This window comes from Leguminivora glycinivorella, chromosome 8 (assembly GCF_023078275.1).
Source record: "Leguminivora glycinivorella isolate SPB_JAAS2020 chromosome 8, LegGlyc_1.1, whole genome shotgun sequence".
NCBI classification, from domain to species: Eukaryota; Metazoa; Arthropoda; class Insecta; order Lepidoptera; family Tortricidae; genus Leguminivora; species Leguminivora glycinivorella.
In genome coordinates, this window is record NC_062978.1 from 6,320,449 (window position 1) to 6,608,806 (window position 288,358).

The window sequence follows — 288,358 nt, forward strand, 5'->3', positions numbered from 1 at the left end:
AAAAAAGAAGCTTAAGAATTGATATCACAGTGCTGCTGTGAGACCTGTGTAGACCAACGCCGCCGACAAAACGTTGGGCAGATAAAATTGAAAAAACCTCCGGAAAGAAATGGAAAGAAAAGGCAAAGGATAGAGATGATTGGAAACAACTGGAGGAGGCCTTCACCCAAAGAGGGGTCCTTAATTAATCATTTATTAAAATTATTAAAAATATTTATATACAATGAATGTGCATGAATCTGATTATTTTATGTTTTAAGGAACAATGAAGGGCTTTTTATTTTAATTATTTATATAATATAGACGCTGTAGTATCCAATATGAGCCACTAAATATCTATTCAAAATGAAAGAACTTGAGCTTAAATCATTGTACATTTCCCAGGAATAAAAATAACCTCAACAGCAGCTTTAAATGTATTATACTCGTCCATGTCAACACGTATCACTAATGTCAGTTTCGTTTCCGACGTCCGAGAAGGAAAATTATGCAATTACCCTGTCTGCCGGCCGTCAATCGAAATTCTTGATATTTATGACAGTTATGATCCTACACTACAGTTCCTGTAAAGCTATTTAGGTCGATGGTGTTGAATATATTATATGGAAACATTATATAACTGAGATCGATAACCGTTATGATTCGTATTAGAGAGCTTACCTCTTTTAAATAAATCGCATACAAAGTTTTCCCAAACGGGGTTACGAAAGAGCTTGCAAATGCCTTTCCCTTATCCACTCACAAGCTTCCAGTAACCAGAGCTACGAGCTTGCACACCTCTGGATTGCTTGCAGTAGCTGTGGCTACGTAGCCAAATATTGAAAAGATGGATTGATTTTATGTCGAAGCAATTTAGAGCGACTTTTATGAAAATCCAAATCACGTGAGTAGTTATAAATCGTATAAAGCCTCCGGCACACATAAAGCGTTTTGATAGCGTAGCGTTAGTGGAGCGTTAGCGGTGCGCCGGACGAACGCTGGAGTTCCCCTCGCAATCAGCGCGTATCCGCTCGCAATCCGCGCTCGTTAGTTCCCGCCGGTGTCCGCTGGGCGCAACGCCAGCGTTCGTCCGGCGCACCGCTATCATTGCGCTCCGCCTACGCTCTCAAAAAGCGCATGTGTGGCCGAGCTTTAAATGAAAGAAAAAGCACAACTTATAATAAGAACTACATGAATTTCTTTTATTACACGTAAAATGTAGTGCCGTTTGGCGTTGTTGCGCAGTTACACCAACGCTACGTCAAGCGATCAGTGTGCGTAGCCGAATGCACAAACGCTCACGAAACGCTCACGATAATATTTTCGTAGCTATCTCTATCGCTCTTGCGTATTGGCGCGACAGAGCCAGACTACCTTTCGCGGTGTTTCGTTTTCGTTTCGCATCGCAGAAATGCCATTCGGCTACGGCACCTGGGTGGCTAGCCGAATGGCACAATCGCTCACGAAACGCTCACGAAACGAAGCGCTAGTAGATATCTATCTCTATCGCGCTTGCGTATTGACGCGACAGAGCCAGCGGCGTATCGCTTTGTTTTGCATGTTTGGCGTCGGTTTTGACAATGGTACCGGTACCAGTACTGTGGTGAATTTATTTTGCAACAAATTATAATATTATAATTAAATTATAATAAGGCCTAGTTACCCTTCGGGTTGGAGAAATGCCATTCGGCTACGGGGCCAGGAGCCATTGCGAGAGGAAGCTCATATTGTAACGAAAGATGAAGATTCACATTGATACATTAGGAAATATTATGTTGCCACTGAAACGAAGTATTACTTACATGTATATTAGCCAAGTCAAAAATAAAATCTTTGAGAAACTGTGTATTGACGTTGATGTACATACCGACGGAAACTTACCCAAATTGCGAAATTTTCGAGATAGTAAAAATTCTGAAACTCTCCTCATTATTGTATGAAGGTTCAATCTTTCTGTTTCATTCATTTAAATTTTCTATATTTCATGAAATTTTCATGGAATTTCCAAGAACATCTCAATTTTTTGGAAAGTGTCCGTGACTTGCACATCAGCAGTTGCAGCCGAAATAGAATTATAGTAGCGCTACTAAGCGTGCTAAATTGTCAGTTGTTCTCGTAGTTCAGGATCGTTTCCCAGCGGAGGCCCTCTGCCCTCGTCGCAGCCTCTCGTCTCGTCGACGATATTCTTTTATTTTGCCGGGAAAATCCCGGTCTCTGGTGCTACAGTGTGTCTAGTTGCGTTTCCCGGCGGAGGCCCTCTGCCCTCGGCGCAGCCTCTGCAGCCGTTTGAGCCAACGCCGGCGCTGCACGTCGTTACACGGCGTTGGCGCTTCGGGTTCGCTCGGAAACGAGGGGGGGAACGCGTCACTGTAACCATAGAGGAAATAAGTAAGGGAAGAGTTGTAACTCCATACATCAGTAAATGCGAGTTATTTGTAGTGACATCTATCGTCATTCACTCGTCAATCACGCGCCAACTAGCGTAAATTATCAGTACTGCTACTTGTCAATAGACGTCACGACGAACAAAAAGTCTATTGCTCAACAATTTTTAGCTAATATTACAATAGTATTAATCAGTACTTTGCTTTCAATTACTTCAGCTTATAATATAAGGTGTAAACTGTTTTAATATTACATTTTTGGCAAACGCAACACTGTCGGCACCTAGTGTCGAGTAGCAGTACTGATAATTTACGCTAGTTGGCGCGTGATTAACGAGTGAATGACGATAGATGTCACTACAAATAACTCGCATTTACTGATGTATGGAGTTACAACTCTTCCCTTACTTATTCCTCTATGCTGTAACACGACAACCGGGTTTGAACACTTTCTTATAGTAAGAGTTTTGAATGATTCACGGTTATTTTCATTAGACTTATATTGACCGGAATATTTGCACATTGCTGCAGTCAAAAAGAACGATACTCGCAAGTCTGCTATTGCTCAACATCTCATTGAGTCGGGTGCAAATCATTGGATCGAGTTGCATAGTCCTAAGGTAATTTCGACGGAACGCCACTACATACCGAGATTGATAAGAGAAGCCATTGAGATTCACAAATATAAAAATTTCAATCGTGAGGATGGCTTCAAACTATCTAATGTATGGAATCCAGTGATTTGTTTGTGTAAAAAACCGGTGAAGTCAGAATTGAACAAACGTAGTGACACTGTGAGTGTAGTGTGTTTGGACAGACCATTGAGTGTGAATGCGACCAGTGGTAACGCTGAAAGTGAACGCAGCCGACGCGCGCGAAGGAGGGTAGATCGCGCGCTGTCTATGCAACTTTAACATCCACCCGCCTTCGTCAGTTTTCCGTGATCATGATGCATGCAACTGCGTCGAAATATCGGGAGCTCGACAAAAATCAAAAAGGTAATCACGGTCTATATCTATGTCTATATATATAGGACTTTTTTATAGTGCCGGCGGGACAGTGGTGTGCAGCCTGAATCGGGCAGAGAGATGAGATAGCTACTTATAAACCCTGAATAGATACAGATATAGTGCGAAAAGATTTGCCTTCGTATTGTTACGGAAACGTACGAACGTGTCATGCTATTTCAGTCAGTGTCAGTACAAGATGTACTGACATTGACTGAACTAGCATGACAAATACGAACGTTTCCGAAGCAAACCCTTTACATTCCTTCCCATCCCTTTACATCTGTACATAAGGGCCTCCGCTAGCTGGCGCGGACGCAGCACGCTCGCGGGTCCCGCCAATTTAACTAAAGTCCTTTGCACGCGCCCGCGCCATTTAGCGCTGTTCATACAATTCCTTATTAGATGGGCGTCTGTTCCGGGTAACCCGCGTCCGCTAGCGGAGGCCCTAAAAGTTCAGAGACAGAAACCATAACTCCTTTTACTTACTCGTGCTCTGATTTTAATGGCAAGTGAATGTCGGCATACAATTTTCGCTGACCGCACCCCATTCCACTCTTCTTAAGACTACTGTTACTTTTTGCACTGCCACTACTCATAGACCCTCTGAAACAGAAATAAGTCCCGTATTATACAAGGATTTTTGCAAATATACAAAGCTGAAACGGGTACTGTGTAGAACCACTAAGTACTGGGGTAATATATAAGTAGAACAAACGGGCCTTTTTGCCCCTTACAAGTTGTGGAATGAGCTACCTTCTGAGGTGTTTCCCTTATGCTATGACATGAGGTTCTTCAAGAAGCAAGTATTTAGGGTTCTCAAAGGTCGGTAACGCATAATGGGCTCCACTGATGTTGCTTATGTCCATGGGCTCGTCTGCTCGCATGCTGCCTATATCATAAAAAAATATGTCGCAAACTTACAAAGATTTCTTAGATTTGGCATCTTCCGCCGTAGGCAGGGGTTTAAGCATGGTGTCGAAGCTAGTGCGAGGCATCCCCACAATACCGAGAGAGACGCCTAGCGTGCTGTACTTCTCTTCGGGCCCGGCCACAATGTTGTATATGTACTTGAGGCGTAACGGCATTCTGAAAAATAGAGAACAGTTTTCATTATCAAAATACCCAAAATAATAGTAGGTACACTATGTCAGACGCCGGGAAAGAAGGGCTTACAGGGTGAGTAGGTATAGTATAAGGAAACGAAGCCTGTCGGCCCTTTTCACAGCGAGGAATGTATAGTGATTTTCTCAAACTTGCAATGAAATAAGGCTAAAAAACTGACCGTGAAAACCTTCCATTTTAAGAAGTTTTCATACGCCGTCATGTATCTTACTTTGGATTTCGGGGGCAGTAAGTTACTCACGTCTACTTCTGCCTCCTCTCGCAATTTTGGAGGCGTATCTACACTTTAAATCCACATCCACATCACTTTTGTTCGAACCACTAGATTAAGCAAACGTATCTTCTTAGCGTGTCAAATGAACTCAGTGAAATCCACTGAGTTGTCCGTCTTTAATCGCAGCTTGCAGCTTTCGGGCGTCAATTTTTGTAAGTTGAAGTCAATCACTTTGCCTCGTTCGAACTCATTTTGAAATTTGAAAATCAAGAGCTCTTGATAAAAATCCGAAACAACTTCAGCAAACATATTATTTTTTCTTCTAATTTTCGCGCTCATTTTGAATTTAAAAAAGCTTTTTATTATTTTTAATCTTTTTTTTTAATCTTTTTGAGGTAACGTTTTAACCGGTGACATATTTACCGCATTATAGTTTGGCAAAAAAGAGTAGAAATTAATAGGGGGCGCCACCGTCTATGTAAACCGTTTTGCATTTTTTTTTTCTGATGATGACGTTGTCCTAAGTTTTATTTATTTTGACGTATAGAAACAAATGACTCGAGCATTGCTGGCCTAGGTGGGGAAATTACTATGAAATTATATTAATTAACATATCATCCTCACTCAACGACGTAGTACTTCCCGACCTAAATTTAAGTACCTAACTACCTACGTAATGTCAACATTTCATTGCAAATTTGAGAAAAAAAATATTTATCTTTATCTCCGTATTGGCGCGACAGAGCCAGACTGCGTTTCGATCGGCGTCTAACGTCAATTTGATGACTGTCATTTCGACTAGGTCGGCTGAAACACATGTGACAAGAAATCCTTGCAAGGTAATAACGTTGCATCGAACACGTGATTCGTAGATCGAACAACCACATAGCCCAAACTGATGGCATGTGACTGGCAATGGAATACATAATCATCATCATTTTGTTATTATTATTATTATAAATGGGCTTACTCTTGGCCACAGACTAGCCAAAAGCAAAGATGTGACCTACGATGGAGTGAGCTGGTCCATAATATGCCTGTTCACCCTAGTCATCATCAAAACTTACAGAAAATAAATAAATCATTCGGAATTAAACTAATAATGCCACATTCCACCAGTCAAGGATTCTTGAATGGGAATTCTAATCTATTGTTTGGCGTCATCCATATATTACGTCACAGTGTAAGGGGAGGGGGGGGGGGTCATACTAAATGTGACAATCCCAGTTAAAGGGATACAAAAAAGCGTGACATAGGAGGGGGGAGGGGTCCAAAAACCTGAAATTTGGTGTGACGTAATATGTGGATGATCCCTTTTAAATGTCAAGGTCGCTCTTCTAATTATCAAATTGGACAGGCAGACACCTCCCGCGCACAGACCTGTGTCTAAAAATAGGTTTTAATTAAATATTAAGTTTGTAAGCTTCTTAAACCGATGTAGGAACAATTTATCTTACTGGTTCATTTTGATAACACCGATCCCCATCATACGATAGTCAATGTCCCTGTAGCAGAACACTTCGTTCATCATAGGTGACTTCGTGGTCAGTTTCTTTTCCGTCCTCAGACACTGGCCCAGGAGGACGTTCCTTTCTTCTTTCGTCATCTTTTCCACGTAGTTCGTCTTTAGGGTGTGCTCTACGGCGTTGAAGATTTCTGATTTGAATAGTCGATTCACTTCCAGTTCTTTGGACAAAAACATAATATTACAAAGTATAGACTAAAGACTGTATCGTTAAGTATGAAGACAACTTTGAGTAGCCGTATTTATTTGCTATTATATTTTTTTCTTATAACAAGACATAGGCTTAATAAATCACATAATAAGGTACGCATTTTGTCCTAGAAACTCGACGTGAAGCATATGGTTTAGACAGTATTGACTTAATCCTCCCGAGTACCAATTACGATTTCGGACAAATGCTACTAGAAAATTCACAAACTGCGTACAAGACGATACGATTGCGAAAAAAAAAACTACGGTGCGAACCTCAACTACACATGATCCACAAAGCAGAATATCTGGACATAGTCTAGCCACTGTTATTTAAAAAAAATTAAGTTTAGGATCTGTGTATGGCGGCCATTTAGAGAATGTGGCATGGCGCTTACGCTAACTCCGACTTTGATGTCAAATTTATCTATCATACAGTATTTATATCGATCTGGTTTAAGGACTGTTCAAACACCATGAATGTCTATTAGACTTTGGCCTTTGGCTATTTTTTTTATCTATTTCACTCATCCTGCTTGCATCAAACATTTACGGCAGTCCGGAACGTTGCTCAAAAATGCGTTTTTTTTTTAAATTATATAAATTCACCGCATTTATTCTGCAAGTGCCCAATTGAACAACCATGAAGACGACTCTTAAAGAATATGTTTTGGCAGCATATTAACCTTTGTTTTTTGAAATCGTACAAAGAGTCATTGGAATATTCTCAAATTAAGCCAGATAGGGGTTGTCCGAAATTTATTTGCTAGACCTTAATAAAAGTACCATAAACTCCCTAAAATAAAAAAATATCAGACCTTCTTATATCAAATAGTGCTTACCAATACCTTCAGATTATACTCTTGGAACATAATAAAATAATACAAAATTATCACATTACGGAATATTATGGCTAAATAAGAAATATTTTGTAACTACAATCCTACCGGATGCGCCATATAAAATATATGTATTGAGATGGAGGAGTCCTTAACACACTTAAGCTGGTTATAATACCGGGACCTCAAAACTGAAAGTTACAAGTTACAAGCGGAAGTCTCTTTCCAACTCGTCATATTACGCAATTTACGCATTGACTACCGGTTGTAAATTGTAACTAAACTTGTAGCTTCGAGAAATGGGCCTCACATCATAATCGACACATATAAAAGTAATAAATTACAAGTTACCTATCTGATTGAACGCCTTCCGTCCTAAAGCCAGCCAAACGATCTGGACACACATCCGTAGCATAGTCTCGAAAAGCCGAGCGTCCTTGTCTGACAGTGACCGCCGCTTCTTCGCCGGGCCCATGTGGTGGTACTTTTTGGTGTCCGCTCCGCCTGTTGCATCAAATACCAGTGGTTTTAGAACGGACCTATTCGCGAAGTGTATTTACATGATCATAAGATTATGTGCATTTAGGAGTGTATTGAATAGTGTTAGTTAGGACTCAAGTTAAGACTTCAGTTTCATTATATCGAAACTTAAGTTGTTCCAAGATACCTTTTAAATTATGAGTAACAAATATGTGACAAACACTATCTTTACATGAAATTAAATGATAAAATGTGATGCATCAATCAATAACATCTATATTTCGTGAGTGTTTTATAATCATTATTTTTTAAATGACGAAATCTTTATTCGAAAGCTCTAAACGCTCGAGTCTCAGTTGCACTAAAAGACTCAATAAATGACTTTTCGCTCGGGGCTTCACTGCATCGCTCCGTACGTATATCTATAAGCATGCTGCCAAAAAGTGGTGGTTAAAAAGTTAAGCACGAGCTGCATGCATGTACAATACTACTCTGGACTCTTTGGAGAAGTTGGACGTCGCGTCGTTTCGCATAGCCTTGTCACAGGTTTTCCAAAATAAATGACAGTTGACTGACTCCCAATCGAGTCATCTGTCACACGGTAATCTGTTACCAATAAGCATAGTGCAGTACTCCTTGGCTGCCAGCGCGCGTAGGTCGTTAAGGTTAGTGCCGAATTCTTGCTCCACCACATCGCAATAGGGCGTGCGCACGCGCGTCTCCAGCTCCATCATGCGATGTCCCATCTCATCTGACACCTATAAGCAAATAATCTAACAATAAGTTTAATTATTTAGCTGCCGTAGTCCTACTTCCGTGTACTTGCATAACTATATCACGAAACAGTTTTACAAAATTTATACGTTACTAACACTAAGCATTTTTTTGTAATCTGAGAAACTGGTGTTTTACGTTTAAAAAAATTGCATTTCGTGAAGCGCAAAATAAATGGCACTTTGCGGAGTTGGTACTAATATGCTACGAAAAGACATTGAGCAAATGTATTGGAAAATTCGCACACAGGTCAGGCCTCCGAGGCTCAGTTTGTCAGAGCGATTGGACCGGATTCCGGATGGTCGCAGGTTTGTATCCGGTCTGAAGTGTGAATTTCACCATTTTAATTTATAAGTTTCTATTAAGTCTCGTAGACATTTCAGCTTGATAAAGACCATTATATAACTTACCTGTAGATAATATTGGCAGCATAAAATTAGCGCCTTCATGAATCTTTCAGTAGTCGGTATATGCAGCATGTTGATCAGGGCTGGGCTCAGTATAGACACGGGCGCCGTGTACAGCGCAATGTCTTTGCAATCCTGCACATATTCAACATTGTATGTATTAGGAGAGGATATATAATAATATACCTAAGTACAGAAGGCTCACTCCTTTAATATTTACAAAATGCCGCTATTCTAAATACGTACATTAACAAACGGACCGCACGTGAGCAGCCGACATTGAGTTCTAATGGCGCTAAGGTCGTTACCACTTAATGAGCCTTATACTCGTGGTCGCCGGTATGTACTTAAACCTCGGCGAAAAAATCGCGGAGTGAGCCGCCCCTGGTATTAGACGCCAAATAGCCTACTGCAAACACCAAATACATTTCATACTCAAAATACAAGTTTTGAAGGATCTCGCGTAGGATTGGCAAGGCTCACACCTATACATAGACAGAGGGTAAAGTACAATAAAACTATCAACAAAATGCGCAAAAGCTTATCACGCTCAGTGTAATTAAGTACGTACATCACACAAAAAATATTTAGCCGTTTTTGTTAAATAATCGTGTTCATCAACACGAAAGTAATCTTGAAATGTAAAATCCGATATGTTTTGTTTGTTATTCGATTGAATGAAAACGATTACATTCGAGTCAAAAACGCATAATTTTAATAAAATAATAACACATTTTTGTTGCCCTGCCCTTGTTTTTAACAGATTCCTTGTGTTAAGAGCGAATTTTTTACATAATAAAATAATACATACGACAGCCTGGCAAAAAAAGAGTATAAAATAGTAGGGTCGCCACCGTCTGTGTAAACCGTTTTGCATTGTGGCAACTATTGAGACACTTTTGTATAAGGTTGTGTTCTTGATAAAACAAATTGTTTCATTCTTTTTTTACCAAGCTGGAGCTGCGTATTCCAAAAAATAATGTGTTCTTCAAAAACTGAAAGTACCTGAAGAAACGCACTTGAGGACTACCAAGCATCTAAATGGTGAAAATGGAAATGTGATCAGCAGAGCCCGTAACTTTCATGCCAATGACATAAATTTGACGTCACGTTGCATATAGGATGATTCAAGAGTTTTATTTAATAATTAATCATTATTCATCAATCATTTTAATCATGACTTCAAAACTAATCTATTCATAAGTGAAATAATTAATACTTACTTGATACGTGAAAAGTAAATTAATTTATTTGTTTATTTTTCATACATACATTTAAATAGTTTTGTTACCATATTTCAATAAATTATTAAAACAAAACAAATTGTTTCCTTTTCGTTTCACGTATCAAGTAGGGATTAATTATTCCACGTATGAATAGCTTTCTTCTGAAGTCATTTGTACATGATTAAATGGATTAATGAATAATGATTAATTATTACAATAAAACTATTTGAATCATCCTATATGCAACGTGACGTCAAATTGATGTCATCGGCATGAAAGTTACGGGCCCTGGTGATCAGGGTAATGGCCTAATGGCAATAAAATCCTAATATATATAGCTAAATTTCGGTAATGTAATACTTACTTGCACAGTAATTACGTCAGGCTGTTCAGGTTTCAGTTTCCGTTGATAACGTCTCCGATATCTTAACTGCAATATGTATAATTTATTTATAAAAGTTTCCCAATTATTTATTTAATTATTTCGAGTGAGTTCCGGGGACAGATTTAGGATAGTTTTTTATCTAGAAGGAATACTTTAAGGGTAAATATTATCCCAGCTCCAACTCGAAACCGAAATAATTTAACAACGCCTGATAATCGATGTTAACATTTTGCACAAATTGACCTCTTGCCTTTATTTTTTGTCAGGTGCTATTCGAATTACTAATATCACACATACGAAATTGCGGGCGAAAGTAATTGTTGCTGTTTGCCCTACGGCACCCCATGGGTGCATACGAGTATTTAGGACCTCCATATTCCACAAGATCCTTCCACGCCTTTCTATCTTGAGCCACCGCCTTGACCCTGTAGTCTTACCGCGTACTCTAACCTTATAGACATGTTCTTATAGGTAGGTACCTAATAAACCTAACCTACCTATTGCCTGGCCCTTGCTATCAGTAAGTCTATTGGGAAGAAAATTTCCAGTGGTTCAACTGGTGAAACTACGCGGTAAGACTAGAGGGAATAGCCTACCGCCTTAGCCAGTCGTTCCAGTTCAGTCCAGTGCGTGCAAAAGCTAGTTCTCTAGAAATATCCCGAAACCTCTAGCTGTATAAGTAATAAGTAATCGCCAAAAAGATACCTGTTCTATTAAGTCCACGTCGTCTCTGAACTCAATCGCTCCTGTCGGCATTTTGGTCGGCATCGCAATAGCTTCGTCTTCCACTACTGGCCGGTCGCTACAATAGTTATTTGTTATACAAGGGGGCAAAGTTGTATTTTAACGCCGAGTGTGGAATTGAAAAACGAGCAAGCGAAAGGATTCTATAGTTGAACCACGAGCGAAGCGAGTGGTTCGAGAATAGAATCCTGAACTTGCGAGTTTTTTAACACACGAGAAGTAAAATACATTTGCACCCGAGTGTAACACAAAACTTTTCCCCTCACTATAGCGAGGAAACTACAACGAAAAAAAATGCGTTTATCACTGCTTCCAGTAGTTCCACAGGTGGTAAATCATCTTAGTTACTAGATTCACCTACTTTTATCAATTTTAAAGCAGTTAATTTGACTTTATTCAAGGTCAAATTACTTTACCCACTAGTGGATAAAATGCGTTTTTACCCGCTGGTATTAAAGGACAAAACACGTGTTTCCGAGCTAGTGAGGGGAAAAATATATTGTGTTTACTCAATAAAATACCCTTAGAATTGTTCTAAGGCCTTCAGAGGTAACGTACAGTATTATAGAGATTTTTGTAGGGTACCACGGCGACACAGTATAATAAAGAGTACTATCGTACAGTATGGCCACTCCCGCTCCCCGCTGAAAGTGCCGCCCACCCCCTCTCGGTTACCTCACAGTTACCGCCTGTCAAAACCGCGAACAGTCGACCTGTCATATTTCACTCATACAAGCACAGTACGCGTTCACCTACACGAGCTTAGACTGTGTGCTAGGAACGCGCCTCTTTCATATATTTGATTGCCAGTGTCCGAGGTGTGTCTACACAGTGGTGATGATAGAAATCATAGAAATGTTCTCGCGTAGGCGATGCAAGGATTAATTCAAATACCTTACCTGACAAAAGCAATTTGGTTAGCATTTTCATCCCAGATCCAGTGCCCCTCCTCATATAAGCCCCCCTCTCCTTCATCTTCGTCATCAGCCATTAATTATTTTATTATTATTCTGAAATATCCCTAAATATAATGCATTTATAAATATGTAAGAAATGTCACTCTGACTGCAATTTGACGGTTTTATTTTTTTATGGAAAAGTTAGACGTACTTAGTTTGAGTTTTTATACAATTTGATATGCTCTTTATATGCATGATTGTATCGTCATCAAACAAAATGTATGTTTTACCATCAAGAGTTTTTGTATTTATGGTGATGGTTATCTTTATTTCTGTATTTATAGTGGAAGATTCTTCTAAGAGCCCTATGTCCATAGTGAGGGATAACAGGAACACATCGTCATCATCATCAAAATGTAAATATTTATGTTAAGCTCTATTATGGTTCGTCTTCAAATTTGTATACACCGTGTTTTTTTTGTTAAATTCGCAAAAAACATTTTTCATCGTTTTCATACATAATAGATGAATTAATCAGTGTGAGAGACCCTTAAGGATGACATTTAAGTCATTGTCAAGAGATTGACGGCACATGTCAAAACCAATAACATTAGGAAGTGGTAAAGGCTGTCACACACGTGTACAGTAATTATTGTTATTTTTTCAATAACTCGGTAACCGTAAGACTTAAGACACTAGTTTCTTAGAGAAATGAATTGTATTTGATCTAAAGAACCTTCCCTTAAAGTTAACGGAATTCAATAAAAACAACGTGTATATTTATGTATGTATTATATATGTGTAGGTATAATAGTATTATAAGTATGCATATATTCCTTCATATGTACGTATGTAGGTATATTATTTGTTGTAGACTTTTTAAAGTAGCACCGCCCACAATTTTTTTGCTTTGCCTAAAGGTTGACTGGTAGAGAATGTCTTATGGCATTAAGTTCGCCTTTTGTACTTTAAGGTTTTCTTTTGTGCAATAAAGGTTAAATATTGGGTTGGTAAGAAAGTAATGAGCGAATCATAACCAATATTGTAATTTTTATTTAATTTATTATTTTAATCATTTATCAAAAATATAACGGCCTTCGTTATCTACTACTTGTCTCCATCGTTCTGGTAAAGAATGAATAGCATCGGCGAAGAAGTTCTTAGGTTTAGATTCAAAAAACTCAGCTATGTACTGTCGTAGATGGGCTTGATCATCGAACTTTTTTTCATTCAAGGCATTGCTTAGCGATCTGAACAATGCGTAATCCGTAGGTGCCAAGTCTGGAGAGTACGGTGGATGAGGTATCACTTTCCAACCTAGCTCCAATAGCTTTAGCCGAGTCACTTTTGCAATGTGTGGGCGAGCATTGTCGTGTAAGAAAAAACTTTAGCATGCTGTGGACGATTCTGACAGATTTTTTGGTTTAAATTTTCAAGCTGATTACAGTATACTGATGCGGTAACAGTCATTCCACTTGGTAGGAGTTCCCAGTGAATAATACCATGAATATCCCACCAAACGGACAGCATAACTTTTTTCGGGTGAGGCTCTGTTTTTGGTGCCTCTATTCCTTTTTCGTTTGGAGCTAGCCACTGACGTTTGCGTGTGTGATTTATATATAAGACCCATTTTTCATCTCCAGTGATAAGATGGTCCAACCAGTTGAATGTGCGGCGAAAAGACAGAAGTTGTATGCAGATATCGGCACGGCGGTTTAGTTGATCTCTATCAAGTTCGTGCGGTATCCAAACACTGTATTTGTAGTTTTTTCCCAACTCGTGTAAATGTGTTTCTATGGTGACATGAGAGCAGCCTAACTCGGTAGCAAGAGTACGACTCGTTAGCCTCGGATCTCCTTCAATTAAGGTTTTTAATTTGGCTACATCAATCTTCACCGGTCGACCAGACTTAGGTTGATCTGATAATGAAAAGTCGCCACTACGAAACCGCTGGAACCATCGTTTCGCCGTGGTCTCAGACACAACTTCAGGAGCAACACGCTGACATATATTACGCACTGCTTCGGCGGCTGAATGGCCAGACTGAAATTCATATAGTAAGCAATGCCTTACATGCAATTTTAATTCGTCCATTTTCTTCCTTATATTAGCTCGGCGACAGCTAGTGAATGACTGACGAGAAACTGTGCGACTCGCCCTTTATATACTTTCGACCATAGAAGATTCTAGAACTCTCTCAAAAATTTTATGTGGAATTCAATCTATCGCTCATTACTTTCTTACCAACCCAATATATAAATAAATAAATAAATCATATATTTGTTTATTTTTTGATGAACATGAATTGCATGTATATGTATAACGGGTAGTAAGTATAACGGGTTAGCACTGATTGACTAGCACGTTATCAATTCGCGGATTAGCAAAATAATCTTCCAGATTGTGACTAACAGAGATTTTCGCAATGTCACGCCTGAATCCACCAATTATCAGTAGAGTAGGTAAGTAAATTATTTACAATCAATCTTACAATGTAGGTAAACAGAAATAAAGAGCCACAAATATAAATTTATTATATTATTATTCATAATAGCAGTTCATGGGCTATAACTTACGAATCCGAGTGCATCCTGCGTGTTTGCAAGTTTTATAAAATTTATGACGTTACCAGTAAGTTAGGTACTCGCGCGACGCCACTGAATATAAAGTTATGCTAATACTGGAGAAACTCCAAACCTTACAACTTATAAAATGGGATCAGTGTTGCCAGATCGCAACTTTTATTTTGCGTATTTTTTGAACATAATGCGTATAGTATGAATTTTCTGAGATGAATTTTTGGGTTTTGCCGTAATCTGTTAAACAAAAGCCTTTGTTTCTATTATTCACAGCGGCTAGCTCCCGTTTCCACAGCACGTGCTAAAGTCTCAGTGTAGTTAAAAAGCAACTATCATGATAACAATAAGGTTCAAATTTATGAAACAGTTTACAGTATGCAGGTAACTTTTTTTGAAGATGACAAAACGTGTTATCTCCGAAAGGGCTTTTTATGGATTTGAACCTTATTGTTAGCATGATAGTTGCTTTTTAACTACACTGAGACTAGCACGTGCTGTGGAAACGGGAGCTAGCCGCTGTGAATATTAGAAACAAAGGCTTTTGTTTAACAGATTACGGCACAACCCAAAATTTCATCTCAGAAAATTCATACTACTTATACTTAAACGTTCTCTATCCAAAACCTTACTAAAAGTGTATTTTTCAGGAAAACCATATAAATTTTCGTACCATTCTACGTATTTTTCGTACTGATACAAACATGTGTAAATACGTAAGGTGTAGATAGTTTTCCATCGTATTTGTCATGCTAGTTCAGACAATGTCAGTACATCTTGTACTGAAACTGACTGCAATAGCATGACACGTTCTTATGTTTCCATAAAAGATAAAGATAAAAATCATTTTTTCTACTCCCGTACTGTTATTCGTGAGTTACAAGGTCGTGCATAGAACTTAAAAACCCTACATAAAAGATGTCAGGACAAGTCTATCTAGTCTATACCCTGAAAACATTTAGTAGAAGTAGCACGATATAGCTGTTACAGTTCAGTAAATACATTGCTACCAACTTAACAAACCAATTCGGAGAGTCGAGACTCCTTCGTTTTCTGCTGCGTTCATTGGCGACGCGTCGAATCGCATTCAAATGTATGAGAACTCGATTCAACTCGGCTCGATTCGTCTTAGTGGCCAGGCTTAAAAGAACCATACCATAGACAGTTTTATTTTCATGTTTGCACTCAAACTGCATATTCAAAATGGTAGGCGGTCCACTAGATAACTAAGATGACTGAAAGTAGGTATTTGTTGATTTATAATTTTCTTTCAAAATAAGTGCTTGGTCGTAGAAAAAGTATTGTATGCAACGGTGTTTAACTGAGTCAAAGAATGCTCGTGGCGTCTTTATTAACAATTTTCGGCTTCGCCTCAAATTGTTACCCACGCCACTCACCTTTTTTGACCTCTTTTAACCACCAGTTGCATAAAATACTATATTGTAACCATTCTACATATGGCGCCTTAACCCACGTCACGTAAAAGCACTAAGGAAAAGCTTTTCGCACTAAAAATACAGATCAGACAGATCAACAGATTGAGCTGGTTATAGTGGTTACAGCTTATCCCCCTCATAAACATTTACTAAGGTTATCAAGCCGATAAACTTAGTTTGTCCCTTTTCGACAATGTGATACAAAGGGACAAACGAACTTTATCGGCTTGATAACTTAAATAAATAAATATTGGGGACACCTTACACAGATCAACTTAGCCCCAAACTAAGCAACGCTTGTACTATGAGTGCTAAGCGACGATATACATACTTAAATTGATAAATACATACTTATATACATAGAAAACATCCATGACTCAGGAACAAATATCAGTGCTCATCACACAAATAAATGCCCTTACCGGGATTCGAACCCGGGACCGCGGCTTAGCAGGCAGGGTTACTACCGACTGAGCCAGACCGGTCGACTTTAGTGAACGTTTATGAATAAGGGGGTATACTCGTAGGTTTAGTCAACGGATATCATTTAACCATACAAGTCGTCACACAACCCTCAAGTTTCACTTTTAGCTTCTAGTGGTCTGGCATCACTGAATGCCCCAACTTATTCCATGCAAGCCCCCACCGCGGATGCGATTGCGCGAGTACAAATTGATTCCGCTAAGCTTTAATAATACTGTGCGCTGCAATTTTGCTTTCGTACTGGAACAGTTTAGCTAAACTAAATGCAGATCTAGGGAACTGGGCCAATTTGCACAAGTTTCATATTTAGATACCTAGACAGTATCTAGAGGTAATTCGCGAATAGTTCATTTTAGCTTTTACTTACGAGAATCCTAAGCATTTTTGATGATGATCTGATGATGACAAACGAATGTTGTTATAATTCTAACACGAGTTTAATGGAACACACAATTCAACTATGTAACTACTTACATATAATGTGTTTTGTTAGTTAGGTAAGAGTTTTAAATTATTCACGGTTAGTTTCATTAGTTTCCCGTGATCATGATGCATGCAACTGCGTCGAAATATCGGGACCTCAATAAAAATCTAAAAGGTAATCACGGTCTATATCCCGGTCAATATAATTAAGTAAGTCTAACTTTTTGTTAGGCGTACGGTGAAAATTTTATCTCATCATAATATAAAATAATATTGGAGCTATGCTTCTGATTATGTTTGTTACTGTCCCTAATAGGAGTTTTACCTGTTAATCCCATTACAGCTACGCTTCCCTAAACTTATACAACACCCTCAACCTTTACGAAAACAGGCTTAGATACGAACGATTATGATCACAACCTGTGAACTAGAAGGCTATTTGAACAAGTGTGTCATATGAGTTAATTCATTGAATTCGAGCACACAGTCGATCGCACAGAAGGGGACGCGGGGCTTTGATCGTGTGCGCTGTGCCATGTGATCAGATGAGCCCAGGGTATCTAGCCAAGCTCACTATAGCATCTACGCTTCGTCGATAGCTCTCCCTATCGCTTTGTAGTGTTGCGACAGAGCCAGACTGCGTCGTAGCGCCAACAATTTTTAATTTATTACCAACTCATATTTGTTAGAAGGAACCGCTTGAGAAATAAACATTTCATGACGACACTCGTATGCAGGGGTTGTTTGAAATTCATGCTACTAGAAATAAGATGTGCACAAAGAGAACGCTTCTCGACCTTTTTAATTTGGAGCAAGCACCCGTATTAAGATTTTGCTTCAAAGGAATATGATAGCTTAGTGTTTGGTGTTTTAAAGAGAACTGCACTTTTAACGTTTTTGCACGTTGTATTTTTTAACGGAAGAATGGCTTAAACCGAGTTGTTAAAGAGAATTATTACTTAGAAGGTAACAACCTACTATGGGTTAAATTTGCTATGTTATTGAAATTTGTTACCAAGAACCTAAAGTAAGTAAATTATTAGTATCTCACAAAAAAGAATTCTTTGTATAGAATAGAAAAGAAAATATTTATTTGGCATAGAGATATCTACATAATCACCATCAGCAACTTTTTCAATACTTATTTTAACTCTGTTTTTGTTTTTGTCCTGTGTGGTGACGGGTTAAGAATTTCACCACCCCCTTTCTTCCCGTGGGTGTCGTAGAAGGCGACTGTGGGATATGGGATATGGGGTAAATTGTGGTGTAGGCTGGCAACCTGTCACTACAATGTCACAGTTTCGTTTTCTTTCAACCCCTTATTTGCCAAGAGTGGCACTGAAGCTTTAGTAGTTTCATGTGCTCTGTATCCCATAAAGGGGTAGGCCCCTTTATGGGATAAAGGCGTGATTGTATGTTGTTGTTGTTGTTGTTTTTGTACCTAATCTTTCTGTGCCACTGGACTTGTCACTCGCACCTGTTGACTCACTTATTGACCTCAGTAGCTTTGATATTTCAGAGGATAGTGTTTTTGAGTATTTAAAAAGGGTAAACATTAGTAAGGATAGTGGTACTGATATGATACATCCTTATTTCATCCTTATGTGCGCTAAAGAGCTTACCGCGCCTTTAACGCAGATATATAGAAAGTCTTTATCGGAGGGCTACTTTCCTATTAAATGGAAAAGTGCTCTGATAACACCAATTTATAAAAGTGGGGATGCAGGTCAGGTAATTAATTATAGACTAATTAGTAAACTAAATATTTTTGCTAAAATTTTTGATAAATTGGTATACAATAGAATAACTGCCGCTTTCTATCAGCATATCGCGCCCATGCAGTCAGCATGGTTTTTGTCAAGGTCGTAGTGTTGAATGACCTCAAAAGCCACTATGCAAAGTTTGAACGGTCATTTTTATTTCACCCTGTATGCTTAATTCAAGACGTCAACACTCTGTTTTAATAGGCGGAATATTAGATATAAAATAATATCTAAAATTTTTTATTATAGTTGACGAACGCACTCATGCGTAAACCTCCGAATCAGTCAACTTGTAAAACTCTTGTAACATTTCTGGGGTTTAACTCACGCACGTACTTATTTTTTATTACACGTGGCAAAACACCTCGGAGTGCCAAAACGTGTATTGTAACATTAAAGACAGCCTTTGTAAAGTAGTCCAAGTCATATGAAAATTTATTGTCTACCGTACTCTCGTGTAATACGTTCTAAATTCAAAGTGGTTTAGCACTGGCTGTTACCGTCGTTGTGTCGCGAAGTGAATACTTTATAGAACAGACACCAACAAATTTCTGTAAGCACTTTACCGCTTACAACTTTGAACGTACAAAACAACAGTCAATGCTCTCTGTAGAATTAGGTTCCACTCCGTGGATACCTTAATGCTCCAATAAATTGTTTATGTTTTCTTGGGCTCGTGTGTACTCGTAACCCGAGTTTGTTCCAATTTATTTGTAAAACTTCCTCGTTTTTAGGAATCTTAACATAATAAAATAAGGTAAGTCTAACTTTTGTACCATTAAGATCATCGATAATAAAAATGCATTAGGTTCACCAGCAGTATTTTGACCATTATTTTGTATCGTCTACCAAATATTATATGTACCTAGAGGTAGAAAAAGGAAATGGATATCATTTTTAAGTACCTATATATTTTTAGTAAAATAAATCCTGTATCCTATGACACCTGACGCAAAATGGATAATAATTTAATATTGTACAATCAAAACAATAAGCAGATCTCAAAAACTGAAAGCGTCTTTGGGGAGCAGCTGAAACAATTTCAGCAGTCCCGTTGTTGGCATCAAACACACGCAAAGTCCCTGCCAAAGCTAATAAAGGTTACCTGTATACGTAGAGATTTCCACCGATCTTTAGGTCAATGGGTCTTCGGAAGGTATAAAGTAAAAAATATGGATATTTCTACTAATTCATCATATATTGTCATGGTTCGTTCCATTTTATCATATATTATGTGAAATATTAGTCCAGACCCCGTAGCCGAATGGCATTTCTACGACGCGAAAGAGAAACGAATCGCCGTGAAAGGTAGTCTAGCTCTGTCGCGTCAATACGCAAGAGCAATAGAGATAGATATCTACGAGCGTTTCGTTTCGAGAGCGTTTGTTCATTCGTGCAGATCCTTGATTTTAGCAACGTTGTGTTCACATGCGGGCCCAGAGCCAGGACTCGAAAGAGCTGACGCGGGCGAAGCCGGCGGGGTGGTTGCGCTGGCAGTCGTCGATGTGCCCGAACGAGGTGATGCCGATCTGTTGGTTAGAAAGCTCAGTCAGTACACAAGTTTTACAAGGACGATGAAACGTAACAGCCATAGATTTTATAATACACTGTAACATCTGATCAAGGAAACACAATACTTAGCGTGTTAAATGAACATAGTAAAATCCGCTGAGTTATCTGTCTTTACTCACAGCTTGCAGTTTTCGGGCGTCAATTTTTGTAATTTAAAGTCAACAAAAACATTAAAAACGCCTCGTTACGTGTTATTTAGTTGCAACAAGACGAAAATTATTAACACTCAAGGACCTGACAATTAAAATTTCTAGACTTTTGTACTGTGCTGACTTGATAAGCATAAGTTCTGCCATTTTTATCGTCACCATTACCTGAAAAGGTACCATTAAATACTAACCCCCTTATTAATAAACGTTCACTAAAGTTATCAAGCCGATAAAGTTCGTTTGTCCCTTTCCGACGTATTGGTGTGATAGAAAGGGATAAACGAACTTTATCGGCTTGATAACTTTAGTGAATGTTTATTAATAAGGGGGTAAATTATTGACGGTGCCGTGTTGGGGCATTTTACTGACCAGCTAGTTATTAAGGACCAGAGGTCCGCCGGAGTCGCCGCCGCACGTGCCGCGGCCGCCGGTGGTAGCCACACAGTGTGGAGGCCTGCACCGTGGTGCTACCGTAGGTAGACATGCACACAGCATTGTTTGTTCACAACCTGCATGGTCACGTGGGACAGGAACGTGGCGGAAGGAACAATGAGATAAGTACTATCTTCTTTCTGTCGTCTTGATCTTTGAGAAACATTTTTGTTGAAAAGTCAACTTTTGAAAAATGGTATCAATTATTGCGGATGTGTCCCTGATACAGCCGACCCTCAAAAACTGATTATACTACTACTATCTTTAATGTTCTTATTACGAATTTACGTAATAAGAACATTAAAGATGATACGTCGGTATTTCGTATATTGTACGGCGTAGTAGTCGTCAGTGGGAACATAATAATATAATCAGGAATAGTACTTACAGTCGCTGGTCGCTCCGAATCCGGCAGCCCATGCCCAGGATCCAACGAACAGGTTGGAGCCGGAGTACAGGTTGATATTTTGGATGTTGTCTGAAGAACAAAGTATGTCCTCAATTCCAACATGTAATATACAAAGGTTAATTATCAATTTCAATAGGGTTCTACTCTTACGCATGGTCACACACTTATCACGAATATCTCGGCCATTCAATTATGTATGATGTTGCTGCTTAAAGATACATTTCCGGAATCCCTCATACATATACCTAGCTTTAGCAAATGCTGGAGAAGGTACTAGTATACTCATCTACACACTTCCTAGTTTATCTGTTAATCTAAAAGTCCCAGACTACTTACTGTTGTAGGTAACCCAGCTGTGGCGGATGATGGCGACATCATTAACGATGGTCCTCATGTTGTAGTTGGCGTGCATCTCGACGTCGCTGGTGGAAACCCTGGTGCCGCCGGAGAAGAGCAGCGTGGAGCCCCAGACGATGGTGAAGGAGATGGCTTGGGACCAGGTGTTCTGCCAGCAGTGCGCGGCGGTCACGGAGCGCGTGTTGGACAGCAGAGAGGACACGCACAGAAGTTTCGCCGCTGGTCAGGTAGATCACGACGCCGCCCTAGTGAAACCAATCCATTGTAAGAAACAATTAGATCGACAAAGGAATCATTGGTAAAATAGAAACACCGTAATCGTATTTTTCCTCTGTCAACAAATCAGCAAAGCTGCTTTCACTCAGGCCCGGATCTAAGGAGGAGCGAACCGGGTCCCATGTCCCGGCCGACAAGTCCATGAGGATGAGGTTCAAGTCCAAGGAGTGCCGAATTTTACATTTTTTAATTGTTGCCTCTACTCGAAAAAGGTCTAGATCCGGTACTGTTTTCACTAAACAATTCGGTCGACGTTCAACCTCGGTTCGAACACGCTCGGCCTCAATTTCACAGATGACGTACAAATCGTACAATATACATCTTTACCAACTGCATGAGTTAAGTTCATCGCAAGACGGTTTTGTGCTATGTAGGTACAAGTTCTCACAAAAAAAATAATTTTCATTTCATTTCATTAATTTCAAACCAACTTACACTAACAGGTAAACCAAACAGGTAAGTTATAGGTTACATTACATTAAATCACAACTATATAGGTAAATTGAATAAAATTAATTGTCTTTACGCATTTTCAGAAAACTTTGTATGACCATTAAGTTTCATAATTACTTCAGTTTAAATACGAATTGGTAGTTACCCTTCGGGTTGTAAGGTCAGATGGCAGTCGCTTTCGTAAAAGTGCCTATGTCCAATCTTGGGATTAGTTGCCGAAAGCGTACCGCTCCCATGAGCCATGGCAAATTCCGGGATAACGCAAGGAGGATGATGAAATATGAAGTGGTAGGAGTACAAAAGTCAATTAGCATTATTTATGACTTGTACTGCGTAAACCTTTAAATATACAGTCCTTCAATGATCAGATAATGATGATCTTAGTACAAAAATAGAATTTATCCTTCCAAAAATATACTCACGAGGTAAGGGTCTGTCCAAGGCCGGCAGCGGAGCCCCCCACGATCCTGGCGCCTTGATGCGCGCCGCCGCGGGGATCCCGTTCTTGTTATGGTAGTCCAAATAAATTTATAGTTTAAAAAACTCTAGAAAGCAACACGCTTTTATAAATGCACGTAAAAGCCAAAAATAAATTATGGATCGTTCAAGTTGTCTCTATTGCTGGGATGAAGAGTAAACTATGTGCTTTTAATTATAATATTTGATTGTAAAAGCGTGGGGCGCTGCAGTCGTGCTGCAAGTCCAGTTAGCGCGCCAATCTGTGTAAACTGCTTCTCGTAATATAGCTTAACTTGATTTCTCAGCAAGTTATACAAAAAAAGTTTTTCCTGTTACAGCGCCCCACGCTTTTACAATCAAATATTATAATTAAAAGCACATAGTTTACTCTTCATCCCAGCAATAGAGACAACTTGAACGATCCATAATTTATTTTTGGCTTTTACGTGCATTTATAAAAGCGTGTTTTTCTAGAGTTTTTTAAACTATAAATTTATTTTATACTTTTTAGTCGTTAATAATGAAATATATTTAAAATTTAAACAAAAATATTATTTCAAGTAGGCGAATTTCGCAAGCCATTTGTGGCTTAACACGTATTGCTACTTAATAAGAATTAATACCACCTGATGTATAGGTACCAAGTTTATCGCAATAAAGTCATTCATTTAAACATTTTTTCATAGTGCTGCGCTAATTTGAAGATTAATGCAATACAGAACTTAAGGATTTCATCTTACAGAGTAGGAAAGAGACAAAAGGTTGAATTTTCTCAGTCGCTCTCTAGTATATTTGTAGGGGTTGAACCTGGATATGGAACGTGGACGCGACAGTTTGCTAAGCAACTAAAATACTGATAGTGGCTCTGGGATCTGTAGACCTTCGCGACGTGCTTAGCAGTGGCGTGGCGTGAAATTTTTCGTTGATAAAGCCCTTACTTTTGCCCCCCTTACTTTTGCTCTTAAGGGTCACAAGAAAGCCCTAACCCAACTTATTTTAAATATTACATTGATCTTTCTTTTATGCGGGGGGCTTCGCCCCCCGAGCCCCCCTTTCTTTGCTCTTAAGGGTCACAAAAAAACCCTAGCCCAACTTATTTTACACACTACGTTGATCTTTCTTTTTTGCTTAACTCAACTTATTTTAAATACTACGTTGATCTTTCTTTCATGCGGGGGCTTCGCCCCCGAGCCCCTCTTACTTTTGCTCTTAAGGGTCACAAAAAAACCCTAGCCCAACTTATTTTACACACTACGTTGATCTTTCTTTTTTGCGGGGGGCTTCGCCCCGCCCCCAATTTTGCTTTTGTTATCAATTTTTCTTTTGTAAGCATGTGGACGCTAGCCCGCGACCTGGGCTACATATTTAAGGGTCACAAAAAAGACCCTTACCTGACCCCCCCGAGCCCCCCTTAATTTTGCACTTAAGGGTCACAAGAAAACCCTAACCTAATTTATTTTAAATATTACGTTGATCTTCTTTTTTGCGGGGGGCTTCGCCCCCCGAGCCCCCTTTTCTTTGCTCTTAAGGGTCACAAGAAAACCCTAACTCAACTTATTTTAAATATTACGTTGATCTTTCTTTTATGCGGGGGGCTTCGCCCCCCGAGCCCCCCTTACTTTTGCACTTAAGGGTCACAAGAAAACCCTAACCTAATTTATTTTAAATATTACGTTGATCTTCTTTTATGCGGGGGGCTTTGCCCCCCGAGCCCCCCTTACTTTTGCTCTTAAGGGTCACAAGAAAACCCTAACCCAACTTATTTTAAATACTACGTTGATCTTTCTTTTATGCGGGGGCTTCGCCCCCCGAGCCCCCCTTTTGTTTATATACTCTTGAGGGTCACAAGAAAACCCTAAACCAACTTATTTTGAATACTACGTTGATACTTTTTTTTGCGGGGGGCTTCGCCCCCCGAGCCCCCCTTTCTTTGCTCTTAAGGGTCACAAGAAAACCCTAACCCAACTTATTTTAAATATTACGTTGATCTTTCTTTTATGCGGGGGGCTTCGCCCCCGAGCCCCCCTTTCTTTGCTCTTAAGGGTCACAAGAAAACCCTAACCTAATTCATTTTAAATATTACGTTGATCTTTTTTTATGCGGGGGGGCTTCGCCCCCGAACCCCCTCTTACTTTTTCCCTTAAGGGTCACAAGAAAACCCTAACCTAATTAATTTTAAATATTACGTTGACCTTTTTTTATGCGGGGGGCTTCGCCCCCGAACCCCCCCTTACTTTTGCTCTTAAGGGTCACAAGAAAACCCTAACCCAACTTATTTTAAATACTACGTTGATCTTTCTTTTATGCGGGGGGCTTCGCCCCTTGAGCCCCCCTTTTGTTTATTTACTCTTGAGGGTCACAAGAAAACCCTAAACCAACTTGTTTTGAATACTACGTTGATTTTTTGTTTTGCGGGGGCTTCGCCCCCGAACCCCCCTTTTTTGTTCTTCAGGGTCACAAGAAAACCCTAACCCAACTTATTTTACATACTACGTTGATCCTTTTTTTTTTGCGGGGGCTTCGCCCCCAAGCCCCCTTTATTTGCTCGTAAGGGTCACAAGAAAACCCTAACCCAACTTATTTTAAATATTACGTTGATCTTTCTTTTATGCGGGGGGCTTCGCCCCCGAGCCCCCTTACTTTTGCTCTTAAGGGTCACAAGAAAACCCTAGCCCAACTTATTTTAAAAATTACATTGATCTTCCTTTTATGCCGGGGCTTTGCCCCCGAGGCCCCCTTTCTTTTCTCTTAAGGGTCACAAGAAAACCCTAACCCAACTTATTTTAAATATTACATTGATCATTTTTTTATGCGGGGGCTTCGCCCCCCGAGCCCCCCTTTCTTTGCTCTTAAGGGTCACAAGAAAACCCTAGCCCAACTTATTTTAAAAATTACATTGATCTTCCTTTTATGCCGGGGGCTTCGCCCCCCGAGCCCCCCTTTCTTTGCTCTTAAGGGTCACAAGAAAACCCTAACCCAACTTATTTTAAATACTACGTTGATCTTTCTTTAATGCGGGGGTCTTCGCCCCCCGAGCCCCCCTTACTTTTGCTCTTAAGGGTCACTAGAAAACCCTAACCCAACTTATTTTACATACTTTGTTGATCCTTTTTTTTGCGGGGGGCTTCGCCCCCCGAGCCCCCCTTTCTTTGCTCTTAAGGGTCACAAGAAAACCCTAAGCCAACTTATTTTAAATACTACGTTGATCTTTCTTTTAGGCGGGGGTCTTCGCCCCCCGAACCCCCTTTAGTTTTGCTCTTAAGGGTCACAAGAAAACCCTAACCCAACTTATTTTACATACTTTGTTGATCATTTTTTTTGCGGGGGGCTTCGCTCCCCGAGCCCCCCTTTATTTGCTCGTAAGGGTCACAAGGAAACCCTTACCCAACTTATTTTAAATATTACATTGATCTTTCTTTTATGCGGGGGGCTTCGCCCCCCGAGCCCCTCTTACTTTTGCTCTTAAAGGTCACAAAAAAACCCTAGCCCAACTTATTTTACACACTACGTTGATCTTTCTTTTTTGCGGGGGGCTTCGCCCCCGCCCCCAATTTTGCTTTTGTTATCAATTTTTCTTTTGTAAGCATGTGGACGCTAGCCCGCGGCCTGGACTACATATTTAAGGGTCACAAAAAAGACCCTTACCTGACTTAATAGTTTAGATACTTATTCGGTCTTTCCTTTTTCCGCTCATAAGGGTCGCAAGAAAACCCTAACATAACTTAGGCCTCGCTTCGCTTCGGTCAATAATAGGTTTGTTATAACGTTGAAAACGTAACGTTCAAAGTTCATTACGTGGCCCTTCTCACAAGCGCAACCACAACTATGATACGATATGCCATCATGGAATGCCAGTGCCAATCTTCGGGCTTCATTATCAGACCTTGAAACCTAGTCGTGGTCAAAGTTCATTATAAGACTTTTCTAAGAAACCAGAAAACAGCTATGATACGAAGTTCCATCATGTAGTTCCAGTTCATATCTTCCGGCTCCATCATCAGACCTTGAAACCTAATCGTAGTCAAAGTTCATTACAATACTTTTCTAAGAAACCCAAATACAGCTATGATACGATGTTCCATCATGTAGTTCCAGGTCATATCTTCCATCTTCATCATCAGACCTTGAAACCTAATCGTAGTCAAAGTTTATTACAAGACTTTTCTAAGAAACCCAAAAACAGCTTTGATACGATGTTCCATCATGTAGTTCCAGGTCATATCTTCCAGCTTCATCATCAGACCTTGAAACCTAATCGTAGTCAAAGTTCATTACAAGACTTTTCTAAGAAACCCAAAAACTGCTATGATACGATGTTCCATCATGTAGTTCCAGTTCATATCTTCCGGCTCCATCATCAGACCTTGAAACCTAATCGTAGTCAAAGTTTATTACAAGACTTTTCTAAGAAACCCAAAAACAGCTATGATACGATGTTCCATCATGTAGTTCCAGTTCATATCTTCCGGCTCCATCATCAGACCTTGAAACCTAATCGTAGTCTAAGTTCATTACAAGACTTTTCTAAGAAACCCAAAAACAGCTATGATACGATGTTCCATCATGTAGTTCCAGTTCATATCTTCGGGCTCCATCATCAGATCAGTTCAACAGTATCATATTATTGTATTGTCATCAGAACTACATACAGCTGCCAATTTTCATTACGCTACGATCCTTGGAAGATGGTTAAATTAGCCTCCGCAGATTCCATTACATAGTTAGTTACATACACGACGACCTAATAAAAGCGTGTTAAATATATTGTAATTAAATGGCGCACTAGAAATTTGTTTGTTGATTTTATACTTTGTGTCCAAGATTTGTGTGAAATAATGTGTATGTCGTACTTTTTTCCTCCTGCTGCAAATGTCAAGGATGACATTTTCACTTACATGTCTGGTTACATTTTATTAAAAAGAAACCTTATTTTATGTTTTCAAGACCATTATGTTCTATTAATTTTTAAGTACTTTAAAAAGCCATTTCCAGTTTGCTCACTGTCAACCTAACACGCTCCTCCTCGCTTCGCTCGTCGTCGCACCTAAACTGACCCTGTCGCACACGAGTTTTCTGTTACAATACTAATAAAATTATTACATTACATTTATGCCTTGTAATATTTATTGTCAAACGTGATTTTGAAATGTATGAGGTACCGGAGGTAAATGACAAGACAAGACTGTGGTGAACTCTGTATATTTGACTAAAGATACATCGTGTTTATATAGTAGGGTATTATCTAATTATCTATTAATGTGGGAGTTATCATGGTATCTATTCCATGATAGTATGTGCTCATATTTCAAAGGTTAATTGGTACTTGATACTTGATACTTTATTATCTTATTGTTAATTTAATGTTCTTTAAAGGTTATCTATCTATGTGTGAGTGTATGACGCTGCTATGACTGTGACCTCACTACAGTTTAGCATTTGTAGAAACATTTTTTGACAAAAAAATAGTTGACAAAATAATTTTGTCCAGTAATTAATTTGACAAAAATAAAGTTGAGCAAACTTTTCTTGTCCAACTGAAGCCTTGGGAATAAAACTGAAATTATCATTTGACAATTTTAAGTTAAATTTGGCAAAAAAAATCTTCGGTAAATTAAATTAATCCCGTAGAAATGAAAATGCAAATGCCTAAATATTTTCGAAATATGCGATGTGAAATTTTGACCAAACATGTTTTTGGGATATGAGTTTTGCCATTAAAAACGTTTGCGAAAGAAAGTTTTGTCTAAATAAAATTTGACTAAGTAAAATTGTGCCAAATGATAATTTGACCAAACAAATTCATTGCGAAACATACCTTTGCCAAACAATACTTTGGGAAATGAAACTATTGCGATATGATTATTGGGAAATGAAATTTGACGAAACGTTTTTTGGCGAAACGGCAGGACACCGTCAACAAGGTTTAATTCTCTAGGAAGACATAGATAAAAATAACCTCTGTTGACTTATAGAAATAAGTCCTTTTGAAAACACACTCCTCAAATAGGTACATATGACATTGGAGTGAGACGTTGCCAGCCTCTCGCCTACGCCACAGTGGAACCAATATCCCACCGTCGTCTTCTACGTCATCCACAAGGAAAGAGGGTGGTGAAATTTTTAACCCGTCACCACACCAATATGTTCATGTGTATGTATATTAGTGGCCTAGCACCCAGCTTTGCTTAGTTTGGGGCTAGGTTGATTCGTGTGATGTCCTCCAATATTTAATATTTATATAATATGTGATTTTAGTTTTTACGGAACCTTAAAAACGGTTTTTCCAATCATTAGTCAATTTTCAGCTGGTCATTCAGTATCAGATTAATTGATATTGTTTTGTTAATTATTGTCAGTTTTCATAATCTACATAGGTAATTAGAATTTCCCTAATAAAATCAGCGTAAGTTATCAACACTTAATTTTATTCTATAAGATAGATTAAATATTATAGTGAAACCTCCATAAATCGATCCCGTGTACCTACTTACTAAAGTTATGCCTTGTGTTATACGAGGGTGATCGTTGTATGTATTTTAATCGAACATATAAAAACACGAATAAAACTATCAAGAAATTATAAACACACAATGTCTCCCTGTCTCTGACTGAATAAGTATCTTTTCCCCGCACTAGCTCGGAAACACGTGTTTTGTCCTTTATTACCAGCGGATAAAAACAGATTTTATCCACTAGTGGGTAAACTAATTTGACCTTGAATAAAGTCAAAATAACTGCTTTAATATTAATAAAAGTAGGTGAATCTAGTAATAAAGATGATTTACCACCTGTGGAACTACTGGAAGCAGTGATAAACGCATTTTTTGCGTTGTAGTTTCCTCGCTATAGTGAGGGGAAAAGTTTTGTGTTACACTCGGGTGCAAATGTATTTTACTTCTCGTGTGTTAAAAAACTCGCAAGTTCAAGATTCTATTCTCGAACCACTCGCTTCGCTCGTGGTTCAACTATAGAATCCTTTCACTTGCTCGTTTTTCAATTCCACACTCGGCGTTAAAATACAACTTTGCCCCCTTGTATAACAAATAACTATTTCGTGTGCGTTCCGTTGCATGCATTTTGAGTTTGTACAACAATATCGTATACTAAGAGCTCAGAGCCGCCAGACCTCTTCCTCATTTTCTCAATGATGAAACTTTGAGATAATGTAGAGTTCGTATCGACGTTTAAAGTCTGCATATTAATAATAATAATATAATATAATAAATATTGGGGACACGTTACCTTACACAGATCAACTTAGCCCCAAACTAAGCAAAGCTTGTACTATGGGTGCTAAGCGACGATATTATACATACTTAAATAGATAAATACATACTTATATACGTAGAAAACATCCATGACTCAGGAACAAATATCTGTGCTCATCACACAAATAAATGCCCTTACCGGGATTCGAACCTAGAACCGCGGCTTAGCAGGCAGGGTCACTACCGACTGAGCCAGACCGGTCGTCAAATATATTACCTAATTAGTAGTTTTTTTTTCCTATAAGGTTTTTTTTTTAAACACTAACTTTCCTTAAATTCTCAAGGCTGATTTTTATATATGTGTTAGAAACTACCATTAAGAATTGATAGTCATCATTTCCTAACCATTTTCACCGGCCGTAGCTTGAGAGATTAGGGTAAGTTAGAAAGACTTTCAAGCGTCTGGTAAAAGTTACGGCCGGCAGAAATGGTCTGGAAATAATGATTATCAAATCCATACAGTCTTATCTCAAATCAATATATCAAAATCAGCCTTGAAAGTTAGTTATTAGTTAGGAAACTTAGTGTTTTAAAAAAAACTTACAGCAAAAAGAATGGCCGACGGGCCGAAATAGGTAATATGCAGACATTAAACGTCGATACGAACTCTACATTATCTCAAAGTTTCATCCTTGAGAATATAAATGGTCAAGCAAATCTTGACTCTAATAAAAAAGTCGCCAAATTCTAATTTCTATTAGGACGCAACCCCTTCGATTTATTAGGTTTTTGCTTGAACAATTGAACATAATTATGTATGGCATATAATTAACCGGGCAACTAAAATATTAAACGGGAAGTTATGTCGGGCATACAATAATATAATTTGGCTGTGTTTTAATATTGTGGCGACAAAAAAAATATATGAGCTTCAAATATTAAGCATCATTATTATTGAAAAAACGGCAGCAAATTTCAAGCGACAAAAATATTGCCGAGGAACATTAAACAATACTTTGGCGACTAAAATAGTAATTGACACCTAGTATTGTAAAGCGTGAGATTTTTAATATTTGTAGTCATATAGACGCTAGCACCTAAATAATTATGCTTAGCTCATCGTTTAAAGTAGTATTTAAATTGCGGAGGCAACTAAAAAAAATATTGGGAAGTTGGTTTTTTTAAAACACATATGAAATAATTTCTTTATGGAAACGATGGTCTCATCGGAAGATCATCGCTGGAAGTCACCAGCAACACGCTGAGGCACTTCAATCCTTTCTGTCTTGTTGTTATTAAATATGTGTATTTTGTCTTGCCTGTGTTCACGAATAAATGTTTATTCTATTCAAACATCGTATTTGCGACCCGTAAACCACGGGTAGTATTTACATCGTACATCTATTTTCGAGCGAGTTGCAAGCGAGGGAACGCGTACTAAATCATTTTATAATAAGTACACAGCAAAAAGGAGTTGTATATTTGGGTTGTATATTTTTACTTGTATAAGATTAGTGCTTGGATACCTTGGGTAGGACATACTTGCATGTTTAAATTACAAATATATATTTTTTATCATTGTATAAATTACAAAATAAGTGGTTTAACATAAATGGTGGAGGGTAGAATAATTTTCTGCCAAAAAACTGCTGTGCAGTTTGGCAGATAAGTACAAAACTTTATTGTAACTTTTCTTTTATTATAACGAAATAAAGTAAAAAAAAAGTGCTTGTTTGCCACCGACGTGGTATTCAAAAAAATTGCCATGATAGATTTGCTAAGTATGGCATAATTCTTAGGTACTTTGTATGAACAAAACAAAGATAGCAAAAAGGAAATGAAATACAGTGCATCCCTAACACACATGACTCGCTATCAAAACAGAAATAGGAAGAAGATGGACAACTTTTTACCGCCTAACTATTATGCAAACAAGAATCTACGGAAGTACTCTTAATTTAGAAGATTATTTTGCTCATGATAATTATGCCAGCATAAGATTCGATTCGATATTATAAAATCTGCGGAACGATTTATGTCAAAGCATATTCTGAGTAAGGTTTTCCTGCCAAAAAATTAATCTTTCAGGGTGGTGTTAAGACTGCGTAAGGCCAGCCTTAGATTCGATAGAGTAAACCTGATGAAAAGTTAAATTAATTGTACTTATAGACGAAGTTGCCAGCACCCCAAACACCTAATTTCTTACCCATAAGTATAATATTTTGTCGACCGTTATATTTTATAACAATCCTTTTTTTTTATGAAAATGACAGCTCAGGTGATGAGTGCCGATGTATAAATTTTAAATGTACTTTTTATGTTAATTTGCTATATAAATATTTTAAAAGAACTGTATATTTTATATTAATAGACAGCTGTTTTCCTATTAAACTGTATCTCTTAAATTGTTTCCAATATAATAATTCAGTTGCCAAATAAATAGTTGGTAGTCGCGTCTGAATAAACCGTAGCCGTAATGACATTAAAATGCTACCTCATATTGAAATATTTTGAGGCCCCATTTTAGTCGCCAAACTATTATTTTTGATACCCATTTCTATGGTTATTTAGTCGCCCGGTTAAATACGTGCCATTATGTATGTATATACCTAACGGATTTTGAAAAATTTATTAGGAAATGTGCAGTGAATAGGGAACTTAAATGTTTATAAGATAAAATATTTTATACCATGCACGAAATAAAGCGTCAGATAATTATAAGAAAAACATTGACAGAAAAATAAATAAATAAATAAATATTGGGGACCTTACACAGATCAACTTAGCCCCAAACTAAGCAAAGCTTGTACCACAGTATAATAAAGAGTACTATCGTACAGTATGGCCACTTCCGCTCCCCGCTGAAAGTGCCGCCTACCCCCTCTCGGTTACCTCACAGTTACCGCCTGTCAAAAACGCGAACAGTCGACCTGTCATATGTCACTCATACAAGCATAGTACTCATTCACCTACACGAGCTTAGACTGTGTGCTAGGAACGCGCCTCTTTCATATATTTGATCGCCAGTGTCCGAGGTGTGCTTGTACTATGGGTACTAAGCGACGATATACATACTTAAATAGATAAATACATACTTATTCTGATTCATTCATTTCATTTCTGATTTTATTTCATTTGTTAATTTTATTGTGCTTTGTGTATTTCTCTTTGTAAATGACGATCCTTATTGGGAGAAACTATTCATTTTATTATTTTCAATTCATAATGTAATTTTTGACGATCATGATGAGAAGATAAACATAACTTTGGCATGTAACAAATTTATAGTGTAATTTTTATCATGAAATAAAGAAATCTAATCTAATCTAATCTTATATGTGTCAACCAATTGGAACCCTAGGTCACTGTAGAACTATGTCATAGTGACGTTATTAAATCAGATTGTAAGAAATCTCTTACTGCTTGTCATTTTGACATGGTTGTAGAGTGGCCAAGGGTTCCAGTTGGTTGACCGTACATAATAATATATCGTCGTTCAAATTCCTTTTGACAGTTCTTAAAAAGAAGCAGATTTGACTGGGAGGCATCAAGTAGTTTATTCAAATAACGTTGATGATGATGGTGGTTTTGGTGGTGGATGGTGGTAACACACTGTATCTCCAATTTATTTATTGGGTGAATCAACTTTTTCTTGCTTTTTGCAAGAATTGCCCATACTTATTATTAGCTCTACTTTTGTGAGTTTTAACCTGGCCATCGTGAATAAAGATCCTTATTTTTATTTTAAGAAGAATAATTAATAATAGAATAAAAGGGAATAATTTAAAAAAAAAACATTTACAATTAAATCTATATGTGACCCAGTGGAAGAGACACTTTTTAGGGTTCCGTAGTCAACTAGGAACCCTTATAGTTTCGCCATGTCTGTCTGTCCGTCCGTCCGTCCGTCCGTCCGTCCGTCCGTCCGTCCGTCCGCGGATAATCTCAGTAACCGTTAGCACTAGAAAGCTGAAATTTGGTACCAATATGTATATCAATCACGTCAACAAAGTGCAAAAATAAAAAATGGAAAAAAATGTTTTATTAGGGTACCCCCCTACATGTAAAGTGGGGGTTGATATTTTTTTTCATTCCAACCCCAACGTGTGATATATTGTTGGATAGGTATTTAAAAATGAATAAGGGTTTACTAAAATCGTTTTTTGATAATATTAATATTTTCGGAAATAATCGCTCCTAAAAGAAAAAAAAGTGCGTCCCCCCCCCTCTAACTTTTGAACCATATGTTTAAAAAATATGAAAAAAATCACAAAAGTAGAACTTTATAAGGACTTTCTAGGAAAATTGTTTTGAACTTGATAGGTTCAGTAGTTTTTGAGAAAAATACGGAAAACTACGGAACCCTACACTGAGCGTGGCCCGACACGCTCTTGGCCGGTTTTTTTCATACAAAAGTGAGGGACAGCTATGTCCACTGGGTCACTGCTCGAAATAAAGTAATAAAATAGCAAATCCTATAAAAACATGATGTATTGCATAGCTTGTATATCTGTTTTTAATATAATAAGTATAAACTAATTACACTAAATACAAATTAAATTTTCTGACCACATGTAGTCAAAGTATGCGTAATTTTGCTGGCAAAGAAAAGTTTAGTAGGTACGTGTACTAATTTTTGGGATTGGATGGAATTATATTATCGTGCTACCGAACTTAAAAACGATAAAAATAATGATTGCTAGTATGTTATATTGATAATTATGCTAGATAACAAGTGATCAAGAAGTATAAAAAGACAATGCAATTAGTAGTGGACAACAATTGCCTGCTCAATTATGAAACTGCTGGTTGCTTTGGCGTTGGTGGGTCTGGTGGGGTCGGCGGTGGCCGAGGAGTGGGTGTCTCCGGTGGAGCTGGACTACCATAACAAGATCGGGATTCCCGCGGCGGCGCGCATCAAGGCGGCCGAGCAGGCCCTGGACTTCGACGGCGCGAGGATCGTGGGGGGCTCCGCTGCCCATCTTGGACAGTACCCTTACCTCGTGAGTATACACGGTGTAACGTGAAGAAACCGAAAAATTTTAACAGCTTATTTCTTATCATATTAGAAGATTAAAATGAATTCAGAGGCCAAAATATCATATCATAATATCTAATAAAGTCTTTTTTAACAGACTTCAAAAAAGGAGGAGGTTCTCGATTCGACTGAATATTTTTAGAAGACTTAGAAGACAACGAAAATTCTTGGTAATTTTTTTCGGACCCACACAGCACAAACTGTCTTGCAACTTGGAATACCGAAAGCAGTCTGTAAAGACGAAGGTATCTCCTTAAAAAATTGAGACCGAGCGTGGTCGAACCGCGATTAAAACGTCGAGGGAATGACTTAAGGCAATGTTAACCACTCATGATGTTTTGTTTTACTTATGTGAAGCAGCTTATTGCTGATCGAGGAAAAATACTTGTTGGGAGTAGTCAAAACTTTTTTTAAATTATAAATGGCCTTACACTTGACCACAGACCAAAGACAAAGACGTGGCCTACGCTGGAGTGAGCTCGCTCAGAAAATGCCTGTTCACCCTAGATTTGAAGGTTGCCGGGTTATATGCGATCGAAAATATAGCCGTCGGCAAAAAAGACACCCATTAAATTTCCATTTTCTTTCATCAATGATTCCCTCGTCCCATCTAAAGTTACTTACAATGTGCTTATTTTACTAGGGCGGTCTCGTGATCAGCCTGACCAGCGGCGGCACCTCCGTATGCGGATCCTCTCTGCTGTCCAACACGCGCTCCGTGACCGCCGCGCACTGCTGGCGGAACACCCAGTCCCAGGCCCGTTCCTTCACCATCGTCTGGGGCTCCACGCTGCTCTTCTCCGGCGGCACCAGGGTCTCCACCAGCGACGTCGAGATGCACGCCAGCTACAACATGCAGACTCTCGTTAATGATGTCGCCATCATCCGCCACAGCTGGGTTACTTACAATAGTAAGTAGAAGTAGCCTTCACTGTACCAGTGTACCTACAATATACCTGCTAGCATTTGCTTAATATTGTGCTATTAGATGTGCTTCTTCTTCTCTGTTGAAACCGCATTGTTGAGGGTCGTGACCACCATAAGTCACAGTACGTTGCAGTGCCTTCCACTCAGGCAGATCTTTTGCCTTTGAGCTCCGGGGATCCTTAACCCTGGAGCCCAACGCGTGTGACCTCTCGGAGTGCTGAAGCGACGCGGGTATGCGAGTTATCCGAATTTTTGTTTTTATTGGCATCATGCGTAGGAGAGAATGACGCTCCTTCAATTGAAATTCAAGTTTTAAGAATAAAACTGTGTGACTAAATAGTTAATCTTTTCAGACAACATCCACAACATCAACCTGTCCTCTGGCTCCAACCTGTTCGTTGGATCCTGGGCGTGGGCTGCCGGCTTCGGAGCGACCAGCGACTGTAAGTACTATTCATGGCTGTATGTTCCTGCTGAAGACTACTAAGGGTCGGTTGCACCAAACCGTCTGTCACCGATTTGGCAATCTCTATGGGAAAAACTTTGGTTGAAGTCTGTCTTCTCCTGCGTGTTGTTGATGTGTCTGCTGACTGTGGTTGATGCAACTGGCCCTATGCCGTACAATTTAAGTACGAAACACCAAAGTTTTATATTCAATGTAAATAATCGCTCCTTGAGGGTGCGCTCCGTCAGGGGCACATCTGCAATGGTAATTCCATTTTTCAAGTTGAATTTTCAAAATCGAAACGACATAAAGGAGACAGTATCTCATTGTATCAACTTGTTTCAGCGCAACTAGGCATTCCTAGCACCGCGTTCCTGTCCCACGTGACTGTGCAGGTGGTCAACAGCAACGTATGCTTGGCGGTCTACGGTGGCAACACGGTGCAGGCCTCCACTCTCTGTGTGGCCACCACTGGCGGCCGCGGCACGTGCGGCGGCGACTCCGGCGGCCCTCTGGTTATCGACAACCAGCTGGTAAGTAAACTTACCCTGTTATCAAGTCGGTTTTTTTATATAAATGGGCTTACTTTTGGCCACAGACTAGCCAAAGATAAAGAAAGAGGCTAGTGGTGTTGAAATATGGCGACAATTATTTTTGTAAGAATTTTACGAATAAGGACCTATTAGATAATGGCAGAACAGTAACATGTTAAGAGTCTACGAAGTTAGCTATAAGACCTTACACAGTCTGAATCAGATCAATCTGAGAAATTCATAATCTGAAAAGACGAGTACACGGAGTTGACATTCAGATTTTTTCAAATTCTGAATTCGTCAGATTCATGAAAGACTGTGTAAGTGTAACGCCTGGGGCCCATTTCTTAAAACTGAAAGTTGCAAGTTACAAGCGGTAGTCTCTTTCCAACTTGTCATATTAGACATTGACAACCACTTGTAAATTGTAACTTGTAAGCTTCGAGAAATGGGCCCCTGAGTGCACGTTCATATTGGGAGCGCATTTGCGGGTGGTGCATGTCAAACAAATGAAACTCATACAAAGTGTCCTCAGTCAACGCTGCATAAGTCCCGCCCCACTGCACCCGGACGCTTCGCTCAGAGCGTCCACTATGTTTTGTCAGAGAGTAAACTGCTCTCTCGTGGCTTCACCTGGCTCTCGTGTACTGATTAAGCTTTCTACCCAACAGATCGGTATCACCTCGTTCGGGCACGTCGACGGCTGCCAGCGCAACCACCCCGCCGGCTTCGTCCGCGTCAGCTCCTTCGCGTCCTGGCTTTGGGCCCGCATGTGAACACAACGCTGCGACTTGTCTTGACCAATCGATAAACTATGAGAAATAAATTAATTTGTAATTTCATTTATTTCTTTCATTTGTAATAATTAGTACCTGATTAGACTATAATTAGGGGAGAGGCCAAGTTGAACAGCAGCAGTTGTCGTAGGAATATTGTGTTATAATTACCTATACCGTTGGAATCTGAAATGTCAACTGATTATCTGGAGGCAAGTAGTGCCACAGTATAAAACCAGTAATAACTCTTCTTACAAACTTCACGCCGCGCGGTGTGTCCCCCTCCCTCCCCTCGCATGCGGCGAAAACATGCGAAACTGGTGATTATTGGGCTGGACAGTCGGGGCCGCGTTTGCGCGCTGTGTTGACGTGTTGAGTTCGGGAGAAAATGACGTCAGCACCGAAGACATATTTTCGTTACTGTAGTGTTTATGGGTGTATGGAAAGTTCTCAAAATGCGGAAATGTCATTCTTTAGAATTCCTAGACACCCAGAAAAGTAAGTGGTTGTTATATATTTGCAGTGTTAGGTACATTATTGCTTACGTAAATGGCGTAAAAGTGAGATTTAAAGCTAGAATGACACATTAAAATCAATAAGGATTTATCTGTAACGACATTTAGGTAGATGCTGCGATCTATCTAGCTCGAAAGTTTGGTACCTACTTAAATATTGTGCAAACATCTATTCAAACATTTTATGTAAATATGATTTCGTCAGTATTTAAGAAACAAATACGTACTTGAATCTTTATTAGATAAAAAGGTAGAAAGAGCGTTGGTACTAGCATAGCGCCATACACAGTTACTAATACGAGTAGGACAGTAGGTACCTACGTTTCTAGTTCAAACGAATCTTTTTTTTATTGTGATGGATTGGGTGTATTCTAGAGAAAACATATAAAATGAACACTTAAATTAACGCTTTTGCAATTATTGTTACACAATCTACTATTGCGCGTATGAGAGTAATATATTTATAATGATTTTTTGTGTCTTCAATACTGACTAATGTGGTGTCATGACGTGGTATTGTTATACTAAAACCTACTTACAGTTAATAGTACCTATTAGATTTACAACAACTTACATTGTACGAAGTCGATTATAGTAACGTTGTACATGTACAACCCTGCGTGACCTTGCGCAGTAGTAACGACCGCGCCGCCGCTGCCGGAGATTAACTACTGATATATCCTTATACTGTGGTAGTGCCCATGCCAAGACGAGTCAAGCGAAGCGCAATGGCACTTTTCTACCTTTTCTCGAAGGGATTCGTTGTTTTTTTTTTTTAACATAAAAATTATTATATTATATTATTACTGATAATACTGATAGTCAATGTTATCGCTCTACTAGGAGTACCTACTACTAAGTTTATTGCTTTCTTTATTTCGACATTTTTTAACGATTCTGTGAATCCGATACTTAGGCACTATAACTATAACAAATATATTATGTTCTACAATTGAATACTTATGTAGGCAGGTATATTTAAATAGGTATATAGTCGCTATAGCCTGAATATTTTCTCGTTCACACACCAGTAGGTAAAGTTATTCGTAATAGGTTCAATCGTTCGGCCCAACGGATTGGAAGTTTGAAAATAAAAGTGAAATGGACTGGAAGAAGCTGCTCATTCGTATTCGTGAATCAGCATTTTATTAACCGAGCCTTTAATCAAATATTCACGCCCACAACAATGAGGTTGTGGGACTAGTGGGAGCCACGGAACACCATACCTAATGGCCGCTGTACACATGGGGCCAACGGTTGGGCGAACCCTTGGCCCTTGGCCAAGATAAGAGTCGCTGTTTACACATTGGTGAACCAATCACTTGGCATTGGCGCTTCATAAAAGATGGACGTAGAATGGAAAAGGCTAGATAATTCTAGATCATTCACGTTGTCAGTAATAAATAATAAGTGCAGGCAGCATCGATCTAAACTACCTAGATGCACCATCATGGCTTAGAATGTGTCCGCAGCAAATTGTGCTTGAAAATGTTCTAAGCACAATTGGGCGGTCAGTAGCGCTTCATCCGCCGTGTCGGCAACATGCCTAAGTGCTCCGTAAAAAAGTGCAAAAATAACACCTTATATACGTTACAAAAGGATGACGTATCGTATTTCCGGTAAGTAAGTAATTGTTAATAATTTTATAATGTTATGCATTTGTGGCCAAAATGGCTTCCTAACTTACTAAAAACATTTATTTTCTAGAATAATTAAAGTAAATTCCTTGATTTGGTCTTACGCAGTTTGTCTCCTTCTCTCGCGCTATACTAGTAATGAGCGGACGGCGACAAAAGATGGATGAAGTGGAACATAGTTAAAAATGGAATGATGGAGTCGCTAATTTATATTTTTTGTAAAAGAAGCCTATTTCATATTATTAGTGTATGTATTTATTTATTATTATGGACCAATAAGTCTGAAATAAATGATTTCAATTCAATAATATTAATACATATCTTATAAATTACTTTAATTGTAAAAAGAAACAACCCGGGAATAGCAAATTCGTTTTTAAGTAATAAAAAAGGTTTTTATTCCAGATTCCCAAAACAAGACGTTGAAAGGGAAAAATGGCGCAAGATTATAGCTGAAGAGCGGAGAGAAGATTTACCCACACAAAGCTTTGAAAGAAATTATGTAGAATAATAAATTAATGTCATCATTCAATTCTTCTTTGTTTTAATAGCTACTTAATCCATATTCTCCAAGTGCACCATCCCTCACACACACCACATACAATCCCTCAACTGTTTACCTTCACATAATCGCTACACATACACTCACTACACGCACACACACACATATGTTATATATATTAGACGACCGGTCTGGCTCAGTCGGTAGTGACCCTGCCTGCTAAGCCGCGGTCCTGGGTTCGAATCCCGGTAAGGGCATTTATTTGTGTGATGAGCACAGATATTTGTTCCTGAGTCATGGATGTATTTTTAGGGTTCCGTACCTCAAAGAGGAAAAACGGAACCCTTATAGGATCACTCGCGTGTCTGTCTGTCCCTCTGTCACAGCCGATTTCTCCGAAACTACTGCACCGATTTACTTGAAATTTGGCACACGTATGTAAACCTGTGGCCCAAAGACGGACATGTAATTTAATTAAATGAAATTTAATCACAGGGGTCACTTTTGGGGGTAAAATTGAAAATTAAAAATCAAAGTTATTAAAACTATATTGTGTTACATATCAAATGAAAGAGCATTTTATCAGCATCTGAAATATATTTTTTTTATATTTTTTGTTTTGGTAATTTAGAAGTAATTTAAGAAAATAAGCAAAAAATTACCATTCCCCCCCCTTATCTCCGAAACTACTTAGCGTAAAATTTTCAAAAAAATACACGAGATAGCCCTCTCCCTGTAGATTACAGGAAAACCTATTAGAAATCTACAGTCAAGCGTAAGTCGGACTTAAGAGAAAAAACTCAGATTACGAATTTCACTCACTGCCGCTGCAAGTAGTTACTAAACGTCTTAAAATTGTGTAAGCGAGTTGGACAGGTATAAAGAAATTCATTTCTGTCTTTTTCTTTTTAGAACTTGTTCAATTTTTTTTTCATTTGTACAAAATGACTTAAGTTCCTACTAAAAAGGAGGCGCTTAAGACCGTTTATAAATTGACTGAGCAAAATTTTATTCAAATCGGTCCAAAAAAGGTGTCTGTTGACGAAAACATAGAATTTGTGCCACCGAAAGCCCAAATCTGAAGTCCATTTTGCTCTATCTCTTATCGTTTCCGAGATATATACGTAAAGTCTTGAAAGTGCGAAACGTTAACTTTGCCATTATAGTCGTTCAGGCGCTCATGAGTTCTTTGTATGGAAAAGTCGAAAACCGACTCGCACTTGACCAATGTTCATAGAACGTTGTGGTTTTTTTTTATTAGCATAAATGACTTAAGCGCCTTCAGAAGTGCAGGTGCTTAAGACCGTTTGTAAGTTAAAGTTAGCTGTGATGGCTCAACGAAGAAAGAAGATTTCAATATCCTACTTATACATATTTTATTAATTTAACTATACAGTTTTTATTACTCAAGCCAAGCGTTACGTTAGCTATTGCTATTGAAAGGAAAACTTGTGTATAAAGCTTGAAACAAATTATGGGACGCGTCTGACGACCGCGACTGATAAGCCGATGGCTTGCGTGGGCGACGGTCGCGCGACGGCGATGCGACGCATACGAAATCAAACCTTATCGATATGGAAGTAGACGATGCGATGAGACGTGACGGCGACGGTCGCGCGACCGTCGCCCACGCAAGACACGGCGTAAGTGTGCACGCCAATTGCTTGCATTTGAAATTGAACTTTAATTACTAAGAAATAACGTTGTTTTTGTAAAAAAATGAAAGTAGTTTTTACTACATTGCGAAGTTTTCGTTTGTCAACTAGACGCACACATTTGCAACTAAGCGATCGGACTGTAGGTGACAGTGTATCTACTCTAGCCTCGTGGCGCCGAATGTACTTTCTAAAGTACATAATGGTTTCAATGGAATTTTAACTCTCATGTAAACAAATAAAATATAATTTCTTTTGTTTCTAAAATTTTTCGAATAACTGAAATTGAATTCAATCTCAAGTACAATAAGAATCAAAATTCCCTAGCAAAAATTTTGTATGGTGGGCGCCACGAGGCTAGGGAAGTTTAAATCGATGTTATCGCATCGATCTACTGAGGGGGCGGTGCCTACAGCAGTTGTAGTTGTATGCATACCTAGCTCACGCACACAGACGCGTCCACTGGCGCCGCGCCGGTGTCCGCGTGCGCTCTCTGCAATGTCTCTGCAATATATGCAGAAACCACATGGTGGTCTGTGGCAGAAACTCAATAGACATTTTTAGGGTTTTTAAAATAACTAGGTACTTATTTAGTACGTGAAGTAACATGGTAAATTAAAAATTATCATTAGATACTTATTTGCGGAGGTGTAAACAATTTCCTTCGTTTTGCCATATATCAATAATTACTTATCTATATTAAATTCATTAATCCGTATACATTACATTTTAACAATTAAGTGTATTAATTATACTCATAGCTGGGCACCGTTAATCAAATAGTTAACTTCGATAATCGCTAATCCGTTACTATAAAAGTTAACTTCGTTAATCGTTAAAGCGATACATTTCAACAAATTTAACGGAAGTTAAAGTTAATCGATAATCCGTTAATCATGATAAAAAATAATTTTACTGTAGCTAGTTGCATCAGTTATCAACTATTAATTTTTTGGGTAAGTTTATTATGTTACTGTAAAAGACCGAAGTTCGCCAAAATCTCTTGAAAAATCCCAGCTGCCAATTGGTAATAGCGAAATGTTAATAAATATTGTTCTCTTTGGACTTACACCGACGTTGGTTCGGTAAATCCTAAATACAACAATAGATAATGTATTTACTAAATAATATTTATTTAGTAATTTCCCGCTAGAAACTTGCGTTATACTATTCTGTATACTTTTTCAGCTACCATAACCAAATTTGGATTAGATTAAAAAAACCTTTAAGTAAAACTTAGAACCTTTCAGATTGTTTTACTCACCCTTTCTGATGTTTACCATACTTACTTACCCCGTTATTCATAAACGTACACTAAAGTTATCAAGCCGATAAATTTCGTTTGTCCCTTTCCGACGTATTGGTGTGATAGAAAGGGACAAACGAACTTTATCGGCTGGATACTTTAGTGTACGTTTATGAATAAGGGTGTTGAAATTTATAGCTACGAAATTTTACATAAAACACCTACTTTAAAATAAAATAAAAATGTTGAATTTGGTTAACATTATAAAAGACCTCACGCAAGCTGTGCTAATTAGTTCGCGAATTCGTCGAGAGGTGGCGCTAAACACAATTATGCTCATTAGAGAACCTATACTTCTAGCCTAGCCCAGTCTTTAGAATTATGTGAGTAACGTAAAAGTTTTGTAGGTACGGAACCCTCGGTGGGCGAGTCCGACTCGCACTTGGCCGGTTTTTTGCTTGTACTATGGGTACTATATATATATATATATATATATATACACCGTGTTTCACTTAACACTAAAAACCTGAAAACAGTTTGTTCAGAATCGAGAGTAGAATCGATTGAGCTATATCTTGATGGGGGTAATATTTTTATTTAAATTAGTATTATTAGTTATTTTTTACGTGCCCAGTCTATTGTACTCGTAATACAACATTGTGTATATCGCATTGCTAGAGGTTGTTTACCTTTTTTCAGTATTTAGGGGTAATTAATACTGGCTGGTTACATGGACGATTATTTTTTCCGCTACTAGTTTGACGTTGTTTGTCAGTTCAATCTTAATGTTTATCATAAGTCATAACAAATTCAACTCTTACCTAATTACAACCTTGTCATTTTGAATATTGAGTTTATTTGCTTACTGCGATTACCTGTCCAATTTGAAGTTTACTGTGACAAAGCTTTAAAGTGTTTTACAGTGACATCTTAGCTGTCTATTGGTAAACCTTATGTCGTTGCAGTAACGTACACAAATAAATAGTCTTATGGTTTATGATGGTAGTTAGCAATTATTTTTTTGAGTGTAGAGCTAAAAGTCAAGTAGAGCTGTACAGAAAATTAAAAATTCAATTAAAAAAAAAGTAACGATCAGATTAAAAGATGAATACTCTAGATGAGTTTAAAAAAATAAAAATCAGTTGGGGTGTCTGAGGTTTTGAGTGATACCGGAAACACCGTGTATATATATATATATATATATATATTTTTAGACAGTTTTTCGCAAAAATACAGCAAATTTCCTCATTCTCGCCTTTCATCTCATAGCGCGACTCCCATGATGCCTCTGTCCATCCTCGTTCCCAATTTAAAAATGGCGTTTAGATTGTTGCAGCGCGAACGAAATTAAACTTATGTTGGTTGCAATAAGACGTAGATTTGTTTAAAAATATGCACACCTGCGATCTGCGGTCATAAAATTTTATGGCTTTCGCGATGATCACATTCATTAATGTCATAACCGCCAATTGCTTGCATTTGAAATTGAACTCTAAGTACTAAGAAATAACGTTGTTTTTGTAAAAAAATTAAAGTAGTTTTTACTACATTGCGAAGTTTTCGTTTGTCAACTAGACGCACACATTTGCAACTAAGCGTTCGGACACTTTTGAGTGTCGAATTTGTAGGCGATAGTGTATCTAGGGAAGTTTAAATCGATGGCAGGCAGACCCAAAAGGCGATAGCGGAACGACTTTTTACATTATCCGATCTGATATCGGATCTAGGAAATGTAAATGTAAGACATGGGTAAAAACAAGACAATTAAAAGGGCATATAGTTGCGGTTAAAATACTTAGGACATAAATTATATCAAAACATTTTAAATAATGTAAATATCCAAGAAGGAAAATATGATAGTCCTTATTTCTTTTGTATGAAAAAGCGATGTTGCGGGGTTTGTCCTCTTTCGAAAGATCGCACTTGGCCACGTCGCGACTAAAATGTGCACAAAATCATCCCTGAATCCCTCGTTGAATATTCATGTCGTGATCGACACGCCTTGCCTTTATTCTGTGTAAACATCTACACGTGCCCTTTCAAGCCTTTCGTGTCTTACCGAGCAGATACTTTGACAATAACACTGCGACACGAGTGTCGTCTTTTATTAAGAGTAAAAGTGGTTAGTAATCACGGAAAAATTAGGTGTTGTGTTGTGATGCTGCGGAGAGTAAGGTTGCCACAGCTCAGCTCACAGCGAGGGTGACAGACTTCTAGATTATTATGGTTGACAACGGCCGTAGACTACAGAGACTGCTTAACATCATGCAGGCTGTTTGTTTGTTTACCACGGACGTAGTAAAGGATAGCAATCACTAAAAGGGATAGTTGTAGGTACCTGCATATTATGTACTTCATTTAACTACAATAGGTACCTAATTAGGTTTTTTGGACAATGCAATAATATGAAAATTACCATTTTTTCCAATGAGAAAGTTGAATCAAACGTAATAATTACTCAATGAATCAAACCGAGTTTAGAGTCCAGAGCCCGAAGTCCATATTTCAAAGCAAAGGGTCGTTGGTCCGAGGCACCTCCAGTTTTCAAAGACAAGGGGCTATAAACAAGCATTTTTGACGTGATAACGTCTAATAACTTTAGCGCCATCTATTGGCGCGCGTTGGAACTAAGCGGCTGATCGATGCGCTCGGTATGGTTATAGCGTGTGGCCTGAGTAAAGCACCACAGCTGGGACAGATGGCGCGCCCGTGTGTTGTTCTCGTTAATTTATATGACTTTTTACAGAACATATCCCGTCTGAACTCATCATAGATTTAGAATTATTAACTTAGATTGTGTAGTTAGGTCAAAAAGTGTGTCCACATGAGAGGTCATTGTTTGGGCTGGTGTCCCTCTCGCACTTACTGACAATGTCAACATTATTCAGTGAACGTCGTTTTTAATTATACAAATCTTTGATTTATTGGCATCAAAATAATTACATTGTAATTACATTGTAATTATTTTCCAATTCTTTGAAATATATCGAAACCCTAGTTTGAATATAACACTAAAATAATATAAGAAGTTATAAAGTCAGGTAATATATATATATAAAAATACTACTATTATGGCTCATTAACACTGGCCACACGTGCGAGAGGGACACCAGCCCAAACAATGCCCTCTCATGTGGACCGTTTTCGATAGTTCAGAATAGCGAAAACGGTCACCTTTTTGTCTCAGTAATAAGGTTCAATTTAGTATGGCAAAAAATGTGATTCCGCTGTCCCGTCTTTGGAACTCACTGACAATGACATTTGGGCCGCTAAACATGGTACAATAGGGACTGAGCTCACACTTTTTTGCCATACTAAATTGAACTTTATCACCGGTGCAGAAAGGCGTTCTTGTCAGACTAGTAAAAGTTTTTGGCTTAACAACTCAATCTAGCTTAATATATATAAATCTATGGCATAGAACAACATGTCGGGTCCCTATATATAGGTCTAAGGTTTTATTTGAAAATTGAAATGGTCATACAATGCCAAAAATTGTAAGTATTTGCAATATTACTTTCTATTATAGTAAAACATATATTTTTTAAGGATTATAATATATATACGTATGTTTTTTCATAGCCAAATCTGGTCTGCTTTGGCAAACATTGCCATCATTGCGGTAAATGGATGGAGCGAAGAGCTTTGAGGAAAGATTCTAAGTATTCACTTCTGATAATTGTGTTAAAGGTTTTTTATCTATCTACTCACACCAGTATTCCCAAAAGTTATTGGCAAATCACTAGAAAGAGTGCAGAGGAAGTTCTGTAGGCACATTTACAAACGACTGTACGTATATTACCCATATATGTATCCATCTCTATTCGTAACAGGAATGGTTGGTCTTCAAACTCTAGAAACCAGACGGAAACTGCTGCATATTATGCATTACCGCCAACTGTTTCACCATAGAGTAGATGACGCATCCGTGCTTGAGAGAATGGGGCTGCAAGTGCCAAGAGCGAATGTGGTGGTTGGCATGCCGGGCGCGGTGCCGACGCGGCGGCGGCGGCGCCTGTTCGCGGCGGCGGCGGTGCCTGTTCGCGGCGGCCGGCGCACCGCTCGAGCCCGAGCTGCTCTTAACCGCATCATGTTGGAGACAGACGATATTGACATATTTGCTGATAGTGTTGGTGTGTTTTACAGAAAACTCTTAAGGTTCATAGTCTCTACACTCCTTAGGTGATTAATGTAATAACCATAGTTTAACTTTTAAGTGTGTTTGCTTTTATTTATGTCAATTTAACATGTACATAATTATATTACCACATAAGTGCTTTGGTGAAATATTGTTAACTTTTGTGTATTTTTAATAAATAAATAAATAAAAAAACGTGAAAAAAGTCCCAGAATCGGGCCCCTTTTGCTATACTCTAACCGCCCCTGTCTATACTACTGTAATGTTTGACGTTATCACGTTAAACTACCGTCCGTAAACCGACTTTACAGACAACCAATTTTTTAAGTGTAATAATCGTTAACTAACTTAGCCTAAATAAACAAAAATATCAATGCTCATTAAAAAATAAAGTTATTGCTAAAATGTTATTGCCGAATTTTAATTTTCAATGTCTATTTGTTTTGACAAATGCCAAATCTTTAATTTGATTTATTACTTTCGAAATTGTGAATGCATCATAACCTAACTTTCGAACTGTCAATGTCACTTCAAAATGTCATTCTTATCAACGCAATTCGCTATGTAGTACGGTTTCATCGAGCGAGATCTTGAGCTCACGCGGTCTGCAACCAAAACTCACGCTTTGATTAAAGATTCATATAAACTTTCAATTTAATATCTCTCGAAATGTTTCGCTTACCTTTTGGTGACAGGGTTGACCCCATGGAGGAAAAACGACAAGCTAGGGAAAACACCATCAATAGTGTTATTACATTCTGTGTACTCTGTGCTGCCATAAGAGTCGGTAAGTAAACATTTTATTACTTTTTACTACTTTATTAGTGTGTAGTGACAAAATTACTTGCAAGAAAAAAAAAAACACGAAAATTTTTCTTGCAAGTAATTTTGTCGAGATCTTTAGATTCTTCTTTATTCGAGATAAGAAGTTCAATGCACTTTTTTTTACTTCCTCTAAGTATATTTTTAATTTAGGGCAAAGGTAAGGGTAGGGCTTGCAGTGCACAATATTTGACACTTCTAATTTTGTTTGCCGTTAAGCTGAAATGATACATACGTACAATCACACCTGTATCCCATAAAGGGGTAGGCAGAGCACATGAAACTACTAAAGCTTCAGGGCCACTCTTGGCAAATAAGGGTTAAAAGAAAACGAAACTGTGGCATTGCAGTGACAGGTTGCCAGCCTCTCGCCTACACCACAATTTAACCCATATCCCATAGTCGCCTTCTACGACACCCACGGGAAGAAAGGGTGTGGTGAAATTCTTAACCCGTCACCACACAGGCAAAAATGATGAGGCTGAAATGATGGTTTTAAAATAATGGCTTTGCAAAGCAACACCCAGACAATGTGAATCCCAAATTCACAAGCAGATTATAACTAATAAAACATTAAGAAATGTATAGGTTCCAGTCATTTAGCAACTCCCGTTTATCAGGTTAGATTTTAAGATAGCTTAAATTGAAACTATGCCCTCAGTGAGTGTGGTTGTGGAGCAAGTATTGAGGGCTCTGGGCAGGATTGAAGATTCATGCTGTTCTTAAACATGTCACAAGTTTTGTTATACCCGAGGTAATTTCTATAAACAATTTTATGTCAAATTAATCTTAATATTTTTTACATAATTTGGCTATTTCTGGAAATGTCATCTCATATAATATAAATAAGTCTATGTGAAAAATACTATTGTACATAATGAGTTGAAAGAAGGGACAGCTTGCTGAATTTTACTCTAAATATTGCGGGAAACCCTCAGTTTTCTGAATAATGTACTCCTTTTATGATCCTGGCATCGCCTCTATCCTATGAAGCCGGTATCATGTACAAACTGTATAGTAGTATAATTTAGTGGTAATATATTCTCAAATTTCAATACAGGGGTGACATCGTCACTTAGTGACAAAACCCCTTCTTTTTGTAACTGTTGGAGCTGGCCATCTAATGAAAATGTAATTTGAAAACATAGAACAGTTTCATACAAAGAGTATGCACATGATGGCCAGCTCCCAACAGTAACAATAAAGATTAAAAAAAAAAATCTTTTATTTGAAGTGCTCTAAGTAAGTAAGTAAACTATTGTACCATCAGCACCAACAAAAATATTCAAGACATCAAATATAAAAGAAAGAGGAAGTACAAAAGGCGAACTCCATAGGTCCGAACAGGCTTAAGTGCCTATAAAATGATAAGATATATATCTGTGTGATTTAGTTTGTTAATGGCCGGGTCCACACAGAGTGAGGCAAACATCCAATGTTGACGTGCCTGTCCGGAGGCAGTGTGTACATTTTGCCGAGCAACCTGGCTCGGCCAAAGCTCGTCTATATTGGACGTTTGCCACAAGAGAACATTGCCTTGTAGACCCAGCTAATAGGTAATAATAAATGACATTAATGTTGTTTGTTGCAGCCCCACTGATATTGGAGCACAGCGGTATATAAACACAGCAGCCATCATTCTTCATTCACCATTATTTTTTAGACCACCGTGGCAGCGATCATTCAAGCCAAGCCTCTATGGCCTGATTAACTCCAAATATTATGAAATAAAATTATAGTTATTGTTAATTTAACTCCTTGGTTTTATTTGCCTTACCCTGCTGCTGCAGGGTTAGCAGAGCACATGATTGCCGCGAGACAGACTACCCGTCCTTATGTCATTAATACAGTTAGAAGAAGACGTGATCTATCTCGCGGCAATCATGTGCTAGGAGGCCTACTGGCAGTCAGACACGTTGCGGTTAGATAGGCAACACAATGACCAGCATTCACATACCATTGCCGCGTTTGTTCAATACGCACCAACTAACTATGGAGCAAACTCGGCAATGATATGTGAATTGCTGGCAATTGTGTTACCCGTGTAACAGCACCGTTAATCATTTAACCTTTTGAATGCTATGGCGTCATAAACAAACGTAATGTTACAATGAAGATTCTATCCTCCTAAAAAAAATACTAACATATGTGTCATCCTCCTTGCGTTATCCCGGCATTTGCCGCGGCTCATGGGAGCTTGGGGTCCGCTCTGACAACTAATTCTAAGATTTGGCGTAGGCACTAGTTTTACGAAAGCGACTGCCATCTGACCTTCCAACCCGAAGGGTAACTAGGCCTTATTGGAATTAGTCCGGTTTCCTCACGATGTTTTCCTTCACCGAAAAGCGGCTGGCAAAATATCAAATGACATTTCGCACATAAGTTCCGGAAAACTCATTGGTATGTACGAGCCGGGGTTCGAACCCGCAACCTCCGAATCGAAAGTCGCACTCTCTTAAAGTATGAATTTTCTGAGATGAACTTTTCGCTTTAGCCGTAATCTGTTAAACAAAGGCCTTTGTTTCTATTATTCACGTTGGCTAGCTCCCGTTTCCACAGCACGTGCTAAAGTCTCAGTGTAGTTAAAAAGCAACTATCATGATAGCAATAAGGTTCAAATTTATTAAACAGTATGCAGGTAACTTTTTTTGAAGATGACAAAACGTATTATCTCCGAAAGGTCTTTTTATGGATTTGAACCTTATTACTATCATGATAGTTGCTTTTTAACTACACTGAGTATAGTCTCAGCACATGCCGTTTAAACGGGAGCTGGCCGCCGTGAATGAAAGAAACAAAGGCCTTTGTTTCACAGATTACGGCTAAAGCCAAAAGTTCATCTCAGAAAATTCACACTATACCACTAGCGCTACTACTACCATATGTGTACACAACAGTAATATTATGTTCAAGAACGACACTTACGGTGTGGAAATAGTACTCATTTATATAGGTAATAAATAACTGCAAGAATATGCATAATACTGGTTTTAATTTTGTAATGGCATCAATACATCCATAATATAAAGACTTGATATTTATATTAATAAGGCAAAGTATTATTATGTTTACAAAAATAAAAGCAACATTTACTACGAATTACAAGGTACAACATGACGCACCGCGCGACGTTTGCACACCGGCCGGGGGCCTATCACGAATATCGGTATTTCGTTTCCCGCCTCTCTGTAACTCTTGCGTCGAATGATAGCAAAGCATTCGTTCATCTATTTCCTTTTTAATTTGGGAACCAGATAACAATGATGTTTAAGATAGGCCCTATGGTGACGGTGAAACCTTTTGCGACGCAAGATTCCTTATAGCAAAATTTAACGAGTAACCCATTTATTAGCTTTTCTTTAGGTATTTTTCCCTGTCCATGTGTTTGAAACCTAATTTAATTTTCATAAACTTTATTGCACATAATATATGATATATAGGTAGCTTGCAAAAGATACATCGTGATTCCTCACACATTGTTCTGAAACGGACGACAGTATACCACTATAATTTCTACTTTTTTTGCCAGCCTGTATCATAAATTGCCTTAAATTATGAAGAATATTAATAAGTACGTAATATTTTTATATTGTACAATTATATGTATATATTTTCAATACACCTATGTACAGTCGAGTTCATTAATATGTGTACATGCCTTAATTCGTTGCAATAAGGTGAAAAAATGTACACATATTTATGAACTCGACTGTACTTATAATGTTTCAACAGGTTATAGAGGTCGAATAGAAATGCAATATAAAAGCTGAACCAGGCAAGACAATAAAATTGCCCAATTAAAACATAACAATAAATTAGCCCACACAACAATTAATACTGGTCCGGCGAGACAATGTCTGTTGTATTGTATTTATACAGCACTTTGCCACATGCCTACCAGGAACTTAGAATTTCGTCTACACCGTGCTATGTATTATATAACTATGTATATTATATGTATAAGTATCACCCCCCAAGTTCTTGCAGGTAACTAAATAACCCAACGACGAGCTCTACGAGAGACCTTTTAACAAATTTCCATTTTATACGTGATATTCCCCAGGTGACCTAAAGGAAAATAGTGATCTGTAACAACGGTTTATTCATGGCAGCGTTGTTGAGTTGCCGGTATCAAAATAAAATTCAAGTTAAATTATTAACTGATTTTTTTACTTAATCCTTACTTTAATCGTTGTTCAACATTCTTACGTACTTTAACTTTACGGTCACCACGCTGCCACGAAATTAAAACGTTTTTATAAATCACTAAAAATAAAAAATGTAATTTTTCTAATAAATTAATTTCATCTGTCAATTTTTATTCGTCCTTTTATTAGTTACCTATAAATATTAACAAAAAAGTAGTAAAAGTGTCGATTTAAGTATTAATTATTATATTAAAGCAAAAAGCTGAGCCGTGCGTCGCAATAGGTTATAGAAAGTTTCAGAACGCACGCGCGCGGTAGCTTAAAAATGGGCGACCGCTTCTATATACAAGTAGTTCTGAGTTTCCATCCTGGTAAGAGCATTTCTTTGTGTGATGAGAATAGATATTTATTCCCGAGTCATGGATATTTTCTATTTGTGTATATCATACCGGGTGTCCCTAAAACCAACGCCAAAATGGATAGCGGTGACATTTCATTAACTATCAAACTCGTGGCAAGAACGAATTAATACTGGACTGACAAAGCCCATACATAAAAGCGTACCCCTGAAATGTACAGGCCTTTTAGGCTAACTAGATGGCGCTGTTCGCAGCCTGGAAGTGGCCAAAATCATATTTTCCCAAATATTTCTGCGTGTTTTTATGATTTATAAGAACAATCATTTGTTCTTATAAATCATAAAAACACGCAAAAATATTATTTCTTCACGTATTATTTTTTTATTCTAAAATCATGATCATGATATCACGTCAATACACATTTTGGAAAAACTAAATTTGTAGGCATCATCAGGTGTAGTTATGATAATACTTAATAGGTGGCGCAAAAAAATCGAGGTACGATTCTTAGTATGAAGTATGCAAATCCTATATAAATAATCCTTGCCGTGGTTCATAAATCGTAAAGTGCCAATACATATATCGAAAACCAATTAAGGTCAAACTCGCTTAACGTGATAACTAATGAGATGTCCTATCACCCCGTTTCATTTTGGTGTTGGTTTTAGGGACAACCAGTATAAATTATTGATATATTATCATCTTTGCCTGAACTGAGTACCCAAGTACCCACAACACAAGCCTTTTTCCGCTTATGAGACTTAGGCAAATTCATCATCCTCTTTGCGTTATCCAGGCATTTGCCACGGCTCATGGGAGCCTGGGGTCCGCTTTGACAACTAATCCCAAGATTTGGCGTAGGCACTAGTTTTTAAGAAAGCGACTGCCATCTGACCTTCCAAGTTCCAACTCGAAGGGTAACTAGGCCTCATTGGAATTAGTCCGGTTTCCTCACGATGTTTTCCTTCACCGAAAAGCGAGTGGCAAATATCAAATGACATTTCGCACATAAGTTCAGAAAAACTCATTGGTACGAGCCGGGTTCGAACCCGCGACCTCCGGATCGAAAGTCGCACGCTCTTACCGCAAGGCCACCAGACTTAGACAAATTATGTAACAATAATTGAAAATAAGAGTTTTGAATGATTCACGGTTATTTTCATTATAGACTTATATTTGCGAGTTGCATAGTCCTAAGGTAATTTCGACGGAACGCCACTACATACTGAGATTGGTAAGAGAAGCCATTGAGATTCACAAATATAAAAATTTCAATCGTGAGGATGGCTTCAAACTATCTAATTTATGGAATCCAGTGATTTGTTTGTGTAAAAAACCGGTGAAGTCAGAATTGAACAAACGTAGTGACACTGTGAGTGTAGTGTGTTTGGACAGACCATCGAGTGTGAACGCGACCAGTGGTAACGCTGAAAGTGAACGCAGCCGACGCGCGCGAAGGAGGGTAGATCGCGCGCTGTCTATACAACTTTAACATCCACCCGCCTTCGTCAGTTTTCCGTGATCATGATGCATGCAACTGCGTCGAAATATCGGGAGCTCGACAAAAATCAAAAAGGTAATCACGGTCTATATCCCGGTCAATATAAGTCTAATAATTGAAAATTATGTGTAAAAATCGTGAAACTTTAAACCAGTGTGAAAAAGGAAGACTTTTGCATAAAGAAGCGTTCGTCCACAATCCCCTTAAATATATAATACAGTTAGTTTGTGTAATAGAGCTCTCTTAACTACCGGAACGACTAATATTACGGAGAAAGAGGAATATTAAAAACTTCACGCTCGGACCGGCGAGTTACAAAAATAGTTGGATCACCAGTTTGATATGAGTATAACAGTACGTTAGATTAGAATGAAGCTTCGTTTCTAATGAACACAAGTTAAATTATAATCTATTGAAAATATTTCAACTTGTGCTGTCTTAAAGTAGTCACACTAGTAGTAGTAGTAGTTACACGGGGGGCAAGAACCATACCGTTCTGCCCTAGGGGTGGACAGAGGGCGCTACGAGTCCTTGTATAGATTACTCATATGAGAGATGATTTCGACCTCGACAGCTGTGACCTGGGTGGCCGAGCGGATTAAGAGGCATTTCCCGCGATTGGAAAGTACGCTGGTTCGATTCCAGCCTCAGGCACCAGAGGACTTGGTCACTTTTTCTTTCATATGTGTAATTTATTTCGGTTTTGAAGCTTCGTTTCTTAAAGTAGGTGCAACGGGCGTCACACCTTCCTGATTTTAACCTCCGACGCTTGGGTAATCGACCAACGATGATGTTCGCAATGTCTTGCTTGCACAGTCAACCAATTGGAACCCTAGGCCACTCTACAACCATGTCAAAATGATAAGCAGTAAGAGATTTCTTACAATCTGATTTATAACGTCACTATGACATAGTTCTACAGTGCCCCAGGGTTCCAATTGGTTGACTGTACAGCCAACCAATTATAATCCTAGGCCATTCTAGAACCCTGTCGTATTGACACCGTGCTTTATTTCCTATAGCAATCACTTTGACTTTTACTGTGAAAGGGTTCTACAGTGGCCTAGTATTCAGATTGGTTGTCTGTACCGCCATCAGAGATATCGAAGCGGTCAAAGTGCTCACAGAAATCTGAACACGCCTTTATTGTTATGGTGTTCAGATATTTTTGAACATCCTGGCCGGTCCGATATCTCTGATGGTGACATTCGTGACTGGACATAAAAATGTAACACACGTGCCATAAATGCCTATAAAAATAAACTATCAGTGTACGAGTATTAAAGAAATACATATTGAAGAAGAAAAATGGTTTCAGTACTTTCAGTTTACAATTTTCAACAAGGATTAGGTACCAATATGAACCCCGGCCTTAAGAAGCTTAACTCAGGAATGTGTAGAACGCCCTTAATAACTATTCCCAATGGCAATTTTTACGTCAATTTTGACACCTGTCATTCCAATACTATTGGTATACTATTATTTTAAAACAAATTGTACCACAAAAACGGGACAAGTATCAATATTTACCTTCCATCGGGCACACACACTCGCCCAAGCCTCACGCACACAACAACATACCTACATAATTACAATTTGTTCGCTCGGAATAACTTTAATTAAACCTATTAAACATTAATTCCATATTGTTCAATAATTATAAAAATTACAAGGTCAGCGACCGCGAGAAGCGACGAACATTTTTGGTAAACATTACTATATTAATAGTTTAGAAATACACAATACACGTGTACGTATAACCTAAGTTGTACTACAAAAAATATAGTCCATTTGCGGAGATCGATGTAAGAACGCGTGCGAGCGCGAATCGCGCGCTTGCGGTCCGGTACCGGTTTTTTCGGGACCGGTACCTGTTTCTCGGGACCGGTACCAGTTTTTTCGGGACCTGTACCGGTTTTTTTCGGTAACGGTACCGGTTTCTCGGGACCGATACCGGTTTCTCGGGACCAGTACGGATCGTGACCGGCGCACTGCTGACGGCGACGCGCGCCCCGGAGACCTGACTACGGCCGTCGCTACATTTATAAGTTTTACTCGGATCAGTAAGAGAGGAGGGTTAATACTAAGTGTTTCCAAATAGAGCTGGAGGTATTTGACAGATTTTAACTTCATAGCCAAATACAGATTGTAGATACAGATTTTTTTCTAGCTAATTATTTTGTGACCGTATTCCGCAGTGGCGGGGCGTCCCTAGACTGGCTATTCTAGCTACTCAACTCTACTATGGATAAGTCACCAAATAAATAAGATATAACGCGCCGCCACTGATATTTCGTTTTTTTTAACTTACCAATTTAGAAACGATATCCGTATCTGATAGGCACGTATTCATAAAGTCACTACACAAAATATTTACAAAGTTACAGCGTATATATATTTGCAACAGATATTATGCTTTAAATAGGCCGATTTTTGCCTATTGCATATAATGTTAATATACTAGAATATTTTACCATCATATGACGATTAGTTCTCGAAGGCATATTTTTTCCATGGCTTGATTTAAAAATTTAAACGAGTGGCACATCGAACTTTCGTCTATAGTTTAAGAATATTTTAGAGAGCAAAAAGAATTGTCTGATGCAGTTTTAGTTAGGGAATGAAATTTCTGAACACACGTTCTAGCAACTGTAAATGTTCAGATATTTGTGATCATCTCGGTCAACAAGATACATTTGAAACAAATTTCGTGTAAAAACCAAGCTTCGGAGCATTTCCAGAATCATCGAAGTAGTCTTCCGTAGTGACTGTCTCGTGAGTCGCTTCCGTTTTATAGTCCAGCAAAACGATTCGATTTCTCGTCATCGGCACGGACGTTCGGGTCACCCGTCGGAATGCTCATATTTAAATAAACCAAACATGCAAATTCCTGTCACAGCACAGGGGCTAAGTTCGAGTGCGACAATATTAGTGGTACACCGATTTAATCTATCGCCGAAGGACAAGTTAGAATAACAAGAGACCGAGTCATCCGTTGACAAATCCGTCACACTACACGTTAAAATCTGTCTGACATCTCTCGTAAAACTTAGAAACGCAGGGGCGGGGCGGTAGAGCGGCTACACGGGCTCGGCGGCGCCGGCGGCAGCGCGCGCCGCGCCTCACACCACGTGCTGCAGCATCGGCGCCGAGTCCGCGTCCGCGTCCGCGTCCTGTGCGCCGCCGGCCCGCGACCAATCAGCGCGCCGCGGCGTGCACAGCCCGCAGAGTCGCAGCTCGAAGAAGTCCACGCAGTTGAGGAGCGGCCCGCGCGAGAACGGCGAGCGACCGCCGCGCGCGGCGAAGTGGCGGTAGCGGCCGCGGTTCAGCTGCTCGTTTGTCGTCATACCGAGGCACACGACCTGCAGAGATGCCGAAATCTAGTTAGCTTAGAAGATCACCCCGATAAAACACGCACGTGAATAAACTCGCGTTTTGCCAAAAGGAATAAGCGGTGCGCGTGAAATGAAACCGTCAAGTTTAACTACGAGGGGCCGAAACGAAATCAAATATTGCAGTGACAGGTCACTAGGTACCCATATCCTACGATAGACTTCTACGACGTTACCGGGAAAGACGGGCGATAGATAATACGTATGAAAATAGTAAAAAATCCAATATATCCTCACTGTTATAAACCGATGCGGTAGCGTCACTGACATTTTACGACCGCGCCTTTGGCAGTTGAAACAGTGAATCGTACCCGACTTCATGCAAATTGTGTCTTATACGTACCTACTTTCGGGCAGTTTTGGACACTTAATATTACGAGGCACACATACCAGGTACATCTGGCAGCAGGTGAGGATGGTGACCCAGAACATGTGGAAGGCGGCGTGGAGCAGCACCCACATGAGCCAGGCGTTGCACTGCGCCCAGCGCAGGAGCGTCTCCAGGCCGCTCTCGGCGGCGTCGGCGGGGCACTCGGCGCGGTAGTACTGCACGCCGCCCCACAACATCCAGCCGCACATCACTATCAGACTTAGCAGGAAACCGATGAAGTGCTGGTGGTTGTTCGCCCCTGGAAATACATTAAACGAATTGATAAATATTATTTTTATTTTGCAGCCAATGTACAACTGTTGAGCATCTAGTGTTGTGACTGTTGTTCATTTAATCCTGCCATCGCCAGTAGGATCGGATTTTATTTCAGGCGTCCACTCCGTATTGGGTTTGCCCCATGATTCAACAAACGTAACAACCTAGTTTAACAACATTTTTGAAACTAGGAAATGTAATGTGATTAACAGAAAAAGCCGGACGCCAAGCAGAAGAACACGTAACTGTCATACAGCTCGACTATTGCCAGCGGTTGCAGAAAGCAGTGCTTCGAGTAGAAGAAACTATCATATAGCACTAGGATTGCAAAAAAACGGTTTTTTTTCTGGCTTGAAAAAAAAACCGTGGAAAAAAGAACAGTTTTTTTTTCTGGAGTATGTTTTTTTTCTAAAGTACGAAATCTCAAAATTTGCAAAGCAGTTAATACTTTTATATGGTTTTTTGGACTTTATGTTAACTAATAAACGAATTTAATTTAATAACTTCAATTTCTGATTTTATAAAACTAACATTTACGAAATCTGTAGTTAGTAGTTATCGCTATTTACTGTTGGCAACACCACCGCCTCTCCACGCTCCACGCCGCATCGGGGATTCCCCAATAAACGTTTGTATAATGAATGTTTATCGAATTAAAATGTACGTTATTGTTATTGAAACGTTACAAATCACGAAAAACCATTATTGTCGTATTATTTGTTCATCTGAAAAAAAAAAAACATATTTAGAAAAAAAAACGGTTTTTTCATGTTTTTTTTTTTCATAATTCTGAAAAAAAAAACATTTGATTTTTTTCTATTTGCAACCCTATATAGCACCTCTGTGGTCATAAAGAAGGGATGAAAATGGAAGAGAAGGGACTCACCAATACAGTTGCCAACCCAGGGACAGTGGTGGTCGAACCGCGCCACGCAGCGGTTGCACACCGAGCAGTGTTTAGAGCGCAGCGGGCGACGCACCAGGCACGCTGAGCAGAAGGACGCCGGGTCGAACCCGGCGCCGCCGCCGCCAGGACTGTCTTCTGACAGCTCGATTATCGTCTGTGAACGTGAGAAATAAACTTTAGAGTAGAAAAATGCAACTTGAAATGGCAAAAAGCTTTAAAAGCCGTTTCTGGAATTAGTATTTTAAAATAACATGAATAAATGCTATAGAACAATTTAACAGGACCAGGACTTAAGGGAGAAGGCCCACAGCAGGATGGATGGATATTAGGGTGGAGCGAAAAAACACTTTTCTGGAATTAGCAAACCTAATAGTTATCAATCAGTGCCCCTTAGTCTATGAAGCCTGTGTGCAAATTTTCAGCTTTTTAAATCAACATCTTCTGCCTCCGCATTAGGGTTGAAATTTTGAAAATCTCATACAAACCTAAAAATTCAACTTTCAGATAAAAAACAAATTTCGACAGTATTATGTTTAGTTTATGTTATTGTTCCGTATCATTATGAGAAACTATAAAAAGTTGCGAAAATAGCGTCAAGAATCGCCAAAGTTTGTCTAGTTTCAGTACATTCGCCAAAATAGCCGCTAAAATACTGAAAATTGGCGATTTTTAACGCTATTTTCGCAATTTTTGGTAGTTTCTTGTAATAATATGTATCAATAATGTATACTGAACATAATACTGCCGAAAAACATTTTTTATCTAAAAGTTGAATTTTCAGGTTTGTATGAGATTTTCAAAATTTCAAACCTAATGCGGAGGCAGAAGATGTTGATTTAAAAAGCTGAAAATTTGCACAAAGGCTTCATAGACTAAGGGGCATTGATTGATAACTATTAGGTTTGCTAATTCCAGAAAAGTGTTTTTTCGCTCCACCCTAATGGATATTCCTTCAACACCCCTATTGGGATGTAAGTGACCCCTTCCAAGCTGGGCGGTGTGGGGGCTGCATGGAGATGCCCGGTTTACGCGTAGTCTTACCACAGTATAATAAAGAGTACTATCGTACAGTATGGCCGCTCCCGCTCCCCGCTGAAAGAGCCGCCCACCCCCTCACGATTACCTCACAGTTACCGCCTGTCAAAGACGCGAACAGTCAACCTGTCATATCTCACTCATACAATGGTACGTGTTCACCTACACGAGCTTAGAATGTGTGCTAGGAACGCGCCTCTTTCATATATTTGATCGCCAGTGTCCGAGGTGTGGTCTTACGCCATATTTCTTTTTGCGACAACCGGACTGCAAATCACAGGGCACGTACCCGGAACTTGTCGCGGGTGGAGGCGCGGATGACGCCGGGGTCGGAGCGCCAGGACTTGAGGAAGAAGTGCCACAGCGCCGCGGAGCACAGCAGGAACAGCAGCGTGGCGCGCCAGCCCGCCGCGCCCAGCAGGAACACCGCCCAGGTTATGTAGAACCACGCCTGCAACACGGATACTCATTTCAACTTCTATTTTTTTTAACCCCCGGCGCAAAAACGACGGGGTGTTATAAGTTTAACGTGTCTGTCTGTCTGTATGCCTGTGTATCTGTCTGTCTGTCTGTCTGTCTGTCTGTGTGTGAAAATCGGTCTACTATGTCGTGATCGGGGGTATTCAAAATTTTAATTTTGTGGTTATTAACACTGTGGTCAACGCAAGTTCAAACTCAGTCGAAGTTCATATTTAATTACAAATGCTGTAAGTGCTTAGACAATTTTATGTGGATCTTAGAGATGATCTAATGTGCACAAGCGGTCGCTTCTTTATCAGTAACAGCTTAATCCTTGGTGAACCATTTGTACCTTAGCAGCCAAACCAGGCACACGATGGGTGCCAGCCAGCCGCAGCGCTTACAGTGTGTGACGTTCCTGCGCCAACATTTACAGCACGACGCGCTTCGTTTAACCTTAGTGGAAGCTGTTCCTCAAATGCTGCCCATAATAATTTAAATATAAGCATTTTTGTAACTAACAGACTATGGATTACATATTTAAAGTCACACACAGGTCGAACGCGATTAATTAACATTATTTTTACCTTTTAAATAAAAAGACCTTACCTTTTAAATTTTAGGTAAAAATAATGTTAATTAATCGCGTTCGACCTGTGTGTGACTTTAAATATGTGTACAAAGCGCGAGAACTTAAAGTGTTAGACTATGGATTGTATCCGAAATAAATGTTTTTTTTTATAGCGCCGACAACTGCAACGCTTACACTGCAGAAGTCTGTACAAATATTCTTGTTATACCTTTGTAGCCAAGTACACGCTGAGCGGAAAGATATTCTTCAAGTCATCATCAAGCAGCGCTGAACCCAGCGCGTGCAGCGCTGCAGACAGGGCCAGAAGCAGCAGGGCCTTCACCGCGTAACGCGCGCGGGACTCCAGCACAAGCCCTGAGAGGTAGAAGGCCACGAACGGAGCCAACACCACCACCCACCAACGCAGCTTCTGTCGACGTTTTTGAAAATAGAATAAAATATTTGAAATAAATTTCACATTATAACAATAAGTTTTTTTTGCAAAATATTTATTTTTGGCACCTTTTATCGCAGACTGTGCCTTTCTTTAAACAGTCATCTACTGATCTCCGAGACGTTTCTAAAAACCGCTTACTCGATGGGGAGACGACGTTTCATAACAGAGTTCCTATGACCACCTCTCTGCTCCATCATCAAATCAGCTCCATGAATGATAATATTGCATTGTGTAACGTGATTTCCATATGTGTGCAAAATTTTAGCTCAATCGGAAACCGGGAAGTGGGTCAAATTAGCTTCTATGTTTTGACCCAAACTAACATACTAACAAGGCAAGTTGAATAAAAGCTTGTAAAAAGATAGATTGAAGTAGCACGAAATGGCCTCATCTCAGCATGTTTCTGGTGACTTAAAGGCTGATCATCCGATGGGCCCATCAAGTCACACTACGAAAGAAAAACATAAAATAACATTAGGAAATTGGCTAAAACGCAATTTGCTCCACAAAATTGACGCGAGGTCTTGGTCTATTTCCTCATAGTTTGAATGATATTTCAGCGAGTTGGATAGTTAGATTAGATTATTTGTGAAGGGCGCCTTTACCAGTACCAAAGCAGTTTCTGTCAATGATTTTGGAAATCGAGCTTGAACACAGTTTGCTGCATGCAAATATGATGTCAAGTGTGGTGGTCACTTGATCCATTAAATATAATTTTTCCATTGCACGCAATTGAAAAACGACAGTTTTGCTGGAAGGTTATCACTGCGAGTTAAAGACCTATCCCAATGAAATGAGGCTGAATACTGAATAGCCGATTTTCCCGACTAGTCGGCGACAAGTTAGTAAGTGCATCCCTAGTTTTGATGCCTAAGAATATGTAAAAAAATATTGATGGCGTCATTAATCTAGACACGCGGCAGCGTGTCAAGCCAAGTTCAAGTAACAGAACTGGCGAGCAGCGCCGTGTTTATGTTTTCTGGATTTTTTTCATTAATTATTAAATTTTCTTTAATTGCACTGTTGGATATTTACTTACGGATGTTACCTTCCGAAGTCGTAAATAGCGGTAGATGACAGATTCTATAAGCTTCACCTTCATATTCCATGGTGTTCTGTTTAACTACGGAAACAAATTATTTTATGAAATATTTTTTGATTTGTATTTTTAAGTAGTCCTAGTCAATTATACACTGAAATATGTAGAGATACGTGTAAATTATTGTCTTAGTCCAAGTGGACCAGTCGGGAAACGAACCAGGGACTACCGATAACAGGTCTTCAGCTTACGCAGCCGACGTCCGCCCAAGGGTCGGACGATCCAACGACCATCATTTAGTAAATTCTACCCTGTTTCATACAACATGACACCTATTTGCATAACACACACACACACTCCTATTTACCTAAGTCAACATTTAAATAAGTCCTATAAAAGTTGTAGACTGCACGAACAATTCCGATTCAGAAATTGATTCTAAATTATGGTTATGATTTTAAAATGAGCGGTGTTTTTCCGAGTCTTCAAGTTCTCACCACTAGCCCTGACCAGGTTGTTCTTTTCTGTCATGATGAAATGATATCAATTCCATAGCGCCCTCACTAACGTCAAAGAAGGGAAAACACCAGATTGGGTTTACTGGGTAGAGCACAAGTTCGGAACTTGAAGTTGAAGTTCCATCTGGCCAGGAGAGGCAAAGAAACTGCGAGTCCCACACATCGTGCGTAAATGATTCACAATCCTTCAACCAAAACAGGTTGTTCAGTTCTCACCTTGTCATAGAGCAGCCTCCGCAGCAGATGCGGCCTGGAGTGCTTGAGCTCGTGCTCTCGCACCTTCTCGAGCACCTTGCTGCCGATCCAGGAGTCCCGACCTGTGCCGGCGGCCGCCTGCAGCATGGCCAGTGGGGTAGCTCCACGCAAGTTAGGCACGTCCAATGGAGCGTTACCCTGCAACACAAACCAAATGCATAAATAGATAAAAAGTTCATTTACTGGGGACGCTATTGCTATGTCTTGTATGGGAACCCTGCATTTTATGATTAAGCACTGAGACTTGGCACAGTTGTTCATTGGGTGGCCCTGAGTAGATAAAGATCGGGAGGCATCGAGAGCCCCCCTTAATTTAGGAGGGAGGAGGGGGGGAAGGCTGGCGCCTCCGCGCTTCCTTTGAAACCATATTTCTCTAAAACTATACAAAATAGGGCATGCAATATATCATTTTCAGATAAATGAAGGACGAGGAATTCATTTTTGGAACAAAAAAAATGTATTTTAGAACAAAAATACAAAATAAAATGGGAAAATCTGAAAACGAGATTTTTTTTTATACATATTATTGCACATTTTATGAAAACTGTAATGGTTTTTTCTAAATAAAAAATATTATTTAATAGCTACATTTATCTAGTTTTAGAAAATGTATAATTTGTTATAGAAATACGAGGTGCAGTCCAAATGTCTCCGGCCCGACAAATATGACCGCACCTCGTATATTATAGGATGAGTGATAAAAAATAATTTACATCGCCCGATAAGGTGATTTGAATGCTCATTTCAATAAGTTTTGTCAATGATTTCAGGTATAATCACTATTTTTAACACACGAAAGCCATAATCATTGTAGTTTATGGCTATTTTAGTGATTAATGTACTTAAAATAAAAAAAAATACAAAAATTTTAAAAAATATTAAAAATGTGACAATTTTTTTTAACATTATCCTATTTTGTTCTTTCTACACAATATATATCTAAAAGCAATAAATATCAATAAAAAGCCACATTTATACAGTTTATAAAAATATATAGTTTGTTTTATAAATATATTACGAAACGCGAGATAAAAAATAATGAAAGTGACGTGGCAGGGCGATCTTGATGTACGGTACGGGTCAGCTTGTATGATTCGATGAGGTGAGGTAAAGGTACTCAAAGCTCTCAAAAAGTGTAGTTATTTAGAGTACTTCAAATTAAACAACATACTCCTATATAGTCTGAATTTAACTATTTATATTACATGAAATGATCGATTGATATGATAGGTCAGATATATACATCTGATCCTAATACATACATCTTGTGAAATAGTAGTTATCTATATGATTTGCATAATTTATGGATAATTCTTACTTGACATATTTATTATTCCAGATCTGCGTCCTGTACTTTGGTTAACGAGTGCCGAAAATAGTTATTAACCAAAAAAGACCGCCAAATTAACAGCATTTCACCGACAAAAGCTGCCTTGCACCATTTTTGTAAGGGTTATAGGTATATCAAGGTGTCCATGTATGGGGTCAACTAAACCCAATTCAAAATTTGCCATTATTTTCTACTTGTGGCTGGACGAAAGTCTGTAACAATTGGGATTTGGGAGCCTACTTGCCCGCAACGTTGCCTGTTGCTGCAGAAACATGCCTCGAAATTGTCGGATGCAGATGTAATAAAAAACAGTGCCGCGTAAGGTGCAACCGTAAAAAAATACTTTTTAAATTAAATGTTCGGAGCTGATGTGCTTATGCAGTGGATGTTGTGATATATACATAATTAAATTCAGACTATTCATGTTGTTTTATTTGAATAACTCAAAATAGCTAGACTTTTTGAGAGCCTTGAGTACTAGCCCCGATACACATGTTTTCGTCTAGTCAGACCATTTTTTGAGGTTCTCCTTTGTACAAAAGCAATGTCTTAGTTCAAAAATCATTAATGTTTAATGCTAATACGAATCTAGTTTATTTTTTATGGCACTATTGCGCAATAACTAACTATCATTGATACTGAAAGGAAGAATATGACGATTTTTATTTTATCTTTTATGGATGGGTAAAACCGATTTAAGGGGGCCCAAAGGAAGGAACTAAATTCTGCTAGTAAACTAAAAAATCTTCAAGCCTATGCATGCAGAACTGCTTTAGGAGAGGAGAACGTGATTAAGACATTTTTTTGCAATATAAGTCACATGCAATTTTATTTTACAATCAAAATAAACATTTACTTTATGGTTTTTTTTTTTTCCACTCAGAACTTCAAATGGTTTTATTAAATAAAATACTTAATTGTAGATTAAACATACTATTAAAACTAAAGTTAAATCTAAAAATAAATAAAACTACATAACAAACTATACCTACACACATATAAAAATATTTACCTACCTACAGTAATAACCTAGTTACAAAGAAAATACCCCTTCCAGTAGGTCTGCTTGCGGCATGGACCCCATGACACTGGCGGCGTTACCTCTTTGTATCGCAAGTGAGATACGTTGACAGAGGTACGCGCCAGCCCTGGGGTCCCCTGTGGTGTCGACCAGCCGTGCCGACAGTGCCCCCATGAATGATTTCATATCAGCCGACCAGGGACCCAAGGTCTCAACTGCGAGCGCCGCAAACTCGTAGTCGTTGAGCAACGACGAGTATTTACGGCGCTTGAGAATTTGGGCCTGGTCAGCCGCAGCTCCGGCCTGAATGCGAGTCCCCTGAATATGGGACTGAGCAAAAGTGTCTACACACGTTGCGTCCCACACCAGGGTCCTTCCGAGTTTCCACGGCACCAACGTCGCTCCATCGGGCCGCTTGCCGTCGTCCCTTGTCATGCCCACGGGTTCCAACACCGCAGGCACGGAGACGGTGGCAAGCGCGCGACGGACCAAATCGTTGATTGTGCCGTGGCGGAACATTCGGCCGGCGCTTCGGGAACATGAGAGGCCGTGTCGGCCCAGCCGGTCCACGTCCTTGCCGCAGACGCAGGTATGCGGAACACATATTCTGGACCCAAGCCTCAAGCATATTGCTATCCTTAAGCTGCTTGGATCCAGAATAGTGCCAATCGCTCGCGATGGTAGAGCTTGCAGCCAGTGGCCCGACTCGGGGGCTGAAACTGCAAGGATGCGCGCACGTTCAGAGTCGTCTGGACTTTGGTCAATTAGTGAGGCATGGGCTATTTTGAGACGTGGGGAGTCCCAATCCCGCTGACAGTGGCGGGCAACTGGGATGTCCGCACTCGGACACGACTCACACCATGCCTCTCTGGCCTCCCTCAGGTTCGCTATCTCATCGTCAAGCATCGTGGAACGGTTTAAGATAATGCCGACGAGAGAAAGCGAACCGTAAGCAGAGGACAGAAAAGCAGGTAAAGCCACGCTAGACGATGTGCGAACACCCAGTCCCCCAAATCTTATTGGGAGAACCGCTTGGGTCCATGACCTATTTTCAAAATTAATGTTTAAAATTTTTGATAACGTGTCCTGGAGGGAGGAGTCGATGGATGAAAGGATTGATGTGAATTTCCAAATTTGACAACTACGGAGTAAATACATGAATTTTGGGGTGAAAAGACAGAAACGGATGATGAAAAGCGCAATATGGGGATTAATTTTAAACAGAAGATCAGATGTACTATTGAATAAATTAAGTTTGCAGTTTACTACAGGGGTGACGGATTCATCGAAAATTGGGGAGCCTAAAAGGGTGAGGGATGATTTAGAGTGGACTGAAATATTTGGCAGTACCGCGTTGAATTTTGTTAAAATTTCGATTTTTTCTTCGGATGGAAGGTGATCTGGCATGAAAATCTCACATTTGGTAAAGTTTAATGAAAGGCCGATTTTTGAAAAGTGATTAATAATGTATTGGATATCCTGGAGAACGGTTATGGCATCGCCTCCAAGGGATCCGTCATCTAAATACCAGAGGTTAAATTTTGAATTTAATTTTGTGATGATGGGATGAATGACTAGACCGAAAATGGCGGGCCCAAGCGGATCTCCTTGCTGACAGCCCACGCTCGAAGGAATAGTTTTATCTCCAAAGAATAATTTTGAAGGGGCTCCGTAGCATTGCCAAAGGTAATTAAAAAGTGCAGGCAATTTTGTTTTAACTTCTGCTAACAGAGCCCCGCGGTCAACCGAATTGAAAGCGTTTTTGACGTCTAATTTAACGAATACCTCATAATCCGAACGATTCAGAAACGTGCGCGCAGCGTGCACTGCTGCCTCGCAGCCGCCCTTGATCCCAAAGCCCAGCTGCTGAGGTTTAAAGGTGGTTGTCAGTTGCTTTTTTATCTTCCTGCAGCAGAGCCTTGAAGCCAGTCTTCTTATGGTGCAACCTACCGCGATTGGGCGAATCCCACCATCTTTCTTTGCCAAGGCTACAAGATTAGCACCATACAACAACGGAACAATCTCGGGGTGTACGCGTCCTGATAGCATAAGGTTTATTAACCCTGTGAGTTGTCGTAACAGGTCGGATCTTGCTTCGCCAAGGGACTTCGTAGTTAGATCCTTTAGGTGCTGCGGGGATAAACCATCGATTCCGCCAGCAGACCCGTTCGGAAACGATGATATGGCTTGCATCACTGCGTCCTCACACACATGGATGTTAGAGTCGTCAGAGCCGGGATGGGCTGGCAGCGTGGAGGAGGCGGCAGGGGAGGGGTGTTTTTCTATCAAGGCGGCATAGGTGTCAGGAGAGTGCGCAGCCAAGTCGTCACGTGAAAATAAAAGGCGAGCGGCTCCACTAATATCCCCTTCCGAAAATTTATTCTCAATTAATTTAATTTTGTCACAGTGTGAATTATGAGGTCTTCCTAATAATTCGTCTGTATAATTTTGATTAGTTGGAAAACTAGCTGTCGAATTAGAAATAAATGATATGTTATTTTTTATTTGGGATGTCAGTGAAGCTTTGTTTGATTTGTCTGCGTGCAAAACTATATGGGGCAAAGTAAAAAGGCGCTCCCATGCTTGAATGGAATTTTCAGTGACAACCTTGCCTACGCACTCTGCGAGGCAGCGTGCGACACTGAAGCGTGCACCACGGGGTATTCTCTTTATAACAGGATTTTTAGCTTTAAGTAACCCTAACCTATCCGCCAGAGATATTTCCACTCCTGGTGGTGTAGAAGAAGCAGTGTTGCCCCGGGCGGGGATGCCGGCGCAGGTTGAGAGGCGCTGGGCAGCGGGGGGTCGACAGCCATACGGGTGCCATGCTTGGCAGCAGTATGTATCGCGAGCCCCCGCCGACCTTTGTATTGCTTATTATCATTGCAAACGGGGCAACATAGCAACTCCGGACGGTTAGGGCAGGGTTGAGAGGACATAATAACATTACTTCTTAAAGGTAGGTACTTATCTAAGAAAAACAACAAATTATTTCAAGCGTAAGGTTACAAAATAAAATAAAAATAAACTAAAACTATGTATAAAACGAGTTTATACTAGAAGAATAGGTAGGTATGAAAAATAAGGAGATAGTCACGACTTGAAGCACGATTTCACACACACACTTTTACTGGTACTATTTTATGGGTGGGGTTGTTAATATACACTGAAGAAGGCAGGAGAGACTTTTTGCTGAAATGTTTGATGAAAATCGGTATTTTGTACACTATTTGCACAAAATATAAATAAACATTTCACGAGTTGACAGACGTCATCGTGGCTCGGCTACGCAGCGCCGCAACAAGTTGGCCCGGGCTGCGGTCTCCGTGAAGTAATACTCGGTTCACACATTGTCTATAAGTAATTTAGTAGCAGTTGGTAGCAGTTAAGCTCAAGACATAAGAAATATTCTCCACATCAAATTTATTTTCAATTTTATAAGCGAAAAATAATTTTCAGTTGCTGTTTGCGTTGCTAGGAGATAATAAACTATATTATAGGACTTTTACAGTTTTCTGTACTGGGTCGTGATATACCTACATGTGTAAACGTTATTAGAATAAGTATATTTCTGTATTACTAGACGAACTCCACTGCATAGCGGGTAGTACCTTTACCTCACCTCATCGAATAATGCAACGTAAGATGTAGGTACATTAAAATTTTCATTTTCATTATTTTTTATCTCGCGTTTCGTAATATATTTATATAACAAACTATATATTTTTATAAACTATAAATGTGGCTTTTTATTGATATTTATTGCTTTTAGATATATATTGTGTAGAAAGAACAAAATAGGATAATGTTAAAAAAAATATCACATTTTTAATATTTTTTAAAAATTTTGTATTTTTTTTTATTTTAATCACTAAAATAGCCATAAACTACAATGATTACGGCTTTCGTGTGTTAAAAATAGTGATTATACCTGAAATCATTGACAAAACTTATTGAAATGAGCATTCAAATCACCCTATCGGGCGATGTAAATTATTTTTTATCACTCGTCCTATAATATATTTCTATAACAAATTATACATTTTCTAAAACTAGATAAATGTACCTATTAAATAATATTTTTTATTTAGAAAAAACCATTACAGTTTTCATAAAATGTGCAATAATATGTATAAAAAAAAATCTCGTTTTCAGATTTTCCCATTTTATTTTGTATTTTTGTTCTAAAATACATTTTTTTTGTTCCAAAAATGAATTCCTCGTCCTTCATTTATCCGAAAATGATATATCGCATGCCCTATTTTGTATAGTTTTAGAGAAATATGGTTTCAAAGGAAGCGCGGCGGCGCCAGCCTTCCCCCTCTTCCCTCCTAAATTAAGGGGGCTCTCAATGCCTCCCGATCTTTATCTACTCAGGGCCACCCAAGGAACAACCTGTGCCAAGTCTCAGTGCTTAATCATAAAATGCAGGGTGTTGTGCAATAGCGTCCCCAGTAATTATAGCCAGTCCAACAAATTTGCCTGTGGAGAAAAACGCGTAATTCAAATTCACTATTTGCGAGGTACGACTGGTCCTGTTCACATAAATTGTATGGTGTCAAATTAGTTCCAACAGCCGCCGCTAGATGCCTGCCGTGACAATCAGCGCCACTCTGTCACGCACGTTGCCAATAGGAAGATAAAAATTCGCACTTACATTTTTAAATTTGCCCACTTTTTTCTAATGACGGATAGGGCTTGATAGATTGATCCTGTGTCCTGAACTACGAAACCATCAACCGTAGCAAGACCAAATTGATGTTTGTGGACCGAGGTGATAAAATGGATAGAACTAATGAGCTGCGTGACCTGGATACTGTGCAAGAATTTGTCTACCTTGGATCACTAATCTGCAACAATGGAGACTGCGACAGGGAAGTTGTAAGGCGAGGACAAATGGCCAAATCAGCTGTTAAGCGTCTGGAGAAAATATGGAGGAACCGCAATATCAAACGCAGTACAAAAGTACGCCTCATGCGCACACTAGTTTTCTCCATCTTTCTCTATGCAGCGGAAACTTGGACATTAAAAGAGCAAACGGTGGCCAGGATAGATGCGTTCGAAATGTGGTGTTGGCGTAAAATGTTGGGAATTTCTTGGACAGCACGTCGCACTAACGTATCTATTCTACAAGAGCTCAATGTCAAGACTCGCCTCTCTGCTATCTGCCGGGAGAGAATTATAGGCTTCTTTGGCCATTTGGCCAGACGAGATCCTGACAGCCATGAGAAGGCGTTGATTGTCGGACCAGTGGAGGGCCATCGTAAAAGAGCCGGATTACCCACGCGCTGGTTCAACACAATAAAGAAGGTCACGCGCGTTGGGCTCCAGGGATCCTTTAGGAAGGCAAAAGATCAGCCTGAGTGGAGAGCACTGCAACGTACAGCGACTTATGGTGGTCACGACCCTCAGTCATGAGGTTTCGACGAAGAAGAAGAAGAAGAAGGATGGGCACTCACCAAGGAGCACCGGGACAGGTTTAAGTTCTGGCAGAGGTCCATGGAACGAAGTATGATGGGGATACGCAGATTGGACAAAGTTCGAAACGAAGACCTTAGGGAAAAAACAAAAGTAACCGACATACTATTGAAAATAGACCAGCAGAAGTGGAGATGGACCGGCCATATGCTAAGAGACAAGCAGGAGGCCAGAAAATACCTCGAACAAGATGGGAGGACAAACTCAATCTCACAGTAGGCCCGAAGTAGAGAAGAGTGGCCCAAGATTCCCAAGATAGACCCCAATGGAAATAGCTAGAGGAGGCCTTTGCCAAGTGGCACACTGAATTAAGATATATAATCTAATTCAGAAAAAAAGAGGCTAAATAGATAGATAGATAGTCTACACCTGCATCTCCTGAAGTGTCAAAGAGAATTAACACTCAGTGCTCATATTAAGTTGTGCTGTGGTGTGTGATGTTGCTAATATTAACAGTCATAACATAACATAATTGAAACTTTGAAGATTCCCCAACCGCGACATAGGACCGATTTTCATGTAACGTGGCTAAGGACACTCCCAACTAACTCAGCATTCAGACAAAAAATCCAAAACGGTTCACCCGTTCGGGAGCTACGATGCCACAGACAGACACACACACAGACAGACAGACAGATACGTCAAACTTATAACACCCCGTCGTTTTTGCGTCGGGGGTTAAAAACATTGTTCAAGACAGTATAGACAGTAAAAAAAAATTTTCACAGAAAGGTTGTACTTCACTTAGCTTGTACACACTACCCTACCTACACACACTATACTCCCATGCCCCCCGTTTGATACAAGCTCTTTATTGTTTCTTTGTCACTCCAAATCTGTTTCAGGTACCTAATTCATGATCTTCTTTCTAACTCAAGCTCATTCTCGTTATTGAAATAGATTTGCTTTTATAAGGTTTATGTTTTTTAAGGTTCTTTATGCTCAATTATTGTTGGTCATGATTATTGTTTTTAATAAGGTGCTTTTTTAAGTTGCATATCCAAGCCAATCTTTTGTACTAGCTGACTGGACTGATTCCATATTGTATTGTAAATTTGCACTTGTTTCATGAAAAATTATATAAATCTTGAATTTGCATCCATAATATTATAAAATTTAATGGGAAAGTGTGTGTGTCTGTCTGTTTGTCTGTCTTTCACGGCAAAACAGAGTGACAAATTGACGTGATTTTTTAGTGGAGATAGTTGAAGGGCTGGAGAGAGACATATGCTACTTTTTGTCTCTGTCTAACGCAAGCGAAGCTGCGGGCAAAAGCTAGTACAAAATAAATTAATACATCATCATACAGGTTTTAACAATGGTAAGATACATTAGGGTAATTTCGAAAGTAATGCACTTTAACTGTCTTTCCTATCACAGAACTATAGTATTCTGGACCTTTAGGAAGCATGGGCAGATTTGAATCCAAAAAGAGCCCAGAGCCCCTTTTGACACATAGATGAATTTTGCATGTAAGGGGAACATATCTATTATATATTAATACACAAACAGCTTATAGCACTTCTAGGTATTGCAGTTGTTGTGTTCCAGTACTGAAATTATGTTGTAATCCGTTCTATTTTATTTCACTGATAGTAAATAGATAACAGATACTGATACCTTATCATTAAATAGTCCTATGAAAAAAATACTTGGAATAAAACATGATTTTGCATTACCTATAGGGAGCACAAATAGTAGATAATTGTTGTTCAATATTATATGGTAGCCTTGTAGTTATGAACATAACAATGATTATTCTCACATATATTCATATTGAGAGAAAGAGAATAAGTTGAAAGAAACTTTGCATAACAAAGAGACTCACATAAAGTACAAGTGTAGACACAGCAGTAGAGTTGCGGGCTAAAATAGCCCAGTGCAGTGCAGTGTTGCCATGCGCCTGGTCGGCCGGGCGCGGCGACGCGCCCAGGGACAGCAGTAGCCGCGCTGGATCCACAGCTGCCACGCGCCATGCCGCCCACATCAGCGGTGTCATGCCGCCCGCGTCCCCTGCGTCCGCCGCGCCCGCGCCACCTGCTGCCACCAGGTATGCCGCCACCGCCGTATGCCCAAATTGCGCCGCCAAGTGCAGCGGCGCGCAGCCTTCTGCGTCGCGGCAAGTCAGGTCTGCCCCCGCTCGCACTAGGATCACGGCCGCCTCCAGGTGCCCCTGACGCGCAGCCCAGTGCAGCGGCGTAGCGCGCAGCTCACCGCCCACAGCATCTACGTGCGCGCCTCGCGCCAGCAGATACTGGCAGATCTCGCGCCTGTTGTTGATCGCCGCCCAGTGAAGCAGAGTCACCGTCTCATGATCCGGCTGGTTCACGTCCCAGCCGGCCTCCACAAGCTCGCGCACGCGATCGAAGGCACCATACTGTGTGGCCTTTACTATGTCGAAGCCGCTGTAGTCGCGCGCGGCAGGCTCGGGGCGGGCGGGCGCCGCGGCGGTCCCATCGCCGTCGTGCTGCGCCGCACCGCACTGCCCGCTGGCCGCCGCTCCGCACGTGCTTTCGTACATGCCGCTCAGTCTGCTCGACCGTGGCGAGAACGCATCCTTGTCTTTTCTTTCAGAATTCTATAATGGCGAGTTGATCGCCGACAACGACGCGCAATTTAACTTTCTGCTACTATCACAGCAGAAAAGAAACTTCAATTATTGACATATCAATATATCCCACAGATAAAGACAATAGTATATTTATCGTGTTGGCCCTTTTAAAAGTTTTAAACCAACCTCCAGGTATTTTACACTAAATTGTACTAAAAAGGCTATATCCTCAAGAGGGCCAACATTACAACTAACCAAAAGGGAAGTGGCAACATTGAGAAACGTCAACCTGGAAATATGTTGGAAATTGAAGGATTGACAGACCTTCCGAAAGATCGCATGTTTCGACAATTCGCTTGATAATAAAGAAATAAAGCGATTAACCATATGAACCGCAATGCTTTGCAAATTTCAAGTCCACTAAGAATATAAGTAATACTCAGTGGTCACCTATGACTCCCATAAATAAATGAGAACGAGAAAATTAACAGAGAGCTTAAATTCGAAACTTCTGACGAATTGAAACTCAGTTGTAGCATGTGTAGATCCCTTTAACTTTATTTGATTTGACAGTTTTGACAGTTAGTGTTGGTGTTGCCTGTATGTATTTGAGTTAGCAAAATTTTTTGTCAGCTTTGAGCTTAGCTCTTTCGAGAAAACAGAAAATGTTAAATGTTCATAAACTTCTGTTTCTGAATGTAAAGGTTTAATTTTATACTTCGGTGTTAAGCCTTCCGTTCTTACAAAGAACGTCGAGGAGCTCGTTTTATCTATAAATAATTGGTTGAGTTGCGCAACATGGCGAATTGAGCTCAGCTGCTGTAATGAAACTCTTAATAACTTTGTGACTGTGACACGCTCTAGTTAGCTTTGAAGATTTTTAACGCGCACGGTTGGCGCGGTGTGGCAGCGGCGGCCTGTTACAGTTAGCTGCGCGCGCTCGGGCTCCGTGAAGTGTGATGCTGGCCGTGAGCTAGGCGCGGATCGGAGCTCGTCGAGCTCAGGGAAGTCAGCAGCGGAGCGCCGGGCGCTGTGTTTCTGGTCAGGAGCAAGTGTCAGCCGTCAAGCTGGAGCGGCTACCCGAGTACCTGCGCGACACCGTCGACTGGTTCATGGGGTGAGTGGCCGCACAGAACATTAGGCTCGATAATATCACTGCTTTGTTGTCAATATATAGAGCAACACATATGTCTTATACACAGTAGATAGACATTCCACTAATCTATCTTATTGAATGCATGATTCATAAATTTAATTAATAACACTATTTTATCACATCAGCTGATCTCTAATCAATATGAAGTATTACTTGTTTTGTGTTTACTGGAAAATATAATGAAATCCTTTTCAAACATTCTGATAAGATATTTATTTTTATATCCAATTTCCCGAATACATTATGAATGTAAATAAGTGAAGCAAGTGATACATGAAAATGTTGGCATCTTTGTGTGACATGTTATAATTAAATAGAGCAACAACTTCATAAATTCATTCACTTTGAAATTAAAGTATGAACTAATATAACATCATAATAATGAAACAAAGATCATAAAATAAAACAGGGACAATATTTCATTTTAAACTTATGAAAAATACAAAATTATTTAGTATACAATTAGGAACCTCCAGGTCTTTTGTTACTGTTTTCTTTTTTTGCAGTACATTTTTGTATTGCCAATATACATACATACATATACAATCACGCCTGTATCCCATAAAGGGGTAGGCAGAACGTGCCACTCTTGGCAAATAAGGGGTTGAAAGAAAACTAAACTGTGACATTGCAGTGACAGGTTGCCAGCCTCTCGCCTACGCCACAATTTAACCCATATCCCATAGTCGCCTGTCGCCTTCTACGACACCCACGGGAAGAAAGGGGGTGGTGAAATTCTTAACCCGTCACCACACAGGCCAATATATAATGTGTTTATGTGGCTGTATGATTTCTGAATAAACTAAAAAAAAAAAGTTAAAACAAATACTTAGTAGACTGATTATTACATTAAACATTTTTTTTTTTTTAATGGGGACACCTTACACAGATCAACTTAGCCCCAAACTAAGCAAAGCTTGTACTATGGGTGCTAAACGACGATATACATACTTAAATAGATAAATACATACTTATATACATAGAAAATATCCATGACTCAGGAACAAGTATCTGTGCTCATCACACAAATAAATGCCCTTACCGGGATTCGAACCCAGGACCGAAGCTTAGCAGGCAGGGTCACTACCAACTGAGCCAGACCGGTCGTCATTATATTAATTTTATTGAAAATAGAAATTAAATATGTACAGTTGTAGTGTGAAATGCTTTTTATGGAAACATATGAATATGTCATATCCACCATCATATGTATATTCCTACAGGTTAAGGATAAAATTCAGTTAATCTTTATAATTTATTGTTTTGTTTTCAAAACATGATACACTTTTACCCCCTTATTCATAAACATAGAGTATGTTTATGAATAAGGGGGTTAGGATAGGATGTAAAAAATAACCAAGGTGATTATGTCATAGAACTCATATAAGTATAATTACTTAGTTGTTGTACAGGTATACAGGAATATAATATATTGATGAATGCTTCATATATTTATCTCTGCTGACAAGATAAATAATAATTAAAAGAATTGTCTACCAGTAGAGTATGTTTAATGATTCCCTGCTAAGCAAAGTTTGTTTTAGTAAATCATTGCAGCAATACATATTTTATCTATATTTCACAGCACAAATAATTACGTACAAATGACACCATATCAATGAATGAGTTAATTGTGAGGCCAAACAGATAAATGTGCTTGTTGGTCATTGGCTTGCTAGAGAGGTCTGCCAATTGTACTTTTTTTGTGTGCAATAAAGTTTAAATAAATAAATAAGTTGTCCAGCTGTACAGCAAAAATAATTATTGCACTGGATATTTGAACTATATAAGATCCTAGCTTTTGCCCACGGCTTTGCTCACGTTAGAAAGAGACAAAATGTAGCCTCCTTCCCTTCAACTATCTCCACTTAAAAAATCACGTCAATTCGCCTCACCGTTTTGCCGTGAAAGACAGACAAACCAACAGACACACACACTTTCCCATTTATAATATCAGTATGGATTATAATATATGGATTATGATAAGTAGATAGATACAATACACCTCAGTAAAATAAGTATAAATCATATTAAGACGATACGGTAGGGGTCAATTCTCCATACAAACACTCTCAACTATTTCCTCCCTGGTTTTTGAAGATAGAGCAATGATTTTTTCAACACAGATTGTTATTATTTTATCTGTGTCGGACCGTTTTGATTTTTTTGATATTCTGCTTTTTAAAGACTAGAGCCAATCAAAAATTTCCAAAAACGGCCTTTTTCATTGTGGCGCAAAAAAAGGTGTGAGACTCAAGATTAGTAACAATTAACCAAAAAAGCTAAACGGTCCGACATAGATTATTTCATTGTCATTCAGATTCTCAAATTACGTTCCGATTAATTAAGTTTTGAAGGAGGAAAGAGTCGAGAGCGGAATGTCTGAATGATTTTAGAGAAATATCTTTTGACTGAGTTGTTCTTAATGGACAATTTTTTTCGATGGGATGCTCTGACAATTTCTTAATTTATGGCGAAGACGAAGGAAGAGACTGTTGAGAAGTGTCAAACACCTATTGTGCGATTGTCACCCTCGCCAGACAAATTATGATGAACTTTGGAGCAGATTACCTGTAACGGCTGTTACCAAAGGATTTCAGAGCAACTTGCCATGAACCTCATCATCAAACACATGGAGATGGTCGAGAAGCCCCTGAATAGCTGAAGGATACTTGCACAAAAATTAAAATTTTGAAAAAACCCCCGACCGCGATATAGTGGACCGATTTTTATGACACATGGCTAAGAACACTCCCGACTAACTCAGCTTTCAGACAAAAAAAACTAAATCAAAATTGGTTCATCCGTTCGGGAGCTACGATGCCACAGACAGACACACACACAGACAGACAGACAGACACGTCAAACTTATAACACCCCTTCGTTTTTGCGTCAGGGGTTAAAAAAGATGGATAAAATGAAGATAAGATCCCAGCCAGGCTAATTGAAATACATATTAAACATGATGAGAAGGATGGATTTGGAGAGTGCATGACATAGGACATTTTTTATCAATTATTATCATTATTCCACATCCATACAGACATAGTATCGGACCAAAATCTTATCCAATTATACATATAAGTACAAAAATAATAGAACTGAATCCAAATATTTGCTTGTACATTGAATTTTTATTTTACAAAATTTTAAACATAATTCTGCCAAATTCAGTTTTGTTTGTTTCTTTAACTACAATGGCTTGCCTATAGGTATGTATATGGTCCTCCTCATCGTTTTCGATGACGGCGACCCTAAATACGCCTTACGGACGTTTCCTTGCGTGTGCTCTAATGTGGCTGGCCAGGCCGAACTTGATTTTAAATACTACCTGGTAACCTGACACGTGTGGCAATAAAGTTGGCCAGCGGAGTTATACGTGTACGCGTAGGAGGGCTTAGGTCACTCTTTTCGTAATTGTCGCTTTTCGTCGAAGGTTTTGAGGCGGTTATCCTCAAATGCCTTAACACCTTTATAGATAGTAGTTCGCCAAGATGACCTTTTCGCAGAAAGCTCCTCCTAACGCTCATGGCCGATGTCGCAAGCGTTCAGATGTCGTTTGAGCACGTCCTTGTAGCGCAGGTGCTGACCACCGTGCCTTCGCTTACCCGGCGCTAACTCAGAGTAGAGAACAGCTTTTGGCAAGCGGTGCGCGGTGGTCGCCCATTCTAAGGACGTGCCCACACCATCTAAGCTGCCGCTGCATTAATATGGCCTCCATACCATACAATCCAGAACGACGCAGGACCTCTGAGTTGGGGACGCGATCCAGCCATTTGATCCTAAGTATAGACCGCAGACATCTCAGGTGGTAAGTGTCTAGGTCTCTACGTCTGTTTTGTAGAGGCATCATGTCTCTGCTCTGCGTATAGGCAGGGGCGGCTCATTCCGCGATTCTATCGCCGCGCTACAAGTACATGCTGGCGGCCGCGAGTTCGCGGCCTAATCAGGGGTGGCGCGCGTTCTCACGGAACGCACGTTCGTACTTTCGATTGTTAGTTTACGTCACGAGTTTTTTATAAGTTTTATCACAGAATATATAATAGTACTATTGTAGTAGTATTGGGAGGGGTTTGAATTGGGGGAGGGGTTTGAATTGGTGTTAGATAGGCCTCGGTGGGCTTTACTGTGCTAGGCGGTGAAGTTCCTGAAACAAAATACTGAGTTTGCCAGTTTGCGTAGGTTTAAATAAGCAAAGTTAGACCTAAGTTCCGCACACCAATTAAGTCCTGCATACACGTCCCTGCCGTCCCTCCTGGGCAATGTTTTGGTTCGCTAACAGGCTTTGCTCCATTATAAATATACCCTGGGACCAAAATAGCTGAGTATGCAGGGCGAAGGCGAGCATTCGGCGCCGTAAAACCGAATACTTAGCTAAGGGAGACAACCCTGACAGAAAAACGCTTAGGCTACCAGAAGCCTTGGGGTAACCCCTTAAAGCCTGGCTCTGCGGGCACGGACGCAAAGATGGCAGCCCCATCATCGTGATCGGGGCGCTGTGGGCTAATCACCTGCACGCTCTTAAAACACAACTGATTATGAAACCTACACAAGAGAAAATAACCGGACCCCCCTTTTTACGACAACCCTTGGCATGAAACAACGGACACGGATAGGATGCTGGAATGTCAGAACCATGACTCGACCTGAAAGGCTGCCTCAGGTAGCTAAAGTCATGAGTGATTACAGCATTCATATCCTAGGATTGAGCGAGACGAGGTGGAACGGATTTGGAGAAGTGGAGGCAGATTTTGGCACTACACTACTGTTTAGCGGCAAGGAAGACGAAGGCGCACGCCGGGAATATGGAGTTGGTCTTCTCCTCAGCCGCGGTGCTATGAAAAGCCTGTTAAGCTGGAAGCCGATTTCGGAACGCATCATGTTAGCGCGATTTGACTCTAGGGCCCGTAAGATCAGCGTCGTACAGTGTTACGCTCCAACGAATGAAGCCACAGACGAGTCAAAAACCGCCTTCTATGACCAACTTGAGACCACACTCAGAAGTGTTCGCAAGCAGGACATCGTGATCTTGATGGGCGACTTCAACGCGAAGTTAGGCAGCGACAATGATGGCAGAGAACATTACATGGGTATACATGGAGCCACCGGAAACATGAACGAGAACGGAGAACTTTTCGGCGAGTTGTGTTCCGCTAGAAGCCTCGTAGTGGGTGGTACACTATTTAAACACAAGGAGTGCCATAAGACTACTTGGAATTCCCCGACGGTGTAACGCGTAACCAAATTGACCATGTTGCGATCAGCCGTACCTGGAGGTCCTCATTACTGGACGTGCGGAACCGGCGTGGAGCCGACGTGGACAGCGATCACCATCTTGTTGTTGCTGAAGTGCGGCTAAAATTGGCGGTCCCCCGCCGCAAGTCCGAGAAGATCTCTAGAAGTTTCGATGTACGCAAACTCCGGAACCCTGAATCGCGGGAGAAATTTCGCCTATGTCTCAGGAATCAGTACGAACTTCTAGAGGAACTTGAAGATGAGCAGTTGGACGAAACTTGGAGCCGCATCCGCACCGCCTATACGAGAGCCGGTGAAGAGGTGCTCGGGTACACGAAGCCGATCAGGGAGAGCTGGATGTCAGCAGATCTATGGCAGCTTATAGAAGATAGGCACCAAATTAATCTCCTGCTGCAATCTTCTACAGAGCCAGAAACGTCCAGTCTCCGAGAACGGTACAGCACCCTCCGTTCGAGGATCAGGAAATTCGCGCGCAGAGACCGCCGCCGAGCCGCAGACGAGCTGGCGGAGCGCGCAAATACCGCCGCACGCCGCAGCGACATGCGCGAGCTGTACGACGTAACGCGCCGCCTCAGCGGCCGTCGGGCACGTACAGCAAAGAAACCGCTGAAAGGTAAAGACGGCAGTCTCCTGTGCACCTCAAGCGAGCAGCTGCAAAGGTGGACCGAACACTTCTCGAGCCTGCTGGAGCAAGCCCAATCCCCTGACACCCAGCATACCAGTAATGATCTCCCAGACGAGCTACTGGGTGTGCCAACGGCTCCACCGTCCTTTGCAGAAGTTTTGGTGGCGGTGAAGTCCCTGAAACCGGGGAGAGCGCCGGGCATTGATAGCATCCACGTGGACATGTTGAAGGTCGATCCTGGGACATCTGCAACTCTACTGTATCCTCTACTGACCCGTATCTGGGAAGCTGGACGAGTACCCGATGAGTGGAAGCAGGGACTCTTGGTGAAAGTCCCAAAGAAGGGTGATCTATCGCAATGCGATAACTGGCGCGGCATAACGCTCCTGCCCACAGCCGCAAAAGTTTTAGCAAAGATACTGCTCAATCGCATTGCACCAAGAGTGGCATGGAACAGAGTGTCGAATGGCAGTCGGAGTTGTTCCTCGCCTTTGTGGACTTTGAAAAAGCCTTCGATACCGTGAAGTGGAGCGCGCTGTGGTCCAGCCTTCGTCGCAGGGGCATACCCGAGTGTGTCATCCGCATCATCCGCTCCCTGTACGAGGGGAGCACATGTAGGGTGATACATGAAAAGGAAATGGGAGCGCCTATACAAATAAGTGCCGGTGTGAAGCAGGGATGCCTCCTGTCTCCACTGCTATTTATAATTCTGCTCGACGACGTCATGAGAAGAGTGGTCAAAACGCCAAGAGGCATTTCCTGGCATACAAAGGTACTGGAAGATCTTGATTACGCCGATGACATCGTGCTGATTTCGCCATCTTTAGCCCACCTAAAAGCGAAACTTGAGAGTCTTCAAGAGGAAGCTGAAGCTATGGGCCTGCGAATCAACCGACGGAAGACTGTCAATATGCGAGTACAATCAGCTTGTAAGGAACCTTTGTTGCTCAAAAACGACCGCCTTGAATCAGTCTCCAAGTTTGTGTACCTCGGCAGTACACTGTCGTGTCAGGGAGGTGCAGACGATGACGTCGAGAGCAGAATTAAGAAGGCAAAAGCTGCATTTGCTCAACTCAAGCCTGTTTGGGATTCAAACGTGCTTACTCGCCGCGTGAAAATCTCCCTCTTCGAATCTATTGTCAAGACCGTGCTTCTCTTCGGCTGTGAGACATGGAGAGTGACAAAGGGGCTGACGCACAAACTTCAAGTGTTTGTCAATAAGTCCCTCCGGTCGATCCTCCGTATCTTCTGGCCGAAAACTATAAGGAATGAGAATCTGTGGAGTATGTGCCGACAACCTCCGATCGCCCAGGAAGTGGCTCAGCGGAAATGGAGATGGATCGGTCATACCCTTCGAAGAGGAGCTACCAACAGCGCCAGTATCGCGTTTGAGTGGCGGCCTCAAGGAGGAAAGAGGGCCCGCAAACGCCCCGTACACACCTGGAGGCGGAGCGTTGAGAACGAGCTGAGGGAATATGGACTGAGCTGGAACGAGGCCAAGGCGGTGGCTCAAGATAGAAAGGCGTGGAAGGATCTTGTGGAGGCCCTATGCACCTATGGGGTGCCTTAGGACATACAACATACAACAATAGTACAAGTACAGAAGGCCCACTGCTTTGATGTTCACGAAATGCCGCCTTTTTAAATACCTACAAAATTCTTACAAAGAAACGAGCTGCACGTGCGCGGCGTCCGGCGATAGGGTTACCTATGGATTAAAACGAATGAATACTCACATAAAATTTTATACTATTATATTCAAGTCTTGGGTACTTTCTAGGTATATATACTGTATTTATATTTTTTTGTTCAAGTTCCAACAGTACAAGCCTTATTCGTGGGACTTTTCCGTGGGACTTAATTAGTAGTAGATCTGTGTAAGAATGTCCTATGGTATTTATTTTATTCATGATGTCTATTTAACTAAGTATTATTACCCATTCGACACGCGGACATCGCATATGAACCTTAAAAAAACTCGCGACGTTAAGTAACAATAGAAAGTGCGAACGTGCATTCCGTGAGAACGCGCGCCAACCCTGAGTAGGCCGCGAACTCGCGGCCGCCAGGATGTACTTGTAGCGCGGCGATAGAATGGCGGAGTGAGCCGCCCCTGGTTTTATATGCGATGTCCGCGTGTGAATGGCTAATCGTGCTTAGTTAAATAGACATGAATAAAATAGGACAATCTAATCTAACACAGATCTAGTAGTCGGGTAGCGATAACTTTTGAGGTTTCGATAATATTCATGTTGCTTATTTTTTGAATATAGTTTTAAGACTATTGATCAAATATAAAAATAATGTTTTGTGCGTTCCTAGGTACTTGCTTAGCACGAACTTTAGGTATTTCTCTTTTTAAGCAGTGTTCAGTCAAAAAAATATTCGAGAAGAAATTATTTGTATTTGTCTAAAAACAAAGTGGTTGCCGATGTATATATGCATTTTGTGCAATTTTCATCCATGGGTTTAATGATATTCAAAAAAATTCTAATATTGATCCTAAAACCCTTAAAAAAATATTAGAGTCAGTAAGTGAAGCCTTGTACGATTCAGGGCATTAAAATATCTTATTTTTTTAAAAGTGTGCGACATTCATAGATTGCTTATATTTAAAAAAAATATTTTGTAATAAAAACCCGTTCAAATCCTCAAAAAAATTTTCATGTTCATAAGTTGACGTCTATATTATTATTAATATAATATCGAGTCATCAAATTTAATTTGTGCGGTTTTGATCAATGGGTTTTCAATATTTGACTATATTTCAATAGCAAAGTATTTTAAATTTTCGCGCAGTGTGGCGCGCAACCGATAACCAATCAGGTTGGCGCGTGCCACTGGCGCGACGCCGCGCTGCCTCGCGGCGTAAGTACATACGTCTCGTGCGCAGTCATGCATAATTTAGGGTTGCCAGATGGTCGGGATTTGATGGTTTCTCCCAATTTTTTGCATGTCTTCCCAATTAAAACTAACACATATATATTATTACTGAACTTTATTTTACTCGTATTACATTATTAACGAAAAGACCAATCTGTATATTTCGAAAACACGTGAAGGTATCGCATCGAAAATATGATTTCATTTTACATTATTAGCTTGGTCAACGAACGATCCTAGATGGAATGGCCGAAAGCAGAAAGTTTCACTACGGGATGTTGTTAGGGGTAGTCAGGAGACATACATACTAAAAGTCCTCGGACTTTGGACGTGAGCTCGAAGAGGGGGGAATGAAAAAAGGTCCCATTTTTTGGTTTTTTGCTCATATTTCAAAAACTTTGCGTCATACGAAATTTTGGTTTACTACACTTTGAAAGCTTATAAAATTATCTATAACTTTGATCTAGAAACTATATTCTATTCTCAACTATTATCTAGGTATGAGCTCCTAAAAACTATTAATTTTTTAAAAATCGTTTTCCCCCCCACTTTTTGCTTCATACATTGCTCCATATCTTGAAAAATATTTATCTTTGACAAAAGTTTTCTTGAAAAATCTTGTAGATCATTCAAATACCTTTCATAATATGTGTACATATGCTTCTGGGTCATGTACCGTTAAATAATTATACGACTTTAAAACGAAATAAAACAAATGTATGTGATAAACGTGTAAAATATGTATTTCATGAAGTATTACGATGCTGTATAAATGCATTCACACAACAGGTAACAATACAATTAGCTGTACATAAAGGCCTTCTAACACCCACATCTACCACTACTACAATCTGTAGTGCACCGGCAAAATATTAACTTCAGTATTTCTTCCGGAGCAGCTGGTACTTTGGTTTGCACAGGAATCAGTAAGTTGCTTTCGTTCCGTGCCCATCCCCATTCATCATCCTCCTTGTGTTATCCCGGCATTTGCCACGGCTCATGGGAGCCTGGTGTTGACTTTGACAACTAATCCCAAGATTTGGCGTAGGCACTAGTTTTACGAAAGCGATTGCCATCTGACTTTCCAACCCGAAGGGTAACTAGAACTCATTGGAATTAGTTCGGTTTCCTCACGATGTTTTCCTTCACCGAAAAGCGACTGGCAAATATCAAATGACATTTCGCACATAAGTTCAGAAAAAAGTCATTGGTACGAGCCGGGTTCGAACCCGCAACCTCCGGATCGAAAGTCAACGACACCCCCAGGATAGAGGAAGACACTGATGATAACGGCGGGGAGGATATTGTCTAAGATACAGTTGTCACATCTGATCCAGATGACATGGAAAAAACAGTTTCAATTTGTTTGATTTATTTGGGACAACAAACACAGTAACACACAAGGTTATAATAGAGAATTGCAGTGTTGACAGTAGTAAGGTGTGAGACCGACAGCATTTCAAACAAACAAAGAAGACCGATTAGTATCATCCCGCCTAAAGAGGCAGCGAGTAAATTAAAACACGTGTAAGTTATATCCATACCTCCTAAGGATACTGAGGCAAGTGTAAACTCATGATTTTACATCAGAGGAGAGCCGTTCAAAGGTACAAAGTAACATAACTAACATATTTGTTCACGTAATAACATAAAAATTCGGATTTGTTTTAACGAAATCAATGAGGTTATTTCTGCATTCATGAGAATATCAAATTTATAACAGTTTATGATCTAAGAGTACTTGATTTCTAGATCTAAGAGTACGAGTATTTTAGCGCACTTGGTCCAGTATTCGTCAAGTAAAAACCTTTTTTTTTTACGTTAAAATTTGATTTAAAGTAGAATAGTAGTAGAAAACTTTTAAGAGTTAGGACATAATTGTAGTTATTTGCAGTTTTTACCCCTGAAACTAAGTTAGTTAGTTGTATTAGTATTCCACACTTTTTTTACCTCCCTCGCTAATATACTAATGACTTTTTTCTGAACTTATGTGCGAAATGTCATTTGATATTTGCCAGTCGCTTTTCGGTGAAGGAAAACATCGTGAGGAAACCGGACTAATTCCAATAAGTCCTAGTTACCCTTCGGGTTGGAAAGTAAGAAGGCAGTCGCTTTCGTAAAACTAGTGCCTACGCCAAATCTTGGGATTAGTTGTCAAAGTGGACCCCAGGCTCCCATGAGCCGTGGCAAATGCCGGGATAACGCAAGGAGGATGATGAATGGGGATGGCACGGAACGAAAGCAACTTACTGATTCCTGTGCAAACCAAAGTACCAGCTGCTCCGGAAGAAATACTGAAGTCAATACTTTGCCGGTGCACCACAGATTGTAGTAGTGGTAGATGTGAGTGTGAGAAGGCCTTTATATACAGCTAATTGTATTGTTACCTGTTGTGTGAATGCATTTATACAGCATCGTAATACAATCATGTTCATGATATACATATTTTACACGTTTATCACATACATTTGTTGTTTCATTTCGTTTTAAAGTCGTATAATTATTCAACGGTACATGACCCAGAAGCATATGTACACATATTATGAAAGGTATTTGAATGATCTACAAGATTTTTTAAGAAAACTTTTGTCTAAGATAAATATTTTGCAAGATATGGAGCAATGTATGAAGCAAAAAGTGGGGGGGGAAACGATTTTAAAAAAAATAACAGTTTTTAGGTGCTCATACATAGATAATGGTTGAGAATAGAAAAAAAGTTTCTGGATCAAAGTTATAGAGAATTTTATAAGCTTTCAAGGTGTGGTGAACCAAAATTTCGTATGACGCATAGTTTTTGAAATATGAGCAAAAAACCAAAAAATGGGACCTTTTTTCATCCCCCCCCTCTTCGAGCTCACGTCCAAAGTCCGAGGACTTTTAGTATGTATGTCTCCTGACTACCCCTAACAACATCCCGTAGAGAAACTTTCTGCTTTCGGCCATTCCACCTAGACCCCCCTTTTGAGCATTCATTGACTGATCTATATCCTCGTAATTGCGGTAAATTCGCCTTTATTCCAATATGGGGGTAATTTGATCCAGTATCCTATTCATACACCGTGATTATATTTATTATTGTAACTAATAATTTCAGTTTTTCGTTACACAATACAGGGTGTAATTTATGCAAAACCCAAAAAAGAGTAACGTTTTTTTTTCTATATTTTCCTAGATTTTCAATTATAATGCAAATTAAACGCACGGCGGCACAGTAAATGGAGTATAAAATCTTTCGCGATTTCTTTCCCAAATTTAGTTCTGCCAGGCACTATTGTCACAAAATAGACGAGAAACCAGCGTGTGTATACATACATACACTGTGTTTTTATTGAATTCCGTTAACTTTAAGGAAAGGTTCTTTAGGTCAAAAACAATTATTTATCTATGAATTATATATAAATTAATTATCTTTATATATGAATTATCTATCGCTTCTTGATCAAATCAGGGAAATATTGCAAAAAGGCCAGGTCAGAAGTACTCGAAACCGACGAGCGTGTATGAGAAACGTTATGAAAGTGTGTGAAGCGAAAGTGGTTTGTCAGGATCGTAGTAAATGGAAATCCGTGATCTCTGCCTACCCCTCTGGGAAACAGGCGTGATTGTATGCATGTATGTATGTATGGTATCTATGAAACCAGCGTCTTAACTTGTACGGTTATCGATCTATTTAAAAAAATAAATTTAATTACTGGACACGTGTGTGACATCCTATAAAATTTCCTAAAGTTAAATCCGTGTGAGAAACAAGAATAAAATAACATTCAACCAGTGTCTAGTAATTGACGTCACATGTCATAATAAATAGTATTCTGAAAGTATAAAGGCCGTACTACACTTTTTTTTTACTACTAATTGATTCATTAAATTTATTTTTTAATATGTATATTTCGTTTTCTTAGAGAAATTAATTGTAATTCACCTAAGCAAACTTCCCTTAAAGTTAACGGATATCAATAAAAACACATTGTATACCAGGTGGTTTCCGATAATGAACCTAACAACTGCATGTCGAATTTCATGGAAAACGAAAAAAAAAACACGGTGTATGAGTCATACAGTCAAATTAGACTAACTTGGTTGTTGCTTAGAAATAAAGTCATACCGTTGTATAAACTACTTACGTAGGTACCTTAAAGACAATTGACAGATTTTGACAGTTTTGATTCAAAATGTCATTTTGACAGTTTTGGCCCAAAATATCGCTTTGACAGTTTTGACCCAAGATGATGTTTTGACAGAGTTGACCCAAAATGTCAATTTGACAATTTTGAGCACAAATGCCAAGTTGATCGTTTTAACCCAAAATGTAAATTTGACATTTTTGACCCAAAATTTCATTTTTACATTTTTGGACAAAAGTGACATTTTGACATTGTTAACCCAAAGGGCAATATGACCGAATTGACACAATGCAATTTTGACAGTTTTGACCAAAATATCAATTTGACAGTTTTGACAGCAAATGACAATATCATCGTTTTAACCCATAAATACCCAAAGTGTAAAGAGAAGTCATTCCGTTGTCAACACGACAGATTACACATACCATAAAGGCAATTGACAATTTTTGACAGTTTTGATTCAAAATACCATTTTGACAGGTTTGAAATTAGACGTCAATTTGGAAGTTTTGATCGAAAATATATTTTGACAGTTCAACAGATAATCGCCAATTTGATCGTTTTAAAGCAAAATGTTAATTTGACAGTTTTTCCCCTACATTTTATTTTTACATTTTTGACCCAAAGTGACATTTTGACTTTGTTGAGCCAAAATTTTGATATAACAGAATTAACACAATGTCAATTTGACAGTTTTGACCAAAAATGTAAATTTGAAAGTTTTGACGAAAATGTCAATTTTACTTTTTGGACCAAAATGTCAATTTGACAGTTTTGAATTTTTGACCGAAATGTCAATTTGATAGTTTAGAGCAAAATTTAAATTTGACGGTTTTGACCAAAATGTCAATTTGACACTTTTGACAGCAAATGTCAATATGATCGTTTTAACCCAAAATGTAAATTGAAGTCATTCCGTTGTATAAGATATAGTACCTTAATGGCAAATGATAGATTTTGACAGTTTTGATTCAAAATGTCATTTTGACAGGTTTGATCTCAGGCGTTTGACAGTTTTGATCCAAATATATTTTGACAGTTTGGTCCCAAAATTTCATTCTGACAGTTATGACAGCAAATGTCAATAAGATTCGAGCCAAAATGTCAGTTTGATAGTTCTGACTCAAAATTACATTTTGACACTCTTGTCTTGACTCAACATACTTTTTTGACATTTTAGACTCGTAACTCCAGTTTGAAATTTTTTACCCAAAATCACATTTTGACAGATTATATGATCAAAATGACTTTTGACAATTTGTTTGTAATAATTATATAATAAAGTTACTTTTCAGTACAGATGGTGTTTTTTTTTACGCGCTAGCGCGAGAAGTATAAGTAGAGGAAGACTTCGAAGGGCCATCTGTACTGCAAGACGTTGTATGATACACGTGCGAAAAAGGAAATTCATAACTCATGTCAACTTAAGATACTCCCTCCGGTCCCGTTTTAATTTATCGTCCCTCGTTTCGAACTTCCTTTTCTCCGCACTTGTATCGTAAATCGTAATGTCTATTATAAAAAATAAAATAATGTACAACAAAAAGCGATATAGCTAAAGATTTAGGGTGGATATGAAAAATGTCATTTTGATATACTTTGACAAATGTCAAAATAAATTATACAGATTTTGATAAATGCTTTTTGCCGGCCGGGACCATAATATTCATACTAATGCCTGATTTAGAGTCTAAATCAGGCATTAGTATGAATATTATGGTCCCGGCCGGCAAAAAGCATTTTAGACGGCGTGCGAACTCGCATGCGATTTTAGTTACATTGCGGGCTGTTGAGGTTACATACAATTTTGCACAGCCATCAAATACCGCAATGTAATAAAACTCGTATACGAGTTCTCGTACCGTCTAAATGGGCCCTAATTCGTGTTACGAGTAACAAGGCACGCTAATTTTTAATGGAATTATTTTATGCCTGAAATAATTTATATCTGGGAAACATAAATATTATTTAGTTAAAATGCTACTCTAATACCGAACACAACAGGCTTTAAATTAAATAGCTTCATTTGGGCGCACAGTTTAAATAAACTAGCGTTTTATACGCAACGCGTCGTTTGTCGATTGCCGAGAGAGGTCATTGCCCTTCCCCGCTGCCGCGCTGATACCTACACTACCCGCGCCGCGTGGATTGCGCCCGCTTGACTCGATCGTACGCAAATAAAATTAAGAGCGCATTCAACGAAAACGTCGTAATAATGTAAAATTGATAGTTTTAGTCGGCAAAATGCTACACTTTCCGTCATCTAAAAGACTTATTAAGTTCAGGATTCGGTTAGGACATCTTCTTAACTTACATGTTGTGAGACTGGATTTTTAAAAACTAACTCACTTAATTAATTATGATTTTTTTTCTGGTGCATGTTTAGGAAAACCCGCAAAAAGTGCTGACTTAGTCCGCCTAATTTGTAAAATTTGGATAGTTTTGAATGCTTCAAGTGGTAAATATGTATTATGTATATCCTGTACTACAATCTTCTGAGACTACTTCTTTGTTATAAGGCTTTAGAATAGAGTAAATGAGGATATGATGAATCCAATTTGTTTCAGAAATCACCTCAGAATAAGTGTCAATTCCTTTGAAAACTTACTTGTTTTTGAAGTAGTTTTAATATAAAAATAATCTGCAACGCTTACTTAAACAGATTTTATGCAAAAGTTTTCTATTAATTGCAATTTAATATTTTTGACGATTTTTTAAAAATGCCTCCTTATTACCGGTTACGCGCGCTTGCGATGTCAGTACCGCGGCAGAGCTTCTAGAGGCAGGACGTGTGTTAGTCCGCTCCGCACGCGGCTCGACGATCGCGAAGTTATTTTGTCATTGTGTGCGGCACCCGCCGTGTCCAAAACCGCACTTGTGTGCGTGTTTGGCTGTACTGTTGCATGTATACTGCGACCGAAAACTTTGATCCTTGGGTTGACGACTTTGGTAAGTAACTAATTAACTTGACTAATATTTTTAGTAAGTATTATTTATTATTGAATATAATTTTAGGTTACTGACTCGTCTCAACAAAATCTTTGACAATAGATGGTACTCAGGATCTGATGATGAAGTCAGATGGTAGTCATGAGTTCTCATCAACCAGATCTTGAAACCATTTCGTGTTTGGGCTCTTTTGATTCGCCTCAACAAGATCTTTGACAAGAGGTGATGGTACCCAGGATCTGATGATGAAGCCGGAAGGTAGTCATGAGTTCTCATCAACCAGGTCTTGAAACCATTTCGTGTTTGGGCTCGTTTGATTTGCCTCAACAAGATCTTTGACAAGAGGTGATGGTACCCAGGATCTGATGATGAAGCCGGAAGGTAGTCATGAGTTCTCATCAACCAGGTCTTGAAACCATTTCGTGTTTGGGCTCGTTTGGTTCGTCTCAACAAGATCTTTGACAAGAGATGGTACCCAGGATCTGATGATGAAGTCAGATGGTAGTCATGAGTTCTCATCAACCAGGTTTTAAAACCACATCGTGTTTGGGCTCGTTTGATTCGTCTCAACAAGATCTTTGACAAGAGATGCTACCCAGGGTCTGATGATGAAGTCAGATGGTAGTCATGAGTTCTCATCAACCAGGTATTAAAACCACATCGTGTTTGGGCTCGTATGATTCGTCTCAACAAGATCTTTGACAAGAGATGCTACCCAGGTTCTGATGATGAAGTCAGATGGTAGTCATGAGTTCTCATCAACCAGGTCTTGAAACCACTTCGTGTTTGGGTTCGTCTGATTCGTCTCAACAAGATCTTTGACACGTGATATTAATAATCGAAGTTTGATAATTAAACCAAAATTTCTAGTTTTTGCATAAGTATATTTTCTAATACTTATTATAAATTGGTTTCAGTTTAACACTGGTACTAGCAATGGGGAAAGACAAAAAATACCAATGCCTTCAAAAACGAAAAAAATGGAACCGTTGCGTTTTACAGAATGCAAGAGAAGCTCTAAGGTATGTCACAATAATATTATTTATAAATATTTACAGAACTGAAATGAAACTTTTAATCGTCGAAAGTTTTAATCGTCTTATGCCTTAATTATATTTTCTGATATTATCGACACCTGTCAGATGTAGAAAGATTAAATTTCTAACAATTAACAATTTCAAGCATTTTATTTATCTTTTTGGAATAAGATGTTTTAATTATATTGATATTATTACAAATCATTTCAGATTGAAAAAGCTACAAGTTTCAAATAATAGTAATGCTCCTATAAGTAATGGTCCCAATGTTCAACAAACCGATCCCTTCAACGAGGTAAAAACCATAACTACACTTATTGAGTCTTTCAGTTACACGCTGGCAAAAAAGAGCAGAAAATAATAGGGGCACCACCGTCTATGTAAACCACTTTGCATGTGGCAACTATTTTGACACTTTTGTATGAGAAATGTAAGTGTTGCTGATAGTGTTGATGAATAGTTCCATTTCTTTTCCTTTTTGCCAAGCTGTACATAGGTTATTTATTTGAGTTCTGGAAATTTATATTTAGATTTCTATTCTATCAGTCTTTCGTTGGCCGCAGACGCCCCTCAGGAAGCAGGAGGAATTTCGTCAAGTTTTTCTATATAGTTTCTATATAAAGTATTTGTCTGTATGTGTGTGTGTGTGTGTGTGTGTGTGTGTGTGTGTGTGTGTGTGTGTGTGGCTGTCTATCAGTCTCTACGAGTTTTGTAAGCAAATTATCAGGTAAAAATTAATACTTTCACTTAGGGCGAAATATTTAAGTACTTTTACCTTTTTTTAGATCAATGACCAAACTTTAGATGACAATGACCAAACAACATTTCAAAATGATAACGGTAAATCACCACAACAAAATGTACAGTTTGATGAAGAGATTGAAGAGCGGAATGAGGCGGAAGAAATATCCCTTACAATAGAAAAAGAAATAGAAGATTCCGAAGTAAGTTTAACTAAATTTTTATTTAAATAATAAAGTAAATAAATAGATTATAGGACATTCTTTTTACACATATTATACATATAAAAAAAACTTACATAAATAAAATAACTAAATATTTATCGAAATTATCTTACACTAGATAGAAAAATACTTATATAAATAACTAAATATTGAATGGAAATATTTCACACTAGATAGAAAAATAATTAGACAAATAAAAGAACTAAAAAGTTCAATAGGAATAAAATAACTAGATAGGAAACATCTTATACTAATAGGTTAGATATGTGAAATCACTGAAATAAACTCCCTTACATTCCTTAAATATTGAAATTGTTTCAGGTACCTAATTATGTCGTTCAGGGGCGGAGAGTGATTGATTTTGAATATTTTATGACACAGTTAACTGCTATTGAATCACATGGTGATAAATTCGGTTGTAGGCTGAGCAATCTGAAAATAGTTCAAGAAAAACAAACCGGACTCAAATCGGTATTTTCTTATAAATGTCGTATGTGCGGTTTAAAATTTGTACTTAACACTTGCGACGATGATGCTATGAAACTCGACGTCAACGCTGGAGCAGTATCTGGAGCAATCGTGACCGGAATTGGATGGTCAAATCTTAATGAAATCAATGCCTCGATGGATTTACCAACTATGTCGTTCAATTTGTACAGCTCTACACACGACGATGTTGCAGAAATATGGCGTATAACTGCTGAGCAAACTATGCAGAAAGCTGCCGAAGATGAACGAGAAGCCGCAATAATACGGGGCGATGTCAATGATGCAGGAATAGCAATGATACCAGTAGAAGCAGACGCCTGTTGGAGTAAACGTTCATACAGAACAAATTACTCTGCTTTATCTGGTGTGGCAGCCATCGTTGGCGAACATACCGGTAAAGTATTGCATGTTGGGGTACGTAATCGGTATTGCGTGATATGTGCACGTGCTCAAAAAAAAGGTTCCTCCTCGTGAACATCAGTGCAGTAAAAATCATCATGGGTCAGCCACAAGCATGGAGTCAGCGATATTAGTAGAAGGTTTTAAATGTTCAATTGCAGAAAGAAATTTAATATACAAAACTTTGATAGCCGATGGAGATTCCAGCACCTACAAGAGTATTCTTGAGAGTCGACCATATCCGGACGTACATATTGAAAAAATAGAGTGCACTAATCACCTGTTGCGAAACTATAACGGTAAAAACATGCAATTGCAAAAAGATACTTCGATCCCATTACGTGAACGCAAACTCCTAACAGATGATCGGCTTACAAGACTCCGTACAGCTATTCGCTCGGCGAGCAAATTCAGAAGAAACGAAAACAACTCCATCGAAACTAAAATTAAAAACTTACAAGTGGACATCATGAACAGTATACGCCATATTTTTGGAGACCACGGGGACTGTGCTGATTATTATTGCACGCAACAACGAAAAACTGAGCAAAATTTAGTTCCACTCGTACCTTGTTTGCTGACAAAACTACAAAAGAACGCATCGAAATTGGCACTCCACTCTAGAAGTCTGTTAGCAAACTATACTAACAACCGAGCTGAGCAATTTAACAGCATGATTGCAAAAGTAGTAGGTGGCAAGAGGATAAATTACTCATTGAAAAATTCATACAAAGCACGATGCTATGCTGCAATTGTGGCTTTTAATACCGGAAAAGCACAGCACACTTTGTATAAAACACTTTGGAATAAGAGTCCTGGACTATCTTTGAAACGTGTGGAGGGAAAGAGACATGCGCAAAACACGCTTCGCTCAGAGAAACCTAAGCGCTGTAGAAAAAAAATCCTCTTCACCAAAACTGACGGGCACTACGGCCAGGAATACCAGCGCCCAGATATGGACCAAAAAGACTTTGATCAGGCCAAAGATCTTTTCTTGAACCATTTAAAAAAACAGGCAGCTAACCGGTCCGAAATAGAACGCAGCACTGTTCTACAGGCTGAAAGCGCATTGTGGTTAGAATTGAGGAGGTGCATTCTAACAGCATCGATATTTGCGAAAATATGCAAGAGACGCGCCAACCTGAATTCAGCACCTTTGGTCAAAACAGTTTTATATAATTATGACTTGAGCCATGTTCCTTCCATAAAACATGGAAAGGAGAATGAAGGAGAGGCTCTGGCGCAACTTGCTGCACAAGAAAACATAGTAATTGAGAAATGCGGGTTGTTTATAGACAAAGACCACTGTTTTCTTGGTGCTTCTCCAGACGGCATCTGCGATGAAGGGGTAGTGGAAATTAAATGCCCATTTTCCGCATTTGGTGTCGACCCCAACGATGCGATTAAGAATAAAAAAATTAAGTGTTTCAAAACAGACAAAGCCGGGAACTTTGTCATGGATATGAACCATGAGTGGTTTTATCAGATTCAGGGACAACTGCATATTGCAAATAAACCTATTTGTGTATTTGCAATATGGACTAGCCCTGAATTCTCTATGAAAGTTGTAAGAGTGCCCAAAAATGACGATTTCTGGGAACAGAAAATGTTACCAAAATTGACAAAATTTTACCATACTTGTGTCCTTCCAGAAATAATAGATCCGAGAAAATCACGTTCCATGCCAATCAGAGAAATAAAACTCTAGATATATTGTCTAAATTGTCTTCGATTACCGCTTACCGCGACACTTACACGACATCAAAGTAGTTTTAACTATAAAACTCCCGTGAGACTCATACATATTTAAAAATATTTTAAGCGGGTTACTCACGTATTAAGTCGATATAGCGTTCGACGCTACATCGAACGCTATATCGACTTAATACGTGAGTAACCCGCTTAAAATATTTTTAAATCAAAGTAGTTCATCAAGGAACCAAGCAAAACATAGATTCTGTATACCTTTTGCGTCATTTGGATTTCTAGAGTGGAATGCCAGTTGTGATGCGTTCATGGGCCGTCTGAGTTTCATGTAAATGTAAATGTGTCCCTGTAGCATACTTACTGAATAAATGTTTAAAAATAAAATTGTGCATTAACCATCGTTGAAATATATACTCGTAGTCTTGTGTTGTATGATTTTTTGTATTGAATGGTGCTCATTGTATTTGGTCAGCTTTTTTGCATTTTTTTAGTACAATATTCATGTATAAATGTATCGTTCTAATGATGGCGTAAGTTTGAATTGTCCTGTTTGTCACTGTCATCGCATTCATCTGAAAATTTTATGATTATGGAGTTATTCGTGAACTGGAAAGAAACTTGAGGTTCATTTATACTGGCTCATTATCTAAAGTAAATAGTTGTTCACAAAAATGAAGTTAATTAACTGGATTTAATTTGTAATGGAAAAGCAGTTTAGTTTAAATTTATAACACGACCTAATTTGGATATCGTAGGTCATCATTATCAGCCTATCCTCGTCCACTGCTGGACATAGGCCTCTCCTAATGCACGCCACTGCTCCCGATCTTCAGCTAATCTCATCCAGCCAACACCAAACACCAGATATCGTAGGTACTTCACATTATTTTTAGTACTGTCGTCATCTACTTGTTTAATTATTTTTTGAATTTTTTGAACCCACGATGTATGATTATAATAGTAAACCTAGAATGTTGTTAAATAAAATATTTAATGTATACTGGTATTTTGTATTAAAAGTATTGAAACTTTCTTGAGCCAGATTTTTTCTGACATGTGTAGTGTTACTTTAACCTGTAACTCTAAACTTTGCTCTCGTAATATTCTGTTCCCTTTTAGACATTTGAGATTCTTGATATAGATAAAAACATATTCCTTTTTTGACAGTAACAAAATATTACCTTAAAAAATTGTTTGAAGATTGTACTACAGGATATACGTATTAAGGCATGTTCACGAAATAAAGTAGCCATAGAAAAATTAAAATAAAACGTTTACTTCTTATAGTACTGAAAACAAAAAACATATTTATATGTAAAAACATTTTGAAAATAAAATGTAACCCAAATTTTACAGAAACTCTATGAATTGGCGAATTCCTTGACTTTGTTGCGAACACCTGCCATCAGTGTGCGTATTGAACTGTTATTGAACTGACGAGCGGCTGCGTTCCAAATTTGTTTAAAGTCAGCTTCATTGTCGGCCACTGCACCTTTCTTGAGCAGGTATCGCTTGATGTTTGCCCAATACCTTTCAATCGGGCGGAGTTCTGGGCAATTTGGCGGGTTCATGATTTTCGCAATATAACTAACGTTCTCGGCATCAAGCAAATTTAAGGTGGCTTTAGCGTAATGAGCAGATGCTAAATCAGGCCAAAATATTGGCGGAAGTGCATGTCTCCTATATAAAGGCAAAATACGCTTTTTGATGCATTCCTGTCGGTAAACATCACCGTTGATTGTGCCGGTAGTAAAAAAGCTCGAACTCTTTAACCCGCAAGAGCATATAGCTTGCCATACTAGTATCTTGGGGGCGAATTTCTCAAAAGCCACGCACTTGTGCTTTTCTGGGATATCCTCGCCAGCCGCACACGTATAAAACTGAGGCCCTGGTAAGGTTTTCATATCTTTTTTTACATATGTCTCGTCATCCATTAAAATGCACCGGCCGCTATTTTGAATTAAAAATTTGCTCAAAAGTTTAGCTCGAGATTTCGCTCTTTCGAGCTGGGCGGGAGTCCTTTTGGGATTTTCTGTTTCTTCCTAGTCTGTAAATAATTTCTTCTTTTAGCGTTTTGCACGTTCCCAACCGAAGTCTTTAATTTTTTGGCTACATCCCGGGTAGAGGCCGATGGATTTCGACGGAACGCCGCAACTATTGCTGCGTCCAATTGCGGCTTCACGCAGCCTTTTTTGCGACCTCGGCCTGGCAGATCCCCTAGTATATTATATTCCCCAAACTTTTTTATAACTTTTCGCACACCATCCTTAGATATTTTGAACCGTTTTGCGAGTTGTCGCATCGAAATTCCTTTTTCTGTGCAATAGGTGACTATAATTAATTTACGAATATTTGGATTTATTCTCGGCATATTTATTTTTATGTTGTAAGTGACATCTAATGTATATTTTTCTTAAACTTGATCATACCTACGTTCGAATGCCAGGTATTAGTATTGCAAAAAGTTTTTATATAAGTATGTAGGCCCAACTATAGATGGCTACTTTATTTCGTGGACAAGCCTTATAAATTTCAGTTTCAGTATTCAGTATTGTCTAAATTTTACAAATAAGATCGACTAATTTAGCATTATACGCGGGTTTTCCTAAACGTGCATCAGAGAAAACAATCATAATTAATTTAGTGAGTTAAGCCTGATTTAGACGGCGTGTGAACTCGCATGCGATTTTAGTTACATTGCGGGCTAATGAGATTATGTACAATTTTGTACAGCCATCAGATACCGCAGTCGGCAATGTTATAAAACTCGTGTGTGAGTTCTCGTACCGTCTAAATGGGCCCTAAGTTTTCAAAAATCCAGTCTGATAAGAATCAAAATACCTAATAAAAAAATGTTCTAATTGAAACCTGAATTAGATATATATTTTAGATAACGCAAAGTTTCTCCGACTAAACTATCAATTTTACATTATTATGACATTTTTCTTCAAAGCACCCAAAGAGTTCAGTTATACATAGGTACATAGAAAACATAATTATCATACACAAAATAAAATAAAACTATGGAAACGCATTATACATTTATTATACGCGATATAATTCATTTCCATACTTTTATTTCATGAGTAACTATCGCGGTAACCTAAGATAATATTATAATATTAATACACAATTTATTATGTTATAAAAGTTTTCTTATTTATTTTCGCGACTTCACATCTTAATAGAAATATTACCTCTGATAAGTTAAATAATTAAACTAAAAGTGCACAAAACCATGATGCAAATAATAGTTGGTGTTTTTACGCAAGTATCAATAACAGTTCGTCCGCAACGATACTGACGGCGTGGCTATGGTGGTAATCTGTAAACAACTTATGGGACGCGCCGAATGCTATCCCTTTCGCTCTAGGCGCACGTAATTGCGGTTCGAGGAGGATCGTACGCTATGTCTGTGTGTACCGCTGGCTACAATCGTTATACGTCTGGTTATAGTGTGCGTCTGCACACAGGCGCGCGCCAGCGCCGCCGGCGTCGAAATGCGAGCAAGCAGATTTTTTGAAAGCCCTCTTAATATTAATATCGTATTATTTAAGGAGCAATTGATTAAACTTGCACAAATTCATGTATCTTATTTATCATGCCTTTTAAGTTGATGAGATGTGAACTCTAGTAACTCTAATATTTTTTTGCAATGTTAAGAATACATTTTAGCTAAATTATTGCAATTTTAATAAAGCAATTGTTTAAGACAGCACAATATCAGTTTATTGGCATATTTTAAGGAGTCAACGCGACGTTTCTTATTTTTTTTTAACATGAATATTTTTTTGTATCTGTTTCGCTAGATATGACATAATACCATATCGCAATTGACAAAATTTGCACAAACTACTTATACATGTTAAAAATATCATTATAAATCCAACACAGTTACATGTTTTATCTCGAATATTTTTTTGAGCAAATTAGGTCAAAACAAAAATTATAACGACAATTTACCAAATTACTGAAAAAGCAACTTAGGTACTTTGCACAAAACGAAATGTAAAATGTATAAATTAACAATGTATCTATTAACGAAAACAGAATCGACTTTAATATTATTTTAACTTAGGGCTCAAAATATAGCCAGCGCCGCAGGACTATAGTGATTAAGTCCAACGGAAAAGTTCAATAAGGTTTGTGATGTTGGGACCACAGAATATATAATAGTACAAGTACAGAAGGCCCACTGCTTTTATGTTCACGAAATGCCGCCTTTTTAAATACCTACAAAATTCTCACAAAGAAACGAGCCGCACGTGCGCGGCGTCCGGCGGTAGGGTTACCTATGGATTAAAACGAATTAATACTCACATTAAAATGTTATACTATTATATTCAAGTCTTGGGTACTTTCTAGGTATATATACTGTATTTATATATTTTTGTTCAACTTACAACATTACAAGCCTTATTGAACTTTTCCGTGGGACTTAATCAGTAGCAGATATGTGTAAGAATGACCTATGGTATTTATTTTATTCATGGTGTCTATTTAACTAAGTAATATCTGGGCGACCGAGCTTCGCTCGGTTCTGTTTCGTATCCTTGACCTGTGTCGCCATCTAGTTCTAAAATAAATAGTACCTACATCGATCAATCGAAAGAACTCTCAGTCTTAACAACACAGCTACTCCACACGAGATGGCGCGCGTTTCGTCACAAAAGCTCAGTGTATTTTTCTATTCGTGTTAGCCTTGACCTGTGTCGCCATCTAGTCTTTGAAGTAAATAATACTTACATCGACCGAAAGACTTCTGTCTCAACAGTACAACTACTCCACACGAGATGGCGCGCGAAGAAAAACGCGTGAAAACTCGAAAATTCGCGTTTTCCGGGACCTAAGGATATGTTAGATCGATTTTTCACCCACTAAAACCCCCACTTAACAAATTTCAGCGAAATCGTTAGAGCGGTTTCCGAGATCGTCGGTATAAATAAATAAATAGATAAATAAATAAATAAATAAATAAATAAATATACAAGAATTGCTCGTTTAATAGTATAAGATTTGTAGCCATTTCGACACGCGGACATCGTATATGAACCTTAAAAAAACTCGCGACGTAAAGTAACAATAGAAAGTGCGAACGTGCATTCCGTGAGAACGCGCGCCACCCCTGAGTAGGCCGCGAACTCGCGGCCGCCAGGATGTACTTGTAGCGCGGCGATAGAATCGCGGAGTGAGCCGCCCCTGTTGGGACTTAAACAAAAATATATAAATACTGTTATATATATCTAGAAAGTACCCAAGACTGGAATATAATAGCATAACATTACATCTGAGTATTAATTCGTTTTAATCCACAGGCAAGGCAACCCTATCGTCCGACGCTGCGCACGTGCGGCTCGTTTCTTTGTTAGAATGTTGTAGGCATTTATAAGGCGGTATTTCGTGAACATCAAAGCAGTGGGCCTTCTGTACTTGTACTATTATATATTCTGTGGTATAGGTATGCACGAGTATAATACACCCAGTTTTTATTTAATTGAATGTATGAAAATAATGTTTTTATTTGTGAATTTAACTAAAATTGTTATACAGGCTGGTTCCTGATGATGAACCTAACTGCGTGTCGAATTTAACGGAAAACAAAAAAAAAACACGGTGTATAATAATGTATTTATGTATGTATACATTATCTTGGAACTTGGAAACTTGTCAAGTTTTGCATATGAATAGTGAGGTGACTTAGGGTTATTGTACTGGCAGCGATGATTGCTGTTTACATAAATAAATGTGGAAAGAAGCCATAAAACATTGTAGATATTTGCCAAACGTATGTGTAGGTATTGGTGGATTTTAAAAATCATTTTTCAAGTAGCATTTTCATAGGTACCTATATCTTTTTACTGGTAAAAGATAAATCTAGGATTCTAGATAGGTATAAGATTTATATTATGTGTCCTGTCTAGGTATTGCTGAAGGTCATGTACCTCCACTTTTAAAAGGTCCTCAGACCAGTTGGCAAATAAACCGATGATCTGTTGTGGTGATGGTGGTGGTGAACCCCCATAGTGGGTTGTCATCTTCGTGTGGGTTAGTGTCACGTTAGCAGACCGCGTCTTGCATCCAAATGTTTGTGTTTGCGTGTGAGTAGCGCGCTTAATCAACAAACAGTAGTTTCAAGCTCCATTTGACTGAGCATTACACGCGCGGGCAATGCGTCAAGCCAATGGAAACCACGGGGATTCCTGATAAGAGCGACAATCTAGGGAGACGCTATCGCGGCCTCAGGTGTGCTGATAAGGTGTGACGTCACCGCGCGCGCGCGGCCCCGTCAGTCGTGTTGCGCGCGCACGAGTGAACGTGCGTTTTTGTGTTTTTTGCGCGGCGTCGCCGCCGGCGCGATGAGCTCGGGGAGTGATGAGAGTGTGGAAAAACCTCGGTGGCCGGCCGGCATCTTGCGCCGGAGCGGAGCGCGCGTGGCGCGGCGCGTCCTCCACGTCAAGTACCGCAGCGTGTCCCCCGTCCCGACCGCCTTGCCTCTGGACTTGGAGGACACCGTCTCATGCTTCTGCAGGTACTACGACACCTGTGTTACGTCACGCCGATAATGATAAGCATTGTTCTGTCCCATTGTTATCGGTGTGTCCTTTGTCTTTCGCAATTGCCGGTCCATAGTTATACACAGTTTTACAGCTATGTTTAAGTTGCTGCTGTCTCGCGTGCATCACTCAGGTAGCGACTATAGAGATGCCACGAGCGACAAAGGTTGAATCTTACAAACATTGTCTTTTGTAGGTGACGTGTTTTCATAATATGTGACTCAAAATGTGCACAATGGAGAGCGACCGAGTACCGAATAGCTGCCAAATATTCGAGACAATTCTGGCAGCAACTTTTTTATGTTTTACTCAAACACGTCTGTAAGGCGAATCTCTATAATTCTCGTTAAATTTATTACTGGCTTGCAATGACAAAGCGCCAACGACACGCTAGGCTATTAATAGTATCTGAAGATCCCTCATCTATAATCTTCTTATAATGATAAAAAAAAATGCAAGGATCCCATTGCTTCTAAAGGGACAAGCCACAAGCCAGATCAGGTCAAGATCTAAGAAATCGAAGAAACCCTTCAAATAACAGGCACATCTCTTCTTAGTGATTTGTATCTCTTTTGTAGATATAGGTATAGTGCATTTCCCGGATCACCATTCAGAGAAGTAAAACTAATATTGAAGATAAAATTGTCAATGGAAATTCTGTGTTTGTTTTTACAAATATCGTGTGATTTGTAATATGCATATTTATATTTAGCAAAATCTAATCATCGTGACCGGTTAGAATCCGTGATGTAGCCATAATAAGAAATGAGGCAAGTAGGTATAGATTTGTATAGTGTACCGTGTACCTACAGTTAGTTGTAGTTAGATTTGTACACGGTGGGCCTGAATAACCTGAAATATTTTCAGTGTATTCCTGACGACATTTAGAGAATATTATTATGTCATGTCATTATGAATCTGGATTTGGCATAGATTTGGAGAGAGAGAGTTACATCTTTCTCTAAAACAGTTTTTCGCCGTAACTCGGGCATTTTACTGAAGTTTACACCACTATGTATTCTAGTCTTGTCATAACTAATTAAAAACTTTGCAAAAACCTCTCACTAAAAAAAAAAAATAACGAAGACTTCAAAACTTATTTTTTTGGTTATGACACTTATGACTTATCAGAAGCCCATGTACTCAAAAATCTAAAAAGAAAATTCTCCATAAATTACAAAAGTTATACATATAATATTTTTTGCTTTATTATAACATATAAAATACGTGGTTAAAATCTTTCGGGTTATTCAGGCCCACCGTGTAAAGTGTACAGGGACCGATTTTTGAATCTCGAATGCATGAATTCGCCGTTCGGAAGTCTGTGGAAAACGACGTAATCCTATTTTTGAAAAAGGATGGCTATTTAGTAGTGTTAAATCTAGTCGTAAAGACCACTCGTTTTTGATCCTAGTAGTAGAATTTAAATCGCTAGTAGTGGAGATATTATTGAACGAAATTCACGAAGTCGACAATTTAAAATCGGCCCCCAGCTTGTAGTTAGATTTGTACAGTGAGCTAGTTGTAGTTATACCAGGGGCGGCTCACTCCACGATTCTATCGCAGCGCTACAAGTACATGCCGGCGGCCGCGAGTTCGCGGCCCATTCAGTGGTGACGACCTTCGTGCGGGGCAATAGAATTCAATCTCGGCTGCTAGCGTGCAGTCCATTTGTTAATGTAGGTAAGAATTTATAATGGCGGCATTTTGTGAACATTAAAGGACTGAGCCTTCTGTACTTGTACTATTATATATTCTGTGGTGATACCTATTTGCGATATCTGTCTAGTGCCTTTCGATTGTGTTAGCTTCCTGCATCGCAGACGTGCACTCTCGGCGCCAAGGTTGTTAGCGTTTACTTAGTTTAGTCTAGAACACCCACGGCTTACGCAGGACGTGAGCCTTCAAGGCTTTAAGCCTTAACACATTGAGTCATTTCATTTGTTCGTGATAAACTGATGTGACAGACAAGTATAAAATAACAAAAATATATTACGCTAACATACAATTTCTGTCATTTCTAAGAATGTGTATTCTATGTTCTTGTAGCTGAAGAAGATTCACAAAATTCGAAAATTGCGGAATGCTCCATACAGAAGGTAAGTTCCGCAGATAAAGACGTTAGCATTAGGCCAACTCGTGGTAGCAGTACAGTCTGTATAATTTACCACCTTCCCCCGAGGGTACAGGTAGATTCCAAAAATAAAGTAGGCTATAATGGTTATTCATATCCATCCCCAAAAACCCGGCCATACATGTCAAATTTAATTAAAATAGGTCCAGTAGATAGACATTTTCGCATTAACATTAAGTATGGATGACCGAATCTAAACTGGATCAGGAGTTCTGTGTTAATAAATGCCGGAAAATCCTGATTCTATTTTCGGTACCGGAAATCCCAATCCAATAATAGCAAGGCAAAAGTCTTAGGGCCTATTTTACACATTGATTAAAAGGTTTATCGGTGCACAACAATAACATTTCCAGCTGGGCAGAATAACATTATATCAGTCAGTAAAGTTGCCTGATAGAAGTTTTCATTATAGTCTAATGAATACTGCAGAAGAGAGCAAAAGTGATTTTTCTCCCATATTGATACTGAGATATTTCTCTCCAGTCCGTTGTTTATAAGCTGGAGGCAGGCCACGAGTCAAGTGGAGACAATCGCCGCGACCTTCAATCGCCTATTCAATTACCACCGTCCTCGCGTCTCCAATGTGACGTCACACCTGCTCTTAAGGGTTTTGCGGCGACTAGGTCGCTTGCCTGTGAATACGCGTCATGGTTGTTATGTCGCTGACAGGTGAAAACTGCATGAAAATCTGTCAGGTGTTCGTCATAAATGAAGACAGACGCATTGAAGGACTCATTTTTATAATATGTTTAGACTGATATCGATAATTTACCAATGCTATAAAAGAGCTTATTCTTCAAAGCAGGATCAAAGTATTATTGCCCCTACAGAAAATAATAAAAACGAAATCGGAATTATTTATTACAAATTTTCAGCCACAGACTTTCGTTTCGTAGAATGTAAGAATCGTAAATGTGTACAAAAAAAAATCATTATGATTATGACAAGCGGAACACAGAACATACTTACCTATCTTGTAATATAGTTTCGACTTTCGTGACAAACATGAAAAGATGTTTGCTTTCCTTGTTAGAATCTTAGCAAGTATATAAGGTACTAATTGACAGAGAAGGACAAAATGCTTCCATTCCATCATTTACATCATTTCACGTGTGCTACTCTGCGGCGGCGCCACCATAATGAAATTCAACTAATTATATGTTAAAATGATGTTCGTAAGACGTACAGTATGTACGTATAATTTTATGACTGTACCTATAGCGGGAAACGAAACAATGGGCTTTTATTGTGGCGCCGCTGCAGAGGATGCTCTGCAGCGGCGCCACTCAGTTCTCATAGATAGATATGACATCATCTACTTTTTTCTCATGGAAATTGATGTACCAATGCTGTTTATTATGTACGTATTGAAAAAATCACTATAACTTAGTAAATTTATGTACTTTCAGTAATTCCGCATTCCGCCTGAACGGTATGAGCTAGTATGTAAGGAGGTGTACCTACGGGTAAGCGAGAGGAAGATATGTTCCTTCCCGCTCGCTCCCGCGCTCGGCGCGTTTCGTTCTAGGTTTCAATAATTATTATTAAATTTATGCCCCTGTTGTACACTTTGCTTTTTACTTCGATTGCGAGGAATTAATTATATTTTTCTCGGCAATTTACACCACGAAATTGTCGTAAAGCGAAAGAACATAATAGGTATATAAGATAACCAATTCCCGCCAACTTTTTTTTCAACATGTGATCACAATTTCAGACGCTTGGTTTTTTGCCAAGTCAAAAAATTTTTAAACGATAAGTAATCGAATCCTATTTTATTTAATTTACTTAATTTAATGACAGAAAATACGGAATTCTAATAAATTATAGCAAAAATAAAATAACCTATCAAAGTTTTGTCACCTACACAATTTTATTGCTCAATAAAATTGTGCAATATGTTTTAACTGTTTGTCTCTTGAGACCGATTACCTTAGTCTTAGGCAGGCACGGCAACAGACAGTCTTAAAATTCATAATCTTAAAAAACAAGAGTGTGTGTGGACTAGGGCTTCCAAATACCGGACCTTATCCAATACCGGTATTCATTCCGGTATTGGCGATTTCAATTCCGGGATCCCGGTATTGAAATCGGGAAAATATAAAAACCAAGTAATTTGCTTAAAATAACAAATTTTATTCAAAATCTCGTTACTTTTCATGCGTGTTATATACTACAGCGGAATCTTGCCAATCCGACTTAGTGAGGTGTCAAATCGATTACATTTCCAACTTCATAAGTTTCGATTTCAACCCAAACGGTTCGCAAACTTATGTGGCCAAGTCCGTTCAACTTCTATTGTTTTTAAGTATACATAGTTCAAAGGGCTACGCCCTGTGCTCTTTATTTTTGTTATGAGTCCTCAGTCCCAAGTACGCAGTATAAAAGCAAACGGGAAAGAGCGCCAGATCTCTACTCAGGTGATTCTGTAAGTTAGATATCGCCGCCATATCGGATATTTCACAAGAAGACGCGGCTATAGCAAACCATGTTTTCTGCCAAATCGATCTCTTTAAGCTCGTGCAGAATAGAACCTTTTACATTTTAATAATAACAAGCCTTTGCATATATAACCAGATGGTTCAAACGGCATCCTTGCGACACTTACGTTTGTGGCTGTACAGCCCAATTCGATAGAGGATCCCTCGTCCGCACACACGGCAGGTGTATGCTCCCCCAGATGAGCGGGGTTTAGAGGCTTGCTCGTGACGCCTCATGCGTTTATCATTCAAGGAGGAGAACCAGGCATTGTCGTGCTTGGATTGAACGTCATGGACAACACGGCGCCACGTGGTTCGGTCTTCGGCCAGTCGTTGCCACGGGTCGCATGGAATATCAAATGTGACCATGTCACGCTTCACGCAATCTTTAAAGCGCAGCGTTGGCCGTCCGACCGGTCTTTTTGCATCTACAACATCTCCCAGCGTGGCAAACGAGTCCGCTCCATTCGATACACATGCCCGAGCCACCTCAATCGCCTCTTCTTTAGTATGGCTGTGATACTAGGAAGCTGCTGTGGCTCATTCATGCTGTGTTACATTTTATAGTCAGTGTTAATGGTGTAGTTGTGCTGTAGGTTTAACTATAATATCACTTTATTAAATAACAAGCATTAAGAAGCATTTCTCGATTATAGTTTCATCATTGACTTTTGAAATTAGAACATGAGATGATTTTTTTTTAGAAACACATTGTAATCAATATCTGTGGTACAATTTAGTGGTATTTTTGTATTTCGTGGCGCTAGAGGCGCTAATGCACTAATAAAATAAATCCGCCAAATCATTGAACAATTAGCCAAAAAAGCTGAATTGTCCGACATAGATTATCAAAAATCACATTAAGAAATAATCTATGGAATCACACATTACTTTGCGGAAATCCATGATAATCAAAATCAAAAAGATTATCCGCGGAATAGGAACACTTAATTTACGGATTAGAAAAGTATTTTTCTTGATTTTGATAGTTAAGGAGTGATTTCCCAATTTCGGTACTAAGTATAGGGAATGTTATGTACGGCAAAGTTTTGAGCTAGATAGAGTTCAACACACTAACGCACACGCATAGTAAAAATAGAGTAGCTACGGTATACGTTAGTTCGTATGCATTAACCAATTTTTGAAAAGTTATATCTATGATATAGATGCATCAAGGCGATTTGTTTACAGAGGATTTGTGTCCTGTTACAACTACGTTTGATGTGTTGCTCCTCTGTCACACTTACGTGCGAATTCACAAGTGCGACAAATGTGTCAAAAAATGTTCGCGGCCGACCCTCCTCAATGAATGCTTTTGACACGTATCTTTAATTCTTTATCTAGCTAATCATCGAAAAAACAATCATTTTCATACAAATATTGCAAAAACACCAAACAGAGAATGTGTCAAATCGAAAAACGAGAGCAAGAAGAAGATTTACGCGTGTAGTAACCATCGTGATGCAGAAATTTAACATTTTTGATGAGTGATTTACGTTCATTTGGTAGTTACTAAAAATACCGGGATCCCGGTATTACTAAATTAAATACAGGTATTGAAATGTGCCCAAAAAAAGGCGGGATCCCGGGATCCCGGTATTGGAAGCCCTAGTGTGGACGGTCGCGAAATTGTATGGAACTCCGTGCACTCGATCTGATTTTTGTACTGATTATGGCTTCCCACAGACAGTCTTAAAAATTCATAATCTTAAAAAAAAATTGTATGCAAATTGACACTGACAGATCTGTCAGTGTCTTGTCAGTGTCAGTTTGAACTGTCAGATTGCATACAAGTTTTTTTTAAGATTATGAATTTTTAAGACTGTCTGTGGGAAGCCTATGACTTTATCAAATTATGAATTTCAAGACTGTCTGTTGCCGTGCCGGCCTAAGACTAAGGTAATCGGTCTCAAGAGACAAACAGTTAAAACATATTGCACAATTTTATTGAGCAATAAAATTGTGTAGGTGACAAAACTTTGATAGGTTATTTTATTTTTGCTATAATTTATTAGAATTCCGTATTTTCTGTCATTAAATTAAGTAAATTAAATAAAATAGGATTCGATTACTTATCGTTTAAAAATTTTTTGACTTGGCAAAAAACCAAGCGTCTGAAACTCTGATCACATGTTGAAAAAAAGTTGGCGGGAATTGGTTATCTTATATACCTATTATGTTCTTTCGCTTTACGACAATTTCGTGGTGTAAATTGCCGAGAAAAATATAATTAATTCCTCGCAATCGAAGTAAAAAGCAAAGTGTACAACAGGGGCATAAATTTAATAATAATTATTGAAACCTAGAACGAAACGCGCCGAGCGCGGAGCGAGCGGGAAGGAACATATCTTCCTCTCGCTTACCCGTAGGTACACCTCCTTACATACTAGCTCATACCGTTCAGGCGGAATGCGGAATTACTGAAAGTACATAAATTTACTAAGTTATAGTGATTTTTTCAATACGTACATAATAAACAGCATTGGTACATCAATTTCCATGAGAAAAAAGTAGATGATGTCATATCTATCTATGAGAACTGAGTGGCGCCGCTGCAGAGCATCCTCTGCAGCGGCGCCACAATAAAAGCCCATTATTTCGTTTCCCGCTATAGGTACAGTCATAAAATTATACGTACATACTGTACGTCTTACGAACATCATTTTAACATATAATTAGTTGAATTTCATTATGGTGGCGCCGCCGCAGAGTAGCACACCATTTCACTATATAATGAATTGATTTACAATTTTTCATTATGGTTTCGCCGAGGCAAAATAGCACATGATTATACACTACCGGGTTTGAGTGATATCATTTATTTGTAATCGTTATGTAGGTATATGTCGTATTAATATCAGGGTGGCTAGCCGAATGGCACAATCGCTCACGAAACGCTCACGAAACGAAGCGCTAGTAGATATCTATCTCTATCGCGCTTGCGTATTGGCGCGACAGAGCCAGCGGCGTATCGCTTTCGTTTGGCGTCGGAGAAATGCCATTCGGCTACGGGGCCAGGCGATCATAAATTTCCTGTGTAGTGTTTTGATAGTAGTTATTAGACCAATATAAATATATGCAGGACAGGGTCCTTAAGTTTAGGTTTAGGTTTCTTCAGATGCCCAAAGGGCAAACAGCCCAGAAATAGCATCCTAGGGGATAGTCTAAAAATAGTCGTAGTAATAGGAGTTCAGCGTATGTCTAGGAATTTAACGAATTGCCGGATCTTACGATCGGCCGCCGATATATCTGTCTATGAATACGGTGATGATGCACTTCGATTAGCATTTAGCAAATGGTCGGTTACATCATGCAGTCTTTCACTGTATAATGTTCATCCTAATCAAATTATCTCTATTTTTTATTCGCGTTGGAAAATACCGCACAATGGGGCAAGGTGACTAGGACGCCATGCATAAAAAGGACAAACTGCAAGGTCACAAGTGTTTAAGCGACTACCGACCGACCATATTTCAAACTTAAAAAGAAATACATACTTTTAGTAAGACCCGGCTTAAAGGTTCCTACGTTAGCACCGTTTTTAGTCGCACTTCGCTCTTCTATTGACATATTGTAATAAAGTTAAAAAAGTCACGCGCAAAAAAACATCGATTTGATCAGACCAAATGTAGATCTACAATTTTGCACCTATTACATGGGTTCAAAATATTTATACTCGCCTTCCAATTCAATTAAAGTTAAATGAAACTATCGTCCTATTTAATTAATATAAATATTTGGTCAAGGAAAAACCACAATATGTTACATCCGGAGGCGATGTTTCCCAAATAAATATCACGCACACGTTCCGTGCTAGTCATATGTAAGAATCCCAAAGGACACGGGCTGGGCACAAATGTAGTCAGGGTGATACAGTACCACCTAGGTACAGTCAACCTGAGTCAACCAATTTGAATCCTAGCCCACTGTAGAACCGCGTTGTGTGTTTTATCACGTTCGACCCGTGTGTGTCTTTAAAAATGTGTACAAAACGCGAGAGTTTATAGTGTTACACTGTAGAACCTTTTCTCAGTAAGCTTCAAAGTGACTTCTGTTGCAAATAAAGCACGGTGTCAATAAGACAGATTTATAGTGTGGCCTAGGATCTATTTTGATTCAAATTGTTGACCGTACATCAGAATATTCAGAATCACAGCTAGCTAGCTAGTCTTGGCGAACCTTAATAAATACTAAGACATATCCAACTTCAATTGAAGAAAGGAACGGGAGAGGAAAACCGAGGAAAAGGTGGATGGACTGTGTGAGAGAGATTGAATGAGAGATAAAATATGAAATGAAAGGAAGAGGGGTCTATGCTCAGCAGTGGGGAAATAAAGGGCTGATAATGATAGTGATGAAGATATATAAGTATATTCTACGATACCTACTCATCAGTCTCGGTATAACCAAATAGCCTCTGATCTGATTGTCAAATACTAACTGTCGATTGCAAGCTATGTTTACTTGTCAAATTCGTCGGATAAACCGCTAATCTAGTGCTATAGTAACTGCAAATCAAATGGCTTAGAACTACGGCCTACGGGCTTTGATGGTTTTAATAATTAATTAATCTGTCGATCACTTTGATCCGGTGGTTTGACCGATTACTAGAATTCCAGTTTAACGCTGATTATTATTACTTAATTAGCACTTATACTACACCAAATAATTAAATCATGAGTAAATAATATTCCTATAATAATGAAAAAGTAGTTAAAGAGTAGTTCAAATTTCGATTCCGCAAATAGACCATGACATGAGCTTTGACGTTTCAGAAATAGCGTAACAAACGTCACGGGAAATGTATACAGAGTGGGGCCTGTAACAAAAGCAAAAAATTAAACTGTAGGCTATTCTCCTTATACTGATCAACATTTGTTCAGCGACTTTTAAAAATAACTTGTATTTTGATTTTTATCACCCTTGAAAGTTTTTTCTAAGAGGTAATGTATTGCGAATTCTGCTAAGTCTAAAGTGTGACAGACAACGTCAATGACAACAATAATGGCGTACATTGAAGCTAATATTTATTTTGTATGAAAAATTGAAAATTTAAAGACTTCATAATTTTTAAAAGTCACTGAACGTTGGTCAGTTTAAGGAGTATAGCCTACAGTTTAATTTTTTGCTTTTGTTACAGGCCCCACCCTGTATATTTTAGGTTCCAGTTTGTAAACATTTGGGGGTGCTGTTCAGTTTGTAATGAATGTCATTTTCCATGACGTTTAAGACGCCAGTTTATGGTTTCTATCAACTATTCCACCACTTTTTGCTCACCAAAACTCCAAAACCGACTGCACAACTAAAAATCCTTGCATTAATATAACATAAATTAGGCCTGGCGATTGCAATACGTGTTACGCAATTGAATTTATCGATAGGAAACTGTCTGTGCCGGCTGGCAACTTCCGCTGCGAGTCAAAAATGACACTTTCCTCTCAGCTGCAGAAATTGAAGCACAATTTTGTGCAATATCCTCGTTCCCGTTTCGCTGCAGGATGTTGGTAATATGCTTTTAAATTTCCCGGAATATCGAGAATCTTATTTACACCGTCAAAGACGAGCCATAATTGATAGATTGATAGGGAATAAATATACTTCATCAGCCCCAGGTCCCAGGGATATGTATTAGTGGATTTTGCGGAGCTAATATGTCCCTGTCTCTTGCTATTGCCCTGTATTTTTACCTACGTGGTTAAGGTCTGATGGTAGTCTTGACACTCTTGACGAGTCTTTCGGTGTGCTTAAATTAATGTGTCGCTTAGGTGGGTTAATAGATTTTGGTCTAATTAATTGTACCTGTCGATTAGCTGATAGTGTTGGACTATGGGCGTACTGGGCTGGTGGTGTAGTGTGGGCATTGGTTCATACTTATACATTACTATACTTCATAAAGAGCTAGGTGTTTTGTACTCCAATATACTCACCTTTAGGCACGTGTTTATTACGAAGTAAATAGATAGATAGATCTTTATTTGCATTCCAAATGTCCATAGGTGTGGGCTAAATCACTAAAACTTTACTGTTGTAATTGACAACATGTGAACAATCGACCAAAGTCAAAAGAATCCTTGTGACCAGTGTCGCCGCACAAACTTGCTAAATAAAATAGTAATTTGTACCATTAGTTAAATGAAATTGAATCCAATCCTTGTTACATGACACGAAACATCCAACTTATTAATGCAAGTTTGTTTCCAAGAAAAAGAATTGAAGTGACCTCTTTATTGTTTTGAAACTTTTGCAAAAGAATCTTGGACCGGTGTAAGTAGATTGAACTGATGATAGTTTAGCTAAAAAAAAAAAAAAAAAAAAAAAAAAAAAATATATATCTTTATTTCCAATAGTTACATTACATAATGTGACAGGGGCCCCCGCACTAGGCTATGCCTGTATCGCAGGGTACCAGTTACAATTTATCCAACAGAAGTAAAGGTAAAGAAACATAAAATATAAAATCCAGCTTTTGGTTTTATGATACATGAAATTAACGATAACAAAAATATTACACATTGAGCATGCATAAAAACAACACTTGAGCTAACATGCGTTGTCTATAATAGCTTCTGTCTCGGCATAATTCAGAGAAATTAAGAAATTAAATAGGATTTTTTTGCTTCTAAATAGGTACTAGATCTAAGATTACAATGTTTAAGTATGGAATTGTAAGTAGTCACTCTGATACGATCTCCAAAACGTTTTCCAAAGGCGGAACTTACTTTGGGAATTGGTAAACTGAAAATGCGTTTTTTAACTAAGTCATTATATGAAGGCAATGATTTAGAAACTCTATGTGTGTGTAAACAAATTTTGTGTAAGAAAAGCTGACGGACGTTTAAAACCTGAGCTTGGGCGTACAGATCAGAGGTTGGAAATCGAAAGGGTTTTTTGAACATCACTTTTAGAACAGAGCGTTGAGCCCTTTCGAGACTAACTGACTGATGGTGTTCATGGTGTTGGTGTTGACTGGTGGTGTTGGCTGATGGTGTTATTTGGGTTGATGCCGTTGGTGGTGTTGGCTGGGTGGAGGTTGGTGGTGTTGGCTGAGTGGTGGTTGGTCGACTGGTTTGAACTGGTGGTGGTGTGTAAACCGTCCGCCAATGAACGTTCGCGTTGTTTGTTGCAGGTGAGTCGCTTGCTGGCTCGCCGCAGTATGTAAGTCCATTCCATCTTGTATCGGCTAGGGGCCCATTTCTCGAAACTACAAGTTACAATTTACAAGTGGTTGTCAATGTCTAATATGACAAGTTGGAAAGAGACTTCCGCTTTTAACTTGTAACTTTCAGTTTTGAGAAATGGGCCCCAGGTGTGGCACCCACAGACCTTTAAACCAATTGAAACTAGAACTTATCTATGGGGGTTTTGTTGCACTAAGTTATTTTAGAATATCGGAGTTTTAGAAGCCCAAATTCTTACTTTGAGGGGTCTTATGGGTAGGGCCAAATATTACCAGGTCGCCAAAAGATATCAGACTGTCAGTTATTTGCCACTCATAATGCTAAGCTGCTAAATACCTTTTACGATTAACTACCTTCTTAGTTGACATTGCAGCAGAGTCACATAAAATTTCCCTAGGAAAATCACAAAAAAAATGAAGATGAAGTAGAAGTTTTCTTTAAAACCATGGTCAGTTTTGCAATCAACCTACATATAGAGAGTTTATCAGTTCCATGACGCACAGAACCAAGGCTACACGCGGCATGACTAAGCTCAAAAACGTCTAGCTTTCTCGAAGAACCCTCCTTCGGTATTCAGTCCACGTGTTTGCAGACATTGTGTTGTGTTGTCTATGTCCTTCAGGTTTTACAAATACTTTGGCTGTGTGGCATTTTCTGTGTTAAGGCGTGTTGTGTTAGAATTTTTTCATTTCTGACAGCGTCTGCTTAAAAATCGATCGTGGAAATGATCAAGAATTCCTGCTAATTGGCACTAGGATTGTTAATGTGACTGATTGTCTGTCTGGCTGTACCAATTTACGCTGCAAATCCGTCGTCAATAGGACATTGAATATTTTTTTATCAATTATCAATATCATCATCATCGTTTCACGCAGTCGAATTTGCCGCCGTGCTGTGTGTATTAGTTTTCAGTCTTGTCTTCCTAATGGTGCATAACATTTCCCCGTGTGGGAGCATTAATACACCGCTTCAAAAATTATCTAACTAGCTATTGAGACGTCTTCCTGTGCCTATTGAATTTGGTCACAAACCTAACTGCTTTGTAAGATTCCGTTTCAAAATTTCATGTCAAATTAAACCTTAGATTGGGCGGAACGGTAAAGCCCTAAAATTCGTTATGCTCTTAATAACCCGTTAGCTCTGTTCTGCAAGGTTCAAATGGACTATGTTGTTGACCGATTAATGTAGCTTTGTTAAGGTTTTATTCGTACAAATACGTGCTTTTGATGCTTTTGAAACACAACGGGTCTCTGTGGTCGCAACCATAATGCATAAGTACCGTACAAACGTTTAGTTGTTTTGAGCAATGGGGTCGAATGTAAACAAATGTAAATAAAGTTTTAGGCAAACAGTGTTCTCAGACGCTATACAAATTGCAACTACAAAGGATTATTAAACAGTAGCATAATACATATAACCTTGTAAGACCCAAGCATATTTTTCAATTTTGAACTTTCTTTTTTTTTTCTGTAAGAGTATACGTAACTCGAATATGGGCTGTACTTAAAGAAGTACGCTGGGACTTAGGTTAGGTTGACTTGTGAGTGGTTATCGTATATGGGCCCCAGAAATTGCCATGCGCGGTCTGCAAACTTGTATAACCTTTGTTTTGACCCAAAACATCTTCTGAGACGTCTACAGCCCGAACATAGGCACACATGCACATTTGAAAATACACGAGCTTAACATTTTATAATACATCGCTGATGTAGCGTGCGGCGTGCGTATTGTCCCTCCAATTGGCGGACCGTTATCAGAGCTACCGTTGCTGCGGTCGGCACGGCGCCGTACTAAAACACACTCCGCGTATCCGCTTCGGATGCATTTTTCGAAGAACTGTATAACTTTAGAGTATCATTACGGAGTTATAAAACGTTAACGCGGAACATACATTTTTTTATATTATTAAGGAGGTAAACGAATGGACGGATCGCCTGAAGGGAAGCTATTACCACACCATCCCTGGACATCTGGCAGTGTCTAATGCCTCTGGTGTTACATATGTCCAGGGTCGTGACCGGCCTTTGGAACTTAGTAGGCACTTTTCTTCAAGGTTCGAAGGTCGTATAGACCCTTAAACACAGCTGGTAACGGTTCATCCCGTTGCACCCCCTGTTTATTTTTCTTGTCAATATTAAAAGAAATTGCCTAGGTTGTGTGCTAAAATCTCAGCGTTGTGATTGTCTTGTTTCGAGCTGTGGCTTGTGCACACGCGATTGCAAATGGCGATGACTAATCTGCGGTCAGATGCTTACAATGTCACCGAATGTACGTGCCGTATCGAAACAGGGAGTAGTGTGAAGTCATCGAGTCAACATATGTGCTGTATTCTGTATTGAACTTATTCAATTTGTATGTGCTATATAATAATACATATAGTATACCTTATGTCGAAGAGCATTTTTAACCCCCGACGCAAATACGACGGGGTGTTATAAGTTTGACGTGTCTGTCTGTGTGTGTGTCTGTCTGTCTGTCTGTCTGTTTGTTTGTCTGTCTGTCTGTCTGTCTGTCTGTCTGTGTGTGTGTCTGTCTGTGGCACCGTAGCTCCCGAACGGATGAACCGATTTGGATTTAGTTTTTTTGTCTGAAAGCTGAGTAAGTCGGGAGTGTTCTAAGTGAGCCATGTTTCATGAAACTCGGTCTACTATGACGCGGTCGGGGGTTTTTCAAAATTTTAATTTTGTGGTTAGGTTATTGAGTGATTAAGAGTGACCTACCTCAAACTAAAACAAGTTTGTTGACAAATGATACACAGATATCGTCGTCCTGCATAGTACTTACAAGCTTTGCTTCATTTGGGGCTAGGTTGATCTGTGTAAAGTGTCCTCCCCCAATATTTATTTTTAACCGCCTTCCAAATCTCAAAGGAAGGGGTTATCAAGTCGTCTGTATGTTTTTTTTTTTTTTTTTTTTTTAATGTTTGTTCCTCGATATCTCCGTCGTTACTAGACCGATTTTGAAATATTTTTTTTTGATTGAATGTATATGCATACAGATTGGTCCCATTTTTCTTAGAACCCAGTTCTGATGATGGGATCCTGGAGAAATCGAGGGAACTCCTCAAATCTGAAAGGCATACATATGGTGATTTTTGTGTTTTTAAAGGAACAGCATGCATTTACGTACGGAACAGTGACATTTGGTGCAGTGGAACTCCTGATGATGGTCAGAATGGAACTCCTCAAATCTAAACGGCACACTTATAGTGACTTTGGTATTTTTATAAGAACAGCATGCACTTACGTCCAGAACAGTGATATTTGGTGCAGTGGAATTGCTGATGATGGTCAGAACGGAACTCCTCAAATCTGAACGGCACACTTATAGTGACTTTGGTATTTTTATAAGAACAGCATGCACTTACGTCCAGAACAGTGACATTTGGTGCAGTGGACCTGCTGATGAAGAGTGAGCCGCCCCTGGTTAGAGTTCCGTTCTGATAATCATTCTCATCTGTAAGTACTTCAGAATCATCCAGATTTCAAAATTGGTTCAGAAATGACGGAGATATCGAATAACAAACATTAAAAAATATACAGACGAATTGATAACATAATCCAACCATTGAAAGTATTTATCACCAGAACCCCAAAGGAAGGCGGTTTTTTTTTTCTTAAAAATTATATTTATTTAAACTTACCATACGTGCAGTACGCCCTATTGCTAATCCATAAAGTCCACAGTATAACCACTTAAAAGTGTTAACTGTTAGTACATTATGTAGTGATAGATTTATAATAAAGATGAGCTCACGATTCCATTTTTTGTGAATTTGGCACCTGAAGGCCGAATGTAATCATTTACCATGAGAGTTTGTATCTCATGTGTCAAAACGTTACCTTACCGAACTGTTTGTTTTACGTACTCGTAATATAACTTCCTCAGTTAAATATCCCACGTCCATAGTTTATTCTCTGTCTTCATTCACACCTTAAAATCATTTCCGGGATAAAAAAGTATTAAAAAATTATATTACTACCAGCTTTTGCCCGTGGCTTTGTTCGTGTTAGAAAGAGACAAAAAGTAGCCTATGTAATTCTCCATCCCTTCAACTATCTCCGCTTAAAAAATCACGTCAATTCGTCGCTCCGTTTTGCCGTGAAAGACGGACAAACAAAAAGATACACACACTTTCCCATTTATAATATTAGTATGGATTACTTACCTCTTCTGAGATTGTAACTACCTAAACCTGTTCGTATTTCCTTAGTTAATTTCATTTCATGAAATAGATTCGACGGTTACTTAGGGCCTGTTTACACGACGATGTCGATGTAACTAAATACATTGCGGACTGATGAGGTTAAATACTTTACCCGTACTATTAGGTATTAACCCTTCGTATTTTGCCTGTCAATTTTTATCATTGAAAAAGACCTTGACATTTAAAACAGTACAATAATATCCCATGCACTGATCAGTGCTTTTGACACACGACTGTAAGTACTGAAACTCTTATACGAGTTCCCGCACCGTGTGTCCTTCAGAATATCAGAATGTACATTTCATCATCAATGGCCTCTAACATCAATAATATGATGGGTTAAGCAGCGTCCATTAGTTTGCGGCGCTTCCGCAAATGGCTCGTGAGCCCAATGCGAGAGCGGCAGCCGCGACCGCAAAGCTGGCAGGAGAATGTGGCCGAGCCCAGTGACAAAGGTTGGTTAGCGCGCTGGTGTATTCTCGCCTAGAGTGGAGAAGATCATACTATGCTTGGTCGTGTGCAACTACTCATAGTACATTTATAATATCAGTAATTAATTATGTACCTATGTATAATATTAGGGAATTTACTGATATTGGTACAGAGTTAGGAAATCGATTTACGTATACGAGGAGCCTTGTTTCCTGTTGATACCTCGTTAAAAATAAGGAAAATATACTAATAAGTAATAACGTTTTCCTGGATACCAGAGGAATCCTGCGTTAAATACGCCTTTGGATTTTACATACGAATACCCGGAATTCATAATTAGGGGTATTAAGTTTTTTTCCAGTATATTTATTGCATATATGCTCCGGGAAAAAAAAAGATAAGCCATGACACGAGTGTCAATATTTTGCTTCCTTGATTTTCGGATGAATTTTACCGCGGTTGATTTTTCTAAGAAGAAATTATATTATTTACATAGAAAATATTTTATATTTCATTTGTATCTTTTAAACACACCACTGATAATACCAAAGTGACCAGATGGCCGGGCGGTTCAGGCATTCGTCCGGTAAACGGAGGACGCCGGTTCGAATCCAACTCTGGATACTTCGAGGCTTTGGTCATTTTTTATTTGTATATGACTTTTTTTTTCACTTTTGCGGTTTGGCTTTTTTGGAAGCTGTTATTTGCAATAATAATTACTAGAGATGGGCCGAATATTCGATAAATATTCGGTATTCGGCATATTCGGCAAGTTTTTCAATGTTCGTATTCGGCCGAATAGTTCGGTTATATTGCCGAATATTTACCGAATAAACAAAGTAAATAAATAGCGTAAGTTGTTTCGTAATTCATGAGATAATGACTATTAATGACATCCTATTCCAGGATTCTAAGGACCATAGGGGGTTAAAATGCGTTAAATAATTACCTACAATAATTATGTAAAAAAGTAAAAATAACGTAGCTTAAGAAACAAAAATCAAAATTTTCTTATGCAATAAATTATAGAAACATTAAGAGCCTTAGGCCTGATTTAGACAGCGTGCGAACTCGCATGCGATTTTAGTTACATTGCGGGCTGTTGAGGGTACATACAATTTTGCACAGCCATCAAATACCGCAATATAATAAAACTCGTATGCGAGTTCTCGTACCGTCTAAATGGGCCCTTAGAGCTCATTGAGTTTTATTACATTACGGTATTGACGGCTGTGCAAAATTGTATGTAACTTAAACAGCCCGCAATGTAATGTAACTAAAATCGCATGCGAGTTTGCAAGCCGTCTAAATCAGGCCTTAGTTAGTACCCATTACCAATCATTGAAAAGTTTTTAACTCCAAGCCAGGATTTAAAATATGGTGGAACCGAATATTCGGCCGAATGTTCGGTTCGGTAACAGCTGAACCGAATGTTCGGCCGAATATTCGTATTCGGCAAAGTCCGTATTCGGCCCATCTCTCTCTAATAATTACCATGTAACTAATAAATTTAGCCACACGAGACGACAATGAGCTACTGTTTATCGTAAAAAATCACATCCGCCATGTTTCGTAATGTCCTAAAATAATGTCGAAACATTGGCATGGCTTCTACTCGTCGATATTGTCGATGTTTAGGTATTATATTCCTTTACGAATCATTTTAGTTCTTGTGCAAGTTTTGAGAACAATGAACGCTTACGTCACAGAGTGAACAAGAGTAAGTGATTTTAAATCATTGAGCTGTGACTCATGACTCTCTGGAGAGCTGGATGTATTCAATACTCAAAAGAACCGAGAAAATTGTTTTTGTTTTTAATTTATTCCTATCTTTTTAAAATTTAAAAGCGACTTGCGAGACTGTTACAAGAAACGTCATGAGATTAGACGCGTAATTTATAAAAAAAAAACAAAAACATTATAGTATACGACGTAGTTATTATCCTTTTTTGTACAAAAAAGGAGTGTTTTCAGTTTCAGCCCTCAGTGTTTGCGACGTAGAATGAGTCACCAAGCCCCTCCCGGCGCTTAATAGTTATTTGTTTACATTTAAGCCCGTGCTCAAACGTGTTTTTTTGCAAAATATGAGGATCGTGCGAGAGCCGAACGTGTGTCAAAGCACGTGGCCAGAATATAATATAAAAAACCGGAGCCTTGAACCGTGTTGCTTTCAAAGAACAAAATCAAGTTTGTTTCTTTGAAATTTACATCCCTTCTTATTTTTTTTTACAAAATTTCGGACTCGTTGTAGAACCATTAGGACTCTGTCGATTTTTTTTCAGGATCGTTATTTGGGCACTTTTATTATATTGTGGTTCAAATGATGATGATATAGTGGTTCGTTTTTCTTCAATTGTAAAGTGTAAAGTAGTATGACAGTAAATAAATAAAATAAATATTGGGGGGGACCTTACACAGCTCAACCTAGCCCCAAACTAAGCAAAACTTGTACTATGGGTGCTAGCGATGATATACATACTTATGTACATAGAAAAAATCCATGACTCAAAAGAAAATATCGGCAAGCAATTTTCGGAGAAGGTGGCATCAAATATTTTGTCACGTGCCTCATAGTCATAAGTTATGATAATAAAAAAATCTAAGTAGAGTGATTAGGTTATGTAGGGGCAAAGCTATGAATATTACAATTAATGTAGAAATATTCTCGGTGATGCCAATATCAAAAGAGGACTATGTTTGTATGGAGTTATACGGTCGTCGGTGTACGGTAGATTTGCACCGTAACTAACAGTTTAGTACAGCGTCCAGCACAAACACGTGCAACCAAACAGTTATTGAACATGGCCTGTAGAGGCTAGTAAATTCAGAAGATAATCAATCTCAATCTAATGTTTCTTACCTTAAATTTTGCTCTTGCCTCTTTGAATTTTGACTTTATAATAAGGATCAAGGAATGAACGGGAGAAACGACATATGATGAAAATTTGGAAACACTTCCTCCTGTATAAGGTAAGGGTCAAACAGATTTTGTAAAAACGTCACTTCTGTGGCCAATATTATAAAAGTTAACGACTCTAGTACACACACACACGTAATATTTTTTTCTTATTGGATTTTCAAGTAGGGAAAACACGTGTCCGGCCTGTAATATAATGTAGCCTAAAAATTAGCTTTAGTTTTCCTTAACTTTTCTCGTGTTAAAAGGAGATATAACCTTACAGTGCGTTTTCACACATCCTATATCGGACGTAGGACCGATATCCCATACATTGAAGATGCCATCTTTGATTTTTGCCTTTGAAATCCTTCCGAAATCGGATCGGGTAATGTGAAAACGCACTTAAGTCCTATGAAATCTGTACTTATGATTTATTACATTAAAGAAAGTGTACCTATTTTTGTACCCTCAACCCCCGCTGATGCACCCTTAAACGATACTAATGTTAGCTCGCCGTCTGCCGCGTATTTCTGTCCCCCCCCCTACCTTCCTCTGGCCTTGACCCGCAGACCCACCCACGCTGCCTAATAACGATCTACGACCTGTGCCAGCCTATATCTAGCTGTTACTCTATATTCTGTCTTCTACATTATTGAAAAGGAGTCAAACGTGTCGTTCGAAACTTAGTATAAGATAAGGGCCATTTTTTTTTTCAAACTTTTTTTTTTGATTTGGAATTGTTTATGTTTTCCACTCAGAATCGCGAGCTCTTTCAATCCTAATAGGAGAAAAAAAGTGTCCCAAGGTGTTTTTCCCATTCCGTTACCATTTTTTCATACATTTTGTATGGCGGTAACGGAATGGAAGGTTCGAAAAAATGTAAGTAAATCTTGGGACATTTTTTTTTCTCCTATCAGGGTCGAAAGAGCTCGCGATTCAGAGTATGAATCGCGAAAAAAAATACCCATGTTACAAAAAAAGTGGGCAGTGGGACAACTTTGAAAAAAAAATGCCAAAAATGGCCCATAAAATGAATACTTACGTCAATATAAGTTAACTTTAAATGCTACGGTATTTTTTTGAGAAAATTAATTGAATTAATAGTAGAATAAGTGTCAATGATATAAAAAATCCTCTATAAATTCTAAACTTTTAAAGTTTCATGAACATTTTTATCTCACAGGTTATGTTAAAAAAGTCAGGTTTTAAGGTGGAAAATATAATTATTTTAGTTTTCCCCGTTTATCGGAATTTGACAAAATTACAATATCAACATGACGATTTGGTTGACCCTTGTTCATATGGTGAAATGAAACAGTTCAAATATGTCCTCAGGAGATCATAATATTGTCATAACTCTGTTTTTTAACACATGTTAAATATGCCCCTGAACTTTGACACTCAGACACACCGAATAAAAGCTTAAAAAAATATCACACTGCACCGGTTGCATAAGTTCTCGCGACGACCATTTGAGGCAGAATCGCGAATAGCCCCACACTTTTTTTTTTATACCACGTCGTTGGCAAACAGGTATACGGTCCGCCTGATGGAAAGCGGTCACCGTAACCTATGGACGCCTGCAACTCAAGGGGTGTCACTTGCGCGTTGCCGACCCATTAGAAACTTGCTTCAAGATTAACGAAAACAAATTATTTCTTCTCTGTATTGACCAACGTAATCCGCGTAAATGTCAATGCTAAACGAATAAGCATTAGCATGTATAAAGTAACGAATAAATATTAAACGGAACATTGTATAAAATGACTTGTTGAAGGCTTGTCATAAACAGATTTAAATTTTTATTTGTTTGTCTTTTATTTGTATTACGCTGTAGTATTTTACACATTAAGTAAAGTTTATAACCGAAGCTGTCATCCAATCTATTACGCCATCGCTATAAGCGGATATGCTTCAATTCACGAGCCAAAAAGTAAACTTCAAAGTGTCCTTAAGTCTAACAAAAGGACACTTTTTGTGCGTTTGCCTTATGTTTGAGAGCAACTAAAACGAGAAACATGATTATAAGATATACTGCAGATATATGTATAGATAGATATAGAGATATTCAAGAGCATCGTGGGATAACTTTATCTCACCACTAACTTGAGAAATGTACCAAAACTGTTCATTTACGGGTATAGGCAGTAGCGGTAGGAGTGGTAGGACTGGTAGAAGCGATGAATTTGCATGTGCGGCGACAACGGTACGATGTTGCGGTTTTCTCCGCATCTTCCCAAAATTGCGATGCGCTATGAATTATGTCTACATATTCGGACAAAATCCGTATAATATTATATTACGATACAAGTGCGTAAAAAAGGAAGTTCGAAACGAGTGGCGATAAATTATGTCAGGTTGAAACTTCGGAGGCTACTAAAAAAGTCGTACGATACACGTGCGAAAAGGAATTTCGTAACTCGTGTCGAGAGTGTTTGAAACACTCCCTTCGGTCGTGTTTTAATTTATCGCCACTCGTTTCGAACTTCATTTTTTTCGCACTTGTATCGTAATGTACTATTTCATATGGATTTGACGGATTGTCATTGTCTTAGCTATAATTTTCGAAAGTTTCTACAAAACTATAGAATAACAACTCTACAAATTACTCTAGTAGGTATATTGTGTAGTGTAGCTGCTTGTCCATGTCAAATATCATTTTTTTCCACGTTGTCATGGTAACGCCAAATTTTAAGCTGATGACTGTTCTAAGGATCTTTCACTACACACTCATTAATGCTTAAGATATTGATACTGAAACGATATCCGTATTATGCGTGACCGCCTTGTCACAAAACTAACAAGCCGTTAGAGCGTGACATATATTTTCGCGTTACTTTATGTAAAACAGGTAGGTATGTAGCATGTTTTTCCCATCGCGTGTGGTATGCTCTGCGTTAGAGCAGCAGGGTTACCGCATACCCAAACATAAAAATTATGGGACGTACAGTCCTGAAAATTTAAAATAATTAAAAATACAGCGCCGCACCTTTTTCCATACTTGAAAATATTTAAATGTAGTCTAATTGATCTGGTCAGGTCCATGTAGTCTAATTGATCTGGTCAGGTTCCACCACTATATTCGTCCCAACTACTCATCTGAGCCATTCTCCACAGCGCTGATCTGCCGCTGACTAGAAATCGACTCTCAAAAGACACTAGTGTGGCACGGATCTTTATAGGTATTAGGTACCATAGCCAGCGATTATGCGATGCGATTAGCGGTTAGCAAAATTAACTATCGCCTACAGCGACGATGCTAACGCATCTATGCTTCTACTTAATTGAATTCCATTAAGGGCGGTACGCACCAGTGGGTTATTTCACCACGGACTTTGACGCTTGACAATGACAATTACGTGCCTATTTCTGGGTTGATAAGTAATATTGTCACTCAGCGTCAATATTTCCTTGTTGAACAGCCAATGAACGGCGAAGTGTCACTGTCGGACGACAATAGGCTAGTTTCCTATACTTTAAATAAAATACCTGATTTATGCAGTGCACGAAATAAAGCACCACATAATTATAGAAGAAAAATATGGACAGTGGTTATGTTTAAACATAATTTCTATTTAATAAGTCAAAGAGAAAGATATAAAGTAAATGAATTGACCGTGACGTCACTCCTCACTCTCAGTATTTCATAGTAATTCCATATTAGAAAATCGTTTTGACAGTTCATAAAAAGAAGCTGATTTGACTAGTAGGAAACTAGCCTATTGTCAGCATTGTGAAATAGACTGCAACGCACCCTGTTAAGGATGTTCGCTAAATTTTAAAGCATGATCGTCAGACAGCACACATCTCCGTGGCGGTCTTCGCGCCGTGGCAACCCTGCATGCGCACACGCAGGCGAGGTGACAAGGGTTCATTGTTTCGCGGGGTAACTGCCTAACTGTACTTAATATGTGACACCACGTACATTTGTAATTACGTGCTCCAGCGGCGCGGGTACCAGTTGTCTTTCCTCGATTATGTCTTTTTGTGGCGTTGAGGACATAAAAATAAAAAAAAAACCTTAATAGCGTCAGATTTTGTTGTCAATAACCACTCTAAAATTAGATACAGCTTAGTGTTTTACCTGCCCTAAATACGGCCATTGTTTTTATTTTTAAGTAAACTTGAACTTACCTTGTTGTGTAATCAATATTTAGCAAACATTTAAGGACGCAAAACTTAAACACACCTTTACACTAAATAAGCCAAATTTAACACAAAACAGCGCACAGTGATCTACAATGTTAGTCCGACCGTAGGTATCCTATTTAGTTTCAAGATATTCAGGGATTATTGGACAGGTATGGTATATTACATAGGTACATAGGGGAGATTAGTCCAAAACCGGGTATGGGGGTAAAACCGGGACGTGGCAGTATGGCTACTTAGATCGATTCAAATTTACGCGTGCTTTGGTGACAGCTGTCAGCCATCTCGGTTAGTTTTTCAACAAAAGTTAGAAGGCGTGTGTGCCGGTGTGTAAAAATAATTAGAGAAAAAAGTTTTTAGCAGTGTTTGATCTAAAATTTCATGGAATTCATAAGCAGACTAATCTTTCGTACGTTGAGGTAAGTACCATTTGTATTTTTTATACGATTAAGTATGTTGTACATTTGAACAAACATAACTTTGATTGTTATTGCAACATCTTTTTAGATTAGTGGATTTTTTAGTTTCTTGTAGGTGCGTTTGGGTCAAAACCGTACGGGGTAATACCGGGTAGTACCCGGTTTTGTACAAGTAACTGAGTCAGGTGTTTTGATTTTATATAATTTAAATAATTGTTACAGATCTAAGGAAAATGCCGCAAAATTGTAAAATAACTGCAACACGACAATCTTGGAGTGAGAAATGAATGAAAATGAAACTTGAAGATCTTGACGAGGTCCATTGCTATCGTTGCCGGGGTAATATCGGGTATAAGAGCTGTTCCAAAACCGGGTATACCCGGCTTTGGACTACCCATGGGGCAAAAACGTAAAATAGTGAGATTTGAAGTTGATTTTATTATTCTACGTGTGATAATGCTAACAGTGTTCTCACCTAATAAATATGTTGTCAATTAAATAAATTAAGCAGAGGCTATTAAATATTGTTTATTTTTCTAATAATATTTTTTTTATTATTATTTTTCCTTAAGGTCCCGGTTTTACCCCACTTTCCCCTAAGTTGTGTTGTGTACGCTAGTAGTAAAACCTTACTAACAAATTATGGTATATAGAAATTTAGCCAAATCAATTCTCGAGCTTCATTTTCTTTAGCTTGCCTGCTGCATATACCCATTTAGAAGTCAATCGAGATGTCCATGATGAATAATACTGAAGTATATTGAAGTCTACGTTTCGTTTCAATTGTAACGAGAAGAGAAGACGAATGACGCTATAATTAGCGTTGCTCCATGTCCAAGCGCTAACTGATGATTATTGGTTGTGCCCAGTGGAAAACTCTAGCAATAACATCCGCCTTCGACTTCCTTTGTGTCGCTAAATTAGGTACCTATATCAACTATTACAGGACTACTCAAGAAAATTCCTAGTTTCAATAATTTTTTGTTTCAATATAGTAACATCTACGATAAGTCGAATATCAATAAGTTTTATTTTTTATTATGGACTGATCGGCGAGTGACCCTAGTCACACCTGGAAAGTGAAGGCAGAGTTCTACGCGAAAAATGTTTTGGACCTAAGTTGTCACATGGGTGTGACTTTAGCCTGGATGAATTCACGGCGCTGAAAAAGTATGGTAATATTTCTCGTAACAAGATTATTGTTCGGTATCACAAGTCTGATCAGGTCAGATCAGTCATTATTCGGTACTTCTGAACTTTCAGTAGTTTTGCATCCGTGGAGCACCCATGATACGTATTTTTTTTATATTCATCGTACCATGTCCCAAGCCATAATCCAGCATGGACATATAAAAGTAGGTGCCGTTTTATGTATCTTAACGATCTATTCCATCATCGCTTATACATTCAAGGCCACCCCGAAGATACCATCTGCGACACGAAGCCACTTTATCACCAAAGTACCTGTATATTCAACAAGAGAGGGCTGCGGGCGATTGATTGTGTTTCCAAGCCACCCCCAGCGGAAACCACCGCTTCCTTCCGCCGCCAGCTGCTCGCCCGTCAAAGGCATAACGTTCTAACCTGACTGGAAAAATAAACGGTGTAAATTCAGTACTGATGAATAAAAACCGGCCAAATTCGTGACAGACCGACCACAAATAACAAGGGATTCTTCAGTCGAAATATAGCGTCAGTTTTAACCCCCGACGCAAAAACGAAGCGGTGTTATAAGTTTGACGTATCTGTCTGTCTGTCCATTTGTATGTCTCTCTGTGGCAGTGTATTACATTTATTTATTTTTTTTGTTTGAAAGCTGATTTAGTCGAGAGTGTTCTTAGCCATGTTTCATCAAAATCGGTCCACTTTGTCGGGGTATTTTTTTTTCAAAAATTTAATTTTGTGGTTAGGTTATTGTAAAAGAGTGACGAAGAAGCGAAATGATCCTGCAACTTTACAGTACTTCACCGACCTTTTTTATAGGTATCGGGTTTTTTTTTAAATAACATCTTCGTGGACCTTGTCAAACGAAGATTTTTCCAGAGACAATAATTTCATTAGACTTATATTGAGCGGAATTACCTTTTTGATTTTTGTCGAGCTCCCGATATTTCGACGCAGTTGCATGCATCATGATCACGGAAAACCCGAATAATTTCATGGCTTCGTATGACATGGATTCATAAATACGTGAAACGTTCAAACTCCTTGACATGTCCTTGCCTTGCTCGGACTTAAATATCCTTCCCAAATTTGGTCTAAATCTGATCAACCGGTTTAGAAGCCTCTGTTTGTAAACATGAAATATTCGATACGGAAACATTCGCAAATCAACAATTGTATACATACAGCGTTTTGTTTCTGAGTATCGTGGCAGCTGTGTCGTGCCGCGTGCGCTCACGCTCCATTCTCCGTTTTCTCATTCCTTTTATACTTTTTATGATATCGATCACGCGCCAAATAAATCGTGTTGAAGTAAACCTGGCGTTGCTTTTGGCAACGGCCTCTGCTATCGTAAAAATATTGACGGAAGTTTATTTACTTCCAGGCACAGACCTGGATCATTCTAAAATAATCACCGAAGGTCAGGCGTTGGACTGCGCTTTGTAATGGGGAAGATCACAAAAAAAGATGGAAATTATTACAAAGTTACATACATAAAAGCAATGTTTTACGCTATGTCTACAGTGCAAAATATGATCGACTTATACCTGCTATTGAAACAAATTTGTCCAAAAACATAATTTACATTTTGCTTAGGAATAATTTTAGCTGTCCTTATGTAATGTCTCGTTAGTTCGCATGGTAGAGCACTGTGATAGTTATCCACCAGTAAGTTTCGTTTTCACCCAGGGATGTACATTTTTCCGCATTTAATTTAATTCTAACCTTAATCCTTAGCTCACTGATTCTGTATCAGGCAAAAACATCTGTGAACATCAACATTATGTAATTTATTTGAGATTGTGTTCCACAGAACAATATAAATTTGTTATCTTGTGTTGTTACAGGTAAGTGCGCGGGCCAGTCGCAATGCTGGATTGTCTGTGGTGAGTTGACGCTGAGGAGACGAGACGAACACATAAATAAAGAGAGAATCCAAATCGGTGAAAACCATCATCATAATAGTCGATTATTTCTATTAATAATCGACTATTATGACAAACTTTCATACCCGCTCATTGGAAAATAAGAAAACTGGTTATGGTTATTTTTGGTCATGAATGTCTGGATTTCCTTAACTAGTGGTACTCTTACTTCATTCGTACTTACAAATCTTACAATATGATGCTAAAGTTATATTTTGTAGGCTTTCACGATGTGAAATTGTATCCCTGAAAACACATGTCAAAATACTTATATGATGTCATTGTCAATCAGTTTAGCACCGGGGCCACGGGGGTTGTTACATCCGTCCTGATTTTTAGACGCCGTCACAAAACACAGTCTTAAAGATATTCATATTATTCATGGTTGAAAATATCTGATTTTAACGCAAATTGTACCTCCGTTGTTCGTAAATTTCCTGATATTACTCCTATATTCATTCATATTATGTAAATCAGTATATCGACTTATGAATGGGCAGCAATTTCAGCAGACCTTGTGAGTAATTGCTCATTGGGCTGAATTGCCGTAGCCATTTTACCTTGTATATTTTTATGTTAGAATCTGGCTATTGAACCGTGACGGTCAATGGGTCTTGCTCTTGAAACATCCCCGTCGTCTTTTTTAACTCCAATATCATCAGCATCCATTCTATAAGTCACCTCATTTTTGGATGGGGTTTAAAGTGTATTGGTGGAGAGCGTGAAGAATTGGAGATGAAATTGTAGTTAGCAAACTTCACCTTAGAGAACATATCAAATGTTGCCAATATAATACAAGCTTAAGTAATCCAGCAAGTGTGTGTCAAAGCACACACTATGCAATACATGACTTTCCTGCTTTTGAAATTTACTTTTCAAGTTTTTTTCATGAGATCTTTTAACTTTCCTTAAAGTTTGATTAAAGAAATTTGACTTTGGATGAGATCTTAGTATGTACGTACTAAAAGTATTAACACTTTCTTTGTTTTCTTGAAATTTAGTTAGTTTCCGAATTATTTTGTTGATAAATGATAGGCTATTTAAAACGAAATATTTGTAAACTATATATTAGTAACAATATGCAGGTAACTCCTTTGCAAAAGTTTTTCTACTAGTCACGACGCTCGTCTTACTCAACTAACTACGTTCTATGTTTTATTGTACTTGCCTTCACGGTTTACGCGTCCTAGGCATAAAAACTAACAAACGTAGAAAAGGATGGCAACTATCATTTCCTTGTTTTTCCTTAGCCAATTCATTGTTACATACCTCGTTACATCTTAGTTCTACCTACTTGTTTTGTTATATTGATCTCGCTTAACTTAAAGAGCGATGGCTGCTTTCAAAACCCGAGTGCTTTTATATTTTTTTGTGCGTTTCCGATAGCTTCTTATTATCTACGGAAACCTCTTTTGAAAAACCATGGACATGCATGATTTTCCTGATGGTAGCAGTAATGTCTGTTCTAAGAATCTCTTTTATGTAAAATGGCGTAAGATTACTAAGGAAATATTTAGTTTTACCTTCCCATTTGGAGGATTTGTGGACAAAGTAATTGCTTTCAGGCAAAAAAATAATTAGAATTTATAATATTCCTCTGTTGTTGCTATACCTTTGGCTCTGGCAGCAAACAATTTTATGATTATATTTCCCTGAAGGGCCTTTAACAATCTAAATATATAATATATAAAAAAAGAAACTGTCTGTCTGCTCGTATCAACGTACAGCCGTAATCACTGCAGTGAGTGATGATGAATGTTCTAGAGATTCCAAATTTGACTTGGCACGTAGGTTCCTTATTAAGTGTAGAGACTTGGGGCACTAAGAAAGGGTTTTTCAAAATTCACCTAATAAGGGGGTGCAATGGGGGTCTCAGGTTTGTATGGGATAGGAACACAAGATTATAATGACTAGTACGTGGGTGAAGCCGCAGGAAAAAACTAGTGTAATATAAGGTTTTTTATCTCGATTTTCTCATAGCTACTGTACGGCTCGTCGCCTATTGCACAAACGCACCTACAGACGTATGACGCAACGCAACCGTAATCACTGCCACCGTTGCATTGTTACTAAACCTATCAGCTTCGCAGGCGTCAGTGCCGACAGAACATTTTCAAAATTACGAAAAATATCCGCATACAACCCTTTTTGGTACCTACTTCTTAAAATTTTGAAAAAATATTATAATTTGGAAATAGACACGCTTTTCTATCTTATCGTCACTATAGTGGTATGTACCCCGATGCAGTATACCTCTAGTATCACGTAAGGTATCACTAGTATCTGGAGCTTGATTATGATTATGTATCCCTCATAAGCCCTACTCTAGGGCTATCACCAACATCATCATATGCTATTTTGAACAAAACATTACGTTGTTTTGATAAATTCACAGCTGTTCACTACACCTTGTAGCCATCGAATTGAAATGAACAATAAAAGTTGACCATCGAACAACACTCCGTCAGTTGTGTTGTATGGGAGTGTGACATTTGCGCGGCTCACTAAGCAATGCGTAGGCAGGCGTGACCCCCTCCCCCCACTTGCGTTATGCCCCCTCGGCCCACGCATCAGCTGATCTCGTCATGGTCCGAGCCCGTGCCCTACCGTATCGTAAAATATCGTAAACTGTGGCGTTTTCATGCAAAATGTATTATGTACATTGCAAGGACGAAAGTTATGGGTAAATTTCATCCTCATGGTAAGCGACAATTTGGTACATTTTGAGAACGTCACAGTAGTGGTATTAATAGACTTTTCAAATGCATTTAATGCTGTAAATCACGAGCTTCTCCTTGCCGCCCTCGATCATCTCAATATCTCGCCATCAGCGGCCGAGTGGTTTGCATCCTACCTTTGCGGTCGTCGGCAGGCAACACGTGCCAATCGGACACTTTCTGACTGGTGCGAACTTTCATCTGGTGTTCCTCAGGGCGGTATACTTTCTCCACTGCTGTTTTCTGTATTTGTTAATTTAATAACGCCCTTAATAAATTGCTCATATCACTTGTACGCCGACGACTTACAACTGTACACTCAAGTGGCGGTTGATAATATGGACGAGGCTATAACGCGGCTAAATAACGACCTTTCTAGCATTGCATCCTGGTCGAAAGATTTTGGGATCGATGTCAACCCGTCTAAGTGTCAAGCTATCGTTCTCGGGACTCCGCGTTCTGTTTTACTCTCTGACTTCTCACATGTAAGACCCATTCTCTTTGAGAGTACCGTAATACCACTATCATCGCAAGTGAGGAACCTGGGGTTGATCATCGATCGGGGCTTGACCTGGGAGCCACAAGTTTCTGACGTATGTCGCAGAGTTACAAATACATTAAGATCATTATACAGATTTAAACATTTCTTGCCGACGAGCACTAAAATTCTACTCATACAGGCTCTTGTGCTTCCAATCGTTGATTATAGTGATGTGTGCCTTACTAATCTTTCACAAGGACTCTTAGACAGGTTAGATAGACTTCTAAATAGTTGCATAAGGTTTATCTTTGGCCTCCGCAAGTACGATCATATCTCCATCTATCGCCGGAAACTTAATTGGCTCCGAATACGGGACCGCAGGAGCCTCAGAGTGCTGTGTATGCTGTACAGTATACTAAATGACCCAGCAATACCGGAGTACCTGCGGTCTAAATTTCAGTTTGTCACCGCACAGCCGGGCCGTGAGCTTCGTTCCTCCCGGAAACTCATTTTGTCAGTGCCTCTCTATCGCTCCGGATCCATGTCCAACTCTTTCACTATGCATGCGATTCGTCTTTGGAATAATCTCCCTCTTGACATAAGGCAAAGTCAGACCAAGTCTCTGTTTAAGATCAAGTTGCGCAGACATCTTTTAGAAAAGTCTCATAACTAAGAGTCGTAATAATTATAAGGCAGATATATATATTTATTTATGTATATATAATGTTACGTATGTATATTTATGTGTATTTGTAAGTAGGTATCTATATTATTTTAAGTATGTATATTTTTTTAATATATATAATAGTAAGCTGTATGATATATATAATCATTTATGGTTATTTAGTAGGTATTCCATTTCTCGTCATTGCGACATTTCCTGCACCTATTAAGCTCTTATAGATCTCTGTTTGGCCCAAAGGTTAGCTGGTAGAGAATGCCTTCTGGCATTAAGTTCGCCTTTTGTACATTTTTTTTACTGTGCAATAAAGTTTAAATAAATAAATAAATAAATAAATATGACTAGTGTTATACTTGCTCTATAAGGTACAGCGGGACAAATCTCGACTAGGGGGCAAATATAACTGGCCCATTTTTTCTATGTTTGACAATGTTTGCATTGTTAAATAGAGTGTCCACCGGTTATACCACGGTTATACATATATGGTAGGCGTGTTCAGTGTATATACATGTAGAAGTAAACATCATAGTGTAATAATGGAAAAAATGGATTAGTTACAATTGCCCCCCAGTCGAGATTTGTCCCGCTGTACCTTACAACGTTTTTTTTTTGTTAAGTTGTGAAAACGTCCGAAACACGAGATCTAATCTCAACGTTTTGTATGCGTTATCTCCAGATCTTTTTGATTACGTATTCCATTCCTTCTTAGTCTTCTTACAGGTCATTTGGTTGGTCTATCGAGACTAATAACACTTTCTCTTCACCGACCCAGAGTAACTAGCCCAAAAGTTCATCTCATATTATCTCAATTATACTTACCTCTAGTGAAATGCATTTACATTTAACCATGAGCACTAAGTGGTTAAAGCCATAATGGCCCGCTTTCACTAGAATTACGCTTTTAGATGTTTTTGTCGCCATGTCATCGCAACACGAATATTAAGCATGGGCCAGTAAATCAACACTGGTCACGGAACTTTCCTGGAAAGTCCCCGGCTGTTTCGGTACCTTCAAACTACACAGTCACCTTACTACTGCAAAAGAACCTTATTATAAACTGAAATCACAAGAATATTTTAATTTGTACTTTTTAACTCACGTTGCTAATTAAACTCACCAGGCGTCATAACTGTCATAAGCTTCAGGGTTCAGGGAATTGTTATACTTATTATAAGTATATATGTAGATACTTGGAAGTAAGCCCTTGCAGCCGTGACCAGAGACCAGATGGCCAAGCGTTATAGGTATCCGTCCGGTAAATGAAGGACGCTGGTTCGATTCTAGACTGCAGGCCTAGCACATGATGGCCGCGAGAGTATGTCGCCGCGAGATAGACTACCTGTCCTTATGTCATTAATACAATTAGACAAAGACGTGTAATCTATCTCGCAGCGACATACTCCCGGGGCCATCATGTGCTAGGCCTACTGAGAGGACTGAGAGTCTAGAAACTTCGGAGTCTTTGGAATTTTTTGCTTTGTACAAATATGCCATTTATTTCGGTAGTAATTAATTGTGCAATTTAAGATCATTTTCATTTATAAAGTGCCCAAGTGCCAATTCAAAATTTTATGTTTACCTTCTCGCGATCCTCTTTTAATGCTAAACCAGCGATGCTCATAATATAATTTCTCGATATCGCTCAAGTAATCGCATCTATGTTGAAAGTTAACCAAACAAACCGACAAAATTATATTTCCGTTATTTTTAATACAATAACGATTTAATCAAACCACATGTACCGCGGTTACACTTACAATTTTAGTTACGGTTTAGTCTAAACATACTTTGCTACTTCCAATCTTATATCTTCTGTATACGTTCCATAATGCTTTCCTTTCAGCGCTATAAAGTATACGCGATGCGATTGATAAACGACGAGAGAGTTCTCTTGTACGCCACGTCTGATGTTTTTATTGTATATATGTATTAGTATATTACGTATTAAGTTGTTATTTACCAAAAAAAAAAATATCGGCCAAAATGATACTGGACTGGTACTGGATCCAGGTAGATTAAATTACAATGTCCCTAACCGTACAGTACAGCTTACTAGACTCCGTACCTTTATAGATAGATGCCTTATAAAAACCTGGTCCTACCCCCGCCGCAACTAAACCAGAATAATGGGTCATTAATCATTATGGAAAATACGACCGGAGGAGGAAGGGACGATTACCTCAAGTTTCTGTTCCTACCTAAGTTTTATTTCTTGACTTTTTTGTCAGAATAGCCGGTTCCTACTTTGTATGACTGTCCATTTGAAGAACCAAAAAAACTGACGGATGGATGTGTCTGGAATCAATAGGACGCCAGTTCAAAGTCACATCTGATGCAAGGAGAGAGGGGAAGGTGCGGGCGGCGGGCCAGTTCCGCGCTCACCGCGGCCGCAGTCACACGTGCGGCGATGCTCCGCGGCGCGCCGTCAGCTGTTGTTTGTGCACGCGCGAGTCTCGCGCCTGGGTAGTTGTGCAGTGCTGTGGGCAGTAGTGACAGTGAGTGCATGTGATGCTGCGAGGCGCGGGCGGCGCGGCGGCCGGCGCCGCGAGCACCCTGGGGCTGCCGCCGCCGCACGCGCGCCCCTCGCTCTTCGACTCCTGCCACCGCAAGATCAGGATGATCGGCGGTGGCCCTGTCGCCTTCCTAGGAGGACTTGTTGCGTGAGTGTCCGTTTCACTCTCGCACCTCTTAGAAGATTACAGAAACAAAACTTTGGAAAACATATTAGCCAACTGACAAGCAAGAACCTAACCCTCAATAATGCCGGTGTAAAACAAAAAACGTCCCACCTGCCATGTCCCTGATTTTTTGCATTGGATCCTATTCTAAAAGGCTTTCAAGTGTCTTCCGCCGATAACACATATTGCATTATGCATAGCGGACGTGAGGTAATTCTTCTGGTGATCTTGTGGCTGTTGATGTGTTGGTGATTGCCAAGATGAGAAAAGTTAAATTTAGTTAAATAAAAGTTTCAATAAAAATCAACTCCAGGACGTTATTTGTTTGGCATTTGATACATCATACACCAAAACATATATTGTAATGTGCACATTGTGCATTTTACAATAGGATGTGGTCATCGAATAAGTCTTGGACTGGACTAGTCACCAAGCTGATATAGCATTACCTAGCTCTTTAGGTGCTTTAGTTTTTTACGCAGGCTTTTACCTGAAGAGCAAAGTTCAATGTGAGAGGGTGGGAAAAATACAAGCATGACTAAATTTATATACTCACAAACTTACTCGTGGGCTTTAGGTACTCTAACTTAGATTATTTTCAAATAAGCACGTAGCCGAGCCGGCAAAGTTGTGAACTGTGTAAGTTGCAGAAGGGTTCCAAAAAGTTCTAATTCTTTGCCATAACTTTCGGCAACGAAGTTTTCATTTTGACAATGTACGAATGTTGTCTTTTACATTATATGTGAATTATCCGAAGGTGTTCCACTCGAAAAAAATCTCTAGAGGAAACTATTAAAAACGTCAGCTGCGACAATTTCTTGTTACTTCCGCAAACATCTTCCGTCCTCCTTCAACTTCTTAGCAATTATTTAAAACTTTGATAGGTAGTAGAAAACAGTGGATCATCCAGTATATCAAACCAAAGGCAAAAAGGAATATCCGATACTCATATTAGTCATATTACAGGAATCACAAATCTTTGCAAACCATCCACTCGCTAAAATCTACCTCTTTTATTTTATACTATCTGCCAGAAAGTGCAAACAGATTTTTGCAAAAGTGTATCAGACTCGGAATTCTAACCCCAAAATATTTAGGTCTTGACACCTCCGATGAAATTGTGTGGCTTTGGAAAGTTTGCTTCGGATTTTTCACTTGCATTTGAGCTATCTAATCCATATCGTGTTGGAAATAACGAAACTTAAGCTAATAAAATGTCTGCCCTACGGACCAAATAATTTTCCTCTGTAAGTATATTTTGGTAAGGTGTGTCCATAAAGAGTATTTTGACTAGGTCACCTATACTATACAGTATATGGTCACCGAAATCATTTTATACGCCGGATCATATTTAGAAATAGCTGAAACACACTGTAAAATTATTGTAACTAATTTAGAACTAGATTCTAACTTCCAATGAACTTTACTTTTTAAAGTCTGTCTGTAGTAGTGTAAGAAATGTAAGAATAACCTATTACGTATTCTATATTATTATTTTAAATGTTGCAATCAAATAATCGACATTTCGAGGGTTATTATCATTAGTTTTTTATCGTTTTAGGTCAATATGGGCGACGTCATTCATTAGCATTTAAAATGTCATTAGTGGCCTTGCGCAATATTCGATAGCCTTAGGAATTGTGGTCGATTTTAATTATTTCCGAACTGGTTACATTGTGGTGGTGACTATTTCCCTGAATTCCCACAACCACTTAATTACCACTATATAATAGTGTTTATTTTGGTGGTACATATTAGGAAAATCCTAAACGAAAACCTTCCATTATATTATGGTCGAGTAGTTTGTTTCTTAGGATTTCCCGTTAATTATAATTATGTCACAGTTTCGTTTTCTTTCAACCCCTTATTTGCCAAGAGTGGCACTGAAGCTTTAGTAGTTTCATGTGTTCTGCCTACCCCTTTATGGGATACAGGCGTGATTGTATGTATGTATGTATAATTAATCAAGTCAATGTCTAAATTGCACGTGAATGTTATCATAAGCGTTCTTTGATAAAATGCAACTACATTGTTACACCCAACTATCGCAAGTCCTACAGACAATGTAAGCACGTTCCTTACTAATTTAAAACAAACAACTCGACTCTAGGAAGAGATTTTAACTCACAAAGGTTTTCCAGCTTGAACATTTTCTAGAAATAACAAGTTAACTCCAACAAAATGCTCTTACAAATTTTCAAAGGATAGATAAATCATAGCTAATGGGTATAAGGCTGGTTGTATGTCAGAGACATCAAAGAATATAATAACGGCCTCCAGTGACGATGTCGCTGGGATGGATTTCGCTCTAACAATACGATACGCTCGTGCACTGATGAATAAATACATATTGTGAGCGAGGCGCAGCTGTCACGGCGTGGTGATTCTTGCAACTTGCAATCACGACCTAATGGTGCCTAATAAAAAAAAACTTACCTCATATCATTAAAATATCTAATTTAGTCTATACATACACGTCCCACTGCTGAGTATAGGCCTCCTTTCACGCGTGAGATCTATTATCATATAAATTGCACCATGATAATAATTTGCCTAAAGAGAGTGTCTCATCAAAAAGTGCCTTGGGCGAAAACACATTTAGAAAGTTTTGTAATTCTCTTTTCTTATTTATAGTATTATCTTTATTAGTAATCAATTGAATCATATATTAAAGTAATTATTGTAAATGGACGATGCTTGCTCACAAACAAATGCATAGAAGTTATAGAAGTGTAAAGTGATATTTTCTTCTTGCGGTTGTCTCATGTCTATTCGTTTCAAGCCCCGCCAGAAGCATAAAATTTTCCGTTTATTCATTTAGTAGTATTAGGTGACTATAGTAATATAAATAATGTACCTATATTACAATGTATTGTTGCATTTGATCTTGCGCCAACAGCGCGGGAGATACACAGCTGCCACACAATAGGGAATATAACCCAGCACAGTGTACTCACACCAGCGTACAAACAGGAAGTCAAGTGGTTCGATAACCGCTTCTGGGTTTTTCTGTAGCGTAAGGCAATAACTATTATGGAAGACCCAGTGTAAGAATAATAAATAATATCCTTTAATTATAAACAAAGAATCCTCCTTGTTTTTTCCTGTTCCTTGTTTTCGGACCTCGCAACGCACGGATTTTCAATACCTTTCTGAACCATTTTTCTTTAGTTTGGGGAACTGCTTTCATGAATGCTACTCAGTCCGGCTGAAGCAGGAGCTATGACGGACTAACCAATTCAGGATTATCGTCTCAAATTACCTAAGTATTCCGTCTGCGCCTTGGGTGGAGTACCGCAGGGTCACTATAAGTATTTGAACCATTTTCTTTCTATGACAGTTACGACAGTTTTGAAGTAATTTTGACAGAAAATGCTAAAAACAATATCCTCTTTTAAGATTCGCTTTTGTACGGTACGAGCCACAAGGATAAAGGACAATGCAGCAGAATATAATATACGCATTTCAATTTCCTTGGTACATGTGGTTTAAATGTGGAAACCCTATTGTATTTTACAGTAGAAACTATTTAATGACAGAAAGGAAAATACGGTCAATGGAAAAGACAACCTTGAGTCAGGTGTAATACATGTTGGAAACTTCCCACGGCTCATTCTTTTGTCCCTTTGTACCATATTAATACGTTGCAGGGCTTAGCAAAACTTGGAACAACTGCACGTGCAAAGCCATGGTTCTATTGAAGAAATTTATGCCGGACTCATATTGGACAACCGAACCGAAAAAGAGATGGCGGGATGACTCGGACTCATTCTACCCGGGATAGCTGGGTTACACAAACAACAGGGTTGAGTGGAAGAAGCGAGGGGAGGCCTTTAACGAGCACCGAGCAGCGGGACAATAAACCAGGCTAGCAAAAAAATAGACATTTAGAATCTGGTTGCTTTATATTGGAAAACATAGCTAACAAAAGTTGGCACAAGAAACCACTCCTTTTAAAATTCTATCGAGTATCGGTAATAGAAACAATTGAAATGAAACGCTCAAACATTCACCCGACCTAAACCGGATAAACTTTGCCTTCGACCGTTAAAAATACAAGTCGGGGATCACGGATTAGAATATAAACAGTGGGACATAATGGCGTGATGATTGCGCGGCCCGAATCCGCGACCCGTATCGAGCGGTACTGTTGCAGTAACGGGACACGCGGCCTCGATACGCCGCGGCAGAGCGGCGTCCGCGCCGCGGCGCGGCGCTTGCCTTGCCTGCTTGCTGTGCGTTGACAATAACTTTTGTGTCATAGTAAACGGGTTGGTTACATTACATGTGTCCTTTTGTTGGACAGGATCTGGTATTTTACTGATTAAAAGGAAATTACATATCCATTTCATTTACCTTTCTGGGCAGAACTGGCAGAAGGTGTCCTAATGAAGAAAGGATTTGGCGAGGTATCATAATCAAAACTTGATGCTTTGACTTGACACTCTTTAGAGAACTACATTATCCTATCTGGAACAGGATTTTGATATTCTGCCTCTAAAATGTATATTAGTAATATAAACGTACACTAACATTTTTTCGATAAATAAAATGAATTTCTACAGAGATGTACCTATCTACCTATATATACACAGGTGACATAAAACATGATCCAGAATCTTGTGCAGATTTCAAAACTATTTAAAATCATAAAATCATTCACAATGTTTTCAGTGTCCCTAGACAGCTCTCTGAAGATTTATTGGAAAAACTGTCCAAGAATTAAAAAAAAAATTGGAGCACGTGATATTTTAGTTTGCTTTCAATTAGTTCTGAAGAAAATTTACCCAGAACAAACAAAACACGCGCTGTATATAATTGCGAGCTGCGACCTCTACAGTTGGGAAACCCACGAATACATACATGTGTTTACTCGAATTTTCCAGGTGGGTTGTACACTTTGTATGTAGAACCTTCATTCGTCCCGGGACTAAACTTAGACATGTACCTACACGAGCTTAATAAATTAATATGTAAGATACCGAATAAACCAGATAAAGTAGCTAATGAATTGGAAGCGCGTGAAATGCTTTGCGTAGAAGGAAATATTTTTTTAACTGCAGATATTTTCAAAAAGATTGAAAACTGTATGTAGGAAAATATGGTGTCAAGTTTATTTGTACCTACTATAAGTGCCCTACCAAAATTTGCTGCATGATAAGATTAATGAGGAACAGCATTCAAATTTTATTTATTTATTTATCGTATGGCATTTATACTCGTACATCTTACTGGATTTCAATTACATAATTATTTCCTTAAATATTAAATCTTAAACTAGAGATTGATGTATGTGCTCTTCAGATACTCAATTGCCGTTTCGCTGAAGTTTATGAGGTCTTCAATTCGTCCATCGAATTTGGTGAGCATTCAAATTGAAGATGTCTATAAACTTAGACGTTTCTTTGTTTATTGTAAGTTGTAACATTTATTTTAATATCTGTACTTAGTAACCAAAGCTGAAATAGATACATATTTGCTAATCTGTGTCGGTGTTCAGTGAGACAGGCTTTATTGCGGCACATCTCTCTCTTCCGACAAAGATGGTAATCTGATGCATGCTCTGATGACCAAATGCTGTAAGAAATGGTAATTGCGCGCTCGCTACCCGGACGTCCGCGTTCTTGGGCGCTAAACGACTGACGCAGCCGGAACGGTCAGGAAGTTCGAATTCGTTTCGCCAACTTGGACCGATCTTGAACTCTTGATGGAGATTTTCAGAAATTTTATACAAGAACGTTCTTCCTATATAAAAATTCTTAGGATTGTCTAATTTTGAATGCTATACTGTAGAAGGACAAATAAACATGTGATGAGTGCAACAGATTTATAAATGTAATCGGCATTTCCAGATTTATTTTTTGATTCTTGAGATATTGAGTAGTACTGACATCGATGTCAACTATTTAGGATTAAGATTCAAATTTTCCGGTTATATAGATATTTTAGTCCGTGTTACCGAACTTCCACTGAAAGCGAATTATGTCAACAAGCTTAACCCCATACTCCGCGTCCAAAGCAGTTTCAGAGTCACTCAATTAAACCCGTACCTTCTGCCTGCATTGCCAATGGCACAATACGCGCCCTTGTTCGAAGGAAATTCCTTTTATTCAAAGCTGAATACGATCCCACTTTATAAACCAAAGTTAACCCACCGAGGACGTTTCAAGCCTTCTCAGAATGTGTGATAAAGAAAAGCTTTTACTGGCACTCCCATCTCAATCAAATTCTGGAGGTTATTTATTTATAAATTATTAACCAAAGTTACTGAGATTCCCACGGGTTGTCCCAAGTTGCTCAACAGTCATAAACTATGCAAGAGTTTGTTAACTTCAAATCAAGGTGAAAACTAATTACCCACGTGCTGAAATAACAATCAATACTATCGTCCAATTTTGGGTTACCAGATGGTCGAGATTTGGCGGGATTCTCCCGATTTTTCGCATATCCTCCCGACTTACGATAAATAGAAATTATCCCAAAAACCACTTTGCAAAAATAGCAATTGTTGCTTCGTTCATGCTGAATCAGTTGCAATTGGTGCAAAGTTATAGAGTTAATTAGTGCCTTTTGGTGTTTGTCTGAATCTTCTCGCCCGAGCGTCCGAAGGTCGCCACCCGCGCTAGACCCACTTAACCAGCTAATTGGCGCAAATTGGCCTCGATTCGGCAACACTTACCCAACACCTGACAACAACACGCCATGTTTTAGTTGGTCTCCATTACGTGCGCAATGTTGCCATGGTTACCGCTAGACATGGTGCCATCAACGACTATAGACAAATGACGGAAAATCGGAGCTCCTTATAAAGGATATTATTTCGATCCTTCGACCTATTTTTGCAGACATACGAGTATAGGTTATCCGTTGACATAATTTACTATGGAATCGAACAAGAAACCGATCTCCTGACTCGAACTGAACTGTTTGTCTTTGTGAAGATCACTTCGAAGTTTTTCTAATCTAATCAAAACGGTTGAGGGAAATATAGGAGTCCTAACTCCTAAGCAACTTTTAGTATGACTTATCGGATCAATTTTATAATCAGCCAAAACAAGGTGTATGAAACATCGTGTCATATATTAATTTATTTATCTCTAAGCTTAATGACATCGTTTGCAAATGTTTCTACTTGATATAAATTTAATTCGTCATATGTGTATTAGAAATTCGAATACAAGTAGGTAATTCTAGCAAATATACTATTACATTTACGATATAATTTGGATTTGTTAATATAATTTGGATAAAAGCTGATGTAGAAGAAAAACCTTCTGTAGAGAATTCAGTATTAGAAACATTAGTAGCAAGTAGGCTGTGGAAGACGCAGTGCAGTGTCGTGACCTGCCCCGCGCGAGTGAAAGTGCCAGCGCCACCGCCGTCGAACGACTAATTGTATTATCAGCGTGCCAGTTCACGATACTTCTATACGCACTAGAAATACTAGAATACGACTGTCATTTAACCAATAATACTACGGATACAGGAGAGAGCTAGAGCAGCTAATAAAGTTAATCTACAGCTGATCACTTTTTTTTAGATAACCCACCAGGTATACTTCTGCCTTGAAATCTTGAAAACCTTATCTTACAGTCTCTCTTTACAAGAAAAATAATGGAGTATAGCTGTTTGTGGATCAATGTCATTGTCAATCCAAAATCTCGATGCACTTATTGGCTACGTGCATGACAATTACGCCCACTGCCATGTGAACTTGAAATGGAAAATGTCAAAAAATGACATGTAAATAAACATATATTTTAACGATTTTTCGTTAATTTTAAATAAATCCAATAACAAGAGCTACTATTTCAAGTGTAATTTAGGTAGATCGATTATACAGACATGCATTATAATAATAAAAATCAGTTTCCAAGGCATTACTCACGGTATAAACTTCCAACCACATACCACAGAAAGAGGCAATAAATTGGTGCTGGCTGGGCATATAAGGAATCTTGAAGAACATAGGAGTAATGGTAGAAGTTCTACGAACGAGTGATATGGCATTCGCTAAACCTTCGTCCCGTTAATTCCATATCAAACAAGTCTAAACGTAAGTACTTAGTCATGTCCGCGGCCGTAGAAATATCCGACACGGGCCCATTCCCAGGCCAGGCCTGAATCTTTAAGCTTAATCTTTTACGGTAGGAAAAATACTAACAGCGTATTGAACAATATTAGGTGAACAAAGCTATAAATATAATTTATTATAATGTTTTGTTTTGACATAACACTTACGTTTTCTTTTCACGGTAGCTATCCATTTAGCTCTTTGATCCAATTTCCAGTGTGTTCTAAGAAAAGCATAGAACGTGCAACGACTATTTATGCCATTATTTTTACAATTAACAACGAAGCAACATAGATGCCCCATATCAAACATTGTATTATATTTTATGAGTTTTGATAGATGACAACCACAATCAGTGTCGATTTTGACCACCGCAAGCACTGCGATCGCTTTGCTTACCCCCTCCATGCACTTCGCACTAAGCCAATACGTGTATCAAGAAATACTCAGTAGTCACTTGCTCGCATGCTTGCTACTCTATTATTTTACATCATAAAATGCCGGATATTAAACATAAATCCTTATGCTCATTTTATGGAGCTTTTAACGCTAACAATAACGAAATCCTATTTAGAACATTTCCTTCCCGGTAAATAATTTTCATTCTACTTGCTTTAAAGCTTCTTTAATATTGCTAATATGATGAAACATTTCGATTTTCCTCTAGCTCGCCACGTATAACGGCACACTGATTAAGCAACTAGGTCAACATTCGTTTCAAAAATATAAATATGGCTCATAAAATAATCTCTCATTATCATTAAGATTATCCGTACGTTGAAGCACCGAGGAGTTTCCCAACAGTACGAATGATAATTCAGCGGCTATTCTGGGTTTTATTGCAGTTCCAATAAGGTTGGTGGTTTATCTGTGCCGCCGTACGTGCCGCGGGCCGGTTGCGTGCGTATCGCGAGCATTGCGACACGCCGCAGCTTTATTCAAAAACGTTTTGTGCTAGTTCGGGTACTTGTCTCTAGTATACAGTGAACTCTAACTGTACACTAGCAGCCTGTCCGCTGTTCTAAGATCGAGTACGCCACAGCAAATGTCGCTGTGACCGGGGCATTACTGTATGAGGAGATGGGATCGATCTTTTATCACGAAAATAGAACATTCGCCAAATAATATTATATTCATGACGCAAAACTTCATCATTATTTTTATCCTGCTGTATAATAAGAATATTTACGCCTTTAAAATATATGCTTGGTTTCTTTTAAAGACATCCGGCAGAGCATAAAGGAACCCTTGCATTTGCACTGACTATAAAATCTTCACCCGCTACAAGCATCGGAGTTAGAGCTTCAACTGCTTCAACTTCCATTGCTACCCGTAGTTCTTGTATTACGACTATGTCACATACGAACTGGTCCGCTATCCCCGTAGTGAGAGGTATGGCTTGGTGAACCACAGTGCCTCGTATCGTGGTTCACGTGGGTATGGGTCAATGGTTATTGCCAGTTTCTCTTACATTACTATCCTACGGCAATCCACGCCATGCACGATTGTTTTAACTGTTACGATGAAAACGCACGTTTGCGCTTTATTTTACTTTGGTTTATTGTTCCTTAGCGGTTATTTTAAAGATTTATTTTATGTTTTATCGGTTGCGTCGATCTTGTTTGATAGATCAATTTGAGATATTGTTCGAATGTCAATTACGTTACAACTGTCAATAAAATGACTGATTGACTGAGTCTAATCACAGCAGGTAAAGCGTCAAAAACGTCAATTCTTTACGTTCAATATGTCGATGACAGCTCTAGCTTCCAAACCAAAGTCACTGTACAATAACGTTCTCAGCAACCGGTTTCCATTGCTCTCGAGTATATTGTTTATTGTGCAGTCATTTGTTTTGAAATAATGTTTCATGTGTGCGCCGTTACGTGATTGAGCGGTCCACGACTAATCAATTGATGATCCGGTTGGTGTAGGTTCGCACCGCCGTGCAGCCACGCCAGTAGGTACATTAATTGTTCTGACGCGCTCGGTGGGAAAGAACGTACTGTGCTGGGGCGGAAACCATGATTTGGTCTCGTGGTTTGTCAAACATTGGATTTGATAAGACGGTGGTGCTTCAACCCGCAGTTTATGCAATCTTTGGTATTAACAATGATAATGCATATCCCTAAAAGTATCATATTTGATTTGACGTAGCTCTTGTCGTGAACACTTATTAGCTTGATCCGATTATATCTATTGTGTTGTGTGATTACTGATTAATGCCTTTAATTACCTATGACGTACAGTTGCGTTTTGTCGTCTGAGAAGTGATAAGGCGAAAATGCATTCATCATTTGGAGTTAATTATTTTCCTTCCTATTCCTCAAAATCTGTAATAAATATCAGCAAGCAGCAGCTTGCTTGCCGTGAAATAGGCTAACGGGTCGAAAAAACTTACCTGTGCCATACTCTTATATACACATGAAGCGAGCTCTGGTCATGTGGTTTTACCCAAGCTAGCAAAAAAATGGGGGTATCTTTAACATCTCTCGCCATATCCCATTTAGCCGGTGCTTCGTGAACAATAACCGGTCTACTCTGCACTCGTAGTGAACCCGCCTCTGCCACTATATTCTAGTTCCCGCGTCGCGATCCAAACTGGTTCCATTGTTAAGATAGGCCCATTCGTGTTCGTTTACCTTTTAAAAGTATTGTTTTTGAAAACAACGAAGAGCCTCGCTCCAGTCGCTCCACTCATCACGGTCTGTAGTTCTAGCCTTGCTTTCACGACAGTTAGGTAGCATGCGATCACTGAATAATTGCATTCTTTTGGTATGTTAGGATGCACACCTATTATCTCAAGGAGAACAGCTTATTTCATCCGATTATTTTTACTTGATACATATGACGTATATTGACCGGGATATAGACCGTGATTACCTTTTTGATACATATGAATCAAATCTCTCTAATAGCGATGTAACTATTTGTAGACGGCACATGGGATGGGAGGCATAAGGATCTGAATGGTGCCGATTATAAAAGGTTGCTTAAATATTTTGAGCGTAAAGAAGCCTGTGAAGGAACCCGGTCAATAGAAGCAGACAGCAACCTCTGCATTGAAGAAACGAACGACCGATGTCGACGATTATGTTATAACTGTTACAAGCGCTGTTCACTGTAGCAGCTACTTCAAATCGGAACGCATGCTAATTTTCATCTATCACAAACGCGTGTCTCCATACATATTTATGAGAAATTGATCTGACCGTCAGACCAATAACTGGTAGGCCAACCATGCTATTAGATATTAAGCGTGTGGAGTCCTTGCCGCACCCCACTCATTGCAAACAAGATCAAACAAACTAAAATAGGCCACGTTTATCCTGTAATGATGAAAAGCTGTCAAGTATACAACAAGGTATACTTAACAGTCGACATTCAAACCAATTTGTTAAGTAAATTTTAATAAATTAGAAGTAATTTATAAACATAGCCTCAAATTATTAAAAACTATTTACGAATAGAGGTCAAACTGTACTAAGGACGATCGCAAAGCGTGTGAATTAACATGCTGTTGTGTGGAGCGGCTCAAGAGACGGTAAAAGTGCTCCGACCGGCCGGTCACTACCCGGCCCGCCTACATACCCACATCTGCGCACCTGTCTTCTAAACACACGCGTTTAGAAACCTCGCTCATAACTCACAACTCGAACGAAGTTAGCGACGTCATTGCCACCGGATCCAAAATGTCGAAAAGAAAATTGAAGACGCTAATACGTGACTTACTTCTGATGCCTCCTTTTTAGGGTACTATGTTTTGCATGCCAATTTTAGAAGCGTTTTCATTGTAAATAGAGATATCAACTTATGTGCACCAAGAATAAAATAGTTGAATCTCAATTTTATTGTTTCTATTGAGAAGCAAGGTCAGCAAGATTCCTCCATCAAGCTAATCCTTAATTCTTCATTGTTTCTCTTTTCAAGTTCAACGTGTTAATTTATACTAAAGCTTTTGCAATCGCCTGCTAGAATAACCTGTCACCGCTATTGATTTTCATTAGGTATGCAAAATTTAGAGGTCAGTTCAGAGTCGGAAACTGGTCCGTTTATCAATAGCCAAGTGAGCTTTTGATACGAAACTACATTATGCTAGAAATCTGTATATACTATATCCGATTCTCCCATAAATCGATTTGTATTTTAATAGAGTTAACTCTTTGTGCTAGATCCCATAAATACCTGTTCGGACAGTAATTGGTTTTCGCTCGCAAGTCGAAGCCGTGTTGTATATTGGTGGGGTATTGGAGTGCCCTACTGCCCTATCGGTTAGAACAAAATGTCAACCGGTCAAGCTGCGCAATGATTACCTATACGATAAGTTGGAAAATATCTTTATAAGATAAACCATAGTTTTAAACTCTTCTAAGAACAAAAATTATATTTTAAGTAATGATTGCATGAAAGATAGTGTAACATGCCCTCAGGTTGAAAACGGGCTCGATAACTCAAATCATCGGCTTCACTGAACAGCGCTGTCAAGCGTAAAAAGTGTAAACCTGGGCTGCGATGCGATGTCCATTTTGCATTAGCCTCGCCTAAAAATGGAGGTAAAAAGCTACGCCAAGCCCCGTGTTGATGAGCAACGCTGTTAATAACACATTTTTTATAGACTTAAAAATGTTACGTATCCATCAATTCAATTCCATCATGGATGGACAAGCTTGTTTACTACTTTCTCCGCAAAAGTTTGTATGTAGACCATTTATTGACAGACAAGCTCAATTTAGACGGCGTAGGGACAAAACGTCTCCAAGCCAAGAAGTTGGGCGGTCGCGCTAATGAATATTAAGGGACCGGGTAATTAGTATGGTCGGCGCGTATCAGTGTCGCTGACACCAGGGTCAGTCCACTTTGTGCGTCACGAGATGCACAGTTATCGATCGACTATAGCTTACCGGTTTTTTACCTGCTTAGGTGAGCACAAGTATAGCGGACAATTTCCGAAGACAAGATTATGGTTGAAGATTATTCCAGAAGATAGTCGCTAACACGAAAAGGTTATTCGCTATCTACGTAGACCCTATTATTTATCAGGACGAATAATTTAGAACTTGAGACTATATTATGCAGATAATGGCTCCCTAAAAGAAAACTATTTCGTGTCTTATACTTTTGTAGGTTCTGGCACTTTTGGCGAAATTATTATGAAGATAATAGTTTCCTAAAAAAAGTAGGAAACTATTATCTTCTACTGTAGGTTTTGACACTGTCTACTGTAGGTTTTGGCACTTTTGGCGAAATGAATTGTATCGACTATAACATTTCTGTAGGTTGAATGCATTGTAGTCGCTTATTGCTCGTTCGACCTGAAATGAAGCATTGTTTACAATCACACGTTTACATGGCGCAATGCATGGACGGTGTGGGAGCCCGAGCAGCTTGTCTGCCGCCCCGCGCCGGACACAATACCATGTCGCACATAACGCAAACACAGCCTTTGTCTACACAACAATGATGAACCTTGACAAACGCTCACTGCGGCCAGACCTTCACAAAGCGACCAGTATACCTCTGATCACATTATGAACAGTTGCTATAAATCTTCGGGTCGAATTAAACTGGGGACGCAAGCAGACGACCATATGCGGGAATGAACCGACGGAACACTCGAGGTCGTGGCGATGGAGCGATTTGTGTCTCCTGTTCCATTGCAAACATACTTAAAAAAACCGGCCAAGTGCGAGTCGGACTCGCGCACCGAGGGTTCCGTACAAACCTGCAAGGTTTACAATTATTAAAAAAAAATATATTATGTGATGTAACTAAAAATTTATGGTTTTCGTAATTTTTCCTTTATCTATGCTATAAGACGTTGCTTCGTACCAAATTTCAAGATTCTGAGTTCACGGGAAGCACCCTGTAGGTTTTGATTCCCTTGCAAGTGTCGAAAATTTGCGGCATAAACGGCTGTATCTTTTGATTGCGTTGGCTTAGAAGTTTGATTTTTTACAGCTTCAAGGGACAGTAGACCTGAGTAATTGATATAAATTTCAGCTTCATACCTCCACGCGTTCCTGAGAAAAAGGGTCTTGACAGACGGACGGACGGACAGACGGACAACAAAGTGATCCTATAAGGGTTCCGTTTTTTCCTTTTGAGGTACGGAACCCTAAAAAGGTTCAGGAAATTGCGATTGGAATGGAACATCTCTTGCCACATCCGAATTCGATCAAGGCTTAGAATAATTTGCTTCAGGTAGAAACTGTAAGTTCAGATTCAGATCATAACCGCAACTATCAGTACCAAAGGAAATAAATTATGATATGTGCGACACTGCGCTACCCGCCAAATTGAGAAGAAAATATTTCTTAAAGATAGGTGAGTTGCACTTTTTAGCGCTTTCTCTTGAAGAATTTAGCTCGTTTACTATATACGTAATAGGAAATCAATATCTCGACGTGGGATCGCGGTTCCAGCAGGCTAGGTAGCGTAAATGAGCGCGGTTGCGCCACCGCTGGCCCGGTTAACACACGTGTGGTAGCTCTTGCGCTGCAACAGGCAGGTGGACTTTACAATCGAGACTGGCCTTTAGCTGATGGGCCTTGTGCTCTTTTATTCATCCGATCCGAGGTCTTGTTTGGGCTGGTCAACTTCATGAGCAGTGCCAATATTATAACCAGAGATCGGAAAAATTTGCGTCATTGCTCGCAATAATATGGACATGTCTCCAAAATTAATCAAATAATTAATCATTTAATTAATTTCTTACTTGACATATAATTTGATTCCTAGTCAATAAATACAAAAGTTTGTTGTAAAAGTATAGATTTATTAAAGAAAATAATCAGTATTTTTTCCAAATTTCAGCAGTCAGCAGTACTTAAGTGCTGAAAAACTCCGCTCGCAATCCACTGATGTTAATGGGGCAAACTTAAGTACTTTATAGGAATATTATTATTCCAGTATAATTCAGAGTTATTTTCTGTTCTAAGTTGTGGGCGATAACCTCAAAATCGGGATTTAATATCTGCATAGTTGTTTGAATTTACATCCATATATATAGTATAGGTAAATACGCATACGTACCATTTTCACGTCGTATTATATTAAATTCAATTTTCGCCACTAATTCGTTTTTAAACTGGCGATATTAGGCAATATTAGGTACTCACCAGTAAAGAAAATGGCATTTTTTAAATTTTCTGCCGATTAGGTATGGTACGTACGTAATTTAGGTACGGCAAATACGACTGTAATTTGAATACTATCAATGTCAAAATATATATATTAAGAAAAAGTGAATCCACGGAGGTTTTATATCTAGAGAACTAGACGAACTAGTTAAATAAATCTACACTTTAACAAACTTTTGTATTTATTGACTAGGAATCAAATTATATGTCAAGTAAGAAATTAATTAAATGATTAATTATTTGATTAATTTTGGAGACATGTCCACATTATTGCGAGCAATGACGCAAATTTTTCCGATCTCTGAATTTATAACTTATGAGCAAGTATCTAAATAGTACCCCTAAAAATATCAAAAAAACATTTATCCGCATTGTGTAACTAGTTGTGTGCAATAAAAAAATGTCATTTATTTCTTCAAACTTCAAACTTTTTATTTTGAAATTAAATCATAATAGTTGTGTAACCAACAGGCATGTACTTAAACATTAAAAATTGTGTCAATGAACTAACCTACCTTCGTAAAACAATAAATTTTAAATCATGTCAAAAAATGAGGTTCATTAAAGTCAAAGCTCAAACGGAACCATTCAATGTCAAAATCACTATACAAAATTTGAATTGAAAAAAAAAACAGAAACATAAATAAAAAAAATTAAATAGGGGAGTCAAATTTAATACTAAACAAAGATTACAAAGCAATATCAGGAGTTGTAATTGAAAACTTTAGTAACGACGGTGATATTTCATTAAGCGGGGTGACATCATTCAGTAAATGCTTGTCGAGTTCGCTCCACTTCAAACAACCATTTCGGCAATCCGTCCCGACTAGATTACCCTCACGAATACAACCGACCACTTCGCTCCGACACGACCAGTATAAGTCTGACCCCCTATTACGCATATCACAATGAACGGTACTAAGGGACGTGCTGACAGTCAAGACCAAAAGGTTTCGTGAAGAGGCAGGTTAGTCCCGACCCCATTGCCGCGACGATGACGCGAGCCTGTGACGTCACCGCCCGTCGCGCAACAGGTGTCACCCCCCCGGGGGCGGGCGGGGGCTCGTGACGTCACCGCTCCATATCTGCGCCCTCGTTGACCTCGACTGCACGACTCATTTGACTTTCGGGCTGGCATTTCAGCCCTTTCAGCTTAATGTATTCGCTGAATCATCGATGTTCAGCTGTTTACAACTTGGGATCGAATTGAAATAATTGTATTTCAGTTGTGAAGTTGGAATTTCGTGTAATGCGATGTCGATTCTTGCTGCCTTTCTAATTACCAATCACCTGTCGATAACACTCGTTATAGAAAAAAAAATATTTAAGGTGTTCGAGAAATCGAGACACAACTCACGTGACATAATAATTAATATGTAATTTCAACGTGGCGTAATTAATTAACCGAGGACGTACTCAATACACGAGGCTCCACAGTCCACTATAACTAACCCTGCTGTGTAACGTTTCTATGTCCCATTTCGTACACGAAACCTCAAACAAGATATCAAAAAACATGTCTGTCCCCATCTACTACACTTAGAAGAAGTTAGAATAGAACCCTTTAATTTATTATAAAAAACTATAAAGCAGTACAAAATTACAAGTTTTATAACAATTATAACTCCACTTACAGCCATTAGAAAAATAAAAACAAAAGGAATAGCTAAGTATACAGGCTTCCACAACCTTTGATTTATGAATATGTGTTTCAAAATTAATCGATCCCTTCAGCTGCTGAGGATATAACTTTTCTGTCGATCAGTATCGAGTAGCAGAGCTGTTTTATTTATATCTGAACAATAATGTAACCGAGCCACAATACACAATAACTTATGCCTTCGTTTCTCGAAGTCGTCGTGACTCGGCCACTAGTCACCGCTGGTATATCGATCGGTTCTGCGCCACCGACCGTCGCGAATGGAGCATCCCACCTTAACCAGGGGCGGCTCACTCCGCGATTCTATTGCCGCGCTACAAGTACATGCCGGCGGCCGCGAGTTCGCGGCCTAATCAGGGGTGGCGCGTGTTCTCACGGAACGCACGTTCGCACTTTCTAATGTTACTTTACGTCGCGAGTTTTTTTTAAGGTTCATATGCTATGTCCGCGTGTGGAATGGCTAATAATGCTTAGTTAAATAGATATCATGAATAAAATAAATACCATAGGACATGTTTACACAGATCTACTATTGATAAAGTCCCCCAAAAAGATTCAATAAGGCTTGTGATGTTGGAACTTAAACAAAAATATATAAATACCATATATATATACCTAGAAAGTACCCAAGACTTGAATATAATAGTATAACATTTTATCTGAGTATTAAATCGTTTTAATCCGTAGGCAACCCTAACGCCGGGCGCCGCGCACGTGCGGCTCGTTTCTTTGCTAGACTTTTGTAGGTATTTAAAAAGTCGGCATGTCGTGAACATCAAAGCAGTGGGCCTTCTGTACTTGTACTATTATATATTCTGTGCCTTAACTCACCATCTAAGCATATCTTAGCTCTTTCACTCTTAGTAGAAGATGCTTTTGGTCACAATCTTAGTAACGACTTTCTTTTTTGAATCTAAGTGACGCATTGTGGATTTCACTCGATATGTCCAACACTACCTTACTTTTTCATAACCTGGTTCATTCATTCAACTTTACCAATGTACCCCAGAACATTGCCTCCATCTCTTACCAGTATTGCAGTCTTGGCACAGTGTTCAAGCACACTCGAATATCGTTCGAACGGATTATGCCGTTCTCGCTGCAATGCGGCGAAAGCAGCTGGCAGTTCGTACTTCACGTATCCGCAGATCCGCACGCTAGATGACACTTATGATTCAATATGCGACACAACGGCAACAGCTTGCCGAATATTTGTGTTAATATTGCTGATATTCCATTCTCATAGATCGCAGAACGCGAGTATTGTTGTTGGACAATGTGTATTCTAAAGAAGCCGTTGGCCATCTGGCACCAAAAGATTGTACAGTACAGCCCATGAGATTTCAAAAGGGTATTTGGTTTTCGGATAAAATCGTACATAGTCGTAGACTGACTTGTCTTACAGATTTAGTTGTAGTCGACATGCTCTAAAATCCGAAGGCCCTTCTGAAATGCCACGCAATATATAGATCAATATTTTTTAGTCAGTGTTGCCAAATTGCCAGTAACACGAAAGAGACTAATAAGCGTAATGTTTTTGCAAGTATTTAATACGCACGTTCCCGCGGCAGCCCTGACCTTCGCCTCCCCGCGAGGGAGGGCCGTTCTCACGTTTATTTATATTACACTCCGCTCCACTTGCTCAAGGATGCGATTGCCTCGAATGGCCATAAAGCGAGGCGTGTAGTCGTATACACCTCGCATTCTCAGTTCTCACCAATGGACGCACATAGACAGTCTGTTCTTCGGTGCTAGACAACTTCACGCTATTTACAGTTGTTGTGAGGCTAATAGAAAACTGGATAATTATAGTTACTAAGTTGCATGGACATTAATAGTCAATTACCTACGCAATTAACTTATGATCATTGTATTGGCTATGCGTGAACTGCGTGAAGTTGGTGGTAAAATAAATCCCACCAAAAACATTCTGTAAAAAACTAGCGAAGTCTCCATGGAGCTACTTGTTTATCTCTAAAAGTAATGAAATATAGACAAAGTCGTGCCAAGTCTTAAGGTTCCTTACTGCGATTTATTTATTATTATAGTTAATTATTTGTGACTGTGCCGTTGTGCTTGCTTCGCGCTCGAATTGTCGGGGCCCCATACAAAAAATGGCAACGCACGAGGTGCTGAAAACATCATATATTTTGTTTTTATAATTTTGAAATTTCGTCAAAATGTACCACAACTGCAGATAGTTCTGTAGATGGCTTCAACAGTGGCAACAACCGCGCGCCAACGTCACGCGCGGAGAGAAAGTGCACTTTTTGTGGACCGCGCACCATTCAACTATAACTACGCTATTTTGTACGATCGACGCACGTAAATACAAATAACATCGTTTCTAGTTGAAGAAACACTGTTTCACACGAATTCTATTCAGTCTGTGACATGATAATTGACGGTGATGTTATAGCACAATGACTGAATCATGTATCACTTTCACGAAGCTATCTTCTAAATAAAAGCGAGGTCGGCGTGGGCGGCGCGGGCACGAGCCAACTGAAGTCGCTGCACTGTCGCCGGCCGCATTTAACAATCAACTGGCCACTGTCACCCGGCAGTAACATCACTTACTTCTTTACAAGATACCTACATATTACATTTTTACATTGAAGCGAGGTATGGGCATTGTAAATGTCAACTCATCTCGCTTTGTGTGGTAGGCCACAGCATGACAGCACAGCGGATGTCATTCCAAATCTAGAGCTCAGTCCAACTAAAGAAGTACTTTTCAGAAAACCGCAACCAAATGACACTCGACCCTAATCGCAGTTTAGTGTTGGTGCCGATGAGTAAAGGTTGCTAGAGCTCAGCAAATACTTCTAAAGTTGCTGACGTCCATAAGCTATGAAGACAATTTAAACAATATGTACCTATGAGTATGCAGGTAACGTTTGCTCTTTTGATGAAAGCTTTTGCAAAATAGTAACTTTGTGTTATACTTATTGAATGCTGAATCAAGCAAAAGATTATTTTTGACTAGTAAAACGTATTACTTGTGTTGTGATTTTACGTAGCTACAACATTCAGTTTCGCTATCTCTTCGTACATTAGTTCACATTACAGCCTATTTGATCGCTGACGTTGACGGATGGATGCTGCGGCCTTGAACTTATTGGTGGGGTCTGTTTTGTTGGCGCCGCAGGTCAGGATCCCGAAACTCGAATAATAAAACGTCGATTTGTAAATTTTGTAATGAACTGGTATATTTTTCCAAAACGGTACATACTGGTTTAGAAGAGGTTCTTGCCAAAACGGTTAGGTTCACAAGTACCGGTTGAATGATAGAATCGAGGCTGATGAGAGAGTGATTTGCTATTATTGGATCAGTACAAAAGACGGTTCCAATGTGGGTACCTCTAATTGCCTGCGATAATACAAACCTATTGATGCTTCAGAACAAGACTCCGAATAATAGCCAAGCCAAACGGCTGTTTGCGGCTGTACAAATAAAATTTTTTTCTTCACACAGCAGCATTTAATGACTACGGGCTACGGCTTTGACATCTAGAAGAAATTCATGACCTGACTCAGTCAGATTTTCTTCGCGTACGATTTCCTGGCGACCCTCAACAGCGATTCTACTAACATGCAACCAGAGATGGGCATCAATCGATTGATTTTTTAGTTAACTAATCAATCGACTAAAAATATCAATCGTCATTATTCAATCGCGATTGATTTAGTTGCGATTAAATTAGTTGTGGGAATGTTCGACTAACAACTAAATTAGTTTTAGTTTCAATCGACTAAATTCCACGAATAAATCATTAAAACTACACAGTCGACCGTTTTTGCATTTATATCTTATTTGTAACTACAAGTAGGTATGTATTTAACATTGGAGGTACTCGTATGTTGTAACTATGTTGGTTTGGGTGGAATTTTGTGGATTATTTTGAAGTAGATACATTCGACCGATTGAGCTAAAATTACGTATACACGTTTAATTTGTAATACTTGAATGACAATGCAATATTATAACGATATATCGGTAACGAAAAATAGCGAAAAACTGCAGTGTTCACAAGTAGCAAACAAAACAATTAAGTATGTTATTGCAATGTTAATACTTTGAATTATACGATACTGAGTAAATCTTAGACATAGAAATTACCAGTATTTTGCTGTCTCTGTCGATAGTAAAACTCTTTTTAGTGGCACGTGGTGACAAAACATTGGGCTAAATGACTAATCCTACTTACCTGGAAATCATTTCATTTTGGTGCAAGGGCCGACGCATCTTCTAAAAATAAGACGTTCTATTGAATCAAACATCTGCATATTGTTTATCTATTATCTACGCGCACTATTTTGTTGTCATTAAAATATTTAAACCTCTTTGTAATATAAAGAACTCTCAGCGTTAATTATTGATCATCTTCCTTGCAGCATTCTACATTAAAATTTAAATAATGGCAACAACGAATTTCACGATGTTTTTTATTGAATTCCGTTAATTTTAAGGGAAGGTTCCTTAGGTCAAATACAATGAATTGCTCTAAAAAACTAGCGACTTAACTCTTACGGTTGTAGAATTATTCAAAAAATAAATCAAACAATTTTTTTTTTGGAAATGTATTTAAACCAGTCAACCGGGTATTTTTATTGTGTTTTTTAATGTTATTTTACTAATGCAGAAACAAAGTACCCATTTTTTATTTACCCTTAGATAAGAGAAATTTAATCCAATTTCAAAGTGATTGTAGTAGCAAAATAATAGTTAGAACACCGATCTAACTCCTTAGAAATGGTTAAAATATCTTAAGTAGGTAATACATGATGATATGTTTAAACATTCGTTAAGATGTCCTAATCAGTCTGTCAACATTAGTTGCGAGAAATAAGTCTAACTAATTAGTCGATTACAAAATTTAGTTGTCCGAAATCAATCGGCAACTAATTTAGTTGCAACTAAATTAGTCGCGCTCTATACAACTAAGATTGATCATTCGTGGTTTTCAATCGTCAGTCGCAATTAAATCTTGTAATTTTAATCGTTAATCGTTAGTCGATTACATTTTGCCCATCTCTGCATGCAACGCAAGGAAATATCAGCCTTGGCATTAGCATCAATTATGATTAATGAATACAGTATAAAGGTGCGCGCGGAGTGAAGCATAAGACGTTCCGTCGAAATCGCGCAATGTCACTAATGATAATGATAACATATAAACCCAATGGCTGGCGAAGCCTTGAAATATGACAGTACGGACGCTGACCACCGATTGCGTAGGCGATACATAATGCGCGCACGCTGGAGTGTGCGACAGGGACGGCGCGCGCGGCGCCGGGCCGGGGCCGGGGCCGGGGGCCGAGCCTCAGTCGTCGCCGAGATGTGCCACGCGGTGGTGCTCGGCGTGCTGTTCTCGCTGCCCTCCTATCTGTACGCGGCCGTGCCCTTCAGGTGAGCACAGCGAACCGCAACAAACAAACCAAACCGCAGTGCCCAAACAATTGTGTCCACACACGCTGTGTCACCTTTCATTCACAAATATCCAGGACCTGTCATGATAGGCTGTAGCATGAATACCCTTGTGAACCGGAAGTCGAACGGGCTCTATAGGGAACCGCTAACTATACGCTTTCTCGTCGTAAATGGCCGGCCAATGAATCACGGAATGAGTGTGCGTTAGTGAATGACGGATGGACTGCCTGGAGCTGGTGACGCGATGGCTCGCCGCGCTGCTCGACTCGCTGCTCGGCAAGTTAGTACCCTTCCCTCCAGACTCCAGAACTTCCCAAGTTTCCCAACTGCTTCCTCATTGCTGGCCATATGCCGGAAATAAAAAATTCTGCGGAAAAACTTTCTAAGCTTTCGTCACAACACAGCTGCCTTCATGTTTGCCTACTTGTTTTTAAAATAGTGCTTGGCCATCGGAACTCGGAACCATGCGATCAACTACCGTAATGTGATTGCACTTTGGAGGTAGAGAGACAGATGCATACTGTTGACCTACAATTACCTGTCTAATGGAGATACAAATAGCCCCCACGACCCAGCTATCTCATTAGCCGACTTATCTTGTCAGTATATAGCAAGTTAGCAACCAATAATTCTTTATAGCCTTGACATGACATATCCTAAGCATTCTCTTGTCCTGGATATCCACATTAGATTATAATGTAGGCACTAGAAATCACCATTGAGCAGGAAAACACGGATGGCTTGCTTACACAGTGCAATTCTCTAGCAGTGCAATATCGTCGAAGGTCTACGTGACTGTAAATATTACTCTAGCTTTCGCAACCGAACTTTAGCGTGAAACGTAACGAAGGAAAATAATTGGCACGTGCCGCTACGAATGGCAAACTTACTTTATTCCTTAGGAAATCCCAGGAGCGGAAGAAAGTCCTTCATTTGGTAATTGACATTATTATTTACGTCTAATCCAACAACTTCAAAGGCTGTCGAAAAACAATACTTTTATTCAATTTAAAGTACCACTCCACTTCCCAGAGAGACATTGAACCAAAGAGATTTATAACAAAATCATTACCGACTTAACAATTTGTTTTAAGAAGTCATACCTCACTTCACCGTACTGTCACTAGGATGCCCTGCCCAGGGGGTAATGAAATAACATGATAAACAACATCGCCCAAAGCCCAAAGGGTTACAATGTTGTCCTAAGATAACATAAACGTATAAGCGTTTGAAGGACAAAGGTCCAGAGGTGAACCTATATATGTTATTACATGGAATTATGTTAAGCTATGTACCACAACATAGACGTGACATGAATTAGCTGACAGACAGTAAAATTCTATGAAATATTTTCTCTTGACACAGCGACAAATATTTCAACAAAGTCACTACAAAATAATTCGATTGGTTTACGAGTATCTTGGCAGGTAGGTGATGCAATCAAACTTCAAACGCTGATGTCAAGTAGATGTTTGAAAGCCCTTTGTCGAGAACACAAAAGGTTCTTTACCTAGCCCCGTGTCTCGAAGAGGGCCGTGACGTCACAGTAACTTGCGCGCGCGTTTGTATCAGACTCGAACCAATTTCCTTTCTTCCATTATGCATTACTATTCTGTCGATGAATATTCTGTCGGTGCAGCTATATGCCAACGGAGTAAAGTGCGACTTGAAAAGCGATATCGAACATCACCGGACTCTTCTACGTTAAGTCATAAATTTCTTCCAAGGGATCAAATAAGAAGACCGCCCAGAGAAGTAAACACTATAATTCTACAATAGGTACTGAATTTCAGCTCTGATAAGGATAAATAAGATATCAAAAGAGTCGTAAACAAAATATGCATTCGATTCAAATCTTGTATTTTCGGAAATTACACATAAGTACATGCATAAACTGTACCTGTAGTCTCAAAAGCCTACCCTTTTTCGGACTACGGGTGTGAGTTCGTGTCGTTTAGAACATGAAAGTGTTCAAGTTTTAGTGCCACTCTTAGCAATGAAGTCGTTGAAAGAAACCGCAATTGTGATAATGCAGTGACAGGTCGATAGCCCATCGGATATATGGTGGACGATGGCCCACACCAAGTCTTTCGGGAATAACTAAATTTGTTACTATATTATACATTATACATATACCTGCTATCTTTTGTACACAGTTTGTCAATAAAGTGTTTCTATTCTATTCTATTCTAAACGTAACGATTTTTTTTAGAGAATGACCCTAATGCATAACAAAAAACACGCAGTGTCAAAGAGTCGTCCAGTGGCGACTGACGAGGGCGCGCACCGTGACGTCAGCTCGCGCGATCTTGTTTACATCGCCATCCTACGCACCATCGACGTTCACCACTCTTGAACCTTATCCCCACCGCGTACCGGCCACCACAACTGTTTGTTTTGTTACTTGTGTTGATAACGCCTTCGCTCGCACACTTTGTATTGGCGCTACAGCCGGCCTAGCCGAAATGACAATCGTTGACGCTAAAACGTCGATCGAGACGCAGTCTGGCACTGTCGCGCCAATACGGCAGAGCGATAGAGATACCTACGTTAGCTCGATGTTATCGTAAGCGTTTGGCCATTTGGCTACGTACCCAGTTATCGATTATCTAGCACTCCCACATGCCTACTGTGTCTACTGATAACTGATAAAACTCGTACTATGACTCTTTTTATTCAGGGAATTAGACTGTCATACGGATAACTAACTCCTCATTTTTTGCGAAATTTCATCATTCACTGGAATTAGTATTAAGTTTTTGATTATCTAGCACTCCTACGTGCCTACTGTGTCAATTGATAATTGATAAAACTTGTGACTCTTTTTATTTAGGGGGGAGATAGACTGTGATAGTACGATACGGATAACTAACTACTTTCCTCGTTTTTTGCGAAATATCGTCATTCATTGCCACCACAAAATAGCCACAATGTCAAAAATAGGTACCGGCCATAAATATTCACATTATCATTTATAGGGTCTCTAATAATAACTTTACTAAGTATCTATTTCATTATGACCAGGAGATGTTCGCTTAACTTCATTTTAGTTAGTAACATTTGGAGTATATTACTCACATGGTGTGTTAACTTTACTGATAGTGATCACCTGATAACCGATTGCATTATGCATTTTTATTGTGGTATTTACGCCACGACGAGCATTTTTCATTTTTATTTCTTTGAGATTACTAGAATTGTCGCCATTAAATAATACACATTCCCCGATGCTTATACATGTGACGTGGAGGGAGCGGTTATATAAAACAGAACCGCTAACGTTGTCGAAGTAGGAGTATTTTCCAGAACTTTTGCCTCTATACTTACCTCAATTGCATTACCCTCGGAAGTAAACGCTTTAAAATGAACCTAGCATGTATTTTGTATTGTTAAACTGACATAAATACTCATGAGTAATGTTGTTGGTTGCAGGAAGGCGCGGCGCAAAGACCGCGAGGGCGAGGCGGCCGGCGATCCCAAGCTGTACCTGCAGGAGGCGCTGCTGGAGCGCAAGCTGCCCGAGCTGGACATGCGGCAGCTGGTCGACCTGCCGCGCCACCTCGACTACAACGAGTGGCTCGCCTCGCACAGTGAGTACACCTCACACACAAGCTGCACCTGCTGGAACAAGCTGCCCGAGCTGGACATGCGGCAGCTGGTCGACCTGCCGCGCCACCTCGACTACAACGAGTGGCTCGCCTCGCACAGTGAGTACACCTCACACACAAGCTGCACCTGCTGGAGCAAGCTGCCCGAGCTGGACATGCGGCAGCTGGTCGACCTGCCGCGCCACCTCGACTACAACGAGTGGCTCGCCTCGCACAGTGAGTACACCTCACACACAAGCTGCACCTGCTGGAGCAAGCTGCCCGAGCTGGACATGCGGCAGCTGGTCGACCTGCCGCGCCACCTCGACTACAACGAGTGGCTCGCCTCGCACAGTGAGTACACCTCACACACAAGCTGCACCTGCTGGAGCAAGCTGCCCGAGCTGGACATGCGGCAGCTGGTCGACCTGCCGCGCCACCTCGACTACAACGAGTGGCTCGCCTCGCACAGTGAGTACACCTCACACACAAGCTGCACCTGCTGGAGCAAGCTGCCCGAGCTGCACCTGCGGCAGCTGGTCGACCTGCCGCGCCACCTCGACTACAACAAGTGGCTCGCCTCGCACAGTGAGTACACCTCACACACAAGCTGCACCTGCTGGAGCAAGCTGCCCGAGCTGCATGCCAGCTGGTCGACCTGCCGCGCCACCTCGACTACAACAAGTGGCTCGACCATTTTTGCCGTCGCCACCTCGACTGTACAACAAGTGGCTCTGGTGGCATACTGTGACATAGAGGGGTCCAAAAACCTGAAATTTGGTGTGACGTAATATGTGGATGATCCCAAAGTGACTTCTATGGTAAATAATAACAGGTTTCAATAAGACAGAGTCCTAGTGTTCAGATGAAAATTGGTTGACCGTAAACGTTGTTAATAACTGGGGCTATAAAACGTGAATAAATTCGCTGCTGTTCCAAAAAAAAAGATTGTCAAGAGCACTCGATCGCACGTGATTTCCTGTTCCGCTTTCCGGTTATATTGTGTTTTAGCGATTGTATATTACGCAGATTGCTGTACATTTGAGTTATATTTGTATTTTTGGTGGTTACACTGATTATTTAAAATGATTATATTAAAGTCAGTTTCTAGATTAGGTACGTCAGCCAAAATGGGAATAACTGAACCCTTTTAGTTTTATCTTTCAAATCTGGATAATTTTTGAACCGGACCTATAAAAATATTACAAAATCAAGAAAATGTAGCTTGATAAAATGCTTTCTACGTGCATGATCAGAGTTGACCTATTAATTTATGTTTTTGTTTTTTTTTTTTACTTTCAGTCTTACGCTAATTAATATGTATTTGTCTACACGGACTCGCTTATACGTGGCCCGTCACGCACGTGGTTAGTTTTCCCGATAAAACATAATCGACTAGTTGCCAGGTTACTATCTGAACATACATTCAGCGATATTGACACAAATCAATTGAAGGACATTTTCGTTAACATTTAATGTATTCATTGATCAAGTAGTCGCAGATTCGTCATAAACTTTGATTTAATAATAGATATTTACCGATTCATACATATCATTCTATAATGTTTTCGGTAGGTATGTGAAACGTAAGTTACGTAAGTTATACTTACATTTTGTCAATTAGACTGAAGCCACCGGAGGTGGAGGCATATTTATCTGTTCCTGCAATCGTGATACTTAACTGTACATACATTATAATAATATATGGTACGGTATTTACAATGATTAGTAGAATTTTTTCATCATAAATGAACAAAAATACACATTTGCAGAACTAGTTTTTCAATAGGGTAAGGTAGGCGGTAGGCTCTAATGTTTCTGTAAAGTCCAAAACACATCTGTAGGTGCACGCGGTATATATTTAAAAAAAAATACACTTGAACGCATGCAAAACACACTTAGATTGTTCATTTTGTATTCTAGCGCCTGGCCACAAAAAGTTGTCATTGGTATACATATTTCCATTCGCATCGAGTTACGGCTAAGACCCGCATTGCTAGGTGTCTGCAGTGGCTGCACTACAGCAAAGCTCAGCCTGGCCAGCACCCGCATCGGTTTGGCAGCGTTTGGCATTTCTTACCGGTATTAGTGCAGCCTCAGGGACATTCTCGTGCCTTGCCTACGTATGCACAATAGCACCGCAGTTTGTTCTTGAATCTTTGTAGCAGGAAAATTAATAAACGGGAATAAATGTAATATCCATACTAATATTATAAATGGGAAAGTATGTGTGTCTGTTTGTTTGTCCGTCTTTCACGACAAAACGGAGTGACGAATTGACGTGATTTTTTAAGCGGAAATTGTTGAAGCGATGGAGAGTGACATAGGCTACTTTTTGCCTCTTTCTAAAAAAGCTAGTAAAAAAGGTACCGAGGCCTCCAGTGCCCAAGGCAGGAAACGAAGACCGATTATCGACCCAGCGTAGGTGTCTTATTGCGGTAGGTGTCTGAAAAGACTGAGAGCCATTCGTTTTCTTGGGTCACGGCGACATACATTGACATTTCAGTTTATACTTAATTCATTCAAGTAGTGTTAAAATTACATTTTGGATTATTTTATACGGTGAGGACTAGTGAGGAGAGAGTATATAGAACTGTAAAAATAGTGTTCAGGAGAACCTTGCACGCTTAAAGCAGCTTGTTATTTGGTACAAGAAAATTATATAGCGCAATATGTCTATTTTGTTTCCCAGCCGGCGACTTTCTTTTTATCAAGTTTGGTGATGGACAGACCAAGTGACCGGCTCTCAATGGGTCTCCCTTAAATATGTGAGTGCGGAACGAAATAAAGAAACATGGCGGGAAACCATTAGGGACTATCTACACTCAGGCGCCGCACGTCGTAAGACGCACGTAGTGTAATTTAAAAAACGTCTCCTCAATACATTTTGTATAGGCAAGACGTAAGACCCAAATGACCACGGCTACTCTGACATTAGAGTATACGGCTAAGAAGAGAATCATCATCAGCATCCTCGCGTTGTCCCGGAAGAGAATGTTGATACAATATGCCTTGGTCAAACAACTTTGTTTTCTATGTAGGCCCGCAACGCGAGGCCCGCTCTGCGGTCTTCGCTGGCGCACTGCGTATCGCTTTCCACTAATTTCCGATCGTTAAATTTCACAGACGAAAGCGTGCAGTATTCACGAATCGAAATAGGCAGCTAATACCATCGAGTTTAATTATAAAAAACCTGTTTACCTACACCGGTTCCGTCCCGGCCCGTCCTCCTTAATTGCATCCGAGCGCCCTCAACTCTCGCTCTCGCCAGCTTGGCTTTATTTACAATATTTAACAAACAAACATGTTATGCTTACTGTGCCACGAGATAACCAGTGGCATTTGACATTTTATGCTAGTGTATTCGTTAACTTGATCGTACCATCGGTCGACAATTGATTTTTAGTCTAAGTAGCTACTGCGTATTGTATTGTACTGCCCCTCCAGCACAACTTGCCTTGTCGCGCGCGTCCATACTCCATACATCAAGCGCGACTTCAAGTATGGACTCGCGAGTCGCGCGCGAAAAGGCAAGTTGTGCTGGAGGGGCAGTACAATACAATACGCAGTAGCTACTTAGACTAAAAATCAATTGTCGACCGATGGTAGCCAGAATTAACTTTGCTAGTAACATTTGACCTTGATGTCCGGATTAAGTGTAGTATATGGCATGCGTGAATTACTAGACATGATTACGTAATCGGAGGTCAAAGTTCTTGATCAGGTGTGAAAGATCATAGAATAGGTAAACTTGTTAACGTTGGACAGTGATTATAAGGCCCATAAGTAGCATCGGTTCTTAACAGCGATAACTAATATTCAATTAGGTAAATGAAATGATACGAATTAAACCATATACATATGTGAATGTGCACGGGAAAACGTCCCAATTTGTCGATTGCTATAAAGCCGCTTTGTCAGTTTATTTACCCATACGCTAAATAAGAGTAATAAGACTTGTACGCGCGACGGGTCGCGTGATTATGTGAAATAACTGTCTCTAAGTAACCTCAACCTCAGTTTTTTTTTAAGAATACCTAAATAAATTAGTTTTTTTTTTGTTTTTAGGCAAAACAATAGAAGCTAGTGAAGAAACTGGAAGTAGCCGAAAGCAGTTATCTACACAATCGAAAATACTATGTCTTAAAAATTCCGAAGTCATAACAACAACCAAGGAATATAAGCAAAAAATTGATATGCAGGTCGGAAAATACTTTTACGCGACTAACACTCCATTCAATCATGTTGAACACGAAGAGTTTAAAAAATTATGCGCCCTTTTACGTCCTGGGTATAGACCTCCATCAGCATATGAAATAGGCAATCCCATATTAGAAAAAAATTATGCTGAGACAATGACTATATGTAAAGAAAAACTTACGAATCAAACAGTTTGCATGTCTCAGGATGGCTGGAGCAATGTTCATACTGAACCTCTGGTTTGCAGCAACATTGTTACTGCTCAAGGCGACTCAATTTTTGTTGATTGTGCGGATACAAAAGAAAATCCACACACTGCTCTTAATTTGAAGGACATCGCACTAAAATCAATCGCTAAAGCTAAGCAGGAATTAGGCGTTACTGTTAGAAGTTTTGTCACAGACAGTGCTGCTAATGAGCGATTAATGCGGAGTCATCTTGAGAAAACTGAAGACGTGGACATAATACAATATGGATGTTCAGCTCACATCTTAAATCTACTGGCTAAAGATTTGGAGATCCCTGCCGTTACCGCATCGATAATGAAAGTAATAAAATACTTTCGCAACCATCACATTCCAGCAGCTCTATACAAACAAGCAGGTGGTAAAAAGTTAGTCCTCCCTCTAGAAGTACGTTGGAACACGATGAACGACGCTATTCGCTCGTATCTGGATAACAGAGGAATTTTAGTTCAAGTTAGCCAAGACCATAAAGACAAAATCGATAGGGAGGTTATAAAAATTGTGAATGACTGTCAGATTACAATGAATGCTGTAGATTTCCTTAAAACATTGTCACCCATTGCAACAGCTCTCGACAGGATGCAACGTAATACTACCACAATAGCTATAGCTGTTGAAATATGGAATAAACTCGAGTTTGACCTGTTGGGTAACAGTGCATACCAAAATGCAAAAACAAAGAAAATCTTTTTGAGTCGTAGAGCAATGGCACTGCAAGGCTTACATTACGCTGCAAATATGGTAGATCATAGGTTCCTTGGTCGAAACCTAAACAATGAACAGAAAAAACAAGCGTATAACTTCATAACTGCTGGAGAAGTTGATGAAAACTTTGCTCCTTTCATAATGGCACTAACAGCAAAAGCTTACCCTTTTCCCAAATTCATGTTTGGCGAAACGTTCAAGAACACCTGCCCTATTTTGTGGTGGACTTCCGTGACTCTAGAAGATGAAGAGAGATGGCCACAAAAAGAAAAGTTCGTAAAGTTTTGTGAACAGTTATTAACCGCAATAGCTTCAACTGCACCATTAGAGAGATGTTTTTCATCATTTGGGCTAGTGCAGTCAAAGCTAAGAAACAGACTGGGCAATGAAAAGGCTGCAAAGCTGGTATTCTTGTTTAAATATTATAACCAAGAGGATAAAACCAAGAAGCAAGATCTTAGTTGGATTTTAGAGGAACAAATAAGTTCTACTGAAGCTGTAGCAACGACAATGCCAATGGAAATAGAATCACCATCGGATGAAGATATTCCTTTGGCTTCTTTGGTCAAGTAATTTATGTTCAAATCTGACGAACACAGATTTTCATTAAATCTACTGTTAATTATTAGTGTTGATTTGTGTAGTATGTTATGTAAGAAAAATTAACAATTTTTTGTTTTTAAACAATAAACCACTGATATTTCTTCTGAAACAATTTTACAAATGATCTTTTAATACTGGTGATAATAATCGATAATTATCCGATAATTATCGGATAATTATCGGATAATTATTACGCTAATATTATAAATGTGAAAGTGTGTGTGTTTGTTTGTTTGTCCGTCTTTCACGGCAAAACGGAGCGACGAATTGACGTGATTTTATAAGTGGAGATAGTTGAAGGGTTGGAAAGTGACATACGCTACTTTTTATCTCTTTCTAACGAGAGCGAAGCCGCGGGCAAAAGCTATTATCATATAAAGATACAAGTAAATCGCGCCTTAATGGTAACTGACAAAGTGGGACGTTTTACTAAACACACTCACATATAGACGCCTCTGCAAGTGCATTCCTCTCATAAAACTTGGCATCACATTCTTTCTCTCGATCAGTCCATTAGCGTCCACTGTGACCGAGTTGAACGGTCTCCCAGGTGAAATGACCTGAACAGAATGAGTATCAAACTGCCTCATTTCCGGCGTCCGGCGCACCTGTCTCTTGCGCGTCCCGAATCACCGGCGTCGTCATGGCAACGTAACGGTGGCATTCCCGCGGCACCAGCTGCGCGGCCGATGCTCCCGGTCACCAACACTGCAGGATGGTAGACCTTATCGCTCTTTAATAAGAACCGATGGTCAGCGCGTTTCTGTCATTCATTCTGTGACTCGTAGTTATTAGTACTACAAGCTCGTATAATCATGTTTTGGACATCTGCGATAAAGGCATTCGGTTGAATGACTGGGGTAAAGGCACCTACAGTGCGGTACCTCTCAATAATTGTGATGCAAACAAAATAATTAGGGGATTATTACGGACTGTCGAGTGTCGATTACCTATTATTGCCGCAATGTAACGTGTTGAATAGGAGTATACTAAACGAAACAAAGTGATGTCGAATAAATTTTGTTATTAGTGTATGAACGTAGTGGAAGCCTGAATGAGGCGTTGGGTGTTCATAAATTGAAACTCGCAGGCACAATTTTCCGTTTGCCACCTCGCCCTTCGAGACCCTAATCGCTCGCCATTTACATTGCACACAGAGGTACGGTCACGGACTTTAATTGTTGATCCACTTCTAGCTTATTTTATTTTATACTGGACCTTTCATAGTTAAAGCCTCCGCCAAACATAGAGCGTTTTGATAAGGCGCGCATTCCGCTCGCGATCTGCGCTCGTTAGTTCTCACCGGCGTCCGCTAGGCGCATCGCCAACGTCCGGCGCTCCGCTATCATTGCGCTCCGCGTTAGCGTCCGCATAGCGTTAGCTACGCTCTCAAAACTCGCTCGTGTAGCCGAGCTTTAAGCAAACAACAATTAAAAGTCCGTGACTATACTCTGTCAACCAAGTCTGTCAGTAAATAAGAACAAAGAAAACTATATGCATCCTTTTCTTTAGGGTGCTAGAGAAAAGGATACTTATAGTTTTCTTAGTTCTTATTTACTGACAGACTTATTTGACAGAATATAGTACCACAGGGGATCGATTTTTGAATTTCGAACGTCCGAATTCGCCGTTCGAATCTCTGTGGAAAGAACGGAATGCTATTTTTGACAAAGGACAGCTAGTAAATTTAAAACTAGTGGTAATGACCACTTGTTTTCGATTCTGTTAGTAGAATTTAAATCGCTAGTAGTGGAGATATTATTGAACGAATTTCACGAAATCGAATGGCCGAGATTCAAAAATCGGCCCCCTGATAACGAACAATATTAATAGAACTGTTATACCGTTTCAGCATTGGCGCTATTCGAGCACGTGAACCTGGTGTACGGCGCTGTGTCGGAGTTCTGCACGGCCAGCAGCTGTCCGGACATGTCCGGCCCCGGCGGGCGGGTGTACGCGTGGGTGGACGAGCGCGGCAAGAAGGCGCGCGTCGCCGCGCCCCAGTACGTCGACTACGTGATGACCCTCACGCAGAACACGGTCAACGATGAGACGCTCTTCCCCACCAAATATGGTGAGTATTCTGTTAGGAACTCGCCTCGGGTGTAAACGCACGTAGAGCATTTGCCGACGCTGGCAGCATCGACGATCAAACGATCATACACCTGTGTAAGGCCCAATAAGGCCTGACTGCACACTCATCTTGGGCGGGCAGCGGGCCGCGGCTAGCGGCGTGCCTGTCTAAGGAACCATACACACACAGGCGATGCATGTCCCGAGACGCGGAACAGACGCCAGCGCCACGCCGCCCGAATGTAATTTAAAAAACGTCTCCTCAGTTCATTTTGTATAGGAAGGACGTAAGACGCGTCCCCAGGCGACGCGTCGCTTGGCGCGCTCCGCGCCGCCTGGGGTGCGCCAAGCGACGTCCCTTGCGCGTCCTTCCTATACAAAATGTACTGAGGAGACGTTTTTTAAATTACATTCGGGCGGCGTGGCGCTGACGTTCGTTCCGCGTCTCAAGACATGCGTCGCCTGAGTGGGGACGGTCTCTTAGTTTTAATTTCAACAGTTCCAATTATCAATTGTCTTTCCTGAAACTAGAGTCATATTGAACTTAAAATTAGTCATTTAATTTCCACCTTGGAAGTTGGATTAGCTTTTATTAATCTAGATCTCAACTTGTAATAAAAACGATTTTCTTATTTGTTCTACCGCCAAGTTTGTTCTACCAGTCAAGATGTTATAAGTAATTTTGTCTAATTTAGAATTTTTAGGATTTTTATTTAACGAAAAGTGCATTTTCGTTTTCAGCTACTTATAACTTTTCTATTGCCTTGTGAACACAGTTTACTAGATTTAGACAGACACTGCTGTGGGTATAATTTCTGATATAGCCATCAGAACAGACGGAATGAAAAATTGTCCATGTTTGGATCAATTCACTTCACTTCCGTTGGCTCTACAACCCCTTGTGGGTCTTGGCCTCCTCCACAAACTTTCTCCAGTTGTCACGATGTTTGGCGACCTTCCATTTATGTTTGGATCAATACAGGCTCATATTTGGCGATGGCGACATTCAATCAAGTCCACCTTTGCTATAATAACGCCATTATCTTCACACAATAGACAACGCCACCCCAACCAAAACACGATGACGCATTGCGCCATGTTTGTACACAATAAATCCTAAAATCACGGCGCAGTGACATAATCGCCAATACGCCAGCGGTTAAAATTAGACGTGATATACCATAGGTGCAGGGTGTGACACCTCGACTGGTGATGACATACCGTACCCTTGAGGTCGAGGCTAAAAGTATAAAGTTAAAAGTATCTGTCAGCCTGTTTCGAATGTTCTGTATTTCTTTATCATTGTCACATCAAAATAGATTAGATTAGGCACCTGCTATTTCGGTTTTTATGAATTTTAAGGTTGTAGAAAACGCAATACATTAGAATACATTGTAGTAGTAGTAGTAGTAATCACTTTATTGTGTACAACAGTTTATATACAATTTGTAGGAATAGAGATACAAAGGCGTGCTTATCCCTATAAGGGATCTCTTCCAGCTAACCTTGGAGAAGATGAGAGGATCGTTCCAGTACGTAAGATAGACAAACTTACAGGAGTACAATAAAGGTCAAAAGTAATCCAAAATATTGCTAACAATTATAATATAAACTACATAAATACAAAATGACACTATTAAATAAATTACATACTAGAGTACATAAATAAAATACAAAATAAGTACCTAACCAATATATAGATATATCAATACATACATACATAATATATATATATAAAATTCCCAACCATTATCATACTTGTTCAGAAAGCCAAAGTTTCTTCAGATTCACCTTGAGTGATGTCACAGACTGAGACCGTTTGAGCGACAGAGGCACCTCATTCCACAATTTCACAGCGCGCACCGTGAATGATTTTGCGTACGTACGTGTATTATTCATAGGAATAGCCATTCTAGCCCAAAGTGACATACAGTCAACAACACAGCTGTGAATAAAAAGACAAAGTGACAAAAATATGTATACACACCTTAATGTACAAGCAATAAAGTTCTGTATACAAATACATGTTTTTATCACTTTGTATTCACAGCTGTTTTGTTGACTGTACCTATTTCACTAAGCAAAAATATGCCATGTACAGCAGTGTCGGCTGGTGAAAATTTCTGACAGGCAACACTGAGCAAAAGAAACCTACCTTTGCATTAGGTACTTTACTAGTAGGTAATCAATTTTAGGCAAGCCTGTGGGAATCAGCCACTGCTGATGAAATTATGAATGAATTCATTGATAAAATCGCCATGCACTTTTGCTCTGTAAGTACATCCTCTTGCCAGACAAAACGTCTTCGAATAAATAATCTGCTAACAAAAATGCAGACAATCCTTACCCTTCGTTAGGAATACCTATTTATATCACTTGTATGTAAATAGATATTCCTTACAGAGTAATAACGAGTGTGTGTGTTTCCAGCGAACGAGTTCCCGGCGATGTTCGAGTCGGTGGTGCGGCGCGTGGTGCGGCTGCTGTTCCACGTGGTGGCGCACCTGTACGCCGCGCACTTCCGCGAGCTGGCGCTGCTGCGTCTGCACGCGCACCTGCACCTCACCTTCGCGCACCTCACCGCGCTGGACGCGCGCTTCCAGCTGCTCGACCACAAGGAGACCGAGGTAACACTGCAGCTGGTGTCCACGTGCTTGCTGCGTCTGTACCTCACGGCGCTGGACGCGCGCTTCCAGCTGCTCGACCACAAGGAGACCGAGGTAACACTACAGCTGGTGTCCACGTGCTGCTGCATCTCACCTTCGCGCACCTCACCGCGCTGGACGCGCGCTTCCAGCTGCTCGACCACAAGGAGACCGAGGTAACACTACAGCTGGTGTCCACGTGCTTGCTGCGTCTGTACCTCACGGCGCTGGACGCGCGCTTCCAGCTGCTCGACCACAAGGAGACCGAGGTAACACTACAGCTGGTGTCCACGTGCTTGCTGCGTCTGTACCTCACGGCGCTGGAGGCGAGCTTCCAGCTGCTCGACCACAAGGAGACCGAGGTAACACTACAGCTGGTGTCCACGTGCTTGCTGCGTCTGTACCTCACGGCGCTGGACGCGCGCTTCCAGCTGCTCGACCACAAGGAGACCGAGGTAACACTGCAGCTGGTGTCCACGTGCTTGCTGCGTCTGTACTTCACGGCGCTGGACGCGCGCTTCCAGCTGCTCGACCACAAGGAGACCGAGGTAACACTACAGCTGGTGTCCACGTGCTTGCTGCGTCTGTACCTCACGGCGCTGGACGCGCGCTTCCAGCTGCTCGACCACAAGGAGACCGAGGTAACACTACAGCTGGTGTCCACGTGCTTGCTGCGTCTGTACTTCACGGCGCTGGACGCGCGCTTCCAGCTGCTCGACCACAAGGAGACCGAGGTAACACTACAGCTGGTGTCCACGTGCTTGCTGCGTCTGTACCTCACGGCGCTGGACGCGCGCTTCCAGCTGCTCGACCACAAGGAGACCGAGGTAACACTACAGCTGGTGTCCACGTGCTTGCTGCGTCTGTACCTCACGGCGCTGGACGCGCGCTTCCAGCTGCTCGACCACAAGGAGACCGAGGTAACACTACAGCTGGTGGCGACGCGCTGCTGCGCCTGCACTTCACCGCGCACCTGCGCGCGACCACAAGGAGACCAAGATACGCCACCTGCACAAAATAAACCGAGGGTCTACTAGCCTTACCGCGAGCTACGTTGAAAGGGCTACCCCTTTGTGGCAATTCGACAGGGATGTAAGGCAATACGGGGAACCCGGTACGCAATAAGCCTTCAGCTGATGTCGTTCGATCCTTTAGGATGATATTTTCACCGAATAATTTCTATTTTGTTATGTTAGTTCAGTCGGCTTTTGTACTTTTTGTACAGAAACGTCAATAGCACGATACGTACGTACATTTCCATAACAATACAATGTTAAATAAAAGATTCAGTGCCTACATCGTTAGAATTTACGCTACTTTTTTAAAAAGAATAAAGAGAGCTATACTCTGATAGGTATTAATATTGAAATATGTTCTAATTGATATGATTTGATATATATCGTAAGAAAACAGCGTATCTAAACATTAGCCGGGTCCACACAGAGCGAAGAGGCACGTCGCGAGGCAATTGTGCACCTCGCACGGCAAACGTGATATGTTCGCGTGCTATGCGTTTTGCTCAGCCAAGCAACCTGCCTCGGCCGAGGCACGTCTACATTGGCCTTTTGCCGCGTGAGAACATTGCCTCGCGACGTGCCTCGCTCTGTGTGGATCCGGCCAATTGCATATTTCCAAATGAACAAAATGTGCTTCTTTGGTCGTGTTTTAATTTATCGCCACTCGTGTAGAATTTTCTTTCCCCGATCTGTACAAAACGCTAGATTTTAAAGTGTTATAATGAATTGCAGGTGCTACGCGATCTGGAAGTAGCGCTCCGACTGTCGGAGCCGGCGGAGTCGCCGCGGCGCTCGCCCGTCGTCACGCAGCCGCTCGGCGCCGCGTGACCGGCGGAGCCCGCTGGCGCGCCGACCGCGGTCACGCCGAGTGACCAGTAGACCGCAGCGATCACGCCGAGTAACCGGTAGACCGCAGCGGTCACGCCGAGTGACCGGTAGCCGCGGTGGCGGTCACGCGGCCCGACCGACCGCCTGGCCGCCCGGCCGACGCCGCGGCCCCTACCAGCCTCTAAACCTAAGTTAAAACGATTGTTAATTCTATTGTAAATATTTCAATCTGTTAAGTAGTTTTAGGTGATTACGATTAGTTAATACTATTATTTGTGATTGCTTTGGTTGTAAATAAAAGTGATATTTGTTTAACTAATAAACTGAAAGCCTTAATTTTGGTGTATTTATTTCGTTTTTTGGTAGACCGGGAGCTAGCCCTAAATAACGCATGATAACAAGAGGGCCGAAACTTGATAGTCACAGTTTTTTTTTGTATGATCTTTAAACTAGGTGTCACAAGTAGTAAATCATAAAGAATATATTATAAGTACGAAGCAACAACAAAACGTTTAAACTAAATTTATAAAAAAATAAAAACTTATCACACTGAACCCCGCCATGATGCAAAAGGATAAATAAAATTTTGGATACTTGTCTTCTAATTCTAAAATTTCTATAGGTCAGCAATTCCCGAAAAGTTTGTACATTTGCATCACATCTCCGATTTTGATAAAAATTGGTAGGCTGATAGAGTCCATGGTGCTAAGCAAGATCCACTAGGTTTCCCAAAATGTCCCAGGTAGTTTGTATGAAACCTTCCTTTTTTGTTACCAGATTTCTATACGTTTTCACCAGGAGAATTTATGTTTAAGTGTGGGTGGCGAGACTCACCGAAGTGCGACTGTGGAGTATCCGTACAGTCCATTTACCACATCATCCGTGAATGCCCGAAAATAAAATACCCAGGTGATCCTCTGGACTTACATAAACTAAGTAAATACGCAGCCAACTAGGTGAAGAACTTAGATATTAACTTGTAAAGCGAAAAAAAAAATCCAATTGATGCCATACGCCTAAATAAATATACATTTTCGGTAACATAAAAGGTAAATTTCATACAAACTACCTAGGTCATTTTGGGAAACCTAGTGGATCTTGCTCAGCATCATGGACATAGAGGACAGCATACCAATTTATATCAAAATCGGAAACGTGATCCAAATGTACAAACTTTTCGGGAATTGCTGACCTACTTATAGAAAATTTAGAATTAGAAGACAAGTATCCAAAATTGTATTTATCCTTTTGCATCATGGCGGGGTATCAGTGTGATAAGTTTTTATTTTTTTATAAATTTAGTTTAGTCGTTTTGATTTTGCTTCGTACTTATAATATATTCTATGATTTACTACAATGATGTACAAACTTTTCGGTAATTGCTCAGGTATAGGTAGGCAGGTAAGCCTAATTCCACATAGGTCGACATGTAAGACATGGTAATAGACAACTACAGTTGGAATTGTGATTTTTCATTTTACTTTATTCTTTCCTTACTACTGAATCATAGGCGCCTTGTCGTTGTAGAAATCAACCAATTTGAACTCTATCCTAAATTCTACACTTTGAGGAAAAAACGACTTTAATTTGTCCACTGCTGAGTCATTACACGGTAAAATGCAATAAAAGAAAAAATTATAATAATCAAACCTTTATAACCAAATATATCCACTTTCCTGTTGTGTCATGGAAAGATGAAATTATTAATACAGGCATATTGCCTAAATAGCTATTTAAGTGAAAAATTATTTCGTTTGTGGGTTAGGGCAGTATCAGTCTCGCTGCTCGATCGTCCGGTTCATAATCAGAGATCACACAATTGGGCGCCATTTATTTGACTTTTCGGAATAATGAAATACTAGAAAATGTCGCCGAGAACCCGATCACTCTGCATGTTCACGTTTCAACTATTTATGAGCGTTATTCTAAAATCCGGGCAATGTCGTACACCGCCGAAGATAGAAGCACGCAGTGCTGGGCTTCTGGAGAAATATCCCCGATCCAGCACCATTGTTGGAGGACAAACCTGGGCGTATGAGGGCATCCTCGTGCAGCATGGATACCCGGTGGAACTGTTCTGTACAGGTGAACCAGGAAGGGAGCTTTCACTTTTCTTTATTGGAAATATAGAAGACGATATGTTATATTATGCAACGGATGATACATTATTTAACACTTTCGCTACCAAGAACCCGACTGTCGGGTACACCGCTCGTAGAAGCGTAGCCGATTACATGGGTTTCCCCGTATGTAGCGAAAATGTCGTAGCGCCGCGTAGAGCCCGGTTTCGAAAGTGTTAATATGGAACCTTTGAATGACACAACGACTGCGTATTACATGAGTTCCCCAAAAAGACAGTTTAATGTGTATACCTGTGGTTACGGCAAAAATTTGTTGAACGAAACTGCGGAGTTAGCACTAGCCCTGGTGGTGGATTCTCTCCCTGAACCGAGCGACTTCATGTGTGTATGGAATTTAGGTAGACCAAGCATCATCTCATGCATGTGGAATTTTCTCAACGTCCACGGCGAATACGAGCTATCATTCATGAAGGATGGAACTGTACAAGGTACATGTAAAATGAATATCTTGAGAAACAATAGTTGCACGTGGACGTTTCTTGAATATGCCGGTATTCACAACTATACATTTCAACTGTGTGCTGAAAATGGTTTTGGGTGTGTCAATAAAACATACGACATGTCTTCGTTGTCAATTCTACGGCTTAGTTCACCAGTGTCACTGGTAATTAAAAGTAAGGGTTCTCACCATGCTTTGCTGCAGTGGTCACCAAACGCTCCCTGGGAGGTTTTAGCGTCGTCGAACTTGGTGCATAAAATAGAATTTTCAGTGCAAGGAATGAACTTTGGAGCAGTTAATTCAACTCCCCAGATGATATCCTGGAATAAATATCGACTTCAAATAGATTTGCCATGTGCTGGAAAGGTATATGAGGTCAAAGTGTCAGTGAAGATTATTGAAACTGATGACAGATATTGGTCTGACTATTCCAGCATCTCTTTCTTCACGGATCCAGCACCAAACGGAACCTTGGATACAAACCCGGTTTGCCAGAAGCCTGATATAGAACTGAATGCGCCAGTCATGAAATATAAAGTACAGAACCTTAGAAAAGAAGTGCGCGAAGAACTTGTCAAGTTGAAAAAGCGGCTGAGGCCGTTACGAGAAATGGTTATAAAAATCCGGAATCAGTTGTAAACATAACTGAATTGCAAGTTTTTGCGCATTCCAGCAGTTCTCGAAAAGTTTGTACAAAAGTTAAGGAAAAAGATAAATTTGTTTTTATTATTCCTATTTTGTTAACAAGATTTTTTGATGAATTGAAATTTTAGTAAGTTTTAATTCGTCATTAAGGTTCTCTAGTATCTATATTTTCTTAATTATAACAATTATCCTGTATATATCTTACGAAAGTCGACTTACTAAATGTTGGTAACAAAATAGGATCAATTAAAATTTGCTTACGTGGCTATGTACAAAGTATTCGGGAACTGCTCATTCACATGCCTGTGCTATGCCTACATTTTTGTATCTTTAGTACAGGTCGATTCACGAAAGCTGGCACGAATGAAATGAACGAAACTTTGATTGTGTGAGTGACACCTGTATTGGTATACAGTCGTAACTGTCAAGAGCCACCATTTTTATTGGTTAATCTGTCACACACATGCATATTTTCATTCAAACATTCGTTCCATTCGTGCCAGCTCTTGTGAATTGACCTGTAACTAGAGATGTGAAAGGTTGTTCAAATATTCCGTTGTATGTTTATCAGGTCAAAATTGTATTTTAAGCCTTGACAAAAAAAGTAGAAATGAAAAAGTGGCAACATCGGAGTGTTGTCCCTTTCAAATCAATAAATATATGTATGTGTACAAAAACGGGACGACACAACGATGCCACTTTAAATTTATTTCTACTCTTTTCTTTTGCCGGGTTGTATTTGCATTTGCCCTGGTTTTGGACATTGTGCCGATCTTTTCTTAGGTAGGTAATGATATGTAAAAGAAAACAAGGTTTGGTTTTTGTAATAAATTACACTGAAGTTTATTTTTCACCATGAATACATATTGACCAATGTTACTGAACTTCGCATTACGATCTGACTTTATTACAACTCACGCAACATACATGTCTTACGCTCGAAGAAACTGAACATTTCCTTTTTTTTGCTTTTTATATTTTTTTTATTTCTTTAGCTACTAGTTATAAAATCCTAAAATTTGATAATACAATGAAATTTAAGCATTCTTACAGTTTAACACTAAGTCCATTTAGCATCGAAATAAACGTTCATGATGTTAAAAAAATGATTTAAGGTCTCATACATATGCGTATACTATATATACATAGATAGGGCGATAGATATATAGGGATAGATAGATATATATGTTACAACGTGAACGAGGAGCTCGTAGAGCGCCGACGGGTGCAGCCATACGTCCAGACGAACACTATACATTGTATACATTTGTAAAAAGTATCAAAATTGAGTAAAAGGCCTACAAAAAATTATCTCGAGATACTAGTATTCCTTTACGTCGTACAACCTAAAAATTGACCTACGCGACTCGGCCGGCGGGCGGCCGCGCCGCGGGTAACGAACGTAGGTATTAAACTATTTGGCTTAATCATATTCATATAATGAGATGAGCGCGAAACTGAAGCGTGCGGCCGCGGAGCTAGTCCTCCGCCTCCTCGTCCTCGGACTCCTGCTGCTGCAGCCACGTCAGCCACGTGTTCACCTGCGGGGTAGGGACTTGTTAGTGCGTTTCCAGTGTTTCCACGTTATCCGATCCTATGTCGGATGTCGGAAGGATTTCGAAGGCAAAAATCATAGATGGCGACTTCAATGTATGGAATATCGGTCCTACATCCGATATCGGATCGGATAATGTGAAAACGCACTTACTTAAGGTCATCGGTAACTATGGCCGTGAACCATGAACAATTTACGCATATCGGGTAAACAGAGCAAGGCACGTCGCGCCGGAATGTCCCAGAGCACAGGAAACTGCTAAATGCACCAGCATGTCTACGTTGGACGTTTGCCACGCAAGCACATTGCCTCGCTGTTTATGGATCCCGCCTATTGAATGCTGACATATGGGTAGTACGGCGCGTACGATACAGATAGGAAGGAGTGTGCACCTGTACAAATGTTTGAGTAATGTGTAAATGTGCGTGTGTGTACCTGGAAGAGCGCCTCGCCCTTGCCGGGGTAGGCGTCGGTGACGTCCTCGCGCCAGCGCAGGAACGCGTCCTCCTCGCACACCTCCAGGTTGTACAGGTACATGAACCAGCGGAGCAGCATGCCTGTACGCAGATACGTCCACATGTTATTTTGGATTCTTATAATTTATTACTAATCGGCCACCCAAGCGCCGACTAGTCGGTAGTCGGCCAAAACAATAGTCGGTACATACCTACTTATAAAAAAAATTGTATTACGGGTCCAGAAGTAAACGGTGAATATACCTAAAAACCCGAATTCGACTACCGAACCGAACCTTATTTACTTGGAACTTTTTTGGATATTTATTTGTCTTAGTAAGAAATTTAGTTTAATATGTCATGCACATATGAAAAAAAAAATGTTTACTAAAACGAGGCGTAATTGAACTAAGATATTTTGAGACAAGTATCGGATGATTCTGAGAAATTGAGCTCCGAAACAATATTTGTGAGAAAATTTTTTTAATATTAAAATCACCCAGCGAAACGAATCATGTGCCCTGGGTTAGAAAATGTTTATTATTCTGTAATTCCGCGTCCGGTCAGGGAATGAGTCCAAAGTCTAAAGTGTTTTATTTGTAAGTACATGTCAAACTGATTACAGTGGTGGTAAACAATATATGTAGCACTATACTTTGCTCGATGGCGTACAAAAACTTCACTCATATAATACGAACTTAATAAAACACTCGATACTGGGATTATTGGCAGTGAATATGTGGAGCGGGTCAGGCTCACCCTTGGGGTAGCGGTGGTGGTGCGCGTGCAGCTGCACGGCGTAGACGGCGGCCAGCTGCAGGTCGGCGCGGCCCTGCAGCAGCGCCGTCAGCAGCGGCGCGTACGCCTCCGCCAGCGCCTTCTCGCGCTCCAGCGCGGCCTTGTCCGCGCTCGCGCTCACGCAGCCCGCCGCCGCCGTCACGTGGCCCGCGATCAGCGCCACCAGGGTCGACACGAACGCTGCGTTCTACAACACATACGGTTCGATCATCAGTTTACTACTTTGGTGGGGCATTCCGAGAATGTTCTTTACGAAATGCGAATTTTCTAACATTTCTAAAAACGCTAGTAAAGAGACTTTGAAAAGGGGTGATAGGACATTTCATTAGAAATCACACAGCGAATTTGACCTCAATGAAAATGCAATGGTTTTTAAGATATTGGCCGTTTTGTTTAATAATACGCCATTGGCGTCGATGTTAGGGACACCCGGTATGTATACATAATACAAACTCACACCTGTATTCCCAAACGGAATAGACAGAGCACGTGAAACTGCAACCAGTTTCAGTGCCACTCTTGACAATTAAGGGACTGAAAGAAAACGAAATTACCATAGAAGCAATTTTGCATCTGACAATAATATGACTCACAATTGGTAGTTTATTCTTCAGCTTTACTGATTTTGTAGAAAACAAACGCAATTCATAAAGGACATTCTCGTAGAAAGCACTCGCTATAATCAGTCTCAAAAAAATAGTAAAAAGATGAAAAGCTTTAAAACAACTAGAGTATGAATACTAGAAAAAGCACAAATGAAAGAAATCATTATTTTCGATACAAATGCAGAAAATAAATTCGAAACGAATTTAAATCAATACAAGTTCGGAATTATTATTTAAAATAGTATTTCCCGTGCTAGTGTACAAAAGTATGAGTAAGCAATATTAACGTGTATTTTTATTGAAAAACGCTTTTAAAAAATGTAACTATTATTTACAAAAGCAAAATAATGTAAATAAAATAATATTTTTAATACCACATGGAGGGTAAACATGGCTCGCCTGAAGGTAAGCAGTTACTGTAGCTTATGGACACCTGCAACTCCAGAGACGTCTACTTTACAAGCGTTACTTAGCTATAAATATTCTTCAAAAATGTTTTCTGATAAAATGACACGTCAAGATTTTTTAGTATTATAGATGGTGTTATTTTATAGCACTAGTACGTCAATTAGCACATTACGTAATTATGTCGCGTATCGAAATGGTCTGTAAAAGGTAATTTGCAACTAGAGTCGATTTAAAACATTCTTCGTAAATTTTTTGGGCTTGTAGCGTTGCAGTACACAAGAGAAAATATAAAAAAAAATCGTAACAAGTTAAAACACAGTATTTCAATTGCACACTACAACTTTTAACAGTATGTATGGAGGACCTTTAAATTTTCGACATGGTTACTTTACATTAGTGTAACCAAAGACATATAACTCCGTATAGACAGGTTTATAAAGTCTAAGAAAAAAACGTACCTCAGTACCATACAGAATAAGGTATGGTGGCCTAGATGGCATTACACCTTTGGGGTACGCTCAGTTAGATGGTGCTAATATTAATATTTGACATTTTAAAACATATCAAGCTAAGAATATGGGCCAAATTGTCAAAACTGAGGTTCAAAAGTTTTAAGCCTGTGTCAAGAGATGGCAGTCTATGCACTGTGCATTACACATTTCGTCACTACTTTTAAAAACTTGTATCTTCGTCTGTCAATAAAAAGAAGATTGTAGAAAGTATGTATGGAACGCATATAGACTTACAGCGTTTTAACTTTGAGAAGCAGCGTGATATACGAGATTTTTTAAAAGTAGTGACGATTTTACTTCTACAGTAACTCTCTATAATACTCGATCCTCTTTGGTGTAACAGAGCTAATTGTCGCACTAGTGCGGTAGGTAATGGAGCATCATATCTAAGTTTTGGAAAAACGGACAGCTTATCTGCTCCGTCACTGTCCGGCAGTGTGATCGGCTACCGTCCCAGCGGTGTGTGTGTACCTGGCGCACGCTGGGCTCCACGTTGCCCTTGATCCAGCGGTAGAGCTGCGCGGGCGCGGGCTCGGCCTGCAGCTGGCGCGCGAGCTGCGCCTGCACGCGCAGCGCGGGCACGAGGTGCTGCAGCGCGCGCGCCTCCAGCGCCGCCAGCACGGCGGGCGCGTCCTCGGCCGCGCCCAGCCCGCTCGCCACGTACGCGCACAGGTTCAGCTTGCTCTCCGCGTACAGCTCCGCCGCCTGCGCCGACCCCACCAGCTCCTGCAACACGACTCGGAGAGTAGAACGACAACTTCCCGATGCGATTTGTCTCCTTGCCCGGCCACGACATGGCCTAAGGCGACCGGTGTTGGCGACATATGATAAATCATACGAGTAAATACATTAACCGACGACGCGTCAGGCACGACACAACCTTTGTCGCCGAACGTCCGTTCGTATGCCCTAGAGATGGGCCGAATATTCGGTATTCGGCATATTCGGTTTTCAATGTTCGTATTCGGCCGAATAATTCGGTTGCATTGCCGAATATTTACCGAATAAAGAAAGTAAATAACTAATGAAGATCTTACGTGTTCCATTGGATAATAAGCTCCTATTTTAGTAGCTTTCTGAGGAACTAATAAAAAGAGATAATTACCTCTGCGTCAATATATAAATACAATTGTTTTGTAAAATAAAACAATAAAAAAACCATAGTTAGAGTTGAGAAGACTTCAGAGTTGTTTTAACAAAATTTTAGTTATTCACTAAATCATAAAAACATAGTTGTACAGTCAAGTACAAAAATAAGTATCGAAAAAATCGACTCAAAAATATTGTAGTAGTAGAGTGAAGTAGGCTACCTGCAGACGCTGCAGCACGTCGAGCAGCAGCGGGTAGGGCGCGCCGGCCTCGCCCCAGGCGCCGAGCTCGGCCAGCGCGAGCAGCTTGTGCCGCACGGCGTGCGCCAGCAGCGCCGCCAGCCGCGCGCCCGCCGGCAGCGCGCGCAGCGCCTCGCCCGCGCTGCTGCGCTTCACGCCTTTATTATACTGTGGTGTAGTAGTAGAGTGAAGTAGGCTACCTGCAGACGCTGCAGCACGTCGAGCAGCAGCGGGTAGGGCGCGCCGGCCTCGCCCCAGGCGCCGAGCTCGGCCAGCGCGAGCAGCTTGTGCCGCACGGCGTGCGCCAGCAGCGCCGCCAGCCGCGCGCCCGCCGGCAGCGCGCGCAGCGCCTCGCCCGCGCTGCTGCGCTTCACGCCTTTATTATACTGTGGTGTAGTAGTAGAGTGAAGTAGGCTACCTGCAGACGCTGCAGCACGTCGAGCAGCAGCGGGTAGGGCGCGCCGGCCTCGCCCCAGGCGCCGAGCTCGGCCAGCGCGAGCAGCTTGTGCCGCACGGCGTGCGCCAGCAGCGCCGCCAGCCGCGCGCCCGCCGGCAGCGCGCGCAGCGCCTCGCCCGCGCTGCTGCGCTTCACGCCGCGCACCAGCGCCATGCACGCCGCGCACAGCCGCGCCCACTCCGCCTCCGACTCCGTCTGACAAATTAACATTACTTAAAAACGGCAAAACATTTTTTTAAAGTATACCTTTACGTAATCAGGCGAAAACAACACAGTCATGTTAATCTATATATTTTCTGTGCATCAAGTAATAGGCTAGTTTCCTACTAGTCAAATCAGCTTCTTTTTAAGAACTGTCAAAACGATTTGCTAATATGGAATTACTATGAAATCCTGAGAAGTGACGTCACGGTCAATTCATTTACTTTATATCTTTCTTTTTGACTTATTAAATAGAAATTGTGTTTAAAAATAACTACTGTCCATATTTTTCTTCTAATTATGTGGTGCTTTATTTGGTGCACTGCATAAAATATTTTATTTTAAGTATAGGAAACTAGTTCCTATTCTATTCGAAAACAACATTTTCTGACTTTTTAAGTATGAAGGGTAAAGTTCAATATGTCAGTGATCGTTTTGACATGCAGTAAGGTTCAAATTCGATGACGTCACTTCATCGCTGACAGCGTTTCCGGGGCCAAAATAAATAAATAATTACACACATTTTTTAAGGGACTTCCGGTACGGGCGCCATCTTAGCGGTATCGTGTCGTGAATAATTTCTCCTTCTTTTGCTCATTAATTTTGTTTAAAGTGTAATATCGATAGCTTATTATGCAGTAAACTAATGTTATAGTGAGAAGCTGATGAAGAATTAATCTCGAAACGCGTTTAGCCCCTTTTTTGTCGTCAACGGCCGATAGTCCACGTGCCCTTGTAAAATCTAGCTATCAATTTACAAGTGCCAACTACCGAACACTGTCGTACTTACCGTACCAAAATCTAAAACAATTAGCTTATATCACCTTGACACTGGCAAAATAGTCCCACCAATGGGACTGAGGCCATTTAATTTTAAAAATCTATCTATCACATTTTTTAATCGAAAATACGTAGTCAAAATACACTTTTTATACACAAAATCTATAAATAATGTTTTTTTATGTCAAATACTACAAAATATGATCATTTACTGTGCCAAATTCGATACCAGTTTAGTAGCCTACTCGTCGCCATATTCCACGGCCGACATGGACGCTAATGGACCGGATGAGAGCATGAACATATCTACGCAAGAATGACATGCAGTACCTCCAGAGCGAGCGTGTGCTCGAGCAGCGCCTGGATGGCGCGGCGCAGCAGCTTGTCGGGCAGCGCGGCGTCCTGGATGCGCTGCATGTGCTGCTGCAGCGCCGCGTCGTCGCCCGCGCCCGCCTCGCCGCCCGAGCCCGCCTCCGGGGCCGCCGCCGCCGCCGCCGTGGCCGCGTCGATCAGCAGGCGACACGCTTCTTCTTTGTTCAGACCCTGTACCGACACGACGGTTTTAGGACACTATCACACTAGCGATTTAAAAACGTGGTGGGTGGTGGTGAGTCTTCATTCGACACCCCTGCTGGGGTGTGAGTGGCCCCTTCCGCGCCGGGCGCTGTGTCGGGGCGCGCCCCATCCGTGTGGGGCGGTCTGACGCCGTCTTTTTGTGGACGGCTTGGCGATCCGGTGTTAAAAACGTTCACAGGGAATAAGCGATGAGTTCGCCGCGAGTGGACGTAAAGCTAAGTTCAGATGAACGCGCGGCAGTTTTTACTCTTCACGCGGTTCAAATTTTTTTTTTCTTAAACCGAGCGGCAAGAAAACCACGCGTCGCCACGCGGTCATCTGAACTTAACCTAAGTTTTTTCTGCATTTATATCTAAGATATTGGATTCACGACGAGATGTTGAGCATGAATTTCATCGTACAGTATTAAGGACTGTCTCGAATTATTTTATTTACCTTGTCCTTTTTGGGCTTGTCCTTCTTATCGGGCGCCGGCCTGATGGTGATGGCCGGCTCTTTGATCAGGGCTCCTCCCGCGAGAGTCTCTGTCAAACAATACACCACACATTAATACTGTTTCACACTCATACACTAACATAATACTTGTGCATAACAGTCGGAGTCGTGTGGAGCGTAAATATGGCGGTCAGCAAAATATTATCGTTTCGTAGCTGAAAAGTTACAGTACGCTTTCGGGTACGTATTGGCGCAACGCAACATAGCACATGGACATTATGGACCGATTCTATGTCGATAGCCTTGGGAAAATCCTTAGTTAGGGCAGGCGGTTGGCGAAGGCGGTGAACATGAGGCTGTAGTATATGTGTGTGCGCGTGTGTGTACTCACTCTGCGGTGCGGGCGGCAGCAGCAGCGGCGGCGGCGCGGGCTGCTTGGGCAGGCGGTTGGCGGAGGCGGTGAACATGAGGCTGTAGTATATGTGTGTGCGCGTGTGTGTACTCACTCTGCGGTGCGGGCTGCTTGGGCAGGCGGTTGGCGGAGGCGGTGAACATGAGGCTGTAGTATATGTGTGTGCGCGTGTGTGTACTCACTCTGCGGTGCGGGCGGCAGCAGCAGCGGCGGCGGCGCGGGCTGCTTGGGCAGGCGGTTGGCGGAGGCGGTGAACATGAGGCTGTAGGCGGCGGGCCGCATCTGCACGTCCTCCAATGCGCCGCCAGCAGCCAAACGTGCCTTGTGCAGCCGAGGCGCTTCCTGCTGTACCACAACAATATTCATTTTCACTTTTCATGTTCGTAAAATTGACGTTTGAATGGTGTTTAGGACAATAAAATAGTTTTTGATCTAGAGCATAAGCTAATATCAAATTTTACGACCCTTATGGACACATTTTTTACTACAAAATAAAAAAAAAACACACGCAGTAAAAATCGTCTATTTCAATGTTCGCGACATTTATATCCCACCAAAAACATTTTCATGTAAAATGTTGCCAAGACGATACCATAAGGTTATCCTCCCAAAAAACAGCACGGGAAGCATGGTCGCGCGATAGACGATAAAATAGAAGGCCGTCCCTATCGCACTATTTGTAAGTGCGATAGGGACGGCAATTTTATCGTCTATCGACCATCTAGATCTCACGTAGAGCCAAGCTTCTAACTCTACAAACCCTAACTTCACAAACTCTACACATTTGTTAAAATATGTGGCTTGGCCGTTTCGTTACCAAAGAAACTATTATTTTAATACTTACCTCAGCGAGGAAGGATGTATCAGACTTTCTATAAACACTATCAGTTTCGATACCTGATGGTGATGATAAAAAAAATCCCAAGAATATGTATGGTGATAGGCGACACGACTAAAAAAAAACTATTTAGTCCGTCAGTTAGATTATCAAGACATTTTGGACACATTTTTTATTCTCGTAAACGAATAATGACAACAGTACAGTGCGTTGAAGTTTCGCGTGACGTCACGGTACAATTTTTACGTAAAAGTGACGTCACAATCCCCCACTCAAGAACTTTGATGCTCGATATATTTGTATTTTTTCATTCATTAGATAAAGCTAAAAATATTTGTTCAATATTTTTGGACGATCTAACTGACGGACTAAACATAATGCCATTTTCACTGATATAAAATTTTAAAAAATCTCACTAAAACGTGACGTAGTGAAACGGACGATCGAGATGGAGAGTGCTACATATCTTATACTTTTAAACGAGCAATTCTTGTATATTTATTTATTTATATATACCGACGATCTCGGAAACCGCTCTAACGATTTCGCTCAAATTTGTTATGTGGGGGTTTTCGGGGGTAAAAAAAATCGATCTAGCGTAGCCGTAGCTTTAGATCCCGGAAAATGCGAATTTTCGAGTTTTCATGAGTTTTTCTTTCGCGTTAGTAAACGTAAAATATGGTCGTTAATTTCGCCGCGCGTACATCGATTCCGCTTAGCTTAGTCGTACGAGGTCGGTCTAATGTACGCAGATAGATCGTAGGTGTCAGGGTTTCGAATCCCGGCCAGAAATTAAGTTTTTGTTTTTTGTCTTTTTTTTTTGTTTTTGTATTTATAAGAGTTTTTTTTTATCTAAAGACGTGATATATTAAAATAGAACCGAGCGAAGCTCGGTCGCCCAGATATTTCTGAGTAAAATGACCACAAAAATAAGAAAGTGGAATAAATCTGTAAATTTAATGTGGGCGTTTTCCTATAATTATCCCTGCGCCCTTATAGATTTGTGAGAGAGTGTTTCCATATATTTTGAATGTTGTGGCACACCTCGGACACTGGCGATCAAGTCTAAGTCAAGGCTCGTCTAGGTGAACGCGCACTACGCTTGTATGAGTGAGATATGACTGGTCGACTGTTCGCGTTTTTGACAGGCGGTAACTCTGAGGTAACTGAGAGGGTGTGGGCGGCACTTTCAGCGGGGAGCGGGAGTGGCCATACTGTACGATAGTACTCTTTATTATACTGTGGTTGTGGTCACCTTGCCGTTGCCCTGTTGGTCGCGGCCCTGCTTGTAGTTGTGCCGCTGGTGGTGGTAGTAGCCTTGCGGCGCGGACGGCGCCGAGCGCTGCCGGAACCCGTCGCGCGCCGGGAACCCGTTGCCGAACAGCTTGTCCGGCGGCGGCACCAGCGTGCCTGCACACACAATATACAGGTTAGGCCGAGGAATACCAGCCAGATCATGAAAATATTAAGGATATTGAGAAATATGAAGATCATTGTCTCGTTCCATGAGTCGATGAAGACTTTGTATTGCTGACCTGAACTGAAGTATATGACTACGTGCCATGGTTCGGAATTTTAAGAGAACTATTTTTCTCATAGTAAATTGAACTGTCACCACATACATGAAATTAACAGCACCCCTTTGACAACGCATTATATTACGTTTTCGGTGGCCGCCATTCGTCAACTCATCAACAAAGTGGCAGCTGAGGTTTACGGGGATTCATTGCACAGCACATTTTATAAATTTTCGCCCGGGAGGCATGTTCCTGGCATGTGATATACAAGCGCGGATCCAGCTTCGTGCCCAGGGGACGGTCACGTGGTAAAGGCCCGAGGCCCCAGGGGGGAGGGGGGGTCACGTTGTTTATTTGTAAGGCCAACTTAGGCTCCAGGGGGGGTCATGACCCCCGTGACCCCCCCCGGATCCGCGCATGGATATAGAGGCAGTATGTTAAGGAGAGTTACCGGGCTGCAGCGCCAGGCCGGCCAGCACGTCGTCGAGCGGGCGCGAGCGCAGGCCGCCGCGGAACAGCGAGTCGCGCTGCTCGCGCTCGGGGCGCCGCGGCGGGCTGGAGTCGGGCCGCAGCTGCTGGATCGGCACCGGGCCCTCGTGGCTCGTGGCGGCGCGCGGCACCCAACCTGCACGACGTACATTCATCGTTAATGTACTACAATATCCCACTAGATGTCGCTGTATCGTCGACGCTGATTCCTACATCGCGGTGTTAAGATTTTTCTAGGATTCTATAAGTGTTCTGTCACTGCAAAGTCAGTCAGGGCCGGTTGCAAAAAACCGTCTGTCGCCGTTAAAGCGTTCGTTAAATTTTATTGCATGGGAAGTTCCTTTGAAGTCTGCTACGTGACGATGATGTGTCCGTCAAGTGTGATTGATGCAACTGGCCCATAGTCAATAATTAGTCATACAAAAAAGTGATAAAACACGCAAATTCGCATCCGCCTCGCTCGCACGCTCGCTCGGCCGTATATACCCACTTGGCCGGAAATCCGTTTTCACGCCGAGGCACGTATTTACAACTCATATTACAAGCGGTAGTCCCCTCCAATTCATTTTATAAGAAAAAGAGAGTTCCACTTGTAATACAAGTTGTAAATTGTTATGCAATAGGCCCCTGGAAGTGGCAAAAAACATATTTTCACCAATATTTTTACGTACTTTCAATTCAATTCAAAACCTTTAATGTCATAAACAACACATGTCAAAAATACTTTTAATTTATATTAAGAACAAATGGTATAACATATATTTTATTTATTTTAAGAGGCCGCTCCGAGTCCAGCACCCCGCCGGCAGGTGCGAGGTGCGCATCAGCTACTCCCGGTGGTTGTACAGTCAGCTGCAAAGAATAGTAGACCCCCTGCCATACAAAGGCCGAGTCAAAGGGTGCACCTGGATACCAGCTTGCACCCTTTGACTCGGTCCAGAGACGCGCTGTGCGAATTGTCGACGATCCCAAACTTACAGGCGGTATTGAACCCTTAAGTCTAAGGAGAAACTTCGCCTCCTTATGTGTGTTCTATCGTCTGTACAATGGGTTCCAAGGAACTGTTTGACATGATGCCAACGTCCACTTTTCATCATCGCACCGTTCACCATCGACAGGGCGCTCGTCCACACACCTTGCAACCTAAATGGTAGCGTACCGTGCGGTTTCAGAGGAATTTCCTCCCGCGGACGCTCCGGCTGTGGAATGAGCTCCCTGCCGAGGTATTCCCGATGAACTACAGTATGGGGTTCTTCAAAAAAGGTGTGTACAAGTTTCTAAAGGGTCGGCAATGCGCATGTGACACCCCTTGAGTTGCAGGCGTCCATAAGTTACGGTGACCGCTTTCCATCAGGCGGACCGTATACCTGTTTGCCACCGACGTGGTATAAAAAAAAATACAAATTTGTATGCAAGGGGGTCTACTTTTCTCTGCAGCTGACTGTACAACTCGTATAGTACCTAAGGTTAGTATGCCAATATCACGCTAGATGTCGCCGTACCGTCCCTGATTTCTACGTTAAGATTTTTCTAGGATTGCATAACTATTCTGTCATGTCTCACCTCCCCGGCGCAGCTCCACCACGTCGCGCAGCATGAAGCGGATGCGAGGCTGCAGCTCGCGCGAGTGCGAGAGGGTCTCGATGCGCGCGAAGTACTGGTCCATGAGGCCGCGGCCGCGCTCTGAGTCCAGCACGCGGCCGCAGGTGCGCACCAGCTGCGCCAGGCACTCCAGGTCCTCGTGGTGGTCGGCGGCCGCGCGCCGCGCGAGCAAGTTCTGGATACAGCGGTGCAGGATCGACTCCGCCAGGATCTCCAGCTTGCCGAGCTCGCCGATGAACTGTGATTATTTATCTCGTCTGTATTTCAATTTGAATTAAACAAGCGACCCGTTTCGCACAAATGGTTAAAGTAAGCAAGAGAAAGTTTGTAACATAAAGAGACAATTTCATCATACACTGTGTTGATAAAACGGCTTAGGCAGGGGACTCTTTTATAAGGATTTTAAGTCATAATATAAAATGTAAATGTAGTAGGTACAGTTACTTTTAACTAGATATCAGTGGCGTGGCGTGAAATTTTTCGTTAATAAAGTCAGAGGGGTTTTCGGGATCTGTTTTGTATGGACTTCTACAAATACTGGAGAATTTTAGGGAATCGAGTTGTATCGACGCCCCGCCACTGCTAGATATATCGGAGCAACCAAAACTCTTGGAACATGCCTCTATTGTCAAAACGTTGAGATATTGTTGAGCACCTTGGCAGCTCCGATATATCTGACAGCATCTGTAATAATAAGGGGTGTAGTACCTTGATGTTACCGAGCATCTTGCACTTGGCCAGATGCCGTCGCTCCTCCTCCTCAGGTTGTAATGCACGCTCCTCGAAGGCGGCGAAGGCCTGCGCGCGGTTCTCGAACTCGGCGCGGCACTTGTTGAGCAGCAGCAGGCGGAAGGTGCAGGGCTGCCCGGGCGGCTCCAGGTTGGGAGCCTCCTCGGACAGCCGCTTACACAGCTGCGCGTACATCGACGAGTACTTAGGCTCGTCCAGGGCCTTCTCGAAGATCAGCAGGATCACGCCCTTCAGCACCTGCGACACACATTTATTGTTATATACAAATTATTGATACCACACATTTATTGTTATATACAAATTATTGATAATTAGAAAGTTCCAAGCTTGTTACACGCCAGAGTTCTTCAACGGCCTAACGTTCCAGATTAGTGAATTTTAAAGGCTATTCAATGATTTTCTTATATAGTAAATAAAACCTGCAAATACTATAGTTTATTTCTTTTTAGTCACCATATTTTGTTAGAAGCATTACATATTATTACATTTCTTTGTTCATATATCTCACATATAAATATGCTTCCAGCAACAACCACTAAAATGACAACACGCAGGGACGTCCTACTAGCCAAAATGCAACAACTACAGAGAGAGCTCAAAACGGCCAATGAGTTGAACACAAAACTTCTTCAAGAACAGGAAGAATGTGAGCAGGAAATTGAGTCTGTTGTTCGAACAAATACAAGTCTCAAAGCCCAGCTTGCAACTCAAGATGTCGAATTCGAAGATATGCAGGGGCAGCGAGATGAATTACAGGCCATCGTTGACAGATTCAAGCAATGTCAGGAGATACACGAGCAGGCACTGCAACGCATCCAGGACCTGGAACAGCAGCTGGAGGAGTCAGAAGCAAAAATGACTTGCAAGTATTGCTCGGGCCAGGCCAGACCGACGGATAACAATTTAAGTATTTTTGCAGAACTTAATAGTTTTGAGTTAGATTTTGTTCATAATGAAACAGTGTGTTCCCCAATAGTAGAAAGTTTAACAACTCCTGTAAAATGTCCCGCCAATGAGGTTAATAAAATTAGTATGAAGGGATCCAACAAAATCAAAAAATATCTAAAATTAAGTAGATTCATAAGGAAATCAAAACTTTTACTGAAACGCCATAATTTAGTATTCAAGAAATTTCACTCCAAGTTAAGTAATTTGGCCTTAAGTGATGAACTTTTAATTTGTCAGCATCAATTGGACCAGACAGTCGAAGAGTTGAATCATCGCTCTAATGAAATAAGAAAATTAGAACTAAAGTTAAAAGACCTCAATAATAAAGAGGAACTCTCAAGTAAAGCATTGCAGGAATACATAGCTTTTATGAATGATGTTCTAGTGCCGGGCAGCGGGTACCCGCTGCGCATGGAGTCACCGCGGCCTACGACGCGCACCGTCGAGCCGGAGTCGCCCGCGCTGCGTGCCGCGTTGGCCGCGCCGGGGACACCCTCCCTGCGCGCCCTGTTCGCCAAGCGCCTCTCCCTCGCGTCCGAGCCGCGCCGCGACCCCGAGCCCGCCGTCCGCACCGCGGCCTCGCCGCCGTCACGGTCGCGCCTCGCGGAGCCGGCCCCGCCGCCGCCGCCGCGCGCCGTCGAGTCGGCTCCCTCGCCAAGCTGGCTCTGGCGCTGCTGACCTACGTCGAGCCCTCTCCGTCGCCGCCCGCCACTGCGCCGCCGCCGCCGCCGCCGGGCGCCGCACCCTGCCGTGCGCCCGCCACTGCCCCGGCCCCGCCGCCGCGCCCGCGCCCGCGCGCCGCCCGCACCGTGCTGTACAGTGACGAGGCGGGCGTCGGCCTGGGCGCGCTGCTGGCGGAGCGCCTCCACCACCGAGTCATCAACGACTGTCACCCGGGGGCCACCGTCGATCGACTGATCGAATGTATCTCTGCAGGCGAGTTTGACTGCGACTCCACGCTCGTAGTTTTCATAGGGAACAGTGTCGACTGTACTAAGCGAGATATTTTAAAACTATCCGCTACTCTGTCGAAGGTCGACCGAGAAGAGGTTGCGAAGATCATTATTTGTGCGCTCCCGTACAGAATGTCTAGCAAAGTCAACAAGAGGGTGTTTCACTACAACTCTTTATTATATAATTTGGCGTTGTATCACAGGGTGCCTTATTGTTAAATAAACTTAAAGCTCCGGCTGTACAAAATTAAGGACACAAGTGATAATAATAGAAAAAAAATACTAAAACTGAAAATAATAAAAAACGGTGTCGAAATAAGCTTGCTAGGGGAAGTATATGGTGGTGATAAATAATTTAAGATTTTGTATATTTTATAACATTTATTTATAAAGAAAATTCTTGCCAAAATGAGTTTGTTCAGTTGGTTCTTAATTTAGTTACTTACTGCGCTAACCGTGTGAAAACTGACCTATAATTCTCTTGTTCGACACCAATGAAATGTACAGAGCTCAGCGGGAAGCTAGGTCGCTTAAAAGGGTTCTAAGTAAATTTTCACACAAGTTATCTTAATTTTTAACTAGAAATTATACTATTAAAATACCTAGGTACCAGTTCTCAAAAATATTTGCTTGCTCTAAATTACTGACTCTATGAATTTAATCTACCTAAATTGCAGCTGACGCAGTTGCCCTGACCATTAGAAGGATAAATTGGACCGACCTCTAAGATGGTGAACCTTCGGGAAAGCTGTGGAAGGTGGCACGGGACCTCCCGGGGAATGTTGGCTGCACTGCGGAGACTTTTCAACCCGGTACGCGTGCCACGTGGACACCGAGACAAATGCGGCAGAGGCAGGCCGTCTTCCAGCAAACAGGACTCAGAACTTGCGCCGGTCACAAGGATTTCCAGAGTTAATAATATATATATCTATAAATATAATTAATATCCCGGCTCCTGAAAGCGACATAAAAATACATTAGTCTAATGCTCTCAAGACCAGCATGACAAAATAAAAGACAATCTGATAAATTAGCTCACCGCTGAAGGTCAAAGAAATTTCCTAGCGGAGCGCTCCCAATCCCACAGCAGAAGACAGATCATCCCTGTGAATAACCAAGCACCTGGTTAGGAACAAACCCACAACGTTTCACGCCATTATGGAGTTGATCAGAACAATTCAGATACTTACTCAATCCGAGGATTATTGCAGGCCTTCTGCTTCCACCGTTTTGACCACCATGCGGTATGGTCTTGTGGAGAAAGTGCGTGTGCACCCAAAAGGGTCAAAAAGGAAATGGACCACCCAGATCATTAACCTATTTGCATATGGAGCAATCAAGGACATAGGGTGACAAACCCAGGAAGACATAATATATCGAATTAATATATTATATATTTATTTGAGACTCCATCAGAGTCATGAAAGATTTACTATGATGTACATAGCAAGATTGTCACTCCAGACAGGCCTCTTATTTAGAGTATTAATATTACAGTATTTTGTTATGTATTTAAGATAAATTTCTGCATTATTTCTATATAATTATATTAATTTAATTTATAAAATGTACTGGAGTAACAATTAAAAATCTCATACAACGCGTTATTTTTAGCTATCTGGCAACCCGTGCACAGATTATGCAGAAAAGTGCATACATGCGTGGATGCAAGTATTTTTGCACTAAAACAGGATTTGAAACAAAATAAAATTAAAGAAATTTCGATTTTAGATTTATAAAAAAAATATTAATTACGACCAAGAAAATGTACTACGTTACAATACCTCCCTCCCCGATTTAAAGGTTCAACGTAGGTGAACCGCCCGCTGTCCCCAGCGGCTTTCATCACATTGAACTGTGAGGAACCAAGGCAACAAACAACCCTAAGGCAAGAAAACTAAACTATAATACTAAAAGAAATAGTATCCCAGAAGGACAATGAAAAAGGGAAAACAAAACGAGGCTTCGAGATTTCATTTCAAAAAAAAATGTCTACACAAAACCATCAAAGTTTCCTAACTTTTAAACAATTCCACCATTTTCATCAACTTGCCTGAAAGGCCATATCCACAAAACTCAAAACTATAAAAAATCTCGAACCCACGTAATCAATAACGGCAGGTAAAAAAAACTATGAGGCCAACCGCGCAACACATAGAAAAAAACCTCCGTAATACCTAACAACCAGTGAACGAACCGTTGGCGTTCTCAGCACAACGCGATGTAGCACCTTGTGCTAAGAAAGCCAATATCCAACGCCAGGACCGCTGATTAGCATTCCTCAAAATATACTCTTCTTGTCCGGGCAAAATGAAAATGTCTAGTCCATAAACTATGGGCCGACTCCGAAATCCAAAGAACCTGAAGTTCAAAACAAAAAAAAATCGTCAAACTCTAAGTTTCAGTCCCTCTTAGTTAAAACTCCTAAGTATTCCAAAACCGTGTCCCCGACTAACTTGTCGGAGGAAACGAAACATCCAAAATCATGTTGCACAACACCCACAAAACATGGTATACCGTAAACAAAAACAAGGCGTGGCAACATGCGAAATAGTACCTAAACTAAAACGTTAGGTATTTAGCCTAACGACGCGTTACCTAAAAGATACGCTAATAAAATACACAAAAAAAACGTACTATTTCGATGTTTGTCCGGTATGGTAGTACCTGACAAAATTGCAACAAATGTTGCTATTTGGTCATATTAAAGACGGCTCTGACCTTGAGGTTGAGAGGCACAGTAGCTGGTGAGTGGTTTGTCGTCCTTGGCGGCACGACGACAGGTATACAAGACAAGGGATCGTGCGTCCAAGAATAACTCTTCCAAACTCTTAACCAAACTATAAGTACCTACAGCCCAATTCGATTTAAGACTGAGCACAGTATCGATCGCGCCTAACACACTTCACGCATTCATAATACCTAACATACATCACACAATGCAAACATAGTAACGAAGCAGCTTCCCTGTTCGCCACGTTCCGAACAAAATTCGTGAATTAAATATTTACCGAATATTTAACACTACTAACGATTTCAACCGCATATGTTATGTTACGAGAGCTAGGTGATAGCAGTTGTCAACCCTGGCGGCAAAGCGACAAGTCCTATAGACTCGAGGCTTTGCGTCCAGAGATGACTTCTACCACAAAACCTGACTCCCGTTAATACCTACTTAAAGTCTTTAATATGCCACGACCCGATTGGTTGACCGTCCAACCTTTCGAGCTCGTAAACTAATGGGGACAAAACCTTCTTAACTCTGCACGGTTCATACTTAGGTGCGAGCTTTGACATAAAAAACTTAGAAGCGTCACTTTGCGTGTACGTACGCTTCTGAACAATATCCCCAACCGAAAATCTCGCCTCTCGGCGTCTCATATTATAATACTTGGCATTTGTTTCATGTGCTTGCAACATACGTACCCTAACCTGTTCAAAAATATCTTTCAAATATCCAAATTCGCCCGCATACTCTTCTCTAGGGATACCTACACCATATTGTTTATCGGTATCTTTATAAAAGGAGCCGTTAATGACCGGTTCCCTAGCGTGCACTAAAAAGAAAGGAGAATACCCGGTGGTTTCGCTGACTGCACTGTTTATGGCAAACCTAATCTGGTGCAGTTTTTCGTCCCATGTACGGTGATTTTCCTTTACGTAAGACGCTACGGCGGTCATTACAATTTTGTTATAACGTTCCACCAAATTCACGTGCGGAGAATAGCGCGGACTGTAAAAAATGTTAGGTACGTTGTAGCGTTTCAATAACTGCTTAAACTCTGATCCCGTGAATTGCGCTCCGTTGTCCGAAATCACGGTTTCAGGTACGCCATGTTCCAAAATGACATGGTTTTCAAAATGCTTCGCCACCAAAGCGCTAGTAGCGCGGCGAAGTGGAAACAGCAGTGTATGTTTCGAAAAGCAACATGTAACAACCAACAAAAATGTATAACCTGCCCGAGAGCGCGGAAGCGGACCGACAAGATCTATACTAACTACCAACCATGGTCGATGACATACCTTTGGTTGTCCCATGAGGCCTGCAGTCGGTTTCTGCGAGTGCTTGTACGCTGCACAGACATCGCAAGCCTTTACGAACTCGACTACATCCTTGTACATACCGGGCCAAAAGTATGTCAACGCCAACCGGCGATGAGTTTTAAAAACACCTAAATGAGCTGCAGTTGCTTCGCAATGGTTTTGCTGCAAAACTCTTTTTCGATCACTCTTCTTCACCACTTCTTTCCAATCAAACTCTCGCAACAAATTATACTTGGCCTTCGAAAGTCTAAAAAGTTTCCCGTCCTTTAAGCAAAAATTCGGAAAATTCGCGGGAAATGACCTACAGCCATTTACAATCTTGTCATACCATTCGTCTGGCTCAGCGTCATCATTCGTAACATTTATAGCGTCAACTTTCATAAGTCTCGAAAGTGCGTCAGGCACAACGTTAAGCGATCCCTTTCTGTGCTCAATCTCAAAATCGAATTGAGACAGTCTGCAACCCCAACGAGCTAACCTCCCTGACGGGTTTTCAAGGTTCATGAACCATTTGAGTGACGCGTGATCAGTGATCACTTTAAATTTACGCGAGCCTAAATATGCCTGAAATTTCTCTCCATTTTGCTAAATGTAAAACTAATTCTTGAGAATACTGGTATTTCAATGCTCTATTATGTAAAAGTGTGTACTTTAAACTATAAATTTTCTTTTAAAAAATTCAAACCTTGTTTTATTTGAGTTACCTTTTAAAACAGTCAGCTGACTGACAAAATCTAATATTCTTTCTAAACTTGCCAAAGTCCAAACACAAAACAAAAAAACTATATGTCCTAAACAGTCTTAGAGTTACAAGCCACAAAAAAAAACAAAAACCAAATGCTTGCTGGCTCTAAGCTAAATATAAAATCTAGTAACACAATGATAAAGCTCTGGCAAATTTGAAAGTCATGCAACTACTTTTAATCAAAACCCTGGTAAACTTTCACTTACAAGTGCAGGCAACTTTTAGTTTTCCAAAAATATTGTAAAACGTTCAAAATAATAATAAAAGTTTCAAGGCGACACAAATTATAGAAAATGCACACAAAATTATTCAAATTTCCAACTATGGAAGTCAATGCACACTAACACGTGTTCAACTTTCTTTGACACTTGAATAACCTCAAAATGATTACGTAATCACTAAACTTTCTCCTTTCTAAATATATAAAAAAAATGTGCAGGAAATCAACAGAAATGCACTTCAATAACTACACAAAAGGAATATTTCATAGTCTAAGAGCAAGCAGCAAAAACAAAAGGTGAGTCATACAAAAAAATTCTAAATATTTCTCTGGTACCAAAATTTCCACAAATTCCTTCAGCAAGCTTTTAAATTCAAAACTTTGGGCGCCAATTATCACAGGGTGCCTTATTGTTAAATAAACTTAAAGCTCCGGCTGTACAAAATTAAGGACACAAGTGATAATAATAGAAAAAAATACTAAAACTGAAAATAATAAAAAACGGTGTCGAAATAAGCTTGCTAGGGAAGTATATGGTGGAGATAAATAATTTAAGATTTTGTATATTTTATAACATTTATTTATAAAGAAAATTCTTGCCAAAATGTGTTTGTTCAGTTGGTTCTTAATTTAGTTACTTACTGCGCTAACCGTGTGAAAACTGACCTATAATTCTCTTGTTCGACACCAATGAAATGTACAGAGCTCAGCGGGAAGCTAGGTCGCTTAAAAGGGTTCTAAGTAAATTTTCACACAAGTTATCTTAATTTTTAACTAGAAATTATACTATTAAAATACCTAGGTACCAGTTCTCAAAAATATTTGCTTGCTCTAAATTACTGACTCTATGAATTTAATCTAACTAAATTTCAGCTGACGCAGTTGCCCTGACCATTAGAAGGATAAATTGGACCGACCTCTAAGATGGTGAACCTTCGGGAAAGCTGTGGAAGGTGGCACGGGACCTCCCGGGGAATGTTGGCTGCACTGCGGAGACTTTTCAACCCGGAACGCGTGCCACGTGGACACCGAGACAAATGCGGCAGAGGCAGGCCGTCTTCCAGCAAACAGGACTCAGAACTTGCGCCGGTCACAAGGATTTCCAGAGTTAATAATATATATATCTATAAATATAATTAATATCCCGGCTCCTGAAAGCGACATAAAAATACATTAGTCTAATGCTCTCAAGACCAGCATGACAAAATAAAAGACAATCTGATAAATTAGCTCACCGCTGAAGGTCAAAGAAATTTCCTAGCGGAGCGCTCCCAATCCCACAGCAGAAGACAGATCATCCCTGTGAATAACCAAGCACATGGTTAGGAACAAACCCACAACGTTTCACGCCATTATGGAGTTGATCAGAACAATTCAGATACTTACTCAATCCGAGGATTATTGCAGGCCTTCTGCTTCCACCGTTTTGACCACCATGCGGTATGGTCTTGTGGAGAAAGTGCGTGTGCACCCAAAAGGGTCAAAAAGGAAATGGACCACCCATGATCATTAACCTATTTGCATATGGAGCAATCAAGGACATAGGGTGACAAACCCAGGAAGACATAATATATCGAATTAATATATTATATTTATTTGAGACTCCATCAGAGTCATGAAAGATTTACTATGATGTACATAGCAAGATTGTCACTCCAGACAGGCCTCTTATTTAGAGTATTAATATTACAGTATTTTGTTATGTATTTAAGATAAATTTCTGCATTATTTCTATATAATTATATTAATTTAATTTATAAAATGTACTGGAGTAACAATTAAAAATCTCATACAACGCGTTATTTTTAGCTATCTGGCAACCCGTGCACAGATTATGCAGAAAAGTGCATACATGCGTGGATGCAAGTATTTTTGCACTAAAACAGGATTTGAAACAAAATAAAATTAAAGAAATTTCGATTTTAGATTTATAAAAAAAATATTAATTACGACCAAGAAAATGTACTACGTTACAGTTGTACAGTAGTACGATTTCGTATTTTGATACGAATAAATTTATAGATGAGTTTGTTATGCCTTATAAGAAAACCTACCTACCGAGGAGATGTTTAGTAGAATGTGCTGACCTGTTAGCGTATAACATTAAAGGCCCCGACGTGGCTAGCACGGCGTTTAATAATAATATGAAACGGTTTAATTTTTCATGCCCCGGTAGCGAGGGTTTCGAGATGAAGCCGTCTGGTGATTTGAATTTAAACTAACAGCTCCGACAACGAGTGCACCAGCCGGCTCCATTTTTATTGATCACTGCGATGCTAGTATGATAGGTAAAACCAATTTATTGAACCTGGTTCACCAAAATATCCAAGGATTCACTTGTAAGGAACTTGAAATTGATTTGTATTTGCAGTCGTCGAATATTGACATACTCTGTATTACTGAGCACTGGCTTAAAGAACATGAATTTATGTTTAATTTTAAGAATCATAGTATAATTAGTTCTTTTTTTAGGAAATCTAGTAACCGTGGCGGGTCATTAATAATGGTTAAGCATAACTTAAAAAGTAAAGAGCGCAGAGACATTGTTGACATGTCTGTAGAACGCCATATTGAACTTTCTTGTGTTGAGATGGACCAATTTATCATTATATGCGTGTACAGGCCCCCTTCGGCGGACTATAATGTATTTGAATCAGTAATAGATGACGTACTTAGTAGTGTTTTAGAACCCAAAAAAGTATAATTGTGTGTGGCGATTTTAATGTCAACATACTTGAACATTCGCCATTATGTGGAAGGTTATTAAACACCTTCAAATCCTTTAACTTGGTTAACTTATTCTGCGAACCCACTCGAATCACAGCAACCAGTGCTACATGTATAGATAACATTTTTAGTAACAAGGATGCGATTAGTAAATCTGTTATTAACAACCTAAGTTCTGATCACTGTGGTCTAAAAGCTTCTTTCAATGAGAAAACAGAAGAAATTCCGCAAGATACTTTATGTAGGCCAATCTCTCAAAGGCTCCTAGATTTATTTAATCGTAATGTTACCAAACGATTATGTTGTCTTTCATGTACGCAAGAAAACCCCAATTGTTTGAGTTCTGATTTATTTAACTGCATTAAAAATGAATTTGATGTCTGTTTCACTAAAAAGAAAGTAAAAAGCAGGACCAAGACTAAATTTAGCGACTGGGCTACGCCGGATATTCATAAGACAAGACGCCAACTCTACGACTTATACGATTTAAAAGCCACTGATAAAAGGCCGGAATTTCTGGAGCATGTTCGGAATTTTTCAAAATCTTTTAAGATGATGTGTGTCGCCGCGAAAGCTAATCACTTGTCTAAAAAGATCCTAAATTCTAGTGATAAGGTTAAAACTGCCTGGCAGGTGATCGGCAATGAAACTGGGAAACGTAAAATGAAGGATCCGCACTACAAGCTACGAATTGGTGACGCTTTAGTAAGTTCCGACCGTGAAGTGGCAGATCATTTTGAGCAGTTTTTCTCGAATATACCGGTAGAAACAACAAAGTCTCTTAATTCGTCGCCAGATGTCGCTGAAGAAATTTTGAAGAGAAATGTAGCGGAATGTACAGAATTCTTCAAATTTTCGTATATCACTCCGAACATAGTTCTTAAGACTTTTAGATCACTGAATTTAAAGAAAACTGAAGATCTATGGGGCCTGTCAGTCAAAGTTTTGCATTCCATTATTGAATCTATTGCACCATATTTAGCTGAGATTTTCAACAGATGCATTGATGTTGGCACTTTTCCAGATATTATGAAACATAGCAAAATTATCCCGTTGTTTAAATCAGGAACGAAGACAGATCCTACGAACTTTAGGCCGATTTCAATACTACCTGCATTAAGCAAAGTGTTTGAGAAACTTATTTTAAATCAACTGCTGTCGCATTTCAACAGAAATAAACTGCTTGATAGCAATCAATTTGGTTTTACCAAAGGTCGATCAACCACTGACGCTGGTGCGGTACTCCTAAAGCACATCTTTGACGCTTGGGAAAAAGCTCAAGATGCTGTTGGAATTTTCTGTGATCTGTCCAAGGCATTTGATTGCGTAGATCACGAAAATTTAAAACGAAAATTAAGCCACTACGGGATAAAAGCCGGTGCCCTCGACTTAGTCTCATCATATCTGTCGGATAGGACTCAGAGAGTAGTTATTAATGGAACTCATTCGGCGGGGTCCCGGTAGCCCTCGGAGTGCCTCAAGGTTCAATTCTTGGTCCCTTCCTCTTTTTAGTATATATTAATGACCTACCCACTCTTGTTAAAGGCAGACATGATATAGTGTTATTTGCGGATGACACTTCTCTTATATTCAAAGTGGACAGGAAGGAAAATAGCTTCGACAGTATTAATGATGCCCTATCAACTATAGTTAACTGGTTTACGGCAAACAATCTACTTTTGAACGCCAAGAAAACCAAATGCATCAAGTTTGCGTTACCTAACGTCAAGCAGATAAATAACAGCAAAATCCAAATAAAAGGTGATACGCTGGAGTTTGAAGACCAAACTGTTTTCCTGGGAGTCACTTTAGACTCAAAACTGCAATGGCACGCACATATTGCTACTTTAGCTAACAAACTTAGTTCAGCTGCCTACGCAGTAAGGAGAATCAGACAGCTAACAAACGTAGAGACGGCCAGGCTGGTATACTTTGGTTACTTCCATAGTGTTATGTCGTATGGAATTCTGTTATGGGGTAAAGCCGCAGATATTCAGACGATATTTGTGCTGCAAAAGCGAGCTGTACGTTCCATATATGGACTGGGCGCTCGAGCTTCCCTAAGAGAGAAATTCAAAGAGGTGAACATTCTTACCGTTGCCTCTCAGTACATACTTGAGAATATTATGTATGCTAGGAAAAACATCCATGAATACAAGCTTAACAGTGATATCCATAACTATAACACTAGAAACAAACATAAACTTGCCGTGCCCTTCCACCGTCTCCGTAAGGTTAGTACGTCTTTCGTTGGGAACTGTACACGTTTTTATAACAAAATCCCCATTGATGTAGTGAACTTGCCACTCGGCAAATTTAAGTCACATGTTAAGCGCTGTTTGCTAGGTAAAGCTTACTATACGGTAAATGATTTTATAAATGATAAAAATGCCTTTAAGCCAGTAGCTTGATTATGGTAGCAGAAGTTTGTAATACAACCGTACTAGTATCCAGTAAAAATGACACAGCGTAATTTTTCTCATGTGATTGTATTGTATCATTAGTTATGTTAGTAGGACGCTTAGAGACCTTATACACCTCTAAGATTTTTGTTTTCATTATATAGCGTAGTTATATAAAATTTATTTAAAGTATGATAGTACACTGACCCTTAGAGACCTTTACATCTCTAAGTCACGTTGAGCATGTAATTAGTTATGTATAGCTATACTAGGCATTGTTGCCCTCTTTAATGTCACCTACAAGCTTAATGTCGTGTTTCACTGTGTCGATTTTTCTTTTGTCAATTTGCTGTTAGCTTGAACATGTCATGCTCGCTTAAAAGTCTTTGCTTACGGTGGCGTGTTGATCGGGTCGCCACCTTCCCGAATGGAGGTTGAGGGAGGCGATGGCTGAGATACGCGTCATACTCGTGAACGGGTGCTGTTTGTGGAGACTGGTCTGTTCAAGCTTACCTGGGCCACATGTTTTGTTAGATTATTTAACTTTACTTTTGAGCGGATTGCGAGACACTACATTCGGTTCTTGTAAGAATTAAACTTAAGTAAGTAATGTCTTAAGGATGACACTAGAGACCATCACGTTGTCGTTTAATTTAGTTAATTTTAGCTTTTGGACACTTAGAGACTTTATACATCTCTGAGATTTTGATTATATTTTATTTTAAAATAGACTCCTTACTTTAATGACCTTGTTGTCGTTTGATTAAGTTAATGTTAGTTTTTTGGACACTTAGAGACCTTATACATCTCTGAGATTTTGATTATATTTTTAAACTTAATTTGTAACCTTGATTGGCCCTTATTTGTAAACTTGATTTGTTCTTTAATGATTGACAACTAGAGACTTGTACATCTCTTGAAATGTGTAATTTAGCTGTTCATTTTCTGTATTTTTTATTTTTTTTGTATTATTTGACAAAGGTTTTTACTTTTAAATATTTTAATTTTATAAAATTTGACTCTTGGAGACGCTATACATCTCCATGGATTATTTGATTAAGTATAATATTTTTACTTGTAATATTCAGTCTTTTACAACTATTGAAGTATTATAGATTTCTTTTATCTTTGTATCTGTTTGCACTTTCTTTATGTATTGATTATAGTTAGTAATAATATGACATTTAGAGACTTTATACATCTCTAATTCTATATCAGTGTATAGCTACTTTGCTTATGATTAATATTTTTAGTTAATATTTCTATTAATTTCATTTGTTTAACTTTAATGAATACTCTGTAATGTTGACATGTAAAAGTGCCCCCGTGGCCTATTTGCTGAATAAATGATTTTGTATTTTGTATTTTGGTGCTGTCAGCTGCAGCACTTGTATGACGTGCAGAGTTAGTAGGCGAATAGCATTATATCAAAGACATATATAACTCCGTATAGACAGATAAAGTCTAAGAAAAAAACGTATCTCAGCACCATACAGAAAAAGGTACGGTGGCCTAGATGGCGATACACCTTTAGGGGACGCTCGGCTAGATGGCGCTAATATTAATATTTGACATTTTAACACATTTCAAGCTAAAATATGAGCCAAATTGTCAAAACTGAGGTTCAAAAGTTTTAAGCCTATGTCAAGAGATGGCTGCACTGTGAAATTTTAAAGAATAACTCTCATAATACTCGATCATATTGATACAACACATTTCGTTTCCGAATATTTGTTACATTTTTGTCCTTGAATTTCAAAATTAAAAGAATATGGGCCAAATGACAAGTACAACACACTAAAGTATCACAGACGAAATTCGTCTGGAAATAAATGAAACCATCTGGCAATTTTACTTTTCGAGTCAATCGCTATAATACACCCAACATGCGGTAATTATGTCACAACGTAAGCCGTTTCAGTTTATTAAGCCTAGATAAAATAGCGAAAAACTTCCGTAGTTCTAAGGCCATTTTTTCCTTTTTAGTTTCCAAGCCGTATAGTTTTTTTTTTTACCAACATACCTTATCCGAGTCGAGCTCCAAGCCGAGCAGGTCATCGCTCAGCTTTTGGAACTTTTCCGGTGTGAGTTTGTTGAGGATACCGCGGACCTGCAACCAATCAAAATAATTTTAATGAAAAAACACGACGCAGTTTAATATACAATACAATTAGAGAAAGAAAAAGATAAACAGAGAAAGGCTATGATGTTTATAATAAAATAATCCATTTTCTAGGATCGTGTATTGTGGACTGGACGAAAGCAGCACGGGCGGATAATCAAAGTCATTCACATTTTGCTCAACCAAATATAATATCTTCACGAGCACGAATGTTTTACGGCATGAATGTGTACAATATAGTATGATGTTTTATGCATTGCACAGCGCCTTGGTGTCTCACTGTAATACTGTGTAATTTGTTTTTGAAATAAAATAAACGGACTTGGCTTACAGCTTGCGTCCAGCCCAGGCCACGGCCTAAACAGAGAAGGAGCTTACGACCACCCGCGGTTGCATACCTTGAGCGCCACCCCCGTTGAAACCGCGATTCCGTCTGATCAACTAATAGGTTGTACAAATCTCACATATCGTATGCTATATTTTATTAAATTTCATGATCAATTTAGTTAAATAAACCTCGGTCCAAAAGGCTATAGAAGCCATGCAGGCTACAAACATACAGCTAGATATTGCTTCGTTTATTTAGGACTACCTTTTGCCCGCGGCATCGCTCACGTTAAATTAGAAAATTGGGGAATACTCCATACAAACTTCCACCCCCCATTTTAGGCAAGTGGAGGGTTTAGAAAGAGACTAAAATAGCCTAGATCACTCTCCATCCCTTCAGCTATCTCCACTTAAAAAATCAAGTCAATTCGTGGCTCCGTTCTGCCGTGAAAGACGGACAAACAGACACACACACTTTCCCATTTATAATATTAGTCTGGATATGGATTAGTAAAACAAATTGCCCTTCAACTGAAGTGGCAAATAGTGAAGTTTACAAACAATTCGCGAAAAGTGAGGCTTATCGGTGACCGATTGCGATGACCCTGCGCAGGTTATGAAATGAACGATAACATCAACCTTCCTTAATATATCAAAACAAAGCGCCGAGTTTTCTCATTGGTTTAATTTTCCGTTAAAATGTTGCGCCACCCGCCGCAACTCGTTAAGGGTGCTTTCAAAAAAACGTCAAAAGAATGTAAAATTGATAGTTTTTGTCGGTGAAATACTACACTTCCCGCTATCCAATAGATTTCGTTAATTCAAGTTTCAGTTAGAGCATCTTATTATCTTGATTTTTATAAGACTGGATTTTTGAAAACTAACTCACTAAATTAATTATGAATTTTTCTCTAATGCACGTTTAAAAACTCACGTATAGAGCTGAATTAGTCGATCTTATTTGTAAAATTTGGACAATTTTGAATACTAAAACAGGTAAATTTATAATTCGTATATCCTGTACTACAATCTTCTCAGACTACATTTTTATTATAAGGTTTTGAAAAAGAATAAACGAGGCTATGACGAATTCAATTTTTTTCAGAAATTACCTAAAATTAAGTGACAATTTCTTTGAAAATCTACATCACATCGAAGTAATTTCTGTACTTAATTAATCTGCAACGTTTACTTAAATTGCTGTTATGCCTTAGTGATTATAAATTGCTATTATTTATTTTTGGTAATTTTTTGAAAACGAGCCTTCACCGGTACAATTATTACCACTTTTGGACATTTTCTCATATTTTGTTAGACCAAGTAGTAAAAGTCCTATAATGTGATATATATTTGTAAACTACTCGCAAAGCCCTTTAATTTGATACCACACACGGTATGATCAAGCGCTCGCTTGCGATTTCACTGTTTTTCACACGAAAGCCCTCTTAAGATATTGTTAGATTTGACGCGGGCAATGATTATCGGCATGACAGTTAATTTTTGTTGAAAGTAAGGGTGAAGCTACACGACGTTATTTATGTCGCGCAAATTCGTTCACGCTATACAATATACTTATGATCACGCGATGCGGTGTATGGAACGACCAAACTTCCACGGCAGAATTGTGCTGGTGTAACTGTAAACGTCAAATGTATTTAGGCATTCATTAACGCATAATTTTCTTGTCCCAGCTGCTTTCGACACCGCCAACTGGGTTTGTACTTGTTAGTGGCTAGTTACAGCGTTGGTCATGAGCTCTGGCGTACAACAGCAACAGAGCCTCACCGTGCCGTGTGGTGCCGGCATCAGAACAGAATCCACTAATCCTTTTCGCCCCGTGGGTGTCGTATAAGGCGACTAAGGGAAGACTAATGGCAGCAGATATGCACATGAGCAAGGCTCATCCGTATCCTTAGCGGGGTCCTTGCTCAGCAGACTTGTGCACAATGCCACCACAAAAAAAAACAGGGCCTCACCTTTCGGAATATGGTGTCGTGTTTGGCATCTCCGTCGGGCACATCGTGTTCCCTGAGAGTGGAGGGCGGGACCCAGCGGCGCCTGTTCAGGGGGACGGGCGTCCTCCCCGAGGCTCGCAGCACGGGCCCCGGCTGCCGCGCGCTGTCCGTCTTGTCGGCCGTGAGTCCGCGCGCTGTGCCGCCGCACCCCTCACCCTGCAGCCCCGGTCCGATGCGAACGGGTACCACCACGCCTCCGCGAACTGCCTGCAAACAGATATGTTACTTTTAGGACTAGTTGTATTAACCACAGTCAACAGACGAATCAGAGGTGTATCGAACTTTGCATACGAACATTTAGGAGACATACAAACATCAAAGGCGAGGCGATTATCGCCTCCTCTCGTGCGATATCGTACGCATAGTTTACATGATACGATATTTTTTCTTGTACTTCGATAATCGTACGTTGGAGGCGAGAAACTCGTACCATCTAAATGGGCCTTTACACAGCGAACGCTTTATCGGTAACATACAACACATCCTGGAACATTAAATATATCCTGCAGCTATATTGGTACTGGTAGATTTCTAATATTATTTGCAGTAAGCTGTTTACAGTTGTACCTACTTGCTATCAGTATTGGAAAATAATTCAAAAATCAAAATGTAGCATAACATGTTTTTGTGGGCATGACCTAACTCTGACCTACATGGAAAATTTAATAAATAAAATAAAGGATCTTCATCACGAAACGATTTTACACAAACACAATAAAATAGGTTTTTAGGCACATCATCATCACAGGCCTTTGCGTCTATTGCAGACGATTTACACATTGCTGCTTCGACAACGGGTTTGGTGACTGTGGAGGCCGATTCGCGAGCGGCACGACCTGCCACATTTTTGGCAGAGGAAACTCATACCACCTGAGGTTCTAGTCTCGGTTTGCTTTCTGCGACACCTTTTACTATCTAAAGCATTAAACCAGGCTTCGTCGCATAGCCCTCTCCCCTCCACAACACGCTTTCGCCATTGACCTCGGTCTTCAGCTAAGGTTTCCCAGGCTTGATGGTCGATTTGAAATGCAGACATGTCTCGCTTAACACAGTCTTTGAAGCGTAGCATCGGTCTTCCAACGTTCCTTTTAGCATACGCGACTGCACCTAGCAAGACACGTCGAGGTATTCTGGAGGGCTCCATTCGGTGCACATGCCCCAGCCACCGCAAGCGTCTCTGTTTGAGAAGAGCGGTAAGACTGGGCAGCTGCGCTTTTTCAAGAACCTTTCGGTTTGTCACTTTGTCCTGCCAAGTTATGCCAAAAATGTTGCGTAGACAGCGCATGTGAAAAGTGTTAAGGCGTCGCTCCTGTTTTGCATACGTCGTCCAGGTTTCTGCTCCGTACAAAAGTATGCTTAGAACGCAAGTCTGGTATACTATAATTTTCGTTCTAATAGTGAGATGTAGAGATAGGCACATAATATAATGACAATCCATCCACGTCATAAACAATATATTTTCTATAAACTGTGAGAAAAATTGCAAATATTGCAATCATAGCCATTATGCCAAGTGTCTTTTACGTGAAAGAATTCATCTAAAAAAATTTAGATAGATAAACGAGTATTCTAAATTACGTTCGTAAGAAATTACGTCTTATTAACTTCAGGCATTCTTATTCGCTAACGTTGAGTAAGCATAAATCATAGGTATGTGCATAATCTCGGTTTGTCCATAGCAGTTTAATGTACAAATATGTTAGAATACAAATAAAAGGTTCATAATAATCGTTTTTCCCAAACTCAATAAGCCGCTGGCCAATATATTTATAGTCTAAAATATAATCTCGTAAAATTAAGCATGACGCAGCAGCAAACACGTTTATTTTGCAAGTATGTATGTATACGTATTTAACATACATTATCAATGCACGATACTACGTATACATATAATAAATAAGAGAATGAAACAAAAACAAACCACGCAACAACTGCACGTTTTTCAAAACATCTTTAGAAAAGTTCCTTCCTAAAGTTTGTAACAGTAAGCAGCGAGCGTAGCACACTGGTGTGATATACCTACCCTATTGTCCGCCTGGTTCGCTTTTCCTTGTAAGGTAAAAAGTAAACAATTGTTTCAAAAAGTCTATCATTACATTACGCTACATGAATTTTATCTACTGAAACGTTACTGTCATAGACAACTACCCAAATTAACACAATGAATTGAATGCGCTGCATAAGACCAAGAATACCATACAAACCAAACTACTGTCTGTACGTATGTAATGTACCCATTACGTCGCCTCTTAAACGCAAACAATGTCATTTTCCCGAGGAATAAGCAAGTCTAAGTGCTACACGTGTCGCTTCTCGCCGTCTATAACGCCTACATGTGTCATCAGTGTAAGGATTCAGTGAATTTCCTTTGTGTAGAACTAATGGAATGGCCGCTCCACCTGATCAGTAGACCGACGACCCCTGCCGGTCGATAAATAACACAATACACGCACTTTACGTAAGGCTTACACTCACTAAATATAACGCCGTGACGTCATGCTGGCTGGATGATACTTTTGGCACTGGCTTTAATTTTTTTGACGTCTATAACTTAGCATTAACCAAATGTGTTTAGCGCGCGACTCCGGCGCTACACCAATTTGCGTCCGAGTGTGCAGAAACAGGCGTCAGACCCGTCCAATCATACAGAGGTTTAAAGTATGTAGTCGCATTCGTGAAGTTTAGTCTGGTTCGCGTGTGGAGATGAGATCGGTAAGTGTCGTGAATGAGCCTCGATCGGTGCGATTGGCGTTCGCAAACTAGTTTGGAGTCGGCGCATGTATCGAGCAGCGACCGGGAGCAGACGGTCGGCGGGCGCAGGTGAGCCGCGGTCGACGCCCGCGCCGGCACAGCTGACGCCCGTCGTCTAGCCCTAGTGCTCTCCCAGACCTGCATTTTCAAAATCATAAGTGGCCGGCGTTGCCACGCAGATGGATTTGGAAGCGCGTCAGCGCGCGAGCGCGGCGGGCGCGGCGCGGGGTCGTCGCCCGCGGGGACCTTGACGCGGCCGCTGCAAGGTCGCCGCCTCCGTCGACCGTCATGGCTCGCCGAAATGATTCTTTACGAGGCCCGCTCGACGCGGAGTATTGACATATCGGTGCAAAAGCGGTGTCGGCGACCCCTCGGAGCATCCCCATAGGGTCAGGTCCCGGGCGGAGCCGCCGGGCGCGCCGCTGCCGGAGGTCGACGACCCCGCCGCACACAGATATTCGTTAATCGCTCGTCGCTTCGTCGCGACTGCTTTTTATTCAATGTGACACCTAACGTTTGCCGATTTGATAACGATTTTCGCAACAAAATTAAAATCGAAATTTAACCGATGCGGTAAAAATAGTAAAAATGCAAAGATTTAGGCTGCCTGATTTAGACAGAGTGCGAACTCGCATGCGATTTTAGTTACATTGCGGGCTGTTGAGGTTACATACAATTTTGCACAGCCTTCAAATACCGCAATGTAATAAAACTCGTATGCGAGTTCTCGAACCGTCTAAATGGGCCCTAAATGATTTTTTTTTAAGACTGAGCAAAAATCTAAAATGTTTACTGTCATGTCATCTACAGGATTGAAACTTGCGTCGCTAACCGTACGCGCCGCCACGTGACCGAAGCCCACTATGCCGAATTCTACTTCTTTCCGAGAAAAGTTAGCATGGGAAACCCGGCTAGCGAAACGAAGTTCAGAAGGAAGTTGTTGGTAACTTTCTGAATAATTTAGTAACTGGTAAAACAGAAATCAGTACAAGGATTTGTCCTAATTTTATACATCTACAGAGATTAATGCATTTCCTTGTGGAATATACACAAATAAACAGATAAAACGGATGTATCTCCGCAGCTTCCGCTCAAGCGATCGACACAATCAAATAGGTATCTGTTTTTAGCCGCGATGAGTGTAGCGAGCAATACGTGTAGCCCGTGTAGGTCAATACCCACGTCGGGACAATGGGCCGTAGGCGAGGGCAATCGCCCTTCGCCACCCTCCCTAGTTCGTCTCGGGACACCCGATAGACGCCTCTCATTGAGTCTAGCCTAAATTTGTTGCTACCATTGCCCTCGTTTCGTACAAATGACTTTGGGTAAAGTTAATCAATATGAGAACAAGGCGAGTAAGACGTTCAGATAAATATCGTTCGTATCGTTTTGGGTATAACGTGTCGTGTACCTTTTGAAATTCTATCAGGGCATTTTCGCGAAAAAAGATTCAAAAACTTTTTTCTTAAATAGGTAAATTTAATGTTTTTCCTACTCAGAATCACGAGCCCATCGATCCTACTAGGTAAAAAAAGTGTCCCAAACTAAATTTTTCCATTTCATTACCATTTTTCAAACACTTTGTACAGCTGTTCCAAAGTGGGAAATATGCAAAATAATAGAAACTTTTGGAACCATTTTTTTGTCTCTTGTTTTTTGTCCTAGATCGAAAGGGATCGTGATTCTGAGTAGGAAAAACATAAAATTTACCTACCTTAGAATTTTTTTTTGTAATTCGAACCGAATAGAAATAGACTTAGTCATAAATGGATCTTAAGAAACAATTGAACCCCTAAAATAAAATGATCCGCACACAGTTAATCAAACAATAGACTCCCTTCCCTTGTGTTTCCCTGCCTTCCCAGTGCAGGTAATTTTTAACCTGTCATTCGCATAAGTTTGTTTTTGCCTGTAATTCCAGGTACCAATTAATCACCGTACATTTCTAAAAATTTACTGTTTGAACGCATATTGGTAAATTTTGTGGAATCTATTTTGTGGTTCTGAGTATAGACTTTGATGCTTTGCAATGATTTTAAATTATTTAAAAATTCATTTATCCAAATTCATTTTGTTCGTGTAATAAATATTTTCTCCTAGGAATGTCGAGACCTCGAAACTTCAAAGTGTATACTGAAAAACGTCTAAATACACGTGCGAAGAGGAAGTTCGAAACGAGAGGGGATTTAATTTATCCACGACCGAAGAAAGTGCCTAAACCCTAAATATATTGCATACTAACAGATTTGTATCTACTAGTAATTATTTTACTGCTTCAAGTATTTCATGCTTACGTGTGCTTGTAATTCACCTTCAATTAGAAGTTAAAAAGTCTTAATGAATCACAAAGTCGCGAGTGAGTCTTACAGCGCTCCTGAAGCCTCCAGATGTTTCGCTTCATTCACGCGACAAATGCAGACCAAGCGCGGAGCGACCAATAAACAGAGTTATAAATAGACCGAATAGGAGTGAAATAAGTGTGTATGTTTATCTAATTGACAATACACGGAGTGATTCGTTAAGGCCAAGTTCACGCTATGCGAGGTGTGTTGCGTCAGCGCAGAACATCTTACTATTACCCACGGGAAATGTGAATGTCGTGTTTTTTAATTATCCTATTTTTTTTAATTTTCCGCTTTTTCAAGAGACGGAATCGGCCATAAAAACTTAAAAGAAAAGTCTGTAGAACTACGGATTTTTTAAATTGCAATCTACGGAATTCTACGGAAATTTTGGCCGCAGCCTACAGATTTACAGAATTATAATCTGGCAACACTGTGTGAATGGTTAGCTAAGAAATCAGATGTACATTTTACTGGTGACAGGCTGACGGAAAGTTTCCAAAATTCTGAAATTTTCACATAGGAAAACTTCGGAAACTTTACATTGGTACCTACTTTTTATGGACAATTGTATGGATGGAAACTTTCCATTTCATAAATTTAAATTCCCTTTATTTTTCGTGAAATTTTTCAAGAAATTTAAAAATTTTTGGAAAGTTTCCGCAACTTGCACATAACTGCGTGAGACACTGTATGACTGTACGTTGCCCATGTAAGTTGTATACTAACAGCAACACTAACTTAACTAACCATCGGTAAAATTTATGCCCTTGTAGTAAGGATTACAAATTTACAGCTAACAGTGTTGTCGATGGTACCTACTAGGTGTTTTTTGATATTTTCCAAGACAGCGTACCGTACATCCATGACAGTACGTCGTACGTCAAAGTAACTTTAAGAAACAAAGGAAAAAGATGAATAATAGATATATCGTACTATCCTCGTATTTAAGTATATAATCCCGTTCCGTATTTTTATTTTTTTACTTCGATTATATGAATACTGTATGTATATACAAATATGGTCTCTATAGTTCTCGAATCTGCAGTTTTAAAAATACAAACACGTTTGAATCTAAAATGAGGAAAAAGCTGTTAACACAGGTTCTGCAATGTAAATTAACTGGTTTGTCCTAATTCAATTCTGAAACAATATTTCGTGCAAAACACAGTGTTTCCGCATTGTTTCAATTGCTTGGATGTAATTAATATAATATTTGGCATTTAGATGCAATGAAAAGATAGATATAAGCTATCTATTTAACCCCCGAGGCCCCGACGCAAAAACGACGAGGTGTTAATAACGGCGACGACGGGGTGATAAGTTTGACGTGGCTGTCTGTGGCATCGTAGCTGCCGAACGGATGAACAGATTTAGATTTCGTTTTTTTTTTTTTTTTGTTTAAATCTGAATTAGTCGGGAGTGTTCTTAGCCATGTTTCATGAAAATCGGTCCACTATGTCGCGGTCGGGGGTTTTTTCAAAATTTTTTTTGTGGTTAGGTTATTATTTACTCACAATAGACAACATTGCAGCATTTGCAGCTATCTACCCAAATTATAGGTCACACTAAAATGTGTTTAAACTATCCTTTTTTTTCTGTCAAACCAAAGTCAGAAACATCAAGTTTAAATTGATGAATAAGTATACTTACTAGAAAGAGGTGCAAATGGTTTAAGATTGCTAAAGATATTTTTTGGCAACCGTATGATCTAAAAAAGCGCTCCAGTTTTTTGTCATTTGCTGGCTAACGCATAGCACTTAAATTTTTCACCACACTAACGGGTAAAGGCTTACTTTGCTATTCGAAAACAGATAGCAAAATTGCATTTTATCCACAAGAGTGCAAATTCATTTCATACAAATTTTAACTTGATGTCTTAAGCTGGCTGGTAGAATTTACCTATGAATTGATTTTGAATCATAAAAATATTGAATTAACAAATGGATTTGATTTAGGTTGATGTTTTATAGTGAGTATTTTGTTCCTGTTGGTGTGGTGAAAAATTTTGTGTTTCACTCGGTGGCAAAGTTTGTTTAACCTTCGTGCCTTGAAACCCTCGCGACGCTCAAGATTCCACTTTTTGAACCACTCGCTACGCTCGCGGTTCAATATTTGAATCTTTCGCTTGCTCGGGTATCAATATTGACACGTGCGGTTAAACAAGAACTTTGCCCCCTTATAAAACAAATAAAACTATTATTCTTGTCCTAGTTGCACATTTTATCAGTTCGACCTAAGCGAAGAACGTTTTGATTATGTTACGAGGCTAAACCGCGGGGAAAAAACTATAATCCGAAATAGCGACGATAATATGAATATGGCTAGTTATTGGACGCCCATAAAGCGCAAAAACAACACTAACGAAAGAGCTTGTAAAAGATGTTCTCCGAATTGGAATTAACCCATTTAATGCCCAAAACGAAGAGCAGTGGCAACATATTAGTTCCAACTTTCACCAAAAAAGCACTTTCTCACGAACATTTTATTGCAAGACAGTAACGCGCAAATGAGTCGACGAAATGCCAACACAACGCGGTTACAGTTAAGAAGGTCAAGAGAGGCACATGGCAACTATACAACGTGTTTCCGGTATCACTCAAAACCCCAGACACCCCAACTGATTTTTATTTTTTTAAACTCATCCAGAGTACTCATCTTTTAATCTGATGTTTACTTTTTTTTAATTGAATTTTTAATTTTCTGTACAGCTCTACTCGGCTTTTAACTCTACACTCAATAAAATAGTTGCTAACTACCATCATAAACCTTAAAACTATTTATTTGTGTACGTTACTGCTATATTTCGCTTTACATCAATACAATATACGTTTTTTTATGTAATCTACTGTTTCTACTATCATTCTTATATGTTTTGGTCTACAGTTCACTATCAATTGTCATCTAATCAAAAGCTATTTGTCCCTTTAAAACAATCCTTAATGGTATGAGTTATGACTAGCCTTTTCACTTCTGATTGAGAACTATAAATTTAATTTTCGGACATAAATTGTATATTATACGTACAGATAAATAGTTACTATAATCTGTAGTAAAATATATTTCGAAGAGCAGTTGCCTCATATTCTAGCTAAAAACTTTTTGAATAACCACAGACCAGGGGGGTTACCATGACATACTAAAGACGTTCAGTTTAGGTTGAGAGAAAGGGACACAGCTATAGCAGTTACATAGCTCCGTCCCTCTCTCTCAACCTAAACTGAACGGTTTAGCACGTCATGGTAACCCCCCAGGTTGGTCTAAGCGGTTTTCTCTTTAACGGAACTTTATTTTTATAGCTGATATTTAGGTAAATTCCGAACCCGCGCAATATAACTGAAACTATACTCTACGGGGTACTAACTACTCACCGATACAATCGATTACGCTTCGTAGCGTATAGTAGCTCTCTCTCTCTCTCTCTATATATATCGCTCGTCCGTATTGGCACGACAGAGACAGAGCCAGCAGGGTTAGCACATGATTGTCGCGAGAGTATGTCGCCGCGAGATAGACTACCCGTCCTTATGTCATTAATACAACTAGAAGAAGATGTGTGATCTATCTCGCGGCGACATACTCAATCATGTGCTATGCCTACAGGCTTGCTTTTTAGAATTGCATGGCGTGGCCAAAATTGCTTAACCCTTACAGTTTCGTTACGACAGCTTGCCAAATTGTAAATGCTATTGACGTGCGTGAAGGAGTGGCGACGATTGTCAATTTGTCACGAATATACATAATCTTATGGGCATGTCAAATATAATGTTAGCGGCGGCCGTTCGAACTAATCTGACTGCATAAGATTTAACATAGAAAGCACAGATTGAGCGAACCTAGTGAATAAATAACTATTTCAAATCGATAGCATAAATAGTTCTCGAGATATTTCGTATCGTATGTGACAAACAGAAAGATGGACGTCGCACCGTTTTGATACGGAATCCTAAAAAAATAGCAGAATTAGCACAAACTAGTAATTCAGCAATGTTAAGTTCTAAAAGGGGACAGAGTCGCACCATAAGAGTTCTGGTACGGAACCCTAAAAACATTAGTAGAATTAACACAAACTAATAATTCAGCAGTGTAAAGTTGCAGGGGTGTCCTGCAGTCCCGCCCCGCGACCCAGTTGGCGGGGCCGCGTCGCAGGGCCGCGCTCGATGAAGCGCTACCATTGACCCACATTCGCGGCCCCGCCGAGGCGCAGCCTCTGCACCGCTGCACGGCTGACACATCCATATACCCGCTAGACGGGGACGAATTAGAGTTTGCCAATAGTCAAAATAATGAAATGTTAAAATTAAGTTGATACAACCAAATCTTCGTACTAAAAAATGAGGCAAAATTCAAATTTGCTATAAGTATTGAACCTTCACCCTTACATTTTCCATCAATTTTTAAGTGTTATGGCTCGTCGATAATTCCACTAACAGTAGGCCTAGCACATGATGGCCGCGAGAGTATGTCGCCGCGAGATAGATGACACGTCTTCTTCTAACTGTATTAATGACATAAGGACGGGTAGTCTATCTCGCGGCGACATACTCTCGCAGCCATCATGTGCTAGGCCTACAGCTAACATCAAAGTTTACAAAGTCACGCGTTTTATGAAGACAATTGGCCGGTGAGGTTTAAATTTATCAAATTTACCGCCATTTATAGTGCCAAGATGTAGTTGACCGGCTATATGTCTTCAAATGAAATAAATACGATTAAATTACACAATGTTTCAGGCATATCTGCCATTTATTTGCGTTTGTACTATTTTAAAGTTTAAATTGCCCCCCGTCCATCCGCTGTGTGCACATCGTACATTATTGGGTATATCAACGTGTGTACAGGTGTCGTGTAGCGCGAAAAGATTTGTCTTCGTATTGTTTCGGAAACGTACGAAGGCGTAATGCTATTTCAGTCAGTCTCAGTGTCCTTTCTATCATACATTTTATGAAATTAAGTTAATATTACGTCTTATGTCTGCTGTCAATTTACTTGTACAGTGGCGGTATTCCGCATCTGTTTGATATTTGTGCTGTCACTTATTTTGGTTTAGGCTTGTGCCGTTTCGTTCGTTGATCGGAGCGCTCCGATCTCGTTCAATCGCTCCCATGAACTAGTTCGCTCTTTTAGGTCTTTTGCTCATTTAGTTCAGCCAGACCAGCGACCACTGCAGTCGGAAAGATCAGAACGAATGGGACCGAATAGTGTCAAAATTATACAAATAGTCCACAGATAGTAACATTCCGGGCCGAAAGGTTGTAAGTAACCGAAGTTTAATATGAAAACTTGACTTTTTTTGTTGCTCTGCCAAGTAGCTCTCGCTCTCGGTCGGCGCAGTCACACATTCGTTCTCGATCCAAACCGCTCGCGCTCGCCGATCCTATACTGAACTAAATGAGCAAAGACCGATTCTCAGACCACGGAAAGATTCAGTTCATTTCGGTCATTGATGGGATTTTATTCCTAACAGTTCATAGTTCGTGAACGACACAAGCCTATTTTGGTTTAGCTCTTTGCTTAGTTTATTAAGTCCGGGACCCACTGAAAATCAGCGTATCGGCATGCCGTGGCAATATGCTGAGTGGGCTCCCAATTTAACATCTAGACTGTGTTGTATTTATGTCTGTTATATTTGTCCAAACTGATGTTAAATAAAAAATATTCTATTCCATTCTATTATATTAATAAATACCTATACGGCATGATCCATACATAAATCCAAAAGTAGGTCTATCGCTAAAACGGTTATTTAGTATGTAACGTAACCCGATGCGCATGAAATCACAAATAAAATCAACTAATTATACTGGTTAGTTGCTTACTCACTTGATTTCATAGGTACTGAGTATTATTGTAACAATGTCTATTAAAGATTGTTTCATAACAGCGATTACTGCGTTTTGCTTCTATCTACCAGTGGCGGGGCGTCGATACAACTCGATTCCCTACGGGTTCCCTAAAATTCTCCAGTATCTGTAGAAGTTCATACAAAACAGATCTCGAAAACCCCTCCGGCTTTATCAACGAAAATTTTCACACCACGCCACTGCTATCTACATCACCTGTCCTCACTCACCTCCATAATTTTTAGAATAATTTTGATGGATTTAGTGTAATTTGCATTCATTATGATTGTTTAATATTTTCATAAGTCTAATATTGTGTTCATTTCCATAGTAGGGCTACATCCTTCATCAGTAACTATGTACGGGTATGGTGTCTTTATGTGGCTAAGTCACAAGGCTACAAATGTATTAGCATATGTATGATCAGGAAATATGTTTGTTAATGTATGCAACATACAGTCAACACTGCCTACTTACTGTTTAGCAATAGAAAACAATTTTATTGCATTTGAATATCAGGTCACCAATAAAACCACCTTTTGAATGTTTAAATAAACCCTTGTGGCAAAAAATATAGTGTGCATCTAAAGGATGTAATGGCAGTTTAGTGGGCGAAAATTTACGAATCATTATTATCAATGGGAGATCCATATCGAAAAGTTAGATATAAGGCCGTAGATTGGACGCTTGCGACCGGCGGTGTGGGTGAGCTGGGATGCGGATGACGCCGCCCGCTAATGCCTTCGTTGTCCAGAAGTGGTTCGGTCATTTCTATGTATACATACGTTTTGACCAAGTAGATTAAGCGTGGGGCCAAGTGACTTGAATGGAATAAAGTGAATGAAACAAAAATGAAAATTTGTCCTTTGACTAGTATCTCGAGCAATACAGAAGAGATATTTTTTCGTTCTTTCAATTGAGACTCTATTCTGGTCAAAGGCAGTGGCGAGAAGCGACGATTCCGCATACCGCCGGCCATGTGCGTCCAGTCCACGACCTTAAAGTATAAACTTGACCTACAAACACATTTAAGCCTCAAACTTGGCCTAGTAAGCAGATTTTACTCATTATAGGATTGTTTTATATTTCAGTGATTGACACCAATGCATTTAAATTAGTTTTATTTCGGACAACTGATTTGTCTAATATAGTGTGGGGTCCAAGTGTTGTTTCATTGTGAATGGATGATTTTGATTTCTAATAACTTAGTTATAAGAAGCTCACCCACAGAACAAAAAGAATCTATTCAAACCTTGTTGTATTTGTATCGCCTAAATTTAAAAATCTAAGAAAAAATCATTTTTAATAACTGATTTGGTAAATGTTACTAAACAATGAATGCATTTTAATTATAAAATTACTAAGTTCCCAGGATCAGTGAACTAGATGACCCGGCTGACTTTTCTTATATCAACCAGTTTTTTGCATAGATTGATTTTCAACAATCCCACAACTCTTCTTGCATACACAATATACCTCGATTATGATTATAATTTATGCCAATGAATCTGTTGTCAGCCAAATGAACATACTACCGGACACAATAGTTTCATTAAAATGATCTAAATAAATATTTTATGCCCTATATTTGTTGTGTAGGGATAAATAAATAAATGTATACCTATATAAATTTACGAATTGTTCTGAGATTGTAATTATAATATGTACGCTTGACCTGTAATTGATATTATTAATAAATATGAGTATGAGTATGATTACAGCTTGACAAAAAAGAGTAAAATTAAAAAGTGGCAACATTTTTGTGTCATATATCTCTTTGAAATCAATGTGTGTAAAAAACAACAATATGATGTTGTTACTTTACAAATTCTACTACAGTTAAAATGCAGTGCAAATAAATTGATGTACAGGTAAATAATTATGGTATAGCTTCTAGTCTCAGGGTACAATGGGGTTTAGATTAATGATTGTAATGAATTTGAAGAATTGTGAGAGTCATTCAGTTCATTTTCAATATGTTTTACTGGATGAAATAAGTCTCAATAAACCTATTGAAATATTTACTGCACGGTCTTGATTGATAGGTGTGTTCATTTTGTATTGGATGTGGACTGGTCAATATGTGCATGTAAGCAGCATACTATAATGTTTAACATATTGATTTATATGTGTATGTAAGCAGCATACTATAATGTTTAACATATTGATTTATACAAAATATTAAGTTTAACCTGTGTTTATTAAATGTGTAGTGAAGTTAGTGAAAGAGTATAGCCAACCAGGCATCAGCTGACTACATCATTCAAAACAGACCTGCTAAATCCATCAGTCAACGCTTATTTATTTAGTTTTATGTGTATCTAGGTAATGCTTTCATCATCATTTTCAGACATTAGCACCAGAAAATGATTACCAACAGGTAAACTTGACGTAAGTATGCAACTACCCACTACAACCATCTATATCAATTATTTCATGAAGTGGTTAGGAAATCAGGAAATATTACAAATAGGTGTCGAGGCAATTCGCGATTAGCACAAAGAATCACAGCGTATACAATATACAAGGAACACCCGCGACCAATCACGGGAGCCGCCGACGGCCGTCGACGCCTGCCCGCCGAGCGCTCACTTCCTCTACGGGCTCTACAGCCCCAGCGAGGTTAGAATGCATAGCACTCCCTCGGCGCTTCCTCTTTCTTCTGCATTATATACAGACCTCATCTTTGTCTAGATCATACGTATTCAGATTCTAGAATAATAATACGGAACTCGCGAAATGGCACACAAAGGTGACGCATCGACACGATCCGATCGAATGATCACGGCGGATCCTACCGTCCCTCTTCACGTTAATTGCCACGATTTCATTGCACAAAGTTGCTTGATCCTTATGGACACTAAATACACAATAATAAATGAAATTCACAAACTTACGAGGCGTTGAAAGTCAATTGTAGATAGCACACGCACCGCAACGCGACAAGCGAGTTCTGTTGCACGCACACTACTGCAAGATTTGACACCCACCCACACTTAGACAAAAGCTTGACTTCGTCTAACAATGCTTCAGTCAACTAACTTATTATGAAATTCAATCTGTTGTGCACTGTTTCGTATAAAGATGGTGTGAAATAAAAATATAAAAAGATTTATACAATTTTCACAAACACGTAACTGACTTTATCTTGCAATTTTGCTCTAAACAAGTACAATATATCCGGTCGAAAAACTAACAAAAGCGTCCTCTGCAGCTTAGCACTGACAACTGAATAGATTTAGTTTTAAATACAACCAGAAAGATTGACTAAGATATGAATTTATTCAGCCACTTCGTTCAGAAACATGAAACATTAAGATTTCTCAAAAACTTATTTTATTACCCAAAGAATAAAATAGTACAGCCTGGTAAAAAAAAATATAGACGGTGCTAAAAATTGCGCAAAATTCATTTTTTTTAGAATTAAACCTTCGCCCATACTTCGCCCCTACATTTTCTTTAATAGAAGTATGGTTCGTCGATTTATAGCATTTTATAGACTGACCAAAAAGAGTAGAAACTAAAGAATGGCAACATCGTAGTGCCGTCCCGTTTTCTCACACGTATTGATTTGAAAGGGGTGACATTATAATGTTGTCACTTTTAATTTCTACTCTTTTTGGTCAGACTGTAAGAAGGTTTTATCACGGTTTTATGAAGACGCTTGGCCAGTGACGTATGATTCAATCATGATTCAATGCTCTTTAGTGAGCCATTTGCCGCCTTTTTTTTAGTGCCAAGGTCGATTGACCGTCTATAAATACTGGCAATATCATCGTGTCGTCCCGTTCCCTCACACTTACTGATTTGAAAGATATACTACGGTTTCAGTACGGAATTTTGTGTGAACGGGACGTCTCTATACGTCTCGCTTGCACGATTCTGAGCAAGATGCACTAGGTTTCCCAAAATGTCCCAAGTAGTCTGTACGAGACTTTCCTATTTGGTAACAGATAATGTATAAAAATCTGGCAGACAAGCATGGTCGCGCAATAAATGATAAAAACATATGCCGTCCCCAGCGCCGGCCCGTGAACTCGATCAGGGTAGAGCGAGTTTGAGTTTCGGCGCCCCTTGGTAAGGTTTCACTATACGTAGGAAAATAAATCGTGAGCGTAGCGAGCGCGAATTTTTTTTCATAGTAATGCCGTAATTTGAAGATTAACGTAATACAGAATCCATGGATTTCATCATACAGATACAGAGTACGAAAAGGACAAATGGTTGGATTTTCGTAGTCGCACCCTAGTATAGTTACGTGTGGCTGAACGTGGATATCATATGTAAATACATAAAATAACAAACAAAATGGAGCACTGTAGTGGCTAAGTCAGGAAAGCAGATTCGGATTTTTTCCTAACTAAAAGAGAACATATAAATAGTAAGCGCGAGCGAAGCGAGCGCGATTTATTAAGACTCAACCCGCCAGCGGGGAATCCGCGAACTTTCCAGCTTTTATTTTCTGCAGAGCTTTGACATATTTTGGGGTATTTTGACTTCACAGGGCGCCTATGTTCCCGACTTTTAGGCCTTATATTTCGCCATCACTATTATTTCTATAATACCCTTGATAATACTAAGAGTTAATTAAGAGATTAACTGCGGACTCGATCGTCACCGTCGAGATGCCCATTTCGTTAGTTTGCCACTAAGTGATCTTAGTGTTTTGAAGTTCGCTCCACCATCTGCTGTGACTCACAAAATTGCGCCTCTCTGAAAGGTTTTGCGCCTTTGGCTTTATGAGGAACTCCGCTTTGGACTATCGGGTAGACTCATATTTTTGCATTTGGATAGCGACGTAAATTTGTCGTTCGCCGCACAACAATGTGGTTCGTCAAGGGCTAGAATCCTCCTTTTACGGCGCCCTAGTAACAGCGCTCTTATGAATGTTGGTATATGTTGGCAATGTGGTGCAACTTTCCACTTAATCTGAATTACAAATCTAGATTTTCAATAGTGGATTCATTCCCGACTCCTCTCGTCATTTTATGATATGTGCGCGCCCACGCAACGTACTTATAATTTTTTTGTATGGATTTTTCCACATTCTCGATTTTGGCGCCCCCTTACCATGTGGCGCCTAGAGCGGCCGCTCCACTCGCTCTACCCTTAATCCGGCCCTGGCCGTCCCTATCACACTATTTGTAAGTGAGATAGGGACGGCCAGATGTACTACAAAAATGAATGTTTCATACAAACTACCTGGGACCTTTTGGAAAACATGCTGATATTGCTCAGCATCATGGACGATCATGGACTATATCCTATCAGCTTACGAATATTGATCCAAATGTACGAACTTTTTAGGAATTACTCAATACTCAGGCATAGAGATGGGTAGGGGTGAGTAAATACTGAGTATTTACCCGTAATTTACTCAAAGCACCGAGTAAATACTCGTATTTACTCATTTGGGTGAGTAGAAACTGTTACCTAAAAATAATTTAAAAAATGAGATTTAAGTACTTAATCGTGTTTATTTTAACTTTGTGGACATTTTTATATGAGATTTATATTATTAGAAGCTTATGGGAGTCTTAATTTGTCGAAAAAGAGGTAATCATTGTGAGAAAAAAATAGTGATAATTTTTAGTTAGCAGTTTTGTTTTAAAAAAGCAGGTATTTACAGTAAAAGTATGAGACTTAAATTAAATTGATGTTCTAGATAACGGCATGACGTTCGGAAGTGATTGTTAATGTGGTACTTACGACCTTTTATTAAGGGTTTTCTAAAGAAAACTCAAAAATGGCGCAGCTGGTGACGTTTAAAGTACTAGTTTTGTGTTTTGTATTATATGGGCAATAATTTGACGGTTTCTAGATATTTTTCCAACAACGAATTCGAAAGTTATAAAGGTATAAACATTATTTCGGCCTTAATTATCGGTTTATTCCAAAACTGTTCATATTATTAAAAAACTTTTTTAGAAACATTCAATTAATTTTTAACGACCTATCAGATGATGTATGACACACTGGTAATTTCTGAATTTTATTTTTGTGAAAAATAGTTACATGTATGGAGAGCACGTCTTTAAAATAAAATTCATATAAATTTGATTACTTAACTTAGTAGCCGATAACAAAATACACCAATATTTCTTATTTGTATTTCCATTTCAGCACGCGAAATAGTTTATAAATAAATAAATAAATAAATATTATAGGACATTCTTACACAGATTGACTGAGGCCCACGGTAAGCTCAAGAAGGCTTGTGTTGTGGGTACTCAGACAACGATACATATAATATATAAATATATACATAGAAAACATCCATGACTCAGGAACAAATATCTGTGCTCATCACACAAATAAATGCCCTTACCGGGATTCGAACCCGGGACCGCGGCGCAGCAGGCAGGGTCACTACCGACTGCGTCAGACCGGTCGTCGCTTTATACCCAACAATTTGAGTAAAAACGAGTAAATACGGGTATTTTGAGTAAATACTGAGTATTTACTCACTACCCATCTCTACTCCCAGGCATAGTTCTTCTACTGCTACTTGACACTAGATGTCACAACTGATGAAAAATCATAGAGGGAGTTGAGAGTAGAAATCCGGTTATAGAAATCTGTTTTGTAACTTTTTGTTGGATATGGATACATCTCTGTCCAGTAGCAGGGGGGCGATTTTTTAATCTCGCATACGGAATTTCGTCACTAAAATACTGGTTGAAAACGGTGACTTGCTTATTATTTTCAGTGACAATTTTCTGAATTCGAACGCGTGAGACTCAAAAATCGGCCTGCAGTACTAATAATATCACAGATGTAGTGCGAAAGGATTTGCCTTCGTATTATTACGGAAACGTACGAACGTGTCATGCTATTTTATGACAAATACGAACGTTTTCGCGGTTTTCGGAAAAATACGAAGGAAACCATTTTCACATTACATCTGTAACACATGTTATGGTCAGATTTACCCTTGGTTATGGTGAAGAAAAAAAACTTAAATAAAAAAAATAAAAATAAATAATAAATATTATAGGACATTCTTACACAGATTGACTGAGGCCCACGGTAAGCTCAAGAAGGCTTGTATTGTGGGTACTCAGACAACGATATATATAATATATAAATACTTATATACATAGAAAACATCCATGACTCAGGAACAAATATCTGTGCTCATCACACAAATAAATGCCCTTACCGGGATTCGAATTCGAACCCGGGACCGCGGCGTAGTAGGCTTATTTAGGGACTATATTTTTATACGACCATCACGTACGCCTTCCTGTTAAACTAGGTACTACAGTATTGTTCCTCTGGGAGTAGCAAAAAAAAAAACACAAAATAAGTACAAAAATACGTGTATTTATTACACAAGTGCTTATTGTAAGTTAATTGTACCTAAATCGATGTTAGTCAGAGCCATGTTAGACACGAGCTCAGTGCGTTCTGAACGCTACGAACGGGTTAGTTGTTAATTTAGTGTTACAATATAATATAATGGACGGTCTTCACGCGCTGCAAATGCTGCCAAATTGGTCTACCGATTAGAATTGTACCTAGATAATGTGCGACTTAAAATTGTACAATATTAAAGAGGGCGCCACTTTTTATGTAAGTATGACTGCGCCTAACGGCCCAGCCACGACATTGGTCTAAGCGCGGCAGCGGTGAGCGGCAGCCATACGTGCGAATGAAAAGTCCCATCGCTGCATCTCGCTCCAATGTATGGCCGCCGCTCACCGCTGTCGCGCTTAGACCGATGTCGTGGCTGGGCCGTAAGGCGCCGGCTTTGGACCGAGTGCATCGGGCTTCACCCGATACTTAAAGTATGAGGGCATTTTTACAATTTTATGTCGCACGATAAGTCGACAGTAATTGAAATAACCGACATTGCAAATATTATTTTAAACGTTAAACTTGTAATTAATTATGACGTTTAATAAACAACACTTGCATTATTGGGGCTATCAAAATTACTGCCAATTTAGATTGGTCCATCGTTTCACTGAGGCGGTTGGTAAGAATTATATGGACTAATTTAAAGCTTTGTTGTACGGAACTGATTTGTTTTAGCAGTTAGATTTTATATATGTACTAGTTTTAGTTCAGGAAAAAGAACACACAGATTTTGAGTAAACTTTTTAGTAAGTAGCTTTAGCTTCAGTAAAATACTTGCGTAAATTGCGTAATATATAAAAAACCGGCCAAGTGCGAGTCGGGCTCGCGCACAAAGGGTTCCGTAGCAGCAAATATAATAAACCAATAACTTAACCAAAATTACAGTTAAATCAACCTATCTCAAAAACTATAAGAGATACTTTGATCAAACCAAAAATCGTTGAAAGAGTTAATTAGCATGCATCACCTCTATTTTTTTTAGAATTTTATACCCCGTAGTTATAAAAATAGAGGGGGGGGGACATACTTTTTACGACTTTGAGAGCTGATATCTCAAAAACCGTTCACTTTAAGAAAAATGTTTTTTAGAAAACTTTATATCATTTTAAAAGACCTTTCCATTGATACCCCACACGGGTATGTACATCGAAAAAAAAAATTTTCATCCCTCAGTTACATGTATGGGGGCCCCACCCCCAATTCTTTTTTTTTACTATTTAGTGTCATAATTTTGTAGCGGTTCATACAACACATATTCCCATCAAATTTCATCACTGTAGTACTTATAGTTTCCGAGTAAATCGGCTGTGACAGACGGACAGACGGACAGACGGACAGACGGACAGACGGACATGACGAAACTATAAGGGTTCCGTTTTTGCCATTTTGGCTACGGAACCCTAAAAACGTACCTATCTATGTAAACATGAGTGTTAAGGCTACTTCTCTCTATGATTCCGAATCTTAGCTATTACCTTCTAAGTTTATAATAAATTTAAAAGTGTAAAAATACTACCTTAAATGTAAAAAAAAATGCTGCCTTCTAGGAAATTATCACGAAACTTTTTTACCAACCGCCTGAGCCTGAAAGAAGAGACGCTTACCATAATGAATTTCGTATATTGGCCCACCTGTTCCTATCTCTCTCACACGCGCGTGAAAAGATATTACTGTCCCTTTCGCACAGCGACCTGTGAAATAGAGATAGGAACAGGCGAATCAATTTACGAATTTATTCGCGTTAAGTGTCTTTTCTAGCGGACCGATTGTTGCACATACATTTTTTGAACTTCATGCAGCATGAAATTTAATTAACGTATGTGCAACTGAACTTAAATAAAAAACTACAAAAATTCCTTTCAGAAACATCGCTGAGCAGACTAAATTATATTTAAGTACACATTTGAGATGCCGTTGTCATTTTAATAAAAAATAAATAACATCTAAAAGTCAATATTTAAAAATAAACTAGATTCAACGTGATTTTATCAAGGTACATGAGACAATGCGATTTTTTACATAGCTTGGCTAAGTTGACTGCAGTCATCTCCATACAATAGTTAACTTTTAAATGCAAAATTGTATTTTGCGTTTATTAGCTGTCAACGGACCCAAGCTATGTAAAAAAACTCTTATAATAGTAGCCAAGTGAGCCTGGTGTTCAAAATTGTTTATACACATAATTTTCAAAGAATACGAGACGAGAGAAAAGGAAAAAAAATCATAATATTTTGAACGCTCAACTCGCTTAGTTACTTCCGTTGCTGACTGTACACTCCTATCTACTTATATACAAATTTAATCATAAAAAATTGGTCCATTTCATTCCGTTAACGACGTATATAAAAATATATGAATACAAAACTTAACGCTAGACGTGACTTAAAACGAGAGAATGTATATAAGTTAGGTGCGAAGTCTCACATCCCCGACTCTGCAATGCCCTCGTCGTCTGAAAAATAAACATAAAATAAATCTCAATAGGAGTACAACAAATTCATTTTACAGTATAAATGTGTACACTGGAGGGCGATTTTTGAATCTCGCATACGGGATTTTGTTACTAAAATACCGGTTGAAAACGGTGACTTGCCTATTATTTTCAGTGACAATTTTCTGAATAAGAACGCGTGAGACTCAAAAACAAGACCGTTTTGAACGGAAAAACCAGTTGTGCAAATAGTGTTGTACAAATTTACACAGAATGACATGTGCCAAAAATAGAATGGGATTTGAAGTAAATGAGTGAGGAAATTAAAAAAACTATTTAGACGAAAATAAAAAAAGTTATCAATGGTCAGGTGTTATGTTATGATCTATGCAATAACAATAATTAATAATAATTATGCACTCTCATGCTCGGCTGCGTAATAAACACTTCAAAATGTCGTCTACAAGGTATTAGTCGATTAATATTTCAAAACATCAATGCATTAATAAAGACAATGCAAAACATAGGTATTTTTCATAAACAAGTTCAAACATAGTCTGAACCTTAAAGGGTGGTTTTCTAAAGAAACGTTGGTTGGTTAATAAGGGAGCATGCGAGAACCTACGGAGTCATACCAAGTTGAAAACCCCCAAGTGCAAGTGTATCGTTTTCAAGCAGAATGCATCACAATCTCGTTTAAGCGTAAGTGCGTTTTCACACTATCCGATATCGAATATAGGCCCCATCCATACTAATATTATAAATGGGAAAGTGTAAGTGTCTATTTGTTTGTCCGTCTTTCACGGCAAAACGGAGAGACCAATTGACGTGATTTTTTAAGTGGAGTTAGTTGAAGGGATGGAGAGTGACATAGGCTACTTTTTGTCGCTTTCTAACCCCCCACCTTCCCTAAAATAGGGGGTGAACGTTTGTATGGAGCATTCCGCAATTTTCGAATTTAACTCGAGCGAAGCCGCGAGCTCAAAGGCGCCATCTTTGACGTTTCTCTTTGACCTCCTTTGTACATCCTATATCGGATCGAATAATATGAAATCGCGCTAAGGATGCTCTAAGAAGTAATTCGTTTTAAGATACGAACAAATTTCGTCGTTATAGTAAGCGACAATGTGTTATCTTTTACTTGAAAACGTGACAAGTCATGGCGTTTACTTAACCCTTGCAGAAGCGGGGCTATCAACGCTGTCAAGTTAGCTCAGTATGACATTAGGCAAGGGCCACACAACATTCAGGGAACAAACTATAGCCGGTCAAACGATTTTGTCACTAGAAAAAGGCGAAAAACTCAAACTGTCCATGGGAATGAATCCAAAAGTATTCGCAATTTTTTTGCCGCTCTTTTCTAGTGACGGAAATGGCTTGACAGACTGTATTTACTGGATCCCGCCTGTGAGCTGCCGACGTGTCAGCTGCCGCCACCTACGCACGGGTTTTCTCTTCAAAACAATTTCGAGTATCTGCCTCCGGTACTATTTCGTGAGGTAGCGTGCCTAAAGTCGGAGATTCATTGACTGAATTAGGTAAATTGGTGCTTCGATTTTGACAGCATAGATGGCGCTGGATTTTTACATTACGTAGTTGTCAAAAGTTGACGGATTATCTTCAATATGGAGTTATTTAAGATACTGCCGATACTGGTGTCTTTGAAAGAGTACAGTCTGGCAGAAAAGTGTGGAAAATTAAAGTTGCATAATCGCTGTGTTGTCCCTTTTGAATCAATATATGTAAGAAGATGGTACGACACTACAAAGTTGCTACGTTTTAATATTTACTCTTTTTTTCCCCAGTCTGTAACTTAAATATGTACATACAAATTGGCTCAGGAACGTACCCTTGAAATAAACGGAATCCTTAAGACGCTGACAACACCCAATGACCTTGACGCTAGCGTACACTGTCTATTCACATGGGAGTAAGTGAGAGCGCGATGTCACTAAAACAGGGCGGCTAGGTACGAAAAGTACGGAAAAATATTAAAATAAAATAGAAAGATGCATTATTTGTGCAAAATGTTTCGTTAGTGTTTTAGATATGTATATTTTTGTTATTGTAATTTTTGAATTAAAGACAACTAAGTGAATAATTGAACAACATAGAACCGTTAAATGACGAACTAGAGACCAATCTTTGCATTTTTTTTCTATCGAGCTGATTTTGTTAAATCGTGTATCGAGTACGGCTATGTTCATTTAAATATAATGAATAATAACATATAATTTACTTGCCTTACTAAAACTAATAGTTTATCTTAAAAAACTGCGCAAGTAACATCAAAATTGCGCAGTTGGGTGTTGTCAGCCCCTTAAGACACTCTTAATAAGGTAGCCAATATAGAGGAAACATTTTTGAGTTAGTTACTCGTACGAGGGGAATTCTGATAGGGGTAACTGTGGCTTACCTTCGAAGGCCTGGTTGTGATGCATGTGATGGTTGAGGCCGAGCGGCGGCTGCAGGTCCGCGCCCTCTAGCGCTGCTACCACACACTGGAACACATAATATTATTACATTATGTTATGTATGTGTGCGTGCGCGCACAACCCCGCTTACATTGCTACGCGAATAAACCAGTGTGTCTATAGCCATCGGTTGTTTCACTCGTGCCCTACCCAAAATACAACATTGGCGGCGATCTACCCACTTACAAGCGAAATTAAAAATGTCTAGTGCGCATTTTGGAATTTTGCCTACGTTTGATCACCATTCGCAAACATGGAAAACGTTTAAATCGCGCTTATTGCAATGGTTTGTGGCAAATAAAGTAAATGACACTACGGACGCGGGAGGAGAACAAAGGCGAGCGATATTACTTAGCACACTCATTGACGGTACTTATAAACTCGCAGCGGATTTAGCGTTGCCTAAGAAGATAGAAGAAGTACCATATGAAGATGTTTTAAAGCTGCTGGAAGACCATTTTGTTCCAAAGGTGTTTGGTTTTAGTGAGCGGTACAAATTTTATTCGGCCGTTCAACAAAGTGGAGAAACACATACCCAATGGGCGGCAAGGCTACGTGGTTTGTCAGCGGAATGCGACTTCACAAATGTAGAGGAAGTTCTTCGCGACAGATTTATGATGGGCATGCTGCCGGGACGGGAACGGGACAAGGTTTTCACGCAGGATCTCAAGGAGCTGACGCTCACTAAGGCGGTGGAGTTGGCTAACGCGGTACGCTGCGCGCGGGAGGTGTCGGCGGGGGCGGGACAGGTGGCTTCGACGAGCGACCAGCTGTTCAAGATCACCGGCGAGACCAAGGATACGGTCCGTGAAAAATGTGCAGTGTGCGGTTATTCAAACCATAAAACGGCCGAATGTCGGTTTTCTAATTATCGTTGCAAAAAGTGCCGCGGTAAAGGCCATTTAAAAAGAATGTGCAAAACGGTAAAGTGCATTATGGCGAATGACGTGAGCGAGGGAGACGACGGTAAGTTGTTTAATATTCGTTCTGTAAAGGGGGAACCCATGGTAGAATGGGTCACCGTTCAAGGCGTGCCGTTGCAGTTTGAAATGGATAGCGGGGCGGCGGTCACGGCGATGTCACCACAGTTTTTCAAAAGCATTTCCCTAATGTGACAATTTGCGCACCTAAGAAAAATCTAGCTTCTTATAACGGTTCTAATATGGCTTGCGTAGGTATGGCGTCAATGCCTATGGAATACGCGGGGCGCACACAGCTGATCGATGTTTACATTATTCCCAATGCTGGCGCGCCGATTTTAGGCCGCGATTTTATTTCATCATTTAATTTAGAGATGACGACAGTTGTTAATAGAGTTAATTACTGTACACAACAGCGGGATGAACTAGAGATGTTACAAAGTAGTTATCCGACAGTGTTTTCGGATAATTTGGGTCTATTTAATAAATATAAGGTTGGATTGCAGCTTAAGCCAGACGCGAAACCGGTTTTTTTAAGGCGCGACCATTAGCTTTTGCACTGAAAGGAAAAGTTGACAAAGAAATAGACCGTTTAATAAATCTAGGTGTTTTAAAACCTGTTGAATATTCCGAATACGCATCTCCAATAGTTCCGGTGTTAAAAAACAATGGCACCATGCGTATTTGTGCAGATTACTCGGTCAGCATTAATAAGCAGCTGTGTGTAGAACAATATCCGCTACCTACAATTAAAGAGTTGTTTGCTAAATTACACGGAGGACAAACGTTCTCAAAACTAGACTTATCTTCCGCGTACACTCAGCTGGAGTTGACGCCGGAGTCGCAGCACCTCACCTGCATAAATACGCACCGGGGTTGTTTTTCTACACACGCCTCGTGTTTGGGTTGGCTAGTGCCCCAGCTATATTTCAACGCGCGATTGATAATTTGCTTAGTGGTATGGAAGGAGTACTGTGTTTACTTGACGATATATTGATAACGGGGAAAAACGACACGGAACATTTGCAAAGATTAAACGCAGTTTTAAAAAGGTTGGAAAATGCAGGGTTAACTTTGCAAAAAGAAAAATGCGTATTTTTCCAAGACCAAGTGCAGTATTTAGGTTACATAATCGACAGGAACGGCCTTCACAAATCACCTGAAAAGGTCAAAGCAATCCTGGAAGCCCCGGTACCGACAAATGTGAATAAATTGCAATCCTTTTTAGGGTTAGTGAATTACTACCGTAATTTTGTGCAAGGGGCGTCCATGATACTTTCACCTTTGTATGATTTGTTGAAGAAAGGGGTCAAGTGGTGTTGGCGGGAGGAACATGACCAAGCATTCGAAAAAATAAAAAAATGCTTGGCTTCGGATCAGGTTTTAGCCCATTTTGACCCAAACGCTAACCTAGTTTTGACCGTAGACGCGTCACCCTATGGCCTTGGGGCTATTTTAAGTCAAATTCAGCCAGACAACAGTGAAAGGCCTATTTCGTTTGCTTCGCGTACCCTTAACGCGGCAGAAAAAATTACTCACAACTTCAAAAAGAAGCTACGGCAATCGTGTTCGCAGTTAAACGTTATCATCAATATTTATTCGGGAGGTCGGTGCCCTTTATTTTACGAACCGATCATAAACCTCTAATTTCTATTTTTGGCCCTTATAAAGGCATTCCCGAAATTACGGCTAACCGACTGCAAAGGTATGCCCTTTTTTAAGCGCATATAATTATAAAATTGAGTACATTCGGAGTGCAATGAATAGTGCAGATTATTTGTCTCGAGCTAGTTTACCTGACAACAGCGATAACAGCGGAGGGCCAGAGCGGGCGCGCGCGCGCGGGAGGGGCAGGACCCGTTCATACCAGATGATCGCGCGTCGTACATCAATTTTGTTATCGAAGGATGCTTACCGTTAACTATGGACGAGTTACGTAAACAAACAAAGATTGACCCAGATTTAAATAAAATTGTAAGTTACGTTTGTACAGGCTGGCCTAAGAAAATTAACGATGATAAGCTAAAACCGTATTTTAATTGTAGATTACAGTTATCGTATGAAAACGGCTGTTTGCTAAGAGGCCATAAGGTCGTAATTCCCGCGACCTTGCAGTCCCGCGCGTTATCGGAGTTACATCATTCTCACTTAGGAATAGTAAAAACCAAAGCGGAGGCCAGGTCCAGGTTTTGGTTTCCTAAGATCGACGAAAAGATTGAACAAATGATAGCTTCTTGTGAGACGTGCATTAAGTTGAGGCCCGCTCCCAGTCGTGCACCGTTAGCCCCTTGGAAATTCCCTGCAGAACCCTTTGCCAGGATCCATTTGGATTTTTTGGGGCCAATTAACGGTATCGCCTACTTAGTGATTGTAGATGCCCACAGTAAATGGATTGAGGTGTATAGTATGAAGAACGGTACTAGTACGTCGGCTGTGTGCGAAAAGTTGTACGAGTTTATGGCTAGGTTTGGGGTACCGCAAGTGATAGCTAGTGATAACGGGTGCGCATTTACGTCACAGGAGTTTAAGGACTTTTGTTTGTTAAATGGCATAACTGCGGTGACGTCACCGGCGTACCACGCGGCCAGCAATGGCCAGGCAGAAAGCATGATAAAAGTTTCCAAGAAGGGGATTAAATCCTGTTTAATAAATAGCCGCAATATTAAAGATTGTAATAATAAGTTACAAAAATTTCTCTTTGACTATAGGAATTCTATACATTCCACCACGGGCCATTCGCCAGCTCAATTAGTGTTTGGCCACAAACTTCGGACACGCCTTGATTTAATTAACCCTTCAACGGCGTCTCCCTCGCCCACGTCATTGGATAATCATGTCAAAAATCAACAGTGTTTACAGAGTAAAGCGTATAACGGTAACAATAAACAAGCCTTCAATATAGGCGATAAAGTGTTATATAAAAAGAACTTTAACATTAATAAGTTTACATGGTGTAAGGGAATAATTTTAGAAAAGTTGGGTAAAGTTGTATATTTAGTAAGAGATTGTGAAAATTCAGACAACCATAAAAAACATAAAGATCAATTAATGTTATACAAGGGACCACAAGGGGACGGTTCGTTTCTTGATGACATCTCTCTACCAGATTTATTTTCATCGGATCAAAAACATCCGTCGACACAGAATACCAGCGAGTTGCAAAATGGTACCGACAGCGAGGTGCTAAATGGTACCGACAGTGAGGTGCAAAATAGTGGGGAAGGAGAAGACGGTCAAATAGTTGATCTCAACAACGACCCCCAGGACAGTTTTGAGGACGCCAAGTCGGACGACAACACCCCAGTAGAAGGGCCCGAGAATCCAGGGGTACCCAACCCGTCGGTCGCTGTCGGGCAGGACAGAGTCAAACGAAACCGTCCCAAGGTTAATTATAAACCTTATTTTTAGTTAATATGTAATTAGTTATATAAGTAGATTAGTTGAAAACTACGGGGAGGATTGTTATGTATGTGTGCGTGCGCGCACAACCCCGCTTACATTGCTACGCGAATAAACCAGTGTGTCTATAGCCATCGGTTGTTTCACTCGTGCCCTACCCAAAATACAACACATTATGTATATGGTATTTATATCTGTAAACCACGAGACAGGACTGTTCCTGGCTCGCATTCCATGACCAATAAAGGACGCTCAAAAAGGAGGTCATAAAAGATGTAATAAATGAATCGATAGAAGCGTAGTAAGAGGTTTCCAAAGTTAACTCATAGTCAGAATTTCCGACCCACCTAAAAATAACTGTCAAATTCGAGACCCATTTCTCCGCAAAACTCTGTCCTAAAAAGGGGAAATCAAACACTTATCGCACATTACAATTACAGCCCTCTAAATACCTACCCATCGTTACAGAATTGGCGTTTTGATGCGATTCTGAATTTAAAAATTGCGGAAATACCATATAATGATGTGGAAAAAAATGTCGGTCTTTTAATGGTGTAGCGTCGCAAGTAGTGCAAGTACCTGGTGGATGCAGATGTACTGCTGCTCCGTCTGCACCATCCACACGCGCTCGCGGCGCATGGCGTACACCATGCCGAATATGTCGAGCGTGTCTGCTCGTGCGGCGAGTTGTTGCAGCGCGCGGTCCAGCGTGATGAATGTCCCGGAGCGGCCGACGCCGGCGGAACAGTGGACCACTACGGGCCGCGCGTCCGGCGGGCATCGCTCGCGGAACGAGCGCACAAACCTGCACATATACATGAACACATTAATAATAAGGACAAACTAGCCACTGCGGAATACAGAACCTCTTTCGTGGAGTTGGATTCGGTTTGGGTGGGACGACTTGGCCTTTGGACTATAGTACCTTACGCTGGCATCTGACCTTTGATTTTCAACTCTAACCTAATAACTCTAATAAGATAGATAAGATAAGATAAGATAAAGTTTATTGGTAACATACAGGTACACGTCAATACATTATAAATTATTAGGTATCACACACAGTACAATAGTAATGTTTTTTTTTTAAATACAATTCTCAATAAGTACTTAATTGAAATTAGTTAATGTTTGTATTACAAGGTCAGTGGATTATGGTTGGAGTTTGGAGTTGCAAATATAATAAAGTTACCATGAGAACTATGGTATTTATAGTTTGTACATACCTAGCCAGAGTAGTAGGCGGGTTGGGCAATGGGCACCCCAAAATCGGGCCAAGTTGTGAAGTGGAAGAGTTTAACGCCTTGTTCGGCGCCGCGAGAAACAAGGAGTTCTGTCATCGTCCAGTCAAGGTAACGCGATTTTAAGACTGCCATACTTAACGTTTGAAGATGAAAATTAACTTTTTTAGGTTATACCACAGAATATATAATAGTACAAGTACAGAAGGCCCACTGCTTTGATGTTCACGAAATGCCGCCTTTTTAAGTGCCTACAAAATTCTAACAAAGAAACGAGCCGCACGTACGCAGCGTCGTTCGATAGGGTTGCCTATAGATTAAAGCAAATGAATGCTCAGATAAAATGTTATACTATATCATATTTAAGTCTTAGGTACTTTCTAGGTATATATATATACAGTATTTATATATTTTTGTTTAATCCCTAACATCACAAGACTTATTGAACTTTTCCGTGGGACTTAATCATTAGATGTGTAAAATTGACCTATTTATTCATGATGACATTTAACTAAGCATTATTAGCCATTCCACACGCCCACATCGCGCGCACATAAACCTTAATAAAAACTTGCGACGTAAAGTAACAATAAAAAGTGCGAACGTGCGTCCGTGAGAACGCGCGCCACCCCTGACTAGGCCGCGAACTCGCGGCCGCCAGCATGTACTTGTAGCGCGACGATAGAATCGCAGAGTGAGCCGCCCCTGGTTATACGTACCTAGCCAGGGTAGTAGGCGGATCTGGCACGCCGAAGTCGGGCCACGTTGTAAAGTGGAAGTGTTTGACGACTCGTTGTTCTGCGCCGCGAGAAGCTAGGAGCTCCGTGATCGTCCAGTCAGGGAATCGCGACTCGTTGAGCGCAGTGACGGCTATGTCGCCGTAGTATACTGGTCGGGTATCGTACGGCCAGTAGCGGTCGCATTTCTCGCGGCCCTGAGAACAGGGAAGATTAAAAGTAAGCATTTTTTCTGATGGCCTATTCTTGAATAGGCCAGTCAGGGCAGGTAGTTCAGGGCAGTCGTTGATAAAAAATAATGTAAAAACATCAACAGTTTTAAGAACAAATTAGACAAACATAATAATATGAGATAAACCTGGAAAAAAATACCAGGATACAGGCCATATCAGTTGTTTTTTCAACTGCCTGCCTGAATTATATAAATAATAAATAAATAAATAATTGATAGAAATAATAGTGCTTGCATGTGTCGAAGGCAAGTAGTCTGCTATTGGTAATTTAGGACAAATGCCTTGATGCTCCAGCTGCAGCAGTTCAAAAGAACGATCAAAATTTAATGTCTAATTTGAAATGAATTCAAAGTGCGGCTTCCTCGCGTAGTGCGAGAGGTGTTGACCTCGTATGAGTGTCTATGACCAGAAAAGACTAACCCCGTTATTCATAAACGTACACTAAAGTTATCAAGCCGATAAAGTTCGTTTGTCCCTTTCCGACGTATTGGTGTGATAGAAAGGGACAAACGAACTTTATCGGCTGGATAACTTTAGTGTACGTTTATGAATAAGGGTGTAAGTCACCAGCAGAAGTAGCGCTTGCAGCAGCAGGCCCTACTTCACTACGAACTTAAGGCACAACGTCACCTCACGGCAATTCCGTATCATCATAGTTTATTGAACGGTGGTATGTACGCTAGAATTTTTTAGCGTTAAATCGTGTTTACCTTCTCCACACATCTTGTCAGCATGACGATGGCACGCGAGCCGGACTCCCACACCATGCGCCAGAAGTCATCGCGCGTGCAGTGCAGCGGACCCTGCGTCACTATGAACTCGCGCGGGCTCGAATGACCTGGATATGACACGAACTTTTATTATTTATTTGAAACTAGGTTAGGAAGCCCCAGGTATAGCTGAAACGACATTGGTGAGAAGTAGCGCAGGACGAGCAAAGTCGCGCTGTATTGTGCCGGAGGCTAAGTTTCATTTTGAGGAACTGAACTGAGCCAATGAATTAACTACAAGTAAGCAGTGTATTAAGTACGTTAAGTAAAAGCAAATGTAACTGGTCCATTTTTTCCATGTTTTACAATGTTTGCATTATTAATTAGAGTGTCCACCGGTTTCATATGGTAGGCGTGTTCAGTGGATACATGTAGAACTCAACATCATAGTGTAATAATGGAAAAAATGGATTTGTTACAATTGCCCTCCAGTCGAGATTTGTCCCGCTGTACCTAATCTTTATTCACAAATTATCTTTGGAGCTAGAATGTTGATGAACTGATCCTGGGAGCAATAGTGCGTTTTCACATTATCCGATCCGATATCGGATGTAGGACCGATATCACATATGTTTTAGGTGCCATCTTTGGTTTGTGCCTTTGAAATCCTTCCTACATCCGATATCGAATCGGCTCATTTGTGAAAATGCACTTAGGGTGTCCACAAGTATATCGACGCCAATTCGGCTTTCACCGACCAAAAATCGCTCGTTAGGATGAATATATATTCGTACGGCTGTGATAATAATAAGCGACTACATTTTAACGACCAATTGGAACCCTAGGCTACTCTACAACCATGTCAAAATGACAAGCAGTCAGAGATTTCTAATACTATTATTTATAACGTCACTATGACATAGTTCTACAGTGGCCTAGGGTTCCAATTGGTTGACTGTACAAGTGTAAATACACACCCGGCACGTAGTTAGCGTTGATATAGTCTGACCCTTCCTCGTCGTCAACAGGTTGGAGTTTGTAGCGCGAGTGGTCGTACGGCAGGATGTTGGTGAAACGGTTCTTGGGCCGGTTGACGGGCAGATCGGCCGCCGTGCACGGCTGCTCGCGACCGACGTGTTTTAGCTCTTCGAATTCTTCGCTAAACCTGTTAATACATATTAGGTTGAGATCATAGTTCTGCGTAATTAGCTATTAACCCCTTTATTCATATCATAAACGTTCACTAAAGTTAACAAGCCACACCACCTCGCTACACAACACCAATAAGTTGGAAAAAACAAACGAAATTTATCGGTTTCCATAGTTTTATTTCATGAGTAACTATCGCGGTAACCGAAGACAATGAAATTTATTGGCTTGATAACTTTAGTGAACGTTTATAACGAATTTAGAACGGGATTATACTGTTTAAAAAAGGCATGCCATAAAAAGTAGAAGAAATATACTTTTAAAGCGTAAGTCTAATTACTTTAGGGTGAAACTGAAAACACGATGTGGAATATCCCCTTAAACGGATTCCCGTAATATCTGTATGTATGTAGGGAATGAGAACTCAAAACAATTATATTTGAAATCGTAAATTATGTCACAATTCAGAAAATCGTCAACAGACGATATAAAATTTGAACCGAGATCTCAAAAAAGTTCGCACAATTTAGAAGAGCTCAGATTATCTTCCATAAACCTTATAGAATATACAGGCGCGCACCTAAAGTCGGAATCCGCAGACATGAGCCTGTAATGGTCCACGAAGTCAGCCACGGGCACGGGGCGAGAGGTGCGCGGCGCGGGCGCGGCGGCGGCGGGCGCGGCGCGCGGCCGGCGCCGGCGCAGCGCCGCCCACGCCGCGCCCGCCGCCGCCAGGCACGCCGCGCCCGCGCACAGCCCGATTATCCACGCCGTGTTGTCCACCTCTGCAACACCCACCAACACGACTCATTTATCAGCAATTCCCGAAAAGCCTGTGCGTCTGGATCACGTCTCCGATTTGGATAAAAATTGGTAGGCTGATAAGAGTCCATGATGCTGAGCAAGATCCACAAGGCTTCCCAAAATGTCCTAGGTTGATTGTATGAAACTTTTATTACCGAAAATGTATAAAAATCTGGTAACAAAAAAGGAAGGTTTCGTACAAACAACCTAGGACATTTTGGGAAACCTAGTGGATCTTGCTCAGCATCATGGATCAGCCTACCAATTTTTATCAAAATCGGAGACATGATCGAAATGTACAAACTTTTCGGGAATTGCTTTTATAGCCGGCCAGCTGTCACTAGAAAAAGACGCAAAATTCGAATTTTCTTTGGGACGATATACATTTGCCCCTACATTTTTACCGCTTTTTTCTAGTGACGTAAACCGTTTGATACACTACGATAAATAAATATTATAGAACATTCTTACGTTGACTAAGCTTGAAAGCTTGTGTTGCGGGTACTCAGACATATATACAATATACAAATAGGTACTTAAATACGATAGACTCAGAAACGATTTTTTGTTTCCAGGCTTTCCATGCGTGAATGGTCCTTATGCTACAAATTTAATAAGCTTTTTCCATCTTAAATTCCAACAGAGATTCAAAAAGAACCTTTAAGGCACTGGTCCCACCGCGAGCTAGTAAACTATGAGCTATCGGCTATAAAAATGAACAAAAGATAATCACTCTCCTGTAAATAAAAGAGACACGGCGATTTTTATAGTTACTCGCCCAGCGGTGAGTTATCAATATCGCCGTGTCTCTTTTATTTGCACGGGAGTGCCTATCCTTTATTCGTTTTTATAGCCGATAGCTCATAGCTTACTAGCTCGCGGTGGGACCAGTGCCTAATGCATAATAAGCCAAATAGGGTCCCATATTACATATATACCTGGACCTGTAAGCCAAATACACCGTATAGTTACACAAATACAGATAATAACGCAAGGATAAACAACATTTTAAACTGCCGATAACAATATGTAGTACCTAATAAAATAAAGTCTTAGTATCTTATATAATTATTTACATGAACATTATTATAATCTCGTGATTTGGGAACTTGTGATTTAAAAAAAATAAGTGTAGGTATTACAAATATTACAAGGTATATTTTGTAAGGTGGGCCGTGCGCGACAAAATACAATGTACCAACACGATAATCGACTTGCTCTTAACGAAAACTACATATAAATAATAATTATAAAGAGTAATGATCACTAGGTACATAACATATCTAAAACATTTAATCAATGAGAAAACAATGGACTTTACGCAACGCTAACAAACTGATAAGAATAAAAGCATTGAAACAAAGATTTGCAAAAAACCGTAATATACCTCTAACTCACTTTACTAACCGGGTTTAACTAAAAATTAAATACTTGACCAAGCTACAACGAAACGGTTCAGCCGACTGAATTACAATTTTATTTAACTAAAGAGAACTGTGGTTTGTAATATGACCCGTGGTAGGACTTCCATGGCTTCCCGATGGAGTGACGCCTATATGCAAGCTTCTATATTTATGTCACATTGAAAATTTGCTGCTACTCATTATTAAACAAAAAATATATTTGTTAAGCTAAGGTAGGGGAAAATTGTAGGTTGTTATTCTTAAGGGGTAAGATGATGTGTGTATGTTTATTCAATTTGTGTGTTGGAAATTAGAAGAATTATTATTTTTATTTCGTAACACCTACTCTTTTTGCTTATGTTTTTTTTATTTCCGCTACCCAACAGTTGTCTGATAGATATCGTTCTTTAGCGATACGACCGCCTGTTGTCTGCCTCTATTTATAATCATTTGTTTTGTCTCCACTATATCATTTGCTGGTGCCAATAAAGAGTATTCTATCTATCTATATCTATTTATGAAATACCTTGTGTATAACGATGCACTACAGGCGGCTTTCCATCTTAACCCGTAAGAAAAACCGTTCAATCTTTCCTCACCTTACCTTACTTGTAACATAAAAAGTTCATGAGTTAGTTACGGATGCATAAACTACTTTACAAAATATGATGGTAAGATTCGTAGTATACATAAGTAACTTTAGTTGTAAGGTTGATCAAGTGGTTTCTATAAAATTTAGCTATAAATTTATTTTACTAAAAACAATACAATCATTTTACGATGAATGTTTAGTTTGACACAAAATGAAAATAATGCGAGACTAAAAAGTGAAAAAAAGTAAAATAATAAAACACATACCAGTCATTACGTGTTTTCAGCTCACAAGTAAATCGGTTATTTACAGATATTTATTCTATTCATCATATCCATTGCTTCGCCGAGAGTTTTTTTGTAAAGTATATTTTTAGTACGAAGTATTTAAAAAGTTTATCCCTTGACCGCGTGTTTATTTAACATCAAGTGTTCGCTGGTTTTCAGTTTAATTATCACATTATCTGAATAATCTAGATAACGTATCGACTCGACGGCGACTAATAACGCACTCCTGTAACACTCAGCAAGTGTGGTTGAATCATTGATAACGAATACCATCCAACCATACCATTGAACAAATGCCATCTATATACATATAAGGCCATAATAAGTAATAGAAAATAGATTATTGTATAACTTCGTATGAGATAGTCTAGGAAAAAAACGTACCGCGGAAAAATAAAGAAATATATATCTATAATAAATACACCGTGTTTTTTTTTGTTTTCCGTTAAATTCCACACGTCACTATTATTATTATCAGTGTTATTATCAGGAACCAGCCTGTATATCACTTTTAGTTAAATTTGCTAAAAAAAAAACAATTTTCATATCTAATAAATGAATTTATTAGTGTGAGAGACCCTTAAGCATAACATTCAAGTTAGTGTCAAGTGATTGACGGCACATGTCAACTAAATAACATTAGGAATTGGTAAAGGCTGTCAGACACGTGTTCAGTAATTATCTTTATTTTTTTTAATAATTTGATAACCGTAAGAGTTAAGTTTCTTAGAGAAATTAATTGTACTCGGCCCAAAGAACCTTCTCTTAAAGTTAACGGAATTCATTAAAAACACGGTGTATATAAAAGAAGAAACTGACTGACTGACTGGCATATCAACGCACAGCCATATCAAGGCATACCTATCAACCACGTAGGTTCCTTATACGGTGTAGAGGAGCACTAAGAAAGGATTTTTCAAAATTAATATCCTAAGGGGGTGAAAGGGGGTCCAAAGTTCAACGTGTGAATAAGATTACTTTTAGTACGAAGGCGAAGCCGCGGGAAAAAGCTAGTTTATAACAAGTACCATTCTTTATGTCATCCTAAATCAGTTACTAGAAGTTAAGATGACTCAACCTTTAATTTTTTTTTATTTGTTGTTGCAGTAACATCAACACTGTGAGTAGGCTTGTGTCGTTCACGAACTATGAACTGTTAGGAATAAAATCCCATCAATGACCGAAATGAACTGAATCTTTCCGTGGTCTGTGAATCAATCTTTGCTCAGTATAGGTTAGGATAGGATAGCGATTTAGTTCAGTATAGGATCGGCGAGCGCGAGCGGTTTGGATCGAGAACGAATGTGTGACTGCGCCGACCGAGAGCGAGAGATACTTAGCAGAGCAACAAAAAAAGTCAAGTTTTCATATTAAACTTCGGTTACTTACAACCTTTCGGCCCGGAATGTTACTATCTGTAGACTATAATTCGTATCATTTTGACACTATTCGGTCCCATTCGTTCTGATCTTTCTGACCGCAGTGGTCGCTGGTCTGGCTGAACTAAATGAGCAAAAGACCTAAAAGAGCGAACTAGTTCGTGGGAGCGATTGAACGAGATCGGAGCGCTCCGATCAACGAACGAAACGGCACAAGCCTAACTGTGAGTTAGAGGAATACGACTGCTTAACACTTACCCCCTTATTCATAAACGTACTCTAAAGTTATCAAGCCGATATAGTTCGTTTGTCCCTTTCCGATGTATTGGCGTGATAGAAAAGGACAAACGAACTTTATCGGCTTGATAACTTTAGTGTACGTTTATGAATAAGGGGGTTATACTTAATTAAAACTATCTATATAAATATAAATGAAAAAAAAAACTCTCCATTATAATAATTTATTTTAATAAAAATAAATAAAAAGCTGGCTCAATCTGAGCGAAAATCGCAAAGCGCGGACTTAATTCACATAAAATGTTATCTGACAATTTAAAAAAAATCAGACGTAAAATTGTATGTGTAATAAGTCCAAGAAGTAAGTAGCGTTTTGAACGAATAAAACAAGAATCTGACAATGTATTAGCTCCTCCCTAGTCGGTGCGTCAAATATTACTTGTTTCATTATATTATCAGTAAGTAGAGATTATGAAGATGTTGACCTACTAAAGACTATTTATTCACAAAATCGCAGCCGCGTAGCGTCTGTGATTGCCGCCCGGGGCCGATCACCAATTTTGCCGATATGCCGCCCCTCTTATGATCAACATATCTAGATTATTTGGTCATTATAAGTGCGAGTTGTGCTATCGTTGTAAGGGCTCCGTACACCACAAGAAGGGCTTAAGCGCCTCGTTTTTTGAAGGCACTTAAATCATTTTTGAGAATAATCGATATTCTGAACAATTTCTAAAAAAACGAAACGGAAAGTAATTTAAGTAGATTTCAAGAGATTTGGTAACTCCTTTCAGCGGTAGAGAGTGAAATTTGAGTTTTTTTTCCTTTTAGGTCCGCCTTAAAAAAAAAAATAAATAAAATTCATTTATTTCGGACAATTAAGATCCATATCGTATTACATTGAATATTAAATAAAATAAAATTTACAATTAACAATTAACAATTTACAATACATTACATTATATAATATTAAATTATAGTTATATATTCAATTAAATTAGGTTAAGTTATATTAAATTAAATTTATTTATTTGGCTCACATGCATGGAGCACCAATGCCTCAAAAGGCAACTGTCCCATCGACTGGCTACTACAGTTAAGAGGCTGTGGCGGCTACCCCGGACCCTGGCGAGCATCGCGGCACAACGCTTGCGAAGTGTGGCATGAAATCCGTCAACACTGGCGTCAGCAAACATACCGGACGCACTACAGTACCGCGGCAGCCGCAACAGCACCCTAAACGCATCGTTGTATTGGACCCGCAGAGCATTTAGCGAACGCTGAGTATATCTTGTCCATAGGCTACAGGTATACATCGATGTACAGTACGATCTAAACAGTGTTATTTTTACTTGGGCTGTACATCGTTGAAACCTGCGCGCTATCATATTCGCTCTCATTGCCAATGCTCTGCGTTCCCTTTCGATGTCGGCATCATCACGCAGGTCTTCGGTTACCAAATGCCCAAGGTATTTGAAAGACGACACCCTCTTCAGTATCTGCCCATTCAATAAAATAGGAGGGACATACGTTGGGCACTTGCCACCCGCTTTAAAAACCATATACTCGCTTTTGAGCGCATTATATTTTAAATTGTGCTGGCGAGCGTACGTCTCACAAATGTCTAAAAGGATATTCAGACCCCCAACCGAGGGGCTCAGCAACACCATGTCGTCAGCATAACTTATATTGTTAAAGCAGACCCTGTCAACATGGCATCCGACATGTGTGTTGCTGAGCTCCCCGATTAAGTCGTTAACATAGAGGTTAAACAGTTTGGGAGAGGTAAGCCCCCCCTGCCTTACCCCGCACTGCAGTCCGTATTCGTCCGAGAACACATCGCCCCACCTAACACTGTTTCTCTGGCCTGTATACCAGCACCTGAAAATACGGGTTAATTCTTTAGGAAACTTGACCCTATCCAGCTTTTCCCATAGTAGGTCATAATTTACGAGGTCAAAAGCCTTCGAGAGATCCAAGAAACACGCGTACACAGGCGTTTTTCTGCGTGTATAATACTCGACAGCCAGCTTTAGACAAGTAATTGCGCTCTCGGTAGACAGACCGGGACGAAAGCCGAACTGAGCGTCATGTAGTTGCAAGAACTTGTCCAGTTGCAAATTGAGCAGGCCGTCGAGCACCCTAGCCACGATGGTTGCCAGAGAAATAGGCCTATAGTTAGTCTTGTTAGATATATCACCGGTTTTGTTTTTGACGATCGGGACTACTATTGTTTTAATCATGTTCTCGGGCAAATACGAGTGACTGATGCAAAGGTTAAACAGCAATGCCAGTAACCTAGGTAAGTTAGGACCAGCAAGTTGCAGGTGCTCAACGCTTAAGTAGTCGTGACCTGGAGATTTTCCCCTTTTCATATCCTTTAGTACTTTAGCAACATCATTGGCACTAAAACACACTTGACGGTCACTTCCAGGTTCAGCGTCGAGCACAGGCATGTCCCTGTCCCCACACAGCGAGGATTTAACACTAAAATGCTCCCTAAACATATTCGCCACCCCCTTAGCATCATTGATACCGTCAACACTGACAGGAAGTCCAGGTCTCGCCTCCATTCGCTTAGTGAGCTTCCAAAAACTACGAAAGTCATTCTTACCGTGATGCGCAGCAAGCAAATCCATTCTTATTTGTTCCTGATGGTTTTGAACCCATCTCAGTCTAGATTTAAATATATTACGGCTGGTGCACATCGCAGTATATATAGGACCTGACTTAGGTCTTCCCTTTGAGTAATTATGTTAACTAGAGAGGGCACCTCAACTTGATTTTGTGTAACAACACTTAGAGCCGATCAGCACAAACGCGCTTAGTCTGTGCCGAACGGCTGTGGTAGATTGACGTATCACAATCAAAAATATTTCGTCTAAATAATGCCGTCATGTGTAGTGAGGTACTGTACAAACTGCTCAGGAAAATCTAACAAAAGCCAAGGAGTGACTTTTCATACGTAGGTTTACTGTATTTTTGTTTAAACACGCTTACTTTTTAAAAAATGTATCAATATAAACTCATGCCGAAGCGCCATGTTGCGGCGGCCATGTTTCGTTGAAACCAAAGACTAAAAAATACAACAAAAGCAGACGTGACAATATCGCAAGTTAGTTCAAGTTTCCTATCATATATTAAATTATATATATTTATCGACGCAAAAAAGGTTATTTAATTATTATTGACAGAATTGCTCAGTTTTCCAGCATGTCGGTCTATAACAGATTCTCAATACGCGTGTCGAATTTCATGTGAGTATGTAAATGTAAGTGCAGTACCTAACCTGCCTGAATGAATTTGGGTAGGTAGACGGTCAAGCAAATTATGAGAGTATAAAAACGCGCGAAATTCAAATTTTCTATAGGACGATAAACCCGCGCTCATACATGCATACATGGATGTAGATAAAGTTATGTATGCGACTATACATAATTAGGCATTAAAACACTCATGTTATCTTATTAACACAACAAAAACAACACTCATGTTTTAATGCTTACCATTATGCAAATGTCACATAAATAACTAATATCCAATTGCGGCTACGTGTACACATGTACGCTCAGTCCGTATGCAGCTTTATGTGGGCATTTAAAAAAATTGGGACTCACAGAGTTGTTAAAAAAAAGTTAAATCGCTGTCAGTTTTGCAACGATAATTAAGCATGGAATTTCAATAAAAACATCGTTTTTGTTTTAATTATGTAAATTATACTAAGCTATAATCTAAATTCAGAACGTGAAAAAAGTTTAGTTTTAAATACAGATTTCAAGCTTGATAGTCGTTACAAAGCTAACAGCGTTTTATGTTTTTTGTTAACAACTCACGCTAATTGAGAGTCATTAAATTAAAAAAATGCCCATGTAAACCTATGTCACTTCTATACTACGACTTCTAATCTATGCACTCTATGCAAGGCTCATCATCGCGACCGAAAGGTCGTAAGCGCCGAGTAAAATAGTAGCGCATGCGACGTTACGGAAGCGGGCCATTGGTTCACACCCCGCCCCCTCGCCCCGCCTTCAGCTTACAGGCTGTGACACGTTCGTTGTTTGCTATAGCTCCTCTATACGAAGTAATAATTACTCAATGGGTCTTCCGCACAAAACCCAGTTCTGGAAGCAAAGCCTGGCCTCCCTATGCGCAGCGCTAACATGCTTGTTCCATCCAATGATCCTACCCGACCTTGATCTACTAGTACTTGTGACCTTTTTACTATGTACTGATGCCTCACATAATACAGTAACAATTTTTTGATACAGTTTATCTAACAACTTATGATGGTCTTGGTTATTACAGCATTTGTCAACACAGGCACTAAGGTCAGCCGGTAAGTCCACTTGGCTTAGCAAAATATTACATTTCTGGGTATATTTTTCGGATTCTAAAGATGTACGCTCACCCCACAACGTTTGTTTTCCCTCTAAATTGATCTTAACATTATAAATCTTAGGTTTAATTACATTAATATTACACTGCACTGTTAAGGGGTAATGGTCCGAACAGAAAACGCCATGGGTAATAGAAATGTCAACAATCGTTTGCAACCCGGCTTTCGTTGTTACGCAGTGGTCTAACCACCGCTCACACCCGTGGGCTTCACTTAAATATGTAAATGAGTCTGAGTAAATACCTAACATATGTAGATCCGCACATATCCAATCCTGTTCGGCACAAAAACTTAACAACTCATTACAAAACAACTCGCCCGGGTGCGCGTTAAAATCACCTAACACGAATACGGTCTCCACGTCACACTCTATAACTATGTTATTTATAGTACTCACGCATTGTACAAACTCGGGCAGATTATCCGCACAGTTATTCGGCATGTACACACTAAACACTAAGATAGCTTTATTACCAGAATCTATCTTGATCGCACTGATTCTGGGGTTATCACATTGAATCACTAATATAGCGGGAAAACGTTGTTTACGCCACAGTAGCGCAGTTCCGCCGTAGGGCCGCCCGCGCAACATACCAGCCGACGAATCGACCGCCGATGTCCCAGTGTACGCAAACTCGTCACTAATCGTGCTAAGAAATGCCATTTCACAGTTCAAAAGCCAGGTTTCCTGTAAGGCTATTACATCCATATTTTTGCATAATTGTCTTACATCGTCGATAGATCGCTTTATACTGCGACAGTTAAATGAGCAAAGACTAATTATATTATTTACAACACTATTCATTGTTTACATTTCTAGACACGTTCGTAGCACTCGCGGTACACGCACCACTTGAACCCGACGGTAGGTTCCTGGTGGGAACGTACATACGATCATTTTGTTTTATTTTCACAAATCGACGGAAAATAATATTCTCTGGCCATAATGACTCGTCAAGAAACTTATTCACGTACTGACTAGGAACATTAAACTTAAATGCATTGTGGGGCTTACTCTTGTCCTTCATGGTTATTTGTTCCAGTTCAACCCTAATTTGAGTTCTCTCGTAAATGTACTCAACTATGTCTGATTGTGACGTATCTTTGTGCACATTAGTTATAAGGATGGGTATAGGCCATTCCGCCGCTCTAAACTTACTGCTTGAATTAATACTAGCCGTGCCGGGTTTCCCCGTGAACCAGTTTCTAATTTTCCGCTTAGATCGATATTCCACCTTCTTCCAATCTCCATGTTTTGCTATATCAGCAAACGACAATTTATGACAATTCGTAAGGTTGTGTAAGCTGTCATTGACTTCACTCGGTACATAGTCCTTTTGTTCGAGTGTAGGTGAACCTGCAATACTGTTGCTAGGCGCAGATAATTGAGACCCCGGTTTTATTTCGACCACTGACTGGGGAGAAGATGGTGAAGAGTGTAGTACTGGCCTATGCACTCGCGCGGGCGCAATGTTTACATCGCAGGTTTGTTTGACGCTGTCATGCACTGAGCGCGAGCGGGACGGCGATATAACAGTTTCGTGTACGGGTGAGGGCGACAAACTATCTTCGTGTGACTTTCGCGGCGGCGATGACAAGTCGATCGGCAATAACCCCATTGGCCCACTGTCTAAATTAGCACCACGCTTCACGTTGATATTTGAGTTTCTAACGTTTTTAACGAACAAGTCTGTTTCCTTTGTTCCATATCGGGAATTCTGGTTCGATTTCGATTTAAACGATTCCAATTCATCATGGGTTACGTATTGTGATTTAATTTCTCGCAGCTCATTTTTGAGCACAGTAATATCCTTAAGTAGCGATGACAAATCCACTGAGTCGAAATCCATTGGAGGAGTTTATGCAAATCACGCGCGACAAACACTGGAAACTGGTCAGGCTCCGTAACCTTAATCAAGTCTAAAATGTCTTCAATATCACGGCGCTCTTGCCCATCGTTTCTTCTACTAATTTTTCTCTTTTTCGGTGGCACTGATTGGAATAACAATTCCTTTGCAGTTTTAATATCTTGCTTCGAGAAAAACTGTACACAGATTCGACACATACTCTCATCGTCCATAACATGTAGTTTACTAATTAGGTACGCTAAGAGTTCGTTTATAACAACGTCACAATTTTTACATTTCACAATAGCAGCCATGACGACGACGGCTAGCGAATAGCGGTGCGCCCGATGCGTATGGATGCGCGCGCGCGACTTACGCTTGACTGAAGATTTATCAATTTTTACCTATTTTCTTAAATTACTTGAAAATTACTTGACTAAAAATAATTTGAGAAAATATTTCTGAAATACTTATAAAAAGCTCTTTCATTTGATATGTAACACAATATAGTTTAAAAAACTTTAATTTTTACCAACCAAAAGTGACCCCTACAATTAAATTTTCTTAATTTAAATTGCTTGTCCGTCTTTGAGTCACAAGACAAAACATATGTGTGCCAAATTTCAAGTTAATCGGTTCAGTAGTTTTGGAGAAAATTGGCTGTGACAGACGGACAGACAGACGCACGAGTGATCCTATAGGGATCCGTTTTTCCTTTTTGAGGTAATCCAAACCAATAGCTTTTGTCTTTTGTTCCTACTAAAGAAGACGGTCAACCAAATCTTGGTACTAAAAAAGGCGGCAAATTTGAAAAATAGAGGGCTCAGCGGCTAGTTAATTTCTTGAAACGCGTGCCTTCCTAAACCTTGACGTTGGCGGAATCATCGACGAACCATATCCTAACACTAAATTTCGCGCCTTTTTAGGGTTCTGTATCCGTACCAAAAAGGTACAAAAGAAGCCCTTATGGTGCGGCTCTGTGCGTCTGTCTGTCTGTCTGTCACATTATTTAATATCTCGAGAACTACTTAATGCTATCGCTTTGAAATTTGCAATACTTATGAACATCGTTAATCTTTACAAATTGAAAGTATATTTTTTTTAATGTATTAATATTAATTACAGAAAATGGCCAAAATAAAAGGGGGAAAACTATAAATTTCAAATTTACTAGGGCAAGTGGGGTATCGTTATATTAGAAAGAACTCAAACTATACATATCAAAACTATTTTTTTGGAGGAAATGTTTTTGGAGCAAAATATGTTTTTTTTTTTTTCTTTATAAAAAATCCTTCCAGATTTACATTTTCAATTTGAACACTCTTGCGGGTGTTTATTGTACATGTATTTTTTACAGAATAAAAATGAAAGTATTTGCTTTCAAAGAGAGGAAAAATGGTTAAAATCGGTTCACACAATAAACAATTATCCCATAAAAATCATCCTCCATACTAGCTCGCACACATTAGTTTACTTAATTTGCCGAAAGATATCGCTGTACGTTGAATGCTCATTTCCTACATCGCGTTTTTCCTGATATAGGTAATGAGGTCGCTTCAGGAGCGTCCTTACATTGTCGTAAACTATTGAAGTCGAGTCGTGATTTTCTTTGGACGTTGTCCAACAATGAAATTGTACATTAAAATATTACTTATGTGGGAATTGAGTCTTGAGGGATTTAGTCAAGTTTGTAGAGTTATATGAATAACATTTGATGATTCAACTATTGAAAGTTTGTACGAAACCCTCTAAAATTTGGTTGACCGTCTAATATTACTCGGTGGCCTTAGCACTAAGCTAAAGTAGGTATTATTGTTTACTTACGCACATAACATACGAGAAATATTTCAAACTTGGAGCAAAACTATTCAACATTCAATTCAAATTAAAAAATACTTAAAATAGACACTTACCCAATTAGACAATAAGTGAATTGAATATCAATCCACAAATCAAATCTAATATTTTCCTATTATGATTAAACTTAGCACTAAGAAGTAATTGCAGTTTTTAAAATCGAAACTTCGGAACAAAATGACGAATTTTTAACCGCCGCCTCAAATCTCTCAAAAGAAGGTGGTTCTCAATTCGTCTGTTTTTTTTTTATGTTTGTTCCTCGATATCTCCGTCGTTACTGGACCGATTTTGAAAAATTTTTTTTTCGATTGAATGTATATGCATACAGATTGGTCCCATTTTTCTCAGAACCCAGTTCTGATGATGGGATCCTGGAGAAATCGAGGGAACTCCTCAAATCTGAAAGGCACGCTTATAGTGACTTTGGTATTTTTATAAGAACAGCATGCCCTTACGTCCAGAACAGTGACATTTGGTGCAGTGGAACTCCTGATGATGGTCAGAACGGAACTCTTCAAATCTGAACGGCACGCTTTTTTTTAATACTACGTCGGTGGCAAACAAGCATACGGCAAGCCTGATGTAAAGCGGTCACCGTAACCTATGGACGCTTGCAACTCAAACAGTGTCACATGCGCGTTGCCACCCCATTAGAAACTTGTACATTCCCTTTTGTTGTGTTAAGTGACTTTGGTATTTTTATAAGAACAGCATGCACTTACGTCCAGAACAGTGACATTTGGTGCAGTGGAAGTGCTGATGATGGTCAGAACCGAACTCCTCAAATATGAACGGCACGCTTATAGTGACTTTGGTATTTTTATAAGAACAGCATGCACTTACGTCCAGAATAGTGACATTTGGTGCAGTAGAACTGCTGATGATGGTATTGATGGTCAGAACCGAACTTCTCAAATCTGAACGCCACACTTATAAGTTATAGTGACTTTGGTATTTTTATAAGAACAGCATGCATTTAAGTTCAGAACAGTAACATTTATTTAGTTATGTTTGTTAAGCATATTGAGTTTTCGAGTCAAATTTTGTCAAGCTTCGATTTCTTATAATCAATCGGATTCATGAGGAATTGAGGAAACTCCTCAAACCTTAACGGTATACGTATATTGATTTTTGTTGCCATCAAATAATTAAAGCATTAAAAGCAGTTTAAAAAAATACCTACACATTTCTACATAATCCAACATTCGCAAGTAGCTTTCACTAGAACCTCAAAGGCGGCGGTTACTTTTTCTTAAAAATTATGTTTTCTCAAACATGCAATGAAATATTGTCTTTACGTTCCTTAAAATGGGCTGGGAAGTATCGCTTTTTGGGCGCAACAACTCGAGAGGACTGTAAAGGGATTTCATATTATTTTTTAGGCCTAGGCCTGCAAAGTAACCTTTTTTATAAAATATTCTCCTTTAGAGCATTTTTTTTTATTTCATTGTATGTTTGAGAAAAGCACTATACATGCCTCGGCGTGAAAACGGATTCCCGGCCTCGTATCCCTATCCGGCCTCGCTCGCACGCTCGCTCGGCCGTATATACCCACTTGACCGGAAATCCTCATTTTCCCGGCCTCTGATGTAATGTACTATTGCTCAACTCAAGTAATCGTCGTAAGTACAAAAATGTAAAACTCCATTCATTACAAAGTAAGGCTTAACAGTATGAAAATAAGGTGTTTTATCGTGTAATATAGCTGATTAGCTGCCGCTTAAGCTCTTTCGCCATAGTTTTGCAAATATTCGCCTATAGTTCGTGGAAGCTCGGCGGCTGCTCGGCAGCGAGCGGCCGCTCGCGCCCCCGCCCCGCGTCCCTCGCAGCCGTGGTGCATTCGGCGCAAGCACAAAACAGAGAATTGGCGCGTTTCTCAGCGCGATTTGAAAAATGTTGGTCTCATAATTTAAAATTTTATTCATTAGTAGGGTTCCGTAACAAAAAAGGTATTAAGGAACACTTATGGTGCGACTCTGTCTCTCTGTCTCTATGTATGTTATAATTTTTAATAGCCGATTTTGCCGCCCCCTGTCATGTGCCGCCCGGGGCCATGGCCCCCCGCCCCCCCCTCGCTACGCCACTGCAAAATCGTGAGTTGGTATTGCTTATATTTTACCAATCACGTCATCTTCAGACATGATCAAAACAAAATCGCGTTCTTTTAGCGACATCTATTGAACTGAACTTGATTTACACTCGTACTTATCAGGGGCCCATTTCTCAAAACTGAAACCCATTTCTCGAAGCTGAAAGTGACAATTTATAAGTGGTAGTCAATGTATTAAAAAAAAAAAAGGTTCTCGAAATTGAACCGAAACATGTCGAACGCTATATCGACTTAATACGTGAGTAACCCGCTTAAAATATTTTTAAATATGTATGAGTCTCACGGGAGTTTTATAGTTAAAAAAGGTAGTCAATGTCTAATATGACAAGTTGGAACGAGACTTCCGTTTGTAACCTGTAACCATAGATTTAGAATTATTAAACTAGATTGTGGAATCACATTTTTTGCCATACTAAATTGAACCTTATCACTGAGACAGAAAGGTGATCATATCAGACTAGCGAAAACGGTCCACATGAGAGGGCATTGTTTGGGCTGGTGTCCCTCTCGCACGGGTGGCCAGTGTTAATGAGGTTACCATAGTAGTAGTATTTTTATCTGTATATTACCTGACTTTATAACTTCTTATATTATTTTAGTGTTATATTCAAACTAGGGTTTCGATATATTTCAAGGAATTGGAAAATAATTATAATGTAATTATTTTGAAGCCAATAAATCAAAGATTTGTATAATTAAAAAATATGTTCAAATTGGTATTAGTAGATTTGGTAGTAACTTTGAAAATTGACTGGTATCCCCAATGTATGACAGTGATGACGTCACTGAATAATGTTGACATTGTCAGTAAGTGCGAGAGGGACACCAGCCCAAACAATGACCTCTCGTGTGGACACACTTTTTGACCTAACTACTCATTCTGGTTTAACTGTAATTCTGTGCCTCTAACTTTCAGTTTTGAGAAATGGGCACCTGAGCTCACGTACAGAACGAAATTATGGGAACTGATACCTGTTGGCGCCGTCTGGCGATAACCCGAAGATTGGAACACGATTTTTTATCAAAATTGTCAGATAACTTATCCTATTCCGTCTATGGCCTGAGTGGACGCTAGGAGTGAAGTTTTCGGCGGGGCGTGCGTCCACACTATGCAGCATCGACTCAGGACATTTGTATGAGCTTCAATTGTTTGACGTGCACGCTGCACGCCCCGCCTTCTGCACGTCCAATATGAGCGACTCAGGCCTTACGGCTCAGCCACGACATATCGGTGAGCCGCGGCCATATATTGGAGCGAGACACAGCGATGGGACTTTTCATTCGCACGTATGGCTGCCGCTCACCGCTGTCGCGCTTGGACCAATGTCGTGGCTGGGCCGTTACACTTAGGAAGCATGCTGTGTTTAGGCGACGACATGCAGACGACATGCAGTAAGTTAGGGGACACACCGAGCCTTGTTGTAGAGGCCGTCGCCATCTTGTCCATCACCGCCGGTTAGTAGACCGAAGTGTAGCCGCTACAGGTTTATATCAACTTGTTAATTCTAGCGAAGATACTACTGTAGGCCTAGCACATGATGGCCGCGGGAGTATGTCGCCGCGAGATAGATCACACGTCTTCTTCTAACTGTATTAATGACATAAGGACGGGTAGTCTATCTCGCGGCGACATACTCTCGCGGCAATCATGTGCTAGGCCTACTGATGTACAGTCGGGGTAAGTGCCCTGCATGTACATTTGTATACAAAGGTGTGTTGCTGACTGTACTTGTACGGTCGAGGAAATTGATCCTTTATCAATTTAAGTACAGTTGGATGAGTAGAGCATAATGAGGAGGCACACTGACTTTTATCCCGCCAGGCGGCGCCTGTGCAAGTGTCTAGGCATGTCACTGTCATTCATATGTGTGAGAGAGAAATAACATATCATCTTCTTGGTCTCACGTATGGACTTAAAAGGCTGGCGCCATCTGTCATAACCTTTGAGTGTGCCTCCTCATTAAAATTCTGTAATGCTAAGAATAGTTAGGTCACGGTGACCGCTTTCCATCAGGCGAGCCGTATACCTGTTTGCCACCGATGTGGTATAAAAAAAATAGTTCGAGTGAATCGTAAACTGCTAAATAATCAATTTGGTCGACCGTGCAATACCCATAGCATTTAGAATTTAAAAACCACGCAACTTTTACCTTTCAACGACATTAACTCACAGATATATGCAATCTATGGTATTTTGTTGTAAAGCCGCGTCGAATGCCGAGTCGATCATTCTCAAATCTTATTTAAATGACAAAACAAAGGATCCCCGTTCTGAGTCATGGCTTGTCCAACAGGTAACGCTGCTAGTGTGATGGGGACCTTTGGACCCGGCATGGCACAGAACGGGTTCCTTTAGGTACCTATATGTACTACTTTTTTATACACCTGTACAATGGGTTGTGTTCTGAAGAACTGTTTGACATGATGCCAACGGCCACTTTTCATCATCGCACCGCTCGCCATCGACAGGGCGCTCATCCACACACCTTACAACCTCAATGGTCGCGCACCGTACGGTTTCAGAGGAATTTCCTCCCACGTACGCTCCGGCTGTGGAAATTGCATGTCTGGAGGTGGCGTTAGATTGATATTAAGTGACGTGGCTTTATTTTCAATCATATCTAATAAACTGGGTAGGAGTGTGATGGTCTATGCTCAGTGTAGGGTTCCGTAGTTAGTATTCTTACGAAAAGTCAATCAACTAAAACACACTATTGATCAGACAGACGGAAATTAGCGTGTTACGGAACACTAAAAAACTATGAATATTCCGTAACAGAAACTCTGATAATTGAAACATTAGAAATAACAACTTATTTTTCAAAGTAGACCAGTGGTCCGTTTCTCGAAAGGTACAAGCCTTGTATTACAAGTGTGTTTCCATGACAACCCATTGGAAACACACTTGTAATGCAAGGCTTGTACCTTTCGAGAAACGGGCCACAGATGCTAAAATTAATTCAAAGTTGGTTGTTGATATTGTTAGGGTGTCTTGTTAGTTTCTGTGCAAGTCATATAAGAACAGCTGGTGCCAATATAGTTAGCTTGGGATGTACTAAACTACAATTATTAGCTTTCAATAAAACCAAACATTAGTTTAACCACCTTGAAGTAAAGTGACCATCACCTTACACTTACCATAGAGGAAAGAGTAAACGAAGAGTTGTAACTCCATACATCAGTAAATGCGAGTTATTTGTATAGGCATAGTTAAGTGACATCTAGCGACAATCACGCATCAACTAGCGTAAATTATCAGTACTGCTACTTGTCAATAGCTGTCGCGACGAAGGAAGAGTCTAATGCTCACCAATTTTTACCTAATATTACAATAATATTAATCAGTATTCTCTTTTCCATTCCTTCTGCTTGTAATATAAGTTGTAAACTGTTCTAATATTAAATTTTTGGCAGACGAAACACTGTCGCCACCTAGTATCGAGTAGTGGTACTGATAATTCACGCTATTTGACGCGTGATTGTCGCTAGATGTCACTTAACTATGCCTATACAAATAACTCACATTTACTGATGTATGGAGTCTCAACTCTTCGTTTACTTATTCCTCTATGCACTTACTTAACCCAGATGGTTGACGAAATAAATCGGTAGTTTTAGTTTCTAATTACTTTATCATCACTGAAGATAGCTTATATTGGAACTCAATCTCATAGGCTGGTTTTAGTGTCGGACCGTCCGCGCGGAGCGATCCGCACCGGACTAATATGTATGAAGTTCAGAGAGCGTTTTAAAGTGGACACATCACAACATCATGATTGATGACAACACCAACTTCATAAGTAGTAGCGAACCGTCCGCGTGACACTAACACAGCCATATAACATTTTTACACCAACAAATCTTCAACTCATCGGGATTAAGATACAAGTGCTTTATAGCTTGCTTAGTGGCATAAATGCCGTCTAATATTTAAAGAAAAATACTTTCTGCACCCGAATTACCAAAAATTTTGTCACTTTTCACTACATAAAACCACCATCCTTAATTTTTTTTTTCGATCAATAAAATTGGCGTTTGTAAATTATTATACGTTGCCATCAGACTTATTAGCATGAGCTGCATTTTGACACGCAACACCATGCCGATTACCATAAGTTAAAAGGGCGTAAGGGACAAATAAAAATTTCAAGACAAAAACAGCCTCAAGGTCTTTAGCCATTTTGTACATTTAACGACCTTTGAGTTTTGATCTAACTTGTCCGTTTCGACTCGATCTAGAGCGACTTCAAGTATAGAAAGGCGCGCGAAAACACAACTCATCCTAGCCTGGATCTACCGTAGGTGTCAGGTACCATCCGGCCTGCACTCAATACTCACCAGTGTACACGACCGCATAAGCGGTGTCGGTGAACTTGTCAGGCGCGGTGTACGCGCGCAGTTTGACGTAGTAAGCGGCGCCGGGCCGGAGCGGGCCGTTGCAATACGCGCGCCCGCTGGATTCGCAGCGTTCTGTGCCGATCGTGTACTCTTCTACTGAGCTGTGGTGGAACGGGAAGTAGGGCTCCGTCACCTGGGAACATGGCACAATTTAGGGCCGGTTGCATTAATCTTTCTGTCACCGTTAAAGCGTTCGTTAAATTTTATTGTATGGGAAGTTCCATAGACATTTGCTGCGTGACGATGATGTTTCTGTCAAATGTGGTTGATGCAACTGACCCTTAATCTACAAGGAGAATAAACTAAAGAATAGTTATTTGTTTTACAAGAGGGCAAAATTGTTATTTAACCGCACGCGCCAAAATTGATACCCGAGCAAGCTAAAGATTCAGAATGTGGAATATTGAGCGTTGCGAGGGTTTTCAATAAGGCCGATAGTCCACTACCATATGTTTATCATAGAAATATGATCATATACAACATGCCGTCCTTTTTCTTCACGTTGGAGAAAAAGGGAGGCATACTATGGTCATATATCTATGATACACATATGATAGTGGACTATCGGCCTAAGGCACGTAAGTGGAACAAATTTTTCCACCCAGTGTAACACAACAATTTTCACCAGTTAAACATCAAAGTAAATTAAGTCCATCAATTTATATAATAATTACAATTCAAAATCATCATTTATTCTACCGTCCAGCTTTGGACATTAAGTTAAAATTTGTATAAAATTACTTTGCACTCTTGTGGATAAAATGCAACCTTCTCATTCGTTTTTGATGTATCAACAGGCCCCCTAGCCGAATGGCATTTCTCCGACGCCAAACGAAAGCGATACGCCGCTGGCTCTGTCGCGCCAATACGCAAGCGCGATAAAGATAGATATCTACTAGCGCTTCGTTTCGTGAGCATTTCGTGAGCGATTGTGCCATTCGGCTAGCCACCCTGAGCCTTTACCAGTTGGGGTAGTGAAAAGAAAATTGTACAGGTTTTATAAGAAGTGTATTTGCTGTAACGCGTGCAACAGATGCTGATGGCTATGCCTCAACGCGAACGCCGTCTGATTCCTGTAATTACCTGGTAGGGTGGCCAGACTGGCAGGCTGTGCACGTCGCGCCACGAAGGCAGACGCTCGACTGAGATAGACCGGTCTTGCGCCACCAAGAGCATATGTATCATTGCCGTTGGCCGAACTGAATTATAAATAAATAAATATAAATATTGGGGGACACCTTACACAGAATCAACTTAGCCCCAAACTAAGCAAAGCGTGTACTATGGGTGCTAAGCGACGACATACATACTTAAATAGATAAATACATAGATAACATCCATGACTCAGGAACAATCTGTGCTCATCACACAAATAAATGCCCTTACCGGGATTCGAACCTGGGACTGCGGCTCAGCAGGCAGGGTCACTACCGACTGAGCCAGACCGGTCGTCAAGTCGAATAAAAATATCGTTCATATTATTTTCATATTATTGTTTGTATTGACTGTTTGTTGCCTAAATAAAAAAAAAAAAAAAAAAAAACACGCATAAAATTAGCAACGTAATTTTGAGGGAACTTATTAATAAAATCGGGTATCTAGTGCGTCGTCATATTTAAAGAGTCGGGCGTGGTCCAAAGCCGGGTGCCTAAGGTGCTCTCATACTTAGAAAGTCGGGCTTGCGCGCGATCCAAAGGTGACGCTACTTACTATGGTTTTATATTTATTTTTATTTTATGGGTGTGAAGTACTCGGACTCACCTGAGGAAGTCATTCTTCAATAGCACAGAGACCGTGGTCGGTGTGGCTAAGCCTTAGGCGCCCTTAAGAAATACTTAAGAAGTTTCGCTCGACGTACAAGGTAGACAGCCTTTGGCGCCTTCATACTTAGAGAGTATTTAGCCCGCGGTCTAAAGATGGGTAGCTTATGGAATAGCAGATTATCGTAGGTTGTACAACTTGCACGTTTAGACGAGCAATAAAACTTGCAGAACAATACTTTTGCAATGTAATGTCCATATGTAAACAGTCGCCGCAAGTTGACTTCTTGCAAGTTTTACAACTTGCAACACTTGCCGCAAGTACAACGTGTAAACACATTTTAGATATCCCTGCAATAACTTCTGTGTTTATTTTGTCGACCGAATAAAGTTTTCTTGCTGGCATGGAAAGTCATCAAATTGATATCGCACTATGAGCAACATGGAGAATTATGGGACACAAAGTGTAAAGATTATCGAAACAAAATCAGGAAAAAAATCGCTTTGGCTAATCTAGCCGTAGAATTTAATACTACGTATATTGAAATTAACAAAAAGTTTTTCAAATTTGAAAACCCCATTTGATCAATAATAAAAAAAAAGAGGAACAACGTAAAAGCGGTCAAGGGTCAAATGAAGTGTACACAAGCAAATGGGAATAAAAAAAATACTACTGGGCAACATACACATGCTGCGACTGAAAACTCCATGGTAACTTACAATGAGGGTTCATATGCATTTTAATTGAATTGTCAAGTTTTGAAGCTACTTTAAAAAACTACGTAATTCACTTCATATGGGTACTAAACTTATTGAATTAAATTTATTATGTCAACACATTTATTGTTACCCATAAATAGTTTAATAAAACTGTTATTTTTTTGTATATTGGTATTTTGTCTTTCAATACTTGGTTTAAAAGTTTCAATCAAAAAATTAAAGTTTTCTTCACTCATTTTTACAATTTTTTATACCGTGAAGGTTCTTCTTTTCGTAGTTCGATTAATAAATTGCGTTGTATTCCTATAACATCTCGTCTTAAAATCCAATCTTTTACCCCCTTCCGATTCTTCCGTGTTTTACTATTATCGCCGCAGCTGCACGCATTTTACTATGAGCGGGCATTTTTAATTTGTAAATACTTGTGGTATAATCGCCAACACACTTGTCCCATTTAAACACAGAGTCGGTCACCTGAAGAAGTCGTTCTTGAAGCGCACGGAGACAGTGGTGGGCGTGGCGCGCACGGCGGCGGGGAGACAGCGCGTGCGGCGCAGGGCGCGGCGGCGCGGCGATGGCGAGGTGCTGCGTCCAGCGCGCCGCCGCGCCCGCGCCCGCGCCCGTGGCCGCCCACAGCCGGAAGCTGTACGTGCCGCCCGGCGTCAGCCCCGCCACCACGCCGGACCGCGCTGGGGATTAGAGACGCTTTATTTAATACTACACTTTCCGTTATCCAATAGATTTATTTAATTCAAGTTCCAGTTAGAGCATCTTATTATCTTGATTTTTATAAGACTGGATTTTTGAAAACTAACTCACTAAATTAATTATGAATTTTTCTCTAATGGACGTTTAGAAAAACGCACGTATAGAGCTGAATCAGTCGATCTTATTTGTAAAATTTGGACAATTTTGAATATTAAAACGGGTAAATTTATAATTTGTATATCCTGTACCACAATCATTTCAGACTAGATTTTTATTTTAAGTTTTTGAAAAAGAGTAAACTAGCCTAAGGCGAATTCAATTTTTTTCAGAAATTACCTAAAATTAAGTGACAATTTCTTTGAAAATCTACATCACATCGAAGTAAGTTTTATACTAAACTAGCTGCCCGGCGTACTTCGTATCGCCTTATACTTGGAGGCGCAAAACATGGGGCAAGGCAAAGAAGTGACCATTTTTACTTGACACAATTAAGTAGCTACATCATTAATTACATTATAGCGTACCTATTTAATATACACATACGGCACATACCTATTGAAGAGATAAGATGACTTACCTTTTTCCTCTTGTGGCAATCATCCGGTTATTGCGTTGTTTTAGTTACTAACTGTAATACTTTAAATTGCTTTTGAAATCAATTTGGAGTTTTTTTACCATTCATTTAAAATACACCATTTAAGCTAGTTTATTCCAACTACAAAAATATACTATTTTTATTTTATCTCAAAACACAAATAGTACGTTGCTTCTGGAAAGTTATGTATGAAAATATTGGCATAATTAATGGAAGATTTTTTTTGATTGGGATAGGTATGTACATTATAGGCCGAAGTTATTTTTCATCAACCCTCCCCATCTCTCCCCCCTCTGCGTCACCCCTCTTCCCCCCCTTAAATAGCCGAAAATGTGGTTTTTCGCGATTTCTAACAAAACAGTTGAAGATACAGAAAAAGCGTGTAGAAACAAAGTAATCCTTAATAAATTTACTACAAATCATTCATTGAAACTTTGGTTCTAGCACTTACAGTTTTCGCGTGATCCATCACGAAAGTTGGTCCTTTGCTGCAATTTTCTTTAGTGAATGTTAAGTTTTCTCCCAAATTGCTTACGAAATCTGTTTGATATTACTAAAATATTATAAACTGAAAATGAATTTCAGGGGGAAAAATCACTACCTTGGAACTTGAACTCACGGCTTCTGGATTGAAACTCCAGGGCTCTACCAACAGCTACCAAAAGCTCATCCCCAGTCATCAATATACTATATGGATCAATGGTACTCCTAGCGACTACTACTGTGAAAATATTACGTCTTAAATAGTTATTGGAATTCCAAGACATATTGGAAATTCCACTCATGGTAGTGATTTTTCCCCGTTAATTTTATTTTAGTCATGTGTTACAATATTTTAGTCATATCAAACAAATTTCGACGATTTCGTAAGCATTTGGGCGAAAACTTAACATTCAATAAAGAAAATTGCAGCAAAGGACCAACTTTCGTGACGGATCACGCGAAAACTATAAGTGCTAGAACCAAAGTGTTAATGAATGATTTGTAGTAAATTTATTAAGGATTACTTCGTTCCTACGCGCTTTTTCTGTATCTTCAACAGTTTTGTCAGAAATCGAGAAAAACCGCATTTTCGGCACTTTAAGGGAGGGTAGAGGGGTGACGCAGAGGGGGGAGGAGTGGGGAGGGTTGATGAAAAATAACTTCAGTCTATAACGTACATATTTCAATTAAAAAAAACCTTCCATTAATTATGCCGTAATTTTAGCTAATTTCCCCCTACTAAAATCACAGCAATAACAGATGTTTTTTCTGTTATGACAGCTCATTCTCATTCATTTCATTTCAAGCAATATTTTTTAGCCGCATTACCTGGCCGCTACATATATAGGTGGATGATATACTGGCTCCGGTTGTGCGATGCGAATCGGAGCCAGTGTGACATCCACCTAATCAACTACTTGTTGCACGATTAGAGTGAGTGGAGCAATAGGTAGAGAAGGAGAAACATGTATTGCCTCACTCTATCGCTCTATCTCACTCTAATCGAGCAACCGATCGCCATGTGTGTAGAGATCTTGAGGATTGTGATCGTTTCGGTTTCCTTCGCCTAAGTTTTGCACGGAGCGAATATAACTATTTATTTGCGATGGTACCGGTTCATCACTACTTTTGTGAAGTATAAAATTAATAGCTGTAACAAACTGTCAGATTTAGTTCGAGTCGGACAGCGGATTTAATTCGCTCCGAACCATATCCGGCCGTCTGTAGATCACGCGGACCAAATCCGACCGGTCCGGCCCGAACCAAATCTAACCGTCTGTTACAGCTATGCAGCTATTAGAGAAAATTTATAAATCTGGCAAGCAATTTGACAATGACAACTTCATAGACTACTTAAAATAGCTGTAACAGACGTGTGCGTTCCGATTTAGTATTATTTCTTATTTCTTTAACGGAATAATTACTAATTTTCACATTATTTTGCCAAGATAAATTAATAAAATCACAATGCGTTTGGAACGCATCCGTCATTAATGTAAGTTTGGAACGCACCTGTCATTAACGTCACGTCATTGTCAAGTTGTCAGGTAGGAACAATTTGTATGGGAAAAAAGAATCACTGTTTTCTAATTATCATCACAATATTTACGTGTTTTTACACTGCCTAAACCTTCTGCGGTCTAATACAAACATTTCAATACCAAAATTACGTAAATCGGTCCAGCCGTTCTCGAGTTTATAGGTAACTAACAAACGCATTTCATTTTTATATATATAGATTAATCTGCAACGTTTACTTAAATTGCTGTTATGCCTTAGTGATTATAAATTGCTATTATTGATTTTTGCCAATTTTTTGAAAACGAGCCTTCACCGGTACAATTATTACCACTTTCGGACATTTTCTCATATTTTGTTAGACCAAGTAGAAAAAGTCCTATAATGTGATATATATTTATAAACTACTCGCAAAGCCCTTTAATTTGATACCACACACGGTATGATCGAGCGCTCGGCTGCGATTTCACTATTTTTAACACGAAAGCCCTCTTAATACTGAGCTCATTCTAAATTTGGCTTTTTTTATTTCGTAGAACTCTTTAAGAATGTACTAGGGTGCTCGTCTGTACTTAAGTGTCTATGTAACCCTTGGCCGTTCCCTTAGGGTACTTGCTTTTGCCTTACTTATATAGTTTTACTCTCTGTGGTTATTAATTGTTACTTACTTGGCTGGCGAGATAAATTGATAATACAAAATAAGTTTTGGCCTCCGACACGAGAGCACGCCACTATGTTCGATTTAGAAAGATACAGTCAACCGATTAGAACCCTACTCTAAAACCATGTCAAAATGACAAGCAGGAAGAGATTTCTTACAATCTGATTTATATCGTCACTATGACATAGTTCTACAGTGGCCTAGGGTTCCAATTGGTTGACTGTACCTATCTATAACACAGTCTCGAGCGAGCCGTTGGCCTGATCGGTTGGCAGCATCTCATCATCATCATCATCATCCTGTCCCGACCGGTTTCGGCCTCAGCGACTGGGTATTGGTTTATTATTGAGAGCGACGGTCGTGAGCTCTCAGGTGGCTGACGTAGCCTATTTTTGCAGTAAATGTACGACCACACTCACTGCATGTCAGCACCCCTCCGATGAAATTATAGTTGATGGCTGCAGGTGGTCGGGCCTTTATCTCGTCGCGCTTGGCGTCAAGTTCCACTCGTCTCTGTTCTTCGAAGGTTTGCACTTTTGTTCTCACTGTATGCCTCCATTTCGGCCGATCTTGTGCCGAAGTCTCCCAGTGCGATGGTTCAATGTCACATCTCCGCATGTGGCGCTTAAGCACATCTTTGTAGCGCAAAAGTTGGCCGCCCTGTTTCCGCTTGCCACTTTGCAACTCTGAGTAGAAGATGCGCTTAGCAACTCTGTCATTAGACATACGGGAGACATGACCACACCATCGCAACTGTCGTCGCATCAGATAGGCTTCAATGCCGCTGACATTAGCACGGCGTAGTACTGCGGTGTTCCTGACACGATCGGACCAAGAGATGTTCATAATGTCACGCAGGCATTTAAGGTGAAACCTATCCAATGTACGAATGTGTTTTCGGTAAAGACACCATGTTTCAGAGGCATACAGGAGACTGGGCAGAACTACTGCCATGTATACAGAGATCTTTGTCTGGAGCTTAATATCGTGTGATCGGAACACCTTGACGCGCAGTTTGCCAAAGGCAACGGCAGCCGCTCCAATTCTGCTGTTAATTTCGTCGTCAAGGTGGCACTTGGATGTTATTGTGCTCCCCAGGTATCTGAATCTGTCTACTTGCTTAAGAGAGTCATCGCCGAGCCTGATGTCAGCGGGCGCTAAAGACTCCAACCCCATGATTTCGGTTTTCTTGACACTAATTTTAAGGCCGAATCGCTGACATGACTCGTTGAGACTCGTCATAAGCGTTTGTAGACTTTCCGGGGATTCCGCCACGAAGCAAAGATCGTCTGCATACATTATCTCCGTAATAGTGGCTTGAGATATTTTCGTGCGTGCTTTCAGTCGTGCTAGATTAAACACACTGCCATCAGTGCGAAAACGAATACGGATGCCATCCGCTAACGTTTGTAAGGCATCTCTGACGACAACAGCAAAGTAAAGAGCGAAAAGAGTTGGCGCCAGAACACATCCCTGCTTAACACCACAAGTGACACCAAAGTACTCAGAATTTTCGCCCTTTACGCTGACACAGCACTGCATGCCGTCGTGCAGAAGTCTAATGAGCCTGACAAACTTAGCCGTACACCCCTGTTTCGCTAGCACTATCCACAAGGCTTCACGAGGCACGCTGTCGAAAGCTTTTTCAAGGTCAACAAAGCAAAGGAAAAGTGGCTGACCTTGCTCTCTACTCTTCTCTTGAAGCTGGCGTATTGAGAAAATTGCTTCGCAGGTACCTCGATCGGGTCGGAAGCCAAACTGTGTCTCCGGCAATATGTTTTCTGATAAAGGCAAAAGGCGATTCAGCAGTATGCGGGCAAAGACTTTACCCGGAGAAGTTAGGAGAGAGATGCCCCTGTAGGAATTGCAGTCTGATCGATCGCCTTTATTTTTGTATAAGGAACTGATGCGGGATATCCGAAATTCATTAGGGATTCGTTCCTGCTCCCACATCCGTTTAAATAATATCCAAAGAGTCTCATGCAGCTCCTGCCCCCCATACTTCAGCAGTTCTCCGGGTAAGTTGTCGATGCCTACAGCCTTTCTATTTTTCTGCTGCTGTACTGCAGTAACAACCTCTTTCAACGTCAGTGGCTCATCCAGCTTGGAATCGGTAGGAAGCGTCGCAATGGAGTATATATACTGCATATCCGCAGCACGATCGACATTAAGCAGGATGTTGAAGTGCTCTCCCCACCGATTTAATACGTCTTGCTTGCTGGTCAGCAACTTTGTTCCGTCTTCAGTTTTTAGCGGTACATTGCTACGAGTAACCTAGGGAAATGTGGCAGCATCTAGGGAAATGTGGACTGTCTTAGCATCGATGGGACGTGTCAACGAATGGTCTCTGTCTATGTCGGTTTATCTATTTGCGAATAACTTGGAGCTTTACCTTCGGGTGGGAATGTAATGGTAGTATTTTTCTCCGGCTGGTTGGTAGTATTTTTCTCCGGCTGATTCTGCGGGGAGTACTCGATGACGAACTTCTCCAACACGCCATTGGCCTGGTTGGCCGGCAGCTCCCAGGAGAAGGTGAGCTGGCTGGGCTTGGCGTCGGTGGGGTGGAAGGCGCGCGGCGCGGGCGGCGGCGCCTGGCGCGTGGCGAGCTGCACGGACAGCCCGGCCGAGCGCGTCACCAGCGTCGCCGGCGTGCCCGACCGCACCTGGCCGACACGATACATATTTACTTGAATACGCAAACTATTTAGAAGGAAAACAAAGAGCATTTTAAAAAGATTTTGTTTGGGAAAAATTCGCAAGTCTTCTACTGATTATTAGTGTTCACTAGCGTTATGGCTTCATGGTTTAAAATGACACAGATATACTTTGGCGAGCCGGTTACGTCAGTAGAAAGACGCGAACGAATGAGAAATTGGAGCGCGGTCTACGCGACTTTGGCATCTTCAGTTTACCCGTGATCATGATGCGAGGACGTGACGGTCTATATCCCTGTAAATATATGTCTATTGTTACCCAAATTATTTAAAGACGTCGTATTAGGCATGAGATGTCAGTGCCACAGTGCCGGGTGTGGGGCGCGCCTCGAGCGTGTCCTCGGTCAGTGCTGCAGCTCCTCGTGTCCCGGGCCACGTGGAGCTGGGACCGTACCTCGATGGTGAACACGTAGTTGGTGTGCGGCTGCAGGCCCTGCACGGTGTACACGGTGGCGGCTGTCGAGCGCGCCTCGAGCGTGTCCTCGGCGGTGAGGTACTGCAGTTCGAAGTCCGTGTAGTCTCCGGGGGGCTCAGGCCAGGTTAGGGTTACGTTGCGGGCGCCCACTTCGAGCTGCTTCAGGAAGGCCACTGGACGCGGGTAGAGACGTGTCTGTAAAAGCGAAAATTAGGTTATTGGGAATACAAAAAAGATGTGGCTTGCTGTATGAATGTTGTAAATCTTGTGTTTGTTGCAAGATGTCATTCGTCAAGTTTTCATATTAATGCGACAGTGACATTGGTATTTTGATCGCTGCGGAAAGTAAGCTATTCGTATCCAAGCTAAGCACCCTGGTGCACGACTGTTCGTTCTAGAATTATATCCTGCAGATCCGATGAAAAGAAACGAGCGGTAAGGTACTACCGAGTGCTACATGGGGTGTGACGTCAAGTTCATGGACACAATCCACATGGTGAAGTCACTGTCGTTCTACAGGTGACGTCGAACGTCTTCATCTGCGTGTAACGTACCGGGCGCTGCACGGGGTGTGATGTGACGTTTATGAACACAATCTACACGTTGCTACGTCTGCTCCTCTCTAACGTGTGCTCCTCTGTGTGACGTACCGGGCGCTGCACGGGGTGTGACGTTACGTTCATGAACACAATCTACACGGTGACGTCACTGACGTTCTACAGATGACGCAGAACGTGTGCTCCTGCGCGTAACGTACCGGGCGCTGCACGCGGTGTGACGTCACGTTCATGAACACAATCTACACGGTGCTACGTCTGCTCCTCTCTAACGTGTGCTCCTGCGTGTAACGTACCGGGCGCTGCACGGGGTGTGACGTCACGTTCATGAACACAATCCACACTGTGACGTCACTGTCGTCCTACAGGTGACGTTAAACGTCTGCTCCTGTGTGTAACGTACCGGGCGCTGCACGGGGTGTAACGTCACGTTCTAACATTCTACAAGCAACGTGTAACGTACCGGGCGCTGCACGGGGTGTGAGGTCACTTGCATGAACACAATCTACACTGACGTCACTAACATTCTACAGGCAACGTGTGGTACGTTACACGTGTGTGACGTACCGGGCGCTGCACGGGGTGTGACGTTACGTTCATGAACACAATCTACACGGTGACGTCACTGACATTCTACAGATGACGCAGAACGTGTGCTCCTGCGCGTAACGTACCGGGCGCTGCACGGGGTGTGACGTTACGTTCATGAACACAATCTACACGGTGACGTCACTGACGTTCTACAGATGACGCAGAACGTGTGCTCCTGCGCGTAACGTACCGGGCGCTGCACGCGGTGTGACGTCACGTTCATGAACACAATCTACACGGTGCTACGTCTGCTCCTCTCTAACGTATGCTCCTCCGTGTGACGTACCGGGCGCTGCACGGGGTGTAACGTCACGTTCATGAACACAATCCACACTGTGACGTCACTGTCGTCCTACAGGTGATGTTAAACGTCTGCTCCTGTGTGTAACGTACCGGACGCTGCACGGGGTGTAACGTCACGTTCATGAACCCAATCTACACGGTGCTACGTCTGCTCCTCTCTAACGTGTGCTCCTCTGTGTGACGTACCGGGCGCTGCACGGGGTGTGACGTCACTTGCATGAACACAATCTACACTGTGACGTCACTAACATTCTACAAGCAACGTGTAACGTACCGGGCGCGGCACGGGGTGTGAGGTCACTTGCATGAACACAATCTACACTGACGTCACTAACATTCTACAGGCAACGTGTAACGTACCGGGCGCTGCACGGGGTGTGAGGTCACGTTGCCGGACACGGTCCACATGGTGACGTTGTACAGGCGGCCGGGCACGAGGCGCGCGAACTCGACCCGCGCGGCGGGCGCGGTGGCGGAGCGCGTCTGCTCCTGCGCCTCGCCGGGACCGCCCTCCAGACGGAAGCGATATGAGTCGAAGCGGGACGCCGTCGCTGGCGTCAGTGTGTACAGCACCTGTAATAAAATATGAGCTCAGAAATCATCAGTAGACCACTCTACAACCATGTCAAAATGACAAGCAGTAAGAGATTTCTTACAATCTGATTTATAACGTCACTATGACATAGTTCTACAGTGGCCTAGGGTCCAATTGGTTGACTGTACACATATTTAAAGTCACTAACAGGTCGAACGCTATCAAATAACATTATTTTACCTTTTTTCCAACGTTTCGGCCAGGTTGCACTGGTGGTCGCGGAAGACTGATGTCCCAGCAAAATGTCAACGAAGATCGTTTTCGACCTGTTAGTGACTTTAAATATGTGTCGCGCTTAGACCATTGTCGTGGCTGAGCCATTACGGTGTCTACTTTAGACTTTTTTTTTTTTGAAGTATAATACTGAAGGAATAAAACAAGGCTTTATAAAGCAATTATAAACTATATTAAGTGGAAATAACTTTAGGTATAAAACGCGAGTGACAAACGGTAATGACAGAAGAATGTAAACAACACTGTCAACACTATGCTAGCAACCAGTGCGATAAAGAGGATTGCTCTGCATAAAGGTCTAGGCGTCCATATTTCCAACATCCTCTCCTGGACGCAGACGCTTTGGAGCTAAGCCCGGGGCCGCAGAAAAATATTCATGCCTCGTTCGTTGGAGACCCTTCGTCAGTATATCGGCAATCATGTCTCCAGAGTTTTTATACTTAACGGCCACTTGTCGGCTAGCTATCTTCTTTGAGTTCATTGGACCAACCTGAAATAAAAATATATTACCGGTGCAAGATCTCCGATCTTCAACACTGTTTGCCCAGTCTGAATCGCAGTCGGAAATCATCTCGCATCTCAAATTCCTCTTATGTTTCATATTAATTGTTCCTTTGAGACCCATGACACGTTTTAGCTCCATCCAATGTTCTGTGGTAGGCTGACTGTTGTATCGTCTCAGTGAGTTCACTATAAAGGTTAACACCATTTTATTCAATTGCCCGCTAGCTTGTTTAAATCCGTATATGGATTTGTTCAATTTACAAACTTTATTTTGATCTTCATAGCCAGGAGGTAAACAGATATAAATATCTTCATCTATTTGTCCTCGTAGAAAAGCCGTGACCGCATCCATTAGATGTATTGTAAGTCCATATTTTGCAGCTAAAGCCATCAAATATCTTATTGAACCATATCGGACCACAGGGGCATACACTTCATGGTAATCAATACCCTTAACTTGTTTGTAACCTTTTATTACAAGTCTAGCTTTGTAGCGTGATACCATTCCATTGGCATCTAACTTCGTCTTATACACCCATTTACATGGAATAGCAGATTTGCCATCTGGTAAGTTGACAAGTGTCCATGTATTGTTTTCTAACAAAGACTGGTATTCTTCGTTCACAGCTTTCTTCCACTCATCAGCCTTGTCACTACGAAGAGCTTCTTGTAAGCTCAACGGGTCACTGTTTAAAAAACTCATCGGAGACTCTCCACTCATACACATGAGAGAGGTAGGTACATGGTCAGTTTCATTATCTCCTCTCCTCTCCATTCGGTGTGGAAGTGGTCTTAAGTTCATCACAGGCTGCGGTGAAGAATGACATGTTTCATCAGGCAAAAATGTTTCATCTGGCAAATATGTTTCATCATGGCCCGTATCAAACTGGTCAGATTCATCTGACGTGGAAGGTCTTTGCGAGTCATCCTGCGCTTCTATTGCCTGATCTTCAGTATTTGAACAAGTCGGTTTATCTTCAAATAAAGGTAAGTTTACAGTCTTATTTTCTCTCATTTCATTACAATCTTCATGTTTTTTAGTTACTGTCACATTTTTACTAACATTTTCTTGTTTTTCAGGTACATCATCAACTTTGTTTCGCTCAACCGAAGCCTCCAGGAACACAACATCTCTACTGATAATAGCTTTTTTGCTTTCAGGGTCTATGAAGCGGTAGCCCTTGGTACAGTCGCTATATCCAACAAAAATTAATTTACGTGACTTTGGTTCGAGCTTCGTCCTCTTTTCTTTGGGTATATGCACCATCGCATGACAACCAAAAATCCTCAAATGATTTAAATTAGGTTTCTTTCCAGTCCATATTTCATGCGGGGTCTTGTAGGATAGAACGCGAGACGGTGAGCGGTTCACTATGTACGCTGAGGTGGCAACCGCTTCAGCCCAAAATGTGTCCTGTAATTTCGCATTTAAAATTATACATTTTGCGCGTTCTGTCAAGGTTCTATTCATCCTTTCGCTGAGACCGTTATTTTCAGGAGTGTAAGGATTAGAAGTTTGGTGCAGAATACCGTGTTTCTTCAAAAAAGTTTCAAAAATTTTATTTTTATATTCGGTCCCGCAGTCGCTTCTCAGGATTTTTATTTTTGCGTTTAACTCATTTTCAACTCTATTCTTGAATTCCACAAACTTTTGAAATACTTCGCTTTTATGTTTAATAAAATATACATGTACTCTCCGAGAAAAATCATCGATAAAGGTGACATAGTACCTTGCTCCTCCCAAAGAATCATGCTTCATCGGCCCACAGACGTCACTATGCACAAGCTCTAGCAAACTGGTTGCCCGGGAGCCCTCGTTAGGAAACGGTCGTCGTGTCTGCTTGCCTTCAAGACATGTTACGCAAGTTGTATCGCTCTTACTCGGTGTCAACTTTACTCCTTCAGTACATTCCGGTATTTTATTAACGCTTGAAAAATTCAAATGACACATTCTCTGGTGCCACAAAAAAGGATCATCATCAGTTATTGTCTTTGCCATCATTCCTTTGGATTGATTATTTTCATTCGTAATTAACTGGTATGTTCTGTTGACTAACTTTGCCCTTGCGACTAATAGTTTCTTCTCGTTATATATGTCACAGCCTTGTTTGTGAAAATCTAGTCTGCAATCATTTTTAACTATCTCACTGACAGAGAGCAAATTTGTTTTCAGGTCAGGAGCATAATGAACATTTTTCACCTGTATAGTCTCAATATTGCCATTCACCTTTACTTCGACGTATACAATACCCATGCACTCAATATTTAATGCTTGGTCGTTGGCTATTGTTATATTCGTTACAGAAGGCGATGTTATATTTGTGAGCCAATCCTTTCGCATTGTAAGGTGAACTGAAGCTCCACTGTCAACATACCAGTGTTCGGAGTCATCGGTCAAGGCGGCTGAAAATGCTGAAAATGCCGCTACATACCCGGTGCTCTTCTCTCCATTTGTTTTTTTATTTTGACAATTTCTGCTGAGATGTCCATAGCGATTGCAAGAAAAGCATCTCGGACCCTTTCTAAACTTCTGAGGGTTATATCTAGGTTGACCTTTAGTGTTTGTATAAAGTGCGGTAGTGTCTGACGATGTCGTCGCCTTAACTTCTTGTAATAATTTATTTTTTACCAAGTCAGCACTAATCTTCATACCAGAACTCTCTAAACCCATTATCATTGGCTGATACATGTCAGGTAAGCCTGCCAGCATTAAGGTACCTAGCCATTCATCGTCAACCTCAAATTTTATGTTCCTTAATTTGTGTGCCGCTGTCATTATTTTGTTGACATACTCTTCTACGGAGGAACTGTTTTCTAAATTAGTATTAATAAGTTAATAAACCCACCTTCCGAGTTAATCCACTATCCTCAAAAGCCTTCGTTAAATTATCCCAAACCTGTTTTGCGCTTTTAGCATCTTGAATATGCACATAGAGTATCGGGTCTACCAGTAATATCAATTTTGACTTCGCCTTAACATCTTGCCTGACTGACTTTGATTCGGAGGGATCCGGAGTCGTTTCTATGTACTGATACAAGTCTTCATGCTGTAAATACGCTTTCACAGCAAAACTCCAACTAGCCCAATTTTCTCTGCCAGTAAGCTTTTCAATCGACATCATAGAATTACTGTTCGACATGTCTACAGTGCTAATTCACCCTGAAATAGCTGAAAAATAGAAATAATCGCGGGCACGGTAACTAACTGGAAGTTATACACGCGACATTTTTACTTTCACTTTTTACTGATCGGAACGCAAAAATAACTTTTAAACGGCAGGAATGGGACGGCCCATAACCTGAAGGAATAAAACAAGGCTTTATAAAGCAATTATAAACTATATTAAGTGGAAATAACTTTAGGTATAAAACGCGAGTGACAAACGGTAATGACAGAAGAATGTAAACAACACTGTCAACACTATGCTAGCAACCAGTGCGATAAAGAGGATTGCTCTGCATAAAGGTCTAGGCGTCCATATTTCCAACAAATACTCACTCTAATAGCAGGCAGCGTGTCGTTGTTGACTTCAGCCTCGGGCTCGTTCACGATTGTCATCTCAGACTGGATCAAAGGACCTGCAAACATTGTACAGTTTTATAGGTAATTCTATATTTAACGCCTGCTGTTAGTACATGATTGGCGCGAGAGTATGTCAACGCGGGATAAGACGCGGCGTCATACTCTCGCGACAATTGACAACGTTTCAAAATTTTCAATGTCCCTAAATCGAAAACCATTTCGAGATATACGCTTGTAGATAACATAAATGATTTTTTTGATTTTTTTTCCGTATTTTTAGTATAAAAAATCTTAAAAATAGTTTAAAGGGGAAGTGACGTCAAATAGCTGATTTAGAGCTACCACTATAACAAAAAATATTTCAGTTGGGATGTCACTTGAGTTTGACAGTGACACTTATCACAGTTCGTAGCAAAGATATTAAAAATTTCATGGCTTAGTCTATGGTTCGTAGTCATTCACTAAGGCTGACAGTGACACATGACAGTTAGACATACCAGACTGTTTGAGCGTGGTTTGAGCTGACAGTTAAAACTATTTTTTTTAGAAATGATTTTGTCGTTTTCTTAGGTGTATGAAACAACACATGTGACGTCACGAAGCTGTGTCTTGACGTTTGTAACTTACGCTCTTTCTGCTCGACGTAGTAATAAGAAGGGATTTTCTCATTAAAATAGCAGTTTTTGGAAAAATAAAAAAATACGTGTATCTTTTAGTATTGACTTCTTTCAAACCAAACAATAAAACCGGCCAAGAGCGTGTCGGGCCACGCTCAGTGTAGGATTCCGTAGTTATTCGTATTTTTCTCAAAAACTACTGAACCTATCAAGTTCAAAACAATTTTCCTATAAAGTCTTTATAAAGTTCTACTTTTGTGATTTTTTTCATATTTTTTAAACATATGGTTCAAAAGTTAGAGGGGGGGGGGACGCACTTTTTTTTCCTTTAGGAGCGATTATTTCCGAAAATATTAATATTATCAAAAAACGATCTTAGGAAACCCTTATTCATTTTTAAATACCTATCCAACAACATATCACACGTTGGGGTTGGAATGAAAAAAAATATCAGCCCCCACTTTACATGTAGGGGGGTACCCTAATAAAACATTTTTTTCCATTTTTTATTTTTGCACTTTGTCGGCGTGATTGATATACATATTGGTACCAAATTTCATCTTTCTAGTGCTAACGGTTACTGAGATTATCCGCGGACGGACGGACGGACGGACGGACGGACAGACAGACATGGCGAAACTATAAGGGTTCCTAGTTGACTACGGAACCCTAAAAAGTAGTACTCAAAAATATGAAATGTTGTCAATTATGTGCTAGCCTTGAAGGTTGTTCTTATCTTATTCTCACTGAGCGTAAGCGACCCTTTTGTGAGTTTTATAACTGTCAAATAATAGTCTTCAAATTGTAATCAATTTTTATTCTGCATTTCGGTCGTCAAGTTAAGAGTGGATGTGACTCACGGGTCCTCGTTTCCATAGTGAAGAGGTCGCTGGTCAGGTTGTAGGACACGGCGTGCACGGTGAGCGTGTAGCCCACGCCCGGCTCCAGCGCGTCCAGTAGCGCCCTGACCGTCTTCACGCCCGCCTCGGCCGTCAAGTTGCGCGCGGCTGGCGTTGCGTCGGGGACCTGAGGTTATACAGAAACGAGTCAATTTACATTGTGACATAAAATTACTACAAAATTCAATATAATTGCAAATATTTTAAATACTGGTGGCCTAGCGGTAAGGGCGTGCGACTTTCGATCCGGAGGTCGCGCGTTCGAACCCGGCTCGTACCAATGAGTTTTTCTGAACTTATGTGCGAAATGACATTTGACATTTGCCAGTCGCTTTTCGGTGAAGGAAAAAATCGTGAGGAAACTGGACTAATTCCAATAAGGCCTAGTTACTCTTCGGGTTGGAAGGTCAGATGGCAGTCGCTTTCGTAAAACTAGTGCTTACGCCAAATCTTGGGATTAGTTGTCAAAGCGGACCCCAGGCTCCCATGGGCCGTGGCCAATGCCGGGATAACGCAAGGAGGATGATCACCATCGGATGATGATTTTTTTCAAAGTATACTGTACCTACTAATTCGTACTTTTACACATATTTTGGCTCGAATATTGTGTTTTTAAGTTATTTTTATTTTCCATTCATTCAAGTCATTTTTTTAAATTTTCGGCTTACTCTTGACCACAGACTAGCCAAAGGCAAAGACGTGGCCTACGATGGAGTGAGCTCGCCCAGAAGATGCCCGTTCACCCTTGTTTTGAAGGTCGCTGGGTTATGTGAGCTCGGAAATATAGCCGCCGGCAAGGAGTTCCACTGGCAGTGCGCATAAGAAAAGAAGAAGCAATGAGATGAATGTTTGAGATGTGCTCCACCTACCTCGTCGGGGCGCGGCCACCAGCGGAGCGCGTACCGCTCCACGCGGCCCGCGGGCACCGGCCATTCAAGTGTCATGTTGCGTGTGTCCACTAACGCCGCCACGTTTGACACCGGGTTGGGACCTGAAAATAACAACAAATGTACTATTAGATGATTTTACTGAGAGTACTAGTGCTGAATTGCATGGATCATCCTGTAGAGTGCTTCACAAGGGTAAACTCACCGAGAGTATAAGTGTCACGGCAGGCGTCAAACAAGGTTGTTTGCTTTCCCCTCTGCTCTTTTTAATGGTGCTCGACGACGTGATGTGCAGGGTCACTAGCAGAGGACAAAGAGGTTTACCTTGGACATCTGAAAAGGACCTAGAAGATATCGACTTCGCAGATGACCTTTGCCTTATAGCAACCACGCGTGAGCAACTCCAGAACAAGGCAGAAGAACTAGCAGAAGAGGCTGAAAAGGAAGGTCTGCGCATTAACTACCGCAAGACAAAGGAAATGCGCCAAAATACTACCGATTCAACTCCAATGCTAATCAAAGGGAACCCAATCGAAAAAGTGACCAGCTTTTGCTACCTGAGCAGTATCGTTGACCAGAGTGGAGGAACTGAAGCTGACATCGAATCTCGAATAAACAAAGCCCGAGCCGCTTTCGGTCAGCTTAAACCGGTGTGGAGCTCCCCGACCCCGACTAGAAGAACTAAACTGAGGATTTTCAATTCCAATGTAAAGGCCGTATTACTGTACGGGTGTGAGACCTGGTTTGTCCGCAAAGACCTAATGTCAAAACTCCAAGTGTTTGTGATCAGCAGGAGCTCAGGGTGCTAGACATGGGGTGGGAGGAGGTCGATGTCAATTTTTTGAATCGATGTCCACTGTCGACTACAAAGAGATGTATCTATTTTTCCACCTTATTGCATTGTAACAAGGTGAAAAAGTGGATACATCTCTTTGTAGTCGACTGTACACGACAGCTTTGCGTTAAACGTGCGATGGTGGTTTATTGTGCTCGTCAGCGCACGTACGTCGACATCAACGCGTAGCAAGAACTGCGGACAACAGGACGTGTGCGATGACTCATCACCGATGTTAGCTTAGTTTAGGATGTTCTTAAATTTTAGTACTCACGGACAGTGTGATCAGACTCTCGCGGCTTCGTCACTGTCGACACTGTCTCCCGCCACCGCTTCGCTCAGAGTGTGAAGTTGGATGGTGTAGAGTTCGCCGTGCGTCATGTCTCTCGCGTCAGTACTCACTGACGGCCCCTACGTCTTCGATGTTTGTCCTGTAGAAGCTTCTAGAACTCGCATGTACTCACGAACGGTGTGGTCTGCCTCCCGCGGCTAGCCATCACGAACAAGTTGTGGTGGTTCGCCCTGCGTCATGTCTCTCGCGGCTCGCCACTGTCAACACTGTCGCATGTACTCACGGACGGTGTGGTCACCGCTTCTTCGCTCAGAGTGTCAAGTTGGATGATGTAGCGTTCGCCGTGCGTCATGTCTCTCGCGTCAGTACTCACTGACGGCCCCTACGTCTTCGATGTTTGTCCTGTAGAAGCTTCTAGAACTCGCATGTACTCACGGACGGTGTGGTCTGCCTCCCGCGGCTCGCCACTGTCAACACTGTCGCCTGCCACCGCTTCGCTCAGGGTGTCAAGTTGGATGGTGTAGCGTTCGCCGTGCGTCATGTCCACAACCTGCGTCCACATATAAAAACGTCACATAAGCATGAAAACAATACATTGCGACAAACGTAACATGTATAAAGAACGTAAAGGATTCATTGTGGGCTGTTCAAAGCTCGAAATGCATTTAACACATAAATGAATTGTGGTGTTCCATGCTTAAAGGGATGAAATTCGATTGGAATTTTAGATTAAAATGTCCTATACACTCGAAACATAGGGATCCTTTAGGTATAGAACACCACAATTATTTTTAAAGTAATTTTATAGTGTGGTACGAACGATAGTTGTGTGCATAGATAGAACAGTAAGCTACAGAGGCACGAGTAGCTGACCCCATTGCATACAACAAACGTCTATGAATAGTAGTAGTCTATGAACGTTGACAACTCCAGCCCCGACCACTTCGCTTAGCCCGCACCCTCTTTGAGTTCTGGCAACCGTACTCACCGCCAGGAACACCTATGAGTGGATATAGTACAGACTTCACCATCAACATAAATACCTCGGCCTCGTTGATGTCGGGCTGCAGCGGCGGCAGCTTGGTCCACTTCTGCTCGGAGTGTGTGCGGTACTGCAGCAGGAACGCTCCGAGCTTGGAGCCCGGTCCGGGCCCGCGCCACCGGACTACTACTGAGTTGGACGTCGCTCGCTCCACGCCCATCCACGTTGGCGGTAAAGGACCTGAGATAAAGCAAATGCATCTATAATAAGAATGATAGGTATATCATAACGGAGAACGGTAATTTTTTTAGCCTATTGGCGTGTCCAACTACTGAGGTAAAACCAATCCTCAAGGTGTCAATCAATCCCGATTTTCGCTTCTTCCGGCCAGTTTTTCAGGAAGGCGGGACGGAAGGCGTCAAAGTCGTCCCGCCATCTGTACCTTAGCCTCACTCACTCTTCGTCGTCGGCATCCACGGCAATGTTAGCTCACCTGTCCCTGTGTCTATGTGTAGTCAGTCACGAGGTATACTCACGGGCGCCATGTCACGTCGTACAAGGGACCAATCTAGTGCAGGCCTGCCGTCAGTATGGCACTACTTACGGACTGGCTTGAACACAGTATGCCGCTCGCTGCGCAGACCGTGGCTCACGGCTGCCACAGTCACTTCGTATACGGCACCCGGGAACAGTCCGGACAGCGTTGCATTTGTGTCCGTCGTCGTTATCTGCAAATAAAATTTGTATAAATGGAAGAGTTTAACCCCTTATTCATAAACGTAGACTAAAGTTATCAAGCCGATAAAGTTCGTTTGTCCCTTTTTATCACACCAATATACTGGAAAGGGGCAAACCAACTTTATCGGCTTGATAACTTTAGTGTACGTTTATGAATAAGGGGGTAAGACGTTAAATTTTGAATTTTATTTAGCTGTATAAAACCGCGCATACCTCGGCCGAAATGCTTAGAAAGGCTAACAAAAGTATAATGTACAAGATACATTTGCTTTGTAATGTATACAAACAATCACGCGATGAGCATTTGTCATCAGAGTTCCAGGCGAGGTACAGTTGGCTCTAAAGCTCCAACATCTACTGTTGAGGCGTCACACGTGCATTGGGGAAAGAGCCGAAGGCAAAGACTCGACACGACAGGGTAGGTAGCTGAATGGCACAAACGCTCACGAAACGAAACGCTCGTAGATATCTATCTCTATCGCTCTTGCGTATTGGCGCGACAGAGCCAGACTACGGGTGGAGGGTAGACAGAAGGTGGAGGGAACATTCGGGCGGTATCTTACCGTCTTAAAGGTGTACTCCGGGTCGTTCGGGTCAGCACCGGGCTCAGGCCGGCGACGGTGCCGCAGCTCGTAGTGATCCTGCCTCGAATTGACATCGGAGCTCCAAGCGAGGGACAGCTGCCGCGCCGCGCCGCCCCAAGTACGCACCACGGGCGCTAGCGGTCGTGTGGCAGCGCTGTTTGAAATAAATCCATACTAATATTATAAATGAAAAAGTGTATGTGTCTTTGTTTGTCCGTCTTTCACAGCAAAACGGAGCGTCGAATTGATGTGATTTTTTTAAGTGAAGATAGTTGAAGGGATGGAGAGTGACATAGGCTACTTTTTATCTCTTTCTAACGCGAGCTGAGCCGCGGGCAAAGGCTAGTAAAATATAAATCTCATCTTTTCGATCATCCTTGTTGATAGGAAAGGCGGTAAATATATAGGCGGTCAATTTACGAGTGCGCAAAGGATCGAGGAGTAATAGCTCTTTTTGTCTGATAAGATAAATTCGTTAGCTAGGCTTTACCATTAGATAAGCTTTCCTTTTTCTGCATTTACGAAAATAGCAATAATAATGCGAAATTACAATACAATACAATACAATACTCTTTATTGCACACCTTGATAAAATACAACAATACAAAACAAGGAAGAAACACGAACAAAGGTAAACAACAGGCGGTCTTATCGCTAAAGAGCGATTTCTTCCAGACAACCTTAAGGTAGCGGAAATTGATAAATTTACATAATGTCAGTAGGTGTCAGCAAATTAATCAAAAAACTAATGTATAAAGCCTGACTGTAACTTGCTAGCTCTTGTCAATGTTACCGCCAGTTTTCTCCGCTCGACAGAATGTGCAACGTTTTTATTTTGTGTTCAAGTGTCCACAGCTACTTATCGTTAGTGCAACATATGCGAGTGTGCACGGGGAACGTCCCACTTTGTCGATTGCTGTAAAGCCGCTTTGTCACTTTATTCATATAAAGATTTAAAGATACAAGTAAATCTCGCCTTAATGGTAACCGACAAACTGGGACGTTTTATTAAACACACTCACATATTGTCATGTGCGATATCGGAGCTCTACTCACCGACAAGAAATTGTAGAAATTAAAAAAAATGTTTCAATAAATTTTCTTTTTGCACTGTAGTCACAGTACATATAGTAAAAAGTACTATCGTACAGTATGATGGCCACTCCCGCTCCCCGCTGAAAGTGCCGCATACCCCCTCTCGGTTACCTCACAGTTACCGCCTGTCAAAAACGCGACCAGTCGACCTGTTATAACTCACTCATACAAGCTTGTTACGCGTTCACCTACACGAGCTTAGAATGTGTGCTAGGAACGCGCCTCTTTCATATATTTGATTGCCAGTGTCCGAGGTGTGCTGTAGTCAAGGAACTGTACCTACGCGACAATTAACCAGGTTACGTTAATGTAGTTAGTTGCAAAAGTATGTCTACTATCAAAGTCACGTTAGGGTACAGAAAGTACTAGACACCTGTTCCTGACTCATTATTGCTAGAGATGTTACGAATAGTGTAAATATTCGGTAAAATGTGTATTATTTTGAGTGACATTTTATCAAAATGTTTGCCTAAAAACGACAACTACAAATTTTTCCTGTAAAATAAAGATAATAAATTCTCTTAAAAATTGCCTCATTGAACAACTGAAGGAGACATACAATTAAAATAAATTGCTATGAAAAAGTAACTGAAGAGGCTGAACACCGAATCATTGCCGAATATTCGTGGCGTCTCTACTCATTATTCATTGCCTAATCATTTGTATTATTAAAATTATCATCGATAACAGGACACCTGTGTTCGATAAGCGTTAACAAAAGTAATAAAACCACTGATTTTGGAGACAATAATAATTAGGTATCAGTTGCCGTTGTAGTAATGTTGTACTTGGTTGTGTTTGGAGCCCTAGTGGCGTTTGCCAGCGGACAAACCACACAGGTTACCCAATGTAAGTATTAACTATTGGAAAACGGAAATGTGTCTTCGTAAACTGAACTGTACACATAACATAATTCGTCACCCTAGTTCACAATCGTACTACTTAATTACGTAGAAAAATGGTTGTAATAAAGATCTTGTATTTATGCACTAAGGTACAGTCGAGTTCGTAAATAAGTGTACATTTTGCAATAAGGTGAAAAAATGAACTCTACTATAATAATTTCAATATCATTTTCGCCGTAATTAGTACAACTGTGAATTATTAATTTATTAGATACATATAGTACATATGGTGCTTTTTTCTCGCACTAGTGCGCAAAGTAGTACTTTATGAATATGTCGACGGTGAATTTCCTTTTTCCTGCACTTGTGTCTTGTACCGTAATGTATTATTTCATTCATTTATTTTATACGTTCCATTCGTGCCAGCCCTTAGGAAATGACCTATAAGTACTTAATATATTGTATAATAGTACGTTACATTACATCAGAGGCCGGGAAAATGAGGATTTCCGGCCAAGTGGGTATATACGGCCGAGCGAGCGTGCGAGCGAGGCCGGATAGGGATACGAGGCCGGGAATCCGTTTTCACGCCGAGGCATGTATAGTGCTTTTCTCAAACATACAATGAAATAAAAAAAAATGCTCTAAAGGACAATATTTTATAAAAAAAAGTTACTTTGCAGGCCTAGGCCTGAAAAATAATATGAAATCCCTTTACAGTCCTCTCGAGTTGTTGCGCCCAAAAAGCGATACTTCCCAGCCCATTTTAAGGAACGTAAAGACAATATTTCATTGCATGTTTGAGAAATATTTATTTGCAGGCAGACACAGTGAGGGCGAGGTGCCCATAAACACATATGTCGGCGGATGCGATGTCCCGCCCTGCGGGCTCCCGCAATTGGAGGATGCCGTTATTAACATCGTGTTCAGAGCTCGTGAGTTACCCCTCTTGTTAAGACTAGGTTGTTCTTACCCTTATTATTATTATTTTTTTATTACCCTATTGTAGTGTCCCACTGCTGGGCAAAGACCTCCCCTCGCTTCCACTCAACCCTGTCACGTGCCTGTATAATGTGTTCGCAAATTCTCGAGTGTTCGAACAACTGCAAACACAGACGCCCGTCGCTCGCGGCGTCTTAGGACAACCGTTATTTTTAGGACGATACGGGAGCGAAAATGCTAAAATGGAAAGGAGTCCCCTTTCAATTTGACATAGGCTACTTTTTGTCTCTTTCTACCGCAAGCGAAGACGCGAGCAAAAGCTAGTTACTAGTATTATAAATGGGAAAGTGTGTGTGTCTGTTTGTTTGCCCGTCTTTCACGGCAAAACGGAAACGTGATTATTAACGTAATAATAGTTGAAGGGATGGTGAGTAACATTTGCTACTTTTTGTCTCTTTCTAACTCCCCACTTCCCTAAACTGGTAATGGAGAGGGGGCTAAGATTGTATGGAGCATTCTGCAATTTCCCAATTTAACGCGAGCGAAGCTGCGGGCAAAAGCTAGTTTGACATAAATCAAAGGCCGCAAGTCGCAAAAAACTCATAAAAGTACTATTTTTCAGCACGCACAATGCACAGCATGACAACACTTGCAATCGCGTACCTGCCGGGTTTACTGGGCATCGAGATCCCGATCCCCTACAACCTGCGGGAGAAGGCGGTCACTTGCAACTTCCTGGACAACTCGTATTGCCCGGTGCTGGAGGGAGAGGTGTTGCAGTATACGTTGCTCATGTATATCGAGCCCACTTTTGTTGTGGTACGTATCGTCCATCATATTCTTAACCCTTAAGGTTCGGCAAAGACATATACCTCTATAACTCCGTATAGACAGATAAATTCTAAGAAAAAATCGTACCTCAGTACCATCAAATACTATATAAACTAATACGTGCAGCTTCTGACGTTTCCCATACAATTGAGCGGCAACAATTTTACTAGCGCCATCTAGCGGTTCGAGTTGATCAAAGTAGTTGTTCAGACTTTTATTTGAGTAAATTAAAATAGAAAATGCTATTACTTGATCTACTTTAACATTTTTAGACGGAATAAAACAAAAAAATAAGAATTTGTAATTTTTTTTAATTTTATGCTGTATGAAACTAAACTATTTTGATCAACTCATGCCGCTAGGAGCGCTAGTGTGCATGTTGCCAACTTTGGCACCGAGCTGCACGTATTAACTCGTAGAGTTTACATAGTAGTTGGTACCATACAGAAAAAGGTACGGTGGCCTAGATGGCATATTACACCTTTGGGGTACGCTCAGCTAGATGGCGCTAATATTAATATTTGACATTTTAACACATATCGAACTAAGAATATGGACCAAATTGTCATAACTGAGGTTCAAAAGTTTTAAGCCTGTGTCAAGAGATGGCAGTCTATGCACTGTGATTACACATTTTACTTCGACAGGAACTCTCTATAATACTAGATCCTCTTTGGGTTCGGCCACACATAGGGCGTTTTGAGAGTTAGCAGAGCGCTCGCAATCTGCTCCGTCCGCGCCATCATTGCGCTACGCTAACGCTGCGCCTTTAAAACGCGGATGTGTGGCCGAGCTTTTAAATGCATATGGTACATACATATATATAATCACGCCTATCTCATAAAGGGGTATGCAGAACACATGAACTACTCAAGTTTCAGTGCCACTCTTGACAAAAATGGGTTGAAAGAAATCGAAATTGTGACATTGCAGTGACAGGTTGCTGGCCTCTCGCCTACGCCACTATTTAACCCAATAAATGCATATGGTAACCTTTATTTTAGTTCTGAAATGTCTAATGTCCAAAAATAAAGATCGCATTCGAGTCTTGATACTGATGCGTCACAGTCTATGGTTGACATTGATGTGAGTGATAAGCCATTTCAGTTGTAGCCATTTGGCTACAGTATGAATTAAGGGGTTAATGGTGCTCTCACGCAAAGGCGCGTTGTCCCTGTCACACTATGTTAATATAACATTTATAACAGCCCAGTGTGGGAGCATCATAAGAGCCAGGGTTCTTGTCTGTGAAGTAATCGCCATTCCGTTCTCTCTGCCGTTTTTGACGCATCAATGTCATAATGAAACCTTTTCAAAAAACTGTAAAGGCATAGTATTTTCTATAAGTTACTCTATGGTTTAGTTTGTGTGATATGCTGCACTTTAGCGTTAGAAAATTGCCGTAATATTCCCTATTCAATTAACACATACAAATAACATAGACAAAAAATAGCGCACTACGTCAGAAACCGGTTTGTAATTTATAACCCCGCCCGCTGGTCCAGCACCCGCCTAGCGGGTTCTTAGGTATCTGAGCGACGAGTGCCCACCAGGCGGATTCTTGTTTGCGAAAGTGTTAAAATTGTGTATTTTGTACAGGGCATCGCTCCTACGATCGAGTTCCGCATCGCGGACGAGAGCGGCGAGTCATTCCTGTGCCTCCGCGTGCCCGTCGTCATCCTGCCGTCCAACACCCGCCGAGCAAACGCTACGCTACTAGATTATAACTAACCATACTGTAACTGCAACCTGTGTATGTTACTTAATATATTTATTACTTAAAAACAGAATAAACCATTGTTTTAATCTAGCCTTTTTACGCTTACACTTGTCTCATGGTTTGTAATTAGTATGACCGTACACCACAACCTGAGCACAGTATAATAAAGAGTACTATCGTACAGTATGGTCACTCTCTGTCTCGCCTCATTCACACAAGCATGGTACGCGTTCACCTACACAAGTTTAGACTGTGCGTAAGAACGCGAACGCGTTTTTTTCATATCCGGGCCATTTTTTTTAAAAGTTGTCCACTCCACTTTTTTTGTAATAATATTGGTATTTTTAAGTGATTCAATCAAGAAGCGCGAGGTCTTACGATCCCGAGAGGAGAAAAAATGTCCTAGGACTTCCATACATTTTTTAAACCTTCATTCCCTTACCGCCATACAAAATGGTAACGAAATGGGGAAAAACCTTGGGACACTTTTTTTCTCCTATTAGGATTGAAAGAGCTCGCGATTCTAAGTGGAAACCACATAAATGCAAAAAAAGTGGGAGGGAGGGGGATAATAAAAAAAATATGGCCCCATCCATCGCCATTGTCCGAGGTGTCCCCTCCTGAGGGTTGGATGAGAAGAGGGTCGGCACATACCTGAAGGTGGCCTCCGCGCTGTCGACGCCGCGCGACACGGCGGTGACGGCGACGGTGTAGTTGCGGCCCGGCAGCAGCTGCGCCGTGTCCAGCGTGATGTTGGTGGCCGGTGTCGACTGCGTACTGCTGTCTCGTGTATACTTGTCCTTGTCACACACACCTGAAGGTGGCCTCGGCGCTGTCGACGCCGCGCGACACGGCGGTGACGGCGACGGTGTAGTTGCGGCCCGGCAGCAGCTGCGCCGTGTCCAGCGTGATGTTGGTGGCCGGTGTCGACTGCGTACTGCTGTCGCCGGAACCGTGAGCCTCGTGGTACGACACCTGGTTACAAGGCGATACATTAACGTTGACACTTCGCCAGCGGCGTCGAATACTATGTTTAAAAATGTACAGATACACTACGGCGGGCAAGAATGATTGTTCATGCAGATGGTCGCGAGCGATTGGCAGATACACTACGGCGGGCAAGAATAATTGTTCATGCAGATGTCGCGAGCGATTCGCAGTCTCACGCGTACGGCCAGCCTTAACCCTTCACCGCATATTTTTTAATTTTTTGCCTTTATAAATTCTACTTTTCTGACCGCTGTATAGAACAGACAAATTTGAACAAATATTGCAAGCGTCACTTGCGGTGACAATTACTATGAATAGGTACTTATAAATAGTTAAAGTGTTCATGCTTTTTGATAACAACTCAGGTTCCTATCAAACAGAAGTACTTAACTATATCAATATTGAATAAGATATTTAAATTACTTTGAAATGATTCAGCAAGTAATTAAAATAATAACCTTATATTCGTCCTGCGTGCTGCCTTCTGCGGGCGTCCACCACACGAGTATTCCACCGCCCTCAGTCTCGTTTTGGTAGCGCCACTGCAGGTCTTGAACCGGCAGAGGTTCTGCAAAAAGAATATGATTTAATACCTACTGCAGATAAGTGAAGGAAACTTAAAATGAAATTTACACAAACCGTGAAATTTCAAATATTCGTCTGCCATATTGTAATTTTTTGACACGTTAGGCATCCATTTATATAAATGGGCTTAGTGCGTTTTCACATTATACGATCCGATATCGGATGTCTGAAGGATTTCAATAGTAAAAATCAAAGATGGCGGCTTAAATGTATGGGATATCGGTCCTACATCCGATATCGGATCGGATAATGTGTAAACGCACTCTTGGCCACAGACGAGCCAAAGGCAAAGACGTGTGTGTCGAACTCTTCAGCCCGTCAAAAGACTGGAAGGGCGAGCTTCTCATTGTAATACATGGGTGTAGTGTAAGGTGTACTCACTGAGCGTGATCTCCGCGGGCGCGGGCCACGAGGTGACCTTGCCGGACATGGTCTTGACGGTGACGGTGTAGTGTGCGCCGGGCTCCAAGCCATCGAAGGTGACGGCCGGCGTCTCGTTGCGGGCGCGTAGCACGGGCGCTAAGCGACGCGATGCGCCGCCGCCCGATACTGATACTTGGTATTTCTCGAACTCGCTGTTAACATAAGATATTTTTAATATATAGTTGAAGAATAATCTCAAAAAAACTGGCTAAGAGCGTGTCGGGCCACGCTCAGTGTAGGGTTCCGTAGTTTACCGTATTCTTTTTTTCAAAAACTGTTCAACCTATCAAGTTCAAAATAATTTTTCAAGAAAGTTTTTATAAAGTTCTATTTTTGTGATTTTTTTCATATTTTTTAAACGTATGGTTCAAAAGTTAGAGGCCCCGGGACGCATTTTTTTAACTTTTGGAGCGATTATTTCTGAAAGTATAAAAAATATCAAAAAATGATTTTAGTAAACCCCTATTCATTTTTCAATACCTATCGAACAATAACGGTCACTGAGGTTCCTAGTTGACTACGGAACCCAAAAAACTGGAGGGATAGTCTGTAAAGACTCTTAAGAGACCTAAGATTCGTTCTAAATTTTTACTTGTTATAGCAGTGTGTTTCAAAAGCAATCTTCAGATTGATACAGCGGTCTAGCATAGGGCGCTAAGTGTCTGTGAGCTATAGCGCAAAAACTAAGGAGATTTCTTCATGAAGAACACTGTTGTAAGATATTAAAACGTTATTGAAAAACAGTCTCTAGTCTAAACAGAAATATGTATGTCATGTCATATTAGAGCGTACTTCTCCTCCTTAGCCCGTTTTCACATTATCCGATCCGATATCGGAAGTCGGAAGGATTTCAATGGAAAAAATCCAAGATGGCGCCTGCAATGTATGATAT

At 40.1% G+C, this 288,358-nt stretch overlaps 10 protein-coding genes, 1 long non-coding RNA gene and 1 pseudogene across 25 annotated transcripts in view; 7 read left to right on the forward strand and 5 right to left on the reverse strand.

Annotated features, from left to right (window-relative positions):
• Nucleotides 1-1,660: 1,660 nt before the first annotated feature.
• LOC125229065 (protein phosphatase 1 regulatory subunit 36-like) lies at nt 1,661-12,308 on the reverse strand. Of its 2 annotated transcripts, XM_048133842.1 has the most exons (10): nt 12,178-12,308; nt 11,240-11,336; nt 10,514-10,579; nt 8,927-9,058; nt 8,356-8,500; nt 7,614-7,766; nt 6,167-6,395; nt 4,295-4,459; nt 3,860-3,976; nt 1,661-2,346 (listed from the first exon to the last, which is right to left on the reverse strand). In XM_048133842.1, exons 1-10 carry the CDS (start codon nt 12,267-12,269, stop codon nt 2,211-2,213), a joined length of 1,332 nt encoding a protein of 443 aa, XP_047989799.1. In that variant the 5' UTR covers nt 12,270-12,308; the 3' UTR covers nt 1,661-2,210. The 2 variants fall into 2 exon arrangements, with proteins under 2 accessions (XP_047989799.1, XP_047989800.1); XM_048133843.1 differs by lacking the exon at nt 8,927-9,058.
• Nucleotides 12,309-20,282: 7,974 nt separating this feature from the next.
• Nucleotides 20,283-31,721, reverse strand: LOC125228673 (annotated as a pseudogene).
• Nucleotides 31,722-34,951: 3,230 nt separating this feature from the next.
• LOC125228767 (trypsin alpha-3-like) lies at nt 34,952-37,958 on the forward strand. The gene is made up of 5 exons (XM_048133440.1): nt 34,952-35,176; nt 35,855-36,122; nt 36,492-36,581; nt 36,929-37,116; nt 37,788-37,958. The coding sequence occupies exons 1-5, from the start codon at nt 34,970-34,972 to the stop codon at nt 37,890-37,892; spliced, it is 858 nt and encodes a 285-aa protein (XP_047989397.1). The 5' UTR covers nt 34,952-34,969; the 3' UTR covers nt 37,893-37,958.
• Nucleotides 37,959-48,047: 10,089 nt separating this feature from the next.
• Nucleotides 48,048-50,161, forward strand: LOC125229061. Its single transcript, XR_007177364.1, has 2 exons — nt 48,048-48,372; nt 49,999-50,161. It is a non-coding gene; the product is annotated as an uncharacterized LOC125229061 (long non-coding RNA).
• A 4,838-nt stretch (nt 50,162-54,999) lies between these two features.
• On the reverse strand, nt 55,000-74,341 carry LOC125228949 (palmitoyltransferase Hip14). 2 transcript variants are annotated; one of them, XM_048133670.1, is made up of 8 exons: nt 73,352-74,341; nt 63,656-63,832; nt 62,922-63,005; nt 61,655-61,855; nt 60,685-60,846; nt 59,340-59,514; nt 58,198-58,436; nt 55,000-57,777 (listed from the first exon to the last, which is right to left on the reverse strand). In XM_048133670.1, exons 1-8 carry the CDS (start codon nt 74,042-74,044, stop codon nt 57,538-57,540), a joined length of 1,971 nt encoding a protein of 656 aa, XP_047989627.1. In that variant the 5' UTR covers nt 74,045-74,341; the 3' UTR covers nt 55,000-57,537. The 2 variants fall into 2 exon arrangements, with proteins under 2 accessions (XP_047989627.1, XP_047989628.1); XM_048133671.1 differs by lacking the exon at nt 62,922-63,005 and having other exon boundaries at nt 73,352-74,336.
• A 340-nt stretch (nt 74,342-74,681) lies between these two features.
• On the forward strand, nt 74,682-174,308 carry LOC125228950. 11 transcript variants are annotated; one of them, XM_048133677.1, is made up of 9 exons: nt 74,682-75,191; nt 113,959-113,987; nt 129,128-129,166; nt 161,503-161,611; nt 161,846-162,128; nt 169,263-169,484; nt 171,914-172,203; nt 172,305-173,048; nt 173,877-174,308. In XM_048133677.1, exons 3-9 carry the CDS (start codon nt 129,150-129,152, stop codon nt 173,970-173,972), a joined length of 1,761 nt encoding a protein of 586 aa, XP_047989634.1. In that variant the 5' UTR covers nt 74,682-75,191; nt 113,959-113,987; nt 129,128-129,149; the 3' UTR covers nt 173,973-174,308. The 11 variants fall into 11 exon arrangements, with proteins under 11 accessions (XP_047989634.1, XP_047989640.1, XP_047989629.1 ...); XM_048133678.1 differs by lacking the exon at nt 74,682-75,191 and adding an exon at nt 102,090-102,193; XM_048133683.1 differs by lacking the exon at nt 161,846-162,128 and having other exon boundaries at nt 74,683-75,191; nt 161,503-161,660.
• Nucleotides 92,004-94,130, forward strand: LOC125228674. The gene is made up of 5 exons (XM_048133326.1): nt 92,004-92,089; nt 92,315-92,399; nt 92,890-93,048; nt 93,391-93,972; nt 94,119-94,130. Exons 1-5 carry the CDS (start codon nt 92,004-92,006, stop codon nt 94,128-94,130), a joined length of 924 nt encoding a protein of 307 aa, XP_047989283.1.
• Nucleotides 174,309-178,525: 4,217 nt separating the features above from the next.
• LOC125228542 (eukaryotic translation initiation factor 4 gamma 2) lies at nt 178,526-207,625 on the reverse strand. 2 transcript variants are annotated; one of them, XM_048133144.1, is made up of 14 exons: nt 207,380-207,625; nt 204,978-205,064; nt 190,874-191,152; nt 190,127-190,403; nt 188,526-188,699; nt 187,813-187,967; nt 185,902-186,064; nt 185,308-185,396; nt 184,627-184,839; nt 183,277-183,510; nt 182,002-182,256; nt 179,967-180,192; nt 179,188-179,309; nt 178,526-178,738 (listed from the first exon to the last, which is right to left on the reverse strand). In XM_048133144.1, exons 3-14 carry the CDS (start codon nt 191,087-191,089, stop codon nt 178,676-178,678), a joined length of 2,187 nt encoding a protein of 728 aa, XP_047989101.1. In that variant the 5' UTR covers nt 191,090-191,152; nt 204,978-205,064; nt 207,380-207,625; the 3' UTR covers nt 178,526-178,675. The 2 variants fall into 2 exon arrangements, with proteins under 2 accessions (XP_047989101.1, XP_047989100.1); XM_048133143.1 differs by lacking the exon at nt 207,380-207,625 and having other exon boundaries at nt 185,902-186,061; nt 204,978-205,058.
• LOC125228676 lies at nt 191,456-200,504 on the forward strand. The gene is made up of 3 exons (XM_048133329.1): nt 191,456-191,781; nt 192,249-193,008; nt 199,802-200,504. The coding sequence occupies exons 1-3, from the start codon at nt 191,456-191,458 to the stop codon at nt 200,045-200,047; spliced, it is 1,332 nt and encodes a 443-aa protein (XP_047989286.1). The 3' UTR covers nt 200,048-200,504.
• Nucleotides 207,626-227,124: 19,499 nt separating the features above from the next.
• Nucleotides 227,125-288,358, reverse strand: part of LOC125228947 (tyrosine-protein phosphatase 10D-like) — a 105,046-nt gene continuing 43,812 nt past the window's right edge. Inside the window, 25 exon segments of the mRNA XM_048133669.1 lie at nt 227,125-228,168; nt 230,564-230,648; nt 235,520-235,745; nt 236,901-237,115; nt 237,862-237,989; nt 238,839-239,026; nt 239,591-239,795; nt 258,261-258,453; nt 259,404-259,497; nt 259,499-259,519; nt 261,275-261,339; nt 261,341-261,489; nt 267,158-267,428; nt 267,874-268,089; nt 269,706-269,918; nt 274,178-274,257; nt 275,679-275,844; nt 276,587-276,708; nt 278,167-278,281; nt 278,775-278,953; nt 279,318-279,441; nt 280,015-280,189; nt 286,283-286,443; nt 286,917-287,026; nt 287,425-287,618. Of these exon segments, the coding sequence (XP_047989626.1) occupies nt 228,137-228,168; nt 230,564-230,648; nt 235,520-235,745; nt 236,901-237,115; nt 237,862-237,989; nt 238,839-239,026; nt 239,591-239,795; nt 258,261-258,453; nt 259,404-259,497; nt 259,499-259,519; nt 261,275-261,339; nt 261,341-261,489; nt 267,158-267,428; nt 267,874-268,089; nt 269,706-269,918; nt 274,178-274,257; nt 275,679-275,844; nt 276,587-276,708; nt 278,167-278,281; nt 278,775-278,953; nt 279,318-279,441; nt 280,015-280,189; nt 286,283-286,443; nt 286,917-287,026; nt 287,425-287,618 (3,727 nt within the window). The 3' untranslated portion in view covers nt 227,125-228,136.
• Nucleotides 230,684-234,505, forward strand: LOC125228944. 2 transcript variants are annotated; one of them, XM_048133666.1, is made up of 2 exons: nt 230,684-231,587; nt 234,392-234,505. In XM_048133666.1, exons 1-2 carry the CDS (start codon nt 230,822-230,824, stop codon nt 234,403-234,405), a joined length of 780 nt encoding a protein of 259 aa, XP_047989623.1. In that variant the 5' UTR covers nt 230,684-230,821; the 3' UTR covers nt 234,406-234,505. The 2 variants fall into 2 exon arrangements, with proteins under 2 accessions (XP_047989623.1, XP_047989624.1); XM_048133667.1 differs by having other exon boundaries at nt 234,401-234,482.
• Nucleotides 281,827-285,542, forward strand: LOC125228946. The gene is made up of 4 exons (XM_048133668.1): nt 281,827-281,979; nt 282,797-282,910; nt 283,540-283,736; nt 285,348-285,542. The coding sequence occupies exons 1-4, from the start codon at nt 281,910-281,912 to the stop codon at nt 285,477-285,479; spliced, it is 513 nt and encodes a 170-aa protein (XP_047989625.1). The 5' UTR covers nt 281,827-281,909; the 3' UTR covers nt 285,480-285,542.

Bases quoted from the DNA above. Each gene is read 5' to 3' on its own strand.
- LOC125229065 (XM_048133842.1), bottom strand. From the start codon at position 12,269: ATGGCTGATGACGAAGATGAAGGAGAGGGGGGCTTATATGAGGAGGGG. The intron at 8,501-8,926 runs GTAAGTTATATA...ATTTGCTTATAG, and splicing joins GCTGCCAATATTATCTACAG to GTGTCAGATGAGATGGGACA. The intron at 4,460-6,166 runs GTAAGATAAATT...TCTATTTTTCAG, and splicing joins GGTGTTATCAAAATGAACCA to AATGCCGTTACGCCTCAAGT.
- LOC125228767 (XM_048133440.1), top strand. From the start codon at position 34,970: ATGAAACTGCTGGTTGCTTTGGCGTTGGTGGGTCTGGTGGGGTCGGCG. The intron at 36,123-36,491 runs GTAAGTAGAAGT...TAATCTTTTCAG, and splicing joins CAGCTGGGTTACTTACAATA to ACAACATCCACAACATCAAC. The intron at 37,117-37,787 runs GTAAGTAAACTT...TCTACCCAACAG, and splicing joins TGGTTATCGACAACCAGCTG to ATCGGTATCACCTCGTTCGG.
- LOC125228949 (XM_048133670.1), bottom strand. From the start codon at position 74,044: ATGTACGAAAGCACGTGCGGAGCGGCGGCCAGCGGGCAGTGCGGTGCG. The intron at 61,856-62,921 runs GTAAGTAAATAT...AAACGTCGACAG, and splicing joins GACTTCGGAAGGTAACATCC to AAGCTGCGTTGGTGGGTGGT. The intron at 60,847-61,654 runs GTATAACAAGAA...TCCGTGTTGCAG, and splicing joins GCGTGTACTTGGCTACAAAG to GCGTGGTTCTACATAACCTG.
- LOC125228674 (XM_048133326.1), top strand. From the start codon at position 92,004: ATGGGGAAAGACAAAAAATACCAATGCCTTCAAAAACGAAAAAAATGG. The intron at 92,090-92,314 runs GTATGTCACAAT...AAATCATTTCAG, and splicing joins AATGCAAGAGAAGCTCTAAG to ATTGAAAAAGCTACAAGTTT. The intron at 93,049-93,390 runs GTAAGTTTAACT...AAATTGTTTCAG, and splicing joins AAGAAATAGAAGATTCCGAA to GTACCTAATTATGTCGTTCA.
- LOC125228950 (XM_048133672.1), top strand. From the start codon at position 102,021: ATGAGCTCGGGGAGTGATGAGAGTGTGGAAAAACCTCGGTGGCCGGCC. The intron at 169,485-171,913 runs GTGAGTATTCTG...GTGTGTTTCCAG, and splicing joins GCTCTTCCCCACCAAATATG to CGAACGAGTTCCCGGCGATG. The intron at 172,204-172,304 runs GTAACACTACAG...AAGGAGACCGAG, and splicing joins TCGACCACAAGGAGACCGAG to GTAACACTACAGCTGGTGTC.
- LOC125228542 (XM_048133144.1), bottom strand. From the start codon at position 191,089: ATGTACGCGCAGCTGTGTAAGCGGCTGTCCGAGGAGGCTCCCAACCTG. The intron at 190,404-190,873 runs GTACTACACCCC...AAATAATCACAG, and splicing joins AGATGCTCGGTAACATCAAG to TTCATCGGCGAGCTCGGCAA. The intron at 185,397-185,901 runs GTGAGTACACAC...ATTGTTTGACAG, and splicing joins GCTGCCGCCCGCACCGCAGA to AGACTCTCGCGGGAGGAGCC.
- LOC125228676 (XM_048133329.1), top strand. From the start codon at position 191,456: ATGACAACACGCAGGGACGTCCTACTAGCCAAAATGCAACAACTACAG. The intron at 191,782-192,248 runs GTATTGCTCGGG...ATGATGTTCTAG, and splicing joins GAAGCAAAAATGACTTGCAA to TGCCGGGCAGCGGGTACCCG. The intron at 193,009-199,801 runs TTGTATCACAGG...ACTACGTTACAG, and splicing joins CTTTATTATATAATTTGGCG to TTGTACAGTAGTACGATTTC.
- LOC125228944 (XM_048133666.1), top strand. From the start codon at position 230,822: ATGTCTAGTGCGCATTTTGGAATTTTGCCTACGTTTGATCACCATTCG.
- LOC125228946 (XM_048133668.1), top strand. From the start codon at position 281,910: ATGTTGTACTTGGTTGTGTTTGGAGCCCTAGTGGCGTTTGCCAGCGGA. The intron at 282,911-283,539 runs GTGAGTTACCCC...ACTATTTTTCAG, and splicing joins TAACATCGTGTTCAGAGCTC to CACGCACAATGCACAGCATG. The intron at 283,737-285,347 runs GTACGTATCGTC...TATTTTGTACAG, and splicing joins TCGAGCCCACTTTTGTTGTG to GGCATCGCTCCTACGATCGA.